At 43.8% G+C, this 277,587-nt stretch overlaps 2 protein-coding genes across 11 annotated transcripts; both read left to right on the top strand.

Annotated features, from left to right (window-relative positions):
* Window positions 1-8,985: 8,985 nt before the first annotated feature.
* On the top strand, window positions 8,986-29,374 carry CGRRF1 (cell growth regulator with ring finger domain 1). Of its 2 annotated transcripts, XM_087448504.1 has the most exons (7): window positions 8,986-9,151; window positions 14,381-14,520; window positions 20,108-20,227; window positions 21,317-21,494; window positions 21,652-21,799; window positions 28,239-28,346; window positions 28,574-29,374. In XM_087448504.1, the coding sequence occupies exons 1-7, from the start codon at window positions 9,048-9,050 to the stop codon at window positions 28,892-28,894; spliced, it is 1,119 nt and encodes a 372-aa protein (XP_087304630.1). In that variant the 5' UTR covers window positions 8,986-9,047; the 3' UTR covers window positions 28,895-29,374. The 2 variants fall into 2 exon arrangements, with proteins under 2 accessions (XP_087304630.1, XP_004426228.1); XM_004426171.3 differs by lacking the exon at window positions 20,108-20,227.
* A 24,391-nt stretch (window positions 29,375-53,765) lies between these two features.
* SAMD4A (sterile alpha motif domain containing 4A) lies at window positions 53,766-267,837 on the top strand. 9 transcript variants are annotated; one of them, XR_015556190.1, is made up of 14 exons: window positions 53,766-54,316; window positions 143,755-143,814; window positions 180,818-181,336; window positions 214,803-215,066; window positions 226,503-226,612; window positions 228,823-228,909; window positions 235,886-236,219; window positions 238,434-238,519; window positions 242,994-243,162; window positions 243,962-244,080; window positions 248,429-248,630; window positions 249,922-250,048; window positions 257,914-257,997; window positions 263,372-267,837. XR_015556190.1 is itself a non-coding variant. In XM_087448503.1 (13 exons), the coding sequence occupies exons 1-13, from the start codon at window positions 54,121-54,123 to the stop codon at window positions 263,398-263,400; spliced, it is 2,217 nt and encodes a 738-aa protein (XP_087304629.1). In that variant the 5' UTR covers window positions 54,061-54,120; the 3' UTR covers window positions 263,401-267,837. The 9 variants fall into 9 exon arrangements, 4 of the variants coding, with proteins under 4 accessions (XP_087304629.1, XP_087304627.1, XP_004426229.1 ...); XR_015556189.1 differs by lacking the exon at window positions 242,994-243,162 and adding an exon at window positions 256,654-256,777 and having other exon boundaries at window positions 54,061-54,316; XR_015556193.1 differs by lacking the exon at window positions 143,755-143,814 and adding an exon at window positions 75,598-75,670 and having other exon boundaries at window positions 54,255-54,316.
* The last annotated feature ends 9,750 nt before the right edge of the window (window positions 267,838-277,587 follow it).

The following is a 277,587-nucleotide window of genomic DNA, read 5'->3' as shown; positions in this document are numbered from 1 at the left end:
AATACATAGTTTTCCCTTTCATTCTGTTCTTTTAATGTTTCCCAAATGTTATTGGCTAGGAAATGAGCTGGCCTCATATTAGGCCAAAGAGAGGTTGGGCAGAGTGGTGTACTGACAAGAAAGGACACTGATGAAAATGTGATTTATTTTATTATATGGGAGGTATAAAATGAATATAAAGACTATGTACAGAAATTTTATTTGAACTCAAGTCTATAGAATATGTTTTTAACCAGAAAAAAAAATGTACATCTATTTTAAATGAGGTTTAGGAATGCCATTCTGGCTTGGGTTATTCTGGGGAAGAGAAAAGTTCCAGAATGTCTTCCAGCAATTTTCTGCCTGGCTAGCCCCTATAAAAAAAACTCAAGAACCTATCAATACTGAGCTATGTTGAAGTCACTGAAATGTGTTTTATCTCAGGGAAGCATTCGACATCAAGAGATGATCAGAGTCGATAGGAAAGGAGTACTCTAATTAAATATCGAGGAAAGATCAGAGTTTAATAATCTTTTCTGGCCTGAATTTTTCTAAGTCCTCCATCCTCTGTGTTAGCAGCCTTGCTAAAGTATGTTTGTATTAGTTACATATTCCCACACATGTATTCATTCAACAAAGAGTTACTGAGGGCCAGTTGTGTATGGCTCTGTCCTGGGTGCTAAGATCCAAAACAGAGTAAAATCCCTACCATCCTGGAACCAACATTCTAACAGGGAGGACAATAAGCATAGTAAATTAGTAAACCATATTGTTTGTTAGAAAGTGCTTAGTGCTAGAGGAAAGAATAGGAAAAAGGAGATTGGGAGTGCAGAGGATGAGAGATTTGTGATTTAAAATAGGGTAGTTGTCTTAGTCCTCACTAGGAAGGTCATGTCTGAACAAAGATTTGAAGCTGTGGGGATTAGCCATGTGGATATCTGGAAGAACACCTCATACAGAGGCAACAGCACTGCAAAAGCCCTGAGGCATGCATGGTGTTTCGGGGGACAAAAAAGCAGTCAAATGACTGGAGTGGATGAGCTGGGGTGAGCTGTAGATGAAATCACAGAGGGGCTGAAGGGCTGGATCCTGTATGGCCTTCTAAATGATTGGGATGGCTGATCCCACCCAACACTGGACAGGTAAGATTGACAGCAGCTTATAAGTCACATATACTCACAGCTGTGGGGAAGAGGACACCAAAGGCCAGGCAGAGCCACATTAGGGTTGTAATTGGGAACAGAGGGAACAACCAGAGGCTGTGGGAGGCAGGCTTTGTAGTATTGAGAGGGTGTCCCCTGGTTCCTGCAGGAGGATACGATTGGCTTGTTTGAATAATTCCACAGGCTGGCAGGGAACTGAAACCAGCTACTCGTGGATAAGCAGGCACTCTGCCTGGTGCCCTTGATAAGGTGAGACTTTGTCCGTGGCAGCAGAGTAGGGAGAGGAACCTGCAGTTAGGTCATTCCCAATTTCACCAGAGGTCCAGGCAGCACATAATAGTAGACCTTAATTTTAGCCCTTGCACGGCAGGAAGTCAAAACTTGAAGAATGACTAGTATGGCGCTGGTGAGTTTTCTAGGTCTTTTTCCTCCTTTACTGCCTGACGGGAGAGCAGGCTGAATCAGGGAAGCAGGGCCAGCAGAGCCTCCAAGAGAAGCTCTTTCTTCCAGCCAGGGTATAGGGAAAGGGGGCCCTGGGAACAGGAGAGCAGGGAAGGAATCTCCCCCTTTTCCTTTTTTCTCTCCTAGCCCTGCCCTGAGGGCAACACCAATCATGTTGGCACAGTCAGAGCAGGGCAGAGGCACAGGTCCCTAAAACCCTGAGAGAAAAATCCATCTTTCTGCATAAAGGAATTTCGAAAAGGGGACCCTGTTGTGCAAAGATTGAAGGAGGTATCCCAGTTATTTTTTTCTCTCCCTTTTTCTTGTCACCTCACCTGGAGGACAGGCTCAGGCACACAGAACTGCATGGCAGTGTGGAGGGCTAATCCTCTGAGAGATCCCCATCTTTCAGATGAACAGGGAAAAGGGGCCTCTGGGAGCCAGAGGGTGTAGGGGAAATCCTGAAGGGGAGAGACTGGAACTGACACTGGCACATACCCAACTACACCTTTGCAGAACACACCCACAGAAGCAGAGCAAAGACTTTGAGAACTCAACTACAATCTAAACCACTGCCAGGACTCAGATTAACCCCCGAGTGGCTCATGCGAGGGACAAACCCAAAGAGCATAGTGAAGACTTGAAAACTGAGCTGTATCTTGATTGTGATGATGTTCTATGACTTCTATACATTTATTAAAACTCATAGAACTATACCCCAGACATGATGATTTTAATGTGTGTAAATTAAAAATTAAAAAAGTACAAAAAAAAAGAAAGAGGAATTGACTGTGGGGGGCAGGGGGCAGAAGTAAGGAAACCATTTAGGAGGCTATTGCAGTAATCAGGGAAGACATGGGCTGGACCAACGTGGAAAAAGTGATTTGGTGAGAAGTGCCCAGTGCCATTAGAATTTTCTGTATCAGGGTTTCTTGGCTTCAGCTATATTGACTTTTGGAGTCGGACAGTTCTCTGTTGTGGGTCAGCTGTGCTGTGCATCGAAGGGTGTTCAGCAGCAGCCCTGGGCTCTACCCTTTAGAGGCCAGTAGCACCTCCACAGTTGTGACAACCAAAAATGTGTCTAGACATTGTCAAACGTTGCCAGGGTGGGGGTGGGAAGGTGTAGGGGTGGGACTCACTTCCACTTGAGAACCACTTTGTAGATGAATGTCCTAAGCTTGGGGCCACAAACTAAGTACTACATTAATCATTAGTGTCCACTCAGTTGGAGCACCTTCAAGTAGCCTCCTGCCATTTAGTGTATATAGATGACAGAAGCCCAACATCTAAGACCACGAGAGTGTTCTACTAGAGGGACTTGGAAGTTCAATGGGCTACAAAGGGTTAAGCTCTGAGGTTCTGCCGAGGTACTAAAAGATTGTTCACAATTCCTGTGATCTATTGGATCCTACCCAAATTGCACATTCATTCAATTCTGTTGTGCAGTGATTGTTTCAAAGTTTGAAACTCCAAGTTATGATGCTTATTATAGTCCTATTGGTGTCTTCAAAATAGAGATAAATTTGCCCTTCCAGGAAACAATGTGGGATACAGGAAGGGGACGTAAAATTAATGAAAGAGTTGGCAGCTCCAAGAAAAATATATAAGGGAGATAATTTTTTTTTTTAAAGATTTTATTTATTTATTTCCGCCCCCCCCAAAGCCCCAGTAGATAGTTGTATGTCATAGCTGCACATCCTTCTAGTTGCTGTATGTGGGACGTGGCCTCAGCATGGCCGGAGAAGCGGTGCGTCGGTGCGCGCCCGGGATCCGAACCCGGGGCCGCCAGCAGCGGAGCGCGCGCACTTAACCGCTAAGCCACGGGGCCGGCCCAAGGGAGATAATTTTTAAAAACATGGCAGGGGCCAGCCAGGTGGCATAGTGGTTAAGTTTGCACTCTCCACTTCAGCGGCCCAGGGTTTACAGGTTCGGATCCTGGGTGCAGACCTACACACCACTTATCAAAACCATGCTGTGGCAAGTGTCCCACATAAAATAGAGGAAGATGGGCACAGATGTTAGCTTAGTGCCAAGCTTTCTCAGCAAAAAGAGGAGGATTGACAACGGATGTTAGCTCAGGGCTCATCTTCCTCACAAAAAAAAAAAAACCAACAAAAAACCCACGTCAATATTTTTTGCATTTCTCTAGTGAGACTTTCTCCTTGGTCATCCAAAAGACGCTATCAGCCTCAAAGGATAAAGAGAACTGTGATGTCAGGAACACAAAAGAAAGCAAGCAGCTTTTGACTACCAAAATAGGATTTTTGAATCCCAAGAAACACAGTAGTCTTGAAAAAGCCAGACATTATTAAGAGAGAAAGGTTTTATAAAATTTTTAAGTTCTGTTGACATTTCAAAATGCAGACCTGGGCAAAATTAAAAGTGGCATTTAATATACACTGTATGGTAGAGAAACTGAGGCTACGACATAAGGAAAGGAACTGCCAACTGGGAAGGAGGGAAAATCTTTCCCTTCTGCTCTGGGGGAGCATGGGAAGGAGGGGCTCGAGTGAGTGCAGCAGGCAGTCATACCCAACCTGTGCTGGCTTCGGTCTCAGAATGGGGCAGGCGGGGGTTGTAGGAAAGCATGCAAATAGGGGCGGTACTGGAGAACCTGAAGAGATTGGAACTGGTAGACCACTTTCCCTCTAAGAAAGGAGGAGAGGCCTTGCATTTGGTTCTGCACCACCTCGAACATGACTCAGGAGCAACAGTGTTCAATGGCAAAGTTGGCTTCATTTGGTATACTGACTTAACTACTGGTTCTCAGTGGCCTGCGGGTGACACGTGGGAGAACCTACACATTCCTACATTCCCTCAGGAAGTAAAATTGGAGAACAAAAGGCAGAGGAAGGAAGAATTTGCCCCCCTCCCTCTCTTTTCTTTCCTGCCCACCTGCTCAAGCTGGAACACAGGTCTGCTCCTACCCTTGGATGGGATTTACACCTGTGGCTCCGCTGGTTCTCAGGCCTTCAGACTCCAACTGGAATTACACAACTGGCTTTCCTGGCTCTCCAGCTTGCAGATGGCAGGCTGTGGGATTCTCAGCCTCCATAATCACATGATCCAAGTCCTTATAATAAATCAATCTCAATCTCTCTCTCTGTTTCGGTTTCTCTGGAGAACTCATCTCATACAATGGCCAATTCTGAGACCTGCATATGGCTTATTTCACTGATTATAAAAATTCATTTCCCCCCACATTTTAACTTCTCCGAAATCAGGATGCAGCTGACAACCCATGGCATCCTACAATTTTGTTCTTGGTGATTGATAAAGGTAAGGCTTAAAGCACCCTAAAGTAAATGAAATTTAAGTTTTGGAGCCCCTCGTTTGCATGGGCCCCTTCCAAGGCCTTATACTTAATTTTGTATTTGTAATTTTGGGTTCGCCCTCTTAGAAAGGGTCCCCTAAATGGTATGAGCCTCTGACCTCACCTACCTGCATCCATCTCTAGTGCGTTTTAGATTGATAATTCAGTAGGTCTAAAATTAGTATTTGTAGGGGATGAGGGCGAGGGGATGAGGGAAGGTAGGAGTGGTGAGAGATTCGAGATTGAGGATCTAATCTCAGTGAATGACAGCTACGTCCTTTCATCTGGTGGAAGAAGACAGAAACCTCCACACCTGCCTCTCTCTCCTGCCCCATGTCCAACCCATCATTAGGTCCTATCTACTTCTCCTGTGACAGACACTCTTACTTCTCCTTCAAACTCTGTTTCCTCCTTTTATAAGAAATAGAACGCTCTAGTTTTAGCCAGACACACAACCACCACGAACAAAGACTGTATTTTCCAGCCTCCCTTCCAGTTAAACATGGACATGAAGTTGAGTTTGGCCAAGGGAATGTGTAGTGTATCCTTAGAGTTTCCTTAAATTAAAGTAGTATCTCATTCTCCCTTTCTTCCCTCCTGAGTGCAGGAATGTAGACATGATGGCTGGAGCCTCACCAGGCATCTTGGACCATGAGGTGACTTTAGGAATGGGGGCTACTCATAGTGGAGCAAAATAGACGCCTGGGTCCCTTGCATTGTGGAGCATTATATCAGTCCTACATTATCTACCTCTGGACTTTCAATAAACTTCTATTTCCAGTAAGATACTGTTTGTTTGTTTTTTTGTCATTCATAGTTGAAATCATTTCTAACTAATAATCCACTTCACTGCAAGTTCTCATCATTGTGCTAATCAGAATTACCAATATTTCTTGCTTAGACTTTTGAAAGAATCTATTAATCGACATCTCCAAATTCACTCATATTCATCCCAGCCTCCTTCCAATGAATTTTCTACACAATAGCCAAAGTGACTGATTCAAAATGCAAATAGACTGTCACCCCCATATTAGTCTGCCCAGGCTGCCGTAATAGAATACCACAGAGTGGATGGCCAAAACAAAAGAAATTTATTTTCTCACAGTTCTGAAGGCTGGAAGGCCAAGCTCAAAGTGCCAGCAGGCTCTTTAGAGAGGCCTCACTCCTTGGTTTGCAGACAGCACCTTCTTGCTGTGTCCTTACATAGCCTTTTCTCTGTATGCACGTGCACAGAGACAGCGATCTCTGGCGTCTCATCCTCTCTTTATAAGGATGCCAGTCCTATTATATTAGAGTCTCACCCTTACGACCTCATTTAACCTTAATTACCTCCTTAACGGCCCTATCTCCAAATACAGCCACATTGGGGGTTGGGGCTCCAACATGTGAACTTCGAAGGGGACACAATTCAGTCCATAACACTCCCCTTCTTCAATAACATCAATGACTTCTCATTGCTCTTAGGGTAAAGTTGAGGAGTTAAAATGGCAAGACTCCTGTATGGTTTGGGCTCTACTTATCTCTCCATCTTCATCTCATAGCATGCTTCTCCTCATCCCCATGCTGTAGCCACACCGGCCTTTCATTTTCTCAGGTATGCATGATTTCTTCCACCTCAGGGCCTTTGTACATGCTGTAGCTTCTGTCCTAAACACTCTTCCTCCCCTCCTGTCCCTTTGCTTGGTAAACCTCTCTCCATCAGCTCTCAGCTCAGTCTTCTGTTCTTCAGGGAAGCCTTCTCTGATCTACCTTTTAATTTGAGAGATAAGTGGGAGTTAGGTAGTGTAGAGGCGGGTATGCCAAACAAGGAACTTGGGACTTCACCCTCAAGGATATCTAGCATGGCGATCAAGGATTTTTGGCAGTGGAGTGAAATAAGATACATATTTAAAAAAAAAATAAGATACATGTTTTAAAAAATCATTTTTGCCAGCACTGTGAAGAAAAACCTATGTTGTCATTAAAGTGACAAGTTTCAATGGTTGTAGCAGATATCCAAGTGAGAAATAAGGGCTTGAGTTAAATTTGTGTTAGTCCTGTTGTTTTTGAGAATTCTTCAATGTAAATCAAGTTGGGTCTCAGTTTTCTCCACTGCTGGTTTGGGATTTGGCTTTCGTGGCCTGGTTAGTGAATTATCTTTGTTCACCTGTTTTCCATCTTCCAATATGTTGCTGCTGTTATTTTGTTTCCTGTTCTTCTTGTTTTTGTTGATTTATTTTTGAAATCCCTTTACTGTAGTTTTAGCAGAGTTTTGGGAGGCAGCAAAATTGTAGGCATATGTTTAATAAACCACTTTAACTTGGAACGCCCAACATTTTTTTTTCAATAATTTTATTTTATTTATTTTTCCCCCCAAAGCCCCAGTAGATAGCTGTATGTCATAGCTGCACATCCTTCTAGTTGCTGTATGTGGGATGCGGCCTCAGCATGGCCGGAGAAGTGGTGCGTAGGTGCGCACCCGGGATCCGAACCAGGGCCGCCAGCAGCGGAGCGCGTGCACTTAACCGTTAAGCCACAGGGCCGGCCCAACATTTTGGTTTTAATTATGAAAATTCTTTACTGTTTATTGCAAGAAATTGTCTGTCACATTGGCCAATATTTTTTTTAAGTGACAATATCAAATGATGGCAAAACCAAGGATGAAAGAGTGGGAGCATAATGCAGTACAACATTCCTGGAAAGTAGTGTTTCTCCAAAGGCTTAAAATGTACATACTTTTTGAACCAAAAGTTCCACCTCTAGGAATTTATCCTAAGGAAATGATTTAGCTTTAAGGATGTTCATTGCAGTGTTGTTTATAATAATGAAAAATTGTCCAACAATTGAAGGCCAACTAAATAAACTATATACGTTCACAAATTGTCTATGTAGTCATTAAAAATTATGTTGTGGAACCAAGTTTCTCACATAGCACTACTCCAGAGAATACACAGTTCATGGTCTTTTGCCAAGGGATACGTGAAGCTATAGAACAAATTTAGCTCATCTTCCTCCAGCACTAATGTTATTGGTGACTTCGGAGTGTGGAGGGACTACTAGTTACCTATCCCAACATCCTCTGTCCCTTTCTTCCTTGGTAACAAAACCTTGATTTGTAGCAAGACATGTCGCTGCTCAGAATAAAAGACTACATTTCCCTGTCTGCGTGGTACCTAGGCGTGGCCCTAAGACTAAACCGAACCATGAGATGTCAGTGGAAGTGCTGAGAGACTTCCAGGGTGGCTACCTTGATGGAGATGAATGCGGATGAGGAGATGGGGGTGAGCATTCCATTCCTTCTTGTACTTAAATGCTTCTGCTCAGTGGAAAAAAAATATTATATATATATACACACACATAATACATATTTAAAATTCTTATTAAAGTGAAAATTAATGCAAAAACGTTCAAATATCTAATTATAATCTGAGGGGTGTATGGGGGGAGAAAGAGAAGGGGATATGGGAGAACAGTTGACTGACTTCCATGAGAATCTTGAAACGCAATGATAACTTTCCTCTATTATTAAATCCCACTTGAAAAGGCTGACAAGGCTCGTATAAACTGCTTGTGACACTCCTTTTGGTGCCTCCTACAATGCCTGTTTCTAAGTTTTCTAGATAAAACAAGAGCAGGTGTGGGGTTATTTCACTGTGTAGAACCCAAGACGCCGGCCCTCCTCCTCCTCCCAAATTTGCCTCAGATCTACTATGCAGGGTCTCACCATTTACACTCTGTGGCGTGGATTTCGGACTGTGCCTCCTGTCTGTGGCGTCAGAAAACCTCACCTGCATCTTGGACAGAGTCGGCCCCATATCTATTTGAATTTACCGCAGAAAAGTGAGGACCACTGGGACAGAGAGGCGGGGAAGACGCTCACTGGGGACCAACCCCATGAGTCGGGGGCGGGGCGATACGGGGCCCCGCCCCTCAGTGCAGCCAGTAGCTGCGACGAGAGCGGGAGGGGCGGGGCGAGCCCTGTTCGCGATGTCGTGATTGGCCCGCCGGCTCCCTCTGTCCGTTAGGCTACCCCGCCGTCTAGCTTATGAGAGCCCCAGGCAAGCGAGGATCCACCAAGTTTGTCCGCTCCGGGGCACCGTACTGGCTTTACCCCGGCCGAGTGGGCTGGGCTGGGCTGGACGGTGGAGCCCGGCTCAGTGTAGGGGACTCTGATGGCTGCCGTGTTTCTAGTAACGCTCTACGAGTACTCGCCGCTCTTCTACATCGCGGTGGTCTTTACCTGCTTCGTCGTGACCACCGGCCTGGTATTAGGATGGTAAGTGCCCCAGGGCGACGGGCGAGGGCCGAAGGGCCGAAGCCGGCGAGCGGCAGGGGCTGCGGGGCTGCGGCGCCTGGGGCTTTTGGGGAGCCGGGCCGAGGGCCCCAACCGGCTCCGGGAGCGGAGCAGGGTGGACACCGCACCTGCGGCGCTGCCTGTGTCACCGTCCGGTCCCCATCGCTGCGGGCATCTGGGGGACGCCGGACTGAGGTGTTTCATCCACCCTGGTTTCCAGGGGATAAAGCGGTCGGGATAGAGTGCTTGTCCATCAGGCTCCTGTTCCGAATCGGGGCCTACCGTGTGCCCAGAGTGAGTCAGTCACCTGCGGGACAGTGCGCAGACGTGGACAGTAAACAAGGTCGATTGTTGTTCTGACCTGAACTGAGCTCTTGGCCTCGGAGCCTCCAGCGTAATTTATAACTGAACTCTGTTACCGTAAACTTGAGAATTTAATGATTTCTGCACACATTCCACACCCTTTGAAATAATATTTAGTCGATAGAATTATAAAGTCATAATTTTAGAGCTGGAAGCGACGTTAGAGATAAGTTACACTAAAAGGTAGAGGCAGTTGACCTTTTGGAGACAAGGAGAATGGACTGTTAGATAATCGCTGAGCAATTCTTCTAGCCCAGAGATTCTAAAATTTCTCTCTTGTGGAGATGCCATCGTATCATGTTTAGAGAAGCCTTATAAATTCAGCTAGTTGAGACCATCTTACTAGTCCACCCACTGAGGAGAGAGACATGAGCTGCATTTTGAAGAATGAATATTTTGAAAAATAAATGGAGTTAAAGGTGTATAGCAGAGAATCGAAGGCGTTTCAGAGAACACATGAACATAGGGGCAGAGGAATCATGGAGTGACTCCTGTCCTCCAGAGCAGGCTGTGTAAAAATAAATGAGTTTAAAGATACTGTCTGATCACATATATGTGATTACTTGAAAGAAAGAACTCAAGCCCTTGTCAGTTTCTGAAACTACATGCCATCTTTAGAAACTAAACAAAGTTTTAACATTTCCACACTGCTCCCCACCCTGCCAGCCATAGAGCATAAAATTCCTTGTTTGTGGGTGGGGGAAGATTAAGACCAATCCTAACAATTTGTTGTTCTTCACCCATCAGATTTTATTGCTATTGTTCATTTCAAGAAAGTTTGTAATTGGAATTAGGAAGATGTTGCCCAAGGGAGAAAAGAAGTTTAACACAGGGGATAAAAACACAGGGGATACCACTATAATATTAGTGGTATTCTCTTAAATGTAATTTTCCTCCACTGAGGAAAATGGGTAACTAGTTGATAATTGCATTAATGACGGGGATGCGTTCTGAGAAATACGTCGTTAGGCGATTTCGTCGTCGTGCAAACATCGTAGAGTGTACTTACACAAACCTAGGTGGTGTAGATGGTGGGAGGAGGTAGGGAGAATTAAAATGATGAGAAAGGGGCTGGGGGATATAATGAGGAGTATGTCTAGAGTGGTGTTTTCTTCCTTGTTTTTTTTCACTCCAAGGGATGAAGGAAAGTAGGGGAAGGTGTTATCCTCTGGCTGTCATAGGAAGGTTATATCTTGGGTCCTACCACTCCATATTCCAGACTTCATCTCTAAAAGGCACTGGGGCAGTGGTGAGTAGTGGAGATAGAAGCAGTGGGCTAATTGATTCTGAGGATCAAAGGGGAGAAGTTACTGGATTTGTTTTTTCTTTCTAGCCCTTCTGCTAACTCGAGTCTACTCCATCATCAACATTATCATCACTAGCACTTACATGGTGCCAAGCCCTGTTATAACCATTTACAGGTGGGGAAACAGTTACACAGAGGTTCAGTGATTGCTTAAGGACACATGGCTATTAAGGGTCTTGTTCCTTAATAGCATCAGTCTTTCGTTAAGTATGATGTTACCTATACATTTTTTATTGCTGCCTTTATCAGTTTCAGTTCCTTTACATTCCTAGTTTGCTGACAGTTTTTATTAGGAATAGACACTGGATTTTAGCAAGTGCATTTTGTGCGTGTATTAAGATGATCTTACGGTTTTTCTTTTTTAGTCTGTTACTATGACGAATTACATTAAAATTTTAATGTTATATTAAGCCAACCTTGCACTCCTGAGATAAACCTCATTAAGTCATGATGTATTAACCTTTTTATATATTGTTGGATTTAATATGCTAAAATTTTGTTAAGAATTTTTGCATCTATGTTGTTTCTGAGTGATATTAGTCTGTTTTCTTTACTGTCTCCGCCCCTCCTCTGCAGACTTCAGTTACATGTATATAAAACTAGTTGAAGTTGTCCCTTAGCTCACTGATGTTTTGTTTATTTTTGTTCAGCCTTTTTTCCCTCTCTTTCATTTTGGTTACATTCTGTTGCTATGTGTTCAAATTTACTAATCTTTTGTTCTGCAATGTCTGATCTGCTGTTAATCTCATCCAGTGTCTTTTTCATCTCAAACATATTTTCATCTTCAAAAGTGGATTTGGGTCTTTTTTATATCTTCCATGTCTCTATATAATATATTCAATCTTTACGTACTTTCTTGAAAATATGGAGTGTAGTTATAACAATTATTTTTGATGTCCTTGTCTACTAATTCTAGTATCTGTATCATTTCTGGGGTCTATTTCTTTCTTTCTTTCTTTCTTTCTTTTTAGGAAGATTGGCCCTGTGCTAACATCTGTTGCCAATCTTCCTCTTTTTTTCTTTTTTCTCGCTAAAGCCCCAGTACGTAGTTGTGTATCATAGTAGTAGAATTGTAGGTCTTCTATATTGGACACTGCCTCAGCATGGCTTGATGAGCGGTGGATATGTCCGTGCCCAGGATCAGAACTGGCCAACCCTGGGCTGCCAAAGCAGAATGCACAACTTAAGTGCTGTGCCACCGGGAAGGCCCCCTGGGGTCTATTTCTATTGGTTAGTTTCTCTTCTCATTATGAATCATATTTTTCTGCTTCTGTGCATGCCTGTTAATTTTTTATTGGATGCTAAACATTGTGAATTTTACCTTACTTGGTTCTGGATGTTTTTGTTTTCATATAAATATTCTTGTGCTTTGTTTTGGGATGCAGTTACCTTACTTGGAAACAGTTTATCTGTTAGAGGCTTGCTTTTCAGCTTTTTATGGCAGGACTAGAGCAGACTTATTCAACTGTTGTTTAAAATTAAATTCATCTAGAGTAAAATTTTATTCCATTTGTTAATTTTATTGGCTTTATCTTGGCATTAGATTTATTCATATGTTTTGAAATTTTAAGTTTGCAAGCTGAATTTTAGTGGAAGGTTTTTTTCCCTCTCCCTTTGTCCTCACCCTTGCTATTTAACCATTTTATAATTCCCTCCACCCAGATTCCTAACCCCCCCAGTTAAGGACCAGGTCTTATAATGACAGTTCTGTCCCATATTGATATTGGTCTCACCTAGCTCCTGGTTTCTTGTGATCCTGGCTCTGGCCATTGTCTTGAGTGGACAACCTACAAGGCTTTCTTGACTGTGTGAGGGCTTAGTTGCTACTGCCAGACTCAGAACCCATCAAACGATGGCATCAGCTTTATATTTTGTTCCCTTTTCAGATCCATAAAGATTTGTCTTTGAACCCAGCTATGTCTCTTTTTTCCAACGTTTTATTATAAAAATTTTCAAACATACAGAAAACTTGATTCTACAGTGAACACACATATGGCCATCACTTACATTCTACAATCAAAAATTTGCTATAATATCTTTATTATATATCTGTCCATCCATCCATCTCTCTGTCCACCCATCAGTCTGCCTTATTTCTTGATCACTTCAAAGTAAGTTGTACTCTTCATCCATAAGTACTAAAGCATTGCATATTATTAGAGTTCAATATTTGTTTTTGTTTATAGTTCATTTTTTCTTTTGAAATAATACTTACATATGGTGAAACATACAAATCTTGTGTTTTCAAACACATCGTGTATGCAACTCAAGCCTCTGTCAAGATCCAGAACTTTACCATCACCAGAGAAAGTTTCCTTATGCCCTTTCCCAGTCAGTCCTTACTCCAACACCCCCAGAAGCAACTATTGTTCTGTTTTTGATTTTACCATACATTAGTTTTGCCTGCTTTGGAATTTCATGTTACAGAATCATATAGGACTACTCTTTTGCGTGAGGCTTCTTTTGCACAGCATGTTGTTTTTGAGATTTATCCATGTGGTTGTAACAATAATTTATTCCTTGTCATTGCTGAGTATGCTATTACTTGTTTAAATGCATTGCAGTTTGTTTACTCATTTCAGTGGGGTCTTTTTGATTTCTCTTTTTATTTTTTATCTCTCACTACTAAGTGTTTGGAGAGAAGAGAGTGCATCAAAGTGTGAACGTGACTGTGCCATCTTAATCTGAAGTCCCCTCGTTTAGTGTATATTCTAAGTTATTTTATTTAAATTGAGTAAACTTAGCTGCATTCTAATTTTAGAAGGAATTGAGTTTAGTCCCTTTCATTATCCTTCTAAGTCTGTTCAATATACATTGTCACATTTTTACATGAAATTTAAAAGTAGAAAATATGTTATATAAATGAAAGGCTATTTTTGATGTTTAAAAGTTTTCTTGTTGGGGCCAGCCCAGTGGCGTAACGGCTAAGTTCTCGTGCTCCACTTCAGTGGTCCGGGGTTCGCAGGTTCAGATCCCAGGCACGGACCTATGCACTACTAGTCAAGCCATGCTGTGGCAGGCTTCCCACATATAAAGTAGAGGAAGATGGGCACTGATGTTAGCCCAGGGCCAATCTTCCTCAGCAAAAAGAGGAGGATTGGCAACAGATGTTAGCTCAGGGCTAATCTTCCTCAAAAAAAAAAAAAAAGTTTTCTTGTTTCATAAATAATATCAAATAGTCTGCATATTACATATGTATTTGTTTTTCATATCATTTAAAAAATTTGATAATTCTATTGTGTGTTCACTGTTATATTAGGTACCATTTATCTGTAATCATTATACTCCTTTATCAACAATATTAACAATAGAACTCTTTGTTTTGAAGAGTATGTCAGTTCACGCATCTGAACAATATATTGCAATTCTGTGAGATCTTTAATCTCTCTTAATTCTAGATTAATTCTGTGATTTAAGGTAAATCGAGTAACTTCATCTCTTTTTCTGATACTTATGTTAATGAAGCACTACATAGTTTATATATAACATAAAGTTTCAATGTTGTTAAAATTATGTTTTATTTTATTTTTACCTTTCTTTAGGTTTGGTTGGGATGTTCCAGTAATTTTGAGAAATTCAGAAGAGACCCAGTTCAACGCAAGAGTTTTCAAAAAGCAAATGAGACAAGTCAAGAATCCTTTTGGCTTAGAGATCACTAATCCATCTTCAGCTTCACTTACAAGTTGGTGGCTGTTTTCCAAAGATTTTCTTCTTTGTGTGCCTCTTTCCCAGCCCTGTGATTTTCTTTCTCTGTGACTTTCTCTTCATTAGACTTAACAGACATTTACTGAGCACCTGTTTTGTTCCAGGAGCTGGACTACATACTACAGATACAAATACTAGTAATTCACAAAGCTGCTCCTAAGGAACTTACTAACTAGTAAACAGAGGCACTTGGATGAGAAAAGTATCACAGGTGTTAATAAGAGAAGTCTGTTAGGACACTGTGCAGTGAGAAATGTAAGGATGGTGTAGTATCAGTACAGTTAGTGTACAGTTCCCAACCTCTGAGGAACAATTGTCATTTAATCTGAAATTATGGTATTTTGGGTGTAAGTTATTTTGGTATAAAATGACATTTTGGTAGATGGTAATGGTAGATGGTAGTTGTGTGTTTCTCTGATTACTTGGAAAAATAAAATTGTCTGCAAGACTATCTAGGAAATGATTAAGTTTGCTAAGGTGGGGAGGCATATCAGGAAAAGCTTCATAAAGGAAGGATGTGCTGAGTGTCTCTCTCTCTCTCTATCTTATTTTTTTCTTTCTTCCTTTTTTTTTCTTTTTTTTTTGGCTGAGGAAGATTCACCCTGAGCTAACATCCACTGCCCATCTTCCTCTTTTTGTGTGTGAGCTGCTGCCACGGCATGGCCACTGACAGACAAGTACCCAGGAACCGACCCTGGGCTGCTGAAGCAGAGCACGCCAAACTTAACGACTAGGCCAGGGGCTGGCCCTCTTTCTTCCTTTTTTTTTTTTTGAGTAGAGTCTTGAAAGATAAGTAGGTGTTCATCTTTTGAGATTGGGAGAAATTGTAGGTAGAGGGAGAAGCGTGAACAAAGCCCTGAGTTAAAAACAGAATCAAACATTAGAGAAACAATGAGTAGTGTGTTATGGATGAAACATAGGGTGGAACAGGTAAGAGAAGTCAGGAAGATTCAGGTTCTTTATGGGTCCTCCATAGGCACGTCGTATTACCAAGACGACGAGCCCAGGAGAAACAGCAGGTTTTGAAAGAAAGGCAGTGGATTCAGTTTTGAACTTCTGGACTTTGAAATGCTTTTGTGACCATTAGACAGAGACATAGGGTAGGCAGGTCTAGATGCAGGTCTGAGCTCTACAAAGATTTCTGAGTGAAGACCTATCGCCTTTTACACTTGCTCACATTTCCGACATCTTAAAAACAAACAACAAAAACCATCTCAACTCTTCATCTTATTCCAGCTACTGTCCTATTTCTCCTCCTCCCTTTACAGCCAGACTTCTTAAACACAGTTTGCATTTGCCTTCTCCTCCTAGCCTACTTTCCTGTCACTCCTCAGGGCAGTGCACTCAGACTTTGCCTGTATGCCTCTACTGAAGTGGCTTTCTCCAAGGTCACCGATGACCATGTCTGCCCTCCACCTCTGACCCCCAGCAGTCATACACTCCAGTGGACGCTTTTCAGGCCTGAGCTGGTGCTCTCTCTGCAGTGTTGAACAGAGTTGACCAGTCCTTCCTTCCTGACACGCTGCTCCTTTGGCTTCTGTGACCATTCTTGTCTAGTCATCTTCCTGCCTCTAACTTCTAGAATCACTTGTCAAAAATCAGTGTACTTAGTCAATAGGGATTGTCAACCTCAGTAAATCTTAGGAAAAAGTACAAAATTTATTGTTCTTCTTTAGCTGTAAATTTTATACCATAACCCTATGAACTGAAGGGAACTAAGGATTTTTTTTTCCCTAATGGTGGATAAAGGATTCATTGTGACAGTTTTCACTTGGGAAGACCAAATTTTAAGGTAGGACAGAGAAAACTAACTTGTTTAGAAAACGTGCCTGATTAAAATGTGGTGGTTCTGGGCCAGCCCCGGGGCTTAGCGGTTAGGTGCACGCGCTCTGCTGCTGGCGGCCCGGGTTCGGATCCCGGGCGCGCACCGACGCGCCACTTGTCCCGGCATGCTGGGGCCGCGTCCCGCATGCAGCGGCTGGAGGGATGTGTGGCTATGACGTGCAACTATCTGCTGGGGCTTTGGGGGAAAAAAAAAAAAAGAAAATGTGGTGGTTCAGTGATCTCTGACCTCTGTGGCCATGCACTTGGACCTGCTCTAATATGACATCTGGCTCTTGAGCAGGACTGCCAATAAAAAAATCTACCAGTACAAAGCCATCCTTCCTGCAAGCCTGGAAACACACTGAAAAAGTAAGAAGAATTGATAACATTGTGAACAGACACACACAGGACACTTGTGAGCTAGAAAGTGTGAGCAAATCCATCAGTGTGCCTTTCAGGCAGAAATAGTCTCAAATGGAGCCTGCCCTGTAAATATTAGCAGCAAACGAAAAGATACCCAGTAAGTAGAAGACTCTCAGCTGCACCCAGCACACTAGTTGCTAAACAACAGTAGCGTTACTGAGTACGTGAAAAAATTTGAGAGCCAGCCCTGGTGGCCTAGTAGTTAAGTTTGGTGTGTTCCACTTTGGCGGCCCCAGTTTGGTTCCTGGGCGATGACCTTCCCGGGCCATGCTGTGGTGGTGGGTCATGTACAAAAAGAGGAAGATTGACAGCAGATGTTAGCTCAGGGTGAATCTTCCTCAGCAAAAAAAAAAAAAAAAAAAATTTTAAAGGATATGGACTTATGGCATACTTATTGAAGTATTTTAATTTTTAAAATACCAATGCATGTCATTCATTATTTGTTTTCTATAGGGAAATAGGAGAAGGATTTTGGTGGGCATTGTACTCAGCAGAATAAAATTTCATTTGTTTAAACTGTGGAATGGTGAGTGTCATTAAAGGTGTCTAAGCAGGAAATTGAAATAATATTCTGAGCAATAATTGTGAAATTTTAAAAGGTTTATTTCATTTGATGTGTAGATAATTTAAAATTCCAGGGCTTTTTTTGTCACTGTACCCAAGGTGCCTGGCACATAGAGGAGGGAGGGGAAACATCTGGGTACCTGATTTACTTGAAAATAAACCAGAGAATCAGTTTTAATCTTAGTCATTTAGTTTATTAGTGGTGAGTTTTTGGGATTTTTGTTGTTGTTATGTAATGATACTATATTTGGATTTGTGAGGTTTCCATGTCCCCAGTATAGAAGCTTTAATGAGATTGAAAGTAGGTGATACCAGACCTCTTAATCTCAAATTTGTGTGCTCAGCGTGCAGTAAGCCAATCACCGAGACATCGTGCTTGGAGATGGACAAAGGTTTGTTTGAATTGGCCAAAATGAGAATGCGGGAGGATAGGTTCTCTCAAATCCACCTTCACAAGAGAGGAAAGCAGGGGGTTTTATAGAGCTAAGGGGCTTGGAAGGAGGAGTTCCAGAGAAAGAAAGGGGAAATCTGTGCTCCTTTCACTCCTGATAAGCCCTTGGGCAGTCTGTCTTCTTGGAGTCAGTGGCAGCTGGGGGCTGATTGTCCTGTAATCCTTGAAGGCGTTCTTTTTCTTCTGTAAAACAAGCTTATAAATCCTTGTGACCCTTGAGTCACCCCTCGGGTTAAATAAGAAAACAGCAAATTGACAAGATTAACTTATCTTAACAAGATTAACAAGATTGAAAGGTAATCTTATTGAATATTTACAGTAACCCTCAGATATCAGCTTCATAGGTACTCAGGATATATTAGTTGAGTTGAATTAATTTGGCTCAGGAATTCTGCTGTCCTTTTGTAAACAACTTCCTTATATTTTGGCTTATTCACCCTGGTAAAAGCTAACATAAAGCAAAAGGGTTAGGTAAAATGACATAGCATTTTTGGAGGAAGTTATGAACCTCTATTGCCTACGACCTAAACTTGTTGTCTCCTAATAACTCCAGTTTTATTATCCTCATGCATGATCTCCTTGTATCTTCATCCTTCTCTTGCGGCTTTTCTGCCCCATTGTTTCTCCTTTTTTAATGGCTCAAGTCATCGGACTATAGTCCTTATTTTTTCAGTTTTTGCAAGGCTGTCTCTTACACTGTGCTTTATTTGGCTGATCCAGCTAGGCGAGTGAGGGCGGTTGAGAGAATTCACACCCATGCTGCCTCACTTACTTTGGATTCTGAATTTTCTGGTTTATGGCTGTGTCGCGGTTCTGTTAATGCTATTGATCTAAGATGGCATTGTGTGTGCACTGAATTTTAGAAGACTAAGAAAATATAAGAATGGGAACTTTCTTTGCAGAAGTGGGAAAAACTAAAGGGAAAATAGTTTTGCATAGGGGCATTTGAACTATCATCAGCCAGTATAAATCAGTACATTCTCTTCTCAGTCTGTGTGATGGACAAGTTTATGAAAGATTGTGGAGAGCAGAATTTTGTAGAGTCTATAGTTCTTTTTCATTAACTTATAATATTAATTTCAGAGATGTGTTATGTTAGATTCTGATTAATACCCAGTCCTCAGTGGTCTCGCACTCTCTCCCCATTTTAGTCAAGTATACAAACTCTGTAAAAGGCTTTGATGCAGCTCTGAATCTCTGGACCTCAAGTTCTGTTTATAAAGCAAATCTGCTTGGTAGTTTATATGTTCTGTAAGTTGAGGTTTTTTTTTAAGGCTTATTGTTCCATTGTTCTTTTATAGTGTAAACAAACACATGTATATGGATATCCTCCCCTGTGAGATAAACAGTAGCACACTGTATATACTTTTCTCCACCTTGCTTTTTTCATTTAATGATATATTCTGAAGATTATTCCACAGTAGTATATAGAATTATGCCTCAATTCTTTTTTAAAAGCTGCATAGTACTTCATTATGCAGTATTCGATATTTTATTCATTTAATCACCTATTGTTGGACATTTGGGTGGATTCCAGCATTTTGATATAACTAGTGCTTCATACATACATCTTTTCACGTTTTTCACATTTTTGCCAGTAATACAATGATATTAAGAAATCATTTTCTGGGTTCCATTTTTTTTCTTTTTCCACTATTTTTATATACCTTTACTATTTTTCCCTTTCCTATATACTTCTAACTTTTTTTCTTGCTTCATGTCGTGTGGTTCTTTAGTGATATAGAGAAAAGTATGTGTTTTTTTAATATATATTTTTTTAAATTTGTATTAATGGAGTATTTTTCTTCAGCTATTTAATAGCTAATGGAAAAAAATAGCTAATTGAATTTTCCATTCTTGAATTAATACCTGTTGATTGGACTCATAAAAATTTGAAATCAAATTCTGTTCCAATTACCTATGCAAAGGTCCTGCCAATTAAAATTTTTGCTTACCTGTGATTAGAAATTTCCTTATGTCACTACTGCTACACATACTCGGAATCGGTGACTGCATACATACTACTAAATACTGAGAGGAAAAGTGAAAAACGCAATCAACTTTTGGTATCCTGTAGAGCATCTGCTTGTGTTTGTGTATCTCCTTCCAACACATACTCTTGATCACCTTTGAAAAACATGTAGTATATCAATCAGAACTCTTATTAGCAAGCAGCAGAAACAACTCCGATGAAAGGATCTTGGGTAGCTTACAGAATTGCCAGTAGGTTTGGAGAACCAGAATCAGAGACCAAGGCGGTGCAGCCAGAAAAAGTGACCAAAGCTGTGCCCTTCTGGCCTAGGAAGTACACCACTGCCGCTGAGCACCAGATGTCACAGCCTGCACGGCCGACAGTGTGAGAGCTGGTTGCTGCTGCCCTTGAACTTGATGTTGCTGCAGCTGCCACAAGGGAAGAAGTCACGTAGGTGGCACATAGTAAGACCTGTGGGAGTGCTAAATAGGGAAAACTATGTAAGATAATTTGTGTGTCCACTTCTAATTTATTTATCCACTTAATCAGGTTTACTCAAATCATAATAGCTTTTATTTTTTTATTTTTTTCTTCTTTTTTTTCTTTCTGTGAGGAGGACCACCCCTGAGCTAACATCCATGCCAGTCCTCCTCTTTTTGCTGAGGAAGACTGGCCCTGAGCTAACATCCGTGCCCATCTTCCTCTGCTTTATGTGGGACGCTGCCACAGCGTGGCCTGACAAGCGGTGAGGCAGAGTGCGCCTGGGATCCGAACCTGGGCTGCCAGGGGCGGAGCGTGCGCACTTAACCGCTACCCCTTGGGGCCGGCCTCGTAATAGCTTTTATTATGCTGAAAGCAAACAGGTGAATGAGGACATCACTGTTGAACCCTCCTGTTTTGAAATCCGCACTGTTTCCTCAGGATATTTTACATATTACATGGAACATTAACTGTGTGACAAGAGGGTGTATCAATGTGTATATTAATGTTAGTAAAGCTATTTTTAATATTTTTTCTACTCCAGTGATCATCTAGTGGACCCCCTGGGTTGTGTGTTTCTGCTTTTAGAGACACAAAGAGCTCTGCTGTTTCTTGTAGTTAGGATTATAGACACAGTTAGAGTGGTAGGTTATCAATAGTGAACTGTAGTTCAGTTTTTCTTTTTGCTAAGGAAGATTTGCCCTGAGCTAACATCTGTGCCAGTCTTCCTCTATTTTATATGTCAGCGGCGGTCACAGCATGGCCACTGACAGACGAGTGGTGTAGGTCTGCACCCAGGAACCAAACCCAGGCCAGTGAAGCAGAGCGTGCCGAACTTAACCACTAGGCCACCAGGGCTGGCCCGACATTGAGGTTTTTATGTCTCTTGTTTTAGAGACCGGTTCCTTCATTTATAGGCATGTACCCTTTAATAACTTTCTTTAACTACCCTGAGCCTGGCCAGCATCCAAAAGGAAGCTTTTGTTACTCGCTATGTATAATTGTATTAGAAGCTGTGTTAGGTAATTTTCTTCTCTTTTTCTCGTTTGTTTTCTACAGCTGGCATAACTTTGACAACAGATTGCCTTGAAGATAGCCTCCTTACATGCTACTGGGGGTGCAGTGTTCAGAAACTATATGAAGCTCTGCAGAAGCACTTTTATTGCTTCCGAATAAGCACCCCCCAAGCACTGGAAAATGCTTTGTATAGCGAGTATCTCCATCAGGAACAGTATTTGTATCCTTTTATCTGATACATCCGTTAGCACCTGAAAATTTTAGATATGAGACTTTTTATGGATAAAAGAAAGTGTTGCTAAGTTATTATTGATCACCTTTGGTATATTACTGTATTTTTGGTTATAGTGACAATTTACCTTTACATTTTCAAAAAGTATTAAAAAGGACAGCAAAGAAGAAATATATTGCCAGTTACCAAGAGATACTAAAATTGAAGACTTTGGTACAGTGCCCAGATCTCGCTATCCACTGGTAGCGCTGTTGACCCTAGCTGATGAGGATGACCGAGAAATTTATGATATTGTAAGTAATTTGAAAATTCTAGAAGCATTAATTTTAAGTGATTTGGATGATGGGTCTTAATTATTTGATGAAAGAGGAAAAGTTTTATTTTAATTTCTGAGGGTATACATTTGGCCTAGACACAATTTTTTTGAAAAATGAATACATGGGAAGTACACCTGTGTGATTTTTATACATATAACAGCTCCTTCAGAGTATAACTTATTTTTTTCCATAGGAGTTGCAAGAATATGATTTTATTTAGAAAATAAAAGATATATTATAGTTGAATTAAGTTAATTTCATTATTCTGTATTCTATCATGTTTACTACATAAAAGAAGTCTGTTAGAAAGCATGTTTATTCTTAACATTTTTAGCACTGAATAAACAAGTGTTGTAATTATCTAAAGTGCTCAATTTTAAGTCATTATCCACTTTTTTCTTTGCATGCTTGCAGTCGTCTTGTTTCCATTATAGCCCCCGCTGCACCTACATCTTATATATGTTTGGTCCCTATATTTTCAGTAATTATAGTAATAATTAATTTTCTCGTTATGTGCTAATTATTTCTTTAGTCTGGTAGTTTATCCTTATTAGGAAGATAAAAGGATCTTAGGGATCTAAGAGGACCTGAGCCCTGACAATCCTCTCAGTATGGTAGAAGCTTATATATGAAATAAACTTCTGGTGAAATTGTAACATGGTAAGAATGCCCTTATACACAATTTACTACTTTTCTGAAGTACATGATATAGATATGTTCATTGATAAAGATATGATAAAAATTTTTTATGACACTTTGTAGTATAGAAAGTACATTCACTAACATTAACTTGTTTATTCCTTCCAACAACCTTGTGTTTTAAGGCACATATCCTTATAAAGATTGAAACAGAGGAAGAATCTCAGTCATTCAGGAAGAGGAGCTTGACTCTGAGCCTTCGTAGTCCTTTTTGTTTTAAACAGGAATATGTATCTCCCTGAAATAAGCAGATATTGAGCTTTGGAAGGTGCAGACCCTTATTGGGAAATCTAGACCCTGCTCATATGCAGTTAAGCCTCTCTGTGTTTTAGGTTTTTAATCTTATCAAACTAAAGTTCCACTGAGCTGAAGTCAGCTTGTTTTTTCCAAATAAAATTCAGCTACAGCAGTGTGTATCCAGAACCCAGCGCAGTGCCTGGGACACAGGAGGTGCTCAATAAATTTGACAAGTGGAAAAAAAAAGTCAGACCTAGCAATGTTGGTGAGCCTCAGAGCTTGACGGGAAAACTCCTTGGTTGCATGTGTGTGAGGTCCTCTGCCCACCCCACCCTCCACCTCCCTTTTCAGTTGAAGATCAATAAGACCTGTTAAGTTGGTGTTTCATATTTCCAGCTTCGCGATTCTTTATCCTACCTACCAAGGCAAGGTGACCCTTCTCTCACCACTGTGTCCCTATCTCTTCTGAGCTCTCCTGCTTCTGTCCTTTCCTTCAAAACAAAAAGGGTCTGCTCTGTCGCCTTCCTCCCAGCTTCCCCTTTGGGTTCCGTTTCCCTCACCTATGGCGCTCTCTGTTTACTTGAGGTGCTCAGGGTCGTCTTTGTTTTCTAACTTTCTTCCTCCATCTAAACAGAGAGGGGTTTTATGTGTGTGGTACAATATATATAACATGAAATTTGTCATCGTAACCGCCTTTCAGTGTACAGTTCACTGGCATTATACACAGGAAGCGATTTGCTCTCCGGCCCCTGACCCATCTGAAATGAAGACTGCCTGTCTCAAGTGTGTTTGTGGGAGCCTTATTCCCAAGGAGGAGGCTGGGAGCCAGGCCCTCAAGGGTTAACAGTCCTGTTCTCTTTTGCTTTGTAGCCTTCTCCCTGCCTGGCTCTTTCTCTGTGTTGGGGTTTGTTTTATTTTTCAATTTTATTTATTGACTGATTTTTATTGAAGTATAATTGATATATAGCATTGTGTCAGTTTCGGGGTACAACATAATGATTCAGTATTTGTGTACGTTGCAAAACAATCACCACAATAAGTCTAGTTAACATGCATTGCCACACATAGTTACAAAACGCATTGTTTTTTCTTGTGATACGGACTTTTAAGATTACTCTCTTAGCAACTTTCAAATATGCAATACAGTACTAACTACCTATAGTCACCGTGCTATACCTTATATCCCCAGGACTTGTTTTATTTTACAGCTGGATCTGTGTCTTTTATTCTTCTTATCAGTGGGCTCCCTCCCTATTTTCCCGTTAATCCTGGCTTCTCCATCTCTTCTCTCTCAGATTGGGTCTAATATTGGAACTATACTTTATTAGTGTATTTTATATTAATGTTCTCTGTTCTTAATTTTAAAAGCAAACTGAGCATTTCACAATTCTTTTTCATATGTGGTTTTTCAATATTTTATCTGGGGGTCAGAGACTCTGAATCTAAAAATCAAACTCTCCCATTCCTATTGTAACAGTAAAAAATTACGTTTATGTAGTATAATTAGGACCCAGTTTGTTATTTTAGGTAGATAAAGGAAAGCAAGAATTATTATTATTGTAAGATTTTGACTTTAAAAATTTTTTCATTTCTGGGGCCGGCCTGGTGGCATAGTGGTTAAGTGTGCGCACTCCACTTCGGCGGCCCTGGGTTCACAGGTGCAGATCCCGGGCACACACCAAGGCACCACTCATCAAGCCATGCTGTGGTGGCGTCCCATATAAAGGAGAGGAAGATGGGCACAGATGTTAGCCCAGGGCCAATCTTCCTCAGCAAAAAGAGGAGGATTGGCATTGGATGTTAGCTCAGGGCTAATCTTCCTCACAAAAAAAAAATTTTTTTTAATTTTTTTCATTTGTACTTAATTAGATTAGTTTATTTTCTGTATTATTCAAATAATATATATTTATGGCAGGAAGTAAAATTAGAAAATCTAGATAAACCAAAAGGAAAAAAGTATAATCACCTGTATTCTATCATCCAAAGATAACCACTGTGAATATTTGTATCTTTCCAGATGTTTATATATGTAATTTTTATTTATTTATTTATTTATTTATTTATAGTTTTTGTGAGGAAGATCAGCCCTGAGCTAACATCCATGCCAGTCCTCCTCTTTTTGCTGAGGAAGACTAGCCCTGGGCTAACATCCGTGCCCATCTTCCTCTACTTTATATGGAACGCCGCCAAGCATGGCTTGACAACTGGTGCATCTGTGTGCCCCCCGGGATCCGAACCCCAGCCACCAGCAGCAGAGCGTGAGCGCTTAACCACTATGCCATGGGGCTGGCCCATATATATGTAATTTTTAAATAGAAATGAGATCAAATTGTACATACTATTTTGTGGCCTGCTTTCATTTAATAGTGTATTTTGAACATCTTTTTTTATACATCTACAACTACATATATGTTTATAACTAACATGATAGTAGCTTCAGAGGCTTTTAATGTTAAATCAGATGACATGCTTGTTAGTATGAGGTGATAACATTACTATTTTTTACCAATCCTATCATTTTGATTTAGTATTAAAAACCTCTGAAGCCATTACCAAATTAATATATTTTTATAAAGCTGTAAAGAATATTGTATGTTTACAACCATAGTAGGGTTTTTTTAAAACTTGGACATGATTTCAAAAACTTGCAAAAATAAAAAAGTAAAAGAACACCTATATACCCTTTACCCAGATCTCCTGTTGTTAATTGTTAACATTTGCATCATTTGTATTGTTATTTGCCTGTATATATGTGTGTGTGTACATATATATATATATATTTTAATGAATGATTTGAGAGTAACTTGTATACATGATGATTCTTTATCCCTAAATACTTCAGTGTGTATTTTCTAATAGTAGGGATGTTCTCTTATATAACCACAGTATAGTTATCAACATTGTAAATCTAGCATTGAGGTAATATTACATCCAGTCAGTCACCTGTCTTCCAGGTTGTCAGTCGCTTTAACAGTGTTCTTACAAATGTTTTCCCTCTGGTACAGACAGATTCCAGTCTCGAGTCTGATACTGTATTTGTCTTGTCTCCTTAGCCGCCTCTAATCAGGAACATTTTCACAGCCTGTCTTTGTCTTTTATGACGTCAGAATTTTTGATGAACACAGTTCCGTACACACACCCTTCTTGTAAACTAAAGCGTCCCTCATTGTGGCTGTCTTCCATTTGGTCAGGAGGAGGTGGGAGCTCTGGGTTCTCAGCCAATGTCCTGTGAGCTGATGCTGGGGCCTTTTCAGGGCGTTGCCTTTTGAGGCGTGGGAGGTTCTTTTCCCTCATTGGTGATGTCAATTTTGATCTCTCAGTCAAGGTGCTATCTAGTTTCTCCCGTTCCTTTTTTTCCCTCCCTTGCAAATAATAAGCAGTCTGTGGAGAGGCACTTCAAGACCATGCAGGTATCCCACTCTTTAGCAAAAATTCCTACTCATTGATGATTCTTACCAGATTTATCTTTACTGTGATGGTTACTAGATGATTTTTTTTCCAACTCCAGCCCTCCAGTCAGCCCTCAGCATTCTCCTATAAGTAAGAGACCTCCCATTTATTTCTTAGTTTATCTATTTGTTATCCATATAGCTTTATGAATTCCTTTTTTTCCCAGTGGTTTATAATTCATTACTGAATTTAATTATTTTGGTGCTCCATCTGCCGTCTCCCTGCTTACTGCCCAAGACTGAGGGTTTATTGTCAAATACTGTGTCCATAAATTACTTGGATTAGTTCTTCCAAAAGTCAAAAAACTATGTAAAGCAGTATACTCATATGTCGCTCTCTTCTGTATCCCCTCCTCCCCTTCTCACACACCCCAGTCCTTGTAGATAACCAAGTTCATTGTTTTCTGGTTTATCCTTCCTATGTTTCTTATTGTAATGATAAGAAGACATAGATATAGATAGATAGATATAGATATAGATACATATATTTATAAGTGTTTATATCATATATATATTTTTTCACATATATATGATATATATATATTTCTTCTTGTTTTCTCTCTTTCTTACATAAAAGGTAGCACACTACATATACTGTCCATGTTCTTGCTTTTTTCACTTCATAATATCTCCTGGAAATCACTCCAGATTAGTTCATAGAGATCTTCCTCACTTTTTTTTTTTACAGCTGCATAGCACACCATAGTTATTTAGCCAGTCTCCTGTGGTTAGACATTCAGGTAGTTTCCAGTATTCTCCAATAACGAATAGTCTTCCACTGAATAATCTGTGCATATGTATTTTAATATTGTTGAGGTTGTGTGGTTGAAGGGTAAATGCATGTCATTTTGTTACATATTGCCAAATTCTCCTCCACTGGGGTTGTACCTTTGGAGTTGTGCCCTTTTTTTTTTTTTAACACATTTCCACCAGCAATATATGAGAGTGACTATTTCTCCACAGAGTTTATTAACAAGCTTTTGAATTTTTGTTAATCTGATAAGTGAGAAATGATATCTCAGTAAAGTTTTAATTTGCATTTATCATATTGTGAGTGAAATTGAACATCTTTTAATATCGCTAAGGACCATGTTTATATCTTTTTGTGAACTGTCTGTTCATGTCTTTTGCCCATTTTTCTATAGGATTTTTGGTCACTTTTTCTTCGATTTTTAAAAGTTCCTTATAAATTAGGAATATTAACCCTTAGTCTGTGATATACATTGTGAACATTTTATGCTAGTTTGTGGTATGTCTTTTGACTTTGCCTATGGTGCTTTTTGTCATGCAAGTTTTTAATTTTTTGTCATCAAATTTATCTACCTCTGGGTTTGAGTAATAGTTAGAAAGTCTTTCCCTACACTGAGACTAAAAAGGAGTTCACACATTTTCTTCTAGTACTTAAGTTTTATTTTCTATAATTAGATCTCTTATGCTTTGGAGTTTAGTCTTACGTATGGTATGAGGAATACACCTAATTTTATGTTTTTCCAAATAGCTATCTAGTTGTCCCATATTTTCTATTATTAAAAAGATTCCTTTGCCCATTGAAATGGGCAAAGGAATACTTTGTATATATAGGTGGGTCTGTTTCTGGACTGTTTATTCTGTTCCATCCCTCTGTCTATTCATGTGCCAGTATCACAGTTTTAATTTTAGAGGCTTTGTAGTATGTTTTAATATCTGACTAGGCTTAGTCCCCCTCAAAGCTTTCTTTTCAGTATTTTCCCAATTATTATTATGTGTTATTTTTTCATATGAGAATTTTAGAGTCAACTCATGTAGCTCTGTAAAAAAACTTATTGGTATTTTTGTTGGGATCATATTAAATTTGTAAATTTGAGTATAATTAAAATAACTGGCAAAGATATGTCAGTAACTTGTTCCTCTTTAGTGACTATGATTTAAAAAAATTAGTGTAAGTTTTCTAATTTATCGACTTCTTATTTTTATTTGAGAAGCATTTTTCACATATCTGTGAAATAATTTAAGGAGGTTAAGTACTGACCGGTGTTCAATTTTTATTTTAGATTTCCATGGTGTCAGTAATTCATATTCCTGATAAGACTTATAAGCTGTCCTGTAGAATATTATATCAATATTTACTCCTGGCTCAAGGTCAATTTCACGATCTTAAGGTAAGTTGTACCCTGTAGTCTTATCTCTGCCCCTTTTGTTTTAAGAGTTTCAAGGAATGATTGTTTGTAAAGGTATAATAATAGGTTTCAGTTAGTTATCATGGAAGTTAGCTCTTATTTGCTATAGAATTTGCTAGCTCATAAATTTTGAGTAGCTCTTAGGACCTCCAGATTTGAGAGTAATTTTCATTTTTAATTATCTTTAAACTTGTTTATTTGATTTTCAGCAACTTTTCATGTCTGCAAATAATAATTCCACTCCCTCCAGTAACTCCTCTTCAGAAGACAAAAGCACAGACCAAAGTCTGCTGGAAAAGTCTGGCCTCTCTGAGGGGGGGGCGGAGCCTCCTGAGGAGAACAGCAGGGACTGCGTGGTCTGCCAGAACGGGCCTGTGAACTGGGTGCTCTTGCCGTGTCGGCATGCGTGCCTGTGTGACAGCTGCCTCAGGTATTTTCAGCAGTGCCCAATGTGCAGGCAGTTTGTGCAGGAATCTTTTGCACTTTGTAGTCAAAAGGAGCAAGATAAAGACACACTGAAAACTCTTTGAGGATGTTGTTACAGCTGAGAAGTGCACTTTCCACAGAAGATGCAGAAATTTGTGCTCTTGGAATTAATCATAACATGGAGTCTACAGTGTTGACCATCAGTGAAAATTCTATTTTAACTTCATATTTGTATGGATGGTGGAATTAATAATTTCTTCCTGTTCAGTATGGTGAATACTGGAATACCATCTGTGTTAATACATAAAATTCATTCAACTCTTGAGAAGAGTGTAAATGTTTAGCCTTTTATCAGCTAGAGGATTTTGTATAAAGTTGATTAGAAAAATTCTGAAAAGCAATCCATCTAAAATTTGAGGAGGTAAGTCTTAAGATGTCTGAATGTTTTTCTTTGACATAATCTGGAGTGCAGTTGGGAAAAAACTGAATTCTTAAAGTAATTGTATGTTCCCCAGTTTACAAAGGAGTTGAAAAAGGCTTCTAACTCTAAATCCTTTCCTGAAATATCAGTTTTTATAAATATCCATCTGTGTGGCTTCTAATTTTCCTTATAATCATAGTCACATAAACACAAGTCTTAATTTTTAAATATAGCTTCTTAAATCATAAATGCAAGATACAATTCTTGACTGTTCTCAGTGTATCATAGATTAAAATGATATTCATTTATAGGAAGCAGATAAATAAAACATGGATAATTAAATTTCTTGTCAGCTGTGATCAGATGAGCAGAATGTGATCTGCCAGGGAAGATTTGTGAGACTCTCAATGCCTTACCTCACATTTCCTTCTGCTCAGCAGACCCGTCCAACACTGGAGAGGGTTTGAAGCCAGAAAAATGGCTGAAAGAAACAACTTTTTTTCCTAGTGTGTTTTTATTCCAAATAAACCCATGTCCTTCTGAATAGTAAGTTACTTTGTTCATTCCTTGTTACATCATCATAAGAGTTGAGGAACCTGACAGAAAAAGCCCCATCTCCCACTCTTTCCAAGATGACTAAGAAGAAGGTGAATCAGAGCTTCCTGTGTCTTCAGTGAAATTAACTTCCACTCAACGAGAAATTAGATCACGATGAAAAAACTATGACATTCAGGGAGATTTTCAAGGCTTTTTTGTCCTGTTTGTATTAAGAATAATGCCTTGTCCTTGTATCAGTGTTTTTACATAATATCATTTCATTCCAATCAAATATAGCACTCTCAAAAAGACATTACCTATTCTTCATTTTATAAACCAAATCAAACTTCATTTGCACTCAGCAGCTATGTAATAAATACCTTATGGGCCAGATACCTTTTGGGAGTCTGGGCTACAAAGAATCAGGCAAGGCTCCTGACCTCAAAGTCTTTGTGCCTGAAAGGAGCGTGAACGGCTTATCAGAGGCACATCCTCACTCAGAAGTTCCTAAGGCCCTCTCCTGACCCTGCCTCGAGAAGCAGGGCGGTCAAAGCTCTAGGCCCTGCTGCACTTAGCCAACAGTTCCCCCGGGAGACTATGCTGTGGTGTCAGTGGGGGATGCTCAGATCATTTCACCGGTCCCAGCCACCCGGCTTCCCTTTACAGATCTGTTTGTACCTAAACTGTCCTGGACACATAGTTACTTTCTCATCTGAGATAAATCCCACCTGCAATCTTACTCTATTTTTCATGACTTTTTTATTGTGGTAAAATATATGTAACATAAAATTTACCATTTTAACCATTCTTTTTTTTTTTTTTTTTTTTGGTGAGGAAGATCAGCCCTGAGCTAACATCCACGCTAATCCTCCTCTTTTTGCTGAGGAAGACTGGCCCTGAGCTAACCTCTATTGCCAATCCTCCTCCTCTTTTTTTTTTTTTTTGCCCCCAAAGCCCCAGTAGATAGTTGTATGTCATAGTTGCACATCCTTCTAGTTGCTGTATGTGGGATGCGGCCTCAGCATGGCCAGAGAAGCGGTGCATCAGTGCGCGCCCGGGATCCGATCCCACCAGTAGCGGATCGCGTGCTCTTAACCGCTAAGCCACGGGGCTGGCCCTTAACCATTGTTTAGTATACAATTCAGTGGCATTAAGTACATTCACATTGTTGTGTCATGGTTGTATCATCACCAGTATTCAGCTTCAGAATTTTTTCGTCATCCCAAACTGAAACTCTATACCCGTCAAACAATAATTCTTCATTCCCCCTCCCTTCAGCACCTGGTAACCACCATTCTACCTTCTGTCTCTATGAATTTGATTACTCTAGGTACTTCATATATGTGGAATCAACAATATTTGTCCTTTTGTGTCTGGTTTATTTCACTGAGTATAATGTTCTAAAGGTTCATCTGTTTTGTAGCATGTATCAGATTTTCTTTCCTTTTTAAGACTGAATAATATTCTATTGTATGTGTATACCACATTTTGTTTATCCATTCACCCATCATTTTTTATAACTCTTAAAGATGATTTGTCCTGCAGCTAAAGTAATTGGCTTTCCTGCCCTCAGTGGTAATAATATGAGGAATTTGGTGGGTAATCAAGTAAAAACTGACTCCTAGAGGCTTATGTCAGAATTTGCCAACAGCAGTGAATAAGCAACAGTTTGTGAGAACATCTATAAAAGCATTTTATTCGAATGGATTATTAGATAAAATATTTGGTTTATGTAGATTAGTTGGTACTTTCCAAAAATCCCAACCAGGGCTCCATTAAGCAGACTTGATAGGTGACTAGCCACCTCCTCATTCAGTGACACTTTCTTCTCATCTTGGTGCCTATGAGAGTTCTTAAGGTCTAACCCAGCTCTAGGGGAGAAATTTAAAAACTGTTACTTAAGGACTCAAGTCATTGAATTATCTCCCGTGGGGCTTTTGTGTTTTTGAAGTCTTCCCATTAATTGTGGAATGAAGAGCTTTGTCTTGGTTTGTGGGAATTTGAAGCCTCAGCATACATAAGCTGGGGTTTAAGAAGAGTAGAAGGAGATGATTTCAGCCTCCTGTACTCAGAATAACTCAGTCCTGCCTCAGATGGGTCCTATCACTCTGAATAATTCCCAGCTCCATTTCCCAGATTTGGAAGACTGAATCCCTTTCTCTCTCTTTCCATATCTCTATTCCTCTTGAATCTTTTCTTCCTTGTCATCATGACCCTCTTCCTGGGTCCCTGAGTGTATTCTAATAATTCCTTAACTTGCCTCTGGGTTCCCTGCTCAACTATTTCAAATGTGTTTTCATTTTAGCTTGTTTTTTTTGTGTGAGGAAGATTAGCCCTGAGCTAACATCTGTTGCCAGTCCTCTTCTTTTTTTGCTGAGGAAGACTGGCCCTGGGCTAACATCCTTGCCCATCTTCCTCTACTTCATATGGGACGCCGCCACAGCATGGCCTGACAAGCGGTGCAGTGGTCCACTGCTGGGATCCAAACCTGTGAACCCCAGGTCGCCAAAGCACAGTGCGTGAACTTAACTGCTATGCCACCAGGCTGGCCCCTTGCTTTCTTGACTTCTCCACTCTACCGCCCGCAGCAACCCACACACTTGGCTTAACTATGTTTCTTTATTGCTGTTGCCACAGAAGGTCAAGTGGCCCAACCAATTAATGTTGTTTAGTTGCATACAGGCCTTCACTGCTGCTCAACAATCCTTTTATTTTTTTCCCTAATGCATCCCCTAGCGAACTCCCACCAGCTGTTCCTCTCTCACTCTTTTCAAGTTTTGTATCCCACCACTGCTGTATCACTCTCAGCAAAGAACCTTCAAGAGGTAGTATGGTGTGGTGTGGAGGTTAAGATGATAGACCTCAAAGTCAGATATCTTGAGTTTTTATCCCAGCTCTGCCACTTGTCCTCTGGACAAATTAGTTAACCTCACTCTGCTTCAGTTTCTTCATCTATAAAAATGGTGAGACTAGAACCTACCTCTAGGCTGTTGAGAGGATTACACCAGTTAATATGTGTAAAGTGCTTAGACCTGGGCATAGCACATAGTAAGCCCTATGTCTGACAGGTATTACTGTTACTACTTTGTTTAGATGTTCAAAGCCTGTAGACATTCTTTTCTCTCTTCCCCAAAAGAGGAGGTGTATTATATGTACTTTTTTTTTTTTTTTGTGAGGAGATCAGCCCTGTGCTAACATCCGCCAATCCTCCTCTTTTTTTGCTGAGGAAGACTGGCCCTGGGCTAACATCCGTGCCCATCTTCCTCCACTCTACATGGGACGCCGCCACAGCATGGCTTGCCAAGCAGTGCGTCGGTGCGCGCCCGCGATCCGAACCGGCGAACCCCGGGCCGCCGCAGCGGAGCGCACGCACTTAACCGCTTGCGCCACCGGGCCAGCCCCTATTATATGTACTTTTGAAGCCAACTCTGTACTTGTGTTCTTGATCTCATCTCTGTTCCCTGAACTCATTTGATTATTCATTCAATAATTAAGTAATCATTGAATGCCAAAGGCATTACAGATTATTTGGGCATGAGGATATAGCAGTAAAAAAAGTAGGCAAACCCCTTGCCTTCATGGACCTTAGATTCTAGGGAAAGAGAGACAAATTAGTTAAAAATACACTATGTCAGGTGGAGGTGAGTGCTCTGGAGAAAATCAAAGCTGGGATGGGTGAGTAGGGAATGGGAAGGATGGAAGCGGGGTTACTACTTCAAATACGAGGGTCAGGGAAGGTCTCCTCGGGAATTCTAGTAGAAACCTGAAGGAGGCCAGGAAGTGAGCCACGTGACTATCTAAGCAAAGAGGTCCTAACGACTACAAGGCCGAGAGTTGGAATTTACTGAGATGGGAACGATTGGAAAAAGACTATGTTTGGAGGAAAAAAAGCAATGTTGTTTTTTTCAGTTTAGATGCCAGTTGGGGGCCGGCCCCATGGCTTAGCAGTTAGGTGCGTGCGCCTCGCTGCTGGCAGCCCGGGTTCAGATCCTGGGCGCGCACCGACGCACTGCTTCTCCAGCCATGCTGGGGTCGCATCCCGCATGCAGCAACTGGAAGGATGTGCAGCTATGACATACAACTATCTACTGGGGCTTTGGGGGAAAAAATAAATAAATAAATAAAAATTAAAAAAAAAGATAGATGCCGGTTGGTAATCCAAGTAGGGCCGTCAAGTTAACAGATGAATATAGTACTCTGAAGTTCAGGGGAGAGGTCTGGCTGAAGACGTAAATTTGGGGGTCATCATCGTGGTATTTAAAGCCATGAGTCTGCGTGAAATCTCCAAGGGAGGGAGCACAGGAATGGAAGTGGTCCATGGACTGAGTGGATACCCCAACATTCAGGGAGATTAGGGAGGAACCAGTAGACTGAGAAGGAGTAGACAGTGAGGTAGGAGGAAAACCAGAAGAGTGGCCTTTGCAAACTATTCCCAAAGGGACTGGTATAAATGGTATAAAACAACCACCATTTTATTATGCTCATAGATTCTGTGGTCAGGTATTGGGACAGGATATGGCAGGGATGGGCCTGCTTAGGACCTTAGTTGGGAAGACTCAAATGACTGGGACTGACTCAAAGGCCAGTGGGCTAACATTATCTGAAGGCTTCTTCACTCATGTATTTGGTGCCCGGGCTGTGATGACTTGAAGGCTGGGCTGAGCTAAGACAACATGTGGCTTCTCCATGCGGCTTGGGCTCTGTCACAGCCTGGTTGTCTCAGGTAGTCAGATTTCTTAAATGGGGGCTCTGGATTCCAACGGCAGTATTCCTAGTGAACAAGGCAAAAGCTGCATGCCTTTTTTATTTTGTCTTTTTTCTTTTTAACAGCTTAATGGAGATACAGTTTACATACCACGCAATTCCCCCATTCAAAATGTACCATTCAATAGTATTAATGTACTCAGAGGTTTTCAACCAGTACACAGTTGCAGAACATTTTAATTACCCCCCAAAAGAAACAAATTGTGCACATTAGCAGTCGTCCCTAATCACTGCCATCTTCCCCCAACCCTAGGCAACCACCGATCTACTTTCTGTCACTATAGCTTTGCCTATTCTGGACATTTCATGGAATGGAATCACGTGTATAATCACAAATGGAATCATACAATATGTGGCCTTTTGTGACTGGCCACAAAACATCACTTAGCATAATGTTTTTAAGGTTCATCCATGGTATAGCATGAGTTAGTATTTTATTCCTTTTTATTGCCAAGTAATATTCCATTGTATAGATATACCACTTTGTGTTTATCCATTCATCAGTTGATGGACATTTGGATTTTCCTACTTTTTGGCTTCATTATGGCAGCATTATGAATTTTGCTGCTGTGAACATTGGTTATAAGTTTTTGTGTGGACCATGTTTTAATTTCTCTTGGGTATATACCTACAAGGGGAAGTGCTGGGTCATGTCATAATTCTATGCTGAACATTTTGAGGAACTTTGCAGCTGGTTTCAAAGTAGCTGCACCGTTTTACTTTCTTACTAGCAAAGTAGAAGGTCTCCAATGTCTCCACATCCTCCTCAACACTTGTCATTATCTTTTTGATTATTGCCATCCTAGTGGGTGTGAAGTGGTATAATTGTGGGAGTTTTTAAATAATTAAAAAATTTTTAATTGTGGTAAAAAATATATAACATAAAACTTACCATCCTAACCATTTTTAAGTGTACAGTTTAGTAGTGTTAAATATATTCACATTCTTGTGCAACAGACCTCCAGAACTTTTTCATCTTGCACAACTGAAACTCTATACCCATTAAACAACAATTTCCCATCTCCCTCTCACCCCAGCCCCTGGCAACCACCATTCTACAGTATATTTGTGGTTTTGATTTGCATTTCCCTAGTGGCTAATGATGTTGAGCATCTTTTCATGTGCTTATTAGCCATTTGTATATCTAGTCAGATCTTTTGCCCTTTTTAAAATTGGGTTGACTTTTTATTATTGACGTGTAAGAATTTATATTCTAGGTACAAGTCCTTTATCAGATATATGATTTACAAACATTTTCTCCCATTCTCTGGGTTGTCTTTTCACTTTCTTAATGGTGTCCTTTGAAGCACAAAAGTTTTAAATTTTTGATGAAGTCCAACTTATCTACTTTTTCTTTTGTTACTTGTACTTTTGGTGTCATATCTATGAAGGCTTTGCCTAACTCAAGTCACAAAGATTTATTCCTATATTCTTCTAATGGTTTTATCATTTAGGTCTGTGATCAGTTTTGAGTTAAATTTTGTATATGATACAAGGAAGGGGATTCAACTTCATTCTTTTGCATGTGGAAATCCTCAACAAAATATTAGCAAAGTGAATTCAACAATACATTAAAAGAATCCTATACCATAATCAAGTGGAATTTATTCCAGGGATGCAAGGATGGTTCAACATATGCAAATCAATCAGTATGATAGACTACATTAACAAAATGGAGGGTGAAAATCATATGATCATTTCAATAGATGCAGAAAAAGCATTTGACAAAATTCAACATATGTTCATGATGAAAACTCTTGACAAACTGGGTGTAGAGAGAACGTACCTCAAAATAGTAAATAATATAATAAGTAAATAGCCACATATGACAAGCCCACAGCCAATATCATACTCAGTGGTGAAAAGCTGAAAGCTAAGATCAGGAATAAGACAAGGGCACCCACTCTCACCGCTTTTATTCAACATTGTACTGGAAGTTCTAGCCAAATCAATTACGCAAGAAAAAGAAATAAAAGGCATCCAAACCAGAAAGGAAGAGGCAAAACTGCCTCTTTTCGCAGATGATGTGGTATTATATATAGAGAACCCTCAAGACTCCATCAAAAAACTGCTAGAACTAATAAATTCAGTAAAGTTGTGGGATACAAAGTCAATATACAGAAATCAGTTGCATTTCTATACACTAAAAACAAACTATCAGAAAGAGAAATTAGAAAGCAATCCCATTTACAATTATATCAAAAAGAATAAAATACATAGGAATAAATTTAACCAAGATCTGTACTCTGAAAACTATGACATTGATGAAAGAAATTGAAGAAGACACAAATAAATGGAAAGATATTCCATGCTCATACATTGGAACAATTAACATTGTTACAATGTTCATACTACCCAAAGTGATCTACAGATTCAATGCAATCCCTATCAAAATTCCAATGGCATTTTTCACAGAAATAGAATACACAATCCTAAAATGTATATGGAACAACAAAAGACCCCCAAATAGCCAAAGCAATCTTGAGAAAGAAGAACAAAGCTGGAGGCCTCATGCTTCATGGTTTCAAAATATATTACAAAGCTATGGTAATTGAAACAAAATGGTATTAGCATATAAACATACATGTGAATTAATAGAATAGAACAGAACAGAGAGCACAGAAATAAACCCATGCATATATGGTTAATTAATTTACTAAAAAGGAGCCAAGAATATGCAATGGGGAAAGGACAGTCTCTTCAATAAATGGTGTTGGAAAAACTGGACAACCACATGCAAGAGAATGACGCTAGGCCACTATCTGGCACCGTACACAGAAATCAGCTCAAAGCGGATTAAAGACTTGAACGTAAGACCTGAAACCATAAAACTCCTAGAAGAAAACCCAGGGGGTAGGCTTCTTGACGTTGGTCTTGGTAGTGATTTTTTGGATTTGGCAAAAAAAGCAAAAGCAACAAAAGCAAAAATAAGTGGGACTACATCAAAACTAAACGGTTCTGCCCAGCAAAGGAAACCATCAACAAAACGAAAAGGCAACCTAGGAATTGGAAGAAAATATTTGTAAATCACATATCTGATAAGGAGTTAATATCCAAAATACATAAGGAACTCATACAACTCGATAGCAAAAAAACAAACAATCCAATTAAAAAACAGGCAAAGGACTTGAACAGACATTTTTCCTTAGAAGATATTCAAATGGCCAACAGGTACATGAAAAGGTGCTCACCATCACTAATATCAGGGAAATGCAAATCAAAACCACAATGAGATATCACCTCACACCTGTTAGAATGGCTATTATCAATAAGACAGGAATAACAAGTGTTGGTGAGATTGTGGAGTAAAGGGAAACCTTGTGCACTGTTGGTGGGAATGTAAATTAGTGCAGCCACTGTGGAAAACAGTATGGAGGTTCCTCAAAACATTAAAATAGAACTACTATATGATCCAGCAATTCCACTTCTGGGTATATATCTGAATGAAATGAAATCACTATCTCAAAGAGATACCTGCACCCCCATGTTCATTGTAGCATTATTTAAAATAGTCAAGACATGGAAACAACCTAGGTGTCCACTGACAGATGACTGGATAAATAAGATGTTATATATATATATATATATATATATACACACAATGAAATATTACTCAGTCATGAGAAAGAAGGAAATCCTGCCATTTGTGACAACATGGATGGACCTTGAGGGCATTATGCTAAGTGAAATAAGCCAGACAGAAAAAGACAAATACTGCATAATATCACTTATATGTGGAATCTTAAAAAAAAAAAAAGGCAAACTCATAGACACAGAGAATAGAAAAGTGGTTGCCAGGGGCTGGGGGGTGGGGGAAATAGGGAGAGGTTGATAAAATGGAACAAACTTTCATCCCTAAGATGAATAAGGTCTGAGGATCTAATGTAAAACATGGTGACTATAGTTGATAATTCTGTATTGTATAATTGAAATTTGCTCAGAGAGTGGAACTTAAATGTTCTCAACACACAAAAAAGACAAATATGCGAAGTGATGGATGTATCAATTAACTAGATGGCAGGGATCCTTTCACTAAAAAAAGTAAAAGAATATGGTTGGAGAAGAATTGGAGGCAGCACATAGAAACAATTCTCGAGAATTTCGCTATAAAGAGGAGCAGAGAAATGCTGTGGTAACTGTAGGAAGATATGGGTTTACTAGTGTTTAATTTTAAGATGGGAGAAAATAGCAGCATGTTTAATACCCTTGAGAATGATCCTGGGTAAAATTGATGATGCTGGAGATAAAGTACCGGTTGCTGGAGTGATGTCCTTGAGAAAGCAAAAGAACACTGGCACAGCTCCTTTCTCCTGCATCTTCAAACTAACTTCCTTCAGCCCACATTTTATTTATTATTATTTTTAATAATTTTATTTATTTATTTATTTTCCCCCCAAAGCCCCAGTAGATAGTTGTATGTCATAGCTGCACATCCTTCTAGTTGCTGTATATGGGACACGGCCTCAGCATGGCTGGAGAAGCGATGCGTCCATGCTCGCCTGGGATCCAAACCCGGGCCGCCAGCGGCGGAGCGCGCGCACTTAACCGCTAAGCCACGGGGCCGGCCCAGGATCGTCTTCTATGCAGTGGGAAGTCAGTGGAGTGTTAAAGCAAGGAGGTGACGTTGTCCAAGCTGCACTTTTAGAAGACAGAGGGGGATGGAGAAATGCATTCGAGGACTGGGAGTGGGGGTGGCGTGCAGAATCGAGAGTACAGTTTTAGACATTTCAAATTTGAGATGTGATGTTAAGCCTACCTTGTTTGTTTTATTTAATTAGTTGAACCTCCAGCCTTTAATCTCTTCTGTCTTTATCATAGCTAGGTCCTACAGAAATTCTTCAAATCTGTACCAGGCATAGAACTGAGTCAGTTAGTCAGGTGAGGAGGAGGAGGAATAGCTGTCATATACTTTCTGTGCTCTAAGCACTTGGTATTTATGCCAACGATTAAGGTATTGCCTCTCGGCTCCAAACCCACCCTTCTATACTCTGCTTTGTGATGCTGGGGTAGGACTCTGCAGACCACATGTATGCTTTGCCAGCGGGCTCCCTATGAGGCTTTGCAAATCAGAGGAATAGAGGGAGACTGGAAGATAGGAGGAAGGAGGGATTTGCTCCTTCCTGTCTGTCTCCTGTGGGCTTCCTTTTTGTTTCCTGTTCCTGTGACTGTCACCCCAGCCTCGCTTCTCTACCTCGGCAGTGGTGGTTGATTCCCGAAGCAGCAGTTGAATCCAGATGGCAGTTCTTCCAGCATTTGCCAAACCTGCCTCCTCACCCCACTCAGGACACCAGCCCCAGCCCCGCAGCGCCCCTTCCTTAGAGGTCTGAGTGGTTCAGCTCTGTGGGGGCCCTCTTCCAAACTTCCACGTTTTTATAATTCCAACTTCTTCACTTTTTTCCCCAGCCCTGTGCACGGTAGCTGCTTCCTGAAGTGGCTACCTCTGAGACACCTTCATGTTCTCCTTTTGACTTTTCAGGTAATGACTCTTTATATTAATAATCTCTGATAAAATAGTTGGTGCGTTTTCTGTCTGGTGGCTGGGCTCTAATTGATACAATTAGATATTATCTCCTATAATCCTGGCTCAATTTACTAAAGTAGACAAAACTGAGACCAATTAAGGTTAAACAGCCCATATGACACAGCTACGAGGTGGCAGAGTTGGGATTTGAATCCCGTTTTGCCTGAAGCTTGTGTTCTTAATCACTAGTCACCTTCCTACATTATCTGAAAAACACATGGGGGCCGACCCCGTGGCTTAGCAGTTAAGTGCGCACGATCCGCTGCTGGCAGCCCAGGTTCAGATCCCGGGCGCGCACCAACGCACGGCTTCTCCGGCCATGCTGAGGCTGCGTCCCACATACAGCAACTAGAAGGATGTGCAGCTATGACATACAACTATCTACTGGGGCTTTGGGGGAAAAAATAAATTAATTAATTAAAAAATTTAAAAAAAAACACATGGTTTTTCAACATCGATATGTAGGTACAATTTTAAAATTCTTTCATCAGTTTCTTTTTTTTTTCCTTCTGGGAAGGATTCGCCCTGAGCTAACATCTGTTGCCAATCTTCCTCTTTTTTTTTTCCCTCCCCAAAGCCCCAATACATGGTTGTATATCCTAGTTGTAAGTCCTTCTAGCTCCTCTATGTGAGCTGCCACCACAGTACGGCAACTGACAGACGAGTGGTGTGGTTCTGCACCCGGGAAACGAACCTGGGCAGCCGAAGCAGGGAGAGCGCTGAACTTTAGCCACTAGACCATCAGGGCTGGCTCTCTTTCATCAATTTTATTGCTTTTCTCGAGCCTATTATCAGCATTTCCCAAAATATATCGAAGGCAACACTCTACTACTAGACCTGTGAAGAATGCATTCTGGGCTCAAGTAAGTGTAGGACCTGCCATGAAGGCACAATGAAAATTAGCATAATAAAGGCTCTGAGAAATCTTGCAATACAATTTAAATATGTAACCAGGCATTTTCTCATAAATTTTCTGCCTGGGAACAATCCAAGGATGTGAAAAATGTGGGCTTAATCAATATCTAATCTACTGTATCCCCTGCAACAGAGATAGTACCTGGTTAGGAGAAAGTTGTTGATGCCAGCAGTCAGGGATGTTCTTATCATACAGAGGTGCTTTAAAGAATATTGGGGATGAGGAGTCTCATCTTTGTTTAGATTATAGAAATATGACTTTAGATCTGTACATTTAAAAATTTCAACCATTTAAACCTGTGGACACATTTCAATTGCATTTTCAGTTGAAAAAGATATTGGCAATTCTCGAATCAATAACCAAGATCAAAGTAAAGATTTGATGACTTCTAGAAGAAGTAATTTTTACTTTGTCTCATGCCAATCATGGACAAGTTATCCCTCCAAAACGTCTAAGGTTCCACTTTTGTAATCCTGACCTATATACATCCCGTAAATAGGAGTGGTTTTGCAACGCTTACATTTAACCTTCTCACTGGATTTATTTGAAAATTTATCTGACACTTTATGAGATGTTTTACTGTAAAAAACTATAATTAATATTTCACACATTTGTTTATTTTTAAGAGGTGTGAACCAATCTGCATTTGTGTTTGAAACTGTGGCTTATTTTCTTGTTTTTATATTTTATTTAAATAACTGTATCAGTTAATTGTTTTGGATTATACTGTTTAGAAAACAGTCAAAAAGACAGTGTACCTAAGTGTTCTAAAAACTAGAGTTAACCCTTCTTTATCTAACTGCATTCTAGAGAAAGCTGTCTCAAGTTTTCTTCATGGAATAATATTCAACCTTAAAAAGGAATGAAATTTCAATACTGCCACAGCATGAGTGAATCTTGAAAACATGCTAAGTGAAAGAAGCCAGTCGCAAAAGACAGTATGGTATGATTCCACTTATATGAGGGCCCCAGAGTAGGCAAATTCATGGAGACAGAGAGTAGAACAGCGATTAGCAGAGACTGAGGGGACTGGGGAATGGGATTTATTGTTTAACGGGTACAGAGTTGCAGTTTGGGATGATGAAAAAGTTCTGGAAATAGTGGTGATGGTTGCACAATGTGAATGCACTTAATGCCACTGAGTTTTACACTTAAGAATGGTCAAAGGGGGCCGGCCCTGTGGCTTGGTGGTTAAGTGCGTGCGCTGCGATGCTGGCGGCCCGGGTTCGGATCCCGGGTGCGCATCGAGGCACCACTTCTCTGTCCATCCTGAGGCCGAGTCCCACATACAGCAACTAGAAGGGTGTGCAGCTGTGACATACAACTATCTACTGGGGCTTTGGGGGCAAAAAATAAATAAAATCTTTAAAAAAAAAAAAAAAAAAAGAATGGTCAAAGGGTAAATTTAATGTTATGTGTGTAAGTTTTACCACAATAAAAAAAAAAAAACGTTTTCTTTATGGATTCAACACACTTGTCCAACTCACATTCTAGTTTGACTCCCGAAGCAATGAGTCACAGCTGCTCATGGCATTTGAGTAGTGGTGTTCTATTTACCTGAAACTGAGGTTTAGAAGTCTTTTCTCTGGAAGAATTCTCTCAATTGAGGAAGTGAAGAAAAGTTGAAAGCTTGAAAATTTGACAGCAGTAAGATCTTGAGTGAGAACTGACAGCAGCTTCCTCAAGAGTTCCAGTGCTTTCCCTGAGGCTCGCCAGCCCAGCAGCTCGGCTTTTGGCTGAGATTCGGCCACCATCCCATCAGTGTAAAAATGTGCTAAGAGTACAGGAAATTGATGCAGGCAACGGCCACTCTGCCGTGGGCTGATGAACCTGGCTTTCCATCCGAACGGCTGCCCTTGCCGACACTGCGATATTTCTGAGCTCCTTCTAAGGAGATCTGACCTCTAGTTTCTCTGCCTGAGCTGCGCTCCTGGGCCCTCCCCAGCTTGCCTTTCGCTGCTGCTGTCTTAGCAGGCCCGACTCCTGATTTAGCATTCCCACATTCCATATGTCACCAGTTCTGCAGTGCCTTCCTCCACATCTCTCTCTTCATCCCCTCGAATCCCGATTCAAACTCTGGCAATCCCCTGCTGGGCTTCCGACACAGCATGTCTTTGAGGAGGGTTAAAGCATGTTCCTATGTGAGGCAGACTCAAGATGTAAATTAGTGAAATTAACACATTCTAATTTGTTCATAAAAAGAAGGCAAATTAATATTTGTCAAGTACCTGCTATGTGCCAAGTAATGTGCCAGTTATTTTCAGACCTCCTAACAAGCTTATGAGAGCCAGCATTGTAATTATTTTTAAACAATGTTTTTAATACAGAAGCTACTTCACCACAGCTGTGCCCACTCTTCAGGGAACATACCAGATCCTAGGGGCAAATCTAGAGTTCTATCTGATGCAGATGCCAACTTGGCTTACTTTAAATCAGCCTTCAAACTTCCTCAGTCCTGGGCACTTCTGCTCAGTCATCCAAGTCTGCTCTTTTTACAGTCACTTCCTTCTCTACATCTTGACCTGAATAGCCTGCACTCGACTGCACGCACATCAGGGGTTCTGGACCTTTCCTGAGTGCAGCGTACAGAGAAACAACTGGGCTGGTCTCCTTCAACCAACCAACAGTTTCTCTGCTTGCCAGCCATGTTTCTAGCTCACCTAAATCCCATCCTCTCAGATTACTGCCTCATCATCTGCTCTTGGAAGTTAGAATTTGCACTAAAACTCATTTTACATAAGATTGTCTGATATTACACACTGATAACCCTAGGAGACCTTCAGGTCCTTTAAAATATGCAGCTTTCAAAAAATCTATGCTTTTGTTCACTTTTTCCTTGAACCTATAAAATGCTTTTTCATAGATCAGAACAGCTTCTGCACAGACATTTCAGGTTTCTCATAGTGGTAATGGGTGGGGACAGGCCACTATCATTTGACAATCAGGTCCTGTAAGGCACCTCACATGCTCTTCCCTCAAGTCTCACAACAGCTCTGTGAGATGAGTAGTATTATCTCCAATTTATAGATGATGAATAGATTAAGTAACCCATCCATGGTTGTACAGCTTCTCAGATCACATTTGGAATCCCTTGTCCAATTCCCAGAGTCACTTTAAGTCAATGGGTAGTATGTCTGTTCAGGAAGGTCCTCCAAGAAGCAGAAGCCAAGACAAGGTTAGATGTGCAAACTATTTATTGGGGGAAATAGCTGTGCAAGTTAAACGGGAAGGGAGCAGGACTTGGCAAGGAGAGCCTTCAGGCTAGGACTGTGAAGGAAGAGAGGAGGGGATTGAGTAGGAAAAGCCTCAGACCACAGCACAGTTCTGAGAAAGTCTCTACTAAGTGGATGGTGTGTCCCTGAGCAAAGAGGTAGCAGCTGGAGTCAGCAACCCCACCCTTCAGCAGACTCTTAAAAGAGAGCTGAGGGGTGCCCTTCCCTCATGGCCGCCACGGGTGGAAGCTACAGGAAGACAGACCCAAGACTTACAGAAAGCACCTTTTAATCATCAGTGCCAATCAGGGATGCAATGGCCACTCCAGCCTCATCTAAACAGCCACTAAGAGGGATGGATGTGGCCGTGACTTCCAGACTTCTGAATTTCATGGGCCAGAAAAACCAGACCAACTAAAGTTGCCAAGTTTTTGTTTTTATTTTTCCAAATAAGGACGATAATAGCCAAATACCACTTACTACCACAGTAATTTAATATAAGATACTTTAATACCCAAAACCTAGGAAAAGCATAATCTCAGAGTGAAGTTCTTTAAGTTGAATACATTTGGAGCAGGGAAAAAGCATTGTTCTTGCTCGTCTGGTTTTGCTGCAGTTTAGGTAAAAACACGCTCATGGACTGGGTCTTAAAACTCTGTTAGAGAGTATTTAGGTACAGGTCGAGGCATTGGGCCTGGGTCTTCTATGGTAACTTCCAACCCTGAGAGTCATTCACTCCACTCACAAATATTGACTGTGCATTTCTGTGTGGTGGGTCCTAGGAAGATACTGAGAGTCCTAAGGGTGAAGAAGGCAGACCCAGATGCAGTCTCTATGCTTGTAGAGCTTAAAATCTGTTGAGGGCAGAGAGATAATAAAGAGGTAAGTAGACGAATAAGCAATATAATTTCTGTTTGCGGTAAGTGCTACCATAAGAAAAGGGCCACTATTTCAGATAGTGTGGTCTACAAAGGCTTCTCTGAGAAGGTGACGTTTGAGCTAAGACCTGAGGGAGGAGTCAGCCTCTTGAAGTGCTGGATGAGGAGCTGGAAAGACATAATTCTCCAGGAATAGAAAGTGTAAAGGCCTCGAGAAGGGAATGAGCTTGGTGCATTTGAGGAACTGAACGCAGGCCGGGGGGCTGCAGCATGCCAATGGGGCCGCAGGCGGGGTCAGGCAGGGCCTATTTCTTGTGTGTCTGGATGGGGTCCACTGTACCACTACCACACCCTTATCTCAGTGACAGAGGCTCCTGTCTAAATATGCTGTAGAAGTTCACAGGAAAGTAGAGGGGCACTTGCTTGGAGAGAGATGTCTGGGTGTTTCCCCAGAGACACCCAAGTGACAGGCTTACCCTAGCAAATTCACCAGGGCGCTCCTTTTTGCAGGCTACAAAAAGAAAAGAAAAAAGAATTACTCCATCTTCAGGGGCTGACATACTTTCAGCAAGCTTGTGAGCTTCTGGCATACATCCAGCATGCTAGAGGATTAGTTTACAGTGAGACTCTCACTGCCAGGGCGCCCAACACATGCACACTCCCACCAGCACATGTCCATCTGCAGATGCTCCTTGCGGGAAGACATGTTCTCATCGAATTCTCAGGACTGGAATATGGGGATGAGGACACCTTAGAGTTGTACCTGAGTGCCACCGAGAAGAGCAAGGTGCTGTCTCCCATCTGGAGAGGGCTTCCCGGGCACTGCAGGGGCACTCTCTCCTCTCTCTCTGTGGCTGACCCTACTGCTTCAACAGGCCATTTTTCAGATGGCTTTGCATACCTATGCTCTGATGTTTCCCCAACTCTTCTGAAGTAAAGAATCACCAGAGGCTCTTGATAAAGATACAGACTTCTAGGGCCACCTCCAGAAGATTCTATTTATAAGATTTTGGTGAGGCATGCAAAGATGGGTGGCTTCTACCAGCAGCCCAAGAGATTCTTATCAAAAGTGTTTAGGAAATGATACATTGAGGCTCTTCAGAGTTTTCTAATTCAATGTTTTGCAAACTGGCCCAATCACAAAATAACCTAGACCATTTTCAAAATATACAGATTCTCAAGCCTCAGCCCCAGTGAATTGAAATTACTGGGCAAGGGCAGAATCTGTATGTTTACTAAATAGTCCAGGTGTGTCTTGTGACAGGGGACGTTCACCTGGGTCCTTTAAGATTCTGCTTCACTACCTCTACAGAGGAACTCAGGGATCTGCATTTTTTTGGTGTGTGTGTGAGGAAGATCAGCCCTGAGCTAACATCTGCCAATCCTCCTCTTTTTTTGCTGAGGAAGACTGGCCCTGGGCTAACATCCGTGCCTCATCTTCCTCCACTTTATATGGGACGCCGCCACAGCATGGCTTGCCAAGGGGTGCATCAGTGCGCACCCGGGATCCGAACCGGCGAACCCTGGGCCACCACAGCGGAACGCGCGCACTTAACTACTTGCACCACTGCGCTGGCCCTAGGGATCTGCGTTTTTAAATAAGCCCCCAGGTGATTCTGATGCTCAAGGTTCATGAACCCCACTTTGAGAAACATTAAAGTTTGATATTATTGCAATTCACACCTTTGTTCTTAATGCCAAAGCATTGACAGCATTTACAAATGAACTTGCACATCTCCTTGCCTTTCAAACGCTGTTCACAAATCCCATTTCTGTGTTTTAAAAGTTTTCTACTTAACTTTGTTTTTCAGCTTTTTATTAAACATACAGAAAATCTGAAAGGACAGTTCAGTGTACACTCATTATACTCACCACCTGATTCCTCATCTCCCCCGTCTGCTTCATCTATGTGTCTACGCACGTGTTTTGTGCTGAAGGATTTCAAAGGACGTGCAGACGTCTTGATCTCTCATCCAGACACCTCAGCGTGAACATCCTTGAAAAACAACAAAAAAGGATTCTCCTTCCTAACCACAATACCATGATCACATCTAATGAAACTAATAATAGTCGCCTGATATCAGCTAATTCCCAGCCTATGTTCAAAATTTCCCCAATTGTCCCTCAAACGTCTTTTTTGGCTCTTTTTTTTTCAAACCTGGATACAATGGAGGATAACACGTTGTGTATGGTTATGTGCCTTTCGTCTCTTTTAATCTAGAACAGTCTTCCCACCATTTTTTCCAGGCCAGCTGTCTTGGAGAATGTCTCTCTTTCTGGATTTGTCAATTGTTTCCTCATGTGTTGTACTGAACATTCAAACAAACAAACATTCCCATACAAATATATGTATATCTGTATTTATAGTATATTTATAGTGAGACACAGGTTTGCTCTCTCCCACCCCACCTAGCCTCTTTTTCCCTCTCAAACAATCATAGTTAATAGTCGCATTTATTGAACACTTAGACTATATGCCTGGCACTGCTTTAAGAAATTTGAATGTATTAACTTATTTACTTCTCACAACAGCAATGAGGTATGTTCATTACCGATGACACTGAGGCACAGAGTGGGAAGTGACCTGTAAAAGGTCAAAGGGTGGCTAAGGGATGGGCTGGGTTCCAAGACTAGGATTCTTGCTCTGGAGTTGGCTTTCTTAACCACAAAAATGGAATCAGAGCATAGACGTTATTCTACGACTTTTAAAAAAAAACTTATTTCTAGGCCACTACATATAAATTTGACCCATCCTTTTTATCCTCAACAATTTATTATAAACATCAACGCACAGAAAAGTTGGAAGAATTGAATGGTGAACACCTATATACTCACCATCTAGATTCTACAATTAGCATTTTGCCATATTTGTGTTGTCACCTATTGCTTTACCTATGTATCCCTCTATCCATCCATCAGTCTATCATATTTCTGATGCGTTTTTTCCAAGTATAACTCATATTTAAAAATAGATGTATAAGATTTATAGTATGGAGGTTTGATAATTTATTCACCCATTCCTGTACAGATGAGTATTCTAGTGTTTTGCTATTACAAACAACACTGAAAGTAACATTCTTGTATTTATACTTGTATTTTAGTAAACTTTATAGTAATGATGCTTTTACTTTAGTAGGATAGGTTCCTAAAAATGGGATTACCAGCTTAAGGATATGACTAATTTAACAGATACAGTTGGATCTCTTTCCACTAGCATACTGGCACTAGTCAAGTCTGGGAAGGCCTGCATTTCTTCTCCTTGTTTTATCTTATCACTGCTAGGAGAAAGATGGACTGAAAAGACACAAACATGGAGTTCTCAGGATGCTTTATTGATACAAGCAACATCTATACCTCCTGGCCCCCAGTGAATGCCATCTATCAGTGTTTAAAATTTTGCTCATCTCTGTTGAAACTATTCGTCTCATGAGCACCAACTCAAAAGGTACCAGATGCATAGTGTCTTTCCGAACTTTCTGGCAGAATTTCTGCCTCTTCTGTTCTCTCTCTACACTGTGTGTGGCCTCCCCCTAGACCCACCACGTATTGTACCTTTTAGGGAAGTGTGTGTCCCACCAGCATACGTCACATTCTCTACCACAGGTTGAAGAGACCATGCTTCCTCTTCTACCTTTGTATCCTCTGTTTGCCTAGCACAGTGATTTATACTCAGTAAATACTTCTTCTTGAATGATTTAGTGAATGAAATGTGGGAGAGAAGTCCAGAGCAGCAGATAGTGGCCAAATGCTGGAGTTTTTGTATTTCAGGCCAAAGAGCCTGGAATGTATATACAGTGTTGGTTCAGAAAGCACAGAAAGTGTCTGAGCTGTGGAGAGGAAAGACTAACACTGAAGCGGGGAGATGCAGTAATGAGGCTAGCACAAGACCCAGGGAGGAAGCAAAACAGAGGCAGAAGCAGTTCTTGGGTGTTGAAGTCCTAAGTTTTACAGTGTAGTTTCTTTAGCATACTTTCTAAATTTGGTTTTAGTCAGTGGTTCTGAGCTCATGCAGTGTTTTGTTTTAACTTTTTTACTTATGATAGAAAAACTAGAAAATATAGAGAAACAAAATAATAATTACTGAGGATTATTATCTTCTACCATACAGGGAAAATCATTGGTAGTTAGCATTTTGATGTAAATATTTTTACACCTTTTCCTATGCACATATATAATAAAATCTATATTTTAATATCTAATGGATATATGAAATTTTATTTATAAATTTATTTATATATTAAATCTAACTGTATATTAAATTTTCCTTATAAATTAAATATATTATATCGACATATCAAATATATGGGCTTTTACGTTAGATAGGAAACACCATCTGTCTTCAACATTGTATCTTGAGGACTTGACACAGAAAAAATGCTCAAAATATGTTTATTGAATGATTGAATGATGATAATTATTCATTCTCATTTACCTTTAAATTTTACTAATTCATACAGCACATAATTAAAGATAACCTAATGTTTCTATATTCAATGCACTTCTTTTTCTTGTTTTCTTACTACTGCTAGAAGAAATATGAATTTAAAATACACAGACACGGGCTCCTTGAGATGCATTATTGATACAAACAATACCTACACATCTTCTTAAGCAGTGATTTATAAACATGACACTGATTTATCTGGAATTAGTCATCTTTGAAACATTTGAGTTATTTGACCAAAAGTATTATTCACTGAGCAAACACCAATTTCTTCCCTTCCAAGATTCTAGGGAAGAGAAAAGCAAAATAATGTTGAGAATGTTAATTGGTTTGATAATCTGATTGGTCTTTTATTCATACAGGAATCTTTCGGTGGGGACACCATTGTGGGCTCAGTACCTACACTGGGTGTCCTCGCTGCCTAACCGGGTGCCTGGCACCAATGAGGTGAACAATAGGTATTTTTCAAATGAGTAAATAGGATTATCGTGAACATAGACATATTAATAATCTCCTTTATCTCATTTATTTATTCTTTTCCAAGTGATGTGGATATTTAGTACTTGTTAGCCACTTCTTAATTATCCATAAAAACTGGGTACAGGTTCACAGAAGAAATCCACATTTAATACAAAAACATATATTTAGCTGATAGTATTACTTTCCCTCCTTCAGAGTCCCGACTTCACTCTCTGTGAGGAACCGTGAAGCAGCCTCCCACCGGATTTTACCTCCACTCCCTTTCCCACTCGAGAAAAGCCTAGACGCAAGGGAAATCACGAGTATTGTGAACCCACAAGAACCAGGGGAACTGGTCACTCATGTCATGCTCATCATTGTATTTCTCAAAAATAGCTCAAAAATTAGCTAAATCAAGACCTTTTCCTAGGTCAAGCGCTGCTGTAAGGACTACACTCTTCCAGTAGGTGGCGGTATTTTCTTTCTTCAGCGTAAGGAGAATTCTCGAAGATTTGCCTCCAGAATTGTTTAGTTTTACTATTCGTTTAGTAAAGTGCAGGTGACAATAAATTAGTTAATGAAACTGATCTTTCTTTCACTTTCTTAAAAAAAAAATCACTCTTGGGGGCTTCCAAAAGCCGCAGATCGGGAACTTCTACTTTGGCTGCAGTTGATAGCTGGCAATACATGAGGAAGACGTGCCCTAACCCTCCGCCCCATTTCCTGATCAAAGTTGTTACTAAGGTCAAGCTAATGGCTAGCAACGTCTTGAAGAAAATGTCATGCTTTTCTGTCTCTATAAAAATAAAACAAAACAAAAATAAAACGCTGACTCTAAAATTCTTGCTTTTAGGGCAAAATATTCATTAAATTATGCAGATACCTTTCGTGGCTGGTTAATAATGAACTTTTAAAAAATTGTTCACACACCTTATTTTAATGGTAACACCTAAATGTTTGCAGCTCCACGAGACCTTTCAATTCCCCAACAGATGGCTAGGTGCTGTCACATGTCTGACGCCAACTTAACGCTGCAGAAGCTAGGTTTGAGGAAGGAAGCAAGGATTGAAATTCCAGGGACATATGCTGGAGTTGAAAGACGGAAGTGTTAATTAGTGGAATAATATCTCACATACTTTATCTTCAAAAATACTGCCTTAGCCAGAGTAGGGAAAGCTGGGTCTGAGGCATGCGTTTCACCCATTTTTCAGAAGTACTTGTGTAAACAAAGCCTCGAGCTGCTGGAGAAAATGTTCCAGGGCTCAGTGTTTTCATTAAAAACACGGAGATAGCCTAGATTTGGTCAAGCCCACCTGTGAATAGTCAACTAATATTAGAAGGTACACTGATTTTGAGGTTTTAAGGCATTTTTAACCAATCCTCTACTTTCGAGACTAGCCGGGGCACTTTCCCAGCCCACCTCGTGCCGCTCCGCTGCGGCGCCGCACCCTCCTCTCCTCTCCTCTCCCGCGCCGCGGGCACCTCTGCAGGTCCTGCCCCGCCTGGCCTCGCGCAGCTCCAGGTCCAGGTCCAGGTCCAGGCTGCCCGGCCCGGCGCTCAGACGCGCCGACAGGTGGCCTCGCCCGCCTCCCCGCTGCAGGGCGGCGCTCGCCTCCGCTCCAGGCCGAGCCGCAGGCCGCGCGCCAGGCATAGCTCCCATGCTGGCCCCCGAAGTCAGGCGGCTTCCCCGGGGAGAGCGAGGCCGGAGAGGGGCGCGGGGCCGGCGGGAGGCCGCCGACAGGAGCAAAGGGCGTCCAAAGCCCGACCCAGGCGAGGGGTGATCGGGCCGGGGACTTCTCGCGCTCTTCGGACCAGGGCCGCCCGGAGCCCGCCGCCCAGGGACGTCCAGCTCTGCGCACCGCCCCTCGGCCTCCTCCGCCCTTCGCGTCCATGAACCCCGGAACGCCCCCAGCGGCAGTGACCCCAGGTCTCCGGCAGCAGCAGCCCAAGCCGCTCTGCCACCCCCGGGCCCCAATACGGCCGAGGGGTCACCTCAGTCGGCGAACCACTTTCCCAAGGGCGCGCAGCCGTGGCAGCACCACCCCGCTCCAGCGCCCTCGAGGTCCCTCCTGCCTGCGCTTCGGCGCTCGAGCACTCCGGCCCCTCCAGGACACGCAGGCGGCAGCGGGGAGGAACTCACTCGGACCCCTCCCCTTCCCCAAACTTCTTGCCTCCGCCGGGAGGTTCCTCCAACCCGACAGACCCCACCGCGCCATCTGGCTCCTCCCTCTCCGCTCCCCTCCCCTTTTCTGGTCCCCACTTAGGAATCCGCTCCCCCCACCCCCGCCGCAGCCGGGTCCGGGGATCCTCCCCCGACTCCCCCTGCGTGCCGCCGCCGCCGCCCGGGTTCCTCTCCCCCCGCTCGGGCGCTCCCTGCCAAGCCCATGATGTAATGGTGTATGTTAATCAGTAGCATGTGGGGAGCTCCGGCTTGGGCGGCTCAGTCCTCCGCGAGCCGACACTGGAGGCGGCAGCAGCGGCGGCGGCTGCCCGGACCCGCAGCGCCGCGCTCTCTCCGCGCCGCCCGCCCCGACAGCATGGCCCGCGGCCCGCGCTCCGGGCGCCCGCAACCTCGCTGAGAGCCGCCGCGGCCCCGGACCCGCGCGGGGGCCCCCAGCCGCCAGGATGAGCCGCGCCGAGGTGAGCTCCCATCCCCTCCGCCCCCGGGAGGGGACCCGCCGGCCACCAGGTCCCCTTCCCGGGGACTGCCGCCTTCCCTTGAGAAGTTCTGGGAGCCGGGAAGCGGGATGCTGAGAGCGAGCCGCCCCTCGAGGGCTAACCGCTGGGCTCTCCTCTCGGCCGCGGGAGGCCACCTGGACAGGGATAGGATACGGGGAGCCCCCGCAGCCGAACTTTCTTCGTTGCGGTCGTTGGGGGGCGTGTGGCCGCGACGCAGTCTCGGCGGAGCCGCCCTGCCCCCTGGGAAGCAGTGCCGCGGGCTCGGGCAGCCTGCGCTCGGCGTGCGCCCGGGGCCGTGCCGCCCTCGGCCTGAGACTCGCAGGCGCTGGGCCGGACCGACCCGTCCGTAGGCGGCGGCAGCAGGGGCAGGATGCCTAAAGCACACACGCGCGTACACACACACGCACGCACACATCTGATCGCTCAGGCGAAGCAGGCCTTCCGAGACCTCCCGGGTGGGCTGGAGCGGCGCGGGCGGCGCGGGGGACCTGGAGCTCCGGCTGCGCCTCCGCCCGCTGGGCGCGGAGCTTTGGGTGGGGAGAGTTTATTTTTGTCTCGAGCTGCTGCCGCGGCTGCTTACGGCCTAAATCCAGAGGGGCGCCTGGCGGCGGAGATGCTGGCTGTTACTGTAGATGGAGCTGCAGCCGCTCGGCTGCTTCTCGGGGAGGAGGAGGACGAGGACGAGGACGAGGAGGAGGAAGGAACTGGGGCTGCCGCTGCCGCTGCCTCCGCCTCTGCTTTGCATTAGCCCCCACCCCCACCCCCGCGCCCCTCGCAGCCGCAGCGCAAGTTTTCTGCGGGAGGAAGATCTGTTGCCGGTGCTGGCGTTCTCGGCACAGCCCCCGAGGCCACGCCGGGTGGGGTGTGTGGGGAGCACCGGCCGTTCGCGGCGGCAGCAACAGGAAGCCGCGGGGGCTCCTCCCGCACCTGGCAAGCAGACTCCTTGCCATTCCCAGAACAGGAATAGCTCATCTCCTGCATCCAGGTGTGGAGGGGGCGGCCGGAACTGGGGGGACCAGCCCCCGCGGGCGCCCCCCGCCCCTGCGGTGCACCCGTCCCCGGGCGCGCTCCCTCGTAGCCGAGGTCTGACTGCAGCCTCTCTCTCCTTCCAGTGGTGATCGCCCCCGGGAGTGCGGGAGTGAAGGGTCCGCGCCGCCGCCACGGGAAGACCCGGGACGCCGGAAGTCACCATCCCGAAGCCGAGAAGGGGAAAGAGCATTCTCGATTCAGTTTGTGTGCCTTGTGGGGATTTTTTTAAGTCGTTATTTTTAAAAAAAAAGAAACATTTCCGTGCTACTGTCTGTCATCGTCTTCGGGGAATCCGCCAGAACCGCGGGAACGTGACTGAGCGGACGGCAGGGGCAGGAGCCCGGGCCGAGCCTGCAGCGCCCAGCGGCCCGGGACGGGACGCGCGGCCGCGGGCTGCGGCGCCGCCGAACTTCGGGGCGGGCGGGGGGCCGGCGCCGGGGGCTCTGCAGAGCGGGGGCCGCCCCCGCACCATGATGTTCCGCGACCAGGTCGGGGTGCTGGCGGGCTGGTTCAAGGGCTGGAACGAGTGCGAGCAGACCGTGGCGCTGCTGTCGCTGCTCAAGCGCGTGAGCCAGACGCAGGCCCGCTTCCTGCAGCTCTGCCTGGAGCACTCGCTGGCCGACTGCGCCGAGCTGCACGTCCTCGAGGGCGAGGCCAACAGCCCCGGTAAGTCCCGCCTGTTCCCGCCCCGCCCGCCTCCGCGGGCCGTAGGGGTTTGCCCACTGTCCCCTCCTTCGGTCCATTCCGTGTGGTAACTACGGTAGCCTGAATGATTGATTTTTCTCTCAGGCAGTTTCCTGGGAAATAAGTCAGTCAGGTCACGTAGAGTCTGGATTTTTCTGGGCTTTTTTTTTTTCTTCTTCATTTGGGCAACGTGGCTCTCTGAGTTTCAGCTACACGTGAAGCCCGGGAGTGCCCTCAGAAGCCAAGCTTTGATTAGGCTGTATGAAGAATACATGAAAATCCAATCTTAGTGTTCGTTTTTCCCCACGGATAATCCGGTTTAGAGCTCCGTCTTCAGGATAATATGTAGGAGACGCTACAGACTACTGAAGTGAAATTTGCAGTGCGTGTACTACGTGGTTAGGCTTGGTTAGTCTATCACGACGTGTTTCGTGTTAATATGGATCTTGTGGAAAGGGTGTCCTAGAGAGCAGGTGTGAATCGGGGTCCTGAATGCTTTTTGTTAGCAAACTTCACGGAATATAGCAGAGTTGTTTCATATTACCCTGCTAGCATTTACAGACACCTCAACTGGTACAGAAAGTGAATATACTCGAAAGGTTCAGCAGTTTGCTGTTTGCTAGCATGGGTGGTGACAGACTGAAATAATATGCTGGGGTTGCGGGGGGTGGGGTGAGGATGGGGGTGGGGGAGAGGTCTGTTGGCTGTAATTTTGCATAGGGGAAATTCTTTAGTTCATGCTGCAGCAGGAGGGTGAACAGAGCCCCAGTGTTTATGCAGAGAAAAGAATGCAGGGTCCTCTCCAGCTGTTTCACGTTAGAGCCGCCAGCCTGCAAGACTCAGCAGAGGTCTGGGCTGCTATTTGATGACAAGGGCTGGTCCGGGGCAGCGGGGCCTGGGAGACACTCAAGTGAGTGTGCCGTCAGGGCAGGAGAGGAGAGCTGGCCTCCTCCTCACTCCTCCTCCCTGGAGTGGTGCTCGTGGTGCTGAAAGCACTAGCATGGGATGTTTCCATATATAGACTCATAGGCTGGAAGTGACCGCTGGAAATCCTCGCAGTCCTTTTCCTGAGCAGACAGGACTGCACCCAGAGGATACTGTGCTGCCAAGTATGGAAGGCCATGCTAAGAGAATCCCACAGGTCCCACTGGGACTCATTGGAGCCTAACAGCTCACTTCCTGACTCACAAGGTGGCATTGGCAGGGCCCTCTTCCTTCGTTTCTACCTTTACAAAAAGCTGAAGGGCCAGCCTCCCTCCTAAGGGTGTGGAAGCACCCTTATGGTCCCTTCTCTCGCTTCGGTCCTCAGTGTGACAGCGTAGCCTGGCTCACGTGCTTCATTGTGCTTTCTCAGGGTTGACCAACAAGGTTATATAAACTTTTGCATTTTATAGAATGCAAAGGATTTAAGTGCAGTAATTTATGTTGAATGCTTGTCTTCAGTGCTTGTAGGGACTGTTTAACATAATGATAACTAATCTTTAGGTTGCTCAAATGTTAGAGCAATATTTTTTCCCTATGAGTAAATGAGAAGACTTCCCAATATGGCAGCAGTTTAGTAAGCGAAGCAATTACACGTATGGTATTAAAAAGAAGTTTCTTACTTTAAAAATCTTGTAATTTAATAAACCAAGAAAAAATTGAATTTCTGTTTTTAAAAGTCATCTGGTAATTCTTCTCTAAAAAAATTTTTTATTTGTGTGAGATACATACCTGTTCATGCTGCTAAATGCTATAGATGTACGAAATCCAGAACCATTAGGTAAGATAGGGACCATTTTAATCTTTCAACCTGGACATTTTGCTTCCTTGGAAACCTTTGCACTTGTTTTGTTGTGTGGCCAGGACAGAAATTCATTAGTGTGGTCGTGTGATGGTTTGGTTTACTTCTGCAGTGTGGGGGTCCTAGAGAGCATCGAGGTTGTCGTAGCATACGAGAGTCTGGAGTGCAGCTCTCTTGTGTATCTGCAGCCTCAGCCCAGAACTAGAAAAGGGGAAAAATGCCCACTCAGTAACCTGAATAGATGGCATCAAGTCCAGGAGAATACTTCAGACTCTCTCGGAACATACTTACTCTTATTTTAGACAACAATCCTAACATTTTTTTTTAGTCTGAAAAAATAATCCGTAGCATATTAGAAGGAGCACATTTAGAATGGGGTGAGGGGTTGCTGTAACCAGCAGTGAAAGTGACCACTGACGGCTTGACCACCAGGAAAGAGACAGTAAAATTATGACTTTAGATATAAGAATTGGGAGCAAAAGCCCTGAAGGTCTGTGAATGTTAGGGTAAGAACTCTTAGTTGACTCAGCAGGGATTACTCTATAATAACATAAATCAATAACTGCTGTTTACCATTAATGAGAGTGAACTACCAAAAAGTATACATTTTTAAATACACTCTATGAGAAGAGAGGGAAATACGCTGTAAACTTTGGAAATATTGACACTCAGGACAATTAACCACCAAAGCTGTTTTGGTGTGTAAAGCTCCTGCCCATTCAGAAAACCAGGCTGTGTAGAATGATGCATTTGTTGGCTGGCTGAGGTTGGATACACTCAAATCAGCATTCTTTTGTAATCATCAATTAAACACACACATATTTCTTCTGCTGTTGAGAGATTTTAAAACTTGGTAAATGGGAACCAAATTCATATCTGGGGCTTGATCTCAGTATAATAAAAAATATAATTAGTAACAGTATGAACTTGGCTCTGTTTTCTCCAGGACTGACTTTAAATGGAGAGAGAATTCTTCACATTAAACATGGTTTATTTCAGATCCATGGGATGTATTTTGATATTCTTTCTCTTCATTCTCTTAAATTTAGCATTTATCGAGAATCTGGTGGTTCACCCTTTGCCCCAGGTTTGTGGTCATCTGAGACCCAGAGGAAATGGCTGAGTCGGTCCCTGTGGATTTATCGTGTGTGTTTCGCTCCAGGTGTGGTCAGTGGGTTTTGGTGGTGATCAGCTCTCTAAGTGGAGGCTCGTCTCTAGATCCCCTCATGACCTGAGATAAGTGCCCTTCAGCCACCAGCCCCAGTTGACATTGGGATGTCTGGCCAATCTCAGTTTGTAGATGACTGTTTCTAGGGCTAACAGGTCATTTGATACCTAAAAATGGCAAAAATGGAACCCACTCACTTTACCTGCGATTCCCCAAAGAAAAATAGGTTGTGTGGCATTGTTTATTTATGACTTTTATCATTTGGACTTGAAATATATTTTCTAATGGAAACAGTATAATAAATGGAGATTCGCAAGTGAATCCACAAAGACTTATTAACTCACAAAACAGTGTGTATTTTGTGGGGAAATTGAATATGTTTGTAGTAAATAAATGGCAAAAAGATTGTTGCTTATAATTAAATACAAGATAAAGGATTATCTGAAATGGTGGTGCTTGACACAAAACTAATCATGGAAATTGAAAAAGACTTGTGGGTGTTATTTACTCTCATTGGAGGGTAAAGATGTTGGTTCTATGATTTTTATGGGTTTTAGGTTTCCATAGTGTAGGTATGCCATACCCTGAGTTGCTTTTTTAGATCACAAATGGCGTAAAAAGAAAGCAGGATAGATGTTTTCCTGATGATACTGGATAAGATCTTGTTTGTAGTTCTTTCTTTCGCTTATTCATTCATCATACATTTTCTGACTGCCTGCTGTTTTCCTGGCCCTGTGTTATGCATTGGGAATACAAAGGTAACTTATTATGTTCCAGTCTCTGGTACATAGATACTCAGTGTTGAGTAAATGACTAATAACAGTATCATAGGTGCTGAAGCATAGATATGAGAAGAAAAAGGGGGGACGGGGAACGGGTTCCAGGAGCACTGTGAACCTAGCAGCTAATTGCCTGAGGGAGTCAGGGAGGACTTGAATGAAGAGGAGATATGTTTGAGTTGAGTTTTGAGGGATGAGTAGGAATTGGTTCAATATGTAAAAAGGATTGTAGAGAGCAGGCACGAAGACATTTTCCAAGCAGAGAGGGTAGCATAAGTTAAAACAGAAGCAATGGGTGTGGAGGACTTTGCCAGCTAAGGTATTTGGACTTAATCCTGCAGAGGTGATAGAAAACCCAAGAAAACGTTTAGGAAAGGAGTTAAAAGATGAAAGGTGTGGGGCCGGCCCAGTGGCGTGGTGGTTATCTTCGGCACGCTCTTCTTCGGCAGCCTGGGTTTGCCGGTTTGGATCCAGATCCCGGGCATGGACCTGCGCCCCTCATCAAGCCATGCTATGGCGGCATCCCACATACAAAATAGAGGAAGATGGCACAGATGTTAGCTCCCCACCAAAAAGAAGGAAAAAGAAAAAAAAAAGATGAAAGGTGTGTGTGTTTGTACACTTTGGGGAAGGAGCTTTCCAGTATATGCATGCTCCTCTGAGAGGCAAAAATGGGAGAAGTAAGGCCAAGTTTGGTTCAGACAGTTTCCATTTTGGCCACCTGGTGGCATCATCAGCTCAGGGCAGCTTTGTTGCTGTCAGCATTGCTATATGGGGGAGAAGAAAGGATTGAGAGAGAGAGGAAAAGAAGGTATTGTCCAGATGGCCATTTATTTATGTCCATGGGAAGGTGTATGTTGTGGAGGATTTTTAGAGTATAGATTTTGAAATCAGTCAGACTGGGCCAGTCAGTTAATTTCTGAGCCTCAGTTTTCTCATCTGTAAAATGGAGCTAATAAAACTGTTATTGTCCAGAAGTTACTTGTTAATAATCCAGTGAGGACCTATTCTATCTCCCAGCTTTGAATTTGCCTCTAATTAATATGGAATTCATATAAACAATCTTTTCCTGAATGATAGGAAATCTTTTTGTTTAAAGGATTATCAAGAAGACATTGGAGATAACTTGGAACCCTGAAAAGATCTGCGTCTACTTTGCTCCACCTTCTACATTTTAGCCTTGTTGTTCTACTGTCTATCATGTTGGGTCCTCAAAAAATGCGGCCCTAACCCAGTTTTTCCAAATAACTTGTCAACACTTTTTTTTCCTTTATTTGGTGCATGTGAAAAGAAGAAATCATTTTGTTGAATGAAATATCCAGGGACTTTATATCTGAAACACATTTCACTTAGGTGTTGTCATTTTCTTTGGGTTGGTCTGGAATGATGGGTAGCAGGGTCATACACACTCACACACTGTGTTATGAATAAGGTGGATTTGGTTGTTTAGCTCAGGTGCTCAAGGGCTTCAGCAACTGAGTATGTGTTGTAAGCAGGTCCCATCAAAGCAAGTGAAAGGCAGACGAACTGAATAGCAGTCAAATTGGTTTATGTTTAGACCAACCAACGAGGGTGAAATGAGGGTTGGAAGGGCTGAGAAGTAACTGAAAACTCCCTAGTATATCCTGCAGAAGTGTAATTCTGAAGAGAATTGACAACACCGTAGAAGAGAAAATATCACTCCTCATTGACCCGAGGAGAAGTTTCGAGGTTTTCCTGCTTAAGGGCCTGTGTAAATCATTTGCTGGGGAAGGGGTGGTGCTCATATAAATCTTTTTTTCTTTTTAAAATGTAATTACTACTTTGAGTTTTTAGCCTCTTACTTCATTTCCCGTCCTCCTCATCATTCTTTCCGAGGCCTTGCTGAGTTCATCTACGTTACATAGATTAAGATGCAGAATCAGATGTCTTCTCTGAGCTGCTTTGTGCTTCCGCCTGAGGAAGCCGCCTGAGGCAGGAATCGCCCAAAGAAAGCAGAACTTTCAGAACAGGAGCCAAGCTTTCTCTCTCAGTTAGCTAATCAAGGCCTGGCCTCTGAAGCCTGTACCCAAGAGCTAGCTTGGAGTTCAGAGGAACTAGCCTGCTTTTATGTAGGAGGACGTCACTCCTTGGGACTCATAAGCTGGTTCTAGGGTTTTGTTCCCATTCTGTATCAACATTTTAGTATGATTTTCTTTTCTTGGTTTACTAGGTAAAAAAATCAATCACATGATTCAGTGGTTTCTTTCACACAATGAATAATACCATTACATGGTCCCTGGCAAAGAGTATCCAGTTAGAAACTGTGGGACTAAGTTCCTTAGTACCTATTAATTTACCAAGTACTGCAGCAGAGAGCTGCGTGCTGTGTCAACAGGTGAAGTAGGTGTAATGATTCCTCTCAAGGAGCTTGCACTCGAGTTATGGAGGTAAAACAGACATCTGTATCTATCATCTATCTATCTATCGATCTATCTATCTATGTACAGCCATGTGTCACTTAAGGATGGGGATATGTTCTGAGAAGTGTGTCCTTAGGTGATTTTGTCATTGTGTGAACATCATAGAGTGCACTTACACAAACCTAGATGGTATAGCCCACTACACACCTGGGCTCTATGGTACTAATCTTATGGGACCACCGTCATATACTCAGTCTGTCATTGACCAAAACGTTGTTACTCGGCGCATGACTGTATAATAATTAGACCATAAACAGTTGCTAAATGCTATGGTTCTGATGAGGGAACAATACTGGATTTGAGTGAAGGGGGAGAACAGGATGGGTTGGGAAGTCTAGGAGATAAGAATGGAAGAAGTGAGCTTGTGTGGGTCATTTGAAACCTGTCCTCTAGGGCTCATGAGGTTCTTGCCTTTTTAGTACCTTTAGTGTGAGTTTCATGAAGGAATCCACACATATGGGAGACTCTGCATGGGCCATGTAAGGGGCAGGCCTCCTGGGCCTTTGAAGGTTGAGTATGAGGACATTAGACAGAGGCGAGCATAATGCATGTCGTCCATCAGGAATGATGTCTTGAATGGAAGAAGGAGCAATCCAAACACTTCTGATTTCTAGCATACTTAAAGATAGGAGACAAAACATCTGCTCACCCAATATTTTCATCCCTAGAATGATCCATAAAGTGATGAGACTTAGTAATCATTCTCTTGGCTCTTCCCAGTAGAAGACTTCTGTGTATTACTTTGATTAGAACTAGTGTTAAGAAGAAACATCTTAAACACTTATAGGGAAAGATGAAAGTGTCTTAGACCAGTTTTCAAAATTTAATGTGCATGTAAATCACTTGGGGATCTTGTTAAACTGAAAATTCTTATTGAGGGGTCTGGAGGGGTCGGAGCTTCTGCGTTTCTGATAAACCCCCAGCTGCTGCTGCTGCAGGACTTGGACCACACTTGGAGTAGCAAGATCACCAACTGTTGGAGGTGGAAGGTGGTTTAGAGGTAATTGGGGCATTGGCTTTCAAGTTTTGTGGATGTGTATCAGAAGATTTTTGTTTGCAAATGAAAACTTACATGAAAGCTTATGGGAAGTGAATGGTGCTCCCCCCTCCCCTTCTCCACCCCCCCCCCCCCCAACACTAACTCTCCAAGGAGAGCGGTTTGAAAATCTCTGTGATTTCCCCAGGCTCAGAGACATTTGAACTGTGTCTCACAGCCCACATGGCCTCTGGGTTTGAGGAAGGCAGAGCTGGGCTCTGTGGTAGCGTTTCCCCGAGCTTTCTGGACGCATCCCTGCTGGAATTTCCAGGCATTCTAATGATCAGTGTCCCATGGAAAATGAGGCTCGAGAAAAGATTCATTTTTTGCTGATGCTGTGGACTGTAAAGTTGAGCTGGAAAGAGCAGGAATGTTAATTCCAGAGACTGGATGGGAGAGATCTCTTCCTCCTTCCCCAGCACACTGCCATAAATTCAACATCAGAATTTCTGAAGCAGCTTATCCTGATCTGCCAGTAGAATTCAAGTGTGTGTGCAGCATAAATACGTACAGAACATTGTGTTTCATTGTATACATTTCTATCTGTGTGAGTATGTGCACCAAATATGTGATTTAAATGTGTGACTGAAAGGACAATGCTGAACCACTTTTGAATTTCTGAGAGTAAAGGAATAGGGCAATCATCAGAAGCCTCGATAAAAAACATTGTCTCAGTTTGAAAAAGAAAGAAGAGGGCAAAAGGAGGTTCTGTGAGGTTAACACTGATCCTGTGCAAGATACCAGAAGAGTATTTAAAACTTGGTTTGCGAGCCTTTGGATGAGGAAATAGGAAGCAGCCTGGTTTTCCTAAGAATGAGTCATGGAGAACTAATGTCATTTCCTTTTTGATGAGGGGATGAGAAAGGAAGGGAGAGAGCCTTTGCAGAGAGACTTGGTTCTGGGCAGATCACAGGAATTCTGGTGGGCATCCCATGTCTAAGTTTCAGCACAGCCTTTGACAAAGCCCCTTATTTCCTGATGAATAAAATGGAGACACGGGGCTGAGAGAGAGTCTAATTGTGTGGCATTAGGGTGGCTTCGGTGACTGACAGGCCTGGCTCTTAAGGGAGGTCTTTGGTGCTGTGCCTTGGGGCTCACATGTTCTTCATCATTATTCATGTTGATGTGTGGCTTAGCTTGGGGTCCCCAAGAAAGCAGAACCCTAGGCAAGGGCTGGCGTGCAGGTAATTTATTTTGGGCACTGACCCAGGAAACAGGAAAGGGGGCTGGGAAGAGAGAAACAGGGAAGGAGGGAAAGCCAACATGAGCCTGTGTTATCAAGCTGGTTACTACCGTGGCCACCCGAGGCTCAGTCCCACGGGGACCCTCTGAGGAGCCTTGCAGACTGTGCCTCAGAAGGGACAGACGCGGTGGGCATTTATCCACTGGCCCCCCCCACCCCTGCATGGTCAAGGGTTGCTCAGAGCGCTGTCCCTGCACCTCAGGTTTGCGCATGTGCAAGTGCCGAGCCTTCCACAGTGTCCCACGCTGTGGTGTCAGAGAAGCTTCACGGCAGACAGCTGGAGAGAAGTGGTACGACTGAGGCAGGGTGCAGTCGGGTTACACCCGCCTGGAGCTGGTGGCCGCGGCAAGGGCTACAGTGTGAGCCGGGCTGAGAAGGTGCAGTTACCAAGTCTGTGGATGAACCTAGAGAGGGAGGAGAGCTGAGGGCTTGATGACAGAATCATGATCCAAAATATTTGAATATGACAAGATGACCATTAAACCACTAAAAGCATAGCCCCCACATTTGCATCCCCTAGACCTCAGTTAGAGGAGGTGTGGTTCAGCAGTAGCATGCTTGAAAAGGACCTCTGGCTTCTAGCGGATTACAGCTTAGTATGAATAATGTCATAATGTGGTTGCCCCCAAAGCCACTAAACCTTTAATAAACGTTATATATATAATACAGTATATAATATTGTATTCAGAACAGGCCTTCTCTGCCAGCCACACTGCCCCTTGAGTTTGGGGTGCAGTTCAGGGTACACACTTTAAGGGAGATGGACAAGTCAGGATATAGCCAGAGGAACGAGGATAGTGGGGCACTTGAGAACCGGGGGGAATGTTTAGGCTGGAGGAAAAGATGAGCAGAGAACATGACAACTGTCATTGGTTCCTTGAAAGGTCAGCTTGGAATTGAGGAGTTCAATTCTGTATCTGTGTAGGGGGCAGTATGTGGAAGCCACAGTTCATTTAGCTGAAAGTAAAGAAAAACTTGATCATAATTAGCACTCCCAGGCCGTGGGATAAACTGCTCTGGAGGCAGTGGCTTATGTCTCACCAGAGGTGGACACGCTGTTAGCATTGTGTAGGGCACAGAATTATACTTCTAAATAAAACTGGCTCCTATTTATTGAGTGGCTGCTCTGTGCCGGGCATCTTATGGAATTCTTTGCATACGTTACCTCATTTTTTCATCCCCACAGCCCCGTGAGATGAGGTAAGAACTGTCATTATCCCATTCGTCAGGGAGGGAACAAGCAGTCTGACTTCAGAACCGCTCTCCATGCCTCTCCACTGGAAGGATCAGGAAGTGTTTCTTTAGAAAAGAAGCTGTCACCTCTTGGATGACTTCCAAAGTCTTTTCTAGCCTTAAGATTCTATGACTTCTGTGAATCAGGAATAACGATAAGAAAACGAAACTGTTGGGAGCAGAGGAGAAAGAGAGAGAGACAATATGAGTGAATGAATGAAAGAGTGAATAAGGGTGATCTGAAAAGTCTTCTTCACATTCTTTCCAGTGTATTCCTCCTGTACTTCTTAGTCTGTTTGGGCCGCAGATTTGTGGCTTTTTGTTTAAGAAATACTCCTATGGAGTGCTTTTCCGTTCTTTTTTGAAGTAGGCGGTGAGGTGAGGCTAGGTCACCATGATGAGCCGTTTAAGATATAATGAACTGAGTTGAATCTTGTTTCTTTTGGGTGACCCAACAGCAGTGATAAGCCCTGAGTGTGTCAGTCATTTATTAGCAAAGACTCATAATTGTAGCCTATATCTCCGAATCTTTTTCCTTCTCTCCACGTAGTTCTCAAAGTGACCAGAGTATAGTCTGTTTGGTAATAGCTACATTTTCTTTCCTTCTTTTTTTTTTTTTAGCACTGTCTACGTGTCAGGTGCTATGCAGATAGCTACACATACACACAATCACTGTCTCCAGTAATTGAATAATGAATGATACAAAGATGCGGAACTAATAGTTGTGAAAATTAAATGCAATGTATTACAATAATTAGATAATATGCTTATTATTACCCAGAGTCTAGCACACAGTGAGTGCTTAGTAACTGGTTTCTAAATTACATAAATCCCACAAAGTAGATAGTTATCTCCATTTTACAGATGAAGAAACTTAGGTTGAGAGTAGTTGGAAATGTGCTAAGTTCACAAAAGTGTTTGTGATCCAAAAGCCCGTGTTGAATCCTCGCCACCATGAATGCTCAGATCTCTTCCAGTTCTTAGGTAAATAAAAATGTTAGTGTTTAAAAGAAAAGTATTTAAGGATATTTAATGGTAGTTTTAATATGCTTCACTCTCACATTTTATAAATTTGATCTTGGAAGAATTCTTTTCAGCTTGTCCATTTTAATGTCCCTCTTATCTATCACAGTTTAATCCTATGTAGCTTGATATGGCTTGGCTTCTTTTTTCCACTGGCATTTTGTTTTTAATTAAGTAGAAGGCATTGATTCAAACATTTCACTTCCTATGAGGAAGACTCATGGAACGGAGGCTTCTGCCGCCTCTGCAAGAATGGGCAGGACTTGGGGAGGGAAACAGGCTCTGCAAGTGGCAGAGAGGCAAGAATGAGGGTGTGTTATCTAGTAGCTCACGACGTCCTTGACTTCCACAAACTAGCAGTCGATGAGCTGAGTCAGGATCTCCTTAGGATTTGGAATTGGGCAAAGCACCAACTGGAGGGCTGTAAATTAAAACAAGCTCTCTCATTGTTTGTGATCGGGGGAAAATTTCTGAAGATTAGTTTAGGAAAACATATATTATAGTTGGTGTAAGAGTGAATTCTACTTATTTCATTTTCTAGCAACATAAAATTAAGGAGGTGGAAAAGACCTTATCTACTCCCAGCCCCTCTGCTGAAGATTCGAGAAGACCGAGGATGGCTAAGGGGACCTGCTAGTAGGAGAAGGCTGGTGTTAACACCCAGTGGCTTCCCGACCATCTGTGACCTAGATCTTGGTATCTCACAAGTTTTCCACAGCTGCCACAGTCACCACATTGAATGGCTATCTGTGCTAGGCATGGGAGATGCTCTATTTACCTGAATGTCGAAGACAGCGTTCATCAGGATGGTCTCCATGTAGTTATTTCCAGACCCCCAGACCCCCTTTTTTGTTTCTTTACTCACAATAAAGCACAGATTTGTTTATTGGAAGATGATTAGCACTCCTGTTTTGAAATCGCAGTATAGTGTAGGAAGGTTTGGCTTTATTTTAGCATGTTTTAATCACAGTTCCAGTAATGTCCTCTTGGTTTATGCAGAATCTGACTCAGCCACTCTGGAGTTACCCTAACTCCCAGCAGAGAACTGGGAGTCGTTCCTGACTGCCCCACTGCCTTTGGGAGGGAGTCCATTGGTTGGCAGTTGGTTGGTGAAGCATTTCCCTACTCATGCTCATTTGCATGGTGGTGTGATGGACCAATTGCAGCTCCTCCTCAGAGTGCCCTGAAGGGACCGTCACCGGGCCAAGGCATTGTCACAGGGCACCAGTTACAGGGCATTGTCATTGTTTGCCTTCCAGATGAGCCTGTGTCTCAGTCGCTTTTGTTCTCCAACACCTAATATTGTGCCTGGCACATAGGTGGTCTCAGTATGTTTTCGTTGAAAGAATGAATGAATGAATACAAAGAAATTTAACTCCATAGCCCTAGTCCACAAGAGGTTTACATCTTGGTTCTGAGAAAAACCTAAGTGATAATAGTTTTATAATAAAACAGAACATGATGATAATCCTAGTGCTGTTACCAAGAGGTGTGATAAAGCCAGATGAGAGAAATAGATGCTGTTACTTTTCAGTCCCTTAGAGAAGACCTGGGTTGGGGTCTTGGCATCATCACTTAGAAGCGTGTCACCTTGTAAAAGCTATTTAAATTCTCTGAGCCTCAGTTTCCTCATCTGTGAAATGGAGTTACCCCCACAAAAATCCCAGGGCTATTACCAGGTTTCTACTCCAAAGACCTAATTATTGAAACCGCTAACACGTGGTATACAGCACCAGATGAAGTGGGATTATATGTGCGAAAAGTACTTTCTAAGCTGCATCATATTATATAAATATGGGGTGACATTATTCTCAAATGTCCAACTGAAACAATGGGATGAAGAATTCAGGAATGTGTGTGTTTAAAAGGTCTGGGAAAAGATAACCATAAGTCCTTTTTCAGAGCTTTGGCTCGTTAGCAAGAGCTGAAATAAGCACGTGGTTTTCTTGATGAGTGCCAACTACCTCTGGGCCTGAACCAAGGCCTGGCTCTGGTGACTCAGTCCGGACTTGCGGCTGTGTGGCCCAGAGTCCCCGGCAGCCTGGCCTGGCCATAACCTGTCAAAGTTCAGCTTGTGTCCACTTTCGTCCTTTTACGTGATTTTTTTTAATAAGTTTTATTTTACTTTATTTTACTTTTTTGTGAGGAAGATCAGCCCTGAGCTAACATCCATGCCAATCCTCCTCTTTTTGCTGAGGAAGACTGGCCCTGGGCTAACATCTGTGCCTATCTTCCTATACTTTTTATGGGACACGGCCACAGCATGGCCTGACAAGCGGTGCATTGGTGTGTGCCATTGGTGTGTGCCCAGGATCCGAACCTGGGCCACCAGCAGCGGAGCGCGCGCACTTAACTGCTACACCACGGGGCCGGCCCAACTTTTGTCCTTTTAATTGATTAGATCGTTGAGTGCACTCTCTTCCAGTATGAAGGATTCAGATGTCAGTGCTAAAGAATTTCTTTTGGGAAGGTTGTGTAAAATGCTGTGCTGTGACCATTGTACCCCTGCCTGCCCATACTCTAGTATGATGAGTAGAATGCCATCTACTAGTATGGCATTCTAGTAGAATGCCATGGGGATTCTAGACATAAATTGGCAGATCTGGATTCTTAAAAAATTTGTGACAATTAAGGTTTTTTTTTCAGTTTTATTATTAAAGGGTAACTTCATAAAAGTTATTATCTAACTTAAAACCGTTCAGTGGGCAACCTTTGAGTATTTTTGTATACCTCAGCTAAACAAGAAAGTAATTATGCTTTGCTTTTTATTCTTTAATATTATTTCCACCTTTATCTTTCATTCAACAAGTGTTAGTTGGGAAATGAGAACAGTTTCTTGTCATTGTTCTTGTTTGTTTTTTTTAGAGAAAACTTCCCTATTCTCACATTTTCTTTTTGTGGCAGAATGAGCTGTAATGGCAGATTTTTCGGATTACTATGGTATTTGCAGATGATCTGAGTATAGTTAAAATATTGAAATTGTGAGCTGTAAGGTCAAACTTGGCCTTGTGTGTGATTCTGCTGTCAAGGTGCTGGTGGGTTACATGGAAATAATTGTGGTGCATATGTGTTTAGTTTGCAGTATTTTAGATAGAAATAGTTTGGACAAGAATTGCTGCTGCTGCTGGTTTTCTTTAAGACTCTCCCCCTTCTCACTGAGAGAGAGAAAGCTTCCCAGAGTTCAAGTAGGAAATGCGTGGCTATTTTGTTGAACTCTGCAAGAGTTAAAATGGCGACGTGTTCATCAGCTGTTGTTCAGCCCTTGGGTAGAGCAGGTGTGTGTGAAGACAAGTAAGAAGGTGCCTTGCTATCCCCCGGGCTCCCATACTCCCTCTGCACGCTACCAGCTCAGTACCTAGCACACTGGATTGCAATTACCGTGTTAGCTGAGGAACAGTTCCAGAATAAAGGGAACGAGGGAGAGATGACAACGAAGTGCAGCATGGAGTTCTGGATTGTATCCGGGATTGGGAGGAAAACATTGCCGTAAGGGACAGTATCGGGACAGCTGGTGAAATTTAAAGGTGGACTATATCCGTTATAGGGGATGGTATTATTTCAATTTTAAATTTCCTAATATTATAATTATGCCTTGGTCACATCAGAAAATGCCTTTATTATTAGGACATGCATGCTGAAGTCTTTAAGGATAAAGGGACATGATGTCTGCAGCTTACTCTCAAATGGTTATATGTCAGGTGACAAGATTGAGAATTGGTGAATCTTGGTGAAATGTGTATGAGAGCAGATTTTTTAAAATAAAAAGTTCCAAGTGTGTACCTTTTTAACTCTCGATATCCTGCACTGGAATGTTGGCCCCAGGAGAGAGGGCTGTGTTTATCACCCTTGTGTAGGTTGCCAGATAAAATGCAGGACTATCCTGTTAACTGTGAATTGCAGATACACCATGAATAATGGGGCATACTAATATCACTTATACTAAAAAAACTATTTGTGGTGTATCTGCAATTCACAGTTAACCGGGGGTCCTGTATTTTTTTTTGCTGATTCTGGCTCCCCTGCTCAGACCCGGCAGTGCCCCCAGTAGCAGCAGAGTGAGAGGCGTCTAGGAGGTGCCCCTCTGATGTGGGGAATGAAGGACATGGCTTTTCAGAACTCTGTTCTGTAGCATCCTATTAGACACAACCCTTCACATCTGAGCCTGGAGCTGGGATTTTAGCTGTTTTTGGACGTGATCTCCTTGTCCTTTTCCTTTTGGTTGATCTTTCTCTTTGAGCTGATTTGAGCTTTCTCCAATTCTCTGTAGATGGTGGAGTCAGCTGGGTTCCATTTTATACTGTTACCCGCATCCTGACACTCCTGACAGTTTTAAGATCTTCTTCTAACACACTAGAGTGGAATGGATACTGGAATCTACCTTGACAGCTGTTGAAAATCTAGGCTGTTGCTACAGCAAGTTAAAGAGGTTATTTGTAACACTGGTATTATTCAGTGAACCTTTTGAAAAGATGTTCACACTGTTCAGGCTCATGGTATTTTATAGAGTTTAAATGATTTTGGTGTTCACAAACTATGAATAAAATACATTTATTATAATAATAATACAATAATAATAATAATACATTAATTATTAAATGTAATGCTCTTAGGAATATTACACTTAGTATATTTTTCATTAATTTTCTCCACCAATGTAGTGATAGTACGTCAGAACGTCCTCAATTACCACTGCCTTTTAAAATGCAGGTGTGGGGTCTTTAAATACAGCTAGTCTCTTGTCAGCTGTCCCATTGATAACCTTTACTTTAAAAGTGACCTTTGAGCAATTTCATAAAGAATGAATATTTATAGTACTTTGTTGTTGAGCTGCTAAAAGAGGGGTCTATGCAAGTAACAGGTGGCTTTAGTTGGCCTGCTTTCACTAAAATTTGATTCAGATAAAGCACTGCATTATTTTACCATTGGAATTGTGATTATGGGCTAGACTGACTTCATTTTTGGCAAATTGTATTTCACTGTTGAGGTTTGGGTTTAGGGTAGGGTGCAGGAATTGGAGAGCTTACAGATAAGGTGTAGCAGCTGAGGGATAAAACAACCAGGGTCTTCTTTATGCAGCAGAGGAATTTCTACCAGAGAAGCTGTTGTTCTGCTGAGCTGTAGGTTTAGGGGCAACTGTTCAGATTAACCCTTTAGACTTGAATTTTCTTTTATCTCAAGTCCAAAGCATTGAAGTGGGCTCTGTCAAATTAATGATCAGTACAGTGCTTAGCACATAGTAGGCACATAAAATAAAATTTGTTCAATGGAATGAACTAGATAATTATGTTCAGGTTATTATTTAACTTTTAATATGATTTAATGACTTGAAATAGAAGATCTTTCAGTTACTGCCCTTTACCCAATTGCTTGACAACACAATTGTTAACATGTTTTCTGATTAAAATAAATGCTGCAATCCAAGTTTACACTCGATAAGATTATAATATAAAGAAGTAGAAGCATTAAATAGATGAAATGTAATTTGACACAAAAGCTATTTCTGAGAAGTCTATTTTATTAAGTATATTTTCTCCTGTGTCTGAAAAGATTTATCAAATCGTGCAAATCAGGTCCCAGCAAATTAGGTAGAAGAGGTTTTAAAAAGACAATATTCTTATAAGAAGAATTACATATCTACTGTAGAAAAATGGAAAAAAGAGAAAATCACATAAATAACACCTATAATCCTATTTCTCACTTTATTGAATGTATTTAGAGTTTTCTTTCCTAACATAAATACACAAATAAATTTTTTTACACAAATACACGAACTTAGGACTGTGTGAACATATTCCACAGTGGTACTTATGTGTTTTTCTGCTATTCTGTGAAAAAATATATTTAAATTGCCTTTTTAAACTTTTATGTCATTAATATTTTACTGTATCACCATGAAGTCTTTTACAACAAGATTTTTAATGACTGTATAGCGTTTCATGGTATGGCTGTGCCATAATTTATTAAACCAAATTCTTATACTTGGTCATTTAGGTTATTTCCAGTTTTTTGCAATGCTGTGATAAACATCCTTTAAAACATGGTTATTACTTTGGGATCTGTTCCTGTAAGTGCAATTTCTAGGCCACATATCCTTAAAATTTTGTATATAGTATATTAACCATATTGTCATTCTGAAAGGTTGGGCCAATGAATGTTCCTGTGAAGCTTTAAGTATTTACTTCTTTACACTCTTTTCTACAATAATATTATTAAACACAAACAAAAGAGACCTTTGTTTGATGGGTTCTTATCACTTTCAGGTGCATTTCTTTGATGATACTTTTCCCCATATTTATGGTCCATTAGGGCATTTGTTTTTAATTACTAATTTATGAGCACTCTTTATCACATACATGGTTTTTTTCTTTCCATTTTTGTGTAGTGTGATTTGCCATCTGGGAGTTTTACATTTTGATGCAGTCTATTAGTAGGAAAAGGATTTTTGAGAGCAAGTGATATTTCTCTCTCTCTTTTTTTTTTAAAGGCCTACGTTTTTATTTTATTTTATTTTTTTCCTCCAAAGCCCCAGTCAATAGTTGCATATCATAGCTGCACATCCATCTAGTTGCTGTATGTGGGACGCGGCCTCAGCATGGGCGGAGAAGCGGTGCGTCGGTGCGCGCCCGGGATCCGAACCTGGGCCGCCAGCAGTGGAGCGCGCGCACTTAACCGCTAAGCCACGGGGCCGGCCCGAAAGTGATATTTCTATCAAAAGCTTTTTTTTCCCCGTGTGGTATCATTTAGTTTTCTAGAAGGAAGGAAGAGGTAACTGCTCAGTTTTAGTTTAATCCTCTCAGAAGAGTTTTAAGTTATTAAAACTTATATATATTAACCTATATATTAAGAATCAAGACATTTTCTGTATTTGCATTGTCTGTTTGAACAGCATGTCAAAGAGCTTGAATTAGTACTTTTATCCTAGAAAGTTCTCATTTTGGAGTCTGGTCTATTTTATACAAACTTTAGACACATTAGAGGTGGGACAAGAATTAAAAAGGATAAGTGATTCATTGTGTGTGAAATTTTCTAAAGACAGAGTCATTTACACACTCATCTATCAGGAATGCCTGGAAACGGGATGGAAACACTGACTGTTATAGGCCTATCAGAGCTGATGGTTCCCGATTCATCGACACCTACTGGGTCAGAAAGCCTCATGTTTTCATTCCAGTGTGTTGGAATTTTATAACCATATGTGGTATGGGTACTTTGGTTGGACTTTCCATGTCGATATTTTTATGGTCCATTCTGCATCAAATTTATGTTACCACTATAAGTAGCAAGACTCAACTGGAAGCAAAATTACTGAAGAAGCCAAGTGATATTGACATCAGTTGGAGCCAGTGATTCTCAGTGTCCTTCTAGGAGGTAATTAAGGTGGCTTGTGTTATTCATTCATTCACTAATTTTTATTTTGTGCCTATTTAGAACTACGTTTTTTTATAAGAAGGAACACATACTGCATTAGAAGTTGAAGATCCAGCTGTATACAAGACAGAGCCCCTTCCTTAATTTAAAAGCAAAGTCTATTGCTTTGATTTGTTTTAATCATGATATCTTAACTTTAATTTTCAGATAATGCAGGAGTTCCCTCTGAGTGACTGCTCTTTCCCCAGATGTCTGTGTGACTCACTTCGTCACATACTTCAGGTCTTCATATGTCTCCTCAGAGAAGCCTTCCCAACCACCCTCTCTAATTTCCTTACTCTGATTTATTTTATTCATGGGGTTCATCACCGTATGACATATTACATTACGTGTTTGTTTGTCATCCGAACCACCCCCACTGGAGTGTAAGGTCTGTGAAAGAAGGGTGTTGTCTGTTTTGTTGACTGCTTCCTTCATCAGAAACAGAACGTGGAATATAGCAGACATGCAATAAATATTTGTTGAATGAATTAATTCACTGAATATTTCCATGCCTATGATGTGGCTGGCACTGGGGTGATGGTAAGTGCTATGAAGAAAAATAAACCAGGCTAAGGAGACAGAGTTCTTAAAAATGTCTGTCTTAAAGGGGCCTGGGTTATAAAAGGTGAGAAGACACTGATTAGGTAGCCTTAACTTCCCTTTTCTTTCTCATGAGTGTCTTCGACTCCTCCCCACGCCCCTCCTAGCCCTGTGTTGGCCACTGTCAATTGTGCCGAGTCTTTCTAAGGAGTGACGTTGCATTATTTTCATGCCTCACTCCAAGTTGACCTTCCCACTGGAGTGGCCTGAAAACCCAAATGTGGTCAACTCTTGAGCTTTGTGTTTCCTGGGTCACATGCTCTGCAGCAGCTAGCTCCTTCCAGAAGTAGCCAGAGACTGCCTTGGGATTTGAGAGGTATCGAATGTCAATGAGTGTTCAAGGGTGCTTTTATTATAGTTTTCATTTTCTACTCTAACGATCGCATGATTCTGAATTGAGTTCTATAAGAGATGCATCATAGAGGGATGGAAAATTTTAAGAATTAGAGTTCCTATCTCAGACATTCTCTTTACCTTTGTTGCTTCAGTAGCTTGTCATTCAAAGCTTCCAAGACCTCGGTCAGTGTCTCTCAAAGGCAGAGTGGTAGGGCCCAAAGTGGATGGCTGAGGGGCTGTTTTTGGCTATCACCATGCCTGGATTTTAGCACCTGATGATAGGGATACCCAACATCCTGCAATATGTGAGACAGTCATGCCCAAGAGAAATTGTCCTGCCCAGAATGCCAGTGGTGCCCCCAGCAAGAAATGCTGATTCTATCCCAGTCGTTCTCAGGGAGCCAAGGATGTTAGAAGTCTTGTAATGCACAGGGCAGTTGCCACTGCGGGAATTGCCCTGCATTCCACTGGGCTTTCAAATGTCTACCAGGCAACAGAGACGTGAAAAACCCTATTGAGAATTATCAAAGCCTACAACCAACTCTATAAGCAAAAATATTTTTTGCACAATTTAAATGGATGGAAGTGTATGTTTTCTTTGGGACTTTACCAAGGGTTGCTTCCCACGTTGACGCCATGACTTGTGGTTTATAATTGGTGTATCAATCTGCATGCATAGCTGTTGCATTCTTGGTGGTTGCAATAAGGGGCAAGGATCTGACCATTTCATTATGTCTTCCAGAGCTCTCGTGCCTGAAAATGTATATATTGTAATGTATAATACACCACTACAAATTATTTTCCTTTTATCTCTCCTTTATATCGCAGCTAGGTCCTAACATTGATTTATTAGAATTATCTGTAAATTAGGTTATATTATCTGTGATTTTCATTACAAGATTATAAAGGGGGCATGGGGTCTGATGAGATTGAAAACCTTCACTCTGACCTAACGTGGCAACTATATTTCTCACCGCTCTTCTGCATGAACCCTGTTTCATTCAAAGTGATTTGCTCTGTGTCCTATGTTTTCTTTTTGTCCATGTGTGCCTTAAACTCACACTGCCCCTCCTCCTCTGAGTTCCTTCCGTCTCACCTCTGTAAACCCAACCCATCCCTCAGAGCCCATCCCGTGGCAGCCTTGTGAGTTCATCATTCCTCAACTGCCGCAGCTCTGTCACTTTCTGTTTTTTTTTCTTTGGAACTACTGTAGCACTTATAAGAACACCTCATTCAGTGCTTGTCTACAGCCTGGAAGCGTTAGGTATCTTTTTATGTTTAAGTTGTCTCCTCAAATAGCTTGTAAGCTCCTTTGAGATGGTCAGCTTGATTTGGTCTTCTTTTTATGCCATGCAGTGTCTAGGAAAGCCTGATGTATAGCCAGTTCTCTTGTCTTCCTTACTTTCCAAAATATGAATTCTTTCCTGTCTGTCATTTTGCTGATTACAAAAGTAAAACATGTTCATCGTTAAAACATTTTTAAATATGGAAAAGTAAAAGAAGAAAATAATAATTCTCATTGATCTGTCACCCACCCAGAGCCATTCATACCTATCATTTTAGAGCATTTCCTTCCAGGCTGTCTTCTCTGTGTATATGTGTGTTTTTAACAAAATTAGAATCATGTACTTTATGTAGATTGTATTTTGCTTTCCTCCCACCCCCCTACATTTCACTTAATGTTATAGTATGGGCATTTTCCTATGTCATTAAATAGTCTTAGAAAACATATTTGTATAAAACATGTTTTATGGAAAATTTTAGACATACAAAAGATCGAATAATGTAATAAAATCCTAGATACCCAACATTCAGCTTCAATAATTATCAATATCCTGCCATTTTGAATAAGTGATTTGTAATGGATGTATACCATTCCATTGTTTGGATGATACATAATTTATTTAACCATTTCTGTGTTATTGAAAATTTAGATGATTTCTAGTTTTCTATAATTATAGATGCTAATGCTTTTGTCCTTCTGGTCATAATTATTAATCTTGCTTCCTGAAGAACCTAGAAATTTCTTCATGATTAAGTAACTCTGATTATTATTAGTTTTGTACTCTGGGATTTTTATCGAATTTTGTATTTGTGGCTGGTTTTCTTGTAAGTTTTCTTTTCTCCATCCATGAAGTATTTCTTGTACTAGCCAGAATGGGTCTCAAATTAATTACAATAACAACTTATGTTTTTTTATTCACTTTTTAGAGAAAAAACCCTGAAAACTGGCAATGTAAGAGGATGATAGTTTCTAGATAATGTAAGGGGCAAGCACAAGAAGGTAAGAGAAAATGGTTTCAGAAGAAACAATATCTGGTAAATTACAGTCTTTGCCCAATGGAAAATTATCTTACAAATGCTTAATTTTGACTGAAAAGTGGTCCTCTTTTTACAGGCTGAAATAGTGACCATCAAAACTAAGGTGCATTTGAACTAATATGTATAACTGTTTTTTTCCAGCTGATTTAAACTTATATTTTAACAAGTATATTTGGTATTTTTTGTTTATTGTGAAATTTTTGTTGTATATTATTATTTATTTATTTTTTATTGGTTTATAACATTGTATACATTTCAGGTGTAAGTTGTATATTATTGTTTGTCAGTCATTTGGTATTTTTTAAAAGCCAGCATCTTTAAATGGAGAGGTCCCCCTACAGCTTCTCTTTTAAAGAGGTACTTTCTCAGGCAGTAGAGAGAGACGGCTTCCTTAGATCTGGTCCATTGTGAGCCATGGGAGGAGGAGTGAGTGGGGGAGAACTGGATGGGCGGTAGGATTGCTGGTTCCCTGTGAAAATGAAGGAAGGATGGCTGTTGCTCTGGTCCTGATGGGATTTCTTCTGCAGTATCTGCTGAAGTTTCTAGACCAGATCATATACAGGAAGATGACTCAGGTGCCTACCTACTCTAAGAAAATGTCTTGTTTCTTCTATTACATAGTAAAATATGGTTGCTGTAAAAAAAAAAAAAGTAGGTTTTCAGATTTTTATATAGAGATATATAACATAGAAAGTAAAAGTCTCCCATACTATCCCCACCGGCTGACCACTGTGAGCAGGGCTGTATATGCTCATCTTGATTTTCTCTATGCCTATGTTAGCATGTGTTGTCTACATAATGTACAGAACAAAAATGCTGCTTTTTAAAATGCTAGTTAATTAGGTAATCAGTGACTGCTCAGACCTTTGAAGTATAGAGGCTACATGCAGTTTCTCCTGGTTGGAGGTAAGATGGTGAATACAAACAACAGGACAGAACTGGTTAGGCATGGAAAACTATAGCAGAAGGGAGAGCTTAAGAAAAGGAAGGAGTAAGAGCTCAAATTTTTATTATTATTCAGAGGTTAGATTTTTATCGCTGAATTAGATTTAATTGGTGGTTGTACTTTTTCACCCTGGGAACACATTAAAATAGTCACTCTGACAAGATGACTAAATCATGAATGAATTTAAAATATTAAACTAGTGTCAGCCATACTAACATATCAGCAACTTGTTGGAGCTTAATTTTTGCATCGGAATTTAAGTGACAGGAATGTGCATGGCTAACAATAGGACTTTTTCCTTTAATTTTGGGAGCCTTGCAAATAATGCATTTCACAAGGTCTATTTCCAGTTTAGGGCCAAACATGAATGATTAGTTATATTGTTACCATAACAGGTGTTTAAATAATGAAGACAGTAGAATTTTTGCCTGCGAAATCCCACTTTGTTCTTTCATTAAAAAACCTACTCTGTGCCATGAGCTTTACTCAGTATTAGAGATACAAATTTGTAAAACTTGCCCCTGTCACTCTTGGGAGTTTTGCACATGCTTTCCCATCCGTCTGGAATACCTTTCTCTTTTCTGTTTGACAACGTCTCTCATCTTTCATGTCTCAACACAAAGGTCACTTCTGAGGTCCAGCCTTTTTAGCTCTATAAACTGATTTAGCAGATCCCTCATTGACATTCTTCTCACATTTGAACACATCTCTACTAAAGAATTGTCTCATTTTCTTAGAAGTACACAGTAACATAGACGTTGAATTCCTTGAGGGTCAGGGTCCTCATATCTTCATAGCCCCACAGTCAAAAGAGGTACATAGTTAGTGCTAAATATACATATAGACATAGATAGACATGTATTTTTTTAATAAATGATTAAGTGAACTAACAAATCTAGTAATGTTCACTAAAATCTTTACATTCCTAACTACAATACAAAGAGTCAAGGAACAGTTTCAAGAGAAGTAGAGGGACTGTCTAGTGTCCCTGCTAATGTAGACTTTTAATGTATGATACTTGGCTATTTAAATAATTGGATTAAGCGAGGCTCCTAAAAAAGTGTTTAATGGGATTAAATGGGAGGAAAAGCTTCAATATAGCATATTTTAATGGCATATCTCATTCAAAATTATTAAAAAATTGTTAACTGTCTTATGTGGGCATTTTGGGAAAATATAAGAAAAAGATCTTTGTCCCATTGAGCATACATGATTTCTAAATTGTATTTTTAGTGGGAGGGTATGTTTTTTGCCTTCCATGTTAACTGCTCCAGAGAGGGACTGCTAATCTAAGGATTTTAGTAATTCAGAACTGTGATTTAGAAATTAGAGTTCATGTAAGGTTCAAGAAATAGTATCTTTTCAACTTACAAACAATAGAGTCAAGGCAGCCTCACCTAGTGCATCTCTTTCCTCTATGGAATGAGACTCACCTGGGAGGGAAGGGAGGAGTCTTGATCTTGTCTATTTAGTATCGTAACTAGATCATGGTATGTGACAGGGGAAGATGGATTAGTTACATCCTGGCAGGAAAGCTATGTCTCCCTCAGAAGGGGTAATGGAGGAAATAAAGGGACTACTAAAAAAGATGTAGGCAGGGGTCAGGCAAATCAACAAGAATTGGCAAAGTATGCTCAAGTTCACAACAACAGAAAGCCGTCTCCACTCCTAGTCCTGAGGAGACAAGGAAAGGGAGACTCTCCTGGAACCTTTAAGAGGTTAAGCTGTAAGAAAGGGCCACTTGATGGGAGCTGTGCCTTCTGGGGGAGATTGCAGTCACTGCCAAAGCAGCCCCAGAGGGCAAGAGCCAGGGGGATACATACCCCAACCTTTCTTTCTTTCCTCCCCTCCTCGGTTTCCTGCTGGCCATCCCATTGGATGACCCAGAGGAACCCCCAAGAGCAGAGAGCCAAGAGATGTAGTCTGAGGAGGACAGCCTCCTGGGCACAGAGCAGAGTGAGAAGTGGGAGAGTGGATCTGGAGGAGCAGATGGAGGATATCCAGCCAGAAGGGAAAATCTTCAAGTTATGAAAAGTATCCTTCCTTGTTCATAGCATTCCTGTGTCCATTTGAAGGGCTAACTGGTGTGTCTCATTTGTTAGGATTTTATTGCTTGCAGACTAAACTCTAAATCAGATGTCATGAAAGGGAACCCCATGCAGAAGTGTTTTGTTTGGCTCACACAGCATTTTCTTTAAAAAAAAAAACAAAAAACAACCTATATTGTCTTTGGGGAGATTCATATCAAAATCTGAGTTTCATACTTTTTTTGACAAATGGAAACTTTGGCAGCACTGAACATGCATTTCTACAATCTGCTAAGCTTAGTAGGAGCTGCCCCTTTAGACAGGTAGGAGCTCTTCACTTTGCCTCAAGCCCCACCACTCCCTATTGTGGTCTTTAACACACATTGCTTCTGCCTGGTCCCTGTAGGCATTGCAGTTTGTGACCCCTGGCCTCGACAAAGCACTTCAGAGAAGGAAGGACAGATGAGTCGCACTTAACCTCGAAGGAGAGTGAGCTCTGTCTTGGAAGTCACACTTCTCTACAAAAGGAATAAAGAGACAGGGAGACTTCTGTTCCTGGGGACACAGAGTGTTTGTTAGACTAACTAGGAGAAGGTTAGATAAAGGTTGCATAGATAAATGAAGTTCAATTTGATTTTTTTTAGTCTCTAAATTTACCTTTAGCCTTTTAATTCTTTCCATAGAACAAAGATAGTTGAATGGACTCCATTCCCAGCTTACTCCTTAGTTCAGTGCAAAAGCATCTAGGGAGAGAGAAAAGCTGAAGTGGGTCAGAGGGGACTTTCAGCCAGAGGGGAGATGAGAAGGCTCTGGGACTGGGGAGAGGAGCCTTTTTGCTCTTTGGTGCCCTTTCTCCAACCTGCTGCTTTGTTCCTTCATGAGAGCTGGGTATCGGCTGGGGCCTGATGAATGGCCTCAGAAATCTCCTGTCCTTAAGCCTAAAGTCTGGCTGTAAGTTATTTTTTTTTAATTGTGGCAAAATATACATAACATAAAATTTACCCTTTTAACCATTTTTAAGTGTACAGCTTAGTGGCATTAAGTACCTTCACATTTGTGCAGTTGTCACCACCATCCATCTCCAGAACTCTTTTCATCTTCCCAAACCGAAACTCTGTATGCATTAAACATTATCTCCCCATTTCCCCTCCCCACAGCCCTTAGCAATCAGCATTCTACTTTCTGTCTCTATGAATTTGACTATTCTAGTTACCTCATATAAGCGGAATCATACAGTATGTGTCCTTTTGTGTCTGCCTTATTTTATTTAGCATAATATTTTGGGGATGTACCCAAGTTGTAGCATGTATCAGGATTTCCTTCTTTTTTAAGGCTGAATAACATTCCATTGTATTTATAGACCACAGTTCGCTTATCCATTCATCAGTGGATGGACATTTGGGTTGTTTCCACCTTTTGGCTATTGTGAATAATGCCGCTATGAACATAGGTGTACAGATATCTGTTCAAGTCCTTGCTGTCAGTTATTTTTAAATATTACATAAGTAATCCATGTAAAACCCGCACAAACTGTAGAAAACTTGGAAGAAACAGATTAAACAAACCAACCAACCATGGCAGACCCTCACATCAGGGAGGATGATGATGGCAGCATGTGTGTGGCCTCCCCGGCTGCCAGGCTGCTAAATAAGGCTTTCCCTGTTTGGTCTTCACAATGGCCCTAGGGCAGGCACTGTTGTTCTCATTATAAATGAGAAAAGGGAAGCACAGACAAGGTTAAAATGCTTAAGATTATACAGCTAGAAAAGGACACAGCCAGGATTGGAACTTGAAAAAAATGTTTTTCTCTGCACTGTAAGATTTTTTTAAAAAGTACTGTATTGCTTGGATTGTGTTGAGAGAAATGGGCTCTAATCTCTGAGATAAAAGATTTAGAGTTAGAAGAGCTGAGTTCTAATTCTGGCCCAGCTGTTTCTCTGTCTGTATGATCTTGGACACGTTACTGGGCTCGTCTTAATCTTCTCATCTACTCAGTGGGAAAAATACCAAAATTGACTAATAGTATTATTGTAAGAATTAAATGAGATAATACTGTAGGTGAAAATATAGAGGACCTGGTAAGCTACAAAGCAATACACAAATATGCCAATATCATTAGTAACAATAGTAATATTATTCCTAAGTTTCTCTAGTATAGTTCCTTCTGATTACTCCTCAAATTACAGATTAATTTGTTGAATGAACATTCTCTTAAAACTCTGTGCCTCTTTTCTTCTTAAAACACTGGGATTTATCTATCTGAAATAAAAACTTCAGGAGAATTTATGGACTTGCAGTCTTGGCACTTGGAGAGAAGAGACACATATTCCTGCATCCTTCTAGAGCGTTAATCCTACTTTTAATTCTGCTTCAAACCTTATACCTACATCATTTCCTAATGCCGGACTGGAGTAAGTAACAACAACTTTTTGGCAGATCAAATTTCAATTTTAAAATCCAGGAAACAAAACTGTGTCCTGGGCTTTCTTCTTTTTCAGTTATAGCTAAATGTCCCTTTTCTGTTTTTAGGCAAATTAGATGCCTGGTTTCTGCCAGACCAAAGGGAAGCCAGGCCCCTCCTCTGTGCATGTCACTGTCACAAACCTAGGCAGTCTGGTGAGGCAGCTAGGTATGAAATATTGTTTCAGCATTAAATGCCCCACACCTGAAATTAGGATCTTGGGAAGACATTTTCCGGGGTTTCGTCGTTGTTGTTACGTGGTTTTGTTTTTCTTTTCATATTTGTTCCTAAAAGATCTTTATTAAGTTCATCCAGTACTTCCATTGGCCCAGCTGCTTGGAATTCCGTGAACTGGCAACAGGGTATAATTTCTCTCAGAATTTGTTATTCCGCTGGAGCCAGTTGTGGTGTTTTGTGATGGAGTTTGCCACCAGATAACCCCTGCCCTTAACCTTCTCGACCAAAATGTTTTCTCTCTGTTGTCCAGAACTTTGGGCTACTATCTCTCACGTAACTGTTCAGCATGTAAAGCGTATTAAAAACTTGCTGTTGAAAACTAATATAGGTCTTGCCTATAGGAGCAATTGTAGAGGCCTTTCCTGGTAAGAATTCAGGGCAGGGTTCTTTGTTTTCCTAACAGAACATCAGTCAACAGTACCTGCACACTGTGTTGAAATGCTCAACAGCAACCTTAATCATTCCTTGAGGAAGACGATTTGCAGGGCAGGCTAGTCGTCAATTATTCCAGGTTCTCCAGGAGCTACCATTTCACCATATTAGCACCAGAAAACACTTGCTGACACTTGCTCAGCACTTGCACAGACCCCTTCACAGAGCTGCCTCTCAGTACCTGGGCTTTGGCGTCTACCGGGTGAAGGCAGTGGCCCCCAGGCTTCAGCTGAAGCGCCCACTCCTTATTTCTTAACTTATTTTATGGAGGGACCAGGCCATAAAGTCCTCTGTGAGCTCGGCAGGAAAACAATAGATGATCTCTTCTGACAAATCCATCTGCTTCCACATTTATGGAGTTGAGAGTTCGTAGCCTATCATGTTTCCTTTTTAGCTTTGGTTTCCTAAGCTCAGAGCCAAAATTAGTGCTTCATTACAATAACTCTCATCTTTGTTTCCTGGTAGTTATCTCCCCTTCTTCCATGTGGATTAGCTCTTCTTTTCTTTATTTCAGTTATCCTGTACATGTGTTTATTTTAGGCCATTTTAAATCCCTTATGGAAGTAGGCAGAGTTCAGATTATAAATAAAATGGTATCACTTGTGTTATTGTCACAGTCACATTATTGATTTATCTTTGGTATTGCTCTCCTGCTTCCCTCTGAACTTCTCCTTTATCCTTTTTGATGCATTCATATTTAGATAGGGATGAAAAACAGGAATATGAGCAAAAAGGGAATATGATCCTCAACAGAAACCCAGCAATATTTTTATAAAGTATAAAGTTATAAAGCCTACTGTACAAATATTTTCATTTTCATGTAAATCAAACAACCATCACTTGTCTTAGATACGGTGTAAGGGTTAGAGTAATCGGTTAGTGGACTTGGTTGAGGTTAAACAGTGAACTTCATGGCCAAGGGCTCCCCTGCAGGCTTCAGTGTTAGAATTTATAAAGCAATCTTTAGTTGAATCCCGTGTCTGGGTGTAGAGTTGCTGTTTTAGGCAGAAACCAAGGTTGATGACTTGGAGAAAAGACTCTGACCTCTCAGACACTTTTATGTCACTATCCATATGAACTAACATGGGTACTAGGGTTGTAAAGCCACAATCTGGCCAGAGTGACTTAAAGACTTTAGGATAAGATGATGGTTCTAGGTCATTGGAGAAAAAAGAAAATCCAAAGGGATCTGGCAGTAATGGCAGAGAGAATATCGGGGAAAACAATATAGAAACAAAAGGGAAAGCAAGACAGAGACAGCAGGATCCTGGGCTCCGCGTAGTACCAGAGACTGCCTCTCTTCTCCCACTGAGTCTCAGCTGGCCCCAGGGAGGCCTTGTGGTTTAGAAGGGGGTGTGGGGCTGGATAACCATGGAATCAGTGCCACTTTTACTTGGAACCTCTTTCCAGGTCTGGACCGTTCCCTTAGGATTAAGTGGAAAATCATGGTTCAAATGGGAAGCACATCCACGTGCTGCCGCTTTATTTTAAACCTAGAATAATGTGCGTATCTATTGCTAGAAAACTGCCTTTTTTTTTTTTCTTAAACCAGAATGGCACAGACAGTGGCTTTCAGGGATGAAGATACTTCCCCTTGTGTCTGTTCTAGTCAAGCCTCTTCTGGTTGCGTGGAACAGAAACTAGCACCAGCTAGCTTAAGGAAACGAGGGTTTATTACAAGTATACAAATATGTTCTCGTGGGAGTGACGTAAGACTCGCATGGACAGGAACCTTCCCCGCCTCAGGGAGCTAGAACTGGGATGCTCTGGGGACTCAAGACAGCCGCTTTTCTCTCTCAGTTCATCCTGTCTGTCAGGCTAAACGTCTAGGTCCTTGTTACTTCAAGTGCACACTGGCGACCAGCAACATACACCTCGTCTGAGATCTTGTTGGAAATGCAGAATCTCAGCCCCCGTCTGAATCTGCATTTTTACAAGACCCCCTGGTGATTCATTTGCACAGTAGGATTTGGGGAACATGCTGTAGGTGCCTAGCCACTTTTAAAGTTGTTCCCCTCATTCAGGTGCCCACCCCAATGGCCGTCATCCTGGATGAGGGGTGGGCAGGCCCGGTGACAGGCGTGCACACCACTGGGGCTGTAGGAGGGATGGGCCAGGCCAGGCACACCTTCTACAGTGCCTAAGACTGTTGGGCTTTCCTTTAACTTGTAGCTTCACTGTCAGGGCTGTGGTGGCTCCCAATTGCTAAGACAAAGTTGATTGAGAAATCTAGTGACTTATTTAAAAATAAATAAAACTGGTTGTAGTGCCATTAGTACTTTAAAATGTCATTGTTTTGTTTATATCCTACTTTTCATTAGTCCAAAAATAATTAAACCTGAAAACACTGTAGAATATGTATAATTTAGGCAGTTGTGTGAATAAGAGTTTTTAACTGTGACATGAATGAGCTCTTTGGTGATTTAACAACAGCCACCTCCTGCTTCAAGCTAGCAGAAGCTGAGTGGTGCTAGCGTTCACAAAGCCTGTGGTGCCTGGCTCTGTCTGGCGGCCAGTGTGCACAGCTCTGGCTCCCATCATACCTATTAGCCTGTGAAATGGATTTTTTTTTAATGGTTGTACAGGCATTTGGCCTGTAGCCAACTGTATGATTGAGTAAGTGAGAGCTGTTTTCAGAACTATGAGTCAGTGGTTAGACTAGTCAAGGACTGGTGTGTGCATCAGTCATTCCTATGGACTCAGAGGGTCTTTTACAGTTTGGTACATTCCACATCCTAGAAGGCATTTTTCAAAAGGGACAACTTTTCTACCTCCGTTATTTTATTTTAGTTAAAGAATTTTTTTGTTTTGTTTTATTTATTTATTTGTTTGTTTGCTTTTAGAGCAGTTTAAGGTTCATAGGAAAATGGAGGGGAAGGTACAGAGATTTCCCGTATGTCCCCACTCCCACACACCGTTGTCTTATTTGAATGGTTCATTCCTGTAGCTCACTCTTGCTGGCCTTCCATTTTACGGTATGATTAGCCGTTTGCTTCTTGCTTGGCTGGTCTAGTTTTTGTTATTTCAAGGTGCTGATTTCTCCCCACTTAGTAACCATTCCAGCAAGAGTGGTGGATTTCAAGAATGCCTTTTAAATAGAACATGTCTCTTTAAGGCACGTTGTGAGTTTTTCTCTGAATTTATTGAAGACACACAAATTAAATCTGTATCTTTATTGAAGCAATTGAGCTGATGAAAAAGAGGCTTTTGAATCAAGAATAAAAGAAAGAACCAGGGGTGACGGAGAGACTTAGGTCCACTCTTCTGACGTTCAGAATGAGCTCCCAGTGCTAAGAAAACTCCCAGCTCTGAATAAGGAGTTGATGGTGTGTCCATGAAAGATGGAATTTTATTTCTGGAACATTGTTTAACCCATTAGATTAGATGGTCTTTAATCTTTTGTAGCCTGAAATTTGATGAACTCTTATAAATGTTGTTTATAAATCCTAAGAGAAAAAAGGCTCCCTGTTTTAAATTTATGTTCTATCTAATATGCACTTTTAAAGTGAGTTTCCATTGCACTTCTGATCTTTTGTATGTGTGAGATTTCATAATTTAAAAAAGAGTATATCACATTTATGTACCGTTAAAGATTAATAAGGTGAATGCGCCAGTGCCTACCACCCAGATTAAGAGCTAGAAGGTCGCCAGAGTCCGACGCTGTCTGTGTTCTCGAGCGTTCTTGTTCTGTTTGTGCTCCACAGCCTGTTACTTGGAAGCACTAATGTCAGTGAGTGTGAGTGAGAGTGGCTCAGGCGTTGTGACCTCATCTCAAGCTTTTCAGATTTCCAATCTGTCTGATGCTGGATTTAAGAACAGGCAAATTTTACCACTTAGAAACTGATGTTTTACAAGCTAATTATTCTGCTGAAAAATAATAGCGCCGTTGGTGATTTTAATTTTCCTGGCACATGACAATTACAGCAGTGGTAGCTTCCCGAACGCAGGATGAGTATCTGTCAGCTTGAGGTTCTCCTGGAGAGAAGGCGAGGTGTCTGTCAGCTGAAAATCCACCCAGGCCCTGGAGAAAGCGGAAGACCAGCGGAGCATAACTACTGGAAGCTGTCTTTAACGGGGGCATTATCTCCTAGGGGCATGATAGGGGCATTGAAGTTCTACCCTTTCATTTCTGACTTGGGTTTTTTGTTGCCATCTACAATTCCAAAGAACCAAGATTGGATGCATACGATTAAACAGTGCATGCTTTGGTGAAAATCAGAGTTTTGAAAAAGAGAGTGAAGGACCTTGAGTACCCGTTAAATTGCATCATTTACAATGGGCAAGGAGAGCTCACAGTGATGCTGATGCCTAACATGACAATTCTCAGGAGGCCCCACGGAATGCCCATCTCGATGGAGGTTTCGGCTCAGGGCCAAAGGCTCTGGCTCTTGTTTAGAAGTGAGCAGAGTTGACACTGAGTGAGTGCTTGCTGTGTGCCAGGCACTGTGTTAAACATTGTGTTTACGTGTATCATTTCACACAGCTCTGTTGAGTAGGTACCATTATAAATGAGGAAACTGAGGCCCGGGGAATCCAAGGCACCTTCCCGGGTTGCATTCCTTTCATCACCATCTCTGCTAGAGTCACACAGAGACAGCATTGCACAGTAGTTGAGAGGACTAGCACTGGAGCAGACCATTTGGGTTCATGTTGCACTCAGTCACTTATTAGCTCTGTGACCTTGGGCAGGTGAACTTAACCTCTATGTGCCTCAGTTTCCTCATCTGTAAAACAGGGATAATAACATTGCCTTCCTCTTAGGGTGGTATTTAGGATTAAGAAGTAATGACTGTAGGGGCTGGCCCACTGGTGTAGTGGTTGAGTTCGTGCGCTCCCCTGTGGCGGCCCAGGTTTCGAAGGTTTGGATCCCAGGCACGGTCTTATGGACCGCTTATCAAGCCATGCTGTGGCAGTGTCCCATATAAAGTACAGGAAGATGGGCAGGGATGTTAGCCCAGGGCCGATCTTCCTCAGCAAAAAGAGGAGGATTGGCATCGGATGTTAGCTCAGGACTGATCTTCCTCACAAAAAAAAAAAAAAAGTAATGACTATAAAGTACTTGGTCAGTGCCTGGTATATAGTACACGCTTAGGAAAAACAAGCTAATTTGCAGAAAGTGGAGAGTCAGTGTTGAGCATTTCTCTAAGTCTGACTACTCAGATATTTAAATATTTTAGAAAATAATTTACTTTTTATTTTAAAAAATAATGTTTCTTATAGAGCAGTTAGAAAATATGTAGAAATAAAATGGGGAAAAAACCATATCCCACTAACATAATTTCTGTTAATATTTTGCTCTTTCTTCTGTGCTGTTTTTAATATTGTTATGACCATAATAGTACTATATGTAAAATTTTGCATCCTTTTACACTTAGGATGAATATAATGATAATATGAGTATTATCATTGTAATATCTTATAAATATAACTTTAATGGCTATAATAATTTCTATACTGCTCCATTGTTTGGTGTTTGACTATTATAATGAATTTTTGCATAAACATCTTTGTGAATAATCTGTATTTTCTTAAAATATATTGGGTCATTAAGCATGCACACATAAATATAGAACTTTAAAATCTATTTTACAGAATAATCACCTTCTACTATGACTGACTTTACATGTGCAGACTATTTAAGGAATCCGTTTCTTTACAACATCCTTGTTAAAATAGTTAAAAGCAAGTTGTCCTCATTCCTCAGACCACTCTGGTGGAGAAAGACCAGAGCTTAACTTAGAATAAAATAATAGTGAACTCATTTCCATGGGTGTTCCTCAGGTGCCCATTTTTACCTTAGGACTGTTCTGACTACTAGGAGGGTGAGGAAGTTGTAAAAATAAGTTTAAGGATCAGCCCCACCTTTTAGGACATATGAAGCATGTCGTTTCTACTGTAAGGAAAAGAGCTCAGACCTCTACGTGCCTTTAAGCTCTGGTGTGTGTGTGCGTGCGAGCGTGCATATGTTTGCACATGCTTTTGCAACACTTCCACGCCTCAAGCTCACTTCATGTGGTTTCCATTTGTGCGAGTTCAAGACTGGAGAGCACCTTGCCATCTTGATTGGCCGTCGCAGATTCGTGTGACGTGACTGTTTACAAGCTGTTTGCAAATGTTGCTTGGTGCTGCTTAATCTGTGGCATATGGCTGCTTCTCATACATCCCTTTGTGGGAGGCAGAGCTGAGCCCAGGCAGGGAGTATGCCCCCTGCACAGTCAGGCTGGGTGTGAGGCTGCTTCTCTGAGGCAGGCACAGTAACTTCGGAAAGGTGAAGGTCAAAGGCCCTGTTTGGTCTTTCGTGCTCTAGAAATCATCATTAGACTGTCAGTATTAGCACATTTCTTTGGGGTTTTCTGTGAAATGTCTTTTCATAATGTCTGTTTTAAAAGTTTAGTTTTCAAAGTTCAGTGAGATTTAGTGACTCAGAAAGTTTTTTATTCAGCAGGCCACGTGGTACCTGGCACCATGTTTTCAATACCCCTTCCTTTAGTCCTTTAGTTTGGTGGCTGAAGAGAATCTGTGAATGGGCTTTTTTCTTCACGGCAGAAATGCTGCAGAAGGTATATGGATGGTCAACACATCTTCACATATTTGCCAACACTATCTTTGGTGCTGTCCAAGAGGAGAAAGGACCTGAGTCTACTTTAGAGGGAGATTCATCTCTAGGCTATGTAATCCTTCTTACCTGGTGGGGTCTGGAGGACGGGGTATAGCCTGGCCAGTGGAGATTCCACAGGCCTCAAGAAAGTGACTCTTATCAGAGCTGGGTTATCACTGGAATTAGGAACATGAGGCCTTGATAGAACAAGATATGAAGGAGAGACAGGAGTTTAGAGAGTTCAAGGTTATCAGGATGGAAAGTGGTGCCAGTGATGGAAATAGGGACTAGAGCTAAGGTGAGGGAATGGAGCTGAGAGCATGGGTTACGTCATCTGGGTGGACACTCCTGATAGGCAGTTGGAGAGAGCTGGGAGTGCAGCTCAGAGAGCTCCATTTTGGAGGGAATTTCTTCACGGGGATGTGCAATCATGGGAGGTAGATGTGGTTTCTATTTAAGAAGTGGGGCTGGTTCAGGCTGTGAGAAGCGAGTGAAGTATTGGACAATGCCTGTGGTCAGGAGATAGTAAGAAGAGTATAGGAAGAAAGAGGAGTCATGAAGTTAGGAGAAGGAGCATGGTATCTTGCAAGCCAGGAAAGGAGAAGGACTCTCAATCAATAGCATCAAAGTGACAGAAGTGAAGAGAGCAAATCATTTGAATTAAGACCTGAATTTGAGTCCTGGACTTTACCATTTATATATTTATAGTATGGTCTTAGTTGAGTTACTAAAACTTTCTGGACTTGAATTTCTCACCTGCAAATTGAGGATAATTTATAAAACTTCCCATACCTGCCCAAGTCGTCGTGTTAATCAAAGGAGATAATGTATTGGACAGCACTTAGTACACTGTGGTGTCCCGTACAAAGCTTAGGGAATCGGCTTTGAGTCCCAGTGTCTCAGTCCAGGTCCTTACCTGTCATGATAACTATTAATTTTTGTTACTTGCTCCCTAATTTTAAAGATTCCCATTGCACATGTGTTTTTATCATATGTTCTCAAATATGTATTGAAAAGAAGTGGGGCATAAATAGTAGAAAATAGCTTTCCTTTGTATCCCGTAATGAAATATTGGAAAATGCTAAGCTAAGCCCAGTAAGGGCAGGGAGTGTGCCTCTTTTGTTCAATACTGGACTTGCTGTGCCTGGCACGTGGTAGCTGTTGAGTTTATATTTGTTGAATGAATAAATGCGTGTCTTGCTGAATTCTGGATTGCATTTTGGATTTTGCAATTAAGCTAGCTGGAGAAAGGGAATCATACTCAGAGCAATCTGACTTTGTATTTTTTTTAATTGATGTTTTAATAGTTTATAACATTGTGAAATTTTGGGTTGTACATTTTTGTTTGTCCATCACCATATATATGTCTCCCTTCACCCCTTGTGCCCACCCCCCACCCCCATTGCCCCTGGTAACCACAATACAATGACTTGTATTTTGAGTGGGAGATGAAGGCTGTGATTTTCTTAGGTGAAGAAATTGTTGGAAAGGATGTGGAAAGAATTGTTAGTCATAGAATCATAGATTTAGAGGTAGAAGGGATGGCAGGAGAAGCAAGGTCTTATTATTACTACTTTTTTAAAGGTGAGGTGTCTGTACCCAAGGGTATAGAGTAACTCTGGCTGGATAGTTAGCAACCAGAGAGAGGTATGAATCCAGACTTTTTAAGATGATGTTAAAGTCACCTAATTAGAATAAGCAAAAGACATTTTTCATGAGTCAGAATGCTTTTGTTGAAGAACTGATGAAGGTAAAATGTTTGTTTTATTCTTGGTACCTGTGGTAGGCAGAATAACGGCCTCTCAAAAATGTCTACATCCTAATCCCAAGAACCTGTGAAAATGTTATGTTACATGGCAAAGGAGAATTAAGGTTCTTAGAAGTCAGTTGACCTTAAAATAGGAAGATCATCCCAGATTATCCCAGTGGGCTCCATGTAATCACAAGGGTCCGTGGAAGCGAGAAGCTAGAAGAAAAGTCAATATCAGAGAGATGTGATGCAAGAAAGACTTGATCAGCCACTGCTGACTTTAAAGATGGAAGGGAGCCATGAGCCAAGGAATGGGAGCATTCTCTGGAAGCTGGGAAAGGCAAGGAAATGGATTCTTCCCTAGAGCCTCCAGAAGGAACCAGCCCTGCTGACACCTTGATTTTAGTGCACCGAGACCCATTTTGGACTTCTGACCTACAGAACTATAAGATAATAAATATGTGTTGTTTTAAGCCACTAAATTTATGGTAATTTATTAAGCAGCCAATAGGAAGCTAATACAGTTCCAATACGGTGACCAAAGGTAGGCTCTGTCTGTTCCTGACAGTTCACCTGTGAAGAACAATGTGCTTTTTGGCATCCGAATGCTTTTATGGAGGGCTAAATTATGCATCTGGAGAGGAAGGACACAGGTTTGAAAGAAATAGCTGTAATTGACTAGCATAACATTACAGGTTCCTCTGGGCCACCCTGCACTTCTCTTTTCTGCTGCATGATTATTCTGAGTGGACCCTTCTTGACTATCAAAGAAAATAAAGTTAAGTCCTTCGTGAGTCAGACTGACAGCAAAAGTTAGCAAAATCATTCAGAATACCTTGTTGGAGTGTTTAAACTTGCTTGCGGGATCTGGGGCATTATTTAGTCTTTGAAATAAAAGTAAAATCACTGTCTCTCTGTGGTTTTCTTTTCTCAGTCAGGAATTTATTTGCTGTCTGAAAAATGGGAGCCCATTATGACCTTTAAAGACTTCTCCCTTCCCTAGTGCTGCTCACATTAGGGGAGTGTCTCAGGCCATTCCACTGTGTCTTTTGATCTTTTCTACAACCTGATTTTTGTTTTTAACTGCAAGTATGACCCGTCACTTCCAGAACTAGATCACTTTCATTCTGTTCTGAATAGTTAATAAAAGTTTCAAAAGGAAACGAGAGTTTTTGTAGCATTTTCTTTTCTAAACAAGCTGGGGTGCATTTCTTCAAATTACAATGAAACTGAAATGTGGCCGAATCAGCATCTTCATTTGAAATGACAAGAATCTATTTCTACAAAGATATAAACTGAACTTTATGATGTAAAGAAGGAACAAAGTCATCTATAGAAAAGCAAGTGCCTGCCCCATAGCTCACAGAGTGCCCATTATTATCATCCCAGAAAAGTGTTTTCTTCAGTGGGGAACTTACCAGCTAGCTCAGCCTGGCACTGCAATGAGCAGAAACTAGCTCTCACTATCCTCTCCAGCCGGTGTCTGAAAAGTATTTATTTATTTTTAGCACATTTCTCTGATCTTTGGTGCTGTGCCTCTGCAGCTGGATATTGCTTACAGTTAAATGTTTTCTGTGATACGGTTAATTTCTGAAGCTTTCAAATTTTTTTGAGCCAAGTTGCGTGTAACAGTCGTTGTTGACAAAGTCTTACTACTATAAAAGTCCATTCTGATTTTTTAAAAAGTTAGACAGTTTAGTTGTCCTGTGAAATAGCTGATGGTCAATGATATCATAGTTTGACTCTGACATATCTTACAATAGCTCGGCTCCAGGGCATTTTTTAGGGATGAGTGTGGAATAAAATAAGCTATGAAAAGCACTTGTAGCCAGATGGAAAAAGAGAAAGTTTTGGTTCTCTTTCTCTCTCTTAACAGCAGATATGCCCAAATCTGTAGCATTAAAATAAGAATCTGTTAGAGTCCATGATAGGTTTCAATTTTTCTCAAGTTTCGCGTAATAATAATGATTAAAAACCAGCATGATGATAATTAGAATTTCTAGCACATTTAATTTGTGCATTAAAAATCATATTAATTGTGATTACTCAAGGCTATATATAATAAGGGCATAAAAATATAGTACTTTAGTTTATAAAAGGAAGCCTTTGAATCTTGGTTGGGCATATGGGTCTTAAAGAAAAAAACCAAAAATTCAAAGAAGAATTAATAAAGAAGAATTAATGTTAATAATGTCATAGCTCACTTCCCATTTTATCCATAAAGCCCCATTTATTAACAGTAACAGCATTAACAATAATGAGCATATTCCTTCTTTGCCCTACAAGTGGCCTTCACGGTTTCACAGAGCACTCCATTCTGCCCGGCGAGTGAGCAACGCTCAGAACACCAGTTGCCTTCCAGAGTGGGCAGAAATTCCCTGGGTAGCTCCAGGTCCCAGAAAATCACTTGATCAACCTTTACATAGAAATCATAGCCTAGAGAAGGCGTTTAAAGAAACCTTTCCTTATGTTAGCCCTGTTCCCTCTGGCTTTGGCCCCTAGGTTCCTATGAGATTAAAAAGAGGACCTGACATACTAGATTCTGGTAATATACCGAGTTTAATGGGAAATAAACCAGTAATAACTGTTGTCATTGCTAATGATTAGTGTAGACAGATCTGCTCAATCTGTGAATAGACCCCGCAGGTCGGACCTTCCCTTGACTGACCCGGATGTGTAGACCCTGTGCTGAAGTGAGCTGGGTGGGTAGTAGTGGATACCCACGGGAGCAGGGTTTCTATTGGTTTCCAAATTGCATCTCTGAATAGCACAGGATTGCTTTAAAAGTTGGTTATTTACGTTTGGAAAATAATAACTACAAATTTACCTGGAAAAAAGAAAAGCTTTTCCATTTTGGCTGAGGTTGCATATAGTTAGCCAGTTTCTCCTAATTTTTCCATTTCTTTTAGCCTATCCCCTTAATGTCCATAATTTGATGCTAGGATACCATCACTTTTGTATTCACTTGAATCGATAGACTAATCTGCATGCTCCAAGTCTTCTTTGAGTCATTAGAAGCTCTTTGCTGCTCCATAAGAGTTTAAGCTATTATTAATTTTACCTCATTTAAAAATCTTATTTTTCTTTGAATGTGAATGTCTTCATTTCCCCTAATGCCTGTTCAGGCAACTCTAATTGCTGTTTCTTCAGTCTAGGGTCATCTTCATTAGGTTAATTACTGTGAAAAGCCTGTTTCCTAAATGTGCTAATAGCATGAAAATGACTTATTTCCATGTTCTCTGTTATGGTATGCTAAGAAAACAGACAAAAAGAAAATTTGTACAAGAAGACTGAAAAACATCAGTTTTCTTGAACAGCCCATTCAGGAGGGCTGCACCTACCCTCATCTATCTGGATGTCAGGACTTGAGTGTGAGGAGCTAAAACTGGTGTGGAGGGTGGAGTGGGGGCTACCTGAGGCATTCAGTAGCAGAAAGAGCCACAATCATCATAAAGAGGAAAAGCCAAGGGAAGCGCACCGACTCACCAATTCCAACTGCAAGGAGAGGGATGCATACAGGAGCAGAAGGCCTGGGTCAGGAGCTGGGTGCTGATGGGAGGGAGGTGGGAGCAGGCTGGGATGAAATGAAGCAGGTAGCAGGCATTGCCACGACCAGAACTGGGTGTTCCTGGTTTGCCTCTGTTGGGTTGGTTCATGGCATACTAGGCTGGTTTAAAGGGCTGGGGCTGGTTGTGAACAGTCATGATGCAATAAAAATGTCTTTACAATGAACCCAAGGCTTCTCAGATATTGTTGAAACAGTCCCCCTCTCTGAGATGTTTGGACCGTTATGGACTATTGCTGAGCTCCAGCTGGGGCCATTTTTCTGTGCTCCTGCCTTCTATGGAGGGCCTGATTTCCAGTTCCCGTGTCCAGGTGAATGTGGGTCATGGGATGAACAATTTGTTTGCACTTGATCTTTCTTTCACTCCTTTGTAAGGTTACTTCACCTTGTTCCTTAAGTTTCATATAGTGAAACTTTCTCCCCCACTCTACCAATTATATATCATAAGACAATTTGTACCTTTAAAGCAGAGGTTCTAGAAGTGAAGTCTGGGGAACCCAAAGGTCCCTAAGACACTTTCAGAGGATCTATCTGCAAGCACAAGCCTATTTTCACAATAACACTAAAAACGTTGTTTGGGTTTTTTGCCCCCATTATCTCATGACTGTACACAATACAAGTTTATCAATAAGGATTCAGATTCCATGTCACAAGTAACCTTTAAAGAAACAACCAGTTGTCGAGTTTTAGTGTATATCAAAGAACAATATCACCATTATCTGAAAAGGCTATTAAAATACTCAGTTTTCCAACTACATTTCTGTAAGGCTAGATTTTCTTCACATACTTTAATTGAAAGAGCATATTACAACAGATTGAATGCAGAAGGAGATATGAAAATCTAACTGACTTCAATTAAGACAGACATTAAAGAGATTTGCAAAAATGTGAAAACTGTGGCTTTCTTAACTAACTTTTTTTCTGAAAAATAGTTATTTTTCATAAAATATGTTACCTATGTTAACGTATAGTGGGTTTATTGTTATTTTTAAATAAATTAAGGAATAAGCATTTAAAAAGTTTATTTGTTTTAATTTGTAATATGGTTAATCTAGATAGATATAATCCACATAAACAAAAGTTATTTGGGGTTCTCAATAATTTTTAAGAGTAGACATGGATCCTAAGACTAAAAGGTTTGAGAACCACAGCTTTAAAGTAAGGATTAGTTTGGATAATGCGAAAATTTGTTTGTTTAATGGCATAAATGTATACCATAAAATCAGATATTGATAACAAGAGTGACTTTTAAAAAGCTCTTGGTCTGGGTCTTTCCTGTCTTCTGCCAGCAGTACGTTTCCCCCCTTCTCTTCCGCTTACCCACCAGTTGAATCCAGCTAAGTGTAAAACCTGCTGTAAGCCTTATATAAATCCATGAGAAGCATTTAGTTACTGTTTATTCTCTTTTCATAAAATGCTTCAATTTTCCAGTAACACTTTCATAAAAGCAAGCAGGCTTTCCCTTTTTGCCTAAGGGCCACAGAGATTTTACAACAAAATTTCACTGATTCTCAGATATTTATCCGTTAAAATAAAAGCCACAGAGCAGCTTCCTAAGAGGAAGACCACAGAAGCCACATCATTTCTCCCAATTTAAAGAGGGAGAGCTTGTGAAATTGAAAGTGGCCATGTGACTGTCTAATAAAGTCCTCGGGTCAGAGGTGAGGCCAGGGCTGGGACCTGGTTCTCTTGAGTTCTGCTCAGTTATCTAAAAATGGACCATTTTACTGTCACCTTTCTTTGGTCCTCTGCCCAGAGTGTGTTCGATAAAGATTAACTACTGAAACAGTATGTTAGATACCACATCTAGTGCCGAGGGAGATGGACCAGAAGCCAGGGCTCTGGCTTCTCCTCTCAGCTTCTCACAAGGTCACTTGGTGACCTTGGACAAGTCAGCCGACCTCCCCAGTGCTTCTGGGTCATCTGTCAAATGAAGACTCACCTTCCTAGAGAGGTGGGAGGTGCCTTTATAATGTAATGTTTTTGTACTCTATCGCATTTAATGCTGACAGCAACCCTCTACAGTAACTAGGGGAGGTGTCATTATTTCCATTTTGCAGTTGAGGAAATACCTGCGATTACGTGACTAGTAAGTGATGACACTTAATTCTATTCTTTTTCCTAACAATACAAAACCTCTGCCGATGATTACATGAACCAGTCTCTTGGCCCTTGAGAAATACTTGTGGAGAGTACAGTATTTGACTCCTCAACTCTGAATTATTTCGTATAGAAATATTGTTACCTGTGGTTCTTCAGAAATGGATACTGTAAGTACTACGCTTCAGGAACATCATGGGCTAGGCAGATGTTTGTGGATTGACCTAGGCCCATAATCACCTCTTATAGCATTATTTCTTGAAAAAGGTGTTCCAACTTCCATACAACCCATATATAAATGAGCTCTTAGAACACAAAGCATACTATAGTTGGGTCCTGTCCTCTATTTTAATGTTTATCATTTTTATTTTGCTACTTATTTGAAATCATAATATGGTATTACTAGTAAGTAAGAATATTTTATCGAAAGTGATAGTTTTAAAAGTATACTATTTTATTTTATTTTTTTTTATTTACTTGTTTTTTGTGAGGAAGATCAGCCCTGTGCTAACATCTGCCAATCCTCCTCTTTTTTTGCTGAGGAAGACTGGCCCTGGGCTAACATCGTGCCCATCTTCCTCCACTTTATATGGGACGCTGCCACAGCATGGCTTGCCAAGCGGTGTGTTGGTGCACGCCCGGGATCTGAACCGGCGACCCTGGGCTGCTGCTTCGGAGCGTGCGCACTTAACCGCTTGTGCCACCGGGCTGGCCCCCCAAAAGTATACTATTTTAAAAAGCTTTACTCCATTATTTTATTACATGGAGGGAGCCTTCCTTGCGCTCCCTCAGAAGGCAGGTTTAATTATATAATAAAAGTGAGTGGGGGAAAAAATTCTATCATCAGAAATTCCCTATATAAAAATAAAATTTTGTTGTACTTCATCCTCTTTTAAATTAAATTTACTTGTATTTATAAGTGGCTGTACAATTTATGGCATATGCCATTCGACTCTTTATAAACCACACGCTATTTCTAGAGAAATTAACTACAGGCAAAGAGCCGCCTCTATTGAAGTATGTCCCATACAGAGAATGAAAATATAAACCTTCCCACAGGGAAGATTATATATTGCCTTGCTCCCCCTGCTCAGGCACAGTTTATATCTCTCTTTATTGTTCTCTTTAAAACTATTCAGATTTACTCCACACTTGCTTATATTCTGGGCAAAAAATCTTTCTATAACTCCTTATTGAATTATGTGACAATGCCTATTTTTTTCTTTTCAATTCTTTAGAACTTCTTAAGTCTTTCATGAACAGGCATATCTGCAAAAAAAAAAAATCACATACTAATATATCACTTTTATTTGCTTTTCTTATTACATTAGAAGCCTCTTCTGCCAGTTAGGGCTCCGTGTCATTGTGTGAAGCTGCGTATGTCTTGGTGGTTGTGTCAATACTCTGTAAAGCATAGGATCTGAGCACGGGAAGGCTCCCTCCTGGTTGAGGCCCCAAGTTCCTGTCAAGGTGATATCCCAAATCATCCAAAACAAATTGCTCTGTCTTTAGATAACCAGATATAGTCAACATAATCTCTCTTATTAGTTCATTCCAGAGTTTAATAATATGGAATTCCTTTGGTTAAGCTAAGCTTTTATAGAATTCAACTATCTATTGTTGATTTATTATTGCTAAATTGATGTAATTATTTTGTTTTGACAAAATCAGTCTTAATGCCTATCTTGCTACCAACCTTGTAGTTAGTTATTTTTCTGAAGTAACAATGCACATTTCAAGAACTCTGAATTTTCAAGAAAATGTAAAATTTCATTTTGTAAGGTAGCATTAGAGAAATAATGTCCTTTAATTGCAAAAGGAAAATTCTGAATGTGAGCTAGTGAAAAGTGAAGCCAGAAGTGCAATTTGTTTCCAGTTAATTTACCTTTGAATAAAATTTATCCTTGTTTTACTGATGTGTCAAATAATTTCTTCAATACCCTGATGAATAGCAAATATATATATTTATAAACCATAGGACTTTTAAAGGTGCTTACATTAAATATTTAATGAATGTGGACATGTTTAGATGTGGCACCGTTCTTTCAGTTCTGTGAGAATAAAGGGGGAAGAGGAAAGCGTCATTCATCTGCTTGAGATGATGGATCCCACGGGGTACACATGGTGTTTCTTTCTCAACTGTGCATGAAAAGACTGTGGCTCCCCACACACAGTGGGCTCTGTCAACAAAAAATAAATACAACTGTGTGTTAAAATACATAAATGATCAATAAGTTATAAGAACGTGCAAACATGATTGACTATGTCAGTAATTTCATTGAAAGCAATAAACCATTTTCTTCACTCAAAGATGTGAGTTCAGGCTTGATTTGTTAGAATTATGTGAGAAGAACCTCACAATTCAGAGAAAAGTGGTAGAAGAAGATATTTTAGGTTCAGCCACTTCCCTAGTGGCTTCACAGTTTTATCTTCTTTGAAGTCAAGAAAACGAACAAATGCATGGCATACCATACTGCATGCAGTCATTCTGATGAATCATTCGATTTCATTATTGGTTTTAAGAAGTCTTCCAACCTCTTTTTCTGTCAGAGTTCTGACTGCCACTACTTGCACGTCATCTGTGGAATTAACAGTCAGGCCCTACTGATGGCAACTTTAAACTGGACCTGGATCACCATTCAACAAGTGGACCCCGGACATTTTTTTCTCTGCAACTCATAACTATGCCTAGCTTATAAATTTTTTGCAACCTGATTTTTATCACGATGTAAAGTATGTTTTCACAAGTTTGTTGATGACTACACTGTGTGGGAAAGACTCAAAGCCTTGCTGACACGAAGATGATGCCTTTGAGGCCTGACCCTGAGATATTGGAGGAGATTAGTATAAAAGGATTTGTTCTTGAAGGAGCCATTCCATTTGTTACACTGTTTTTTGTTTTTTTTTCCCAAGGGATTTGTAATCGATTGTGCCCCAAATTTATTAGTCTTTTGGTGACAAACATTGTAAAAATAAAACAATTAAATGCTTTCAATTTGGATAAGGTGTCTTCTGGTACAACTTAGATTAGAGTTGGCCTAGAGCTATGTGATCTTGCTGATGTGCTTTACTTCCAGTGGTGTGCTAGAGCCAGCTCCCACCTGCTCCCACGAGCCAACTGTGCACAGCTCTTTCCAGCCACACTTTCGATGGTGTCACCTAGGTAGTCTGAAATCAGCCATGTTGGGAGTCTTTACACCAAGGAAACGTGCACGTGCTGACCTCCCCTCCACCCCCACCCCCAAACAGTTGTTAAATATTTACCAACACACTACTTCTTCAAAACCACGAGATACTGAATTTGCAGTTTTGAGACTTTAAACAGTATTTACCAAGGATCAATCACAAAGGACATATCAAATAAGGCTTTTGATGTTGAGAAATCACAGGCTTAGCCAAAACTACCTCCTCCCAAGCGTTTATCAAACTTACCTACCTTCAAACTTGAAGATGAACAAGAGAATTTAAACCTATGTTAGAATAAATAAATATGTCTACAAATATATTTTTAAATGTTGGTTTGATTTAGCAGATCCTTCTGGGGGCAGGTCTTTCTCCAGTTTGGAGAGAGCCAGATCCAGTTACTAAGGGGTTTCCCTCAGGGCTGCTGATCCTGCCTGGTACCCAGAGAAGCTGGCCGATCTTGACAAGATGCTGCCCTTTCCTTTTCCCCACTTTCTTCTGGAATGTTTTATTTTTAAGCTAACACTTGTCCTTTGGAAAATTACTTAAAGATGTCTTGGGCAGGAAAGAAAAATGTTTTACTTAACTGTTTATTGGATCTCTATAAAGCAGTGTACTTTTTCCTGAGGCTAACTGTATAATAGGGCTAGCATCCTGTAAACAAGTCGTCTTTAAAAAAATGATGAAAAAATATATAATTTTCATATAGAAAGATAAGAAAGAGCCCCTTTATGGATCAATATATCACTTTAAATATGTTTTAAAAATAGATTTGTAGAATCATTTCCAACACGAATACAACTGTCATCAAATACGTTCTTAACAATGATTTAAAATAGAATGAATTATAAATGGAAAAATTGCTAAGAATGATAATCTACTTATTGATATAATTAATAGGTAATTATTTCAAGTAAAAATGTTAATTAGCCATGATCAGTTTTTGGTATTCAGATATAGTTGTTATCAAGACTTTGAAAATAACTACTTTCTTCCCACCGTATCCTAAATTATATATATATATTTTTATAATTTTATTTATTTTTTTCCCCCAAAGCCCCAGTAGATAGTTGTATGTCATAGCTGCACTTCCTTCTAGTTGCTGTATGTTGGGTGCGGCCTCAGCATGGCCGGAGAAGCAGTGCATCGGTGCGTGCCTGGGATCCGAACCCGGGCCGCTCCGAACCCGGGCCACCAGCAGCGGAGCGGGCGCACTTAACCGCTAAGCCATGGGGCCGGCCCCTAAATTATATTTAAAATTCCCTATTCCCTCTGGGGCAGGAGGGGTAATCTTGAGCTCCTGCCTTCTCATGTCCATTTTTCTTTTTTGGCTGTGTCTATAAGACACGTCTTAGCACTCAGTGCATTGTACGTAACTAAATGTTCTTTCCCTAGGTAACATGTACTTGGAGAAATGACTAGAACAAATTTAATATAGAGCACATTAAGAAATCAGGAAGGGGATTGTGCCTGTGGCTAGGGATAACCGTTTTCTTTTAGCTGGAAGACAAAAACAAAGGCAGGCAAGTCAATTAAAATATTGTTATACTTTGGACTTGGGAGATGTTTTTCTTTTTTCATTGATCTCAGGAGAACTTCAGTCATGTGGATGACTTAAATTTAGCCACACTAACCACTGCCAGCATCGCCCTAATTCAGCCACAGCTGTGATGTGAGGCAACACTTAGTGGTGATACCATAGTGAGCACCTTTTGCACCAGGCGTCCAACTAATAATACTGATGCTACCCTTTGGTGGGCACTAGATATATGCCCGGCCTGTGTGGGGAGTCTTCCATACAGCATCTCAAGAGGTTGGCATTATTATAATCCTCCTTGTTCGGATGTTGAAATGAAGGGTTTGGGAGTTTAACTAACTTGCCCTAGGTCTCCCAGCAGCTGTACAACTAAAACTCATCTGCAAAGGGACGTAAATGCTATCGTCCCTCCCACAGGGTTGTTCTGAGGATTAAAAGAATTAGCAAATGAAAACTGCCTAGAACAGTGCCTGGAACTAAAAAAGGTGCTGGGTCGGTCTTAACCTCCCTCCTCCTCCTCCTCGGAACTAGACAACCTGGCCTCCATGTCAGTGCCAGCTGCCCTGCCCCACGTGCTGGGAGAGCAGGAGAACGGCGACAGTCCCTCCCCTCCACAGGGCTGCGGTCTACCAAGAGGATCCCCCAGAGAGGCAGCTGAGGACAACGGTGCGTGTTTGTGTGGTGCGGGCCCCACCTTCCCGGTTTAGAAACAGCTTGGGCCGGCCCCATGGCTTAGCGGTAAAGTGCGCGCGCTCCACTGCTGGTGGCCCCGGTTCGGATCCTGGGTGCGCACCGATGCACCGCTTCTCCGGCCATGCTGAGGCCGCGTTCCACATACAGCAACTAGAAGGATGTGCAACTATGACATACAACTATCTACCGTGGCTTTGGGGGGAAAAAAAAAGGAGGAGGATTGGCAATAGATGTTAGCTCAGAGCCGGTCTTCCTGATAAAAAAAAAGAGGAGGATTAGCATGGATATTAGGTCAGGGCTGAGCTTCCTCCCCCCTCCAAAAAAACAAACAGCTTGGGCCGGCCCCATGGCTTAGTGGTTAAGTGCGCGTGCTCTGCTGCTGGCAGCCCGGGTTCGGATCCCTGGCGCGCACCGACACACTGCTTCTCCGGCCATGCTGAGGCCGCATCCCACATACAGCAACTAGAAGGATGTGCAGCTATGATATACAACTATCTACTGGGGCTTTGGGGGAAAAATAAATAAATAAATAAAATTAAAATAAAAAAAAAAGAAACAGCTTCTCTAGGTATAAGGTGGAATGTTTTTGACTGTCTTTAGGTCTGAGCTCTTTTTCTTTAAACTGGAATTAAACCAGATAGGAAAGAACTCTTAAGAAATACGTGCTAAACTATGGTGTTTTCTGAGCAAACTTAGGTATAATTTTAAAATTGAACCTAGAAAAAAATTATTGTTCCATCTTTTTCCTTATGTGCAACTCAAGTTTCATATCAGATCAGGTGACAAAAGGGGAAAGGAAGAGCTGACATCTGAGAGCTGTTTTGAAGGCGTGACCTCTAGGCGAAGATTCAGCTCATTTTAACTCCCAGATTTCCTGTTTGATTTTTTAAATAGCGACTCTTGAGCTCTGGCAGCACAATCACAGACTGCCCTTCCCTTGCTGGCACTCGACACAGCAAGCCAGGAAGGCTGTCGTGAGGCTGGGTGTGCTGAGATGGCCCGACAGAAGACCATGCAGTTGTATTTATATCTGGATCTCCTTTTTGAAGCACAAGAGCATTCCTCCATTCTAGGCCAGGTCCTTTCTTTCTAGTCTCCTCTACCCAAAAAAAACAAATCTCCACCTGAAAGTTTACGGGTTACTGATGCCTTCTTCTTCTTCTTCTTTTTTTTTTTTTTGTGAGGAAGATCAGCCCTGAGCTAAAATCCAATGCCAATCCTCCTCTTTTTGCTGAGGAAGATTGGCCCTGGGCCAACATCCGTGCCTATCTTCCTCTACTTTATATGGGACGTCACCACAGCATGGCCTGACAAGCGGTGCTTCGGTGCGTGACCGGGATCCGAACTGGCGAACCCCGTGCGCACTTAACTGCTTGCACCACCAGGCCGGCCCCTATGATGCCTTCTAATGCATTGTCTAAGAGAAAAAAAGGACAATCTTAAGATTTTGAAAGTGTCCACATTACAAGCAGACTCATTTCTGATATGCCAATGAAGCAGGGGAGAATAGGTGTTTTGGAGAGAAGCAACTAATCTTTTAAGAATGATTTTTATTCATTTGGTTCTTTTGTGTTACTCGTAATAAATAAAATTTAGGAATAGAATAATGAATATTTATTCTATAAGAATCTTTCTCTCGAGGAAGGGAAGTATTTCATTGATTTTTCACATATAAAAATATGCTACCTATGCACAATCTTTGTGATTTTGACTGAAAAAACTAATTTTCTTGAATGGGAACAGTTTTTTGGTAGTGACATGAGGATATGGCTTGTTAATGGGGGAAAATATTTTTCTTTGTATTAATATTGTGTTGTTCTTGTTTAAATTAGAAATTGTTTAGGGTTTGTTATTTTGTCACATCCATTTTGATGTTTTACTGAGAAAACAATAGTTATAACATCTCTCTTCCATTTTGCATTCTCATTATCTTGTTCTTCTCTGAGAAAAATTTTCTCAAATAACCAGGCAACGGTGGAGGCACTGTTCAGGGCCTACCAAGGGAGGCAGGATGTAGGAGTGTGATGGGCCTCAGATGTAGGCTTGTGATGTTAGCTTCAAATGAGCTTAGATGTAGAGTTGTACTTTGTGTTAAAAGCATTGGCTTGATAAATGCAAATGCTTAAAATATGCCACATTTTAGGTAATTCTGCCTTGGCATTGAGAAACTTCAGAAAATGGAAGTAGCTCAGGCCTCTGCAGACAGAGCTTTGTTGATTTGCTCCCGGGTGCAAAGAGGAGCAATTCCGGCTGAAGGAAAGCTCCCGGCCCTGGAAAAGCATCTAGGTCAGTGGGTCTCAACCTTGGCTATCTGTGGGATCATCCCAGAACTTTAAGCATTCTAACTCCTGGTCTCAGCCCCTGAGACTCTGATCTCGTGGCTCCGTCACGCAGCCTGGGTATTGGGCTTTTTGCTCCTCCAAGTGTGTTCCATGAATCAGCAGCATCTGCATCCCCTGGGAGCTTGTTACAAACAAGACTCTCAGGCTCCACGCCAGCACCACTGAGTCAGAGTCTGCATTTCAGCAGGAGCCCAAGGTGCACACATTCAGGTCGGAGAAGCACTTTTTATAGCCTACCTAGGCTGAACTGGTCAAATATCCCCTGAAAATGGAAGTGGTTTACTTCTGTAGCTGAACAATGAGTTGGTCCAGAAACTGCCAGAACCCATTGGATACTGTCTAGAATACATTTTGTTGTTTTGAAAACAAAAACATCACTGCTGCTGAGGTCATTTCTCTAAAGGCAGATTTGTTGAGAACAGTTAGGATCACTGGGAGCCACATGACTCTGCTGTGGATTCAGAACTCTGCAAGGTTAGATGAAGATATGCCAAGAAGCACCATGGATGGACCACGCTCCTGGGTCCAGTCTTTGGTCTGATTTGTCAACACACTTGGAGTAGGTCCATCTTTTAGGGGCAGAGTCAGTATCCAAACTCTTGAGACTCAAGTGTGAAAACAAGCCATGGAGAACTTACAGTGAGAAATATGAGTGCCACAGGGCAGTGCTTTCTCTCCCTGCAAACAGAACTAGATGAAAAGGGGACTCCTAACCAGAAGGTCGCTTGGTGAGTGTGGTATCAGAACAGGGGGAGCTGGGTGGATGGAAAGGGTCATGTTCTAGGTTTGCTTGTTTCTCTCTGTCTCACTAGACTGTCAGCCCCGTGAGGGCAGAGACCGGGGCTGTTCTCTGCTCTCCTCCCAGCTCCCAGGAGCGCGCTGGCTGGCACGGGCCTTGCATGGCTTCTGCCAGTGCTTCCCCCAGTGACTTTCTTTGCTCTGTCCCCATGGTTGTCCAGGTCCTGACGCCTGGGTGCTCTGTAGTCCCATTAGGTGTCCTTGCTGGTCTGTGCACCTGTCCCAGGTGTCCCTCCTGTGTTTTCTCTCTCAGAGGGCCATCTTACTTCTCCTGTGTCCAACTTCTCGGCAGGACCTCAGTGTAGTTCTCATGTCCTTTCTAAATTGTTTTTAGTATCATAAAGCCTGCTTCTATTTTTTAAACCCTGAGCAGTTGGGAGAGCGTTTATAGTCACAGCTGAGTCTAGTCCATATCAGTGAAGACTGGAGCACGAGTCTGTTGATATAACTGAAATTGTGATGACATTCTGTTAAGAAATAGCTTGGACATTGGTGAAAAAGGAGGGAATGTGTAAAAGATGATTCCAGAGGATTAATCCTTGGCCACTGGAAAAATGGGGTGGGGACCAAGGATGAGCTGGATTTGGACTTGTTGAATTTGAGGTAAGGGTAGGTATCAGTGTGGAAATGTACTAAACACGTTTGGGGATAACAACATGCGAGGTCCTGGTTATTACTGCATAACCTTCTTTAGAATCTCTCGACTTGGAATGTTCTCATTCTTTCCACTCTCCCTGAAATGTTGAAAGGAAATGGCCTATGGCTGCCCAGGGCCCTTCTCCTCTAACTTAACAACCAGGAAGTAAATGAGAAGGATATTTCTGAGAAGGTTTTCATAAGAACTCAGTGTGAGGAGACAGTCTAACGGATGGTGTCAAGGGGAACTGGTTTGATTTCGTCCACTCCTACTTAATGTCCATCTCCTCTCCAATCACACGATGACTTACATGTCAGTGTGCAGTGTGGGGAGGAAAAAGACATCACCCGCTACTGAATGACTCTGGACTTCTCTTTTGGAACCACTTCCGTTGGCTCTCATTACACAAACCCTCCCTGAGCCAGGGAGCCCGAGCATTACTGATCTAAGACCTTTCAGAGACCACCTGCTTTGACATGTATTTCAATGCTAGCAAGAAACTTCAGAAACAACCAGTTTAACTGAGTGCAAATGATGTGCTCACCGAGGTTTGGTAAAAAGCCTACAGTTGAGACCTAGAAAGTAAATGCTGTCTCCTTCTGAGTCACTTGTGACTTTTAATAGACTGAGTACTGACAGAACTGCCAAGAAAGCAAATAGTTTTATTCATATGACTATACAATTATTCTGAATTACTAAGTTCAAATTGATGAGCACCACAATTACTTTGTAATATAAAGGGTAACCTGGGAAAAGAGACTTTTTTGTGTGGGGAAAGTGACCATAAGTAACTAAAACATGAAGGATACAACAATGATATACAGTAATTCTTTTTATTGATGTTTTAATAGTTTATAACATTGTGAAATTTTTGGTTGTACATTTTTGTTTGTCCATCACTACATACATGTATCCCTTCACCCCTTGTGCCCACCCCCTACCCCCACTGCCCCTGGTAACCACAATATAGTTTTCTCTGTCCATGTGTTGGTTTATATTCCACATATAAGTGAGATCATATTCCACATAAGTGAGTGTTTGTCTTTCTCTTTCTGGCTTATTTCACTTAATACCCTCCAGGTCCATCCATGTTGTTGCAAATGGGACGATTTTGTCTTTTTTTATGGCTGAGTAGTATTCCGTTGTATATATATATCACATCTTCTTGATCCAGTCATGAGTCGAGGGACACTTGGGTTGCTTCCACTTCTTGGCTATAGTGAATAACGCTGCAGTGAACATAAGGGTGTATAAGCCTCTTTGGATTGTTGATTTCAGGTTCGTTGGATAGATTCCCAGTAGTGGGATAGCTGGATCTTAGGGTATTTCTATTTTTAATTTTTTGAGGAATCTCCATACCGTTTTCCATAGAGGCTGCACCAGTTTGCATTCCCACCAGCAGTGAATGAGGGTTCCTGTTTCTCCACAGCCTCTCTAACATTTGTTGTTTTTTGTCTTGGTGATTATAGCCATTCTAACGGGCATGAGGTGATATCTTAGTGTTGTTTTGATTTGCATTTCCCTGATGATTAGTGATGTTGAACATCTTTTCATGTGCCTATTGGCCATCTGGATATACAGTAATTTTTTAAAAAGTATCAGAAAAATGGATGGAACATTTCAGGGTGCTTTCCAAATGTGAAGGTTTTGTTGGCTAATGGAAGTCTTGGAAACACCTGTCTGGGGTTGACAGCAGCAGTCTGTCTGTTCTGTAGGATGAGATATAACGGGTCTCGTTCCCCATGCTTTCTCTAAACACTACACTACTGTGGCAAAAAGCCCAATCATGTATTTTTTTTTTTTTTTGTGAGGAAGATCAGCCCCGAGCTAACATCCATGCTAATCCTCCTCTTTTTGCTGAGGAAGACCGGCCCTGAGCTATAACATCCACTGCCAATCCTCCTCCATTTCCCGCCCCTCCCAAAGCCTCAGTAGACAGCTGGATGTCGTAGCTGCACATCCTGCCAGTTGCTGTACGTGGGGCGCGCCTTAGCATGGCTCGACAAGCGGTGCGTCGGTTCCTGCCTGGACCCCAACCTGGGCCGCCAGCAGCGGAACGCCCGCACCCAACTGCTAAGCCACGGGGCTGGCCCCTAATCATGTATTTTTTAATGCTTAGCATTTTTTGGTGGATGGCTTCCCTGTGCCTCTTTCCCCAGCCCTCCCCCTAAAAAAAAAGGCTTTCAGGAGATTAGGCAACCCGAAGAAACTGCCAATGATAGTGTTTTGCTAATTCTATAAATATTTCTGTAAATTTGCCTCCAGTGAGACAGAATTTTGGCGACTGGAGTAGTAGGCTTTCCTGCCATTGCATACGTCCCGGTCGCAGCAGTTCCTCCTGAATTTCCGCCCGGAGACACCACCACTCCTCTTCCCCGCACTGGGTGTGGGGGTGTAGGGAACATGATGTAAACACTGCCGTTCTGAGAGGAGCTGCCCCAAAGTCCGGCAGTGACCACAGCGAGTCTCCTTCCAGAACCTGGAAAAGCCCTTTCGATTTGTTTGTGAACCCAGGTGGGGCTTGTTTATTGACAAACTGTTCTTCTGATCACCAGGTGATGTTTACACAATGAGATGTTAAATCCTTCACACCTCTTTAAAAATCTGTTCTCATATTTGCAAGTCTTGGAGAAAGGGCCCCATCATTAAAAGTTTGCCAGTTTGAAATGTCAAGTACTCAGGAAATACCTAAGGAATAGTACCTTATAATTTTAAAGATTAAGTTCTCTGAATTCCCCATGCAGCTTTGTTCCCTGAGTGTGTTCAGCTCATGACTTGTGGTCTCCTGCAAGAAGTGCTTCTCAGACCTGAACGTACATACCTGTGGTCTCCCTTCCTTTCCCTCCATACATTGCACCTCTACATGCTCCCATGCCAATCTGATCTCTCTGACTTCTGCTTAAAAACGCCTGCTTGCTAAGCAAAGTCTGTGTTTCACACCTGGCTGAAGTTTGCTGCTGACCGTGTGTCATCCTGGGTAGCAGCTCTACTGCCAGGAGTGTGTGCGTGCATGTTCTTGCATGTGCGTATGTGTGTGTGTTACCTTGTCCTGTTAGAGCCTGGGTTCCAGAGTGTCAGGAAAGTAGTAGCTCTACTTCAATTAACATCCTATCTTAGCACATGATACAGGGTCATTAACACACAAAATGTTAGCTGTTAGAATTTATCTCCTTTCCAGCAGAATTTCACTTTCTACAGGATACCATATTTCTTTCATGCGAATCTATATTTTAATGGCCTCTAAATTGTCAATTGAGAGGGTAATTAGTTCTAATTTAGTGTTAATGCTATGAACATAGAGTAAGAAGCTAATTGACATCGCATGCTACCATCTGGAATTTTATGAGCTAAAACTTCTTGTCTCGCGCCACAGTGAGTGATCTCATTGCAGAGGTGCCCTTTAGGAAGAAGAGCTGTTTTGCCTGCGGGGGTTCTGTACCTGGTGGATGCGGCGCTGAGGGCTTGGTGATGGCCAGCTGCTTCGATTTTCCAAGTCGAACAGCTCTCCCTTATCCCTACTTTGGGGAAATTGGCCTAGAAAACCTACACGTTTGTGCTTTCACTGCCTTTGTTTTTCCTCCTGGATGTAAGGACTCCTGTGGAGGCTGAAGGATATGCAAAGCAGAACATCCATTCCCCAGGTCAGCAAATCTAGGTTCTGGTAGAAATAGCAGTAGGTTCCCTGAGCATACTTAATTGTTTAGGACAGGTTTTCACCTGTATGACTTCATTTGATCCTCACAATAATTGAGGTCAGAGCACATATTATTACACCCATTTTATAGTTGAAAAAGCCGGGTGGTCCCATGGCGTAGCGGTCAAATGCGGGCGCTCAGCTGCTGGCGGCTGGGTTCAGATCCCCCGGCGCGCACGGATGCACCGCTTGTCAGGCTATGCGGTGGCGGCCTCCCACATAAAGTGGAGGAAGATGGGCACGGATGTTAGCCCAGAGCCAGTCTTCCTCAGCAAAAAGAGGAGGATTGGCAGATGTTAGCTCAGGGCTGATCTTCCTCACCAAAAAAAAAAAAAAAAAAAAAAGCCACCAAGTTTCAAGAGTGTAAATAACTTGTCTGTGACTACGTGGCTGGTTAAGCAGTAGAGGCGAGCCAAGGACTTGAATCCTCTGACTCCTGCTCCAGAGCTGTTTTCCCTGATCACATCCTGCTTGTCTGATCTGTTTATCCATATAATCTTACTGTGTAATCCTAAGAAATTGCTATTCCCTTAAAAAATCAGAAAAATTACATCATCATAACCCAACTAATTCATCACCTTTTTACCTCCCCAGCCCCAGACCTTGAGTTAACAAATTCTGCTCCAGTACTTACTCTGTCCTAGCTCGAGCTCAGAAAAGCTTCTTGGAAAAAGAGGTAAAAAGGATGGAAAGTAAGGAGAATCAGGTCGAGGAGTGCTTCTGACCCTTTTTTCTTTCAAAGAGAATTTCAACTGCTGCCCTAAGATGTCAGTTCCAAGTTTAACCCCATGCGGTTTCTCAGAGACGAAGCCCGTTAGTTATATGGGCTGCCGCCTGGCTGGGCCTCGCCCAGGCTAGCCTACCAGAACTTTCTTTGGTCCATTTTAGATTACTTAGTACCTGCGTGACTGGTACACAATCTTAACCCCTGGTTTGTGTTTGTGTGTTTGTTTGACTGTGATTTCCCTTTTAGATCATTTACGATTCCTTAGAAGCTCCACCAGAATGTAGGCAGGACAACAGACCTGAATATCTCACGGTCAGCTCTGCTGGGTGAGGGGCTCTGTAATGGGGAGGGGCAGAAGTCACCGTGGAAGATGAGGTCACTGGGTTACCAAGGTGGTTTCTCTCATCTTTCTCTGCCCCTCTGGCTCCTGTAAACCACGGGGAGATGAGAGGGCTGAGGTTCTATTTGTGTCCTTCTGTTAGTTTATTTGTAAACTCCAGGTTGAAAAGTAATATTATGTATAAAATCCAGACTGGACAATCACTCGCTTCATGCAGAGAGAGACGTTTAAAGGAAATCAGCTGACTTCCTGACTTGCTGAATGAAGTGTGAGTTTTAGTTTCTATCCTGTTAGGAAATGACATGTGAATAGAATACTTGTATTAGCAGGCTTTTATTTTTGTCAATGGCTGGAAACTTGTAAAAAAGAGAAGAGAGGTCTGTTTATTTTAGCATATTAAGCTTCATTTCTGTGAAACATAGGGAGAAATGGGAGTTTCTGAATCCTTTGGTGGTCTCTGTTCTCAAATTCCATTTCTTCTCTTCTGCCCAGAGTTGTTGGGTTGCCATAGCAACATGGCTCCTCCCCCACAACTCTGTAAGATTAACTGGATACAGATTTAGCAGCAAGTGAGGCCAAGAATAAAATCCAAATTTAGGGCACTGATCACTTAAAGTGGGAGGTCTGAGGCCGAGGACTGCCCTGTCTGCCTCCACGGGGCTGCACGGGAAGTGATGGGCCTTTAGCTGGCACTGCTCAGAGCCCCTATCAGCCACTGAGATAGGCTGATAGGGGCTCTGATAGAGATAGCCACTGCCACGCTGCAGATGGGATTGCACCCAGGAAGGTGGCTGGATGACTGCCTGGATGAGGGATGTTTAGTGCAGCAGTGTAACTCTGTGTAATGAAATGGCGGGGGCTCAGAGTCAAGCATGAGCCTGTCGGCAAGGACTACAGAGAAAGGCATTGAGTAGGCCCTGCAGAAATAAAAGCGCTCTGTCCCCGAGAATGCTTTCTAGGGGAGCCTTAGGGACCTTGTATATGGGGATAACCATAACAACAGTTGCTCACGTTGATTGAGCACTTGCTGCGGGCTAAGCACTTTGTAACTCATTTAATCCTCATAACAACTCTGAGCTAGGTGCTGTTATTTTAAAGATAAGGAAACAGAGGCAGGGAGAAGTTAATGAACTCCCCCAAGGTCATATAGTTTGTCAGTGGCAGACTGGGATTGAAACCTTTGCAGTGTGACTCCTGAATTCATGCTCTTAATTCTCGCAGCACTGCCCCTAAAGGATCTTGACTTTTCCTCTTGAGGCCTCATAAGTAGTGGTCAAGGAACCTTAACTGTATTTTTGTGGTTTTTTTACGCGAATATTACTATAGGTTGAACTGTGTCCCCTCAAAAAGGTTGAAGTCCTGACTCCCAGTGGCTGTGAATGTGACTTTATTTGGAAATAAGGTCTTTGCTGTGTAATCAAGTCAAGATGAGGTCATTAGGGTGGGCCCTCATGCTCTGTGACTGGTGTCCTTATAAGAAGAGGAAAATGCCAAGTGAAGAGACACAGGGAGAACCGTGTGATGACAGAGGCAGAGCTGGAGTGATGCAGCTGCGAGCCAAGGACACCAAGGGTGGACGGCCCCACCAGAAGCTGGGGAGACGCAAGGGAGGACTCTGCCCAGAGTCTCAGGGCGGGTGTGGCCCTGCTGACACCTTGATTTCAGACTTCCAGCCTCCAGAACTGGGAGAGAGTAAGTGTCTGTTGTTGAAGCCACTCAGTTTGTTATAGCCGCCCTAGGAAGCTAATGCAAATATGTTCTTATTGACCAGGTTCAATCAATGCAGAGGCACACAGAGTCACAGGTGAATGTTCCCATTCTGCTTTGTCTCCCCTTTCCCTTCTTATTGGTAACTGCTCGTGACAATTTGTCTCCTTCCTATGAATATATGTTTACATTAGTTTTTACATAATGAGCCTGTATTAGCTGCAACTTTTTTTTTAAAGCTTACTTGTGTATCTTGGAGATCTCTAAGTCTTTTTTTTTTTTTTAAGGAAGATTGGCCCTGCGCTAACATCTGTTGCCAATCTTCCTCTTTTTCTTTTTTTCTCCCCAAAGCCCCAGTACATAGTTGTGTATCATAGTTGTCGAGTTGTAGCTCTTCTGTGTGGGACACCGTCTCAGCATGGCTTGATGAGCGGTGAGTAGGTCCAAGCCCAGGATCTGCACCGGCAAACCCTGGGCTACCGAAGCAGAACATGTGAACTTAACTGCCCCGTCTTTACCTTTTTTTAATTGTAAAATACATGTAGCATAAAATTTACCATCGCAACCATTTTTAAGTGTACAGTGAGTGGTATTAAGTACTTTCATATTGTTGTGCAACTGGCACCACCATCCATCTACAGAACTCTTTTCGTCTTATAAAACTGAAACTCTGTATCCATTAAACAACACCCCACAGCCCTGGGCAACCACCTCTCTACTTTCTGTCTCTATGAATTTGACTACTCTAGGGACCTCATATAAGTGGAATCATACAGTATTTGTCTTTTTGTGCCTGGCTTATTTCACTTAACATGTCCTCAAGGTTCATCCATGTGGTAGCATGTATCAGGATTTCCTTCCTTTTTAAGGCTAAATAATATTCCATTATATGTATATACCACATGTTGTTTATCCATTCATCTGTCAATGGGCACTTGGGTTGCTTCCACCTTTTGGCTATTGTGAATAATGCTGCTATCAACATGAGTATACAGATATCTCTTTGAGATACTACTTTTAGTTCTTTTAGGTATATAGCCAGAAGTGGAATTGCTAGATCATATGGTATCCTATTTTTAATTTCTTGAGGACTTGTCATACTGTCTTCCATAGCAGCTGCACCATTTTACATTCCCACCAGCAGTCTACAAGGATTCCAACATCTCTACATCCTCGTCAACACTTGTTATATTTTTACGGTAGCCATCTTAATGGATATGAGATGGTATCTCATTGTGGTTTTGATTTGCTTTTCCCTAATGATTAGTGATGTTGAGCATATTTTCACGTGCTTATTAGCCATTTGTATGTTTTCTCTGGAGAAATGTCTATTCAAGTTCTTTGCCCATTTTCGTAATCAGGTTGTTTGTTTTTTGTGTTGAGTTTTGGTAGTTCTTTATATATTCTGGGATATCAGTCCCTTATCAGCTATATACGTGTAAGTCTTTAGCTTTTAAACTGTTGATTCTCTTTCCACCAGCTGAGAATGTATTTATGCATTCTCATGAATGGAGTGGGGGGGAAACATTGTATTTCCAGCTCAGGCTTCTAGTGATAGGTGGTACCAAGCAAGGAGTATTTCACTCCGGCAAGCGTCCTAACACAGGAAGCAGCATGTATTAGCATTCTCCAGAGAAACAGAACTAATATGTGTGTTATACTTATTGTAAGCAATTGGTTCACATGATTATGGAGATTGATAAGTCCCAAGATCTGCAGGGTGAGTTGACAAGCTTGAGACCCAAGGAAGCCAATGATTTAGTTCCAGTCCAAGTCTGAAGGCCTGAGAACCAGAAGAGCTGATGTTTCAGTTTGAGTCCAGAGGCAGGAAAAAGCTGATGTCCCAGCTCGAAGGCAGTCAGGCAGGAGGAATTCTCCCTTACTCACGGGAGGGTCAGCCTTGTGTTCTAGTCAGGCCTTCAACTGGTTGGATGAGGCCCACTCACATCTGGGAGAGTAATCTTTACTCAGTCTACCAATTTAAATGTTAATCTCATCCAGAAACACCCTCACAGACAAACCCAGAATAATGTTTGACCAAATATCTGGGCACCATATGTCCAGTCAAGTTGACACATAAGATTGACAGCACTGATAAATCATGTTCTCCTCCTCTGCTTTGCTAATTAGTTTGAAAGTGAAGAAAATTCTCAGGATCATCATTTTCCTGTAGGTTTTGTGGTTCAGATCTGTTACTGAGCTCATTCCTTTGCATCTGAAGATGTGATTAGACAGGGCATCTCTGAAGGGCTCATGGAGGTTGTTCTGGGGAGATGTTCTCCTTAGCATTGTGCAGCCTCAGAGAGGGAGTTTTCCCTTTACTGAACCAACAGTAATTTTTATAACCCAAAATTACTTAAATAATGACTGAAGCTTTATAGATGCCCATATAGCTTTTCTAAATCATTTCTGGTTTTTAAGGCTTGAACTGTTTTCTTTTTCTTTTATAACCTCACCACTTCTTGCTCGTTATCAGCATTTTCTGATCCTGTCTGAGCGTAGGTAAAATCCTGTGGGACCTAGGACTTATCATTGTGAGTATTGCTTATTTAGAACCTCTACTTTGAGTATTGGTGTTGATAGTAGCTTCTTTGAACCAAGATGTTAATTTTTTATACCAAGAAACTTACTGTTGATCTAAAGCATTAAAAACTTTTATGCATTTTTGGAAAAGAAGAGTCTTACTATTTTGACTCTGATTATCTAAGCCCTAGACACTTGGGCCATAATTATCATTCATTCTTATTATACACGAGGCAGAATGCTAAATGTTGGGGCCGTGGCACTGAACTACACACACAGCCCCCTCCTTCGTGGAGCTGACTTTCTGATGGGGTCTAGTGAGCTTATATACCTGGTATGATGAACATGCCCTGCCCCCCCACCCCACCACAAAGAAAAACCAAATTTTAGATGATGACTCTAATGAAGTCATAAGATAAACACGCATTTACAAATAAACCATTTAGAAAATACAACAGATGATATGATACAGTGACTTGGGTGTACTCTTGTTTTTTGGAAAAATCTCAAGCCAGCAATCTGTTTGCTTTTAATTATTTAGTTCTTTGAATAAGCAGTGTGTATATGATTGTGCATACACAACACAAATCAAAAGGCACAAAAGAGTGTACAGTGAAATGTAAGTCTCCTCCCACCAATGCCCCAGCTACTGAGTATCCCTTTCTAGAGTAACCACTGTTTCTTACCTATTTTTCCACTGTTTCTTATATGTCTTTGTATAGATGTATACAAACATATATATTTGCATTCCCTAAAAAGAAAAAGCTCCAAGAGGTTAAACTCTACCCACTGTTCTATACTTCTTTCACTTAACAGAATGTCTTGGAGGTCAGTCCATATCAGTATGTATATAATGCCTCATTCCTTTTGATGGCTACGTAGTATTTCCCCATGGGAATGAGTATTGGGAAGCATTATAGTAAAGAGACCAAGAACTTGAAGTCTGAATGCCCACCTTACCACTTATTAGCTCTGCATGTTGAGTTGGTTACCTGAGCTCTCTGTGCTTGAGCTTTCTCCTCTGAGGTAGGGCTTATAATAGTACTTAGCTCATCAGTCTGTGGTTAGGTACCGCATGCATTTTTCTGCCTCTATCTACAATAATTTACTTAAGGATTTCCTATTGATATTTAGCCTGTCACCAGCATTTTGCTATTAGAAGCAATACAGTAATAAATAATCCTGTAACATATATCATTTCACACATGTACAAGTTTATATTTAGAATGAATTCTTAGAAGTAGAATTGCTGGGTCAAATGACTACGTATGTGCGTTTAGGTTTTGATGGATATTGCCAACTGGCTGTCTGAAGAGGCTGTAGCAAGCCACAGTCCTAACTGTAGTGTGTAAGGGTGGGTGTGTGGGGTGGAGGCAGGGGTTACTTTAGATTGGGTGGTCAAGTTAGGGGCTGCTGCAGTGACCCGTGGGAGAGAGGGCATGGTGCTGTGTGCCTGGGGTGGCAGTGGAGTTGGGAGGCTTTGCTGCTAGGTTGAATACAAAGGACTGAGGGACAGGGGTGGGGATGGGGAGGAGAGGAAGACAGGGAGAGACAGCACTCAAGGATGATGGTGCCCTCTTGGTTCTGTCACTCACTAGAGGTATGACCTTGGGCAATAATCTCACTTCTCTGTGCTTCACTGTCCTTTATAAAATGAGGAGAATAATTTCATATGATGTTTAGGAATAAATGCCAATATATGTAACATGCTTTGGGGCATGTTGAGTTTGAGATGTTTATTGTATCTCCAAGTCCAATGTTGAATAAGCAGTTCGATTAAGGGTTGGGGTATAAATTTGGGAGTTGTTTCCTTTAAATACCATCTATATGGTGTGAGGCTGCATGAGTTCACCAAGGGAGTGAGGGTAGCTAGAGAAGAGGCAAGGACTAAGAACTGAGTCATTTCAGCATTAAGAGGCAGGGAGAAGTACAGGAACAAGCAAAAGAGGATGAAGAGGAGCCATCATTGAGGTTTGCTGAAAGCCAAGAGAGCGTGGAGCCCTAGAAGCCAAGTGAAGAAAGAGCATCGAGGAGGAGAAAACGATGAACCGTGTCCAAAGCTGCTGATAGGTCCAGTAAGTAGAGTCTTACCTCCTTTCACCTGGAGAAGAGATCTAGGAGTCAGCACTGTGTGTCAGCTCAGAGGAATAGTGAAACAGGCATAGTAGACATAGAGCTGTCAACAGCATCCTCAGAAGAAAAGGGAAGCCTCTTCCTCCATCAGTTCTGGCTTCTCAAGAAGGAGAGAAATGAGCAGGGGTGGAAAGTAGCTTTGTAAGTGACACAGTGATGTACCTCTTGACACTTTTTTGACACTGGTTATGTTTAATTCGTTCTAAATGGCCTTTTCGGATTCCTAGCAGATGAAATTTCTTTCCCGTTTGTTTCATGTGCCACTCAGGATCCCTTGAATTCTTGAAATTTTTATTAAGAATTCCTCAGACACAAACAACTATGCCAGTCTGTGTAGTCTGTCTGCTAACACTTTGCTCTTATGTTTAAGGAAGGTCTCGGACAACAAAAAGGGTCAATTATTGCACCAACGGCCAACCTTGCCAAATGGTCACTGTCCATACATCCTTCCTTCCTGGAAGTGGTATGAATCCCCAAAGGCTATTTTTGCTCAAGGAGATTATGGCACAACATATGGAGTCTTCACTCTCCAGGAGCAGAAGAAAAGTCTTTTCTTTGCAAGCCACTTCCTGAATGCCACAGGCTTAGGGCATCTGTGAATCCTCGTGCTTCACAGGGACTGTACCAGAGAGCTGCAGCACAGAGCAGCTGGTCTTACGAGCATACTAACCTGATGTTTCCCATAATGTTGTGTGTGGAATTTGCCCCATTTGTCATGCTGAGTTGGCTCTGTTAGTGCCATGCAGTCTCTGTGTACGTTAATATTTTACCTCGAACCAAGGCAACAGAATTCTAGAATATTGGCATTCTGATAGTGAATATTTAGTGATGGATACTACAAACTTTTAGCATTATAGATATTCTCTGTCTTAACCAGAATAAACGTGAAAGAAAAAGTTAAGTTATAATAAATTATCAAAGAGGCTGTGTGTTAAATTCCCTGATTTAAAAGCATTTTCATCTATAAGTCTTTGGTTTAAAAGCAGATTCATCTGTAAGTAACAGTTTCCATTATTATTCTTTGAACAACAAAAGAGGTTTCTGTAGGAGATTAAGCCAGTCACTTATTGTATTGTTGCGGGATAGATTATACTCTGAGTTATAACAGAATCCCCAAATTAATTTCTATTATCATGGAAACTATTTATAATAATTTCTAGGGAGGCTAGAAATTGAAAAGTTAGTTTTATTATCTGGATCTAGTGTCTACTGATGTTTTAGGAGAGTGGACATGTGGCAGTCCTATTTTAAATGCTGTTGTTGAAAAAACGTCCCTCCTTAAATTAAACCAGGTTGATTTGCCTTTTTGGCATTTATTATTTTTTTTAAATCGGACTAATTTTAGGTTTATTAACTTTAGGGCGCAAAATCCCATCTGTCTCTCTAGTTGGTTGAGCAAGGTTGGCACACTAGAGGGAGGGGACATGGCTTAGCAGATCTGTGGACCATGCCACTTGGTACTTACTGACCCCAGCAAATTACTCTAATCTCACTAAGCCTCTGTTTCTTCATCTTTATTATGGGAAGTAACCTGCATCACAGAGTGATTGTGAGAATTAAATGCAATATTTTACGTGGCATTCTTAGCTCAGTTCCTGATGCAGGGGGCATGGAATAAGGGGCGGCTGTTCTTGTTGCTGCTGCTGTGAGCTTCTCTGGCCTGCAGTCTTGATGATGTAAGAAAGAAACATGGTGGTTGAGCTTTGGGGTCCTGTCTCAGCATCTCTGCTTCTCACGTGCGTGCTGCACCCTTATCTAAGACAGATTGCCCTCCTGTAGCCCTGCCTCTGTCTCAACGGAGGCATCAAGGTTGGGGTGAGGGGATGTAGGAGAAGGTAGGTAGTGGGTAGCCAGCCTCACCAGTGGGGACTGCTCCTCACAGTCACCACTGGTCGGGCCACATGAAGCAGTGGCAGCCAAGGTGGCCTGTTTGGGCGAGGTCAGTGGTTGCCTTCACTTCCCTCTGGAGGGCTCTCTCACGTTCAGAATCTTTCTGCACTTTTATGCAGAGCCTGCTTCCCCATGTTCGACCCTGGGGTTTTTAGGTTGTTTCTCCTTTGTTTTGGGATTTCAAACAAGCCAGCCCGTATCACACTGTTTCCATTTGCTCTGGATGCTAGTGGTGCCCGCTCCTTGCCTACCTTTGATTAGATGTTTTGAATGTCAAGTCGGTGTTGAATAAAACACACACACATACACACGCGCACGTGTACACACACTTACATGCTACCAATCACTAGTTCTAATACATCTGGCTCATTGATGAGGATATAAGTGGTCTAACATTCTGCTATTGACAAACTACTATCTTTTAAAATGCCAAATCCTTGCAATTCTGTTTATTTTCAATAGGATCCGTTTGGTCAGAAAGTCTACATTAATTGGCTAATTAAAGCAAAATATTTGTGTTTGATAAAAAATAACCTTGGTATTTTGTTTTCATTGTGCCTTCAAATCATCATATGCAAACATGTTACCCCAAGCCAGTCAAGGAGAGAGTGGCCTTTCCCCAGGTAAACAAAATAAAACAGAGAACCACTGCCTGTCCCCTATCCTCGGAAGTGTTTTCTCCTTCCCTCCCTCCCTGTCTCCCTTTCTCCTTCCCTGACGCTCTGTCTCTCTGCCTCTCTGTGTCTCTTTCTCTCTCTTTCCCATAACAGTACCTGGCAGTTTTTGTGCCGTGGGATTTCCATGCTTTCCTCTGGTTTTGTAAATTTGTTTCCCGAGTGTAAAGATCTGTAGCTAATCTCTGAAATCTCTTATCTGTGTTTGGGATATAAGAAATCCCAATTGACACAGAATCAATTATTTATTGATTTAAAAGAAGAAAAATATAGAATGGAAAAGACATTGTCAGGATTTATAGATCGCATTTTGGTTGATTGTCTCTAAGACAAGCCTGTCTGGGGACCTGCCCCAATGAAGCCTGTTCCCGGTGGAAGGGGCTCCTTTTCCGATTTTATACTATTGTGGGTGGTCATTTAATTGTGAAGAAGCAGGTAGTTTTGTTTGCAGACTTGCTGATGTTCATTAGCAGTCTGGTGGTGACAGCTAGCTTTAGTTGTTTCCTCCTGTCATTGCTCACAGGAATGGTGTTGAATACTCAGAGCTGGCAGAGGCTTTGGGGATGGCAGCAGGTTCATCAGTGTGCCCTCACCCCAGCCCTCAATTGTCACGGCAGGTCGTGCCTCCAAGAATGAGAACATTGCTGATTAGTGTGCGTGGTGCGTGGGGCAGGTTGTGGGGAAAAGGCCGTGGTATGATCTCTGCTGATTTCCCAACAATTACATTCTCCTGGCTTCCTAGCAGCCTTCCCCTTATACACAGAGTGCATTTTTTTCCATTATGAAGAATTTCCTTTTGGTCTGTCCCACTAGGAATCTTGCAGGTTTTTTCTCAGTGTCTATAACTTCATAGAGACTTCTTGTCTATAACCTACCACTGCTCTTGGGCTTCACCTCTCTCTGCTTCACCCTTTCAGTCCTGCTGAATAAAAGCTCAGCTTTTACTTCCTGATGCCTTTATCCTCTCATTCAACAGTCTGTTGAAAAGAAACGTATGTGCTTGGAGGGAATTGCATTTAATCATGAATTAAATTCTCTGGGCCTTAGTTTGTTTTCTCATCTGTAAAATGGGGGTAATATTATTACTTACCTTGTGGAGTCATTGTCAGGTTGAACAAGATAAAACATATCAAGTGCTCAGAATAGTGCCAGGTATTTGGCCATCAAGCAGTAAGGACATAATCACCACTATCTCCTCCTCACCAGCATCTCTGGGAGTACACCGGGTCTGAAAGCAGGGGCCACGTGTACTCTTGATATATGATTATGTGGTAGGGCCTGCAGACCACAGCCCAAGTCTCCTCTGAAACTCATTTTATTTCCATTTTCCCTTCTATCTTATATTCTGGGTTTTCAAGGAATAGTCTTCCCGCCCCTTCTTTTCTGCACTATTTCACTACACTTGTTCATCTACTGCATTAGAGTTGTGTTATAAATGTCATTGCATTTACTCCAGATAATGGCACTGTGAGACGGAGGCATTGTGCTTTCCATTTGACATGTGACATTTCAGATCAGAGAGAGTACAGGCTTTGCTTAAGATAACCAGCCAATAGGAGGCAGACCCAAGTCTTCTGCCTCCAAGTCCAGTGTAGTGTCTATGTGAAGCCATTTTTTGAGTGTGGAGGACAAATGACCTTTAATTTTCTATCTGGGCTTTTATCAAGAAGTCAATAAATTTTAAGCTCTTGGAAGGTAGATATTAGTTCTAAGTTGCTCTCTAAAATGAATATATCTGGCTTCTTCCAGCACTGTGATGTGAACTCATTTACCAGGTTTCCTTCCTGACGTCTCACTGAGGGCCGAGGATTAAGGTCATGATAATATGGACGAGGCTTTGTCGAGGCTGGAACAGTAGTCCTAGGGAGTACAGTACAAGGGGACTCTACTCAACGAGGGGGGCACCAGGTATACCTGGGGAATAGGTGGTAAGCAGGCAGAGGAGACACAAAACAAGAGCTGGTGTTGCAAACATGCTACCCTCAAATTGGTCTGGCGTTGGCTGTCCCTAGAAGAACCGTTTTTAAATCCATGTGGCCCTGACTCTGGCCCCAAATCCAGGCAAATCTTTGCCCTACTATCTGAGTAGAGTAATGGGCACTGAGTTTATTCATTCACTCATTCAGCAGACATTCACTCAGTATCAGCTGTGTGCTGTGTTAGTCACTGAGATAGCAGGGATGAAAGATGCTGTCGAGTGGATGGTCCAGCTTCCTGGTTCCTGGTTGCTGGTTGGGAGGTTGTGGAGGAGGGGAGGTTCAGAGAATCAGATGAAATAAAAGCATTCGGAATCAAGGGGAAGCAAGTCTGCTTTAACCAAACCTACAAACCCTGCATTTCTGAACATGGTCTCATAGGCCTGTGAGCATTAGTAAACACTGGGAGATGGGTCACACAGTGTCACTGGCCTGCCAGAACCTTTGAATGATGGAGAACTCAGCAGTGAGCCCAACATGTAGTTGGAAAGCCCTAGACTGTAAAGGAAAATAACTCCCTCTTCTCCAAGGTCTGCTGATTCAGCTGCATCTTTAGTTCCTCTGATATCTGGAGAGGAAGGCAGATGTTCAATAAGAATAAAGCATTAAATAAGCAAGGAACATCATAAAAATCGTAAGACAACAGGCAAGAACAGGGGAGTTAGAACCCTGTTCCAAGAACTCCATCCCTCAAAGATGTGGTATATATAAACAATGGAATATCAGTCAGCCATAAAAAAGGAAACCCTGCCATTTGCAACAACACGGATGGACCTTGAGGGCATTATGCTAAGTGAAATAAGTCAGACAGAGAAAGACAAATACTGTATGATTTCACTCATACGTGGAATCTAAAAAGAGTCCGAACACATAGATACAGAGAACAGATTGGTGGTTGCCAGAGGGGGAGGAGAAGGGGAGTGGGCGAAGTGGGTGAAGGTGGTCAAAAGGTACGAACTTCGTTATAAGATAAATGAGTCTTCATTATGGACTTAACGGGGATGTCGTGTACAGCACGGTGACTTAGTTGACAATACTGTATTGTATATTGGAAAGATGCTAAGAGAGTAGATCTTAAAAGTTCTCAGAACGAAAACAAATTTGTAAGTATTTGTGATGATGGGTGTTAACTAGACTTATGGTGGAGATCATTTCACGATATATACAAATATCAAATCATTATGTTGTACACCTGAAACTACTGTTATATATTCATTATTTCTCAATTAAAAAAAAAAAAAACTCCATCCTCTGCTCTACTCACTTTACTTCTGCTCCACTTCAACAGACCTGATTTTGAAAAAGAAGAACTATAGGAAAAGGAAAAAAAGGAATGCACCCTTCGGAATTGTTTGCCCTATTTGAAACTCACTGAGGAGCTCCTTGTTGGTCTAACTGCAGATGAACTGACTGCAAACCTTCTCGACTCCGTGGTTGGTGACAACAAGTGCAGCCTCACCACCTTGACAGTTTAGTTTCAAAATCCAAAGCTGTTCTTCTGACCTGATCGCTAAACCAGACACTGGCACATGTTAGCCCTTTTATGGAAGTCCCAGCCTCGAGCTAGGAAGTCTCCTAGGCCCAAAGATTTACAGCATGAGCTCTCAATAGGTTGTTGTTATCATTTCCAGTAAGAATTATTAAATATCCCCAAAATGCCTTGACAATAGGCTTAGATATTTTAATTTCCATTTAAGCCGGTAGGCAGGGGTTGGTATGCTGTTTGGAGTTTCGTGGTGTTATAAGACACCTGAGAAATATGTGTGGTGAGGTATTCCAGGTATGTCAGTTATTGCTTACTCTGTGTGCCTTCAAAGAATGTTGTTGTTAAGAAGGTCACAGGGATTTGACTGACTTCTTCTTGACTGAAGAGAATAGTGGAAAACTAGCTTCTCCAATTGGAAAAGAAATTAGTCACAGGAGTTTTTTGCACTTTTGGCTTAAAGAAGAGAGGCCTCACCACCTGTGGATAGGAGAAAAGAAGGGCTCTCCCCGAGGGGGAGCCCCAGAGACGGGGCTTACTTGGGCTGGGAAGGTAGGCAGGGCCCAGAGGGACCCATTAGAACACGTTCTTATTGCAGGCAGCTAGCTGGGGCAACAGTCAAAGGTCATGTGAGTGACCCAGAGATTTGAGGACAAATGATGACCAGCCACGATTCAGGGTGAACTAAACACAAAGGATATCTTTTGTTTAGGAAACGGCCATTCCACAGTGTTTTCACACACATTCATTAAATCAGAGCTTCTCAGCCCTCACTGCTGGGAGAACAAGCCAGGGAGGGGTGTCTTTTCCAAGGGTACTAATTCGTGGTAAATGCAGATCTTCTCAAGAAGAGCACGTATCATCATATTTGGGGGAGGGTACCATGGTTGTAATAGATTAAAAACAGCCAGGAATTGGTGAGGAAGGTTTTGAACTGTACCTAGTTTTAAGTTTAAAAACTAAAATTTTGATTAATAATAACTAACTCTTATTGAGCACTTACTATGGACCGGGCATTCGGCTATGAACTTGTCATAAACTATTTCATTTAATCCTCACCATTCTATTAAGTAGATAGATACTGTTTTAAATTGCAAAATTATAGGTGAGAGAAAGAAAGTGTAAAGAGGTTACACACATTTAGTCACACAATCAGTAAGTGGAGGCCTCAGAGTCAAGCAGAAAACTACCAGGGCCCGACCCTCACCCTCCCATCACTCTGCGTCCATATAGGTCCTCCACACAGACCATGATTAAGTGAGGGTTTAACTATAGTGTTCATCTTCAGTTCTCGTGGAGTTATGTTTTTGTAACACTGTGGTAACTTCATGGTTGTGATTCAGATCTTAGATTAACACATAACTGGTGTTGTAGAACATGTGAGGAGCAACGTGATATGACAAAAAAGAGCGTAAACCAAGAAGCCCAAGAACTGAGGGTGAACCTTGCCTCCAGCATCAGTAAGTTTGATAGTGTGGGCAAATCCTTTAACCTCTCTGGGCCTCAGTTTCTTCATTTGCAGTTTGACTGAGTTGTACGAGATGAGAACCTACTGTCACCTAGTGACAGCATACTCACATGTGGGAAGGGTAGCTGGAACTGCTCCCTAAGGTTATTCACAGTCAATGGAATTGATACCCAAGGTTAATGGTCCAATAATATGGATTTATTAATTTTAAGTTAACTTATTTTATTTCTAACTAGTGTAGTTAAGAGAATTATACAAAATATATACAACAATAAATTTGAATAGGACTCAAGGATTTTAAGTGAAAAAGTAAAAGTCTTATTTCTCTGCCCCGGCACCAGTCCCACTGCCCAGATATAACTACTGTTAAGCTTTCTCCTTTCAGAAATTGTCTATACAGGGGCCAGCCTGGTGGCACAGTGGTTAAATTCATGCATTCCGCTTTGGTGGCCCAGGGTTTGCCGGTTCAGATCCTGGGTATGGACCTACTCACTGCTCATCAAGCTATGCTGAGGTGGCATCCCACATAGATGAACTAGAATAACCTACAACTAGGATATACAACTATGTACTGGGGGCTGTCGGGGAAGAGGGAGAATCCCCCTCCACCCTTTCCCTTCAGGTTCTTATGGCTGGCCAAGTAGTTAAAAGACAGGTTAGCAGGAGAAAATAATACCAATTTTAATACCATGTATACATGGGAGAAACCAGGGAAACTGAGTTTCTCAACACAATCGCAGAGATTCTCATCTTAAATACCATCTTCAGCTAAAGACAAAGGAGGATGTTGGGTGTGGGGAGGGAGACAGAAATCACAGTAATCAAGTGTATGTAGATTTAAGGCCTTGTCCTCCACACTGATAAGTTTCTAGAGAGGCCATCCCCCCTTCCCCCCAGAGAGAGAGATACCTTTACAAATGGAGATTTCCCTTATAAATGTAAATGTTTGTCTGGCAACTCTTTGCAGGGCCACCTAGAGAATGTGGCCAGAGAGAGAATTTTTGATAAGATGAGCTTGTTGGTGCCTTTCCTATTGTAACATCTATTTTACATTATATTACAGCCATCATATGATAGTAACTCCTTTCTGGAACAGGTCTTCTATGTTAAATTCTTTAGGTAGTTAGTGAGGGAGGTCAAATGTCTGTCAGAGAAAACAATCAAGATAAAGAGACATATTTCAGGGTGGCCAAATCTTGATCTCCCACAGGGCTTTGAGGAGAAAAAAGAAAAAAAAGAGGAAGATTGGCAACATATGTTAGCTCAGGCCCAGTGTTCCTCAAAAAAAAAAAAAAGAAAGAAAAAGAAATTGGCGATACATGTATAACTATTTAATACATCTTTTATATGAGTTTATGAAAGACTTGGGCTAGTTTTTTAAAATTATCTTAGTTACAAAAATAATATGCACCTTGTAAAAAAAACTTCAAACAAAATCTGTTTATTAAAAAGCACGAGACTTTAAATTTATGCATATTGAATTTTTATCTCCTTCCACTGAACAATGAATAAGGTGCTCTTCTGAAGAATGTATTTGAATTGAGAAAATATTATTGTCAACATTATAAAAGCATCAAAGTATTAAAATAAGCTTTCATTTTGTTTTAGATCGTTTAAAAAATGACAACAAAAGTCGTTTAAGGCATTCTTGCTTAAAAATACTTCTATTTGCTGATTCGAGTTCTGAGGTCCAGAATTTTTCTCCATTTCCCTCTAAGTGAGCCTTGACTGTTAAGAAGTGTTCTGTTTTGAAAAACCTCTGAAGAGGGTTTCCTGTATCTTTCCTTTTTGTTTGTTTTTCATATAGTTGGTGAGATTTTGTTATATAATTCTGTGATTCTTTTGTTTTCCAAAATGAATTTAAAAATAAAGAAGTGTTAAGGGCTTTCCCAAATTAGCCAAAATACTCCATCCTTTATATTAATCGGTAACTCCTCCTGCGGATGCCGAGTAAATTAAACTGTGGTTCTGGGGCTGACTGTAGCCGATTCTACGTGATGGACAAAGTGCATTGCTCCAGGGTTAGATTTTCCACATGGCCCAGCTTGTTGGTGCCTTAGGACCAGTGGGGTCCCCCTCTTTCCTTGGCTCTGCTTAGCATTATTAATGATTCCATTAATTTTCATATCGGGGAATCAAGTCTTAGTGAAGGAGGCTGAATCCGTACCACGTGTCACTACAGGAGAGCGCCAGTTGAAGATATTTTCAATACTACCTGTCCAAGAAGAGGCCTAGTGGCTTCTCTGCTGGAGCTGCCCAAATAGAGGGCCCAGGTGCAGCTCAGGTGTGCCTCCCATGCTCTGGCACTAGAAACACCCAGAGGGCTTATTCAAACACACGTAAGTGGGCCCCACCCACAGAGTTTCCAATGCAGTAGGTCCAGTATAGGGCCCAAGAATTTGCAAGTTCTCAGGAGATGCTACTGCTCTTGGTCCAAGGCACACACTTTGAGAACCACTGGCCTGTCACCTTCGGAAGCCATAGCAAAAGGAGAATGGATGACCAGTTTGGCAGAGTTAGTGTACTGGCTTTGGCTCTTGAGTACCCACAGCCACTTCTGAGTTTCAGCTACCGAAGGCAGGGCGAGACATCTCAGGCCCCAAATGTGTGCAGTGTGTGTACCCATTTTATGTGTTCATTGGGATGAGGGACATTTAAGCACTCAGTGCAAAATAATGTCCACATGAGCTTTGAATTATAAGTCTTTCTTCTCTCTATTATTGTTTTGTTTTTCAGATTTTTTAAAAGACTAGTATGATTAGTTATATCCTGCCCGTTTAACCACTTTCCACATTTCGCTTTTCAAATGAAATCATCCTTCTTGCATTTAACTAATGGAAAGTTCTTCGACTTGCCAAGTAAGGTTCCACTGTCCCTGAAATAAATTTTCCAAAGAACTGGAAACTCTGTGCAGCTTTTATACAAGAAGCAGAATGGAAACGTTAAAGTTTATGTTACTCTCATACATATTTTCCATGATTTGATATTTAAGTAATATCTATCACATTGTATCTGAAGACATTCATTTGACTCTGTAAGATGAGCAATTGCATTCAGCATTTCTTTTCATCTTGCTTTTAACCTCCTCAAGTATTATTTATTTTGTTTACAACTATTTAAAATAATTGATATCATCATCATCATCTAACATTAATGAGTAGTCATCGTGTACCAACCATTGCTATGTGATCCCATGTGATTATCACAACTACCCTATGAGTTCTCATTTTCTCTGTTCTACAGATGCTTAAACTGAGAATGATGAGGGATTAAATAACTCGCCCAAAGTCCCAGCTAGTAAGTGGGGGAACAGGAACTCAGGTGCAGGACAATTCAAAGCCAAAGTGCTTTCCCACTAGGCGATCACTCTTATTAAAACATACTTTTTAAAGAATTTCCTATGGTTGGGACCACTAAATATCAGTCCTGCCCTCAAGAGCATTCAGTCTAAAATAATTAGCCTTATTGAACAGAGAGTAGAGACTTAACAGCTGAGCAAGCATTGAAAAAAGGTATAAATTGAATATTAATATATAAATATTTACTCTGCACAGAAAAGATCTTTTATGAAAGGAAAGTCATGTTTCTGTGGGAGAAGGCAAAGGGTATGTAATTTATTTTTCCCTTAAAATTAGGTGAATGTCAGGGAGAATGTCTCAGGAGCTCCCTAAAATTGAAACGTGATGTCTTGGTAAACATTAGGTTGAAAGGGCTTATTGGGTATGGGATTTATTCTTGCAGAAGATTTTGTTGTGAGAGTTGAGTACATTTTCCAGAAGGGATAGGTTCCAGCACTGTCCACTAGGACTTTCTGTGATAATGGAAATGTTCTGTAGCTGTGCTGGTCATTTGGTACCCACCAGCCACATGTGGCCATTGAGCACTTGAAATGTGGCTAGTGCAGCTGAGGAACTGAATTTCTAGTTTTATTACATTTTAATTAATTGAAATTTAAATAGCCACATGTGGCTAGTGGCTATCTATTGGACAGCATAGGGACAGTAGAAGGCAATAGGAGGACTCAGTAGTAGGAGGTGGGAATGGAGGTTCACACACATAGACACACAAATTAGAAGACGAAAATTAGAAAGAAGCCCTTGTCAGCCCTCTGGAAGGACACTTGTTACAGCAATATGAGGAACCTAAGGGACAACCAGAGGAAGTGTGGGATTTCAGACATGAGATGACCAGGATAGACATAAAACTGACTAGAGGGAGGAAGAGGAAAGGGCAAACTGAGAGGTCTGTGGTGGGGAACACGGCAGGATTTGGCAGCTGACTGATTGTGGGTTGAAGTACAGCAGTTTCTTCAAGGCTTCCAGCCTTGTGACGGGAAAAGAGCTCCTTTTTGCAGTGTCTAATTTGTGTGGGCATAGGGAGATCTAGCTTGAGACGCTTTATAGACAGAGTGTGTATCCTGAGTCTGTATCAGAGAAGCAGGTTGGTAGATGGATAAATAGATTTAACATTTGCATAGAGATAATATTTAATCCATGTGCAGAGATAATATTCAGAGTTGTTGTGTGTTTAAAAAATAGTAGGAAAGTCAGTGGACTGGAGTGGGGTGAGCAAGCAAAATGTGGTAGGAAATGAAGTTGGAGGGATAGCCTTATAGGCTACAGGCTACCAGGAGCCGTACAGTCCATGTAAAACTTTGGATTATATTCTAAGTGTGATGGGAAGCTTTTGGAAGGTTTGGGAAGGAGAATGAAAGAATTTCATTGGACTTTGTAAATGACCACTCTGAATGCAGTAGAGAGAATAGACTTTAGTGGAAGAGGAATAGCGGAAGCCAGCAGCTCGGTCAGGTTATTCCAGTGTTCCAGGTGAGGATAGTGATGGCTTGGACTGGGAGAGCAATGGTGGATGTGGAGGAAAGTGCTTGGATTCTGGAGATATATTTTCAAGGCAAGTCAACATGATTTGTTGTTGGATGAGATGTGTGGTGTGAAAGATAGAGGAGTCAGAGATGATTCCAAACTTTTGCCCTAAGCAGTTGAGTGATATCATTTATTGAGATGGGAAACACTTGAAGAAGTACCAGGTTATAACCAAAATCAAGAATTCAGTTTTGGGCATGTTAAGCTAGAGATGCCTATTAGATGTCCTTGTGGGGCTGTCAAGTAGGCAGTTGAACTTGTGATCCTGGAGTTGTCTCGTGATTTGATGAGTTGTGGTTTATTAAGGTTATTAGGGGAAGGAAGGAGCCAGAAGAGACAGAGAAGCTGAGTGACAAGAGTATTCAAGAGTGGGAAAGAGGTTTTAGGAAATGGGAAGTCACAGGATCCTGTTTTGGAAGGGAGGCTTTGACCCAGGGCCAGAACATGCCAGTCTGGTTATGGTGTCGTTGAAACAGAAAAGGTGTTTTTCAAAGGGACTGGAGTAGTGTGGTGGTGATCAAGGGAGAAAGTCCATACTGGGAGGCTTTGGTATAGTTCTCAAAGAAGGCAGAAGGTGGAGTGAGAAAGAGCTGGGAGATGGAGAACCTAAGATTTAGTAGGGTGCCAACACAACAACTGGGTAGAAGTCAAGCTAAAGCATGACTTTGTCATGGTGTAAGTCAGTTGTTGCCAGCTCCTTGTGCATGAAAGCATTTTTGGGCTATTTAATCAAATTTTTATGCCTCAGAGTTGAATAACAGAGTGGGAAGTTGTTGACTTAAATTGGTTTTTCAAGCAAGCATAAATGTCAGAATTTAGGAGAACTGTATTCTGAAAAAAAGATTATTTTAGAAGAGGGAACTTTTTTTTCTACTTGTCCTCATTTGCCTATAAGTATTTGTCAGACATAATTATCTTGCCTGCTTTTATAAATGGAGGATTTCCATTTACATGAAAATATGTATTTCATATTTTTCCCATTAAAATGGCCAGTGTTGATATATTCGGTATTCGTTCCTAGTCTGTTTAGACTTTTAACCATTGGAATGTTTACTATCAAAAAACCAAGATTTTCTGTCATAGTTGCTGACTTACAATGCACTAATAGGGCAATGGAAGGGGTATTGAGGACTCTTACTGGGGGAATGATTATTCCAGAGAGAAGTCTTGTGTCTTCCCACTTGCCTCCTCTTTTGTATTCACTGATCCTCACCTGACAAAGTCGACAAAAGAGAGGTGAATGAAAGTGAATTAAATCAATCAGACTCACAACTTTATCAGATAAAGGCTTGGAATAGAGGGTTTACACATTGTTTATAGATAAACTTTTACATCATTTGTTGATTCACCGGTCCATCCTGTTCTTAAACCTGTATAAGTAATTAATAATTGCTTAGATAAAATTAGAATATCTTCCATGATCCTTTTTATAGACAAGGATCCCCGTGTTACTGGCTAGTGTTTTTTCCCTTCTTGCATTTATTGGAATGGTCCCATTGTCGATGATCTGGGGGTATTAGTTGTCAGTGACTCAATCTTGTCCCATTTGTCTCATTATAGTAGCTCCTGCGACTGGATTAGTTATGTCTTGTGGGGTTGGCAGTAAGGAAGAGGACTTCCGACACTCGACACTCGTGCTCAAGCAGCTATTTCTCTTTCTCCAAAAACACCAGTTTCCCCAGCCCCCTGCTGGTTCCTGCCTGCTGAGAAGTCAAAATATGCCCAAGTCACTGCGAGACCAAGTTTATCCTGTGACAGTGCAAATGACTCTGATGCTTTTTCCGCCTCCAAGCTTTTCCCAACATAAGCTTTTATGCTCTTTGTCAAGAGCTTATTTTGTCGTCTTGCTTCCCTTCCCTAAAAATAATCCATTTCCCCCACCAGGCTCACAGAACAGAGGCATGCTCGTGTCATATGCTTGCGCTGGGCATTCTCTCAATGTTTTTACTTGCTTGACCTTCTAGTTCTTTTCTCTCCTCCCTATTAGGATCTCCACGCTGAGGTTATGGAAGGTCAGAGTTAAAAACAACATTGACTGAATGCTTTTTGTCAGGAAACTGAGCACCAGGCTTTCTCGACATTCGCAGAAGTTTTAACCACGTCCGAAGTGACGCTTGCCACACATTTGCTTCACTATTTTCATTTCAGGGTTTGGAGGCCTTGGTGCTAGGGAGGAGCTATAAATAAGAACAACCCCCAGAGTGACGGCATGAGCTCAGATGATCCTTAACTTTTTGGCCTTTCTCTTGGTTTAGAATTCCTCAAGACCTATTATAGTGACTTATTTCACTTGACTCAGAATACCAGGGGTTTGGAGCTCCTGAAGTCACTTACAGAAGGGACTCGTGGTTGTGGTGTCTGTCAGCTTGCTGCATATGGAAATGCCTTTCATTATGATGTTCTAAGTAAAGAGGGGGTGAAGTGGACACTAACTTAATGATATTTTACAAATGCTCTTACTTGCACTCAGGGAATTCAGTGTTACACGAGTTGTGACGTAAAATGACTAGTTCTCTACTTCTCTTTGATTTGACACGTTCAGTTGTCATTTAATAGATTTTCTTCATGGCACGTGAGCTTATGCTTTCTAAGGATGAATGAATGCCTTGCAACTAATGGTTGGTATGGTAGAATTTAAGCATATTAAAGGGTTAATTCTTTTTAAAAACTTACTAGTAAATATGCACTACTCACAGAGAGATTTTGAAAATAATCTCTTCTGAATGATTAATATGTATATGTAGTCATATGGTATCTTATTCTGAGATTTCCATGATATAAATATTGATGCAATCTCCTTTAATAAGGAATACTATATATACATATCTGTGTGTGTGTGTATACACAGATATATTCTAAAGTGGTAATATATTCATCAGAGAGTAATTCTGCTTAATCTTTATTTGACCCCTGAAGACATCCCAAGTTTGGACAGGCCTTTGGTATTTCCTCAGAAACAGAGTCCTAGGCCTTGGCTCTTGTATAGACATCCAAGGAAATGCCACAGCAACCTTCGTGTGCCCATCGTGGTAACTGTACTCACCATCCAGAACATTATTTCTTATGACTAATTCATCTTGCTCCTCTTTGCCTCCCCATGTGAGGGGTTTAGAAGATAAATTACACTCAAGAGTTAGAGTTTCTCCATAAGTCACACCACAAGCTATAGACAGAAAACCAGAAATTTGTGCTTCTACCATTTATCTTAATTCCTAGCCTGTGCTAAAACCTCTTAGGATCTATATCCACCTCATATGATGGCCCGGAATTTTCCTTGTTTCAGTGGACCCAAGAGAACTGTGGCAGTTATACCTCCATTTGCATGTTTCCTGGCCATGTAGTAAAAATGGTAAAAGAAGGAAATGGTCAGATTCCTAACCTTTCCATTTTTTTTGCTTTGTAAATGAATAACAGTGATCTACAAGTGAAAGAATGTAGCTAACCAGTGTCATTTGGGATCTTCTAAAGTAGTGCGGAAACTGCATTCTTCAGACCAACTTGTGGCATGCCAGCACATTCCACTCCGATGAGGTAGAGGAATACTGGTGGCCAGGCTGGGATCTGCAGGGCTGGGGCAGGGAGGTGCTGTTTAAAAATACATTTAATTATATTCTTTCTCTGCAGTAATATTGATACCATTTTTAGCCCATTACAAATACTGTGATTTTCATTTAAATCACGTCCATTATCTTATTGACCTAGTTTTTATTTTGTAATCAAAATGTTCTATTTCTGGATAGCTTAGCCCAGAATCTTTTTTTAAAAGGTTATAGACCCTTTGTGGAGTTTTTTTCTTCCATATCTGCATATGGATGGGCTGCCTCTGTGTTCACTATATTATAGAAAATGGTACTATATTGTTTTCTTTAAGAGTGTGGCTCTTCGCTATTTAATCTGGCAGGATGCCGTGGGACCTCACATCTGGTGACTCTTTTTGGTAGATGGATGGGGGAGAGTTAAATTCTATTTCTACTCAAATGGTAAGCAGGGTTCTGGATTCCCTTGTTTCCCTTTCTTTCCTTGCTCTTCCCCCCTCTCTTTCTTTCAGCTTTCTCTTCTTTCCTCCCCCCCTTCTCTCAGACACTGTGAACCTTGTGCAGAGTTGTACTCATCCATGCTCTCTCACATGCTCTTTGTCACTCATAGGATCCCACTTATTTTAGGCCTTTGCCTTGTCGCTGTTTCTTTCCCTCCTGTTTTCTTACTGCCCTCTTCCTTCCCCTGTCTTTCTTGCTGTCAGCAATATAGGCCCATTTCTTCGTTTCTCTCCTCTCACTGGAAGCTCACTCTGGAGAGAACCCCACTGGAGATGTTCCTAGGGCTCTTCATCAGCAAGTCTTTCATCAGTGTCTGATCAGGGCCTTGAGACCCCTGGGGAACTTTCCACTTTCTCTCAAGGTTTTCTTTCAATATTATTTCTCACTGTCCTTCTTGACACATGAAGGTACCTTGCTCTTTTCTCCTGACGATGAATAAAATCATCAATAAGAGAATTTTAGGATTTAGAGTGACCAGCCATCTTATTTTGCAGGTGGGGAAGTAGAAGACATGAGAATGATTTCTCCTAAGATTTTAAGGCAATTTAGTGGCAGAACCAAGTCAACATACATCTCCCGACTCCTGTTTTGGGGTTCTCTTCTCAGCACCCTCTTTCTTCGCTAGGAAGTCATATAGATCTTGTGTCTGGTTCCTTTTAGTGCTCATTTCTCTCAGTCACTATTAGCTTTCCCAAATATGTTTGGTTCGAATGTGTTTTAGAGTAACTGAGTCTTAAGTGTGTCGCTTTCTTGTCAAAAGAAGACACAAAAGATGCAGTGTAGTGACAAGGGTCTCTCGCTGGGTTGTTGGGGATTTTCTCAGGAATGATATTTTGCTGCAGGTCATTTCTGTTGATGTATTCATTCCTAAGAACTGGTAGATGACTATGACATATAATACTCAAACTTGAACTCCTTCCTGCCTAACTGGAGTCTCCCTGTTAATCAGGAAACCACGTTTAAGGCTGTGTCCTGAACTCTGCCCAGCATGTCAGCTTGGCCAGGAAGGATAGGGAATTCCTACTAGTGGCAGCCACTCGGGGACTAAGAGAGTAACTGGAGGTCAGATGGGAGCTTAGCAAGTAAGACATTAGTAGCACAGGGTACTTTTCAGCCACTGGGATTGTCTCTTTGTTTTCTAAATTTTCTCTGTGGTTGAGGCAAAACCCAGGGTGTGAGCTCCCTGGGCCGGTGACCCTACGCTTTGGGATTTTATGATCTGACGATTTTTTTTTTAATTGAGGAGGCTCAACATAGGGTTGTTGGCTTTTATCTTAAGAAAGGATATTAAAAACAGTAATAGTAAAATTGTCATATAATGTTACAATCCTTTCATAGAAGAAGATATTTCAACACTAGGAGTAGGAAGAATATAGTCTCAGAATATAGGATAGTCCTCTATACCACTCACATATAGCTTCTGGAAAAGCTATGTATTGTCCAGATTTTTCGTATTTAGCCACAGGCCAGCATAAATTTTGTCCCGGAAGCAGTATTGATCTCTGACACTTGGGAACCACCAGCCTCCACTCCATGGCTGGTAAGCCCCTACCGCTCTCTCCAGGGAGAGTACAGAGGATGTGTGAGGAAGATGGCATGTCGAGCCGCTCATCACTGTCTGGCACATACATAGTAAGTGCTCAGTAAATGATGCTTATTTTTATTCTCTCCTGGAGAAGTGAATTGGGCTGGATGTCTATTTCAGGTTGGACTTCAAGGGACGCTGCTCTTCTTTGGCTTTTTTTCGTTGTAGACTAGGGTCTGATCTTCACCTTTGCAGATCTCAAGTTTGATTTGACCAGTTACCTCATGGATGGTCTGGAAAGACTTACATTTCCCAAGTACACAAGAAGCTAATCCATAAACAAAAATGCCAGCTTATTATTTTGTGGATAGAAGGTATGCTTTTTCAGTGACCACACCAATGGATTGGTCTTCCAAATCCCATGTCCTCCCCACAGTGGGGGAGAGGTGGGATGGATGCAGGGGCGGCAATCACAGTGTCCGCTTTCCTTGGGGAACATGGAATCAAAGCATAGAAATTGATTGACTGAGTTTATTCCAGCAAGGGCAAGGTAGAGCCCATTTTATTTCACTGGCATTGTTTTCTCTCTCTTTCGTTTGGACATTCCTCTTCCTTGAGAGACAGTAAAGCATAGTGATTAAGAGCAGAGGCCCTGAAGCCAAAATGCCTGGGTGCGAATCTAGGCTTTAGCTCCTACTAGTCGTGTGACATTGTGTAATCTCTTGGACCTCTCTGTGCTTTAATTTTGTCATCTGTAACATGGAGATAATAATAGAATTTGCTACTTAGGTTTGTTTTGATAAGGAAAGGAATTGATACGTGTAAAATGCTTAAGAATGTTTGGCATATAATAAATGATCAACAAATATTTATTATTATTATTGTTAATATTATTGAGGAAGCTAGTTTTGTGGTGGACATGGAAAAATGAATAAAAATCAGATGGGCAGCATTGGTTAGATTTTTGTGCTTTAACTTTCCTTACTGTAGAATTCAGCTCTCCAATAATCATTGGTTTCCGTTTTTACCCTTCGTCATTTCAATAGATTTTCATATCATGTCACTTTGTCTAGATTGTTTTTCACTGGTTACATTTTGAGTTCACTATTCTTTGTTGACATGTGGAGAGATACCTTGATCTGAAGCTGGCAAAGGCTTGTCTCCCCAAGGGGCACCTTTGGAGAGGCCTCTGTTCTGAGTGTGGTGGTCCCTGTAGGATCTCTTCCCTGGGTCACCCCTTCCTGGCCTTTCCCTTGAGTTTGGACTTTGATTTACTTGGTGGTGGTAGGAGACACCCCCTGGCTGCTCCTGATAGCTGAGCACACGCCTGTCTCTTGAGATACCAAGAGATGCTGAGATATTTGCGCAGATGTCTTTTAAAATAAGGAGCAGGGGGTCGGCCCCATGGCTTAGTGGTTAAGTGCGCACGCTCCGCTGCTGGCGGCCCGGGTTCGGATCCCGGGCGCGCACCGACGCACCGCTTCTCCGGCCATGCTGAGGCTGCGTCCCACATACAGCAACTAGAAGGAAGTGCAGCTATGACATACAACTATCTACTGGGGCTATGGGGGTAAATAAAATAAATAAATAAAATCTTTTAAAAAAATAAATAAATAAAAAATAAAATAAAATAAGGAGCAGGGATTATAGTAAAACTGATTCTGTGACTAGCTTTTTATGTGTTTCCTCATATTTTGCCAAGCCCACAGGGCAATGGTGATAAATACCCTGATTTTTTCCCCGTTTCTCCATCCCCTGGAGAAGTTTAACAACTATTTTCCAGTGGAAGCCAATGTCAAATTGACTGGTATTCAGGATGCCTTTTATAGGAATGCAGGCATTCCATCTAATCTACAGATGTGTTTAACACCTGTAGTGTGATCATTTTTCAATTTCCTCGCTAAAGTTACAGTGATAAATTACAGTTAATATTGGCCATTAAAATATTTTACTATAAAATATTCCGGGTACATTGGGCACTGAAGCAAATTAGTCTACCCACCATCTATCTGTGATGTAATGAGAAAGTGAAACTGATAATCAGCTAAAACTTCCCTTCTGTAAGTAACACTATCAGTTCACACATAAAGACTTTTCCGCACTGCTCTGTTGCGTTTCCCTCCCTTTAGGCGCAGGCTTCCTCTCTGACTCCTTTCTCACTTTCCAGGGCAGTTGGAATTAACAATGTGATTGGGCTGTTTGTTGGTCTGTTTCTTCATTGCCAGTCGAGAAGTCAGAGAGATGCTAGATTTTCGGAGGGGAAGTGGGGGGGGTCAGCTGGAAGTACTATTTCTAGTTTTGTAGGCAAAGTTTTCTGTTGAGGGTGTTGCTGTCAAGGTTGTGCTGGGTTCTCTGCTAAGGTGTGGACACCTGTCTGTCCTGTTCAGTGATACAATCCATGTAAAGTGACTGCCAGGCTCTTTCCTAGGGAAAACTGTGCTGGTTGGACAGGTCAGCTGTGCGGAGTGACAGTTTAGGGCAACTTCATATGAGGACTGTTGAAATCAGCCACTGAAGAGCCAGTCCTCTTTCCAGCCATCTCTTGGAGATGAGAATGTCCCCTTTGGGTTCTAACTTGCCATTCTGTAGATCTGGATAGTGTAAAGATTGCGCGGTGGAGAGATCTCATTTATCCCAGGAGCTGCGGGGTGAAAATACCTTTAACAGCACAGCTCAACTTTAGGTTCTAGGACCTTGGAGTCAAGAATATTCTTTAATTGATTCACATGAGGTAGATATGAGAGGAGCTTAAAGGGAAGATATAATAACTCTTTGGCTTTCCAGTTAATTACAAATGTTAGCCTAGGGCCACAGAGCTCCCAGACCCCCTCACAGAGACTCAGCCACCCCCCTCATGCTTCAGACCTTGACTGTCTTCTCCCACAGGTTCTCAGCCAGCCTCAAAGTTTTGGCCTTCTTCTCTGGGCAAATAACTTCCAGGTCCCAACTGTAGGTAGCCCCCATCCTGAGCCCCGACCCACATTTCCACAAGCTTGTTTGATATCCTGCTCTGGATAGCCATCTGGCCCTGTCACAGTCAACTCGCCCGACAACAAGAGTGTCTTCCTTGACCTCTCCCGCCATTTGTGATATTTCCACCGTGGTGTCCACTTGGTCTTCAAATGAGGTTCCTTCCCTCTTCACAGCGTTCCTCCAAGCCTTTCTACTCTTTTCCCATTATCGTGTCCTTACTTTGTGCTTTTGACTCTCACGTCTTCTAATGTCACTGTTAAATTCGTTAGAAGACAAGTCACACTGAGGAATTGGACGCATCCGCTGGCTGGGCATGTCCTACACACTGTGTGGCAGGTAGAGCATGAGCAGAATTGGGGGCAGTCTGGTGCTTAGAAAAGGATGACCCTGGGCAAGTCGCTTGGCTTCTCTGAGGCTCAGTTTGCATACCTGTAAACTGGGGATGCCTCGCTCACAGAGGCTTGTGGGGGCCTGATGTCGTAAGTGAGGAATCAGGCAAGGAAATAAATGAAACTTGAGAACCAAGCATGCGTTTTATCTCTGGCTCTCTGTAACATAGAGAGGAGGCGTTTAGGATTGCAGTTCCACATTGCTGTGATGTTTCTCCGTCCCTTACGTACCCGGGCACATGGAAAAGTGCTAAGGTTTGTTCTGCACGCTGGGGTCACTCAGCTACCCTGGGCTATGTCCAGCTGCTTGAGGGCTGAGGGGATCAATATCTCCACAGGCCTGTCATGCATTCGAGACACGTCATGGTTGGGAACTCAGTCTCACAGTTCACAAGAGACCTGCCGTCTTCCCTGATGACAGCCATTCTTACCAGGGCTCTTTAAACATTTTTGGGGGTGGGGATTGGGAGGGAGGGAGTCTTTGTCTCTTTCATAGCCTTTCCTTTATCTGGACCATGAGTAATCAACTGATGAATCCCTATTCCTGTTTTCATTCTTCAGCAAACATTTCCTGAGGATGTTCTACTTGATACTTTGGAGAAACAAAGATAGATGGACATCCCCCTCCCCCTAACCTCGGGGGCTAGTGGTCATGAGGTAGAACATGACACCTAAAAACAAGAAAACACAGAAAAAGTCAGGGAGGCCACTCTTGGAGTGCTGGCTGACTCTGGACATTCCGTTTGGAAACTCCCTGTGCTACATCATGCCTGGGGCTGCACTTCAGACTACCTCAGAGCCTGCACAACAGAACAGAGCTTAGGTGGCCTGGTGTCATCGCTGGGGGGTGTGCTTGGGGCTGAGAAGGAGTGGGGAGGTGGGCCAGGCCCACTCTAGAAGTCCCTTGTCAGTCTCTCTCCCTTTTCCTAGGATCTTGGCAAATCTTATTTCCCAGACTTCACTGATATCTAAACTCTTCTTTCTACAGTGCTGTGTTGTTCTCAATTCACCTATTTTCTTTTATCCTCATGGGAACATAGGAAGTAGACATTATTTTTATTTTCTCCATATTTTAATGGAGGAAACCAAGAGTCCTCTGAGAAGCTGGATACCTTGTTCCAGGAAGCAATGGGCTGGGGACATAAGCCCAGGTGGTTGTCACTCGATCATTTCCTTCTTTCTGGGTACATTTGCCCCAGCACAAGTTTTGCCACAAGTGTCTTCTGTTTGCAAAGAACAGGAGAAAGTTCTTTCTAATGCTGAGGAGTGTTCCCAGAGAGTTTGTGGGAGTAGGAGCCCGGGATCTGTAAGCCTCCAGGCTGCAGTAATTCTGCCCAGGAGGATGGCAGCTCAGCACAGGGAGCTGCCGGTGGTGGAGAACAGTCCAGTGACTGTGACTCATTTTCCAGCTTGGCTATTGTGGACACTCGTGTGCTCTGGATGGAATGACTGGATAAAATATCAACTTAATGTGTGTTAAAAAAAGTTTCGAATCTCATGATGTCTTTTAACAGCACCCCCTTGAACCACATTTATATAGCCATTTATAAAGTGAGATCTTGGCACAGTTTTTCACCAGCAACTTTGAATGGCTTATATTAGACTTGAAATCCAGCCACAGACCTCCAGTCCTTTTAGCTACAGAATTGTTTGCCTATTAAAATCTGAATTTCTTTGGGGAGACACTGAGAGCTCAGGTAAGCCAATCAATGACACACTATTCATAGGTTAGTTCTTTAGTTCTCTGAAGGGTCTTTTCCCCCTGGGCTTGATCAGCAAGCTCTTGTCTCACGAACAGTGGGAATATGGTAGAGTGACAGGCACAGCCAACTTTGAGTCCAAACACCAGAGTTCTAGACCTCAGGCCAATAGCTTGTTTTTTTTTCTGAGCCTCAGTTTCCTCATCTGTCAAGCAAGGAAGTACTTATAAATACAAAAGTGTGATTCAAATCTTATCTTTTGGTCTACATCCATTTTTATAGCTAGGACAAGGATATACATTTGCTTGCCTTGACAGATAAAATAATATAGAATAAAAATTCTTTTTTATACCTATACTTTAGATACTTAATGTGGAGTCCATGGATTTCTTTCTTGACATTTTATTCCTGAAGAGTTCAAAGCCTGCCCTGGTGGGGCTGCCATATTTATGTCTGTGGTTGGTTAGCACGGTGGTTAGAACAGAGTGCTAATTAGCAGATAAAAGCAGACCACTGAGGTGGACCCTTGGGGCGTCTAGCCCAGAGTTTCCTCTTCTGTGACGATAGTTCCATCCTAGGCAAAGCCAGCATTTGGATCTTCTGTCTCTGCATTGACCTCAATCCTGAGTGAATCTGCTAGTGTGGGTCATGGATTCATTCCTAGTGTGAGCAAGTTAGCTTCATACTATTCCACAGCCACAGATCGCACCCACAGATTCAGCCAGCTGTTTCCAGATGTCTGCTATTGGTTGAAAAAAGGTTGGTGTGAGAGTGTGGATGACGTACCCCAAATCTATCCCCACCAATGGAAAAGAGTCTTCAGGTGGCCTGAGGCATCTCTGTTCGGTCTGAGGATGGTCCTTTACGTCGACAGCTGTGTACCAGGTGCTGGGTGCTATCTGTCCTCTCAGAGAGTAGAATTACCAGGAGTGCAGGCTAGTATATATATGATTGAATGCAGGACTTTATCCACTATCTGGGACAAGTAGGAGGCATTGAGATCGGCAGCTGCCATTCCCACAATGAAAAGCCAAGAGCAAGGGGTTGGGAGCCTGAGAAGGTGGTCAGGCACAAGGACACTCGGGGGCTTTTGCTACTGCCACATGTGGCAGCTCTTGCCCTGAGGTTCTTCCAGCGTGTCTCTGACCGGTGTTTTCATCACTAAGGTGTGGATGGAAAAACCAAGCATAGTAGAATGAGGTGACCTCTTCAGCCCAGAGAGATCAATGGCAGATTGAAATAACACCTGTGGATACCTTGCTCCATTTAGTCAGAGACTTGACGGGGTAGAGAGCCACAGGAGCTGAGGGCGAGGCTTTGCCCTTTTTCTTGTTTCGCACAAAAGGGTGGCTGATTACTGGACAGATTGGTGGAGTCCCCTACTGGGTGGGACACTTAGTGATGCCCTACGTCCTCACCACGGAGGGTGCTTGTGACCACTCTTCAGCTACCTTGGCACAGGATGTTCTACTGCTGACAACCCCATGCCATCCCCCGGAGAGGTCTTAGACACCAAAGGGGTTGCCCTGGGAAGTTCTGCCAGGATTTTCTGTGCTGCTGGGGCAGCTCCCTGCACTGGGCAGCAAACCAAAGGTCACAGACTCTACAAATGCACCACCTTTGTTGCTCACTGGAAGGCCCGGACTGCAGGGGTCTGACTTAATTGGTCGCACTGGGAAAACTACTCGATTGAAGTCGGATGTAGGAGGATGAAGGAGAAGTGAGTGAACTGATTAAGAATGGACTTAACTGAAGAGCTAAGCTCCCTCAAATCCTTCGTGTAAGTAGGCAGGATGTAAATAATAAATCATAGATAAATAAAACTCAAGAGCTAAATAAAGGCCCTTTAAGTATATCATCCCTCACAGTTGCAAGAGTTGCAAAGTGGGGTTAGCCAGCGCGTACAATTATGGGCTTTCACTCCTTGACACTGAGACTGGATTCAGCCTCAGATTCTTTTCATCCAAAATATTTTCATCCAAATCCTATATAGTAGCAGTGATGAGTAAAATGATGGACTGAGATCTGAAGTACTGAACCAAGGCAACTAAGCCGATTTTGCAATCCAGCTGGAATTTTAGGGATTAAAGCTTTTAGTCAAAGGATCTTAAGATACAATGTGAACCTCCACACCTCATGAAGCACCATCAGATAAGTATATACACACACACACATATATATATGCCACAGACATGTGTACATATACTTGTAGATATGCATATATATACACACATATAACTAAAAAGCAGAATATATATTATATATGATATTTATAGAAGTATATATAGACTTTAAAATATATTTTATATATACTTTTATACTTCTATAAATACTTTATATAGATTTATATATACTTTAAAATAATTATAAGTAAATAAATATATATATTTTAAAGTATATATACTTCTATAATATATACGTACTTATATAATATATACTTATATAATACATATTCTGCCTTTTAGTTTTTCTCTCTCTTTAGCCAAAAGCATGACTACTTCTTCTTTCTGTCCTTTTTACAGCAATGTCACTTACTGCATCTTATGAGGAGGTTTATCCAATAATCTGTAAGATAAAAACGGAGCAGACAAAATTACCCTTCAAAGCCTTAGAAAGGCATCAGGTTAGAAACCAACCTGCAGTCCCTCCCTAGGTCCAGCCTGGTCATTTTTCCCTCCAGCATTGGAATAGATCCTTAGCTGTTTCTTTGCTTGAGCCTTGGATGAGGAACAGAGAAGGTCATTGGATCCACTCAACCCTCAGGCTGTGCCCGCTTGCCTCTGGCAGGTAGACCAGATGTCTTTAGCCTGCTGGTTCAGTCAGTGCTCTCTTGGGGGTCCTCCCACTTCCCCATTCAGTTCAAATGGAAGCCAAGTGAGAGTTGTTTGTCCCCAAATCTGTTTTTGCTTGTCATACTTTTTCCATTTAAGACGTGTAACTAAATATCACATAAACAGATGATACATGAGTATGAAAAGTAGAGGTGTTTCTATGAAAACTATACTGTTGTCTTGGGAAGACTTGTCAATGATGAATTTGCTTGAAAAAACAAAAATTGTGGGCAAATTAAGTATAAACATGATAACTCAAAGATTGGGGGAAAAGGCATAAAAATCTAGGCAGATTCTGTAGTCAGATTGCTTTTCAGCTGACTTTGGGTTTTTTTCTCTTCTTTGAAGAAACTGAAGCTGAAAGTCATAGTAGATTCCTGGTTTATACAGGAGAGACAATTGGGAATTCCAGACAGTGGACCCATCTTCAAAGATAAGGCATTGCTCCTGTACCAAGTTTGTGAATGAGTGGACTGGACACTCACATATTTAAATATCTATGAATATATATAATAAACATCAATTTATATATATAATGAGAGTATCATTTTTATGAATCCATGCTTTAACCAGTTTTTTTTAAGTTAACTGACTGTCAACCCAATCGTGTTGGATTAGAGTTTCTTTGGTAGTGGTGGCATGTTGTGTAAAATATACATGTCTACTGAGCATGTCGAGATGCTTATACTATGCAGGTTACAGGAGAACTGAGCCAGGCTGAGGGAGAGCAGACGCATATCCACCTCATCCTACTCATCAAGGATGCATGCTAACTGAGGGAACCATCTGCAGGAGCTCCCACGAGCACACCCACTTCCTCTCTTCCCCCCTCTCCCTCCTCCTCTTTTTCTCTCTATCTCTCTCTCCCTAAGCAATGTAGTTTAATTCAGAGAACTCTGAGATAAATAAGGGAGAAACCACCTGGAGTTGAACAACAATATATTTCAAAGTACTTGTTCCAAGAAAGATATGCTCTTTGGCTTAAAAAGTTTTGAAATATATGTTTTTTAATGTGAACCCAACACACACACAGAGAAATTCCTTTAAATAATGAGCTTTGATTTTATTAAAATGTGACAACATTAGATAGTTCAGGAATATACCTATTTCTCATGAAGTGAGATCAGAATATAGTGAAAGAAATCTTATTTGAAGTGTCCTAAAATCTGATGTGTTTTAGGTCATTTTCCATCCTCTTTGGTATAAAAACATTTTGGAAAGACCTTCCAGTGTTTCTGTGCTCTGTCTAGACTCTGTGTCAGAGCACGGACAACAAACTGCAGGAAAACATGAGGATGCCTGTGGATACTGCATGTGTTAACAGAGGCATCTGAGAACACTCAGGAGGAAGAATAGTTTACAGTGAGGTGGTTGTTGTCTTTAACATAAAAGCCATATGAATGTGCTTTGATTTATGCTAAAATGAAATACTTAAAATCCTAAAATAGGTATGGTTATTGGGTTCCTATTCACCCAGAGAATGCAGATCCCAAAGATAAGCATGCCAGAACATGAACTTTGTGGGAAAGCGAGTCTGCTCACCTACAGCAAATAAGAGACATCCTTCATTTCACTAATAGCTCTTAGGGGGTAATTTTGGTAGATTATGAGGTATTTTATTCTAGAGCGTAGACCAGATGCTTCTCTCAAGTTAATGGGGAACAACTGATGGCTGCCAAATTAACTAGAAAAGAAATGTTTCTCTCTGCGATTCTGGACAAGAATGCGATTTCACGACGTTTCACCTGAGTGGACTTTTAAGACGGATGGATTTGTCTTTTGCTTTTCAGGGCATAGGTCCAAATTTGAAGCAGATGGCGGAAAAGATGGATGGCTACTGAGATCTCCAGGTGAAATTGGTTGGATTTCCTCAGTCTTCATTAATTCCGGCTGATCATCATCCGTCTCCATCTCTTTGACCGTACATAATGAACCCTGATTTCTGAGGATTTTCTGGGTCTAGAATAACCAAAATGCGCTGACTAAACTCTGAACAGAGGGAGAGAACTACTCGCCTGATATTTAAGGCTTTTGGAAGAAAGGGGCTGTCTCAACCTGAAATCTTGTTTTCCTTACTTTGAGTAGTAGTGGATTTTCTTTCCTGTAATAAGGAGGCACCACTGAGGGGGGTGTGAGCTCTAAAGCTCCGAGAGTGAGTTTAAGAGCCAGGTTGCTTCCACTGATGTTCAGGTAAAATCAGTAAAAGAGAGCCTTTTGGTTCTTAGGGTGAGTCTGATGAGAGACTTGCAGGCACCCATGACTAAGCAAGACTGACAGTTAGGGGTCCCCCCAGCTCTGGAATAAGGCATAAGAAGAAGCAGATGATTGCGGGAAAACCCCAGAAGCATTGTTCCAGGCACTAGGGCGAAGAGGGGACCTCCAAGATGAGTGGAAGGAGGGACTCATGGGAAGTCCTAGGGACAGCAGTGCTTTGTGGATTTACAAACAATGGCTGTGTGAGCTTCCTGACCAGTGGCCTGGTATCTCATTTACTTCCTCATTAGGGGAGGCTTCTTGACATAGTTTGTTTGCTCATACTGGAGACTCTCCTGCTAACCACTCTGTATTATTATTATTATTTTTATTTTTATTTTTATTATGATCATATTAGTCCCCATTCTGAGCCAGATGCCTTCGGTGTATAAATAGCATATGCTGGCAGAGACACTTAACTAAGAGGACAAATGATCCCACTTCAGAGGAGACTCTGTGTGATTGACAGAGTGACATTACCCTTTGGTAGTCACAGGCCCACAGACACATATGTACCCACGTGTGGGAGGGATGGAACATACTAGCAAACTAAACACTGGCAAATCACAGGTGCTTAAGACCCTGGAAAAAAGTGCCCAGGAGGTGTGCACTTAGTTTTAAGAAAAGCTAAATAAGTGTGACATTTTTGATGGGCCTTTTCTTCACTTGAGCAGAATGACAATATTTTACTAGTCAACCAAGAGATAAACCAAGATTTAAACCAACTTCTCACCTTTCATGTAAAGCCTAACCTGAGTAGTTATTAAAAATGAATGGGATTGAAATAGATATAGAAGCACCTATTTTATTTCCACTTTCATGCTCTTGTATTTTGCACCGTGGTTTTAGATCTGGTTGTGAAGGCTGATTGGGGTGAAAACAGCCCTGAGAGACAACTGCATGGGGGAGCAGGCTTCCAAGTCTGAGACAAAGTCCTCAGCTCTGGGTTCAGCTGTTACCAACTCACCAGTGACCTCAGCCCAATTTCCTCATCTTGAAAATGGAAACAGTAATGTTTATTGTCCTTCTTGGGATGCGATGATATCCATCATTGGTACCCCCACGGGCCTTGGGCTGAGAGTCTGAGAGTCTAACCTCTCCTCTCTTCTCAGGGACTCTGTGTGTGTAGGTCAGGGTTCCAGGTCCAGGGAGGGCATTGGCTGTAGTCTCTCCCTCATCTACGCCTTTGTTGGAGACAGCAACTGCAGTGTCCAGTTACCCTGGGTCCTTCTGATTGAAGAGTCAAGGAGAAGTGAACATCCTTCCTCCACATCCTGACACGCTCCTGGATCACCAGCGCTCTCTGTCTTCTCCCTCCTCTGCAGGCCCGGTGACTTGAGGGAGGTCTCCATGGCCACCCTCTCTCTTGCTGTCCCCTGCTATTTGTTTCACCAATAACTGACTGCAAGGTGAATGGTAATTCTTCATTCACAACTTTGCTCACATTCATTACTTCGTTTTCTAGGTAATGTTTCCTGAGTCCTTACCACGTGCAGACACTGTGCCTGCTCTCTGCTCTGTTATCCTCTTGTTAACTTGAGAAACCTATGGATGAGAGAGGTTGAGAGAGCGCCCCAGACCAGACAGCTGATCCGTGGTGAGGCCTGCCTCCCTCTGAGCCTGCAGACTGCCCTCACGCTCTCTGTCTTTGTGCCTTCCTCATGCAGTTGTCTTCCAGCTGTTCTCCCTCCAGCCGGGTCCCTCCTGCAGGCCACCAGCAGGTGTATCTCCCCATACTCCATTCTGATATTATTTCTTCCTCAAAAACTGCCCAGGGTTTTATTGCACCCCAGCCCTCCCCAAGCTGACCTTGTATGTTTTCCCTCCTGCTTCCCCCAAACCAGTTCTCAGCTATAACCCACATGTTCTGCGTACTAGTTCCTAAATACTCTTGTACCTCTGTGCATCATCCCTCCTCCACGGGAAATAGCCTCCCTCATCTCCGTCTCCCAATCTCCGACCCGTCCTTCGGGGCCGAGCACAGATTTGGAGCCTGCGATGCCTTCCTTGACTGGCCCAACTAGAAACCATTTCTCTCCCCTCTGAGCTTTTGTGGTACTTCTTGTATAATCGCTCAGATGGCATGGTATGTGGGGCCTGGCCGTGTACTGTTATTTTCTATTGTCAAGATCTCTAGAAGGATCTTGGCATTTACAGGTGAGAAAGCCACAAAGAAGTTATGACAATGCTAGGGCCAGAGTCCAGGTTACCCAAATCCCAGCCCGGCAACTTTTTTCTACTATAGCCTTTTACCTTCTGTCCTTCCTTGGAGGGCAAGGACTGTACCCTGTCTATATTTGAAGTTCACATAGCATCCAGTGTAGTCTTGTATCCAGGGGATATTCAATAAATATTTGTTGAAAGAAAACAAAGGAAAGATTGAAGATAGGAAGGGAAAAGTAATAATAATAGTAATAGTTAATGCTTATGTGGCACTTCTGTTCTAATTTAATCCCCTTTCTAGTCAACTCACTAGAACATCCCTCTGAGAGAGGTGCTGTTATCTTCATCCCCATTGTGTAGGTGAGGAGACTGAGGCCAGAGAGGTGAAGTGCCTTGTGCAAGGTCACAGAGCTGGTGAGTGACAGAGACAGGACTTGAACTCGGGGTATCTGGCTCCTGAGTCTGTGCCCTTCTTCCTCCATCATGTTCCACTGCAGGGTCTGGAAGGACCCACAGACAAGGAGAGTCATGTCTACAGAAGGAAAGATGGAATCAGATCAGTGCCCAAGGCGACAGAGCAGAGGAAGTTTAGGTTAGGCTACCGTGTTTTGTCTTCTTTGTTTAAACTAAGAAGTCCCACTTCGAAGTGGGAGGTCGGCAAGGCTGCTGAGTTTGTGGCTGCCGCCTGGACGACAGTGGGACGCTGATGACCGTGAAGACCCTGAACGCGCCATCCTGCTTTCTTCCTCACCTTCCATTCACTGTAGGAGACTGAGCCGAGGGGCTGTTACATCACCCACATGCCCCTCCCCGGAGTTCCTCTGAGGAGGGCAAGGGGGCCACCATCTCCTCATAGGCTCCCTCCAGACGCATGCTTTCCACGGAATACCCCATTAGAGGATGAGTCATAGACTGGAAATCACCATCTACTAGAAATGAGGAGCAAATGTGTCAAGTTTGGCTGAAACAAGCTGATAAAGAATATTTAATGGGAGCTTTTCTCTTCAGAAGCATGAGTCTTTATTTCATCCACCCTTCATGGGGCTGGTTTCTAACTAGGCCCACTAGCTGTTAGCGTTTCTGCTTATAACAGCACCACCTCGGTGTCTCACAGAGCCTCTCTCAGGCGTGCTGTGAGCTGTGGAGCATGTTAGAGGAAGTGGTCCTGCATTTAGGAGCATGGAAAGACGATTTTGCAGGCCTGTAGGATACCCTTTGCTCCAAGTCCTAGAGTGAATACAATACTCTTGCAGATTCGATGAATCAGAGCTGAATCATGTTGGAGTGTGGCTGCGTTTTGAGGGATTCCCTGTGCCCCCCGCCCCTGTGGGTGGACAGCACTGCTCTTCCTGTGTAAAGAAGAATCGTCCTTTACACCCCAGACCACTACAACTTTTTTGTGGTAATGCTGTGAACCCACTGAGTGTTTGTTGTGGCCCAACTAAGACAACTGTATAGCTTAATGAGAAGTGATTTATTCTTTCTTCTAAACAGAACATGTGGTTCTCTCTCTGCCTGTTTGACTCAAGCAAGTCTGTCCGGCCCCATCCCTTGTCCCCATCCCCAGCAGCACCACCCTCCTGTAGATCTCATGGTGCATTTTTGTGACCACCATCCTGTCTGTTCCTGTAATTAAGGACTCTGAGCTATGTTAAAGTAGGTTATTATTCTTCTAGTTTCTTGGAAGAACTGTGCGTGTGTGAGCATAGCTTTTCACCTAAAAGACTAAACCACAGAGTCCAGGAAGTAGAGGATGAATGGGCCAGGTGACTTGCATTTCTTAGCTCCTATGGGACTGTAGGCATTGCTATGCAGTGGATGCAGCCCAGACGGACCCTGAGCAAAGCAGAACTGGGTTCATGCCTCCGTGCTATGTTTTACCAGTTTGTGACCTTGGCCAAATGAATTAGCCTTTCTGATCTCAGTTCACATCTGTAAAATAAGGAGGATAAAGCCTAGCTTGCAGAGTTATTGAAAAGATTGCAAACCCTGGATGTGAAGTGCCCAGCTGATGTGCAAAAATTGATAGTGGTGTTTGTTGTTGTTACTGCTGCTGTTGTCGTCACTGTCACTACCACCACCTCTGCAAGTAGCTCTTGTGTATGGGAAGAGCAAAGGGGAAATGGACTGCTGTGGCCTCCCATGCACACAGGACACAGCTTTAATCTTCAAGACTACCTGCTTTCCTTACTATAGCAGCTAAATTGCTCCTAAAGCAAGTAAATGTAAAAATTGCCACCGTACACGGATGAAAACAAAGACTGAAGTGTTTCGGCACTCCAGCAGGGCCCCCTTAGCTGAGGAGTTCCTTCTTCCTTCCTTGTTTGCTTCCTCCCACCCACAGATATTGACAGGCACGGCCAAGCAGGTGCAGGGCTCGGAGCTGAGCCATAGGGGCCAAAGTTGAATCAGACATGGGCTCCGTCCTCAAGGAGCTTACATCTACCGGAAAAGAGGAAGTGCCTATACACATCTCAAAAGTTAGGTAGAAAATGGTAAGATCATAAGAGAGATACCACTAAAGGGCTATGGCATTTAGAGGAGGGAGAAGTTTTACCTGGAGTTGAAATACACAGCCTAGCATCATCATTAAGAACACAGATTCTGGGGTTGGACCACCAGGTTTGACCCTTGGCCTTGCTCCTTACACATGGCTCCTTGAGAAGGCTGGATCACATCTTTATGCCTCTGCTTCCTCATCTTTATAATGCAGGTAATCAGAGTACCTACCCCTCAGGGTTGTCGTAAGGATTAAGTGAGGTAGGTAAGTGCTCAGAACAGAGCCTGGCACACAGTGAGTGCCATGTTAGTGTTTGTTAGATGAATTTGCTGAAGGACAGGTATGGATTGACCCTTCAAGTGAAGGTGGGCAGTCTTCTTCCAGGTGGAGGGGTAGCATGAGCTAAGGCAGAATCTGCTGAGGCATAGGCTCCAAGAAGATGAGAGAAGAAAAAGGCAGCTTGGGACAAGATTGTTGAAGGTCTTGAGTGTCAGGCCAGGAGTCGTGGACTTTACTGAGAACGTGAAATGAACTCAGTCTTCTAGAAGTCAACGTATGTGAAGCCAGAATCTGAACCTGTCTCAGCCTAGGTCTCTATGTCTCCGTTGCCGTGAGTTTGGCAATGAACCAGATGCCAGCGGGCTGAAATCGAAGCTTGGATTATCAGGGCTCAACACAGGAGCCTGAACTGACACCTCAGGGAAGATGTGCAGCGGAGCCAAAGCAGAAAGTTAAACTGCAGGGGAGGGGGGCGCAGAGCCTGGGGGGCGGGGGCAGGATGCATCACACCCTTACCTTCGTCTACAGCTTCCTTTTCACATTACAGACTTTTTTCTTTAGGGTACGGTCAGCTGCTTTGGTTTTGTTTTCATCTGTTGCTTTATTTCTTTTGAGCCTCCAGTTGGGTGCAGTCATCTTGACCCTTTATGCTAGGGTGGAGAGGGGTGGGGATGATTAAAACTCATCCCAGGAGACTTCATTTACAGCATCTATAGATGTGGCACTTTGTCAGAATGTGGCACCTGTCGCTCTCAGCCCATCTTCTGCGCATCTACAGCTGGATCCAGTAGGACTTCAGAAAGGGCTGCATAAAGTTCAGAGGGCCCCTAGGAGGACGTCCCATCACATTGGGGTTTGTTTGTAAATGAAAAATTGGAGGGTTGGAATTACTTACACTTGATTTGCTTTCAACTTTAGCTGTGTGAAGGCTACCTTTAATTTAAAAAAGATCATCCAAGTTATTGTGAAAGGATAATATTGTTTTTTAAGTGTTAGGCGGACGTGGGGCAGTTCCTAAGACCACATGTAAGTCATTTAAAATTCTTTTTGGGACAAGGTAGTACGTAATAAATCTATGTATGTACCAAATCGAGATCAATTACCATAAAATGTCTGTCTGTAACATGGGAACAATGAAATGATCAAGTGCAACCGTAAAGTAATTTATTGCCCTGGAAACTGCTCTGCATCTTCCCACGCAGTGATGGAGTGAAATATCACTGTGTTAACAGTGGAAGAGTGATCCTCTGGCCCAGGCTGCAGTCCACCAGCAGTTGAGGGTGACTGGAAGAGATCTTGAATGATCTTGAATGAGGGGTGCCTAGGGCCTTTTCTCAAAGGTTAACTTACAAGCTAGGAAGGTAGACAGGCACATTCGTAAATGATGGCAAGTATTTGCTGATTTGGGCTTGAAGGGCATTTTTTCCATACTCCTCCAGTGGCTTTTTATCAGAGCATTGTATTCTGGTCTTGGAAACTGTTACTTATCCATCACATCCGTGCTGAAGAGTGAAGTTTGCCCCCAGCTGTCTGACAGCCAAGTCACACCAGCTTCAGTAGGAGCCGCACATGTGTGTCCAGAGGGAGACTTTGGCTCTTTCAAACTTAGGCCTAAAGGGCTTGTTTAATATATTATGTAAGAAAGAGTGAGGTCATATAAATAGTCATGGCTCCTACCTTGAACCAAAAGTCGTCCTTATTTGGTGCTTCCAAAGTTAGAAAACAATACAGGCAATAGAAGCTCTCTCAGGGTCAGTGAAGAAATAATGGCTGCCTTGTTCTCCACTGTGGGTTTGTGACAGTGTCAGCAAAGCAGGCTGCCTGCTGCTTTTAGCACTTGAAGTTTGGACTGCTTTCATTTACCCTCTCAGCCCGCTTAGAAGGAACATTCTGGAAGTCCACTGAATCCCCACCTGCTGTTAGGATGCCCAGGCATCATTGAGGGGAAGCTCTACAGCGGGGCTCTAGGCGCTGGGCCCTGGGTGGGGTGGCTCTGCAGCCCTTGGGAGGGAGCAGTGGCCCCCACCGACAGCCTTGCCACTCTGCAGGGCCCTTTTGCAGCTGAGTCTAAGAAGAAATAGCATAACACTTCTCTCAGATCATCATTTTGGCTGAGCTCAAGGTAGATCAAATTTCACCCTTAAATAACTGTCTTCTGTCTGTGTAAACAGTCACGGCCATTAGTCTTACACTTCAAACCTCAGCCCATGGACTGTATTGGTTTCTTTTTCAGACCTTACCTCTGAGGGCCACTCTGCCCTGCTTTCTGAAGCCTCTGTTGCCTCTATGCATTCAGTTTACTCTCTGAATCTTAAAAAGCCATGCTTGGGCACATAGAATTACGTGGGGAGGGGAGTGAAGAAAATTCATTCACTTCTCCCCCCTGGGACCTAAATCCATTTTAGCATCCCACTTGCATCCAACCAGAAATGGCAAAATATTAAAGCATGGTGTTCTCATTCTTTTGGATGGGAAGAAGAGGTTATGCAAAGGAGGCCTGTGTCCCTGCAAAGTGGGAGAGAAACCTAACAAGAGGTTTGTCTCATTTAAGAAGTAAATATATTCAGTGGCAACAAAGATGCTGCCAACTAAATTTATTCCATTTTTAGGAAGAGAAGGGCAGGAGTTTTGCTGCTCCTTTAAGTTGCCTTTTGGATATAAATTTCTGCATGAGGTTCTCTTAAAAAGTAAGAACACAACAGCAGCTTGTTTAAAACTTGACCTCTTCAGCATGCCTAAGAGTTTGAGAAACAAAAGAGAAGGCAATGGATAATTGATTCTGTTCTCCAAAGGCCATCCTGACACTGAACAGGTCCTGGCTTGGTTTCTACCACACAGGTTTTTAGTCTCTGCCAGCAAGAGGACACAGTTGGTGTCTACCTTTCTGCTGATGTCTTTAAATGTCAAAAACATGAGAAGGAAATCCATTGACACACTTGTCATTGTGACAATGCAGTATATCCCTTAGCATCCATGTAGCCATGCCCCAAATGACACTCAAATCAGTGGGATGGGGAGAGATTTTTAAAAGAAGGTAGAAAATGCCCTACCATGGAGAGCAGCTTATTTTATAGCCAGGAAGCCAAGGAATCTTTCTGAAATTTTTGCTTGAGGGCTAAACTTTAAACTTATTCCTTAGGCACACATTAGGTCTAGGTCTAACTATGCAGAAGTATAAGGACATGAGAACCCATGTTTCAGCAGTAGAGAGCTTCAAATCATTAGTTTGTTTCTAAATGTAAGATTTAGGAACTCTGTGATTTAATCAAAATGATTGCTTCTGGTAGCAAGTCAATAGAGTTGTCATATCAAATTAAGTTTTATCAAGTTTTGGCTGATAGGGATATTCACCAGCCTGGATCCCAACACGGTGTGTGCTCACTGCATTTATGAAAGTGAGGCTGGAGTCACCCTGCAATAGAAGTGAGGTCACCTTAATTGGCATGTTTTAATGCTATGTGGCAATGGGGACATCAGAGCCCCAGTGAATAAGCAAGTAGCCTGTTGGGAGGAAGATCTCATGGTAGACATTCCTTGCTTGGAAGGTTTAGAAAATTCAGTCCTCCAGTAAATGTCTCGCACAGGCACAAACCTTAACCTAAATAGAGAGGGCTAAAAAAGAATCCTTTCATGGTAGGGCTCCCTTAAATTAGCTCAGCTAATCTATTCATCTGTGTGTGCTGACTTGTGCCTAAACGTTGGAGGCCAAATCCAAAAAAAGAAAAAGCAAGCCCGTGGCTCAATCCTAGGAAAGACGTGAACCAGAGTGTAATCTTGGACAAAGGAGCCACTGCATACCACAGCAAGTCCATATTAGAGAAAAGATATGCCCGCTCCTCACAATCGCCCTCATTAATTCACTTCACGTTTTGGCTTTGCAGGTGCCTTTGGCATATTCAGATTTCTCCATTTATTGTGATTCTTCTCAATTTTCAAATCATTTTATGGTCCAGGTTTCAAACTTCAGATAAGATCAGAAGTTTTGAAAAGATGTTAGCTGTTGGTACTTTTAGTACTTTTAATATTTCCACCTTCCCTGGCTTCCCAAGATATGCTCAGATAAGAACTTTTTAAATAGATGGCCAGGATGACAATGTTCTAGGCCTTCATCTCCTAAACATAGGTGGCAATTCTCAAGAAAGAAGAGGGCTAAAGAGATTTGGAGATTTGGACTCCAATTTCTGTAACTAGAATGGCAGAGGGGAACACGACAGGATGCAAAAGAGGTCCCCACAGCCTTAGAGCCTTGCATTATGCACTTGCTTCCCACTGAAGCCAGAGACCCGTTTGTACAGTCAAGTTTGCTGTACCTGCTGAAACACTGCACATGCTCTGCCTGAGTTCTGGCCACGCAGTTCCCTCATTTTCTTATCTGACTTGTTATCTACTGGTGACTTCCCATTTCTCTGGGAAAGTCAGCTAGTGGAAGACACCTGAAGAAGAAAATCAGGACAAGAGAAGGTATTTGGAAGTGGTCCAAAGGTAGTGCTCTATGTGTTAAGGGTCTGTGGAATTGCCCTTGAAAGGCTGTTATTGATCCTAGCACTTGTACCACACTATGTAGTGTTTGGGTAACCAATTTGCTCATGGTCTTAGAATCCTTATAATTGGATGGATCTATGCTTTTTGCTGTATGATGAATGTTTCTATTTAAAAAGAACAAAACAATAACAAAAAACCCCAATTCCTACTACCCTGCCTCCTCCATGCATAGTATTCTACTGTGCTTTATTCCTGAACCTGACTCATTCAGCTTTTCTCCTGGAATTTGTCAGTATGGAGCCTGGTTAATGGAGAAAATGAGTGCAATGCCCAGGCACAGGGCCATGACTCATTCCTGGCAGTTCAGGGGCTTTGTAATGGAAATCATAGTTCCAAGCCTCAGTTCTTACCAAGTGGATATGTGAATATTAATGAAACAGAGCAAAATCTCCGGGGCTCCTTCATAACTCACACCATACATTCAGTGTCTGCTTATGGAGTGAAGGTTCCTCTCCATAACCCACACGTGCTTGAATACCAGAATATTGTGTTAATTAGTCTTTTAAAGCACAGTAACATATTTGGCTTGGTGAAAGGAGGAAATTCTCTCATTTGTTGGACCTGTTTGGTTAAAAGGGCATGTTTGTCTACTGAATTAGTCTCCTAGGGTTTATACTAGTATCTGAATGCTTTTTAAATAGTCTCTAATGACCTGCAGCTGATTCTCATTCATTTATTCTCTCTCTCTCTCTCTTTCTACTTACCTATCTATAATTGTGTGTGTGTGCGGTATATGGATGACAGGTAGGTAGATAGATAGATAGATAGATAGATAGATAGATAGATAGATAGATAGATAGATAGATAGATAGATAGTCCATTGAGAGAGCATGGTTAATTGAAACCCTGGATAATCCCAACCTTTTATTTTACCTTCTGCTTGACCCAACCTTGTCCCCAAACTTCTTTCAAGTGACATTACTTTCTTTGTCCTATGTAAGATTTAAAAGTAGTAAAATAGCCAAGAAACAGACAGAAGGAAGAAGTAGGGGAAACACACAAGACAGATATTTGAAATGCTTATTTTTGATTGACTCAGGTTTGAATTTTGTGTCTGACAGACAGGTAGGACTTTGTGGAAACTCATACCTGAGCCAGTTTCCCGTCACTCTTGGAGACTGGGACAGAAGGTCAAATGTTAAAAGTTGGGTTTTGGTGATTCTTATACGTCTACAGTCCGTTGCACCAGGAATGTTTTGGAGCTGCTAATTGGAAAGCAGACATTTAGAAGATATTTTCAGCAAAAGAAGAGGATGAGCAGTAAACCTTATAACTCTGCCACTTTATTCTGATCCTGTGTTCTCTAACAATAGCTCCCTGCTACGTGCTCTTAAAACACAAGTGCTAATATTATGAGAAATAAATTATAGGAAAAACAGTCTAATCTTTTCTAAAAGTGCTAAAAATACCAATCTGCAACCAGGAACTTTTAAGCTTTCTTCCCTTTCCAGATGATGCAGGATTCTAGGCAGAGACTGGATTTCAGAGGACACTCAGGCCTGGGCGAGAGAGGAGGTTTTAGCTTATAGGAGTAAAGATCTTTAGACAAGGACATTCAAAGTGAACGCCTTGTCATGACACTAGTGCTGAGTCCTTAGATGCACAGACCATTGTTTTCCATGTCTTTCTTTGGAAGCGTCTGGTGATGGAAGGGTATTATGTTTACTGTTTTCTTATGAGGAAACTGAGGCACAAGAGGTTACATTTCCAGACTTAGAACCTAGGGCTATGTCCCTGAGGTCCCGTCTGCAGTTGGGAGACAACTCTGCACCAAACTGTTTGGCACTGCTGGTTTCTGTATGGGAACTCTGCCATCTGCTTATCCTTACCAGGTCCATCTCTCACAATGTGCGAAGAGAGAGACTTCTGTTTGATAGCCTTCAAGGTTTGATGAGGGATTTTGTCCAGGACCTGAGATAAAGAAGGCAGGATAGGATAGTGACCTGGAAGATTTGGAGGCAAAATGATGGTGGGACAGGTGTGTGTGTGTCCAGAGAAGATGGAGTGTGTGTGTTCAAAGCCCCACTGGGGACCTCCTTATCTTCCGATCATAGATGGCTTATGTCCATCCTCCGCCATCATTCGTTCCTATGTTGTGTCTGCTGGGAAATCTCACAAGCATGTCTGAGGTCACTGTGTATTTCTTTATACAGAAATCTTTTCTTAAGCTTTATGAAGTTGTAGAATAAGAACTACGCAAGTGAAAAGTAACAGTATTGGTCTTAATACACCTGCCAGATGTTCTGTTTGGAAAAAAAGTTAACTTTTCAGAAAATAAAAAATAATAAGACAGTGCCTGGTGAATTGGGCTCTCATTCCCACGTCTGCTGTGGGTGGCTTCTTGCTGATGCGGTGTGGTTTTCAGATCTGTGACTGAGGGACTTGGATTGTGTATGTCTCTGGACTATGAGTAGAGATAATGTTTAGGGTTCTAATGTGGGTATTGAGGTCTTTTTAGTGTATGATTACTTTTTGATATCGTGATTTTAAGGGAAAGTTAACTAAACTTAAGTTGCTTAAATTTAGCCACATTTCTTAAATATCCTTTTCTGGAAAATTGAAAAGTGACTTAGTTGAAACAAGATCCAGAAACTCTCTTTTCAGCACATTCTTCAGTTTATAATGCTAAGATCTGAAGAATACTTACAGTAACTAGCATCACTGAGACCTGATGAAGCAGTTCATATTTTTACTTTTATTTTTTATTTGAGAAGTGGTTGCCACGTAGAGTAAAAGAACCTCATGCTTTTAATCTTTCCAGTTGACATTGCCAGTGTGAGTGTTGTTATTGTTAGAGAATCATAATGGCATGTTCTGGAGGCTCTTCTCCTCTCACCCGACACACCCTTGCACTTGCACCGGCCAGCGCAGCCAGAGGAAGAAGAAGAAAGCAACATCACATTTGCTGTCAGTACGTGATTCTCTGTTGCTTTGGAGGCCTGCTGGGATTTGCTCTTAAACTATTATTAAATTTCTAATGTCCACCCAGGTTTAGATTCATTCGTAAGAAGAACCAAGAAGACATAAGTGTCAGGCCACGCTGTGTGGACCTTTCTTCAGTGAGCCTTTGTGTAGCCTCCCAGCGAGGACAGTGGACCCAGCGCCAGGCTGGGGAACGGGACATGGGGCTGCGTAGAGGGCCTCGCATACGTCACCTCACCTGCACCAGCCTCCTCTCCACACCACTTGCCCAGTCATGCTTGTTTTGAAAATTGGGTGTGATAATGTTTAGAAAGAGATTTTGCAAACTTTTACAAAAAGTACTCCTCAGATGTTAGATATTAATAAGTTATAAAGGAAACCATAAGTTGAGTAGGTAAATGTAATTATGTGTGTGTATCGATCATTATGTGTGGGGGACACCAGTAATTTTGGAAAAGTTTTTAGTCACTTCTTGATGGGGCCCCAAGTGAAAAATATGCAGAGACCAATTCAGCAGTTTCTTTTTCTTTTTTTTTTTTTTTCTGTGAGGAAGATCAGCCCTGAGCTAACATCCATGCCAGTCCTCCTCTTTTTGCTGAGGAAGACTGGCCCTGAGCTAACATCTATTGCCAATCCTCCTCCTTTTTTTCCCTTTCTCTCCCCAAAGCCCCAGTAGATAGTTGTATGTCATAGTTGCACATCCTTCTAGTTGCTGTATGTGGGACGCCGCCTCAGCATGGCTGGACAAGCGGTGTGGCGGTGCGCGCCTGGGATCTGAACTTGGGCCGCCAGTAGCGGAGCGCGCACACTTAACCGCTAAGCCACGGGCCCCACCCCAGCAGTTTCTTTAAGTTTAAACAAAGTGAGAATTGGAAATCTCCCAAAAGACAAGCAGTAGAGGTAAGCTGTGGCAGACCGCTGCACCAGATGATGGAAAGATGTGTGACTGATGCAACGCCCACTGTAAGAAGAAACACAGAGCCGCTGAAGAGAGCTATTGTAATGGTACAGTGTTTGGTTACAGGATTGGCCTTACAGGGAGTGTAGGGTGAATATTATAAAGACGCCTGAGGTGAAGGGGGTGTTTGGTTCAGGAATCCCTGGACGAAGAAGGAGCCATGTTCCCATCCCACAATATGGCCTTTAATGTTCAGGGCATGGGGAGTCTGCTGCATGCATGAAAGAATCTTGTTGATTCTTCCTATGAGTTTATAGAGGAAAAGTCCGTAAGTTGTACTTAGTTCTAAGACTCAGAAAGCAGCAGAAGCAGCTGGGACTTGCTCAGTTCCATGTTGGCCTCTTGTCTCTACTGTTTCATTCCGTTTGCTGTCCTCTGTGGCATCTCCGTCTCCCCAGGCCAGGCCTGTACAGGAGGGAGTCACAGAAAAATAAAATAAGGTGGTTTCCCAGAGGCTGTTGAGCACTGGTGCCAACTGTAGCCAAGTGACAAACACCCACCATATCTGGGCCCTAACTCTCAACCAGCGCCCTCCCAGCACACATCCCACTGAGGGCTCATCTTTTAAATCTCTCTGACGTGTCCTAATTCCTGATAACCCTGCTGATGTTAATGCTTACTGATCATCAGTTATATTTTAAGCATTACTTTTGTTCCAAAAAGTATTTAAGATGGAGTTTCTCAGCACATAATCAAGTTCCCAAGATGTGTACTGATGCTCTGGCCTTCACGGGCTCAGGCTTTAGGACACGAGGGAGGGCTGTCATCTCTTGGAGTCACAGTTATCTCCTTTCTGGGGTACCCCTGATGGGGATAGAATAGCAGGCAGATGGCATCTGACTCCAGGATATCTTGTAGGGTTGGCCTAAAACCCAGGCTCAAGTGGTTGTGAAGTAGGACAGAGTGTGAGGCACAGGACCGTGTCAGGGTTCAAGAAGAGTCAGGGAAACCCCCTTTTCTGTCTAGGGAGGACCCACGTGGGTGGCGGTGATGCACTTGCCCAACACAGTCACATATGGTTCCTGAGTTCTTAACTGAGAGGGGTCATTCTGAGGGAGGCTGAGCATGAGATTGGGAATCCAGAATGACCTTTTCTCCATCAAATTCATCAACTTCCATGATTCTTCCATTGAGAATCACTTCTCAGCTTGATTTATTTCTACATCAGAGCCCACCACACACACACAAACCCATCCTTTTCCCCACAGAGCTCTGAAAACACTCATCTGTCTGCATACTTTTAATCAGAAAATTTAGATTACTCCCCGCAGATTGCCTATTTCTTGAAGGAGGAGAAGATGGCACAGTAGTCATTTTGAAAGGATTAAGTGGTCGTTTGAGCCAAAAAGAAATCACCTTTTTATTCTTCAAGGCAAAGGCTTTTTCAAGCCAGCTGCTTGAAGTCTAAATTGTTCCACACGGGAGAATGGGAGGCATGTCTCCTGGTATATCCAGGTGGGCACAGTCTTTTAGTGAGTGGCAGATATATGAGATCTTCTGTATGGAATTCCCGGGGTCAACAGACTCACAGAGAAGGGATTTTTCAAATCCTGTCATTTCAAACTCCAGGCAAAATATTGGCATAGAAAACAGAGTTTTCCCAAGTCAACCCATCATTGACTCAGATATTAATAGAACATCAGGAGTCAAGAAAAGTTAGAAGGTAGAGATTTTAAGGTCAGACCTGGTTTTAATTTATATGTCGTTATTCCTACTAGTTAGAGAAGCACTCTCCCCCAATACCCTGTCCCAGGCATACATTGTTCACCCATTATAGACGAGTTAACTTTTTTTTCAGGGTGCCACCTTAAGGGTCATTAATTTAGCAAATTAACTGACATTCCTAGAAAAGCTCCTTGGCTTGTGCCACTAAATATTTACCTAGTTAGTGACACTCAAAGGGCACCCCAAAATCGTGGGTCCGCTTCCAAAGGGTGAGCAGTTTACTTTCAGGAAATGAATTAGTCACTTGTGGAGTCAGACCAACACCCAGGCCGCTCAGTTTCAACATACTTTACAATGCAAAAGGAAACTTTCCTACCTCAGACTTTCAAACCTTTTCCAGATGGATCGAGAGGGGCAAGTGCATGGAAGCCAGGGAGGCTGGTCCAGCTTGGTGGCTGAGCACCATGATGGTGGCTACAGGCTGGTGGTGGGTGGCTGATAACAGGCATCCTTGAATGCCTGGAGAGAGATGCCTCCTGTGCCTACCCTGTTTCCATTTGCCAAACACCCATGAGAAACGCAGGAAATCTGTGGACAGGCCAGAGTGTGCTCAGCTGAGGTGGTGCCCCACCCCACGCCCCCCAGTTGCCTTTGTGGGTTTCACCTCTCAGCTGAAGCTGCCCACAGCTGTCTGGGAAATGGATCTGGGCCTGGGAAGCAGCAGCAGGGGAGTGGGGTGCAATATGGTATGTTTTCCGAAGCTGGACCTTTTTGCCCTGGTGGCCAAAACAGGGAGTCAGGAGGCCCACTGTGTGCCGCAGAGAGAGACATTGGGAGGAGGTGGCTGAGCGCAGCCTGCTGTTCAGTTCTGGGTGCCACGTTTTCCAAGAGACATTGAGTGGACCCAGAGGAGGGTGGCCAGCAGGCTGTGGGGGTCTATATATCACATTATTTCAAGATTATTAGAAGGAACTGGGGATTTTTATCCTGAAAAAGAAAATTTAGGGGGGATGGCTATCTTGTGAAAGGGGAAGTAGTTTTTTTTTTTGTATTTTATTATTGTAGTAAAATATACATAACATAAAATTTGCCATTTTAATCATTTTTAAGTGTACAGTTCTGTTACATTAATTATATTCACAATGTTGTGCTACCATCACCACTGTTTATTTCCAGAACATTTTCATCATTCCAAACAGAAACTCTTTACACATTAGACAACAACTTCCCTCCTCCTCTCAGCCCCTAGCAACCACTGTTCTACTCTCTGTCTCTATGAATTTGCCTACTCTAGGTAACTCATGTAAGTGGAGTCATACAGTATTTGTCCTTTTGTGTTTGGCTTCTTGCACTTAGCACAATGTTATCAAGGTTCATCTCTGTTGTAGCATATGTCAGAATTTCATTCCTTTTAGAGGCTGGATAATATTCCATTTTATGTATAGACCACATTTTGTTTATCCATTCATCTCTTGATGGGCGTTTGGGTTGCTTTTGGTTATTGTGAACAGTGCTGCTGTGAACATGGGTGTACAAGTATCTGTAGATTTATTCTTTGTGGTTTCAGAAAAACTGACCTTTGCTGAATGGGAAGACACTGCAGAGAGGCCAGTTATGGCTGCAGTAATCCTGGCTCTCTGATGGTGGAAGTGGGCTCCCTGTGGCTAGGGAGTAACTCAGCCCGGGTGACCATCAGGGAGGAATCATGCGGTGGGACCCCCACAACTAGTAAAGGAAGGGCCAGAGGATCTCTGAGGTCCCTTCCATGTCCAGAATTCTGTGATTCTCAGGCAGGTGGAGTGTGCATCCTAAGGGAACCATCTGGAGAAAAAGAAAGTGATGTCTGGTCAACTTTCCCCTGAGGAGAAAATGGGGAAGTGGGATGGCAAATTATCTACCGGTCAGGAGAGGTGACTTGCAAAACTATCTCTGGCCTGGACTTGAGATCAGACGCTGATGATGCTGTGAAGCTCAAACAGAGGTCCTGCGTAGTCGTGGGGAGATCTCCCCAGAGCTCCGTAGAAAGCTTTCCTCCACACTAGCATCCTGGGTAGGGGTGGGGTGAGGTCCAGGGTTCTCGGCACAATCCCCTCATGTCTGCCCAGAGAGAGGGCTACCCCCTGGGAGACCTGTCTGAACTCCATCTCCACGTAGGTTATGCAGAGTCCAGGTCGGGAGTGAGAGCGGGTGGAGAAGGCTGGACTGGGAGTGTGCAGGAGTGAGTGTCAGCTGAGGTGGGGATGCCCTGGTATCCAACGCAATTAACTTCATTCTGTTACAGTTAGGGGTTTTCTTATCATTCATTGGGGAGGCCTAGCCAGAGAATTCCAGCATTCCAGAGTGAGTTTAATTGTGGGTGATTTCATTCTGCCCTTTTTATGTTGGAGCCAGGGGCTTGCGTCATATAACAGTGAATTCAGGAGATTTTTATTTGCATGTGAATCATAGCTTTTCCAGCTGAATGTCACTTACTTGGAATTTTTGTCTGATTTTGTTTTTGTTTTTGTCTCTTGGTGTTTTTCCATCAGGCTCTTTGGCTAACCAGAAAAAAAAAAAATAGAGGAAGGGCTCAATGTGACTGGAGCAGGGTTTGAGTTGGCAACTCAAAAAGGAGAGTATTATGAATGTGAAAAAAGGAAAACGGATGCTTTATTTTGCTTTGAGGAAGGGACCAAGGCCAAGTCAAATTGAGAGCTCTAATTTGGGAATGGTGTTATTACAGGTCATTGGGAGTTGGTTACGCTCTAAATTGGGAGGCCAGTCACATGAGGAGGCAGCAAAGGCGATCACATGGGGGACAGTCAGGGATCTTTTACAATTAAGTTTTGTTTCATTTACTACACGGTTGAAATGCACTTCTGTCATGTTGAGAAACCAAGTCACCTTATTGGCTGGTGTGTGCTCCCTGTCTTGACCCATCAGTTGTCTTATAAATGAGCCAGTTCTTCTGATATGTGTGCTTTCCGGGGCTTTATTTAGGCACTGGAATCTGTTCAGTGATTAGTTGAGCAAGCCTTGTGCTAAAGGTTATATATCTGTTCTTCACCTTCACTTTCAGATCTGATTCCAAGGGGCCTGCTTCCTTTTCTTCCAAAGGCTCTACCCATTGTAGATCTCAAGGTCAAGACATTCTGATAACTTTTAGAAATATATATATATATATAAAGAAGTGATGATCTCTATTTATTTGATTATCTTTCATTTTCTCAGTACAGTTACTGTAAGCTTGCAAAATAAAAACAAAAAAAGATGGGTCCTGCCCCACCATGGGCAGTTAGGAACAAAGTATTCTTCCTACCACAAAATTGCAGCCTCTTGACATTCTTGGCATCATGGGGATGACCAGGAAGGGTTGTGTGTGGTAAGCTGCTGATTTTTCTTAGAGAACCAAAGTTGGCTTCATTGATGTATAAAGCCCTGATTAGTTAGCTGTGTTTGAAATAAAAACAAAAAAGCAGCCCAAGAAGAATATCTAGAATTCAGTGTCCCTGCAATCAAGTTGTGCTCATGGTCCTAAATGTGGCGTGTTACCAAGCCTGTGACACAGAGTCTGCTGGTGCTTCTGAAGCGTGCGGACCGGCGATGGTTGTGATCAAGGTTAGGAATAGGAGGTGTGTGGAAACTTTCTATAAAAGGCAGCCAGCTCCCCTGGATTGGTGTGGACAAGTGGTCAGGAAGCTCTAGCACTGTTTACAGCTGTCCCAGGGTACTGCTGTGTGACGTTGGGTGAGTTTTTCTGTGCCTCAGTTTCTCTGAATACCATATTGGTTTTGGGATGGGAGGATAAGGGCTTCTGGAAATGTATGAGATGTGAGATGTTATCAGGTAAATGGAGGGAGCGTGGTGTCATGGGAGCACAAATCAGAGCCATGTGTCCCCAAACAGGGCTGGACTGCTAGTCTCTCCTCAGGCATCATCCACTGAGGGTGATGCTTCTGACATCACAATACCCAGCTGGACACCCAATAATGATGAGCTGTGGCCAGTGGACACCAGAGGAGGGAAGAAAAGGAGGAGGACAGAGTGGAAAGGGAGGAGATGGAGCAATCCCTTATGTGATAATTCCATCAACTCACAACTTTTTCACCTAACATCTGGTTCAACTGGAATGTGTTCAGCTCCACATAACCTGTACAGCATCTGTGCCCTCCCCGCCAAACTCAGCAAAATATTATGGTCCTCTAATCAAGAGATTTTGCTCCTGTTGCCTCATGTCTCGTGGTTCATCGTCAGACCTGTGAGTTGATACTTCTTCATCAGACGCTCTTCAGAGCAACCGTTCAGAGGTAACGCTCTGGCTCTGCAGTCCAGCCTCATCTGGGCCTCCTGCGACCCTCCTTGGAGCACCCTCCTTGGAGCAGCCCAGAACTCTGGGGATGATGTAGGGGTGGTTTGTAAGGGTGTGATTCTATGATAAAGATGCTTTAAAATGGAAATTCTCACCTTCATTTTATTCACAAGCCACCCCAGGCCTGGGCAGACTTGTTTATTGTTCCGATGGCACTCTTCAAACACAAGTGGGCCACATGGTAGCTCCCCTGTCCAGCCTCAGAAGGCACTGTGACTCCTTTTAACTGGCTAGATTGCTGTGAATGGAAAACTTGAGAGATCAATCCTGTCCTAGAAATATTATGACATTTTGCTTGCTTGTTTGTTGGTTATGTTTTTTAATCCAACAACTTCCTCTTAAATAGTCCTTGCCACCCTTTGAATTGATTCCCCTTAGCCCTTCTCCTGGTAGGAAATTTATTTTTCCCACCTGATTTCACATCAGCCTTAACCTGCTGATCATCCCAAAGCTGGAAATTGGAGGCCATGCTTTCTCTTAGTTCCTTTGACAGTGGGTCTCAAACGTAAGCCTGGATCTGAATCACCTGAAGAGCTTTTTAGACACAGAGTTTCTGATTCAGTAGATCTAGGGAGGGGTTGCGGAATTTGCATTTCTAACAAGTTTCCAGGTGTTTGAACCCCCTACACTTTGAGAACCAGTGCCTTAGGCCTTTTTGGCTCGCCTGTTCTCTCCTCCTCCCCTTCCCCAGTCTGTAGGAGAGGGTCCCATGGAGCATCATCCTGGTCCCTTAGATGATGGTGAGTGTTGCTAACAATCATTTAGCTTTCACTATGGGCCAGACATTGGTCCCCATGCTTCACACAGGTTAAATAACTCAAACATCACGACAATCCTGTGAGGTATCCCTTTTCCAGATGAGGAAACTGAAATGTACAAAGTGGTTAAGTGAATTGCCCAAGGTCACACAGCTAACTAAACGGAAGATCTGGATTCAAACCCAGACAATACAGCTAGAATTTGTGCTCTCAATCACTACGCTTTATTATCTTTCTTTTCTTTTTCCTCGAGTCACTTAGATCACCTGATACTCCTACAGTTCTTGGAAGTGAATACCTCGGAACGGAGCCCTGACAACTGAGCCCATCTTAGGAGTTGTAACCTGTGTCTTGGGTCCAAGTCTCAGGGTGTCTTGGCTCTCCCACCTGTGTGTGTGTGTGAGTGGAGATGGTGGGGGGTCTTAGAGAGCAGACAGGGCCTCGGGAGGGGGCTGATGAGAAGACGCTAGGGAGCATCCACCTTGAAGAGGCCAGAGCTCCCCTTCTGACAGGGCCCAGTGTCCCTCACCATTCTGCCCTGGTCCAGAGGTTTCCACTGTTGACCCTTTGCCTAACCAGACACCTAACCAGAGACAGACAAAGCCAAGAACAAACAGATCTGCCAGATCTGCCGTGTCATCCTCCGAGATAGGAAACTGCATGTATCTTTTTTTTTTTTTTGTGAGGAAGATCAGCCCTGAGCTAACATCCATGCTATCCTCCTCTTTTTTGCTAAGGAAGACCAGCTCTGAGCTAACATCTATTGCCAATCCTCCTCCTTTTTTTTCCCCAAAGCCCCAGTAGATAGTTGTATGTCATAGTTGCACATCCTTCTAGTTGCTATATGTGGGATGCGGCCTCAGCATGGCTGGAGAAGCAGTGCGTCAGTGCGCACCCGGGATCTGAACCCCGGGCCGCCAGTAGCGGAGCGCGCGCACTTTACCGCTAAGCCACGGGGCTGGCCCTGTGTGTATCTTTTGTCCAGCTTGGTCTAGCAAGCCTGCGTCATCAGCACCAACCTAGGCAAGTGAATAAGAGACACAGAAGTGGGAGGCATGGTCCCTGCCCTCAAGGAGCCAGTGGTCTGATTGAGGAGAAGGAGTGTCGTACAAGCGTGTACCTCACTGAGCTAGACTGTGTGGTGCAGCAAGGCGATGAGGGCCAGGGTAGATCAACAGGATTCAAGGAAGGAGGTAGATTCTTAAACTCCTTCATGGATGATGATGGGGGGCAGGAGGGAGAGGGTTTGGCTGTATACAGGGTACCTCTACAGCAGAGAGTATAATGATAAATAACCATCTCTTTTAAGATTTAATAGCCAAAGGTTAAGCCTCCATTGGCCTAGTGGTAATTGATCAAGCTCTTTATGTTTTTCCAGTAAATAATATGTCAGATACTGGCTGGAGGTCTGTAGGAGGTTCTGGGGTTACTTTAGAAAATGGATTCTCTCCTTACAGAGTTGCCCGTTGGTTCTATAAATGGAGACCTTAACGTATTTCCCTCCTGCTCTTGTCTGATTCTCTCCAAATTCTTTGTATTGCAGACATTTCTATGTGGTACAAAGCTTTACCCATGGCTATCTCTGAAGGGACACCCCATTGAAAAGGGCAGATCCTAGCACCAAGCCATGTACATTGATAGGGACCATAGATAAATATCTACTGGATTAATAAATAACATGCACCTGTAAAGATGGTCGTGTAAAACTAGATTAAAACAAAACAGGCCACTGCTGTCACTCTTGACTCTAGACCAGAGTGGCCTACGTCCTCTGGCTGTTTTTGTACTTCCTTTGGTTTAGAATTCTAGATAGTGTGTTTGAGATTCAGGAAAGATGAGCGAGAGGCCCTTGTCCACAGACATTGTAACTGTGGGCTCTGAGCTCTTGTCTTCTCCTGCAACATTCCCACAAAGTCTATTAAAGCCAAGGGTCCTCATCCGGTCAGTCCTCCTGATTCTGGTCCAGCCACTGACCTCTGGATCTATTTAATTTCATGGTGGGGGGCCCAGAAGGAGGGAAATTGCCTTGGCCATTCTCATTCCTGATTAGGGAACTTCATCCTTGACCATCGTCCCTCCTACCTTTTCTCCTTCTTACCCCACTGCCCTGGAGGACTTTAGAAATTAAAAAGCAGCTCTCTTCCTCAAAAAATCTGAACGATCTTATTCTAATGGCATCGACAGACCTACTAACCTGAAAACCAGTTTAGTGCACAAGTAGCAGGTGAAATTAAGCTGCCTTTTCTGCTTACCTTTGCATGAATCTTGGAGTAAGCTAATAGCTCAAGAAAACCAGAAAGGGAGGTGTGCCTCTAACTCCCTCTATAGGGCTATGCCTAAGGAGGACTAGAGCAGGACTGAATATGTTCTAGGGGCGGTCACCCAACTCCATCCTTGTGCAGCCAGTTAGGCCTTTCTTTTCAAATGTAGTAACACTTCATTTGTGACCATGGATTTGAATATCCTGCCTCCACAAAATTGTTCATTCTCTCCTCCATAGAATAATTTGTACATGCATTTCAGATTTCATGCCTAAAATGAGTGATACATGAATTTTACTATCAACTTTTCTAACGTATATTTTGGGAATAGATATGTGCAGTTCCTTGGTGACAATATTTACAGAGTTACACACATCACAGGGCTCTTACATTCATAGTTATACTTTGGATTCCTCTCTCTCAAAATGGGAAATTTTGTCTATAAGTTGGTGAGCAACTTCCTCATTGTTTTAGAAAGTGGAGGACCCAGTGACTTAACAGTCCAGACTCATTTAAAGACATCGAGTGGCTTCCTGATGTCAGAGATGCAACTTGTTCACTCTGGCCCTTCCCGGACTCGTGAGGTTTATAAGTCTGTTGTGTGAGGCGACTGTTGTTCAGTTTGGTCTGTTGGATCAAGCAGAAACTATTCTTTTGTGACTTGACCTGTTTATATTCCTCCCAAGCCACTCCTTTGTTGATTCTGTTTGGACGTTGCCAAGGGTTTTGGCCCTAGCGTTCTTCGTTAACAAATAGTATTTCAATTAGGCTACCTGGACCACGGGGTACTTCTTTCAAGGCTCTCATTTCTAGTGCTTCTCATGGAACAAGGCCTGAATCTAAGTGTATAGTACAAAGCATGTTGTTCTCTTTTGCAAGGTTGGCATGAGGACTGCTAATTCATTACTTTGAAATACTATGAGAGAGTCATTTTGTGGGATGTGGGATTTTGTCAGCGGTGGTCTGGGAGTGTGAGAGTGGCACCAAGGATTAGTGAGTGGGAAGCTTCCTGCTTTGGAAACATTTACAGCCTCTCCTCTGGAGGGTTTTGGTATAAAAAACTAGCCGAATATGGTTTGCAAGGATTTATCTTGCATTTGTCAAGAGTAAGGTAACATTTTCTTCATCTCTAATTTATATGAAAGTTCCCATTGAAGAGATGACCAGATCACTCTGGAGTGGTAAGTGGGTCACTATTGGTGTCTATTAGGGCCAGAGGTACCTGGTTCTTGCCCTTTGAGGACAGTCAGGTGCCTATGAATGACCAGCATCTAATGACCTTCATGCTGTCAGAGAAAGCTCTAGTGGTTACAATGGGCTGTGGAGTCCACTACATAGATCCCTGCCTTTTTAGTGAATTCAATGGCATTACCATTTTTGAGTGATTTTTGCCAAGTAACATGAAGCTCCTTGTATGAATTAACTATTGCCATATAACAAATTGCCCAAACCTAATGGCTTCATACAATAACATTTATCTCACAGCTTTCTGAGGGTCAGGAATTTGGAACAGGCTAGCTGGGTAGTTCTGGCTCAAGGTCTCTTGTAAGGATGCAGTCATGATATTGACTAGAGCTGGAGAATCCACTTCCAAGATGGCTCACTCACATGGCTGGCAAGTTGGTGCTGGCTGTTAGTAGGAGGCCTGAGTTCCTCCCCACACGGGCCTCTCCCGGGGGCTGCCTGAGTGTCTCCATGATTGGGGTGGCTGGCTTCCCCTAGAGTGAGTGAACCAAGAGAGTGATGTGAAGCCATTATGACCTAATCTCAGAACACCTCTGCCACACTCTGTTGGTCACACAGACCTGTTCAGATGCAGTGTGGTAAAGGAGTGCACAAGGGTGTGAGTACCAGGAAGCGAGGATCTGTGGGGGCCATCTTGAGAGCCGACAATCACCCTTCTTGAAAATAGCGAGAAGGTTTCTATCTTCTCAATCCTTTGTATCTTCTCAAAGCACCACAAGTAGCTGTAGGGTCTCAGTAATCCCATATTACCTGGGTCCCCCATCATAACTGGTCTATTCCACGTCACTTGCAGGGCTCCCCCAAATTATGCAGATGTTTCTCTAGTCACCTTTAGTTCAAGACGGTACCTTGGGAGACAACAGGCGAGTGCAGGTGCCAACACAAGAATCCCACCCTTTGCCACATTGGTATTTGCCATTTTCCCCTCTGGTTTTGCAGGTGCCCTGTGTCAACTCACATCCATACCAAATGCATGGTATGTAGTGTTACCACTGGCTGTCCTTGAGTTGTGCATTAGCACTAATTTAAAAGCCTTTATTACATGATGCGTCTAGGATTGAGTTTGTAATATAAATTCTTCCCAGAAGCATTTGACCATTTCAGACCCACTAGTGTTCCTGCCTTTTATTACAGTTATTTAACCAGTTTTTCTTGTATGTGTGCACTTAATTTCCAGCCATTTCTCGCATGAGAAAATTGCCTACATACACTTGTAAGAAACCCTTTTATGGTAAATGTTATTAAACTGAAAACAAAGGTATAATAAAATAGCAATTTAAGGGTAGTTTATTAACAAGTGGAGCCCTTAAACGTTGACATACCATTGTGTGGTAATAATACCAGACTTGATATTTAAACACACTCCGTGTCACTCCATGAATCGTTGGGACAGTTTCCTAATCCTCCTGGTCTTTAATTATAGCTCTTTAAAATTTTTTTACTATTCCTATGTCACTGGTTTATAAATTATAAATCATTAAATTTTACCCACATAAAACATTCAGCAAACCCTTATATCTCTGCTCCTTATTCAGAGAAATCATAGAGAAAATATTCAGAGAAAGTCATTGAGGTGAGCTGGCTTCGTTGAACCTTGCTGTTCTTGCACTCCCGTTTTGCTCTATCTACTGAGTAGAGTGATATTGGGGATAAGAATAGAAACAGCATTACAGGGTGATCAATGAATTGAAAATTTTAAGGATTCCTGGGTCTTCCCCAGTAAGGACAATCCATTGAATACACATGCTCTCTGAAGTTGGTGTGGATGCCACAAAGAAGGCCAGTGGGCAGCTGGGCAGGACCTAGCCATCATGAACCAAGGCCCTGCCTGCAGGGCCTGGCTTCTGTTTGAAGGTGGAGATGCTCACTCATCTGCACCCTGGGGGTGCTCATGCTGAGAGACTGACTCACACCAACTAGAAAGAGGGAAGTAGACCCTGCAGTGCTGGCCTATTAATTTGCCATGAGGAGCCATCATCACAGGGACCAGATGTGCTCCAAGTCCATAAAATCAGCACAGCAAGGCCTCCACAGGGAGCCAAATCATAATCAGAAACCGTTTAAGTTGCCCTGAAAAATGATGGTCACAGAATTTAGAAATACCTCGAATCTATGTGATCAATTCATTCTCTCCCTGAAGGTGCCTGGGGAGCTAAATCCCAGTGCAAAGGTGGTTTGGTGAGTGGGTAGTCAGAGCACTTAGCAGGCGGCTAAGTGAGGTGAGTGTTTAGTGGCAACAGGTTAGCTTCATGAGTCCGTCTCAGAGTGGGAATCACTTTGTCCAAAGGACTGAACTTCTCAAAGACAAATGGCTGAAACTTCCTTTTTCCTGGAGGGGCCCTTGGAGAGGTGTATCAGCTATCTTTGGCCACATAACAAATCACCCAAAACTTAGCAGCTTAAAACAACAATAAACATGATATCACACAGTTTCTGTGGATCTGGAATATGGGTGGTTCTGGCTCAGGGTCCTCAAAACGTTGCCTGGAGGGCCGTCATCTTAAGGCTTAGCTGGGGCTGGGCATGCTGCTTCCAGGATGGTCCCTCCCATGGCTATCGACAGGAGGCCGCAGGTCCTCACCATCGGGACCTCCTGTCCAGTGCTTGAGTGTCCTCTCCTCATGGCTGCTGGCTTCTCCCAGAGAGCAAGGTAAAAGGTGCGGTGCCTTTTACAGCCTAATCCATGGAATCACACTCTGACACTTCCCTACATTCTATTTGCTAGAAGTGACTCAAGTCCAGCCTGCACCCAAAGGGAAGGGAATTAATTAGACTCCAGCTTTTGAAGAGAGAGGAGTGTCAAAGAAATTGTGGACATATTTTAAAACCACAATATCACCTACCTTGTCTCTCTAACTCCTTTTTTTCTACACATCTACAGCTGACCAACTCTTCTGCTGATCCATGTACTCTATTAATATATTTGTATTATTATATTTGTAAATATATGTGCATATGTTTTATATGTAATTATATTGTATATTTTATGTATTATATAATTATATATTACATGTATTTTAAATGTTAATGTATTAGCTTATGGCCAACCCTTTCTACATGATAGCCATTATGCATCTTTATGCTAATTTGCATACCCCATCCTGCCACCTCACAAGCCAGGGCACCTGGGGCAAGTTACTTGACCTCTCTGTGCCTCTGTGTGCTCATCTGTAAAATAAGGCTGGTAAAAGGACCTACTTCATAAGCTTCTTGTGAGGATTAAATGAGTCATTATATGCACAGTGCTTAGAAAAGTGCCTGGCACGTGGCAGACATCCAGGACTGTTAGCTCTCTGCGCGGCCGCTGGAGCAGTGGCGGAAATCGTTTGATCCGGTCAGTGTAGTTAGCCCTCCAAAGGCAGGCTTATTTCCATGTTCCCAGTGGTAGTAAACAGAAGTCATAGCTGTCCTCCTGACCACGTCACAGCCCCACACACCCAAGCCCATCCCAAGGATAGAGAAAGAACCCTTTTGCCCTGAAGGGGACCAGGGCAACGGCCTCCTGTTTTCCTTTCCTTTTTGCTGTGCTTGTTCCGCTTCTGGATCTCAGGGTGATCCTGGCAGAGAGCGCTGACATGGAGATAACATGTTTAGTTTGCACTCCAAGTTCTATTAACATTTTGGTTTTGTTTCTAATTTTTTTTTTTCAGGCTGACCTTTTGCGGAAGAGTAGAATATCCATGGGGAAGTGACCTAGCAGAAAGCTAGAGAGTTCCTTGGCCTCGTGCATTTTTATTAACGGTTGTTCCTAAATTTTATTTTTAAACTTACATTTTCCAGGGTGTGCACTAGCTGCCTCTGCTCAGTGTTGGCATCAGACATAGATTCATCTTCCTCTCAGGCCTTTTGCTTTTTTTTTTTTTTTTGAGGAAGATTGGCCCTGTGCTAACATCTGTTGCCAATCTTCCTCCTTTTTCTCCCCAAAGCCCCAGAACATAGTTGTGTTTCATAGTTGTGGAGTTGTAGCTCTTCTATGTGGGATGCCGCCTCAGGATGGCCTGATGAGCTGTGAGTAGGTCTGTGGCTGGAATTGGAACCGGTGAACCTCAGGCCTCCGAAGCAGAATGCACCAACTTAACTGCTGCGCCATCGGGCCGGCCTCAGCCTTTTGCTTCTTGCTAGTGCCTGTTTAGCTCCTTGGGCTTAATGAATAGATTTTATCTTAATCCTAAGCATATTCATAATTTAAAACATGCTGAAAATGTATTGATGATAAAGTTAGAATGGTGCTTTTTTCGTCTCCCAGAACTACTCTATTTTTTTTTTAATTTTTTTTTTTATTGATGTTTTAATGGTTTCTAACATTGTGAAATTTTGGGTTGTACATTTTTGTTTGTCCATCACCACATATATGACTCCCTTCACCCCTTGTGCCCACCCCCACTGCCCTGGTAACCACAGTCCAGTTTTCTCTGTCCATGTGTTGGTTTATATTCCACATATAAGTGAGATCATACAGTGTTTGTCTTTCTCTTTCTGGCTTATTTCACGTAACATAATACGCTCCAGGCCCATCCATGTTGTTGCAAATGGGACGATTTTGTCTTTTTTTATGGCTGAGTAGTATTCCATTGTATATATATACCACATTTTCTTAATCCAATCGTCAGTCGAGGGACACTTAGGTTGCTTCCACTTCTTGGCTATGGTGAATAATGCTGCAATGAACATAGGGGTGCATAAGCCTCTTTGGATTGTTGATTTCAGGTGCGTTGGATAGATTCCCAGTAGTGGGATGGCTGGATCATAGGGCATCTCTATTTTTAATTCTTTGAGGAATCTCCATACTGTTTTCCATAGAGGCTGCACCAATTTGCATTCCCACCAGCTGTGTATGAGGGTTCCTGTTTCTCCACATCCTCTCCAACATTTGTTGTTTTTTGTCTTGGTGATTATAGCCATTCTAACAGGCGTGAGGTGGTATCTTAGTGTTGTTTTGATTTGCATTTCCCTGATGATTAGTGATGTTGAGCATCTTTTCATGTGCCTATTGGCCATCTGTATATCTTCCTTGGAGAAGTGTCTGTTCATTTCCTCTGCCCATTTTTTGATCGGGTTGTTTGTTTTTTTGTTGTTCAATTGTGTGAGTTCTTTATATATTATGGAGATCAACCCCTTGTCAGATGTATGTTTTGCAAATATTCTCTCCCAGCTGGTTGGTTGTTTGTTCATCTTGATTCTGGTTTCATTTGTCTTATAAAAGCTCTTTAATCTGATAAAGTCCCACTTGTTTATTTTTTCTTTAGTTTCCCTAGTCTGGGTAGGCATGTCATCCGAAAAGATTCCTTTAAAACCAATGTCAAATAGTGTGTTGCCTATATTTTCTTCTATGAGTTTTATAGTTTCAGGTCTCACCTTCAGGTCTTTGATCCATTTTGAGTTAATTTTTGTGAATGGCGATAGCACATGGTCCACTTTCATTCTTTTGCATGTGGCTGTCCAGTTTTCCCAACACCATTTATTGAAGAGACTTTCCTTTCTCCATTGCATGTTCTTAGCACCTTTGTCGAAAATTAGCTGTCCGTATATGTGTGGTTTTATTTCTGGGCTTTCAATTCTGTTCCATTGATCTGTGTGTCTGTTTTTGTACCAGTACCATGCCGTTTTGATTACTATTGCTTTGTAGTATGTTTTGAAGTCAGGAATTGTGATGCCTCCTGCTTTGTTCTTTTTCTTTAGGATTTCTTTAGCTATTCGGGGTCTTTTGTTGCCCCATATAAATTTTAGTATTCTTTTTTCTATTTCTGTGAAGAATGTCATTGGGATTCTGATTGGGATTGCATTGAATCTGTAGATTGCTTTAGGTAATATAGACATTTTAACTATGTTTATTCTTCCAATCCACGTGCATGGGATATCTTTCCATTTCTTTATGTCATCATGGATTTCCCTCAATAATGTCTTGTAGTTCTCATTGTATAGGTCCTTCACCTCCTTGGTAAGACTTATTCCTAGGTAGTTTATTCTTTTTGATGCAATTGTAAATGGTATTATCTTTTTGAGCTCTCTTTCTGTTAGTTCATTATTAGCATATAGAAATGCAACTGATTTTTGTAGATTGATTTTGTACCCTGCAACTTTGCTGTAGTTGTTGATTGTTTCTAATAGTTTTCCAACAGATTCTTTAGGGTTTTCTATATATACAATCATGTCATCTGCAAATAGTGAGAGTTTCACTTCTTCGTTACTTATTTGGATTCCTTTTATTCCTTTTTCTTGCCTAATTGCTCTGGCCAAAACCTCCAGTACTATGTTGAACAGGAGTGGTGAGAGTGGGCAGCCCTGCCTCATTCCTGTTCTCAGAGGAATGGCTTTCAGTCTTTCCCCGTTGAGTATGATGTTAGCTGTGGGTTTGTCATATATGGCCTTTATTATGTTGAGGTACTTTCCTTCTATTCCCATTTTATTGAGAGTTTTTATCATAAATGGATGTTGTATCTTGTCAAATGCCTTCTCTGCGTCTATTGAGACGATCATGTGGTTTTTATTCTTTGTTTTGTTGATGTGATATATCACGTTGATTGATTTGCGGATGTTGAACCATCCCTGCGTCTCTGGTATAAATCCCACTTGATCATGGTGTATGATCTTTTTAATGTATTGTTGTATTCGGTTTGCCAATATTTTGTTGAGGATTTTTGCATCAATGTTCATCAGCGATATTGGCCTGTAATTTTCTTTCTTTCTGTTGTCTTTGTCTGGTTTTGGTATCAGGGTGATGTTGGCCTTATAGAATGATTTAGGAAGTGTTCCATCTTCCTCTATTTTTTGGAATAGTTTGAGGAGGATGGGTATTAAATCTTCTTTGAATGTTTGGTAAAATTCACTGGAGAAGCCATCTGGTCCTGGACTTTTATTTTTTGGGAGGTTTTTGATTACTGTTTCAATCTCTTGTTATTGGTCTATTCAGATTCTCCATTTCTTCTTGGTTCAATTTTGGGAGGTTGTATAAGTCCAAGAATTTATCCATTTCTTCTAGATTGTCCAATTTGTTGGCATATAATTTCTCATAGTATTCTCTTATAATCCTCTGTATTTCCATGGTATCCGTTGTAATTTCTCCTCTTTCATTTCTAATTTTATTTACTTGAGGCTTTTCTCTTTTTTTCTTAGTAAGCCTGGCTAAGGGTTTGTCAATTTTGTTTATCTTCTCGAAGAACCAACTCTTTGTTTCATTAATCCTTTCTACTGTTTTTTTGGTCTCAATATCATTTATTTCTGCTCTGATTTTTATTATTTCTCTCCTTCTGCTGGCTTTGGGCTTTGTTTGTTCTTCTTTTTCTAGTTCTGTTAGGTGTAATTTAAGGTTGCCTATTAGGGCTTTTTCTTGTTTGTTAAGGTGGGCTTGTATCGCTATGAGTTTCCCTCTCAGGACCGGTTTTGCTGCATCCCATATGGTTTGATATGGCATGTTATCATTTTCGTTTGTTTCAGATAGTTTTTGATTTCTCCTTTAATTTCATCAATGATCCATTGGTTGTTCAGTAGCATGTTGTTTAATCTCCACATTTTTGTCACTTTCCCAGTTTTTTTTCATGGTTCATTTCCAGTTTCATAGCCTTATGGTCTGAAAAGATGCTTGTTATGATTTCAATCTTCTTAAATTTATTGAGGCTTGCTTTGTTTCCCAACATATGGTCTATCCTAGAGAATGTTCCATGCGCGCTTGAGAAGAATGTGTAGTCAGCTGTTTTTGGATGGAGTGCTCTGTATATGTCTACTAGGTCCATCTCGTCCAGTTTTTCATTTAAGTCTAATATTTCTTTATTAACTTTTTGTCTGGAGGATCTATCCATTGCTGTAAGTGGGGTGTTAAGATCCCCTACTATTATTGTGTTGTTGTTGATTTCTCCTTTTAGGTTTGTTAATAGTTGCTTTATGTACATTGGTGCTCCTACGTTGGGTGCATATATATTTATAAGTGATATGTCTTCTTGATGTAGTGTCCCTTTTATCATTATATATTTCCCTTCTTTGTCTTTCTTAACCTGTTTTATCTTGAAGTCTACTTTGTCTGATATGAGTATGGCAACACCTGCTTTCTTTTGTTTGCCATTAGCTTGGAGTATTGTCTTCCATCCTTTCACTCTGAGCCTGTGCTTGTCTTTAGTGCTAAGATGTGTTTCCTGAAGGCAGCATATTGTTGGGTCTTGCTTTTTAATCCATCCTGCCACTCTGTATCTTTTGATTGGAGAGTTCAATCCATTTACATTTAGGGTAATTATTGATATATGAGGGCTTGATGTTGCTGTTTTGTCCCTTATTTTCTGGTTCTTTTGCATTTCCTTTGTTTCTTGTCCCATTTGTTTTGGACTGCCAATTCAGTTTGGTTGTTCTGTCTTATGATTCTTCTAGTTTTCTCTTTGTTTATCATATGTGGTTTTGCTTTGATTATTTGTTTAGTGGTTACCTTGAGGTTTGGGCAAAAAATCTTGGGTATGAGATAGTCCATTATCTGATAGCCTCCTATTTCCTTATACTAAGTCAATTCAGTCACTTTCCTCTTCCCCTTCTAAGTTGCTCTTGTTATACCTTATTCTATCTTGTGTTGTGGCTGTGTGTTTACAGTGATGAGGTTAAATTTATTTTTGGTGAATTTCTTCCTTTGATCTTTGAGTTTAGTATTTAAGTGGTTGCTAACCTATTCCGGTAAAGATCTACTATTTCTCTGATTTTGTCTACCTACTTTTCTCCTTCCTCCAAGCTTTGTGTTCCCTTTCTCTTCTTTTTCAGGCCTGAGGGCCTTCTTGAGTATTTCTTGTAGTGAGGGTCTCGTGGCCATGAACTCCCTTAGCTTTTGTTTATCTGGGAGAGTTACTATTTCTCCATCATATTTGAAGGATATTTTTGCTGGATAGAGTATTCTTGGCTGAAAGTTTTTGTCTTTCAGTATTTTGAATATATCATTCCAGTCTCTTCTAGCCTGAAAAGTTTCTGTTGAGAAATCCGCTGAGAGCCTGATGGGAGTTCCTTTGTACGTTATTTTTTGTTTTTGTCTAGCTGCCCTTAATATTGTTTCTTTGTCGTTGACCCTGGCTAGCCTTACCACTAGGTGTCGTGGTGAAGGCCTTTGTCTGTTAATATATATAGGTATTGATGATAAAGTTAGAACGGTGCTTTTTTCATCTCCCAGAACTACTCTATTTTTATCTTTATTTTATTTTATTTTTTAAAATTTTTGTTTATTGCAGTAACATTGGTTTATAACATTGTATAAATTTCAGGTGTATATCATTATACTTCTATTTCTGCATAGATTACATCATGTTCACCACCCAAATACTAATTACAACCCATCACCACACACATGTGCCAAATTATCCCTTTCGCCCTCCTCCCTCCCCCTTTCCCTTCTGGTAACCACCAATCCAATCTCTGTCTCTATGTGTTTGTTTATTGTTGTTATTATCTACTACTTAATGAAGGAAATCATACGGTATTTGACTTTCTCCCTCTGACTTATTTCACTTTGCATAATACCCTCAATGTCCATCCATGTTGTCACAAATGGCTGGATTTCATTGTTTCTTATGGCTGAGTAGTATTCCATCGTGTATATATACCACATCTTCTTTATCCATTCGTCCCTTGAGGGGCGCTTAGGTTGCTTCCAAGTCTTGGCTATTGTGAATAACGCTACAATGAACACAGAGGTGCATGTATCTTTACGCATTGGTGTTTTCAAGTTGTTTGGATAAATACCCAGCAGTGGAATAGCTGGATCATATGGTAGTTCTATCCCAGAGCTACTTTAAAAGGGAGGCTATGTACCTCGTGGAATGAACAGGGTTGTCTTGTGTCAGGTGGCAGTTAACTAAATATAGAGTCAGGGAGCCGGGAGGGACCTGCCGAGGTCATCTGTGCCCTCCCACCTGCCTTCCCCATCTGAGTGTCTCTAGCCTTGTGCTAGCCAATTCAATAGCCACCAGCCACACAGGGCTTCTGAGCACTTCTGCTGTGGCTAGTCCAAGGTGAGACGTGCTGTCAGTGGTAACATACACTCTGGATTTTGAAGACTTAATACAAAGAAAAGAATGTAAAATGTTTTATCAATAATTTTATATTGATTACAAGTTGAAATAATAATATTCTGATATATTGGATTAAATAAAATATATCATTAAAATTAATTTCACCTCCTTCTTTGTACTTTTAATACTAGAAAATTTTAAATTCCATATGTGGCTCACATCATATCCCTATCCAACAGTGCTTCTCTAGCTCATCTAGCTCTATTCTTCAAGCCTCCAGGACAGAGATGATAGAGCCTTCCTTGGTGACTTCTCTGAGTCTTTTGTCATTCTGGCACTTCAGTTCTTCTCCGCATTCAATCTGAATCTCTCCTGCTTCAATTTGAAGACTTCTACTTTAAATAGTTGACTGTTCATCTCCTTATGAAATCCCCACTTGAAAAGCGTCAAGCATCTCTTCATATTGTTCAGTTGTAAGCTCAATAACCCCATTTGCTTTTACCTTTTGACATTCTACCTCTTTCCCAACTCTAATAATTTTTAATGACCTCCTCTGGGTCATCTCTGGTCTCTCTATACAGTAGTCCCTCCTTATCTGTGGGGGATATGTTCCAAGACCCCCAGTGGATACCTGAAACTGTGGTTAGTACCGAACCCTATATAGACCATGTTTTTTCCTATACACACATACCTATGATAAAGTCTAATTTATAAGTTAGGCACAGTAAGAGATTAACAACAATAACTAATAATAAAATAGAACAATTATAACAATATACTGTAATAAAAGTTACTATAGATCTTAGCAACCTCAACATATGGTTTTTTTTCTTTCCTTATTAAGTCAAGAACTTGCACCTTTTCTCTTAAAGGAAGCACTTTACGGCTTCCCTTTGGCAGATCTGAATTGCCAGCATCACTACTTTTGTGCTTTGGGGCCATTATTAAGTAAAATAAGGGTAACTTGAACACAAGCACTAGGATACCACAACAGTTGAGCTGATAACTAAGACAGCTACTAAGTGACTAATGGGTGGGTAGCATATACAGTGTGGATCCACTGGGGCAAAGAGATGATTCACGTCCTGGGCAGGATGGAGCAGAACGGCATGAGATTTCATCATGCTACTCAAAAAGGTACCTGATTTAAAACTTATGAATGGTTTATTTCTGGAATTTTCCATTTAATATTTTCAGACGGCAGTTGACTGCAAGTAACTGAAACCACAGAAAGCAAAACCGCAGATAAGGAGGACTGTTGGATTATTTTTAAAATTTAGTGTCTGAAACCACCCACATAGCTCTAATGTGGGCCTAAATAATGCAGAGACAAGTAGAAGGAATTATTTCCACCATCAAGTACTTGATAGGTCCTGTTGATACATTTCCTCATTTAATCCTACCACACAAGGAGGGGCAGATGCTGTTAGTAACTCTTGACTGATGGGGGAGTGGCAGCTCAGAGAGGTGAAGTAACTCACCAAGGTTCCATCGCAAATTAAGTGGCAGATCTGGAGTTCATGCCCAGGTTTGCCTAACTCCAAAGCCCACATTCGCTCATTGCATACCATGCCTTCTTTGCCTGATACGTTTCTTTGAATACAGCCCTCTGGTCCTGAGAGGCCTTATACTACATGGCTGATGCATTTGTAACTTATGGTCAGTGATGACTTGAGCTTGTTCTGATATATTTATGCCTTGCTAGAATTATGAAGCCCTTCTGCTAAATTCCAGAAACCTCTTTTCAACCCTGCAGATACTGGGTGAAAGCCAGCAGGACTGCCTGTCCCTGTAGGGTCATCAGTGGGCCAGAGTTGAGGTCTCCAGGTGTCAGGAATGACTTTTCTGGAAGAGAGCTTTCTTTCCTGTGGCCCAGGTCTTGTGGATAACTGCCAGTCTCCAGAATAAGCTACTTCTCAAAGGCCCGTCAAGGCAAAGTGCATTGTTCACCTAAAGGCAACAAGTTTGTGTCTTGATCAGAAGGGATCCTTGGGAGTGTGTTAAAAATAGATCTTCACATGGATGAACCTTGAAAACATTATGCTGAGTGCAATAAGCCAGTCACATAAGGGCAAATACTGTATGATTCCACTCATATGAGGAACCTAGAGTCGTCAAATTCATCGAGACAGAAGGTAGAATGGTGGTTGCCAGGGGCTGGGGGAGGAGGGAATGGGAGTTATTGTTTAAAGAGTACAGAGTTTCAGTTTGGAAAGATGAACAAGATCTGGAGATGGATGATGGTGATGGTTGCACAACATTGTGAATGTACTTAATGTCACTCAACTGTACACTTAATTAAAAAGGTTAAAATGGTAAATATTATGTTATGTATATTTTACCACATTAAAATAACCAAACAGATCTGTACATAAAGCAAAACAGCTTGCGTGTCTGTGTGAGCAGAGGTGCTCCTGGAGCTACATCCTGGGTCCATGGCTCTTTCTAGCTTTGAGCTTGGTCGTTTTCCAAGTCAGCTTCTCGTGAGAAGGGCGCAGGCTTCCTTCACGGAGATGAGGGGAGTCCTTCCTTTTCCTGACAGATTTCTCCATCTAGGAAGTTTTGCCAACTTCACACAGATGCCTTTGCCAGGGCTTAAACCACATTTCCACAGGTGTCTGGGGTGGGAAAGCAGCCTTACCCCAAGGACTCTTGATTATACTGCCTTCTCTGTGGAGATTTTCTTATTGCTATCCCCCTTCTATCTGGGAGTGTGACTAGACTTTTCTAGGAAAGGAAACTTGTACCAAGTGGTTGCAGCCTCTCTGGAGACCCAAACATCCAAGAACATTTGTTCCGTGTTTTGTTGAAGGCACTGCCCCTAACTACCTGAGGTTGGTTATCTAATCTGATGCATGGGCTGTTCTGAGAAAATTTAGCCAAGGGAAGTAGATTGACACTGTAATCCACAGGCATTCTCGTTACAGTGTGCTGTTTCATGTCACTGTGGGTGTGTTTGCTTATTTGCCTGTGCATTTTCCTTTTCAGGAATCATTAACCAATGGCAACAGGAATCCAAGGATAAAGTGATTTCCCTCCTGTTAACTCACCTGCCTTTGCTGAAGCCAGGGAACCTCGACGCTAAAGCAGAGTATATGAAACTGCTGCCCCAAATCCTGGCGCACTCTATTGAGCACAACCAGCACATCGAGGAGAGCAGGCAGCTGCTATCCTACGCTCTGATCCACCCGGCCACATCTCTGGAGGACCGCAGCGCATTAGCCATGTGGCTGAATCACTTGGAGGACCGCACATCGACCAGCTTTGGCGGCCAGAACCGAGGCCGCTCAGACTCTGTGGATTATGGGCAGACGCACTACTATCACCAAAGACAGAACTCGGATGACAAGCTCAACGGGTGGCAGAACTCTCGGGATTCTGGGATTTGCATCAACGCCTCCAACTGGCAGGACAAAAGCCTGGGGTGTGAGAACGGCCATGTGCCCCTCTACTCCTCCTCATCCGTCCCCACCACAATCAACACCATCGGAACCAGCACAAGTACAAGTAAGTGCCCTAGAAGCCCTTCCACGCAGCCTGGTTTGGCGACTTGCTGTGTGTGGCATGTCCCACTGGGAATGTCTGCTCCGAGCACCCTGTAACCCTGGGAGAGAAGGGCTGACCGGGATTTGCTGTGGGAAAGGGCTCTTTGGACCCCGTCTTTGTTACTCTTTTGCCTCTGGAAGGATGAAAATGCTGGGCAGGTAAAAATGATTGCTGGTCCAAATTTGGGTTACAAATAGACCAAAAAAATGAAAAAATAAGAGAGAATAAGTGGTGAAAAAGGAAACTTCCTGTTTCCACAAAGAGAACTGCTTCTGGCCCCATCTCTCCCTGGGGTTTTGGATTTGCCCAGCACTGAGTGGTGTGTGATCCTCTGCACCTGACTCTAACCCGGGGTTAACCAGACAGCCTCGTGGGCTCTGTGCACTGTCTTTTTTTTTTATTCTTTTTGTTCCTTTTTCTTTTTTTATTAATTTCACCCTGGAATGTTCCCTCCCTTGCATTTCCTGGTTTTAATCCCCAGTTGTTGGGGGTACTTTCCTCCTGACCAGAGGAGCAGGTTTGCTAACTGAGAATGCTGCTCTGTGCTGTGGCCTGGCGTGAATGTGGGGGCCTTCTCACTCAGTCTAACCCCTTATGAGAGGCAGGTCAGGGACTGCTCTGCCAGAGGGGAGAGCAGAGGACAGCCTTCTGCTCTTATGACCACTAAAGCAAAGTACCTTGCCCACAGCTGGGACTAGGGCCGGGAGTCCTTTCTGTGGCTCCCCACTTGGGCTGAGCAGAGGGACAAACATGCCATTTGGTGCCTCTATAAAATGGCAGTGTGGGAGGGTGGCCCATTGTTAAACAGAATTCCTTGAGGCTAGTTTACATGTGTCGGTGAATATAGTAGCAGTGCCGAGATAACTTCTTTGGGGGAAAGATTTTGTGGTTAGATCTTATGTGCCTATCAACATGCAGGAACTCCCAATTAAAAGATGTGAGAGTATTAAGAATTGGCAGTGACGGCTTCTTGGCCTCTACCTCCACTTGGATCTTTTGGTGAATGGGCCTTTTTAAGTGGCTTTCTCAAATATGTAGAAGTGTGTTGAATTATAACTACATTAATTGAAACAATACCTTAGTGGAATAACCAAGGAAATACTTAAGATACTGCATTGACAGTGCTACAACATGAGATTTTTAATTCTTTTTTCTGCTTTTACATTTAGATATCACTAACTGGCACATTTTGGGAATTAGGTGATTATTGCATCATTAATGTACTATATAAGAGGTTCTGGTGACAGTCAGTCTCTCTCACCGACTAACAATCCAGGGAACAGGTTCGCTAGCCTGTGTGTGAGGGAGAGCGATGGCTGGGACTGTTAGGGCAGACACATGCAGGCTGGAGTGACAGAGCTTCTCGGCCCAAGTTTCCTGGGTCAGTGACAGAATCTGGTAATTGTTATAAAACTCTTTGATGGCTGGGAGAGATGCAAGCTCTGAGCCACCTGCCCTCTCAAAACTTGGTCTTTTGTGTTTTAAGGGGTTGAGTTTTATGTCATTTGTTTTGAAATCGGTGTTGGGTCGTCACATTTCCGTCTCTACTGATGTATACATTCAGGATCAGGTCTTGACAGGGTTACTACATTCAGATGGTTATCGGATTGTAGCCAACAGGCCCGTTTATTTCTCACTGTGGCCACCTAGCCCGACAGAGGGGAGGAAATGCAGAGATGACTGTCCTGGCTGCCTGGATCCTTGGGTCCCTGTGTAGTACTTGAGCAGAAAAGGACTTGAACGTTTAACAAGATAACTAGATGACATATCTTGGGAAGAAGAAAGAGATTGGAGCCCTGTTTCAGAGCATCAGCAAAGAAGATAAGAGCTTAGTCTAAGAGTCTGGATCTCTCCTCCAGAAAGTTTCATTCAAGCACTAAGGCCATGTCAACACTTTCAATATTATTGGAGTATTTCAATATTATTCAAATATTATTGAGTATTTCAATAATATCTCTTTAACAAAACTTTGGTCCTTTACATTTTCTATAGTGGTTAAGTTTTGTTTATCAAAACTGCAAAGCCAGGTCATTCATTCACTCGTGCCTCTATCAAATATATCCTGAACCACCTGGGAGGCGGCTTGACAAAGTGGAAAGAACAAGGACTTTGGTGTCAACACCTTCCTAGGTCCAAATCTCAGATCTACAGTTTGCTGACTACTGCTTGGCCAAGTTACTTAACCTCTCTGAGCAAGGTCCCCACTTGTAAGATGGGAACATTCACGATATCTACCTTCCAGGGCTGTGGTGAACGTAAGAGAGGTCGTGTCTGTAAATGCCCAGCCTTGGCCAGAGCTGGCAACCGTAAGCACTCAGTCAGTGTCTGCTAAGTGAATAAGCGAGAGAGACTGGCAAGACAGTGAGGAGCGAAGTGCTAGCTTTGACACCAGTCCGTGCCCTCATTTGCATCTTCTGATGGTCACCTGATAAAGCATCTTTCCTGAGCTTGGGCCATGCAGAGTGGTCTGGGGGGCCCTGAATCTGCTGTACTTTTGGCCATTTCATTGCAATAGAGAATGGGTTGGATTAAGGCTTCAGGACCTCTTCTACTGCACTGAAGAACTACATTTCTTACTTCTCACAAAGTGGAAAAAATATCCACACTAAACAACATGATTATAAGTTAAGAACTGAGATCAACTGGTCTTCACATTTTCATATTATCAGCCACATTATGACAGTTTATGAAAAGAAACTAGAAGACCACTCTCTTACATAGTTTTTGTTTTTAACCTTGGTTTATTCCACTAATATTTTATACCTTTGGTCATTGTGCCTTAGCATTCATGGCCTTCTCCCTGTGTGGATTCTGAATCATTCAACTGCCCTGCAGACACTTACTGCCCACCTGCTGGGTGCTGAGCACTGTGTTTGAGTCCGTAAGAAATATAAGGAAGCTTAAGGAAAGTGTTTCCACTTTCAGGGAGCTTATAATATAAGTAGAGAGAGAAGATATATCAGTCAGCCTCACAATTAAAAATTAAATCTTCCTTTTTGCCAGACTAATCCACAAAAATTTTTGCATAATCTATGAGTTATATAAAAGTACAGTAAAAAAAAACACAAAACAAAAAACAAAAAAGGTCTGCCATGAGGCAATATAGGATTGTGTCAGCTGAATGGAGGTGTCCGTACTGGAAGCACTGTGAATGTCGGAAATGGAGAGATCCTTGTGACTGGAGGGTCAAGAAAGCTTTTGCAGAGGAAATGGGAAGTGAGATAGGATGGAAAGGGGGAGGTAATGGGAAGTGAGCTAGAATGGAAATATAGAAAGGAGGAGAGGGGAGGGCACTGAGGGGAGGGATATGCATTGTGAGCAAAGGGATGGAGGTCATAGTGTGCAGGCAGAGTTGGGAGACAGTGAGGAGGAAGGTGAAGTCCACAAAGGAAAGGGTAGTGAGAGACGGCAATAAGAGTAGACTGCGGGAAGAGATCCGAGAGCCCTTCTGAGGCTATGCGTAACGCCATGGGCACGGCAGTGACGTGAGCTACGCCGTGAGGGGGACTGGCCTAATGTGAGCAAACCAGACGGATAGAAAGTGATGAGTGCAGGCTCTTGAGTTTCAAAGCCTTGGTTGTGAGGTAATAAAAGTATCATTAGGACAGGAACAGGTGTGGAGCAGAAGGAATGGATCCTAGCAATGTTCCTAGGTGGAATTACTAGGACTGGATTTCAGTGTTGACTTGGACGTACATTGTTGATTCACTTCTTTGTTCATTTGTTCACCTAGAACATGTTTATCGAGCACCTACTCTTATGCCTTGTCTGCTAAGGCACTCAGACATGTCAGTGAACAGGGCAAAGATGCCCTCCCTGTGGAGCTTGCAGTCTAGTGTAGATAAATTATCGATTTATATAGCATGTTAGAGATTGATAAGTGGCATGGAAATAAGAAAAAGAGTAGGGCCAGCCCCGTGGCTTAGCAGTTAGGTGCACGCGCTCCACTACTGGCGACCCGGGTTCGGACCCCGGGCGCGCACCGACACACCGCTTCTCCAGCCATGCTGAGGCTGCGTCCCACATACAGCAACTAGAAGGATGTGCAGCTATGACCTACAACTGTCTACTGGGGCTTTGGGGGAAAAGTAAATAAACAAAATAAAAAAATAAAAAAAAAATTTAGAAAAAAAGAAAAAGAGTAGGGTCAGGAGGATCAGGCCTAGGTGGTGAGGTGGTTATAGTATTAAAGTAGGGTGGTCAGGGTAGACTTCATTGAGAAGGTGATGTGTGAGCAAAGACTTGAAGGAGGTGAGGAGTTTAGCCACGTGGGAGTCTTGGGGAAGAGTAGTCCAGGCAGAGAAAGAGCCAGAGCAGAGCTCCCAAGATAGAAGAGTGCCAGCTGGTTTGGGGGAAAGCAAGAAGGCCAGTGGCTGAAAGGGAGTGAGTGAGGTGGACAACGTGGGGGGAGGTTGCAGAGGTAATGGTGAGGGCCAGATCCTACAGGGCATTGTAGGCCATTGCGAGGACTTTGACTTTTGCTCTCAGTAAACCAGGAAGCCCTTGGAGGATTTTTGGCAGACGAGTGACATGATCTGACTCACATTTTAATGGGATCACTTTAAGAATAGAGGGGTGAAAAGTGGTCAGAGTCTAGATGTTTTGAAAGTACGGCCAACAGGATTTCCTGACAGAATAAATGAGGGATGTGAGGGAAAGAATTCAAGAATGACTCTAGGTTTTTTGCTTCTGCAACTGGAAGGATGGCATTGCCATCAGTTGAGATGGAGAAAGTATTTATTGATTAGGTTTTGGGGTAAGATTGGGAGTTCAGTGTCATATATGATGAGTTTGCATGTCTGTTAGACAATCAGAGATGTCCAGTAGGCAGTTGGAAATATGAGTATGCAGTTTGGAAGAGAGGACTGATCTGACATAGACATTTGGAAGTTACCAGCACATGGGTAGTATTTAAAGCCATGAAACTAAATGAGATTACCAAGGCGAAGATGTCAATAGAGAAGAGGACCAAGGACCAAACCTGGTTTCTAAGGACAAACCGTTGAAGTTGGAGAAAAATCAAGTGTATGTGTGTCTTGCAAGGCGAATGAAGAAAATGTTTCAAGGAGGAAAAGGTGATCAACTGAGTAAAATTCTAGATAGGTCCAATAAGATGAAGACCAAGAATTAACCACTGGATTTATCAAGGAGACATGTTAGAGATAAATTGGGAGTGCTTTGCATATAGTAGGCATTTAAGGGATGAAGAAAGTTGAGTTACTGATTCTAAAGAGCTAAGAGGCAAGATAGGAAGAGAAACTAACTACAAGCTTGATTTTGGATGTTTTTGACTTTGAGAAGGTGACATTTTGACATTGAGATGGAGAAAAATGATGTTTAGAAGGCATTAAAAATAGATGATGGAGCCATAGCAGAGTTTTTGAAGGAAGGGCTTAGGATAAGGCTAAGAGTAGTGGGCAAAATCTAAGTCCTAATCTAACAAGAATCGACCTATTTTCATCCATTTAGACAGAGGTTAAGAGTACCTTTTACTAATTGCAAAAGTTAAATCAAGTGAGATATCATAGGACCTTGAGCTGGGCCTCTCCCTCCATGAGATAAGAGACGAATGGGTTGGGACAGTTGAGGAGTCTGTTAAGCAGCAGTTTGGATAGCATCAAGGTGCTTCAGAAGAGAGGGAAGAATATATTTTCAGTACCTCGCTCTCCTCATAAGGCTACCCAGGGGTCTGATGACTAAGGGCAAGAATGTGCAGATTCTTCATGAGCCTGTAGGACCAGAAAGGACAGGTATTGGCTGTCACAAACTGTACACAAGTCTTGGTCAACTTTGTTTCAGCACTCACAAGCAATTCCCAACATAAGAGGCATAGTACCTGGCTTAGCATCTCTTGCCTTGCCTTCTGTCTGAAGTTGGCTATAGAAGAAGTAAACTACTCAGAAAAAGAACAAATCACTCATGGTTTTCTTGAGAGCCCACAGAATTCCCTTGTGTGGAGGTCAGTGACTGCCTTCCTAACTATTGTCTGCTCTTCACTGGTGGACTTGGACCTGGAAGAAAACTGTGTCCTACAGTTAAAAGTGAAAGGAACTTGTTTCTATTCAAATTGTTGCAATGTTTGATTTTTCTTAGCATTCCCTACATTTGGATTTGAAAACATGCCACCCTTTGCTAGTCTAGTATGAGGCAAGAACTCAGAAACTTTGGGTAACAAAAATTATTCCAAAATGCTCCATTTGAACTGCTCCCTTCTTCAACAGTCTCATGGTACAGCTTGGAACCTTAGTATTTCTTTTATTAATCTTGATTGATTTTTCTGATGATAAAAACAATACATTTTTTAAATTTTAGTTCCATAGATCATAAAAAGTAAATTAACAATGATAGCACACAGCTACCTACTGTTTACTACATGCTGGGTACTGTTCAAAACCCTTTACATAAATATAAACTCATTTAATCCTATAACCCCATGATGTGGGAGTTACTGTTATCCCAATTTGACAAGTGAGGAAACTGAGGCACAGAGAGGCTAAGTAATTTGACCAATGTCACAAACCAAGTGGATGAACTGGGGTTTGAACCCAGGCAGTCAGGCTCCAGAGGATGGCTCTTAACCCAAGGTTATGTGCCTCTCCCTCTTAATCCGATCCTCAGAGATTGACTCAATTAGTAGCTAGTAGACCCCTGTTTTTCTCTGACCCTGAATTTGCCCCTACATGCACCAGCCACCTGTAGCGTCGGTGTTCTCCACAGCACACAGATCTAAGACCAGCCCAAATTGTGTCCCAAATGTACTTGCTTTGTGCTGACCCATGTACTTCAGTGTCAGCCTTAGCATTCCGTGTCAGTTTTTGGTCGGCATGTTTGCCTCCCCTTCCTGATTACGAACTCCTTGGGGACAGGGTGTTGTGTCTTCTTTATCCCTCTTTCCCAGCCCTGTGTGGCTGACAAAGTTGCAGAAATTTTGAAGATGGCAGATTCCTGGGATGCATTCAGCTGCCACTCTCCCATGGCAGAGCATCTCTGTTAGATAATAGCTGTCTCTTGCTAAGCCCGGATGTGGCCTCCAAATCCTCCTCAATATGGCCCTCAAGGCAGCCACTATAATTCACTAAGAGATGGCATGTGAGCTGAAGCTGTCTGCTTGCCCCGCCATAAAAGTTTGCTGAACAGTAGGGACCTAATAAATTCTGGTCTCGCTAGGCAGATGTTCATGAAGTTAATGAATTTCCAAAATAAACAAGATGTCCTTGGGAATTCACTAAATATTTGGTGATAATATTGATCATTTAGCCTTCTGTCATAATCCTCATAGTGACATTTATTGCTACTCTTGCTTTTTTTGTGACTTGTTTTACCAACTGGGTCTCAATACTAACAGATTTTTAATAACATACTGTGATCTTAACTGTGGAGGTAGGTATATGAATTTATACACGTGATAAAATGCCATCGAGTTATACACAAATTTATATCAAAAATATTAGTGTGTACAAAAACTGCTGAGATCTGAGTAGGATCTATCATCTCATTCAATGTATTGTGTTAAGGTCAGTTTCCTGATTTTGGTAATGCGCTATAGTCATGTAAAATGTCACCTTGAGGGAAGCTGGGGGATAGGTCCATGAGACCTCTCTATGTAGTATTGTTGTAATTTCTTGTAAGTCTGTAATGGTTTCAAAAGTCAAAGTTAAAAGGTAAAAACTCCTGGGGCATCCAGTGCCTGGATGTTTCTTGGGCTTTGGTCCTTGTTTCTTGCCCTTCCTGGGGGTGGAGGGTCCGTCCATTCATGGAAAGGATGGCTGCTAGGCCCCAGGGACCCAACATCTGAAACAAAACCACTTCAGCAGGTGAGGTGAGGAGCAGGGCGACGTGGATCTCAGGGAAAGTGGCTGCTTTGGGAACCCCTGGTCTGCAGCTGGAGAAATCCCTCCACATCCATTGGCCCCAGGCCAGGGCCAGCTCTTTCAGGCCGGAGGGACTTGGCTCAAGAAGTCCTTCCTTTTTCCTCTGCCTTCCATGTTTTCTTACGAGGCCACCAGCTACTTCATGGTCATTCCAGTCAGTCTGCAACACCATGGAACAGACACTCGGAGGAGGGAGACTGCACAGCTTTATGCAGGCCTGATGAGAAGAGAGGGCTTTGCGGTGGCCCGTTGGAAATTGAACCATGGAAGGACAAGGCCTGGAGACCCCGAGTCCATCTTGCAGGCTGCAGGTCATCCCCGTCCTAAGCCTTTGGAGCCACCGGCATCAATTGGAGTTCCTTTTAAATTTTCATGCAATTATTTTGTTTTTTACCAACAGACTTTCTTTCTTGGTGGAAAACTTCTTCCTTCCCAAAATCTAGCCAACCTGGCATGTAAGTGAAAAATTCCATTATTTCCTTAACCCCTCATCTGCTCTTCAAAGAGGTAACTCGAGTTGCTTTGCTTCCTTTGAGGAGAATTTATAACAGCTGGCATGATGTATTTTTAGCTGCAGCTTCCTTCCCCGTTGGGGAAAACTTTTTTTAAGTATGGCACTGGCGTTTCTGATACTGCATTGTGAAGATGGCTCTGTGATATCTCAGAGGACCCAATATTTCTATTGCCTAATCTTTCTCCCCTTTCCAAGGGTCCAAAGGTTTTACAGGACTGTGCACATCTAGTGTTTGTTTTCTAGAGCTCGGGGAAGAACAATCAGAAAAACGCTGTAGTAAGTGAGAAGCCTGCCCGTCTATTGTGAGTCAGAGATCCCGGCGCTTGGGAAAAGTCACAGACCTCCATGGGCTGCATACCCCTTGGGTCATGAGCCTGTGCCATCCGTCCCCAATCCAGGAGGATTTTTTTAGACTCTAATGACTGTGAGGGTTATTAAACTCTAGATGAGCTACAGAGGAAGGCAGTTGTGTCCTAATTCTCCACCGTACTTCAAAAATAGGATGGATTCTGGCTGGAATCAACGGCTTAAATTGGACTAGCCTGGAAGAAGGGAGGAAGAAGGGGGAGATGAACAAGACGGCTTCTGTAAGACTCTTATGATTTCCATTATTTCACAAGATTTAGAGTCATAGTCTAACAATGTCTGCTCCACAAACAGACAAGAAAACTTTTAATATTGCATTTACTTATTTTTTTCTTTTCTCACTTTTAAGATTTCCAGGGACAAACTCAGGTTACATTTAAGAAAGATGTATCATGAATGTAGCTTATATAGATCTTTGATCTCTTTAATATCAAGCAAATTAAACCATTGAATTTCATGGTTTCAGGTGAGGATAAATCTTAGTGGCAATAATTACTGTCAATTTGGGGTATATTTCTAACTCTTCAACACTATTAAATATCATTCCTCCCATCCCCCTACCCCTACCCCAGTCCTCAATATTCTATTAGGTAAAATATGGTATTAGGAGGTCTCAGGGGTAAGTCAAGTAACAGAAAGGTACGAAGATGAGGAAGTGAGGTAGGCAGGGGGTTCCAAAATCTGGAAAATGCTATAAAGGATTTTTATGGATTGGAGAAAGGGCTAAAACTCCCAGCATTCTCTGGGATATTCATTCCTTGCCAAAAATTTGGACCGTTTCCATAGACAAATTCCATGGCTGGGGTTAGAGAGTGAAGCCAATGAGAGCACAGGGTTTGCTTTAGAGATTTGTTTCACAGCCAACCTTGCTGAAATGATCCTTTTGGAAGAGCCCAGCAAAACCCATATGGAGCTAAAAGATTTATAACAGATTATTTCATACTTTAGTCTTCTTCACTGCAACACAAAGGGAAACTATAAGGCTATGAGTGGCATGTTAGCTATTCAAGTTTGGGGTGTAAATGATGAGGCAGTCTTGATCAAGATCAAGAACGTGACTTTGAAGTCAGATGATTTGGTTTTAATTCCAGCTCCACCAATAACTAGGTGTGTGACCAGGGACAGTTACTTGACCTCTAGACCTCCTTTCCTCGTCCATGAAATGAGAATTCATTTCAGAAGAAGACCTCTTCATTGACTTGATCAGGATGGGTAGTTGATGTATTAATTGCAATAGCCATTTAAAGCAGGGAGTCATAAAAAAAGGCATAAGACCTTAAACATATTATTTTATTTATTTATTTTTTAAATAATTTTATTTATTTGTTTTTTCCCCCCAAAGCCCCAGTAGATAGTTGCATGTCACAGCTGCACATCCTTCCAGTTGCTGCATGCGGGACGCGGCCTCAGCATGGCCAGAGAAGCGGTGCATCGGTGCGCGCCCGGGATCTGAACCCGCGCCGCCAGCAGCGGAGCGCGTGCACCCAACCGCTAAGCCACGGGGCCGGCCCTAAACATATTATTTTAACTTAAAGCATAAACACATACATTCACGTGCCACCTTTTGTACAGCATGACAGCCCTTTCTTTGAGATTAGGGTTCCTGACTGAGCTGCTCTTGTCTTTTCCGCATAAATCATACCCTTGATGCATTATTGTCTGTGATTTCTTTAAAATGCAACAGGAATTTGATGAAATTTGCAAAAACAATCAGAACACAGAATCTTTCTAGATTCTGCTTTTTTCCTTTCATAATTTAGCTTATAGTTTTCTCACTCACACTAAATTCAACAGTGTAGATTTTTAAGCCAAACAACGAATATTTCTAAAGCATTTAACAAAGTTTTTATGAGTTAACTTTTTTATAACTCATGTGTCTTCATTTCTGTAATACTTTTTAAAATTACATATTTACAGTAATAAGTACAACTGGCATAAAGAGGTTTGGGAAAAAATTCAACTGACTCTTGGTACACCTACAAGTCAGCTGATGGGAGCAGAAGCACACAAGTAAATTACAGTCCTTAAGGAGTCGGTGAGCCATGGGCATCAGTAAGTAGTCAAAGGAAATGGAGAGTACTGGTTAGTCCAGCAAGTTGGTTAAGTGAAGGTGAGGATTGGGCCGGCCCCGTGGCTTGGTGGTTAAGTGAGCGCGCTCCACTGCTGGCGACCCGGGTTCGGATCCCGGGCTCGCACCGACGTGCTGCTTCTCTGGCCATGCTGAGGCCGCGTCCCACATACAGCAACTAGAAGGATGTGCAGCTGTGACACACAACTATCTACTGGGGCTTTGGGGGGAAAAATAAATAAATAAAATCTTAAAAAAAAAAAAAAAAAAAAAAAAGATGAGGATTAAATAAGAAATATGTATAAAGCACTTGCCAGTAGGAGATGCTTAACAAATGATAGCCCTCATTATTATTATTTCTGCACTTGTTGTTAATGCTGATGCAGTAAGGGGTGCTTCCTCCACCAGCCCAGGCTCTGCAGTGAACTAGGCTGGAATCAGCTCCTGGGGCAACCCTGTGACAAAGCTATTCCAATATGCTAAATTGAAATCAAGACACTTTGACTCAGCTCTACAAAGAGCCAGACTTCCACAAATACCGCTGTCTCCTTAAGGATTGTTCCAGTGATAAATCTTACTAAATACCTTAAAATGGACTAGAAAAAAAAGAAAGAGTAAAGAGTAAGGTAAAAATTTGTTGATGTTGCTTCTTTGGGATCCATTGCTAACAGGAGTAATTTTTTAAATTAGTAATAAGTGTAAGGCTATTATTCAGATTTATAAAAATGAGCTTTAAGTAACAGAATAGGATTTAATAAAGATAAATGATGCTGTGCACATAGATACAGGCCAGGGAAGTGTGGCCAGTCCCAAGAAAGCAGTGTTTGGAAGAAAAATAAGGTACCATAGTGAAAAGAGCAATGGATAAGGAGAGTCACTCCCCTTCTAACTCAGTGGGTGTCCTACACTCTCAGGGACTCCTACTTCTTTATGAAGGCATGGGGTTGGATGACCTGTAAGGACCATTCTTAGTGCTTTCATTCTGTGCTTCCAAAGTAGAAAAATCTCTGACTCCGAGAGCACTGGTGATGAGTCTACAGTGCTATATTATACGGGAATGAGCAGAAGGAGGAGAGTGAAATGCCAATTGATGTGCTGGGCTCGTCTTAGAGAAGTGGCACCTGCCAAAGCCAGGAAGAGATCCTCCTGCTATATTCAGCATTAACTACACACTCAGGGAGAATCTGATACGATTTTGGTCCCCTTTATCTTTAAAAGAGTGTGAACACCAGTAACTGCTACCTGTCATGTGGAACTGGGAAGTCTGGCAGACAGGGGCTGTGGGGGAATTACTTTTCACTCTGGCTTTTGAAGTGAGTACCATGGTAGTGCCATGTATTACCTGTTTAAAATAAAAAACATATAAAATGAAAAAGATATGAAGATATTAGTGAAGAAAGAATAAAAAGATATCCTAAAAGAAAAGCTGGAGTAATTTAGCCTGGAGTAATAATGCTAAATGAGGAGTGATTTGATCACTTAGAAACATATTAAAGTTTATTGATAGGACTGGCACTATCATGAGTCTGTGCCATACAAAAAGAAAAGAACATTGGCAAAAATTACAGGTAAAGATCTTGGTGATGGTGAAACTCCAGTGTATGTTACAATTACAAGTGTTGAGTCTCTATCCTTTCTGAGCTTAAAGAAAGAAAAAAAAATCAGAGGATCACCAGGTTCAGTTGCCTGGCGCTTGGATCGCAGGCCACCTAAACACCACTCTTGTTCTGTGATTGTGGCATCACTGTGATGGGATTCTTTTGGAAGAAAAGTGGACTGTTTGAAGGTTCTTTGTTTTAAGAGACCTGATAAATATTTGGCACGTTACTAGTCTCATTCATGTGCCGCTAAGTCAAACATTTCCATAGTGGGAGCAGGGTCATGCAGCTTTGGGGCTGTCTCAAAAGCTACTACCCATTTTGGATTAAAAAGCACACACACAACTTTAGCTATACCCAAGTCAAAATAAAATTAGATGTGTATCCTTCAGTCCCAGTTTCCTGAGAGGCAGTCTCTGAGTAGTGTCAATGGGTAGCTACAGCACCCAACAGTATCTTACACAGCCTGGAAATTCAACTTCCTCACTGGAAAAGGGATGACGGTGGCAAGGACTAAGAAACTGAGCATACTCTCCTAGTCTGTCATTAGTATCAAGGGGAAGCATTTGGAACAGAACATATACTATAGATGAGTCTCATTATACAGTGGGTGTATTCTTAAAAAGGGGCCCCAAATGACCTTTTTCTGAATCAAATCACTTTTCCATTGACTAAACTATGATTTGGGGTATATACTGTCTTGGTTTCTAATTAATCTTCATTGGCAGGAACTCTTAAAATCAGGTTAAGGACCTCAGTTCCTGAGATTCTCTATCAAAGTTAATAATCTATCAAGTATTTTAAAATAACAAATATTTAAAGGATTTCATCAAGTGATTTTTTTTTTTTTTTCAATATGTGTAATAGTCCTCTGATTAGTGAATTGGAATTCTTTAGGTGACTTTTTTTTGGTTTTGGTTTGCTGTTTTTAACAAGTCACACTTGTATGGCATTGGTGGGCAGGACAGGTGGTGGCTCTAACTCCCACCTCAGGCTGCGTTTCTAAACGCAGTGGATGCAGTCTTCCCAAATACCTTCAGGAACTAAAAAGAGAGCTTGCTGAGGAGAGATGTTGTTGAGAGCGCTTGGCTAGAACAATGCCTGGGTCTGCAGCCACTGGGTGCTTGGGAGAATGCTCAAGACTGCAGGATGCTTGGAAATTTGGAAGAATTTTGGAGTAGTCATTAGGCCTCACGGAGATAGGTTGTAAGAAAGGGAATTGTTCACATATGTTCATCATTATCCAAGAAATTATTTTGTGCCTGTGATATAGTTATTATCTCTGCTAGGTTTAGCAGGATAATTTTAATATCCCAACTGAATGTTGTATGTAGGTATTATTCTAAAAGTCAGAGCTCGCTGCAAGTACAATAATGGCATCTTTTGGTAAAAACAACCACATTTGCACATTTGTTTACTTTTGGCAGTGTAGCTCCAAATTCATCTGGAATCTCAAATCATCATGTGCTCCACATCAAAGTCTGAGACTTTTTAATTCCTGAGAGTGTCTCTGCTTTGGGTATCAGGCTAATAATGTGATTGAGGTCAGCCTGTCCCTAAGTCTGGATCTGAGCAGTAGATCCTAAATTCAAGGTGAGCCTTGTTGCACTGCTCTCTGTTGTTCAGGAGCGAGTGGTGTCCATACTCAGAGAAGGTAGATGTCTTGCAAGCAAATGATGTGTTGCTTGAAGGCTTTCTTTTCAATCCGTGAGATATGTGAAAAAGGAGTTCAAGTTTTGTATGGTCATAGTTCTTTCTCGAATTTTCTCTTGGTGATCTTCTCTCTCTCTAGCTAGAGACAGCTGCATAAATTTTATTTGCCTCTAGAGTTATTCTCTTGCTCCTCTTCCCCACCCACTCCATCTGTATGCAGTTCAGACAGCAGGCTAATTATGGGGTACTGGAGAAGCTCAAAGAAAAGCTCTTTAAGCACTTGACGGGGTAGCTCAACGCTGGGGTCATGCTTGTGACCATCTCCTCGTTCATGTCCACATGTCTGCATGTGAGGTGCCTTCCATCCTTTTGCAGTTGCAAGAACAAACTTTGTAGAAAGGCCAACACAAGAAATAAGTGCTTTTTCTTCAAGGATAGAGCAAGTAAAGGATTTCATGTTTACTTCTTGGGTCTTCACACTGGAAAAATAGCCACAAAGTGGTCAAAGAAAAAAGATATGTTCCTTTTCTTAACCCAGGCTTTGTATTTTTGGCTGCTCCTACAATGGCTTAGCAGCAAGAAGCTCCATATACTCGGAGTCAAATTCTCAAACTGGTGTGAGTCCAAGCAAAAGGGCTGCTGAAATTCCTTGACCCAGGAGATTGCTTTTGCCTGCAATTCAGTTTTTTCAACTCCACTTCATCACATTGGGTGAACGGTTTTCTTCCAGAGATGTTAACCCTGTGAGACCACTCTGCCACCCTAAAGGGCACGGACTGAGAGAAATGAAGCATTTGCTGGTTCACTTAAAAATCTTGACTTCAGGAAGGAAAGGTGCAGAGGAACACCTTTCCTCTCTGCCCCTCCCTCTTTTAGGTCCATCAGCTTAGACTCAGCCCCCTGGAGTCATTGAGATTGGCAAAGATTTGAACGGGCCCTTGGCTGAGCTGTTGGAACTCTAGAAGAAGCCTACTTGATACCCAGGTTTATCTTCAACCGAAAGAATCTATAGAATCTCAATGCCAAGTCTATCCATTTGGAACTTGGATGTAATTTCTCTCTCAAACGAGTCCATGATGATCATGAGGATCCCACTAGGAATCCTGTCTCTAAGCTCATCACAGAGCTTAGGGTCTTCCTTTGGTGCCGGAGAAGTTTACTTTTCCTCAAATCCTGTAATCCAAAGATGAGTCTGACTCTCCAGAGTTGCAACTTGCATTCAACTTCCAAATCTAGCAATGGAGGTGGCCTGGTGTCTAGAATTGAAGGGAGAGTTGGGGCAAATGACCTCATACTTCTCAACATCCCCTCCTTTGTTATACTCTGGCTAATTCAAGAACATGTGCTGGTGAGCATGGATCTGGCAGGGTCGCTAATTACACTGGGTGGCAGAATCAGAGTCCAGAAAAGTCTCAGGCAATATCAAGTCCTGGTTCTAAGCACATGCTTTGGAGTCAGACCGACAGGGTTGAGTCCCAGCCCCTCTGGTTACTGGCTGTGTGACCTGGAGAAATGCCTTCACCTCTCAGCTTTGATTTTCTCATGTTAAAAAGGGGCTAATGGGACTGGCCCGGTGGCACAGCGGTTAAGTGCACGTGCTCCACTTCGCTGGGCCGGGGTTCGCAGGTTTGGATCCCGGGCGCACACCGATGCACCCTTTGTCAGGCCATGCTGTGGGGGCGTCCCATATAAAGTGGAGGAAGAGGGGCACGGATGTTAGCTCAGGGCCGATCTTCTTCAGCAAAAAAGAGGAGGATTGGCATCAGATGTTAGCCCAGGGCTGATCTTCCTCACAAAAAGAAAAGGGGCGGGGGGCTAATAATCACCACCCGTGAGTGATGGTACAAGTACTCTCTGGGTCTAAGTGCAATCTTTTTCTTGAAGCTATCCTTTCTAGAGCCTTCTATCCTCCTGCTCCAGTCTGCTCCTGTTACCCTCAGTCTAGCCCTCCTAGTCTAAAAACGTGTACCCCTTCAATTCTAAGAAATATTCTCAAATTTACAAAATAATTTTCTCTTGTTCATTTTCTGTCTTCTCTCTTCCAGGAACTCCTTTTAATCACATAGTAGCTCTTCTCTGTTGATCCTCTAATTTTTCATCTCCTATTTTCAGTCTTTTTGTTCTACTTTCAGTCTTTTTATTCTAACTTCTGGGTGATTTCTATAACTTTATCTTCCAAAATCACTATATAATTTTGATCTCTGCTATCGTATTTTCAAATTGCTGGAGTTCTTTCTTGTTCTTTGAATATTCCTTTTTATATTGCATTCTGTTCTTGTTACATGAGTGCAAAATCTTTTCTAATACCCCTGAAGACATTATAGTTGATTTTTGGAGTCTTTTTTTGCTCTCGACATTTGCTTCCTTGCAGTTTTTTTCTGTTTGTTTTGGACCCTGTCTCTCAAGCAAGAGTCCTTTCATTTAAGAGGCAGACACCAGAACCCTGTGTGTGTGGATTTCACCACGGAGAGATCAGGTAGGGACCTGGCCTGGCTGTTTGCTGGGGACTCACACATATCACCCCTGTAGTTCTTTTCTCATGAACTAGTCCATTTCCCCTACAGGAATCCTTGTCTCTTCCTGGAAGATACAGGCCTGGCTGCCAAGGTTCTAGGGGCTGTTAGGAGAAAGGTGCTAAAAAGACAGTCGCCTGGTTTTGTGGGGTGAGGGAGAGACTCTAAGGGTCTCCCTGTACCTTAGACACACTTGCTATCAAACCTCCTATTTTCGGCCTCACTGTACTCCTGCCTTCCGAGGTACCTGGTCTCTTGAACTTCTTGGGAGTTCTGCAGCATGAACTGTCCTGCTCCCCTTGCTATGGGCATGCTTGTTACCTTTCTTTGATCTACTGAGCCAGTTACTCAGCATCCTCTGTTTTCCAGCTTCCAAAATTTTGTTGACTTCAGTGGTCTGCGGACACCCACTGTTATCTCCTGTCATCTTCTCTCCTGCATCCTTTTCTTTGTGGGTTTATGCCTTTGCAGTCATAGTAGTGAGTTTCCTGAAGGAACAGAGTAATATCTGCATAAATTGGAAGTGTATTTTAATTTGTTTACTTGTTTATTATCTGTTTCTCCCTCTTGAATATAAATTCCAAGAGGTCAAGGACCTGGTCTTGTTCACTAGAGTATTCTCATTGTCCAGAACACTGCCTGGCATATCGTAGATGTTGAATAAATACTTGTTGAATGAATAAATGAATGACACGTAATGTAGATCACTTTGCACACTGCCTATAGCCCAATAAATAATAACTATCTTATCCATAGTTATTTCAATCTTTGAGGATTAGGTAGTAAAACCAAACTTTATGCTGCTCACAGCCACTGATTTTAAATGGGGATAAATCTGTCTCTTAAGTTAAAATCTTTAATGGGAAATGTCTGAAATATCTTTACGTCCCTTTACAACTCCCTCCTCAAGATCGGACTTTTCCTGACAGTGATCTTCCCACCACAACTCTTGTTACTAATAGAGTATTGCCTGTTTCTGTTAATGTCTACACTTGGAAAGTAAGAGACTGCCTGAAGATCCCATTGCCAGGTAGATGCATTCCTGGAGCTAGAGTTCACTTTTTCTCATTTGCAATGTGACCTTCAGCCTGTCACCTACCTTCCCTCAGTTTCCATTGTCTTATCTGGAAACTAGACTGAGGAGAACGGAAAGATTGATTAAATGTTCCCTGAAGTTTTTTGAGGCTCTAAGATGACAGATTCTGCAGTTCTTCTAATTATAAAGTGTCAGTAAATAACAAATAACCATCTCTAAGGCCCAGGTTTTACAATAGTGACATCTCTGTGAAAATGCCCAGTCTTTTCAAATGACAAATGGTCAATTCATTAGATAATTAGGTATATAAATGCTAGCTTCTAGGTCTACATATAGACATGCCAGTTGTAAACCTCTGCATACATGTATTGTCATAATAAAACCCGCAGAATTAAATAAATACAAACCAAACTGATTAACAGGATTAACTGTAATGGAGAAACAAGTCTTCCATGGGTGAAGACTTCGGCTGAAGAAGGTGTTGTTTTTTCCAATCCACAAACAATACTTTGATTTCACATCAGTGGTGGCACTCTCTCTGACCAGTTAGGCAAAAACAAGAAGGTCCCATGGCAGGTCTTGAGTGGTGGGTGGCTAAACAGTGGTGGATGGCTAATATGAGAAGGACAGGTGCACAGAGTGCCCAGACCTGGAAAATGCCAACCCAGTGTGAGGATACAAGAGCTTTCGTCCTGGAAAAACCCTGATGGCATATAGTAGTTTTTTTGGAGGTCCTAGTTCCTGCTGTGTTTGGGTTATACTTTTGCACAAATCTATAGGCCTCAACATTTGGGTCCTGCAATGTTTTACTTTGGTGTTAAATGAGGGATTGTCTGTTTAGACCACCGACCTATTACTCTACTCCTCTTTATCAATGACGCTGTTATGAAGACTAGTGACCATTGATATAATATGAATGATAAAGACCAAAAACATCAAGGCTTTAGTCTTAGCTTCAGAATCAACTTTGTTGAATGACCTTGGGCAATCGCTGTATCGCTCTAGGCCTCTAATTCGTCGACAGATAACATGGCAACGAGAGTGGATTAGATGATTCCTAAATCATATTTTTAAAGTCCTTTCCTGCTTTAAAGTTCTTGAATTCTGAGATAATTAGGGAGTAAATAAATGAGGAAAACAAATTGCCGTGTTATACCTTCCAGTCTTCTGAAAATAATATTCTTGGAGGAAGGGCCCAAGAATGTGGCACCATTGTTAAAATTCCATCAGGACCAACTCAACTGGGCACCTAAACAACAGCAACATCTACTTTTCAATGAAATGCTGGCCTTGCTCTCTACCAGTTCTCTTGAGGGCTTGACTCAGGAACGAAAAGCTCTGTACCCGCCCCAGTGGGGACCTGTGAGTAGTACGCATTTCAGGGGAACCCTCCTTGAAGCACAGCTCCTCGTTTGGGTAAACATCGTGGTTATCTTACATCTTTGAAGGAAAAAAAACAGGTTATTTCTGTTAAGTCTGTGGCTCCTCCAGCATTTAATTTAAAATGAAAAGATCCTGATTTGGCTTCTTTATACAGATGCTTGCCTGACTCTGCCCTCAGAACACCCACACGAGACCAAAACCGTAGGCTTTGTGAGCCATTTGGGGAAAGCCCAAATGAAATAGAGACGTTTTCCATGTGGTTGAGCTGGTGATTTCTAGTTCAGTTATAGGGAATTTTCATGCTACTCAGAGCCATGGATTTTAAATGATTTCATGGAATAGCCAACTTGCAGGCAAGGAAACAATATGCACATATTCTATAGAAGCAAGAGAGAAGAGCTTTTTTGACTTACATATATTTCCCCTTATACTATTGTTCTAAAATGGAGGGCCAGGATTCAGAGTGGCATCTTGGTCCTGGTACATTACCACCTCCTCAAAAACTTTCATTAGTCCCTGAGATACTGTGGCAAATTAATTGAAACCAAAATCACCTAAAAAAATTTTTACTTCCTTCAGCAATTCTTCACCTTCATTTGAAGTGTTACTTAGAATATTAACACTGCCTTATGGCTCCTAGCTGTTGTGTGCTTCTCAGTGATAGAAGATGAGGGCTTAATAAATGACAGAAGATACTGTTTGCATCTGTGCAGCCCTGTCTTTTGTCATACTCTTTTTGGCATCTGTGGCCCTAGTGACTAGTACAGTGTCCTATGCATAGAGATGCTCACTAAGTGTTTGTTGAATGAGCAAATTAATAAGGAGGTTAGCTTAAACTCTTTTTCCAGGAAGGTAACAACTCTTATTTTTTCCATTTCAAAGCATCTTCCCGGGGCCGGCCCGGTGGCGGAGCAGTTAAGTGCCCATGCTCTGCTTCGGCGGCCCGGGGTTCACAAGTTCTGATCCCGGGTGCATACCGACGCCCCACTTGTCAAGCCATGCTGTGGTGGCATCCCATATAAAGTAGAGGAAGATGGGCACAGATGTTAGCCCAGGGCCAGTCTTCCTCAGCAAAAAAGAGGAGGATTGGCATCAGATGTTAGCTCAGGGCTAATCTTCCTCACACACACACACAAAAAAGCATCTTCCCATACATCATCTTAGTGGGACTTCATCATCCTTCCTAGTGCCCAGCATATGCCCAGCAGAGGGCAAATATTGGATGGATGGATGGATAAATGGATGGATGCATGATGCAGGCAGCATGTGATCCCACAGGAACCTTGGGAGGGAGGTAGAAGAGGTATTATCATTGTAACTATTTTCCAGATGAAACCCTGAGACCTTGAGGAGCCAACGGACTTGGTCAGGATTTTGGATATTGAGTGCTCAGTGTTAGCGCCAAGAGTCTAAGCCAGGAGTTCTTTCTGCCACAAGAAGCAGTGTGGTGTTGGGCTGTAGAATGCAGGCTTGCAAGTTAGAGAACCTTGGACTTTGAACCCTCTCCCCCTCCTAGCTGTTGGGTCTTTGACAAATCTCTCACCCTCTGCACTCAGCTTCCTATCTGTGAAATGGGGTGGGGGGGGGATAGACCCTACCTCACAAGGCATTAAATGAGGATTATATGGGACAATGTGTATACATATTTGGCAGAGTACCTGACACTCACTCTGCATTGGCAAATGGTAGCTGGTGCTGTTGTGCACAGTCTCATATGGCCTCTTCGTCAGAGGACGAAGGACCAGGAAAGGTGTGGTCTTTGAGGATGAGTTTTTTGGGTTGCATTTGGGGAAATGATAGTACAGTATCCTCAGGCCAAGGAAGTTAAGAAGGAGACAGAGCACTCGTTTAGTCACTCTTTCATGAGAGCCTAAAATGTGCAGGAGATATGAGAGCATTGGGATGAGCCACAAAGGGGGAGGAATGATATAATTTAGTGCCTTCCCTTTTCCAGAATCTAGCCTGCAGTGAGCAGCTGGCAGCTCCTGTACCCTGATACCCTAGCTGGCTGTTCTATTGGTATTATAAGGCAGACTTTTTAAAAATATGGAGAAATAAAATAATGTGGGGAGAATATCTTGTCCAAATGAGAACAGCACTGCATAAATATGCTAATAGCATCGTAGAAGATTGGCTCAGGGAGGAGCTGAGAGATCATCCACTGGGCTGTAATGGCTTTTTCAACATTGTGCCCTCAGCTTTTAGATTTTGGTACATGGAGGGCACTCAACAAATGTCTGCTGAATGAATGAATGAATTCATCTAGTCCAACCCCCTTGTTTTGCATATGAGGCACCCAGTGTCACCCAGCCACATCATAAGTTCTTAGCTTGACTTTCTAAGTATAATGGAGGAACTTAGAATCTTCAATAAGGACTTCGGGCAATTTGTGTTGCTTACCAACGTCAGGACAAAGAGAAGTTCTCATGAGGAGTTCTGGGCACTGAAATTTAATGGAAAAGAAGGTGATTCACATGCCCTGACCCTCCAGAAAATAGAAATGAAATGTGAACTCTCAAAATATATGGGAGTAAAGGAAAGACCAAGTTGAATCTGAATCAAAGGAAGAAGATTCTGATTGGGTCAGAGAAAAGTTCATCTGTGTAGATCAGGATTCTGAAAGGGCAAGGAAGATGCTCTCTTTGGTATGACAGACTGTGTTGGGAAATTCATCTCTTGTAAATCTGGGAAACACTATCAAATAATCAGAAATACTTTTCATCCCATAGGTAATATACTGAAAATGCTTCATGAATGTCAGTCATTAGATTGGCTGGTACTTTGAGTTGATTTTTCCATTAGCAGAGTTGGATTGTATTGGATAATTCTTACTCTGACAACTAATAACTAATATTTCTGTAGCACTTTACAATTTTCCAAACACTTTCATATATATTAAATGATTTGATTTTTCCCAATAATCCCATGATGTAGCCTTTGATATCTACTAATGGGGAAAACTAGGGACAGAAAGGCCATCTGACTTCCAACCCAAATCCCAAATTCCTCTCACCGCAGCAGGCTGCTCTTGTTGTGGTTAATGCCTACCCCAGCATCAAGAGAACAAGTTTCTGAAAAAGTCAGAACTGGGTGTGTAGCCAGTGCATCTTAACCTCGAATGTGCGCACAAGTCTCCTGGGATCTTAAAATGCAGATCCTGGCCCAGTAGGTCTGGAGTGAGGCCTGAGAGTCCAGCCTTTCTAGCAAGCTCCCAGATGATGCCAGTGCTGCTGGTCCATGGATCTAGGGCACAAGTTTTTGCTGTTTGTGAATCAGTTATGTTCTCACAGCTGAATTTCCAGAATAAGAGAAAATGAGCTCAGAGCTTTCTCAGCTGATTCATATTCAGAGAGGGCCTGAGGCTGACCCCTGACCCCCTCTCTTCCTGCTTAGTAAGAGTGAAATGATCGCAGCAAGGGGCAGGCGCTGTTGCCCAGGAGACAAAACATTTGTCTAGGGAGTCTTTAGAAATTTCTGCCCAGATGTCATTTGGGTTGGAATTCTGGTACCAAAATATCATTTATTTTACCTGGAGGGCTGGGCGAGAGTGATGAAATCCTGGGCTGAAGAGCCTGAGCAGAATTCTGCATGTGAACCCAAAGCAAACAAGATATTGGTGGGAGATGCAATGATTTGTATTTTGTGTTTTAAAAACCACTTGAAAAGTAAACAAGATGCTCATTCTTTTGGGGCATCTTATTAAGACCAGCCAGAAGCAGCAGCCTGGGGAGGTTTGCGATGTCTGTGATGTGGGACAGAGTTTGGGGGGAACATTGAGGCAAGAAGACAGCTAAAGACGGTGATTCTCAGCCCTGGCTGGCTATTAACCCACCCAGGTGCATCTCAAAGGACCAGTGCTCTGACCCACTACTGAGATTTTCAATCACAGATGGTGCCTGACTTACGATGGTTCCACTTACAATTTTTCAACTTTACAATGGTACAAAAGCAATATGCATTCAGGAGAAACCATACTTCGAAGTTTGGATTGTGATCTTTTCCCAGGCTGGCGATGTGCAGTATGATCCTCTCTCGTGATGCTGGGCAGCGGCAGCCCCCGCAGCTCCCAGTCGGCCACCTGATCATGAGGGTGAACAGCTGGTACACTGACGACCATCCGTGCCCAGACAACCATTCTGTTCTTCACTTTCAGTACAATATTCAATAAATTACATGAGCTATTCAACACATTATTATAAAACAGGCTTTGTGTTAATGATTTTGCCCAACTGTAGGCTAATGTGTTCTAAGCACGTTTAAGGTAGGCGAGGCTAAGCTGTGATGTTTGGTAGGTTAGGTGGATTAAATGCATTTTTGACTTGCAATATTTTCAACTTAAGATGGGTCTATTGGGATGTAACCAGATCGTAAATCAAGGAAGATCTGTACTTGGCCTAGGATGGGGCCTGGGCATCAGGATTCTTTTTTAAGGCTCCAAGGGGGTTGAATATGCAGCCAAGATTGAGAACCACTAACCTAAGACAAAAATGTGGCAAATGTGACCAAAATGTCACAGGATGGGAGGTGGAACGAGGATTTCTTATCAATATATACATATAGTCGATTCTCATTATTTGCAGTACTTTCGTTCTGTAATGTCACCGTGAACACTGAATTAGCAAATACTGACCCATTGCTCCTAGGGGAAGTACAGGGTTAGGTTCCTGCCAGCCTCACAACATTTTCATCAACTGTTCAACACACGACTTTGCTTTATGTGTGTTTAAAGATATCTTATTTAATACATATTGTTGATGCATTAACACTGAACTCAAGGCCAATAGCACTGTAACTCACGCCTGAAAGAAGCTTATATAATAACATCTGTTTTCTCCATAAGGTGCATCACAGCCTTCCTGCACTTAGAAACACGAACCAGCACCTCAGCACTTGGCGGCCATTTTTAACAGCAAAATCACTGATGAAAAACACCAAAGTTAGAAAAACATGGCACTAGCCAGACCTCGAAAAGGACACCTGTTTACAGTATGACAGCTGACACAGGAAGGCAGAGCAAAGTCTGTTCGACCTCAGCTGGGAACATGTGCGTCAGGGACTCAAATTTTTTGCCACTCTGAATATATCTGTGAATAACCATGAAAATGCTGCAAGTATTGATTTTGGAGTTACAAATACATTTTTAGCAAGTAGGTGAATTCACAAATACAGAATCTGTGAATAATGAGATTAATGGTAGAGAAGAGTTGTAACAGAGGAACATACACACAGTCTACAGTTTGTATGACCACTGAAGGGGGACCCAGAAGCAGACGAGTTGCAAAGGGAGCTGAACTGTGGATCTGAGTTGGCGTCTGGGCTCATCTCAGCCCTTCTGACCACCCTACGGCCTGTTCTCTTTGCTACGGGGATCTGAAGTCTCCAGACAGCCATGAGTGCTGTTTAATTCCTGTCCTTATAGAACAGTCCTGGGGCCTGAATTATGCCAGGAACCTCATGCTTGCAGTGTCTCTGGAAGTGTTATTGTGGGACTGGTTTGTAATACCCATGTAGATGAGTTGAGAGCAATTACATAAACGCTATATCTCTTGGGTAGAGCAGAACGGTACAGTTTAGATGAAAATGCAGTGCCAAGCCAAAAATGCAAATTGTTGTGTGTAACTACCGACCGTAGTAAATCAATTTTACAAACACAGTACCAGTCTCACCATGTTCCAGCACCCACAGGATCAGGTTGTGCACGTCGAGAATTTGAGAAGAGGTGGAAGGTGAGGCGAAAATGGGAATTGGGACATGTGAAGCCTCAATAGCCTGTCTTGAATCAGATGGTGATTCCATCAAATATTATTAAGAAGCCAGGAGAGCCTAAACCCTCCAATTTCTCTTAATTAACCAAAAATATCATCTCATTAGCAGTATTAGCTCAAATTGTGGTTTTTTTGAATGGTAATTTATGTGTATTGTTACATTTGACATTTAGATTGAATGTTTTAATGAAAAACAGAACCAATTCCCTACTCAGTCAATTGCCCTGCTAGTCACAATGCTGAGAATCTCCAGTTCTCATTTTTTTTAATCAAGGAGCTAAGTTAAGAATTAGTGAGGACTACATAAGACATTTCTAATTACTTATAACCCTTCTCCTAACACTAGAAAGAAAAGAAAAAAGATTGTTGTTTGATCAAGGCAAAGTTCAGAGTTTCACGCTCAGAGAAAGCCTGGCACCGGTCGTGCATTTGGCTGGTGCTAAGTCGAGACCCTGGTGGCAGTAGGATTTAAGCATCTCCTAATGATGCCCATCCTTGCCTAATCAGTGCTGTTGCATTTAAGAGCCGCCTTGCCCTCTTATCTGGGAGCCTTTAAGCTCCAACGACAGTAAACACTTTGCCTGTAGTTCAGCTCGAGACATGAGTTAGTAGACAAGGTTTTAAAATATCCTTTGTTGGGGCCGGCCCGGTGACATAAGCGGTTAAGTGTGCGCGCTCTGCTTCGGCAGCCTGGGTTTCACAGGTTCGGATCCCAGGCGTGCACCGACGCACCACTTGTTAAGCCATGCTGTGGCGGCATCCCATACAAAGTGGAGGAAAATGGGCACAGATGTTAGCCCAGGGCCAGTCTACCTCAAGAAAAAAGGGGAGGATTGGCGTCAGATGTTAGCTCAGGGCTAGTCCTCCTCACACACACACACAAAAATAAAATAAAATAAAATAAAATATCCTTTGTTAGGCCCTTTCAAGTGATCGACTCGCTTCTCCTCTGGAAAGTGTTGTTAGTGGTGTCAAGGTATGAAAAGATACCCTGATGATTTGTTCAGCGCCTCTGGCCATGGGTCTGGGACTGATGCTCTGAGGGGGACTTGTTGCTCGATCATGAAACCCTGGCTATTTGAGTTCCAGGCTTGGATTGCTTTGCTGGTACCCACGCTCAGTGAGCAGCCAGGAGTTGTTAAACCCAGGACGACATTGCCTTGTGTGAGCCTAAGAAGCACTTCCTGGACAGGCATGTGAGCCGAGGTAACAGCAGTTACAATGGAGAATTATCTTTTAAGAAAGGGGTAGGAGGGAAGTTTTGTCCTCAAACGTTTCTTTTCTGAGTTTCTCCACTCTCTCTCTTCCTCAAACACAGGGACTGAGCGTTTTTATGGATATGTTGGACCAGGAGAAAGGAAATATCCACCTAAATCCTCTCCTGGTCACTTGGTTGACTCAATTATTTTCTTTACTTGGTATCATAAACAAAATGGTTCAAATTCTGCAGTTCTGTCTAAACTCATTTCTGGACATCTCTTCACTCTCGATGTGGGTACAAATTCCAAGGACAAACCTGAGGGTTAAGTACACATAGATATAACTATAGATATGAAAGAAACACAGTGCAGGAAAGTGGGAGTTAGCCCAGGCTACAGGAACTTCAGAAATGGCTGCCTTCATCCCACAGTCCCTGGAATTGGCTTAAACATCTGCTTCAGCGGTGTCAAATTACTTCCATAGTTGATGTCACTGGTTTTGATAGAATGGTATGAGAGTATCGGGACAGTTTCCTTTTAGGTCTGCTTGCTTTGAAGTTAAACTTGTGAGTAAGATTCTACTGATTTCTACAAAATGTGTATATTGGCTTCTTGTCTAACTTATTTCATAAATAATGGCAATGTAAAGTCAAACATCAGTTATCTAAAATAGATTCTCTACTGGATGACATCCAGTTTTGCCATTATAGAAACTGACAAAAGAGGACAAATGAAATGTACCAAAGAGTAATGCAGCAATAAAAGTCTGCCAGAACCATTCTAATTTACTTCTTGAAAGCCCAAATGCTTAAGTGATGACGTGAAGGCAGAAACATACGTCTTTGCTCTGCCCATAGGCTGAACCATCTGTAAAGTAGTAAGAGCCGACACCAGTGACAAGGACTCACATTATTGGAAAAGCCTCTTCAGGTGCTTTTCCCTGCATCAGAATGCTTTCATTTCAATACTGTATGAAAATGAGATTTAATGAGGAAAAGGAATTTTAGCTATGTGTATTTGTCAACCTTGTTGTGATGTTCTTTTGGGCTTTCTCTTCTTCTCGAGTCTCCCTTTGTTCTCTTTTGTTGTGTAGGCATGCATACACTTTCTCTTCCCAGAGAGCCTGTGGCTTCCTCCTTGGGCTTGTCGAGAACGCTTTGTCCACCAACCGCATCTCTGTTCGTAGCCTGTTCCCTCTTCTTCCCCCAGAATGAGGTAGAATCTGAAGCTGATTGGGGTAATCGTCTTCTGGTGTCCAGATGTTGTGGACGCTGGTTTTCCAAACCTTTGGACAAGAAGCAGAAAGCATGCATGCAGAGTTGAGGTGTATAACTTCCCAGATTGCTTTTAATCTGTTCTCTGAAGCAATGATGGCAGAGCATGTTAATTTTAACCTTAGTAATTAATACCCCCATGTCCCCTTACACAGACATGTCCCTGGCTGTAAATGTGACTGGTGTTATTTTGTCTTTTTTTGCATGATGTCATTGATCAAATACTCTGGGGTTTTTTTTCCTTTTAATGTATTCTTGCAGTACTATTAATCTATTTTTCCCCAAAGATTCCCACCACAGGGCCTCAGATTACTGGTGTGGCACCACAAAACCAACTAAAGAAGAGGAATCCGGGGTCTAATGTCATTTCATCACTGAGCTTTGCTAAAATGTTGACTTTTTTTTTAAACCAAATGCCTGAATTATTCATGCAAGTGGTATGAATAATTAGCAGAACTCTACTCTTTGAAAATGGAAAGCCTTTAGTAGCAGTTCCTTAGATGCTCTGAAATCAGTGCTCTCAGAGGAAATCCTTGGTGTGGCACCTGAACATGCCTGGTGAGCAGGCCCAGACCTCAGGGGTGGGCAGGAACACTCCCCGATAGCTCTGAAACAACAGCCTCGTAGCTGCCAGTGGGCCGAGCTTTTTCTCCTTTACGCTTGACGAGTGTCAAACCATCGCCTGCAGCAAAACTTAAGAATAGTACGTTGTGAGCCCTCAAATTGGTGTATTCAACAAAGGTTCTCCTGATACTTCTGGATTTCTTTTGGGAGTAGGTCTAGAAAATATTGTTAAAGTACACCAATAGCAACGTCTAAGTAGAATACTCCCTTTGTCATAGTGTGTTGACACACACAGCATGTATCACCAGGGTGAGGAATTGGCCAAGACCTTTTAATTCAGGAAAGAAATTCTAAGGTAATATTTTAAAATAATGTGCAAGCGCTTAGTTTTCTCATTCTACTTGTTAAAATCTCTAAATTAGAGTGAATTATTTTTGAAAAGTTTAGTTGTGGTAGCAATTGGATTGAGTTTTATCACATGAGCATCTACAATTTGAAAAATTAATGAAGCTCAGGTTTTCTGTGAGAAGGACAGCTTCTTGAATTAGAAATGGAGAGACTAGCCTAAGCAAGAAAGAAAGATGAAGGAAAAAGATGAAAATTGCAAATCCTGTCCATGTCCTGAACTCATCAGGGCCTAATGAGGGTACAGAGCCCAGCCTTGGTTTGAGAAGACAGATTATTTGGTTTGATGAAAGAGGATGACATAAGGAGTATGGGAATACTTAATGCCCTTGTTCTAAAGGAAGTCAGCTTCAACAGTTTACATTATAGGCTTTAGAACAAAATGTTAACCTGGAAGTAGGTGGAAACGCACAGTGGTAGCACGGAGAAGCAATGGTTGGCTGAATTTGAGGAGTAGTCTAACTATGAAAGGCATACAGAAGACTTTAAGCACACGAGTTCCTAAGGCACCTGTATTGCTCATGCAAGCCTCACTCAACACAGACAGCAGAGAATAACCATCTCTATCATATATTGAGTTCAGGCCTCAAGTTTTTAACAAATAAAAAAATTGGGATCCCCATAAAACAGTAATTGTACTTTGAATCTGCTGATATAAAAAAATGACAAAAAGAGCTATGAATTCAGCAACATTTAATTTTTATTAATTTTAATACTGTCTACGTCCATATAAAAATCATTCATAATGCAGTATTTCATCTCCTAACAACACTTGGTGCACATAGGGATTCTCAGATCCTTCCACTACCTGGAGACCTACAGCTCAGAACTTAGGAATCTATGCTCATAACAATAATTTTTAAAACATAAGTTGCATTCAAGAACATTTAAGAACAGAGATGTATGGAATGTATCTTTGAAAGATCTCCCTTAAAGTTTGTTAGGATCAAGTTTCAGTGTCAGAGTCAAGCTTCAGCTGTCTGGACTGTTCGGTAATGGAGATCACTTCTCTCCTGGACAGTGAGGTATAATGCTTAACCTGACAGTGAGCCAAGGAGACAATGGGGCCAGTATCCCAAACCTTCCTCTTTCCATAAACTGTTTGTCATATTTGTCATATGTCGTATTTGCCATTTGTCATATTAGGAAGCAGAAAAAGAAGTTTTACCTAATTTTCTTAAGAGTCTATCCTGAAAAGTCTTATCCTGAATCTTATTTTAATACTGAAAAATCGAGACAAAGGCAAGGTTGGTCAAAGGAGAGGGGAAAGAAATCTGATTTCCAGGCTTTCAAGAAAATACTTAAGAGAACAGAACCCAGAGCCAGATATCATATTTTCCGCTAAAAAGGCGTTGAAAGGCGTCTCATTAAAGATGCTTGGAGATGAAAAAGAAGTTATAAGGTTAGATGAGGTCAGAGGAGCTGGCTGGCCATGAAGGTGTGACGGAGTTTATTGCCAGATTATAGGACCCTCTGTACTCCCATCACACTGCTCCCCTGCTGTAGCAAGATGATTTTTAGCTGCTTTTTCCATATTTCAACTAGATTTACTCAATATTTATTATTTATTTTTGGTTCACTTGAATTTATAAATGTTCCAGAAGTTACAATATTGTATTCACATATGTACACATACATACGTATGTACATATGTATGTGTTCACACCTGAAATTTTCTGTAGAGATTTTTAAAAATACAAGCAATATTGAATCGACTGTAAACAGTATTAAGTTTTAGCTTCAGTTTAAAGTCATACATGCAATATAATTTTAGGACCTCAATTCTGCTGGAACTTGCCAATTCCTAATCTATACTGAGATTTTTTCAAGGGGTACGTAATTCTGCAGCATTTGAATATGACTTTGGGGCAGCTTAAGTCTGAATGAAGTGATAGCCGTTGTCTGCCGTACAGCAGTCAGCAAGCGAGAACATTCAGAGGGTCTGCCCCTAGCGAGAGTCGTTCTGAGGGAGCTGACACAGTGTGAACGCTTCTCAGAAGTCTATTTCCACTGCTCTCCCCTCCTGACTCGTCAGAGAAGGAATTTTATTTATTTATTTATTTATTTTTGCCTGAGTATCCATTCTCCCTCTATTTATCATCACTTCAGATGAGTTCTTTTGGTTAAAAAAAGACAATGGCGCAATGGGACAACTATTGATACTCTGCCTCTGGCCACTCGGTCAGTTCCACAGCTGTGTGGCCCATTGTCTTGCACTCTCTCTGCCCATGGCATTTATATAAATATTTCCTCTGCCACTTTTGCACAGCACTCCAGCACACAAAGTAACAAAATGGACTTTGTGGTCACTATTACCTCTATCTGAAGGTGTGTCCTCACCCCAAAGGGCCCTGTTGGCCAGTCACCTATCACCTGCTTCAGTCTCCTTCCCACAGGCAGACGAGCCTGTATGGCCACTGGGCCTCAGTTTCTTTGGAGAAATGAGGCATTTGCCTGGCATGATGTGGCTTTGATTTAGGTATGGCATTTGGCCTGGCTCTAAACCTATGGCCCTCTCTGCAGATCAGAAGCTTAGTGTGAGGCGTTTTGCTTGGTTGATACGGCAGATTGACCTCTAAGGAGACATTTCTGAGTTTGATGCCAGCTGTGAGAGTTTTTGTGATACAGACAGTGGGGCCTTTAGTAGAAAGTCATTGGGAAAAGGCCCTGGCACCTCGAGTACAATTGATTTATTAGAAGCAGAGCCAAGTTCATGTCATACCACCTGTGACTTAGTCGAGCTCAGGAATATATGAAGAAATGGGTGTAGGTTTCTATGAATAAATCCCTATAAGTCCCGTTAAGTTAGGTAAATATTTAGTTCCATTCTCAATAATTAGTGGATTCCTTGGATACGGACAGCCTCCCCGAGGATGCCCATCAGTGGGGAGATGGCATGGATTTTAAGAAAACTTTAGGTAGAAAGAAGCAAATTGGCTCCATCCAATAATGGAATTCAGCTGCTATATATGTGTTGTATTGTTCTCAGCATCCAAACATAGGGACACTCTTAGCAGTTTGACCACCTATGGTTAGGGATCCAGTTACGAACTCTAACCAGGGTAGGTGCTGAGGCTTCTGCCCGCTCTAAGCTGTGTGTCTCTCTTTGGCAAAGCCTGTTGTTATGGTTTCAGGCCCACTGTCATCCTGGCTGTGAAGAGGAGCCCCATTTCCACTTAGTGAACACCTGGCTGGCACCATGCAGAGCATCCACAAGATATTCTGAAATGGTTGCAGAGGTACCAGAAATCAAAAACATCTAAGCTGGCATGCCCCCACACTTGGGGCAGCCCTAAACACATCTGACCAATTTTATGTATAAATACTTAGACAGGAATGAAATGGATTTTCTGGATGTCTGGCTTTTCTTCCTATTGGCTTTTCTCTTCATTTTTGCTGCTGCTTCCTTTTTATTTTTTATTTTTCTGCTTTTTTTTTCCTACTTTTTCTCTGGCTAATTCTGATCCAACAAGGTAGCAATGCATTTTACAGGGAGCCTTTTAAAATAGTCTCTTCCCTAGTCTATTTACTGGAAATGCAAGCTGTTTCAGCCTGTTAGGGACAATTTTTTTTAAAACAATGTTCCCTTTCCATATTTTTAAGTTAGATGATAATTCCTTGCCTTTGATAGAAGCTACGCAAATTAGACATTTCTGAGGTTACAGATACTAAACTTGGCAACTTCCTTTTTTCCTCCCTTTTTTGTTAATAAAGAAGTTTCTAGCTCTTCTGATTGTGCCCCCGTCACACACAAGGCTGCCCTTCGGGCCACATCAAGCCAAATGGAAACAGTGACAACAGATATGTGAGCCCCGTTGTTCTCAGGCCTGGTTAATGCTGGCTGACTATGAGCAGCCTACCAGCACCACTACTGCCCCCAAACACACTTTTTGGAAACACCTAGCCTTTTGGCTCTGGTCTTTATCTTTTTAAGTGGGGGCAAGGTAATCCGCTGCCCAGATCTTTGTGTGGGTGACCCCACCAGAAATGCAATTTAATAAAAAGCAGACCTTCTTACATTGGGATGTCAGATCTGCTTACTGAAAAACATAGAAAGATTTAGCACCAACAAAGAAGCACTAGTCTGGACTTAGGAGAGAAATACCTTATTGGAGGCGATAGAGCCTGAGATGGAACTTAGTGGCTTCCCTGAAAAATGTTTTAAAATGCATATGGCTCAGTTCCATGTTAGCACTGCAGCAGTCAAAATAAACTGGACCTGTCAGGAGCCAGTGCTGAGAGAATGTTATGAATAGACTTATTTTGTAAAGTTGTCACTTTACACGCCCAGAAAAACCAACTAAGGGTAATGTCGGCTCCCTCGGTGTTGATTTTGGTTAAATCCCTCCCTTGAATGACCTCAGTTTAATTTGGCTAGTTATGTGAGTTTTGTTGCTTTTTCCTAGTTTTCTGGAAAAGAAATTAAAAATGGCGGCTCCGCAGATGTGGCCCACTGTGCAACACTGTGTGAAGGGCTGGAATGTGCTGGTAAACCATCCCCGCTTCCTTAGTGCACCCCCGCCTTCTGAATGACAGCCTTGTTACCTGGGAGTGTTCTCAATACAAAGTTTGGCATTAACCTGTGAAGCCAAGGGAAAGAATCAGCCCTTTCACACACAGCTGCCGGTGTCCCACTCCCTGAGGTCCGCTTAGCAGTGGGACCCCTCTCTGAGCCTGCACCCTCTTAAGAGTTGATAGCTCCTCTGATTCTCAGTTGGAAGAACTAGTCCACCTTCTTGTAGTTCAGCCCAGCAAAGATTCCAGATGTGACCAGCCTGCCTGCCCTTCCTCCCTAACAACACGGGTAATGCCAGGTTTTGTGTATTTAAAAAAATTGTCCAGCACACGTTCTTTTCACTCTTGCCAGATAGCCACTTTGCCAGGTTGTCAAGCCTCACCTGATTTATGAGCCTACTGCTATGAATCCTGATTTCTAGAGTTAGAACTAAAACCCATGAAAGCTAGGGCCTGATGTGTGGGCACTGTGGGTGTAGCCTCCTTGGAGGAACCCAACCCACCAAGAGGTACAGATAGCATCCTTTTTAACCACCTGGAAGGGAAGGACCATTCCAGGCCTGTATTCAATGTGCCATGACCACTGATGAAGTTGTAAGCCAGTTAGGGGCATCTCTCAGGGTTAAAAGGTATTATGGGTTCTTCTGTGGCCCAGACTAAAGGGGGGGGAATAACCTATTTCATTTTATTTTTTTTTTTCCAGTTCTCTCAGGCCAGGCACACCACAGCCCTTTGAAACGATCTGTGTCCCTTACCCCACCCATGAATGTGCCAAACCAGCCTCTAGGACATGGATGGATGTCTCATGAGGACTTACGAGCTAGAGGACCCCAGTGCCTCCCATCCGATCATGCCCCCCTGTCTCCACAAAGCAGTGTAGCCTCTTCAGGAAGTGGTGGGAGTGAACACTTAGAAGATCAGACCACTGCTCGTAACACATTCCAAGAAGAAGGTAGTGGTATGAAAGGTGAGTGACTAAACGAGAAACCACTGGGAACAGAGTCCGTCCCTTATTTGGAGTCAGAAGGGTAAAAAGAGAGGTAGTCAGCAAGAGAGAAAGAGCACCCCCCTCCCCAGGCCTATGCACTTGACCCATCCCAGCAGAGCCCTAGGCTTGACCATGGCAGAGAGGGCTCGGATTCCCCTTCAGGGCTTCTTGCCAAAACCTCGAAACAGGAACCAGAGCAAGAGAGGTTAACATCTTTTTTTTTTTTAATGCAGTGACTTGCAGACAGTTAAATGAGTGACAGTTAACAGTGATAGGATCTACTGTTTGCACATGCCTCCTCTGTCTGTCCTGTTCATAAAGACACTGAGCTGCCCTAGTCTTCTACCTGGTTGCTGTGGCCAGAGAACAGTCAATAACTTAGCAAAGCAAACCATAGGATCTTTTGTTAAATCTCTGCTAGTGCAGAACTGTAGTAGTGCTTCCTTTCTCTCTCCCTTTTCCTTTGATATCCAAAGAAACTTTTAAACCCTTTCCTCTGCATCTGTTTAAGGGACATGAAAATACCACTGAGAATCTCTGACAGTGTTTTGAGCCTGATGACAAATTTGCATATGGGTGATAAAGGCCTTTTGTGCAGCATAAATAAATGTTCCTACATTGCCCTGTAAATCTACTCTCTTCTAAAGATACTCATCAGGAGATAGAGATTTCCAAATTACCCATGATAGGTTCAAAGAGGATATGAGCATTCTATATTTTTAGATGCCAGTTGTTCAAGGGCTGGGAAGTCCTTAGGGAAAGCTGCTCATCAGAGACACACTAATAACAATTTTAGATGGAGAAACAATAACTAGTCATGCTTCTGGGACTATAACGCTGGGGGAGGCTCTGAGAGCACTCTCTTTGTTGGCATTAATAGTCCTGAGGTTTTGCTGTTTCTGATCTTTTTCTTGAAAAGGATCGATGTTGACATAGGAGGCTCTATACCAAGTCCGCTCCCCGCCACAGAAGCCTGGCACAGAAAGACGCCCCAACTGCCCAGGTGCCAGCCATAAGAGAGCACCAGGCTAAGAAATGGAGCCTGTCAACTAGAGGAATGAAGCTGCTTCCCCGGTACATTCCTTGAATCTTGGTCTCAGCTGCTTAGGCCTGCATTCTCCTCACCCCCCCATCCTGTGGGGGGTCCTGTGCTGAGTGCCCAGAGAGAGTGGGATGTGTCTCGATGTTTTCCTCTGATGATACAAATGGGTCTTAAAAGGTGTTTAACAGGCAGCAAAAGCAATGGCTCATTTTGGCATGGAGGGGATGTGTGTCCTCTCTCTCTTTCACAGTTTTTGGGAGAATGCGTCATAATTTTGGAGAACTAGCAAAACCCATTTCTAAGTTTATGCTACGTGGTTATGTGCTCAAGCAGCTGAGCCCCAAGTGAGGGTAGCAGGTGAGGCTCAGCTGTGCTTTAGGTAAGCCTGCAGGGCATCTCTCACGGGGGCATCCAAGTCCCTGGGGGAGCAAGGGAGGTGGAGATAGCTGTTGCTCTGGACTAGCTTCTTTCCTGGCAAAGTGGAGTGTCTGGGTGGCATGTTTCCAGGAAGGCGCATGGGCGGTCCTAATTGGTAACTGTGGGAGGGAGGCCTTGGCCTTTGTGTTGAAGGGCAAGGGGAATCCTGGGAGAAGGTGTTCTCCAGGGTACAGACCTCTCCCAGAGAGGAGTGCTGGTGCCCCTGTCTGATTGTAGGAGGTTTGTTTGGTTTGTTTTCTTTTCTTTCTTTTATCCTTTTACTTTGTTTTCATTCTTGTTTTGTTTTTTTTTTTAAGCCTTAATGTACACCTTGACATTCTCCCAAAGTTGGTAAAGGAGTGCTCGTTGCGTGCTGGCATTTTGAGATGAAAAATGAGTAAGAAGAGCATGCTTTTAAAGACAAATGAATGGGAGAAAAATTGAATAAATGTCCTATCCCTCTTTTAAGATAAACCCAAAGTATTCCAAAGTTCAAGGAATATCCCTTATATAAGCTTCTTCAATTCCTTTCTTTAGAATTGATGAGAATTGTCTCCTCAGAGCTTCTTCAATCAGAAAATGATGCAGACAAGCTCTTGTATCCAAGATTTTCTTTATAAGCCCAAAGGTTATAGTCAGAAAACAGGCTATTTGGTGACTGGATGAAACAGAGGACTGTCTTCTATGTATATCTGCCTTCTGCTGACCTGTCAAACTGTCTTTCTCCCAAAGAATTGGACTGAAATTCAGAAGCATAAAGTCCATAGCAAATTAAAGGGCAAAACATATTTGGAGGAAGGAACATGAGAGACGATGAACAATTCTATTTGTGGGAAAAGTATATTTGCAGTTCAGCTGATAGGTCAAGCAATAGAAATGTCCACACCCAAGAGCAGTAGCATTCCCAAGTGTCAGGGACCAGTGTCTGATAAACCTGAATGCCCTTCCCTGAGCTGTGCCCGGAGAGGTCTTCATGAGAAGGCCAGCGCCACTGCTGAACTCCTGCCTCCTGAGACTATTCAGGGCTGCCTCCCAGGAGGGCGCTGAAGAAGGAGCCCTTAACAAGCCTGTCCCAGGAGTTTGTGATTTGATTCCCATGTTCAAGAGCAGGTGCTGGTTTAAATTTCCAAGTTAATTCATACTTTCTGAGAAAGGGAATAGGAAATCAAGTGAAGAGCTTTTAAAAAGAGCCAGCTCTTCCTCTCGGATCCACGTCTCTTTCTTCCCTGTGCCCAGGCCCTTTGGCAAGAGTGTCAGCCCTTTTAAGCTGCTCGCTGGTCCGCTTCAGCATGCCATCATCTAGTTGCTACTTTTCTAATTTTTAAACACCTGGCTTATGAGAACAACAAGGAATCTGTAGTAGAATTTGGAGGCATTCTGAATCTCCAGGGGATGCATGTCAGCCGTCACCCTGCACCTTGGGAAAAGAATAAAAAGTTACCATAACTGAGCTTAATTTAGTGTGAATTCTTGCCCACAGCTGTGCATACCTTGCTGAAACACTGTGTTCATCCATTCCTTCTTTTCATCCAGACAGACGAGCCAGGTTTGGCCATGAATTGTCCCTTAGGAATGTGCCTCTTGGGTCAAGAGTGTGACATAAAGGTCGCAGCCCAGCATTCCTGCTCTTTTTGTTTTTCACCAACATCGACCTCGCCCTCTTTTTGTCATGGTGTCAGCTCTCTCTGCCGGGGCTCCTCACTGAGTTCTCCCAGGTAGACTAACTCTTGCTCTCCGAGGATGGACACCATCTGCCTGCTTTGCCTTGTGTTTCCCTGATAGTAAATACCCACCCTGAAGGTTTGAGTCCACTCTGAAGCACAGATTAGATGTCCCTTGGGATTGGGATCTTAGGCTCAGGGAAGGATGGGATCAGCTACCCAACTAGAAATTACTCAACAGAAGTGGGAACTGAACGGGAATATGCAAGTTCCCTCTTTAACATTCCCTGTGGAGGCTACGGTTATACACGTCTGGACTTGTATATGCTTGTTGTGGCTTCTAAATTCAGTTGCCCTTGTTCTTTTCAAAAACATCACTATGACTTATCCTAGGGGAAAAAGTCCTGATTCTGAGTTGGTGCTCAATTATAATATCCTCCTTTCCCTTGGTATCACACGAGTGGGACATGCTCTTGTACCATTCTCTCATACAGAGCTTTCAAGTGGCCAAGAGGGGAAAAAAGACATTCCCATAATTTCCTGGAAAGAAGAGAAAATATAGAAGAGCAGGAGTCTGTTGGTAGAAGAAGCACGTTTGCCCCTCATATTAGCATCCCGTCCTCAGAAATGATGTAGAAACCCAGCACCTAAAGACTTATCACAAGGCCAGGACTGTCGATGAGTGATGTGGCCGAGTTATATGGGAGCAGAGAAAAGGGAAGAAAGACTGATAAACAGGTCTCATTTTTGTCCTCATTCAAGTCAATTGACTTTCTGGAGCACCTGCTGAGAGAGGCCTTGGACTAGCTATTGGGGAGACAGAGATGAAAGAGATTGTTTCTGCCTCAAGGGACTCACTGTCATGTGAGCAACAAACAGGTACCTGATGCAGGTGCACAGCTGTGAAAATACCTTGTCTTGGAGATTCGCCTTGGGTCAGGGCCGGCACCCAAGAGGGCCCTAAGTCAAAGTGAGGGTAAGTCAAGGAAAGTTCCTGGAGGAAGAGAGGCCTGGAGCTGAGTCTTGGAGCCTGATTACAAGTTAACCAAATATGTGAGGTGAGACAAGGGCCTTCTACACAGAGGGAATAGCATGGTGACGAGACAGCTTGACCAAGCAGATCCCACGACTTGAATGTTGAGGGCACATGGAAAAGGAGTCTAGAGAGGGAAAAGCCAGATGCTAGGCTTCTTGAAGTATTTTGGCTTGTATCCTGATGTGAGTAGAAGCTGTTGAAGGAATTTCAGCAGCAGAATGACCTGCTTAGATTTACATATTAGAAATAGGACCCTAGCAGCAGCGTGGAGAATATATCAAAGTGAGGAGGGCACAGGAGACTCTGGATTTGGAAGCCAGCTGAGGTGGAGGATATTTCAATAATTGAGAAGGAAAATGTGTTCGCAGGATCTTGATGAGATAGAATTAAGAGAGCTCTGAATTGACTGCACTAGCTGAATGTAGACAGTGATGGAGTGGGAAGAATTTAGGACGCTGCCCAGGTTTCTGCCTAGAACATCTGGATAGCCCATGGTGTCATCTACAGCAAAGAGTATATAGGAGAAGAAACAGATTGTGGGAACAACATGGGGCAGAGTGAGGGTGGGAACTTGTAGAACTTTCCAGGGGAGGTGTGCCAGCCAGGGCCACAGTGCACCATGTTCTTCCCTGGCCCAGCCTTCCTAAGAGCTGGGCTTCTCTCCTCGCCTGCATAGATTAAGTATCATGCTTACCTGTAGTGAAGTTCATTTGGAGGACTCCATTCAAGATTTCTGGCTAGCAAAGCCCATAGATTTGTGCTCCTAAGAGTAAGATGCTCCATGACTTTCTCGTTGCAGTTGTCAGTGTGAAAGTGGTAGAGATTGGGGGACAGTTTCTATTGATATGAGCTTCAGCCTTATCATTATGAACTAACATAACTGGGCGTACTTATGATGTTAGCACAAAAATAGTCAGGTAATTGAAACTGTTGTATTGTTTGTCTATAGACATGATAAAGGTAATAAAGAAACCTTTGGCTCCAGTGACCTTGATGGAAACATAGCAGTTAAGAGTGGAGGAGACCAGTGACTATGAAAATATGCTCAGTTTTCCTTTTCTAAGGAGTCTTTCTTAGATGAAACTTATGTAAACTTTTTTTTTGCCATAGCAAAGGAAGTATATTACCTATTCTGAAATAGCCTGTTTAGGGTTGTGGGTTGTTTTTGAAATGTAGACCTTTGAGCCTCTGCCTGTCCTAGAATGAGATTAGAAAAATTGTTGAAAAGTGTGATCTTTTTTAGAAAAAGGAACCCGTCAGAAACCTTTGTAAGGAAGGCTGTGAGTACAGCATTTCTGAGGGTCATAAAGGTGTGAGTGACAGAGTGGGAGAGACAGCTCCATGTGTTCAGCACGGCCATCATGGGAATGAGTCACTATTTTCTGTGTGGACTTGCTAAGCACTGTGTTGAATTCATCTAATTTAAAGTTCAGGATTTAGCAAATTTGCTTTACTTTCTTTATTCCCAGATGCCAACACATGACCTGCACATTTAGATCCTTATGGGCTCAGACTTGTGCTGCCTCTTCTCAGATAGGCTGAGAGCCCTGATATCTTTGAAAAGCAAATTCTCAGGATTCCCCCAAATTCTAAAGGTCATGAGACTTTTAGCCACCACCCTTTACCAAGCATGTGACATACTTTAAGGATGGTGCAGGCACACAGAGGGCAGCTTTTGATGTGGAACCCAGCCGCTATTTAACAACGCAGAGCAGGCTGCAGGTAGAGCATCATTTATGAAGTCATAGCTAATGGACACTGTGAGGAGAAACTTAGTCCTTCTGTATCTAACTCTTCTAAGTGGGTTCTTTACCCCAAAGAAGGCCATCTCTGTGCCTTCCGAGACCCACACATGCTCCCTACGAACATGGAACCTTCCTGGAGGCCACCATGGACATGTCCCAGGATCGAGGAACATGCTCACAGCTCCACGGGGACCAAAGATCAAGGCTCTTTCTTTCTTGGCTCAAAGGCTAGAATAGAATTGGACTGCTTCTCCTGTGCTGGCCAGAAATAAAGGCAGTCTTCCATAATCTTGATGCTCTTGCTAGACTTCTGCTGTTCATTTTTTAAAGGAATGCTTTCCATCTCACTTCAACATTAAAGAGTTAAGAGTCCCCTGTTACCCCTCAGCTGGCTTTCGTCTTCTCCCCTTCAAAGAGCAAGGATGCAGTCAGGTCTTGGAGAGAGAGTTGTTTGAGATTAGCCTGGCTCTCTGTGGCAAATGAGAGTTGCTATTCTGCCTGCAGGTACCAGGACCACCACAAGTGAGGCTTCTTGGGGAAAACAAGGCTATTCATGTTTCTCTTTTCCAGAGATGCCTTATTCCCTGCCCTTTACATTGCCCCCGTATTGGGCCCTTCAGAAATCTTGGTCCCATCTTTCTCTCTTGTGAGGCCTCCTTGTTTGTGGGGCAGGTGCTGCATGGACTGTTGACCTGACTAGTATTTGCAGCCATGCCCACAGCAGGCATTTGAGAAAACCAACCCGAGTTCTAATTGGAGCCCAGCTTCTGTGTGAGCTGTTGTACCCACCACAAAGCCTTTCTGTGGCTGATTTATCCAAACTCTAAAAGGGAAATAGAAATCAGCATGTCGAAACTTGATCCCGTTGGTAAAGACCAGCAGGTAAAGATAGAGCATATAAAAGATGGGTGTAGCACTATTATCAAAAATGGCCATGAGAAGATGGTTGTGGACTGCAGAAAGATCCAGGAGCCTCATGAAGGATGGACACTGTGACCTGGGGGCCCACTGTTTGCACATGGATGGTGGTGCTTTCTACCAGAAACCCAGAAACCTCCTACCCTTTGGCCTTCTCTTTTCAGTTTCCTTCATGGGCTTTTCTTTCCACACCTTCCCCTAAAAGCCTGGTGCTCCCAGGACTCCACCTGGCTCTCCCCTATTCTTACTCCATGCTCTTTTCCTGAATGATCTCACCCACTTCCCTGGCTAAAACAACCACCTGTGCTACTGACAAGGAAGGTGGTTCTGTGGCTCAGACCTCTGTTGGAGATCTTGACAGGTTGACTTCTCCACCTGGATGGCCCAAAATTAGTGACACTCGACTGATCTAAAGTGGGGTTCACCATCTCTCTCTTCTCACCCCAACCCTGCTGCTCCCTTGTGTTTTCTGTCTCATCAGTCTTGATTCAGAGGAACCATCTTACACTCCTTTCTCTCTTACTCCCTGTTCTTCCCTGATCTTCAAGTACTGTCGATTTACATCCTTTCCTTCTCCTCTGCCACTGCTCTCCCAGCCTTCTCCAAGGGCTTGAAATCATCCCCTGGCCTTCATTCTCACCCTCCTCCAGTCCAGCCATCATCTTTCTAACATACTCATTGGATTGGGCCCCTATTGCTCACATTTCAGCAGCTTCTCATCACCCACGAGATGAAGTCCACTCTCCTTGTCTCAGCATTGCAGATCTCAATCATCTGACCCCTTCCTATTCGCCCCACCTTGTTTCTAGCCATTCTCTATCATTCAGGCAAGCATTTGCTAGATGCTGAATGCTCTTTTGGCTCTGTGCTTTGTTTATATGCTGTTCCTGCTTCCTGAGATGGCTTTGTCAATATAGTCTGCCCAGTGACTCCAGGATTGCTACTACTATGAAACTATCTCGCACTCCCCAAGGCAAACCAAAAGGTCATTGTTCTGTGCCCACTAGAATTTGGAGTATACTTAACATTTATCCTGTAGCTATTATAATTTTTTATGAGTCAGCCATTCTCTCTGGATTAAAATTTCCTTGATTGCAGGGACATGTCTTCACAGAGCCTGGCCCCCATAGTAGGCATTCAGTAAATGTTGAGTAGCCAATATCATGATGCCCACAGCTGGCAAGGAAGTCAGTGCAGCATGCAGCAAAGCATCTTTTTCTTTCTCACACTGCATAGAAGAGTGACTTCCTAGTCTGGGACCTCTGTTGCCATGTTCATGAGAAGCAGCCCAGATGAAGCTAAACAGCTGTGGGCCAGCCAGACATGGGAACCCAGGAGGCATTCATGCCTTCAGTCATGTACCAGCTCCTCTGGGAAACACCCCTGCTTGTCCGTGTCTTCCAACCATAGCCATAGCTTTGCAAAATGAAAAAGAAAGGTCTGAAGTTATTTTAGGTGGTTCTCAGCTTTGCATCCAACCATGTGGTATCTAGACCATGGGAAAGGACCTGAGCTTTTAGTTAGAATTTGTCCCTGGCCAAAATCTTACGGAATCTAGCATCCAAGTCATTGGAATTCCTGGCTTGGGAGAAACAGAATGGTCAAGGCGCTCAGTTCTCTGGTTTGTTTCCCTTTTAATGGCATTTTGTTTTAATCCCTAGCAAAGGCAAAGGAAGGTGCCTCACCGGCAACCAGTGGGTGAAAGGTTAGTAGACTATGTTCTTAAGAACTGGGATTTCCTCTTCTTTGTTCATCGGTTCACGTTGCAGGAAGGAGAGCTCTTTAAGCACACAGCACTGGAGCAGGCCCTGAGACAGCTTGCTCTGCAAGCAGAGTCGACATGTGTCTGCCGAAGGAACATATGGCCAAGAGGAGCTCACATTTCCCAGGAACATATCCAGAAATAACTCTTCAGGAAGTCCTAACTCGCTGGGTTCTGAAGTTGTGTAGGAACCTTGTCTAGGAAAACAATTCCCAGTGACCTGTATTTTCACTAAATGAATGAGGCAGGCTCTTCCATACCTCTAACTGGGGAAATTCTAGTTGGCAAAATACTTTTATAGAAAGGAACTAGCACTGATTGGACTGAGACTTGCCAAGCCAAGATTTGCACCCCACTCTCCCCAGCTCTTAAAACACCCTTTTGTCACCTTGGCTTATAAAGCACCCAGTTTGCAACATGATTTAGTAGCTCGGGATTCTGTTTGTTTTATCATCAGTGGATTTTGCGTGATTGAACTGCAGGGTACCCAGAGAAAATATGGCCCATGAGGTTGCTCCATACTCTTTTGTGATGAATTGTGCCCCAGTGTGGCATTGGGTTACCCAGACTTCTCTGAATCATGATCATTGAGTTTTCTGAGCGGTGACTTGGAGCTTTTCAAAGATGTAAATGGCAAACAAGAAACCTGGTCACAAAGTGGTAACATGTCGTTGGCCTAAAAGCCAGAGTGGTAGTTATTTGCTGCTCACTCTGCAGAAGTATTAGTATTGTTTTAACAGCAAAAAAAAACCTGGTGGAGAGGAAATTCTGGTAAAATAGCTCTAGGATGTCATAGAAGGGAAAGTGAATGTCCTGGACTCTCCAGCCAACCAGGTTGAGTTGAGGAGGATGTAAGGGGTTGGTACTATGTGCCGGGGAAGCCCTGTCTCTTTGTGGTTAATGATGGTTGGTCCCAGAGGGAGTCTCCACTTGTAACAGTAGAGTGAAGGGCCTCCAAGCACAGAGTCAAGTGATGTCTGAGATGACTGAGATGACTGGGTCTGTTCTTAAGATGCCATTGGATATCCAATTCTATTTCTCCAGAAATTCCCCTTCTTTGGCCTTCACATTACTGCAAATCAAGAAGTAACCTCACCAGGCCCACCCTTCCCTCCTAGATCTTTGAGTTTCAGGAGATCATCCTGTACCTACATGCCCTACACCTAAATTTGGCTCACCCAGGAGGCAGGGCCTGATTTTGGGGTAAGCCAAGCCTCTTTAATCAATCCCAGTTAACTACTCTAAACATTGAAAAATTGGAAGTTTCCCACTTATTTTGTAGTGTTCACAGTCTCTGTCAGTGCCTCAGAATAAAGCACTTAGCACTCAGCATAAAGTATCTTACAATCAACATGGTTAGTAATGAATAATAATTGATAGAAAGCATGAACAACATTTACCCAATGCTTCAGCATTTCAGAGTACTTTGTAGTCACTGTTTTATCCAGCCCTCATACCCATGGGCTGTTTGGTCCTTATTTTACAAGAAGTTGACACAATGTAGGAAAAAGCTGGGGATCAGGAGATCTGGTTCTAGTCCCCATTTCACCACATATTTTCTCTGTGATCTAGACTTAATGGCTTAATTTTGCCATCTGTAGAATAAGCCAGGGGGTGGGGGGGATGATTCTAGAGACTTCTTAAAGATTCTATCCCAGCTCAGAAACTCTGACTTAAAAAACCATGGGCAATTGCTTTGTTTTGGTTGTACTTAGCAAGGTACAGTCATGCGCTGCATAATGATGTTTCGGTCAATGATGAGCCACATATACAATGGTGGTCCCATAAGATTAGTATCATAGCCTAGGTGTGTAGTAGGCTATACCACCTAGGTTTGTGTAAGTACAGTACACTCTATGATGTTCACACAACAACAAAATCTCCTAAGGATGCATTTCTCAGAATGTATCCCTGTCTCTAAGCAATGCATGACTGTAATAATTCTCCTGTGGATTTTCAATACAGTTACTATTTAATTTCCCTAACTCTAGAATCCCAAACTTGGGGCTTATTTCAGATGTGCTTTGGAATTTCCATTGTCCTATGGTCTAGCCAATCTTTGGACCCTTTGAAGTGCTGATGTATTTTGTGGTTGACATTCAAGGAAAAGGTCAAAGACACATCCAGATACATTCCATAGCTTAGAGAAATGGTCAGCAGACACATATCTGCTAGAGTGAAAGTTCTGGAGCCCAAGATGCCCTTTTTCCCACGTATAGGAAGGCAGAAGAAAGATTAGGCTAAGATGACTGCTGCTCCACCCGTGGGGTACTGCTGTTGTCTGGTTTTCCTGTCACTGTGGCAGTGGCAGAAACAGCAATGTGGAGATCTGCACTGAACCTAGAAAGAAATTATCTTGAGGATGAAGACTCATCATGTGTAGTTTTAACATTCTAAGTCAGTTCTTTCTAAATCAATAATGAAGTCATCCGGCCAAAGCAGTGGTTCCTTGACATTTTTTTGGTCATGAACCCCTTTGAGAATCTTATGAAAGCTATGGATGCCCAGAAAACTACTGTGAATATATTCTACAAATTGGGATATAATTTCAGGGAATTCCTGTATACCATGAGGCCCGTGGACCCCAAGTTATCAAGCTCCTGGTGTAAAGCAGAATAAGGGAACCCAACAGTAGGAAGGCCAGGGCTAGACCAAGACTCCTAATTCCATGATTTGCTGCCAAAATTGAACAAGTAGTAACATTACGAATTTTTTTCTTTTTTTTTTCTTCTGACCATCACCCTCTTTTCCTTTCTCTATTCCCACATCTTTTGTCATCTCTTCTCGTTCCCTCTCAATTTTTCTCCCCATCTCTTGCACATCTTGCACCACAGATGTTCCAGCCTGGTTAAAAAGCCTCCGTCTGCACAAGTATGCTGCACTTTTCTCCCAGATGACCTATGAGGAAATGATGGCCCTCACTGAGTGCCAGCTGGAGGCTCAGGTATGTGCTCCAGGTGACCATTCTCTGAGAAGGTGCCCCAGGTGGAACCTGAAGTTCAAGTCCAAGACAGACCTTGTTTGGACCCATTCCTATACCCAGCCGGTAGTTTGCCTGGTTCTAGGAACTGCCAGATGCTGGCCAGCATTACATGGTGAGTGAGGCTGGGTTTTTGCCTTCAGGATCTAGTAGAAGACAGAAGACAAGCAGAGAACCACAGGGCAAATGAGGGTGAGATAGAGTGTTATGCAAAAGGTATAACCTAGGTGCACGCTCTAAGGTCAAGGTGGTAGGGGAGCATCAATGGCGTCTGCCAAAAGAAGTAACGTTTGACCAAGGCCTCAAAGAGTCTGTGTCCTTGCTTCTGCTTTCCTTGGCTGCTTCCTCCTTCTGCCCAACCGGGCTTGTTTGGGGAATGACAGATTGGTTGTCTGCTGTCCAGTCCGGTTACAGATTAGCTAACCTCTAGTAGTTAGTGAGTAGCAGCACCAGGTTAGGCCTCAGACCTTCCCTAACACTTTTCCGAAAGTATGTTCAGACTGGACTTAATGAAGATTGGAGTAAACTATACAAAATATTTTTTCCTTCTAACCACCTTGAATAACATGAGACAATCATTAAGAATGGAAATTACCCCAGGTCTCAGAGTTCATTTCCCTTCTGCATGCCATAAAGCACAGAGTTCCTCCTTCCTTCTAAGGCATCCTTCCCCAAGTGTGGATGCCAAAGGCCGGGCCAGTCAACAGAACCCCTGAAACTAGGCATGTTTCCTACCATGCTGTACTGTGTAAATAGATCTGACTAATGTCTTTGTCTGCCTTGTTTAAAATGCTATTTGCATGTTTCAAATTGACCTCAGTTTCCCTTGAGAAGTGATTTAAAAGAATTAATGGTCTGAACAGGCTAACAGTATGTCCCCTGCAAGAAGAGGAGATTGTACCATTTGGGGCGTGGCTGGTCTGGACACATACCTCCAAGCAGATGCTGGTTTCCCATTGCATATTCAGCTCCCTTGGTTAACCTCTGCAGGCCTGGCTGAATACCAGTCTTGAGATGCAAGACAAAGCCTGAGTCACTACACATTCTCAGAGAATGAAAGGCACTAATTTCGACTTCCTAACACTTTTCCCACTGCTTTTTGGATCTAGATTGTTCCTTGAGATCCTGGACATTGATGAGAACTGCTTCTAAGAGCATTTTTGTGTTTGCATCAGAGTTGAGAAAAATACCTCAGTCATCAGTTGTTTGACTTGAGAGAAAACAAGAAATAATTGACACAGAGGGCAAATCCAGAGGCCAGCACAAACTTTTCAGAGTAATTTAACTCACTTGAACCCAAAGTCAAGGCTAAACAGAAATATGCCCCTAGTGCTTCATTTTAGAGAATGCATTCAGTTGTCACTTGAGTCTTGATTTTTCTAAGTAAAGGTGATGTCGCTGGTGTTCCAATCTTTTTAAGAGGATTTCTATGAATAGTTGCAAGAAGACACCAGAAGTTTGTGTTAGAGACCTCGTTTGAGAAAGGACCTCCTATTTGGAAATTTGCAGTATCTATAGTCAACAAGGGTTTAACTAAATCCACAGACTCACCATTGCTCCATAGTTAAGAAGATAAAATCCACAACCCTCACTGTGAATCCTAATCATTTACCTGAAGTGATGGCTGAATTATAGGTTTAAGTTTTTTGTATTCTGGTTTTCCTTATGGAGACCAAAGAAGAGCTGTGAAGTGACAAAAGTTGCATGGGTGGTGTGACACCAGGTGAGACCTGGACTGGACTTCCCATCTTCTTGAGATGGGGAAACATAGGGAAAGTTTGAGAAAGCAATGAATATCTGTATGGGGGTAGAACCCTCAGGGAAAGTGGGAGGGACTGAAATGAAAAAACCTAGAGAAGTGTCTGACTTAAAAATGATCCTTTAAGACTATGAAGAAATTTCATGCTGGGTGTGGTACTTGGCTGTTCCACCTCTCTTTCTCTCCCTAAACGTCACAGCCAAAAGACAAAGGCAAATGTGTAGCCAGATGGAGTTAGAATATTTAGTAAGAAGAGGGTTATGACAATGGGTACTAAAGAGAGAGACAAATGGATATTTGCTGATCTGCAAACGTGTAGGAACAAAGCAGATAGTAAAGTACTAAATAACCTCCAAGGGTCTCCAAGCTGATTCCTAAAAATACATTTTTAAATATAACTTTTATTTAATTACAGAATGTTACCAAAGGTGCAAGACACAAAATTGTCATCAGTATTCAGAAGCTCAAAGAAAGACAAAACCTCCTGAAGTCTTTGGAAAGGGTAAGTTATCACCGGGTGAGGGAACATTTCCACCTTCACCACAGGAAAATGCACCAAGGAAAATTCTCAGTTGAAAGTGCCACCGGCAGACCTTACAGAGTGTATCACACTGTCTCCTTACCAACGTCAGAAGGAAAGGATTTTGAAGTGAAGTTTCCTGGTTATTCCTACTTCTATGTAATCTGACTCCTGAAATGTACTTATCGTGCTGTCCAATGCTCATTTTTTATGTACATTCCCCTCTGCCATTCTTACATGTGTGGCAATGAATGAGGTGTTCAACTCACAAAGGCTGAAATCTTAACAAAACAGAGTAGGGAGTAGGCAGATGTGCTTCATTCCTGCTGTCCACGCATGGAAGGATCAGGTTTGAGAAAAGCTGCCCCCAGAGAGGCACACAGCGACAGGTATACTCTGGGTTTCAGTAGAGAGGATCAAAGTCACTTGGCAGATCGACATCGTTGGCTCTCTAGAGAACAACAGAATGGGCCCCCACGACTCTGACAGGAGCCATCTCAAAAAAGCTAAATGCTGGAAAACAGTCTATTCCAATGGTAAAGCACTTGTCAGCTCCTACCACCCCTTTTTGTTTGCTGCCTAAACGTATTTCTTCCTCGTTGTACCCAGCATCACCCTGGTACCAATGCATTTCTAGGATTTGGTGACTTTATGAGTTCATCCAAGGTCCAAAGGAGAGCAGGCTTATTCCACACACAAGGAGCCCGTGCTCCCTCTGCCCAGAGGTGGGATCCTTGTGCGTTGCCCTTGGGAGGCGGTTGAGAGTGGTGGGTGGCACGTTCTGGAGGCATTTGCTGCCTGCAGGGCTTGAGTGGTAACCTCGTCTAGTAATCCCAGCGTGCCTCTGGAAGGGAACAAAGCATTGAGGGGGGTAGGACTAGAGCAAGTTTTTTGAGCACATAAACGTTTTAATGCAGTGGGAGTTTTTTTTTTAACTTATTGAGAAAGGTGTGTGTGTGTATAACTTTACATACAACACATAAAGTTATATTTAATGCATATCACATAAAATATAAAGTAATATATATTTATAGAATGTGTATAATACTTTATAAGGAAGGTTGCTTTTAAAACCTCTGGACGGATAGACAGATAGAGGCTGCTCAGATGCACATCCATGATGAGAGGCCTGTTCTTAATTAGAGTGTGTCGCAAACAAGTGACCCATCCACCTGAACCCCAGGTTGTTGCTGCTGGTCTTAATTTTATGCTAGCTCCTTTACCAAGCAGCTCGCCTAATAGAGTGATTATTACCATTTCTAATATAAGAAACCGTTCCCTTTTGGGAGACATTCAAAAGGCCAGTTTTCTCCTTATCTGCTAGAAAGCACAGAAAACATTTTGCATAAGGATTCAATTGCTAAGCATTACGGTGAAAGAGTGATCCCGCCCTTATTTCTGGGGCATCCTTCAGGAACTCATTCAGATCCTCTGTCACTCAGGAAACGTGCCCACCTGAGCGACAGAGAGGTGGGATTGGTGTTAGCTCTGCTCCCTGCGGTCCTGAGCCCAATCAGTGTGTGGAAACACAAGGGCAGCAAGGTGGCGCCAGTGGCCCTGACATACACTGACTTTCCATCTAGCCTTTGATAAGTCGGTGACATTTTCTGTGTCCCAGATTTCGTACCTAGAATAATAGTGACTCCACAAAAATACTTTTTCCCTGGTTCACTGGAATGGGAGTGTTAAAAGAGCTAACAAATGTAATACAAAGTCTGAGAGCAGCTAATGGCCGAGAGGACAGCAATAATGAGTTTGTTCAGTTTGACTTCTTTGAGGAGGAGAGCTTGTATCTGTCAGACCATCACACTGAGCTTGCTTCAGAACACCCAAGCCCAGACACCTGTGTGCTTGTCCCTTCAGGAGCTGATGGCCTGGGGGTGGGAGAACCTCTCCTCAGCTTCTGCTGAGGACCTAGCCCCTGGCTCTGCTCTCTCTTCTCCGGGACCCGTGCCTCACCTGCTCTTCAAGGGAGGGCGTCGTCCATAACCTGTTACCACATAGGCTGTCAGTGATAGATGCAACCCGCCACTTCTCTGGCATTCCCAGACATCCTTAGTTGATTGTGCTGTTGGAAATGCTGTCATCACGCCCTTGCCTGCCTATAGCATTCTTACCTCACATAGAACCCAGAGATTTCTAAGGAGATGGCTAGGACCCCGCCCATGTTTAGTTCACAGTCGGTAGTGGCTGCGGATGAGCTCTCCATCTGGAGCTCTCCCAGTCGGTTACTGACGCTTACCAAGCAGCTGCCTTGGACTAGACTTACCTGTCCACTGGAGGCTGACTGTGAGTAACACGGGCTCCTGCCCTCAGGGAGCCCGGGACATGCATTGCGACAGATGGACGTATGAGCGGTGCTCTGACAATCCAGTGTGATCCAGGTCCTCCCCGAGGCAGGTGGCGAGGAGTCCTCCTGGGAGGAAACAGACACTCTAAGTGGGGATGGGAACCTTGCAGGGGCCGATGGTGACTCGGAGACCCAGTAGGAGCCTATAGCCAGTCTTGGTGGGCCCTTGAGCCAAGGCAGGGGCCGTGAGTGTGGAGGGAGAAGAGAGATCATTTAGCAGGAGTCCAGGCTTTGGCAGGGCGTTGGGCTTGGATGTCATGCCATTTAAGGACAGAAAATATAGGAGGAGTTCCTAGTATGGGAGAAATGGGGTTTGGTTTGACAGATTGAGTCTGAGGTACCTGTGGGACACCAGGCAGACATGGCAAGTCTATAATCCACAAGGGTTTGAAGGACTCGGTTGTGGGTCATCTGTGTGTAAATGGTATTGGTACCCCCCATGTCTCCCCGTGGAACTGTGAGTCACATGATAGGAGCCGAGGACAGACCCTGAGGAGCACCAGAAGATATGGAGGGACTGAGTGATGACAGAGGCTGAGCCCACCCACAGGGTTGGAGAGAGTGTTTGCAGGAGGCAATCCCATCAGGTGCCATGGATGTGTCACATACAAGGAGAATTGAACACTGCCCCCTGGAATTGGCATCAGCAGGTCACTGGTAGCCATGATGGGAAGGGTTTCAGGGGAATGGGAGGGGACAGGAGCAGAAACCCATGAACCAGGGAGTCTGAATGGGTGATGAGGCCATGGGGTGAGGATGTGTAGACTTCTCACGATATTTGGTGGAAAAGGAAAATGGAAGATTAGAATGGTCACTGGGGCAGATTTTTCAACATTTATATTTAATAAGGAAAATGTTTCCACATGCTTTTATTCACCATCTTTCTTTTTCAGTGGACTCCCAAACTGTGAAGCTGAACCGTTCTACACACACACACACACACACACACAGTGGCAGTCAAGTGTCCTGTGTTCACACACACACACACACACACACACACACACACAGTGGCAGTCAGGTGTCCTGTGTTCACACAGCTCCCTGTCCGGGCAGCATCCTCACACTGCATAAGTCCCAGGAACTGTTAGCATCTTCGGGTGAGGATTATGTCAACTTTGTTTTCAGATCCCCAAGGCCTAACAGTGCCAGGCTCACGGCAGGGCTCAGCTGACGTTTGGTAAATAGAAGGAGAGAGAGTGGCTTTGGGTAGATGCAGGACCCGTCTACTCTGTGAGGAGTCCACATTCTTCTCACTGGGAGGAACAGGGCCACAGACAGTTAGTAAGTGCTGGGGACCCTTTGGCTGCTAAAGCTCTCTGTTCCACATATTTGCATCTCATTGCTGTTACAGGCCCTGCAAAAGACTCTGCACCAGTCTTTCTCCAAGACCTGAGAAAGCCAGGCCAGGAAGCTGGTATGATTGGAAAGTCACCCCCTTCCTGCTTGTCCACCCTGAGTTGTGCCCGCCCAAGCTGAGGTGGTCACGCAGCGGTAGACCAGCTTTCCCAATACCTGCTCTCACCTGAGTGCCTCCGCTCGGCGGCTTTGTACGGGCACATTAGTTCACAGACAGCTTCATTTTGCCTCTTTGTGTTTATAGTGTGGGGTGATATTTATGGTATGAAGGATCAATAGAGACTTGGGTTGATTCCCTATTTCTGTCAACAGGGAGAATTCACTCCCACAACTAGTAGTCATTCAGCTTCCTTCTCAGTGTGGGACTCAGTGTTGAGTTCTGGAATTCGTTTTGCAGAGTCAGGAATGTAACCTGCAGGTCACAGTGCCCCCCCACAGAGACTGGCAGAGGCAGGGGCATTGCTAACTTGTTGTAAGCCAAGTGTTATCTTTGCGACAGTGGCTTGAAGTCTCTGGGGAAAACAAGACAAAACCAAAGCAAGCTCTGCGTGATTCCTGATAAGTTATATTTCACAGCAAGTGTCCAACAGTATTCATCATGCTTATGGTTTCCTTTTTGGTGTGATTGCCCCAGTAAAAACATAAGATAAGATTTGAACTTGGGGCAAGTATGCTTCCATTTGAAGGAGTTCAGCGTTTACCATAACCAAAATCTCCTTCCCCCTCCACTGAGTAACTATAGAAGCCTTCTTGCACGTGACAAGAGGAGGCGAGAGTTTGGTGGCAGTTGACAGTGTGTCACAGGCATGCATGTGCTCACTTCAGTGGTAGCTGCCACGTGGGAGGGTACAACAGGCGTGCATGTGATCACCCAGATAGGCCTGCCAGCTCTGCCTGCCCAGCCCCTCTGTGGGGGACCCTCGTCCTTCTCTCTCCTGTCCTTCCCTCCTCAGTCAGGGCTGGATGAGGAGGGCAGAGCCCCACGCCCCAGGTGCTGGCTGGGTGGTTGGCAGGAATTGGAGGACCCTGAGGCAGAGGTCCCCCAGCTGGCACATAGTTGGATCAGGAAAGGCGGCAGAGTGAGGCCCTCTGCCCTGCCCCATCAGATCACCAGGTCCAAAGTCAAAGGACCAGTCACATGACGGCACCAGACCCTGGGCAAGGGCCATCCGGTGCAGGCAGCCGGGAAACCAGGCCTGATCAGGAGCCTCCAGTTACACAGCAGGCCTGCCAGCACAGGCTGCGGGTGGTCTCACAATGGCCATACCCACCGGGTTCAGAAGGAAGGCAGTGGACTCTCTGAGCCCTCCTCTTAGAAAGGAAAATGGACTTTCTCCCCTCAAATAGACCGGACAGTGGCCCTGGCCAGGACTGAGACAATTCTGGTGGCAACTTAGCATTTCACTCCCTCATAAACCCTGGGTGCCCTCCAGGCAAAGGCACAATTCAGACTCTGCTTCCAACCCCTGAACAGAGCCGGTTCCCCAATGGGGACAGCCGGGTTGCTGGAGTTTTGCTGCCCAGAATTGAAACTGCCCTGTCCAAGGCTGCCGTCCTCAGGTTTCCTTTTTCTAATCAATTGATTGGAAAGTCTGGGAGCACAAATGATCCCGTTCCATGTGCTTGTGTTCCTTGACATCATCAAGCGATTTTTCTTGGTAGGAGAGGATCCCAGGAATCTGCTGGTACTCATGCTTGAGGCTTTTAAAATTATGTCCTTGCTCTTCTGGGTTCTCAGAAGATTAAACACTTCTCTAGTAATCAGGGCCCTGATTCCCAGTGTCCTTCCTGGGTCCTGGGGAGGGGTTTGCTGCATAAGCCCTGGGGCAGCCCTGGGGCTGAGAGCCAGGCCAACCTCCCATGCCAGGGAAGTGCGCCCCAGGCCCGGACCCCCAGCATAAGCCTCTGAGCCTGTTCTGTGCCTCTGTGAGCATCTGGCATGTAGATAAATGTCAATCAGAATCAACTGTCATTCCTTTTTCTAATAAATAATGCCCAGTATATGAAACTGTATGTGCAGAAGGACCCACTTTTATTATAGAACATATAGAATTGGGTATATATGTGTCATAGTATGCATATATATTATACATACGTATTTCTCTCTAGAATGATCCTTCTAAAACATGTCAGTCCCCTGCTCAGAACCTTCCCTGATTTCCCATCTCATTGAGAAGAAATTCTTGCCTCCCTGCCCCGGCCCACAGGCCTCCCCCCTCCACCTCCGTGGCTCCTTGGGTCTCATTTGCCGCCCGTCACCCCTCACCCCTCACCTCCCTGCTCTCCCTCAGGCACCCTTGCTGCTCCTCACACACTCCAGGCACACTCCCAGTTCAGTGCCTTTGCCCTTGCTGCACCCTCTGCCTGGAGCACTCTTTCCCAGGACCCTCATGCCCATGCTTGTTGGGGTTCCTGCGCCAGTGTCACCCCTCAGGGAGGCCCCCTCACAGCAGCCTGGCCTGCATCTCAGTCCCTAGCACCATGAGTGTTCATCTCTTGTAGGATGTAAACACCCTGAGGGAACCCTAGATGCTCTTCCCACTCTACCCCCGTGCCTGGCCCCGTGCCTGGCAGGTCAGAGCGCTCGACACATACTCACTAATATAACAGAGCAGCACGTGACCGTCACAGACACTGGCCTGCAGCTTTACAAACACTAACATCATCACAACTACCTGTTAAGGCAGGTGCTACTGTCACCCTCATTTTATACAGGGAAACTGAGGCACGGAGGGGTGAAGTCATTTACCCATGGTCACGCAGCAGTGCCAGAATTTGAACCCCAGCATCTGTCCTAGAGTCTGTGCTTTTAACCACTGCCCTGTACTGCCTCTGCTGTGGGCTGAGCAAAGGTGTGAGTGAGCAGGTTCCTTCGTCCAAAATACATCACACCCAGGACAGGAAGGCACCAGTGTGCGAACGTAAGCGATGTAAATGCGTCTCATAGGAAGGCACGGAGGGAGCCAGGGGAGGAAATGTACCAAAACCATTTTAGCACTCATCTCTAGACAGTGGGGTTTTCAGTGAGGTCTGTTTTCTTAACTATACGTATCAATATTTTCCGAGTTTTCTATCTGGGCTCGTATTAAAACGATAAAATTAAAATGTTTGCTTTTCCAAAGAACGTTCTGATGAAGGGCCAGCAGCTGCAAGTCCTGTCTGGGAACAGCTCGGGGCAGGGGAGGGGAGGCATGGAGGAGGGCCGCCCCTATGCCTGACCCTAATGAAGGTCTCCTCCCTTTGACCATCCAGGACATCATTGAGGGGGGCAGCCTGCGCATCCCACTCCAGGAACTGCACCAGATGATCCTGACTCCCATCAAGGCCTACAGCTCCCCGAGCGCCACACCCGAGGCTCACCGCCGGGAGACCCAGGCCTCGCACCCGCCCTTGCTGATGGGCCCCGAGAGCCAGAGCCCCGACTGCAAAGACAGTGCTGTGGCCACTGGCGGCACGGCCACCACGCCAGCTGGGGCCAGCGGCGGGATCCAGCCACGCCCGCTGAGCAGCTGCGATGGGGAACTGGCCGTCGCTCCCCTGCCGGAGGGAGATCTCCCCGGGCAGTTCACACGTGTCATGGGGAAAGGTACAGCCTGATTCTCCTACCTGCCCCTTTTCTTCTCTCAACACCACTAACCAGGGCCGCCAGTGCCTGAGGGGCTCTGGTGCTGGATAAACTGTCTGCCAGAGTGGAGGTCATTAGCCCACTTTACAGAAGAGGCAAGTTGCAGTGCAGAGAGGTTTAGGTGTTTGGATCTGAACTTGGATCTCTCTGACCCCCAAAGGCCTCTTCTTGGCCCTGTCTCCTTTATCTCCCACTCCTTCAGACCAGGGCGTGCTGGGCCCTCCTGGTAGAGCACTCACTGGGCCTTTGGACCTTCAAGCTAAAGTCGGTCCTTACCACGGGGCTCGCAAGGTACCACGGCCATCTGTGTGCGTGCTGTGGGGTGGGATGGAATTCACACGTGCTCCTCTGGGGAAGAGTGTCCTCTCCACCTGGACCACCCTGTGCCCTGGCTGAGACCCTTATGCACATATCCTTGACAACATCCAGCAAGAGAATAATTTGTGTTTATGGGATGTTTCACAAAAAAATCTTGAAAAAATGTGGTGAATGCCAGCACTTTTCCTTTGGGAAAGGGAAACAATTTTTTCTTCTTTATTGTCCAATATTTCAGACTATTTTAAAGAACCAAGTTTTTATCAAAAGGAATGGACACCTGAGTCTTGTAGTTACAGTGAGAAACGCCCCACGGTACCTGTCCTAAAAAAGACTTAAATCCCTAGCAGTCTGGCACAGAGGAGACGCCTCGTAGCATCCCTTGGAGCTGACACACCAGCAGGCCACCCTGGTCCTCACTCTCCCCACCCAAGGTGGGCTCTCAGCTGTGTGGGATTAGGCCAGTTGACCCTGTGGGTGACGGTACCTGTGGGAGTGGCACCTGAGCTGCGGTACCTCACCCCCTTCCCTGTCACAAGACTTCTGCTGGGCTTACCCCTCAGGAAACCCACACTCCTCTGGCACAGCTTTTTCTTAAAGTTTAACTACTTTCAAATAAATTATAAAATAAATTCATGCGCAACATACAAAATCAAAACTAAACAAAATGGTGGAAGGTAAAAAAATAGCGCCCCCACTCCAAGCCCTGCCATCTTCCTCCCCAGCGGTGAACACTATAAACAGGTTTGGACCATCCCTTCAGAAACTTTATAATCATATAGAAGCACATGAATATCCTTTTACACTTGAAAAGGTCTTGTTTACATGTTTTTCTACAGCTTGCTTTTTTTAGCATTATATATTTTTAATATTTCCATCAATACAATGGCACCACCTTGTTCTTTTTTAAGGTTGCCTACTATCCCACCTTTGCATAAACCCTAATTTACTTAGCAGATTCCCAATTAATGGACATTGAGGTGGTTTCCAAGTTTTTGTTACTACAAACAATGCTATACTGAAAATCTGTTTGCAAAGATGTGGTATAGATGGGACTCTGTGTATGCAGGATTAGGGAAGCTTGATGCCCAGGCTTCAAGCTTGATCTACTTGAGCGTGAGGCACTTTCACTTCTAATTGACATCTTTTGTCCAACCATCTCCACCGTGGCCTTCAAAACATTACATCAAAATCAGAGCATCGAGACCTCTAGGATGATAGTAGAAGAGGCTACACCAGCGTGGCCATGAGAAATCCAGTAGGGGTGTGCTCTACCCGCAGACTCACTCTGCTGTCTCTGTCACCACTCACTTGCGTGTGCAGGTAAACCCGCGTGTGTAGAAGTGTGTGTATCCCTTTGAGAAAACAGCCCTCCAATGACTGAGCAGCAGGACCCACACACCCCATGTCCTGAAAGACATGCCAGCCTCGTTACTCCAAACGAGGAACCAGTTCATTCATAAAATTATGGAGACTGCTGTCTGATAACCGTGGCGGCCTTTGATGTTTTTGAGCTTCCTCTCAAAATGAGCCTCTTTCAAAGATAGAGCTCAGGACACTACTGCATTCTTCCCTCTCAGAGCCTCTGTCAGGCTGCATTGCAAAGGCTCAATATAGAATGGTATGCCTGGAATTAACCAAAGGGGCTTCTTGAGGCAAGGGTTCCCGTGGTGATGGATCCTTTGACTTCAGAGGAATGAGGAGCCTCCCGGCCTTTTTTGTGATCCTTACGTAAAGCCACAGGCACACATACTTCTCAAAATATTGGTCCTGAAAGGAAATCAGAGGCAGATCTCAGAGGTTAAAATGGGTGTGCATTTTTCTAATTCATCTCCATTTTTTTTTTTTTTTAATTCACAGTGTGCACACAGCTCCTGGTCTCCAGACCTGATGAGGAGAATATAAGTTCCTATTTACAGCTCATAGACAAGTGTCTAATTCATGAAGTAAGTAGTGATAGGTTTCACAAAACTTTTTCTCATTGCTTAGAAATGGTTATCAGAGTTTCTGTGATGTGGTCATTTGGGTTTCCAACAGCTTGTTCTTGAAGGGTGGATGGTCATAAATAGTAGCTGGGGCAGAACTCAGCTGTGGTGGCCTCAAACTTAAACACAGCTTGTGTATTCCTTTGGTGTCCAAAGATTCGTCTAGACTGAGCTCTGATGTGAGAGTGAATGCCTGAGAGAAACTTCTGACTCCAGAAGAATCCCTGAGTGACCAACCCAGGGTGGTTAACATGCAGCCCTGCCGTCTAGCCCTTGGTGTTTTCAAGTCTGTTTAAAAATTTGTGTTGAAACATTTTGCCTTTTGGCTCAGGGAAATTTGAGGCAGAGAGGAAGAGAGAGTACACGAAAGAAGTAATGTGTGTTTGTGTGTATGTCGTGTATGGTTTGATGGCTGTTCTGCTGTGTTTTGGTTTGTGATTTTTATGGGACTTGTGTTTAGCCGTATGTCCTTTGGAGGAAAGACTGAGGCAGGCTGGAGCTGTGCCCACCAGACTCTCCGAGTGAACACAGTGTTCACCTCGAGCGAGGCAGGTCCTGGGCACTCTGCCCTGGTGGCTACTCAGAGGGAAACGTGGGGATGGGGTTGTCCCTCAGATCTAGGACTCCAGTGGCTTCTTGGGTGCCCCTGCCACCCCAAAGAGATACAGACACAAGCTCTAGGCTTCAGAAAACTTGGGACTAGATAAACCTAGGGTGCTGAGACCTTTTTGTGGGATTTTGACGTAAGAACAAGATGGTAAAGGCCATCAAGTCTCCTCTCCTTGGCCATGTTGGCAGCCAGAACCCCAGAAGTCCAGTGGGTCCCAGGGAAGGGACATACCCTGCGCAGAGATCCGGCCTCACCGACCCTCCCAGCTGCCACACGGGCATATCTGCTGCCAGTGGTCTGATTCCGTTCTCAGCTCTTGGCCCTTCTGTGGTCTGCCTCTGCCTGCCCCTCACCTGCAGGTGGACAGTCTCCCTCTGGGTGTCCATCGCAGCCACCCCTCCCCTATCCCCTAAACCCTCATTTTTGAGATTTCCTCTCACAGTGGCTGAATTCTTGTGCGTCCCTCCCACCAATCCCCGACAAACCTTTTGTGTTTCCAATCCTGACACTGCACTTGTCTTGGCCAGCAAAAGGTGACAACAGAAGAGAAGGCAAGAGCACACTGACGAATTCTGCATCTCATTCATTCCATAGATATTTACTAAGCACCTAGCACCTGTCCCTCGCTAGGTAGCTTTCAGTGTGAGGGTGGTGGGTGAGATGAAAGGAAAACGGGGCATCACATACATGATGACACAGCCTATGAGAAGGCCATCCAGCGTGCCACGGAGCCCAACTGGGGAGCGGCAGGCACCGACCCAGAGCCGGAAACGGGACACTGCCTCGGGGGAACTGCCTCCAAGCCGGACCTGAAGGCAAGCTAGAGCCTGGGTGGTAGAGACTCGGTGGTCAGGAGGTGGGAGAGTGCCCCAGGCGGAGAGCGGCGTCCAGGGGGCTCTGCGTCTTGTTGGGGAGAAAGACATTTCGGGTAGACTTCAGGGGGACTGATCAGGGGAGGATTTAAACTTCTGAAAAGCAAACCAGAGCCCTGCTTCCCCTCCCACACCCACTCTCTCATTGAGCCTTCAAGATGTTGGAGGGCAATTACCTTCCACCACGCCTAAGTCTGCTGAGCCCCTGAGACAGAACAACGCGGCCTCCAGCCGCCTCCGTTGGACAGCGCATGAGCTTCCTAACCGGTCTCCGCCAGGCTGAAGATTTGGCCTGATGCTTCTCGCTTTCCTGCCACCATGCATGCCCTCTCTGGGCGTCCTGGCTCTCCTTTCTGTTTCTTTCCCCTTTTCCTCCCTGGCAGCCCCAAGTGATTCAATGCAAAGACGGCACTGTGCTGGCAAGAGCCTGCGACTGCAGTGGGGTGGGGGCCGCTCCTAATGGGAGTCACGAGCGGAAACGAGCTCATGCCATGTCTGCTTGCCTGAATCTGTGTCAGGTTGCAGGGGACTGCGATCTGCTTTGGAAAGGAAAATGTTGTTCAAGACTTTTTATTATTATAGTTCGAGAAAGAGGAAACACATCTGAATAATTTTCCACAGCCTCAGGTTATTCTGTGTGTACAGAACACACCCTCCCTGTGAGGTTTCATCGAGGCGCACAGTCTCCATCCTGGCTGAAGGTTGGCCTGGGCTTGGAGAGACAGGACTCCCATTCACAGCCCGAACATGCTGTTCTTTTTTTTTTTTTTTAATGGGAAGTTTATTTTATGTGGCCACTGCCTTCTTTTTTGTGTGTGAGGAAGATCAGCTCTGAGCTAACATCCATTGCCCATCCTCCTCCTTTCTTCCCCCAAAGCCCCAGTAGATGGTTGTATGTCACAGTTGCACATCCTTCTAGTTGCTGTATGTGGGACGCGGCCTCAGCATGGCCGGACAAGCGGTGCATCAGTGCGCGCCCAGGATCCGAACCCGGGCCGCCAGCAGCGGAGCGCGTGCACTTAACCACTAAGCCACGAGGCCAGCCCCCCGAACATGCTGTTCTTTAGCTGACTCGAGGGGGAGGGTGTTGACTAAGCCAAGACACCTTCCTTCCTTCCCAGGGATGAAGGGACCAAGTCCCTAGAGTAGTAAACGGAAGGACAGGGAAGCGCCCAATTTTGTATCTGAGACCAATCACTTTGTCTCCTGGATTATAATCCCAGGCTTCTTGCCTCCTCACCATCTCGAGAAGGTTCTGGGAAGATGAGCTCTTGCCCCCTGTATGAGCCTTTTAATCCAGCCGCAAAAGCTGTAGGACACATCTTCCTCCAGACAGACTTATTGGTCTGGGCCTGACAGGGAAGGGGACTCGGGAGTGGCTGCCTGGCTGTGTCTGGGCAATCTGTAGTGTGGAATATTCCTTCCCCTCCAGCCCTGAGGAAGCTGCTGCCAGCCCAGCCTAGAGCTGCAGTGGAGGGGGCTGAGGTGAGGTATCAGCCATTCTAGCCAATAGGGGAGCTCCCACAACGGAGTGCTACTTTGTAAGCACACACAGGAACCAGCTTTCAGAACACACTCTGAGTCAGCTGTGACCTAGCTCCTGTCCATGCCTCCCAGCTGCAGCTTCCACGACTGAGAAGAACCGGCCACCACACTCACTCAGCACTGCTTAGGGGCTTGCTCCTGTCTGCACCCCAGAACTAAATGAGCCTGATGCCCTGGTGTTGAGTGAATGAGCTGACCTCTCTGGGGCGGGTGGAGTGTGCCTACATTTCCAGCTCTTTGGATGCTCTTTGCCACCATGGGAGATGTCATGTATGAATTGGTGTCCTTGGAAGCACTTTGAATGCACATCTATAAAGTTAGCCTTTTACTCCTTTGTCACTTGAAACTCAGGCCAGTTGTCCTTTGGGCTGGCTCCAGACGAACTCAGTATTGTAGTATTGAGACCTTGAAGTCATTTATTGGCAAGATGATTGTTGAAGAGCAAGTGTGATGAACACTCATGTACCACCACCAAAGGGCTGGTCTCTGCTGCCAGAAAACCCTGCGAAGATCTGTAAGCAGCACTTGTTGAACCATTGCTGAGAGCCAGGCCTGTTCTGAGTCTTCTAAGTGCTTGTCGTGTGTTATCTCATTTAGTCCATACAACGTCCCTTTGAGGGAGGTGTTATTATCCTCAGTTTTTAGAAGGAACCGAGTCTTGGAAAAGGAGCTTGCATAAGGATGTACAGGGACTCAGGGCCTTCCTCTAAGCTCCAGAGCCCTCCTCTGACCCCTGGGCTGGACCCTCCTCTCCATGGCATCTTGACCAGCACACCTGTGTCTTTTGTCCTCACTCAACATTTGGCTGAATAAGCTGGTCAAAAGCAGAATCTGTCCATCCCTTTCGTCATTAGTCCAGCAGAAACGCTTGCCTCCGCGGTTTTCAGAGGGGTTCATGTAGAGGTGGACGCTCACTGAGCATGAGCAGCAAATGAGAGGGACCACTTAGGAGAACCACATCGTCACCTTGTAGCCGTGGGACCATCCCACCATGTACCTTAAAGGGAGGTCTGCACCTCTTTCTCCAGTGGGACACTGAGTCCCTTGGTTGGTGGCCCTCTTTGATAAATATCCTTAATGGCATCTGGCTAAGGTCAACCAGGAGTAAAGAGTTTGCAAATCAATAACTTTTCTACAATATGACTCACATCTTTTTGCTTTTGTTCACATAGCTCTCCTGTGTTTAGGTCCTTAAAGATTAAATGTCATCAGGAGAAAATTAAGCTGTCATGTTTTCTCTGTTTGAGAAATCTGTTTCCTTCATGGGAAATAGCCATATAGTCTGTTACTCTAAGTAATAGCTTGTTGCTACTTCAAGGATTTCATGCCTTATTGACAAAACTACTGTGGGTAAGTTATCTCCATCATTGTTACTGCTACTCAGTCAAATTTGATGTATTTCCCACAGCACGTGGACCACAGTTCCAGGCCCTTGAGAGGGGATTCCATATCGCATGTGCAGCCTCGCCGTCTCGAGTACTACATGTCCGTGTTCACTTGCATCGGAATTACCAGGGCACCGGCTACAACCGCAAACTCCCTAGACTCCTCTCCAGATCTGTTAAAACAGGCTCCGGGTGTGTGGGGAGGGGTCCATGAATCTGCATTGTAACAGTCTCCTTAGGGGATTCTAATATATCATGAATTTGAGACTCTGTGTTGGGGACTTATAACCGCCGTAAAGTCCTTCCCTGGGCCATGGTATACACAAAAGGATGCATGATATATCTATATCATGATATAGATGACAATGTAGGCAAAATATCCCCAAACACCAGTTTTAGTAGACAAGACTTGAGAAGTCATCAGATCTACCCATTTTCCTAAACTTTAGACAAAGTTTAGGTCAGGATAAGGGCACGGGGCCCCTTAACTGGAGATTTCTCAACAAAGCCCTGAAATGCAGGGACTATACTTCATTTTCTGAAACCCCACAGACCACTCCCGGTGACCACACACCATCAAGTAGTTTGATTTTTGGAGTGATTTAGCATTTCCATTTATTATGAAAATGCAGGGCCCTGCAAAAGCCAGAGTCTTCAACAATCCATTTTGCAATTCATTCTTGGTTAGTAGATAGAATCCAGAGTGGAGGCAGGAGGAAAGGGAAGGTGGGAATGAATCTGCTGGAAATGCAACCAGAAACGAGCGTTGTCAAAAACTTAATGCGTGTACCTTGCCAGGCACCTCCTTTGTTAAATAACTTGAATTTTCGGTACAGACAGCTCCCAAATGAAACTGACTGCTGTCTGGACCAGGTTGGAAACAGGTGAAGAAAAGGCAGCTGCAGCGACTCCGATGTTCCCGTTAAGTGCATATTTCTCCCTCTGATGCCAGGCTGCGTCACCCATTAAAAAGTCCTGTTTGTTTTTGCAGGCATTTACAGAGACACAGAAAAAAAGATTGTTGTCATGGAAACAGCAGGTGCAGAAGCTCTTCCGGTCTTTCCCTCGGAAAACCCTTCTAGACATATCAGGATATCGACAGCAAAGAAAGTATGTTGGGATTTCATTATTTGCAATGCATGGTGGTTCCCCAGGGCCTCATTGCCTGCCTGGGTGCCCAGTGGGACTAGGCAGGACATCATTCCTTGTTCAGCAGGATGCCCTGTGGCAAATTCCAAATCACATTCCTTAAACAGGTGGGGTTGGGAAGAGGCAGTAGAGAGAGAGCATTCCGAGAGGGAGAGCTGAATGTGATCTTTTGTAACTCAATTCACATTGTCAAAATGACGGTATCAGTCCAGATGGGCATCAAAGGGAGAGTGGTGTGATTTAATGAATGCCAGCAAAACACTTGGTGGTCTATCCACAAAAGGGGGCTCTGAAAGGACAAAAATGGGTTGTTCTAACAGCACCTTAAGTGGTAGTGTGATTTTTTTCTCCCTTCTAGCTGCAGACAAGCTAATTATAGTCAGTGGCAGGGTGAAGAGCCCAGTGCTGGTCTATTTTGGTCTGAGCTGCAATCTAAGCGTGGAGCAGTACCATTCTTGGTTCTTCGTGGTACTTCAGCTTCTTGGATGCAGTTAAAAATAAGCCTGGTTGTACTTTGGAACCCATTGCCTTAATCTGGTTTCAAATTGGGGAATCCAGTTGCATATTAAAGGTGAATCACAGTGACAATGGGGGAGGACTTTGTGGAGGGCGGTGTTAAGCCTTGAAAAAGGACAGGGAGTTTTGGGGAGACAAGGGAATGATGATGCAGACACCCTGAAAAATCAACATTCTATTTTACATTTTTAAACATGAGCAGATAAATAATGATTTTTTCATTTGCACCTATCAAGTTCTGAATTCATTTCTCAGAGCATATATAGAAGCTCTGTGTTGTTAAAATTTTTGGCATTTATTTGCATGTGTGTCTTAAAACATCACTGTTATATGTTATTTAAGGGAGATAAGGCCAGTGGGAATTTGTGAAAAATCTTCATTAAAGATTAATGTAAAAATTGCAGTGTTATCCTATTCCAGCATATATAACTGTTATTTATGAAACAAACATTTAGCATTTCCTATGTGTCAAGTGGTATCCAATCACTTTCAGAATATTAATGCATTTAATCCTTGCAACAGCCACATGAGGTAGAGGTGCTATTATTACCACAGTTTACAGAGGAGTCAGTTGGCAGTGGCACCGGGATTTGGACCAGGCGGGCCAGTGCTAGCTCCAGAGTCAGTGAGTGCTCTTAACCTCTGCGGAGAGCAGGCAGCTCTCATGGTCTGATGTATAGAAAAGACTATCCGGCAAAGCAACACGACACGGCAAAGCAACACTCTTTCTTGCCAGCTCCCTGGCCCCAAGCCCTCTGGGGTTGGCCTCCCTAGTGGGTTGGGCTAGACCACCTGTACATCCTAAGGATTCCTGGGGGCCCAGACGAAAGGCCAGGCCTGCTCCTCAGCCTGCTCCCCTGGGGCTGCCCCCTTCCCAGGCTCTCGCTGTCCTTGTAAGGGCAGCAGTACCTCTCCCAAGGCGGAGGAGGAGGTCCCAGACCCCTCTTGCAACGCCAGGCCCTCGGGAGACACGTTCCAAAAGGAAGAAGGAATTCAGAGGTTGAAGATGAAGACGGAGCTTTGCAGCTCATGGCTCCTCCTCCCAGAAGTGTCGTCCCCTGCCTCTGTCCACCCTGCTTTGTCCTTGGTCCCATCAGAGTTCCCTGCTTAGGGTGGGGCAGAGGGCAGTAACCTGGACCTCTCTAGGATGTTATAAACCAACGCTTGTATTGGACTAACCCAAGGTGTGTCAGTTTGGAGTCCTCATGGACCGCTTTTTATTGATTACATAAGAATGAATTCAATCATCAGTTGTGGGTGTTCAATTGGAAGCTGCTAAAGCTCTAGAAAATAATTTGTTCTCATAAATACTACCTCTGGGATCTTTTTATGCTGTTAATTTGCTTTGAAGACCTGTTTCTCTGATAATACAAAGGTAACTGCAGCCCAGCCCCTGCTTGAATTATCAAAAATCCCCAATTAATTGGTTCTTATTCATGTTAATTTATCAGTCTTTTCACACGTTTCAAGGTAATGAAATCAGTTGGTTAGATTTAAGAAAGCAGAGAAAGAGAGACACAGATGGGCAGAGCAAGAGAATGAAAAATGAAAACTTGTCTTTTCACTTTGTTCTCTCCCCAGAAAGAATGATTATTTCATTAAGCCTAGTGATCTTAAGTAACCTAAGCCTTCCCTCTGGCTGCCAGCAGTGGCAGCCCTCAACACGTCTGGCTTTGTAATACCCAACTAAGGACACCACAGTGGGGCCCCACCACCATTAGAAAGATAGCTTGGCCAAATTCTAGTCCCCATCCGTCCCAGCCCCAACGTGTTCTGGGCTCCACCCCCCGCAGACAGCCACGCTCCGTGCGTCCGTCCGGACACCAGGAGTCCCCAGAGCCCACCCTCTCTTCTGACTGGTGTCCCCTAACAGGATCCTCTGCCCACATTATATTGCTGAAGAAAATTGTCTTGCCTTCCTGGAAGCACAAATTATTTTAGCATCAATCATCGACCATTGTATTTGCATATGAGATAAGTTTTTAAAAATCCAACCAAAAAGGAAAATGAGCAAAAGAGCTCTCCACACTGAGTCAGGAATGTCTTCACAAAGCACTGAGTCATCTACCAGGTGGCCAAAATTCTGACTCCAGAAACCAAAGAACTAGTTTTTATAGTTGAAAAAAAACAACCACTGACCCTTGTCTCCTCCTGTCACATATCTCAGATGGTCCTTCCTCCAAAGGAAGGCTCTCTGATTGCATGAAATCACTTCTACCCTTCTTGGTCTGAATTTCTTCTTTCAAACCAAAAGTTTTCAACCTTAGTAGAAGAAGGGAGAGGGGGTAAAAAAAAAAAGGGAGAAAGGATGAGATAAACAGAGACACCTCAAACAGTGAGCCTCCTCCTTCTCCTCACATGGAGATGAGCCCCGGACTGCAATCGGGAACCCTTTCCTTGACCACAAAAGCCTGGAGGTGGAAAGACGCAGCGCACAAACCAGTTGCAGCCAGCACACTGTGGAATTCTCTTCCCTGCCCCTCTCTCCCTGGGAAATGTAGTAATTCTGGAGAGAAGAGAAACATTTTCTGAGATCAACCCTGCTGATGGCTTAGCTGCTCCTCCCTCCACACACACACAACCCTCTCTTTCTCAGGAGGTAACTGCTTTGCAGCCCCTCCCCATCACCCTCAACTTGTTAAACTATGTCAGCCATCAGCCAGTCTCCTGGAGTCTCCTCACAGGCTCAGCACAGGCCTCCTCTGCATGGCTGGGAGAGCCAATCTGTTCCATCTTGTGGCCATTGGAGGTAAAGCATTTTGACTTAAACATCAGTGACTGACTAAAGCTGACTCTTCTTGGAAAGAATGTGCTGGTTCCTGAAACCCCACTGGCTTCTGTGTGCAGAACCTGAGGCATGTCGGAGAGGACAAGTTTTTCGGCACTGAGGTCACCGGACTAATGGGAGCATGGCATCCAAGTGCACTGCCTAGGGTCCCCAGCAGCCTCCTGCATGGACCCAGGCAAAGCACGTGACCTCCAGGTCTTTCCTCAGCGAGGGCCTGCGGAGTGGGGAGCAGTCAGTGCCTGAGGTCCAGAGCACTTGCAAACATCATCTTTGTCCCCATATCCCTCCTCTCAACTGGGAGTCAGAGCCCCAGACAGGGGGTCATTTGGAGAGGCAGTATGATGGCAGAGACTGATTCATTCAATCTGCATTTACTGTGCAAGGAGCTGGTTCAGGCAGGGGACATGCAGGATTGATGAAGACAGACATCATCTTTTTTCTCATGGAGCTTACATCCTACTGGGGCTACTCTCTCCAAGTGTGCTGCACAGACAGACGCCAGAAGTGGACTGCAGTGTGATAGAGAGAGCACTGACCCTGGCTCAGCCACCTTCTTGCTGTGTGGCCTCCGGACGGCATGTGAGTGCTCAGGGCCCGGGGACACAGCCTGAAGAAGACTGAAGAGCTTGCTGCTTAACCTTCTGGGCTCATATGCCCGCGCTGCCCCCTAATGGCTGTGTGACCTTTGTGAAATTATTAAGCTCTCTGTTTTACTTCTCCAGCTGTACAAGGGGACCGAGCGCCTCCCTCACAGGGTTGTCATGAGGACTGAGGAATCAACATAAACGTCCCAGGGCAGTGCACATGATATTTGCTCTCAGATGTTAGCTCTAATTCGAATCATAGCCCTTTCCTGGCATGGAGCCCCTGACCCCCGACCCCTGTAGGCATCATAACTGTCACAATGTGAGCAGACCCCCAGGAGGCGTCCCACTGGCAGCCTGGGAGGGGGAAGGGCTGAGGGCGGCTGACGGTACCTCGGTTCTGCTCTGCTCTCTCTGCCAGCCGCGGCTTCGGGCAGTCCAACTCCCTCCCGACGGCCGGCTCTGTGGGCAGTGCCATGGGCAGGCGGAACCCACGCCAGTACCAGATCCCCTCTCGGAACGTCCCTTCCACCCGCATCGGCCTCCTGGGCACCAGTGGATTCGTCAGCTCCACCCAGCGCAATACCACAGCCAACCCCACCATCATGAAGCAAGGAAGACAGGTTTGTTCTGCCCCAGGGAGGGGGCTGGGCAGCCAAGCTCAGGGCCTAGGGCTTCAGGAAGTCCCCCCAGATGACCCCAAGGTGAGGGGAGAGGCCAAGGGGGCCTAAAGTGAGGGACAGTTGTCCCTGTGCTCGCAGGTACATTGTTTCTCTGGGAGACACAGCCAGGCCGTGGCTGCACCTGGCTTCTTGGGGATTGGCTTAGTGTACCCCATCACCACTTTAAGCTTGGGGGCCCTGCACACGGGGGCATTTAGGAAGACACGCAAGGCCTATGTCTCATTTGCCTCCATCCTTGACCTGTCCCAGCAGATCTCACCACCTCCCGGATCTGGCTTCCAGGGCTTTCTTAGCTTTTTTATCCTCACAAGGCAAAGAGCTCCTTTGTCATGGTCCCAGCTGGGGTGGAGAATCCACAGGAAGGAGCCTGGGAGAGGCTGTCAGAGAGAAAGCTGAAACATTCTCAGCCAGTCAAGGCCATGCTGTCCAGAGGTTCTCCCTGTGTGATTTGGAGCTCTGCACCCCACCAGTCCTCCCCCACCCCACCCGATGCTTTCCACCTGTGTGCGCCCAGCTCTGTGGGGCTCTGCAGGTTGGGGCTGGGATTGGTGGGACACAAGTGGGTCTGAGGTTCTGCGTTGTCATGAGAAACTAAGGGATGGCAGATTGGATTAAAAACAGGAAAACAGCTCCAGGCGAGAGAGGCCAGGATCCACTCCCCAGGGGAAGCAGCCCCGGTATGAGAGAGCCCTGCTTTCTGACCATTGTGGGAAGCCCCCAGATTGGTTCAAGAGGAAGTCACCGCTAGGACACCCGTGAAGTAATAAACACACAAGCTGAGTTTTGCCAGCTCGTTGCCAGCTGAGTTCTTTTTTCTCCCTCTTGCTTTGTAGTAAATTATAAGAATCTCAAGAAGAAAATCAAATGAGAGCCCTGAAATAGTCTGTGCTCTTCATTGCAAACATTTATAGCAGTCCCCCATTTCCAAGAAAGGTGATAGGAAAAGCAAAGGCAACAAAGGGATGAGAAGAGCTTGGAGACAGGGAGATGGGTGGGCAGGCAAAGCTGAGGCTCAGAGAAGGGCCCAGGGCTGGGGGGGTGGATATAATGAATGGAATCTAAACCCCTTCTCTACAAATGTACAGATGGGCAGTGCAGGCCTGCAAGCCCTTTTCCAGAAGTCAGCAGAGAGTTCTCTGGGGTGTCTGCCTCCTGAATTCTGGGGGGGCCCTGCTCCAACCCCACCCTGCATGTCTGGACTGACAGGTTCCCCTTGGGTGTCTCTCACTAGAACCTCTGGTTTGCCAACCCCGGGGGCAGCAACAGCATGCCCAGCCGCACACACAGCGCAGTGCAGAGGACCCGCTCGCTGCCCGTGCACACTTCTCCACAGAACGTGCTGATGTTCCAGCCGCCAGGTAGGCCCGGCACTGCCCTCCCACTCTCCTCTGCCTCGGCACAGAGGGGAGGCCGGGACGCCAGAGTAGATGCCCTGGTGACCCAGCCGGGAAGTGCTTAGCCTCCACTGTCACCGCGCATTCTGTTGAGCTTCCAGAAGCCTTTCCTTTTTTAGACTGTGCCTTGCCAGCAGGAATAGCGGCTCGTTGGCTGGGAGCCAGCACATGGAGCCCCAGAGTCAGTAGCAATCTGACAGGGATATTTTTGATACTAGGCGTATTTCTAGATTGAGTAAACCAGAGATATCACCAGAGGGCTTTTCGGGGGAGGTGGGAAGGATTCTACGTGTAGCGTGTGTGTATGGTTTGTGTGTATGTGGGGGGATGTGTAGAGAGTGAGACAGAGAAAGAGAAGACTCGATGGTGGTGTTGCTAAGAGACGCCCCTGCTTTGGGCGTGCCTTGCAGACATGTGGGACCAGCCGTCTTGCCTTTTCTGGGTTAAAGAGCAGCTTGGTGCACCTCAAGTCCCTCTCATTGTGCCCCACGCCTCCTGACACAGAGTAGCCAGAATCGTGCACAGCCAACAAATGTTCACACCCTTTCCCTGTGCAGACAGCAACCTCTTAGACTCCACGAGGAATACCAACCCACGAGAGCAATTACTACACCGACTGAGATGTCCCTCTAGGCGGCTAAACCTGACATGTGTTGTACCTGTAGGAAAAGACGCGGCTAGGCAGTAGGTGCACTCCGTACAATAAGTCTTCCAGGAGTTTAAGGAAGGAAAATGTCACTGTGGCCTGGGGTGGGCAAGGAAGCTTCTCAGAATTGAGCTGAGCGTCAAGGGACAGAGGGTGAAGAAGTGGAAAGAGGAGACCAGAGTTATAGGCAGAAGGAGCCAAGGAAGCAGCACTGTGAGAGCCACGGTGAGTCCTCGCTGTGGCCAGGCCAGAGAGTTGGGCTGAATTAGCAGTGAGCAGACCAAGGGAGCTGGAGAGAGTGCAGCTGGTGGTGGGGACTCTGAATCCAAGGCCGAGGAGCTCGGACCCAGCTGCTCTTGAAGGGGAATCTGTGGAAGATTTTGAGCCTGGGGGTCAGGCAGGATTGTGCATGGAGGAGGGAGAGAAGGCAGAGTGGAGGTGGGGAGGCCACAGAGGAGGAGGAGGACGCTGACGACGAGGAGCCACCGCCACAAGGTAAGGTGTGTCAGGAAAGGAAGGGTCATCCACGTGGTCCAGATGCTTGTTTAAAGTTGCTTCTTGACTTCTAGAACCCTTCCTATTTGCACACTTTTGTTTTAAAGCTCCTTTTCTCCGTTTCAATGCTTATAGCTATTTTTCTTCCTGGGAAGAAATACTTGATAAAATTTGGGCGTCGTGAAGGCCTTCTCACTAGGTAGTTCCAGCCTCAGTTTTCATGCAGAATTATACATAATCCCTTCCCAATAAAAAAAGAATCTGGACAAGATTTGAAGACACCCTGGGCGCAAGGAGGTCGTTCACTTTGAATGAGCATTTCACCGTGACTTCAGCGCCGGGACTGCAGCCCAGCCACCGTGCAGCCTCGCAGGAGCCCCGGCACAGCTGACCGCTCTCCTTTAGTCCTAACACCTCTGCAGCCTGCTCTCCTTTCCAACCTCCTGTTCCCCTCCGGCAGCTATCCTCCAAGTCCTCAGTCCTCTATGTTCTCGCCGCACCTTCCCCGCGTTCTCCGTCTTAATTAATTGAGAAGACCGGGCCCATGGGGAGGCTGGGCGGTTCCTGGGAGGAGGGCTACTTGGGCTTGTTGACGGGGTCCTCCATCTGCACTTTGTTTCCCTTCCACAGTCGCACAGCGGTGCTGAGCAGCTGGCTTGTGCTCAGGACAACTATGACCCTAAGGCCATTTCCACCCTCTTCCCATGAAGCCTCTTGTTCCCATAATTAAAGAGTCAGATGATACAGAAGGGCCTATAAGGAAAAGTGCCTGTCCCCTCCCCTCCCTGTCCCGGCCCACAGGCCCATCTCCCAGAGGCAGCCACTCTCAACTGTCCTCCATTTTCCTGGCAGTTCCCTGCAAGTCTGTAAATAATGTTCTTTGGATACTGGACTTAGAACTCTGGAACGCTTGAGGTTTGTTTGTTTGTGTTTCGTTAGCCTCTGCCAAAGCAGTACAAACCAACTTCCAGCAAGGCCCTGACAAAGCACAGTATTTCTGATCACGAACGTGGCGTGGCCCAGGGCTAGTCCCTGTTTCCTGATTGCAAACACACTGGTGAGTGCTCGGCCGGGGCCGCTGGCGGTCCTGCCCAGCACGCTCGGCACGTGCTGGGTGGCTCTTCCTGGGACATGGTCATGAAGGGCAAGGCAGAGCAAGCCGTGACCAGGAGCTTCCGCTGGAGGGAATGGAGGCTGCAGGCAGTCTCTGCGTGGACACAGGGCGGCTCCTCAGCCTTTCCCAGACTGAAGCGCATCCCTGGCCCCTGCAGATCAGTCGCTGACGTGGCACAAGTCACATCAGAACTCTTCCTTCCTCCAGAGGCAGCAGCCTCCTTCCTAGGGCAGCCCCTCTAACTGCCACAGCCGGGCCCAGAGGAGGGCGCATCCCAGAGAGACAGGGGCTCTTCGAGGTGGGCCGGGCTCGTCTCCTCTGCAGATGGCCCTTCCACTCAGAGCAGCACATCCTGGTTAGCTGGGCAGGCGTCCAGGGGCTGGTGGCCAGTGGGCAGGACTAGACCATAGGGATCCCATCAGGGAGGCAGAAAGGGGCTTTCCTCCTCACACGAGCAGTAGTGACAGTGACACAAAATGGACGTCACACAGTAGAGATGTGTGACTGACCCAAAATGCAATACTCAGAAAACTGTGTTACAATACAACATAGTGTTTCCTCCTAGCCATTAGATGTCTTCAGAGCATCCATTTTAAACCACATGGGCAAATCTTGAAGACTACAATGCGTGCTGAGGAACCTATGATTCTATAAACTTAAAATAGTTCCATGAAGATGAAGAAAGACTTTAAATATCTCCAAAGAACACAGGACAGGCTGAGGCTGGAGCTGGCCTCACGCTGTGTGTCTGCTGACCGTCACCTCGCTCAGCTGTGCAGGCCACTGCCCTGTTCCCCGGATCTGCTTCTCCTGGGCCCTGGAGGCCACGTCAGGTGGGTTTTCCCTGTACTCGCACGTGGATGGGCCTTAGCTGTTTCCCAGGACAAGCCGGGAGAGCCGTCAGCTGACTGTCACCTCCTGCTGGCCTCTGGATGAGTAAGAAACACTAAGCTGGTCCTCCCAGAGCCAGGGGGACAGGGTCTGATACACTCACTAGCACAGTGACTTGAGCTCAAGACAAGGGTGGCGCCCAGCACCAACTGTCATGTTCCTCTGAGAGGCGGGGTGTTTCCTAACTGGACATTAGTTTGGACACTGCTTGCAGAATGATGCCTTGTCTTGGAAGCAGATCTGTTCCTGTTCACCTGGGCTCAGCCACGCTTGGGATCCAGTCAGAGAGGCTCTCACAGTGGCCCCGGGGGGGCACTAGGAGGTCCTAGAGGCTCCTCGCCACCTGGAGGGGCCTGGCTGGAAGCAGGCTTCAAAGGGAAAGCACAGGGAAGGGTAGGCTGGTGGCCTCACAGCGCTGCATTATGGGGAAAAGCATCTTTCCCTTACACAAAACCTAGTTTGCACCAGACGGCTCAGATATGAGGTGGATAAGGCACTGCCTTACGTGACAGCATTTCATGGTGTGACATAACTATTCACCACAGCAAACCTCCCCTGTGCACCGGCTCACGATAGGAATTCTACTGTTAGAATGCTGCATACCTGGGAGCATAGTGCACGAGGCTGTTATCATTCATTTCCTCCGTAGTGTGAGTTTCAGATTCCTTCCTGAGAACTGCTCTTAAAAAGAGTGGAGAGAAGGAGGGTGCCATCAGTGCACTGGGCCCATTAGGGGAGTGGAAGGGCTGCCGTGCAGAGGCACTGACTGAAATAGGGACCCGCGAGAAGTGCTTGATAAACATTTGCTCCCTGCCTTCTGGAAAGGCATGGCAAACAGCCCTGCCTAGGCCCGGCAGATAGTGGGGAGGGAGGCTGCTCAATGAATCAGTTCTCTCACAGCCAAGAACTCAGCTGGGCCCGGGCCCCTCTGCTTTTGAGAGACAAACTCAGAGAGACCAGCTTGGGGCAAGATGATACGGTATTGTCTTGTACAAATTCTCCTCATCACTTTTCGTGAAATTGTGGGTCCCGGAGGATTTCCATAGCACTTGCTTCCGTAGATTAGGAATGAGGCTGCCAGAGAAAGGCTGCGTTCCCTATGGCAGACGCAGGGGTTTGACTCATCATTCATGGTCCTCTGTGCCCGCCTGACCATCTCGCCTGACCATTTCCCTGCCTACACTGGTGGCTCCTTTTGTTACCACCTCCCCTTCCTTCTTGGCTCCCATCTTGCCTTGGCCCCTTCCTTCCTGACTCCCCTTGGCACAGAGCCCTGGCTCCCACCGCTCTGTCCTCCGTCCCTTCCTCGTCAGCCCAGCTTTCCTGACTTCTGTCCTTCCACAACCCCGCTTCTCACTTAACAGACTCAGAGCCTTCCTAGTTATTCAGCAGAGTAGCCTCAGTCTCTCTGGCAAAGTGGGATTCTGAAGGTTTTTCCTAGAACACCCTGGCGTTTTCTTATTCTGAAGTCCTGAAGACACTGGCCTCATCGCCTCAGCCTCCGCGGCTTGGAGAGAGCTGCAGAATTGCACCTGAGGGGCCACAGATGAGAGACGCAGCTGGGATGGCCGCCTTCTGCCAAGGAAAAGCCATGTGGGGGCCCACAGGTGGACTCTGCAGCAGCACCTCATTAGGGATAGGCAGCCGCTCCTTCCAGAATCATCTTGACCTGAGTCTGAGCACTAGGCTCTGCACTTGTGGGACTTCTGAAAAGCTGCAATTAATAAGCGCCCAGTCAGCCTAGACCCTGGGCACCCCAGAACTGGGGTTCTCACTAAATACTGGAATGGTCTGGCAGTCAGGGGAAGAATTTCTAGTATTCACAGATGTCATCTGAGCTAAGGAAACAGGCCCATTTGAAGCAACAGCAGAGAAGGCTCAGTTAGAGTCTTTCCTTGTTGCCTTAATGAAGACTCGAGCCACGTCTACCTGGCCGGTTACAGCTGGGTTCCTGGATGGACGCAGTGGGCCCTACGGTCAGCAGTCGCCATAGCAAGAGCTGGCCTGGAGGTTCTTGGGCCCGAGGGCAGGAGCTGCCCAGATGCCTCTCTGGGGCTTTAAGAGCTCTACCCACCAAGCCACACATGGCTGAGGGCTTCTGGGCTGAGGTGGAAGCTGTTACCCACCAGCTGGTCTCCCTCTGCCTTGTGTGTGGAGGAGATACCACAGATCTGTTGTTATCAGACACACAATTAAAAAGTCACACTATTAGGAAACTCTGGAGTGTGAACAGATGGGCTTCTGCCACCACTTCGAATTTCTCAGCCACTCTGAGAGTGGTGGGGGTTACGACTCCCCAGGGCCCCAGAGAGAAGAGCTGGAGGATGGAAAGCAAGCATGCCAACTTGCACTCTAAAAGAGCAGCCACGAGGGTTTGGAGATTCTGGAGTAGAGAGCCCTGAGTGCCTCAGCCCCCTTTTTGGAACATGCAATCCCTAGCCTAGAAAATGGCATTTTGCTGCGTGTTGGCAAGAAATCCTGCAGCTGAAGCACTTCTCTCCAAACGGCGAGCATCTTTATTTATCCAAATCTCTCCACAGTGTTTGTTTAAAGGGGAGTGCTAGAGAGTAAAGCAAATTTTACAATGAGCATATGGATGGCTATAATTGCCGAGGGTTTTTTTTTTCCATATTTGCTAACTGGGTATATATAAAATTGTGTTTCTATTTTATAGATTTCACACCCTGAAGGCTGCTAATTTTTGCATGCATATGATTTTCACATGAATGGATGAAAACACTAAAATACTCTTCCCTCTGGATTGTCTAATTGCTCCAGCCCTACTCTGAGGGAAACAGTGGGTGGGGTGGGAGTGACCCTTCCATTCTGCCTGGCCCCCAGCCTCCTGGAGGCCGGATTGGCCTTTGTCAACTCGTGAGTTGGCACAGTTGTCTTCCAGATCCGTCCACACTGGAACTTGTGTCGGAAAGAACCCTGTCTGCTTCCCAGCGCTTTTCATATTGATCCATTTGCCAACCTTCCCTTTGAGAATTTTGAATACTGGAAACGACATTTGCCTCTGAATTAGCTGTATGGGGGAGCATGGATTGCAAAGATCTAAACGTATATCTAACCAAGGAAAACAAATACTGTGGTTTAGCCATTGGTTTCAACTTCTTATCCCACCAAACCGCCAACCACATTTTTAATTCTCTCCTCGCTCTGGCCCCAGTGCCCCCTGGGGAGATGTGAAGGAGCGAGGAAACGGCCTGAGTCTGGGCCACGGCCCTTTCCCTGCATGACAGGGAGAAGAGCTGAGGCCCAGGAAGAGAGCAGCTTCCCAAGGTCGCCACCAAGGCAGTGGTGACAATGAGACTGCCGGGCACTCAGTGCTGAGGTTTCTTCTGCCTCCCCCATAGGAGTTCACAGCTCTTAGCTGTCAGAGTTCCTCCCATTTCTCACTCCATCTTTTTCATCACTCAGTAGACAAGTGTGAGGTGCAGAAGGCCGTGGCTGGGTATTATGGGAGATTCAGAGGTATGCGAAAGCATTGCTGCTGTCTGCAAGGCACTTCCAAGCTGTTACGGACATGGAGGACCTCTGCAGGGTGAGAGGCGGGGAGGTACTGACAGTGGGGGCCCCAGCAGAACAGAAGAGGAGGCTCCAGGGGCTGCGTCCCGGTCAGAGGAGGAGGGCCTGGAGCCTGGAGAGGTGGGGAGGGTCCAGATGGTAGAGGGGCTGCAGGGGGCTGTGGTTAGAACGCACACAGCATTGTCCTGGGCGGTGGGAGGCACAGAGCAGACACCTCGCCCTTCCTTCTGAGTGCCTGGGGCTGAGGGTTGACAGGCTCCCGCCGTCGCTGCGGGCGTGCGGGGAGCATCGGCCCTGGAGGCAGACCCCCGTGGGTTCTTGTCTCAGCTCCCTGCTAGCCGGCTGACCTGGACAGTCACTCAGCCTCTCTGAGCCCCACTTAGGAACTGGACACCCGACACAGGCTTGGACTCAGAAGAGGCACTCACATGCCATGGGTCTGAGCCAGGCCCGATTCTAGGCACCAGGAGCAGAGCCACGTCCTGCTCCAATGGAGCAAACATTCAAAGAGGGGAGACAGCAAATAAATACATAATATATTGGTGTTGGTGACGGCTATGAAGAAAGATAAAGCAGAGGAAAAGCATGGAGGAGAGGTTCTGTTCATATACAGTGAACAGAAAGTCTTTCCTAAGGAGACAGTAGAGCCAGAGACATGAAAGCAGGGAGACAGTGAGCCAATGGAACGTCCAGGGACCAACATTCTCGGCAGAGGGAGCAGCAGTGCAAAGGCCATGGGGTAGCAGAGGGCCGGGGACAGAGTGAAGGAAGGGCACAGCTGGACAGGGATAGGGACAGAGAGGTAGCAAGGGGCCAGACCACGGCAGACCATGGCAGGGTGGCTTTTGCTCGGATGGGAAGCTGCTGGAGGGTTCTGAGCAGAGGACTGACGGCCCGTGACTGTGACCAGCTAGTTTTAGTCACCGGTTTTCTTCCAGCTGCCCGTGTTCACAGCAGCCTCTGTGTGTCTACCAGACCTCCGAGGGTGGTTGAAGCTGAATGTAGCCCTCTGTGCTGGCCCGACAGTCCCCTGAGCCCTCCCAGGGAGGCACACCAGCCATTCCCCCTGGCAGGTAGAGCCAGGTGGCACCAGGCAGACTTTCTCCTTGTTCTTAGAGTCCCTCTCACCAACATAACCTTTGTCCCCTGCAGAGTTCCAGCTGCCCATGCCTGACCCTGACATCAACAACAGGCTGGAGTCCCTGTGCCTCAGTATGACCGAGCACGCCCTGGGAGGTGAGTGTACCCCCCGGCCTGGCCAGGCACACCTGGAGGACTGCCGGCCATCTTCCGTCCACACTCTGGCAGCAGCTGGGGGCAGTGGGCGGGGCACAGGAGGGGTGGGCAGGGGACGAGAGAGAGAGTGGCCTCAGGTGCTGGGGGACCCTCGTCTAGCCACCCCACACCGAGTGGCCCACAGCCCAGCCCCTCCTCCTCTTCTGGGAGATGCACAGGTACCCCGTGCACACTGGACTCCCACCCCACCAGCAGAATGGCCAGAGGCCCGGGGAGGCAGGAACACAAGTCGTGGCTCGTAGTGGGAACATCCCCCACAGCACTGGATTCTTTCCTTCTGGGCACTAGATCTCCCAGGCGGGTCCAGGCTTATCCTAACTTGCTCTAAAAATAGAATTTTTGAAGCAAAAATCCCCACTTGTTTTTATATCTCCCTGTTCCAAATGGCTTCCACGATGGCTGGAAGTGGAGGGGCTGAAGTGCCCCTCGTAGGATGGCAGGGAGGTCTCGTTGGCCGTGTCTGGTGTGCAGGGCTGCAGCCCGGGAGGCGCTCCCAGGAGCCACTGGGCCGGCTGCCGTCTGTTTGGTCTGAAGCGGTCGTCACACCAGCCCCGGGAGGCCGTCCACGCCAGTGCATCTCTCCGGGCTGGACTTAGCGCCAGCCCTGGGGATGTTTGGCAGGCAGAGGAGAGATGTCCGCCCTTCCTGCCCACCTCCGGGAGGCTCTGAGTCACAGGGATCCGGAGAGGCCTCCTGTGACCCTTCCTGCTGGCCCTCCCCTGGCTGGCTGTGCTCACCCACGCAGACATGGGCCGACTGTGTGCTCTCCGGCGGTGGTGGGGAGAAGGGCTGCCGCCAGCTGCTGCTCCGAGGCCTGTCTTCCCAACCAGGGATCTTTAGATCTGTAGCCTCTGTGACACAGTCTTCTTCTGAAAGCAAGCCTGAGACGGGTCAGTGCTCTTCAGTGAGCGGAGTGGAGAGCTGGGACTGCTCCCACCCCCCCGCGCCCGTGAGGCTCCACACCCAGAGAAGGCCTCCGCCTGGGACAGAAGGGGACAGCGGAGGGCCTCCCGGGGCTGCGAACCAAACCAGGCTGACAGGGGGAATGCACGCTTCTTCTGTGACCTCCCCGGGTGCCAGGAACCCCATTTGCAAACACTGCTCTCTCCCTTGGCCATTCAGATCCTAAAAGCTTCCCAGCATCATTGGTCCATCCTTAGTACCTCTGGGGGGAGGTGCCACCAGCTCCTCTTCTTCAGCCAACTGAGGAGATTGGGTCAGCGCACCAATAACCCCGATGAGTAATGGGAAACTACCCAAAGATCCGTCTACGGATGAATATGGAAGAACAAAATGTAGGATAGCCATGCAGTGAAATTTCATTCAGCCTTAAAAAGGAATGAAATACTGATACATGCTGCAACATGGATGAACCTTGGAAACGTTATAGTAAGTGAAAGAAGCCAGACACAAAAGACCACACAGTGTATGATCCCATTTATGAATTTATGAAACGTCCAGAGTAAGCAAATCTATAGAGACAGAAAGTATAGATTAGTGGTTATCAGGGGCTGCAGGCGGTGAGAGTGGAGAGAGACTGCTAATGGGCACCAGAGTTCTTTTTAGGTTGATGAAAATATTCCGGAATTAGATAGTGGTGATGGTTGCACAACTCTGTAAATATACTAAAAACCACTGAATTCTACACTTTAAAAGAGTGAAATTTGTGTATACGAATTATATCTCAATTTTTTAAAAAGGGAACCCCCAGACCCTGAGTCATGAAGCCCAGCTCAGTGCACTGCAGGGGCTGGCGGGGCGGGGCCTCTCACGTCTCTGCGAGTCACTGCGGTGGACTGGCCTTCCCCAGGGCTTGAGACAGCTCAGATCATTGGCATGCTGGAAGCTCTGATCCAACTGCCAAGTACTAACGTCGTCATCATCAGTAGCAGGAGTGCCAAATGCAAGAGCATTATTAAAGGGAGGTTTTCATTGAAAAGACTTCATTTTTCAGCTCATTCTTCTATTTTTACAGAAAACCTCTGTGAACTGATGTTTTCTTGCTAATGTTTTCATCGTGTTAATCTCCTAAGCCTTTTTACTGCTGTGTTTTTCCCAGTCATCCTCTCTGGTGGGAAGCCTCGTAAGCAGTTTCCTCAGCAGAGAATGCACATGAGGTTCCAGGTGGCCCCACTGGCACGGTGACCATGTGCCCTCCACTATGACAGCACCTCTTTGCTGGCTGACCCCTTCCAGGTGCCCGGGAAGATGACCTTGCTGGGGACAGAATGCCAATGAATTAAGCCATTTTACAGGAGGACAAATGACTAGGGAGAGGAAAGCAGAGTAAAAGAGGCCCGTGTCTCAGGACAGGACAGGGAGGGCGTCCAAGTTCCCAGGTCACCACATCCCAGGAGGGCCATTCTAAGGCGGCTGGTTCAGGGCTCCAGGCTCTCACAGTCTCTGTTCCGCTAGTCTCCTCCACTACTGCTGCCCTCCTAGTCCCGTCTAGGCTACTGTTCTCTTTGGCCTCCCTTTCCATCCTTTCTTCCCCCTGCCCAGCCCCTTTGACAGAACCCATGAGGAAGCCCAGGGAGTGGGTTGCCTCTGCCGTCTTGGTTTGTGAGTCTTTTATTCAAGGCTTTCTTCTGGCTCTGTTGGGCTTGCTCCTGACTAGTGGTCCCGGGTATTCAGGAAACCTGGCCTGAACCGGGACCACCTGAGTGATCATACCCAAGCCTGGCCATGATCTTCCTCCCGCAGAGGGTTATCTGGGCAGAAAACCCAGATAACCCTCTGGGTTGTATCATGGCTACAAAAGCGAGGCTCCTCCCAACAGACGGAGTCTGTGGTGACTCATACCATAAAGAGGAATGCATAGTCCACTCTCTGTTGTTCTGGGGTTCATGTGTCACATGACTGCCTTACCATTCCTCCCCCTTTTCTCACTCCTTCTTGCGACTTAGAGCCCCACTTCTAGCCAATATGGGGACTTTGTGCTAATTAGAAAAAGGCTTCACTTTCTCAAGATGCTGTTCTGCAATTTGTTTGAAATTTGTCATAATAACTATAAAACCCATGATGGTTGCATGTGAATGGCACCCTCTGGAGTTGTGCAGTGCACAACTTGCACAACTGTAAATGATGAGTCTGGACTTACCTGTTGGTCATTTCCCTGCAGATGAATACCATCACCCTTGGAGGATGAGGTATGGAGTTAGGATTCTGTGAAAATGCAACTTGGGGTTGGGTTAGTTGAGATTTTCATGTTTCCAGCTCCTCACTTCCACAGCTATGAAGGGTCGGCATTAATGAGTGGGCCAGTGAGTGCCAGCACAAGTGTGCACTGCACTTCTACAGACGAGGGAGTGACCTCTAAAATCCCTCATGCACACACATGCATGTGCACACTCACACACACCCACTGTTCTGCCACGAGCAGTTACCACTGCAGAGCCCCTGCGGGAGGCTCAGGCTGACCCACAGAGGGCAGGGAGAGGACAGTGACTGAAGGCTCACATCTGGGCCTCCAGGATTGATGACCTGATACCACAGACACCACACTCAGGGGCCATTTGCTTCCCTACTTTAAAATCACTCCAAAAATGGTTGTAGAACTTTACACACAACACACACGCACACAAGTAAGACTGGGGAAATCTCACTAAGATGGGGGACTGCATGAATGTCAGTGTCTTGGTGGTAAGGTTCTAGTTTTACAAAATGTCACGCTGGGGGAAACCTGCTGCTGTTTCTTACAACTTCCTGTGAATCTACGATGATCTCGATAAAAATCTCAATTAAGGAAACATTTCTCCTCCGAGTCCCTGCTGGAGAGACACCAGCTGGATGCGACCCCTGCGGAGGCCAGGAAACCCCCACAGCGGGCTCTGCACCGCTGCACGTTGCTTAGGCCCCCGCTTTCCCCGCAGCCCCCCGCCACTCCCCTCCCACCCCGTGGTTCTGCCCACCGAATCGAGATGCTCCGTCTGGGAGAGCAGCTTTGTGACATCAAGGCTTAGACCAGGACGCTTCTGCTCACACCTGGATATCAGCGAAACAAGGAGGCATCCTGCATCCCTCCCTGGCCTTCATTTAGTAGCCGCTGAACACAGTCGTTTCTCCCTCCTACGATGGCTAATCCATGCCCCTTCCTGCTCACTGGATAAGCCCGTGTCAGCTCCAGCATGGACCACTGCAGGGGTCCTCCTGCCACCAGCCTTAGCCTTCTTTAGGTCATGTGACACAGCCGCCAGAGAAACCACCCTAAAATCAGAGCTGGTTACTCTACTGCTTATAATTCCCCGGTTACCCATGTCCACATGCCTGTCCATAGTGCACAGGACCCTTAGAGTCTGATTCTGAGGACTCTTCTATAGTCCCCTGTGTAAGCAGCCATCGGCTCCCCCTGCTGTCTGTCTCACTCATGGCCTCTGATATGCATGTCCCCCACTTTCTCTATAGCCTGCTTTCACTGACTTTCCATAACATAGACATGGCGTACTGTGGGTGGCCTCAGCACTCTCCCACTTGCGCGATATCTTTCAGTTCCAAGCACCCACAACATCTAACTATGGTATCTCTGCCTCCAAAATTCTTGAGACAAAGAATCTGGATCGGTTTGGGTCAGATGCATCCCCCTGGTCTGCTCAGCTGTAACCAGGGGCCAGAGTCATGGCCACCTCATCCCCAGTCTTTCAGCGGGGACTCGGGGTGAGAGGGAGATGCTCCCAAAGAAAGGGATATGAGCTAGACAGGTCCACCTGCATGTCTAGTGCAGACCCCCCGGCTCTTCGACCACATCTCCTACCACTCCTCCATCCCCCCATCCTCTTCATCCTAAACCTCCATCCCACCCCCAGCCCCACCATTGATGACCATCATCACGCCTATCCATGAGATGTGTGCACTCCCCACCCTCGTCCTCTCCTGCCTGCTCCTCTCTTCTCCGACAGCACCATCTTACAAAAGGCTTTTTCTTTCTCCGTGAAACTGTCCTTGACTTCCGGAGGCAACTGAAACATTCCTTCCTCCACGTTCCTGCTGTGCCTGCTACACACTCCATTATAGGATTCTCACTCCTCTGTCATTGTGGGTTAACACGTCTGTGTCCTCACTAGGATGTGAGTACCTAGTGGGTAAGGATTAGGTCTTTAAATCTTGGTTCCCAGACTCATTATGGCTCCTGGCAAAAATAGCTATCCGCCAGATGAGTGGGTAGGGGTATGAGTGAATGAGTAAATGAATGAATGAATGAATTTAGCCCTTGTCTGTCCTCAGAGACTGGGAGGCCAACTGCATGGCATTGGGGTAGGTAGGCATGAACGGAGCTTTTTACTCACCCGTGCCCATGGTGTACTTCTTTCCCTCACAGACGGCGTTGACCGGACCTCCACAATTTAGAAGCTGAAGATGAGAGCGACCGCGCTGGCCGTGAAATCGACTGCTGCGGGTCCAGTGTCAGCCATCTGCAGGGCTGCACAGAATCCTCCAAATACTTTGCAGCCTTTTTTCCCCTGGTCCCTCTCCCATTTTGATTTTGTGAGAGCGTAGGTCGTCCTTGTAAACATATCAGTAGCCCTGGGCTTGGTTATTTTGTCATTTGTTTCTGTCATGGGATGGCTTGGTGTGGGGGTGGGGAGGGGTCTCTAAGGAAACCTGAGACTGGGGTGGGGTGGAGAGTATGCAAGTGGCTTCCTGGATGGAAAGGAGGAGAAAAAGAGTACAGCCATGAAGGAGGTGAGACACCGCAGGGAGGCAGAGCCCAGCCCTGGAGCCTTCTGGAACCCGTCCTGCTCCTCGCAGTCAGGTGAGGGAGGAAGTCATGGATACGTGCGACCAAAGCAAGACGGTGGCTCCCCTTTTCTGTCCCCTGATTGGGGTCCCCGAGGCCCCTGCCTGGATGAGAGGCCACGTGGCAAGTGGGGAGAAAGGAGAAAGTGCCCCCGACACAATTTCAGATAAACTTTGATTTGTGTATTGTTTACATAACGATTTTAAAGGGTACATAATTCGTAAAGAGTTTGGATAGAACTTCTCTTCCTACTATGGTTTTTGTAAAGGATTTGTTGATATGAATTCACTTTTTCCTCTATTTTTATACTAGCAGCAGGGTTGTCTTTTCAAATGGCTGCCAAGCTCTGCTTCCCGGAGAGGCACAGGCCAACCGGCTTTCACCTGTGGGGGGAGCATGTGGGTGGACTTGAAGGACGAAGATGTGGCTGGATGGGCACAAGGAGACAGCACCACGTGGTCAGTTAGGGTTTGCTCACAGGTCACCTAGAGGTCCTAGAAGAATGCTGCAGCCCCTTTCTGTGCTGGATTTGCTTCTCACCCAGGGACCTCTGCTCCTCACCCTCCATGGGTGTCATCCCAGCAACCCCGGCCTCGCCCCCCACACCCAGCTGGGACAAGGACCACTGGAGGAGAAAAGGCAAGGACCCACGTTTTTCCCTTGCCAGAGGCCTTAATACCCAGATGAGGAGCTCAAAACATGCTTACAGTGCAGTTCTGCAGGAACCTGAGGCTGGGGCTGCACCCCCTTGGCTGGCTCCCTGCTGAGGACGAGGAGGAGAGCAGGGCCCAGCAACCATGTATAAACGTCAGTCAGCAAGTGGCAGAGAGAGCTGCGGGGAGACGCGTGGCCCAGGTGGGCAGTGAAAGAAGATGCGTGAAGGGTCAACTTCATGATGGAAAGGACGGTTCCGTCCACATGTATAGTCAGGGACTGGCTGTGTCTATCCATCCACACAGAAGGTTACGTGGTGAGAGATTCACAGGCTATGCTACCACAAAGTAACGGTTCTATTTCTTAAGGGCAAGAAAGACTGTGTTTCTGAATTAGATGCAACGGAGGCTATTAGAGGAAATCAAAGAGGAGTTGTGCTCTGCACTGGAAAATTGGGTTGTGTGAAAGATGGTGTGAATGCTCAGCCAGAGGCAAGAGCAAGGAGATGGTATAAGGCCTGTTTATTCAGGGGGTGAGTCTGGTGCCATTTTTGTATTTAGCGAAGACAGAGTTGAAATTGAAGAGATCAGACCATGAAAATCACTGCACATTTATGTTTTTTTTTAAGTTAATGAAGTAAATACAGATTTAAAAGGCCTTAATGAGGGGGCCGGCCTGGTGGTATAGCGGTTGTGTTCGTACCTTCTGCTTCGGCAGTGCGAGGTTCGCCAGTTCAGGGTTCACCAGTTCGGATCCTGTGCGTGGACCTACTCACCGCTCATCAAGCCATGCTGAGACGGCGCCCCCCATAGAAGAACTAGAAGATTCTACAACTAGGATATACAACTATGTACTGGGGCTTTGGGGAGAAGAAAAAAAGGCCTTAATGAAATCCAAACAACTTTCTTTTACCTTCAGGATTAAAAATGTACACCCAGTGCAGCACTGGACATTGTAACAAGGCTTTTGAAGTTTTTTTAAGGTCTAAAAAGGTGGGAGCATCTTGACTGTAGAGAGCATGTAGCAAGCAAAGAAGGCTTGAACCCACAGTGTCATGTATTGCATAAAAACAAGAGACCTCTCCTTGGGTGACTGCATTCTAAAGATGCGAATCCCTGTACAGAAGGAGGCAGCATTTTTTAGTTGATTTGTTTGAATCAAGTGCCATTAACATTCGCCGTCCACACCCCTTTTCTAAACCAGCTTAGTGTCACTTGGGGACTGTGTTGGGATGGATGATCACTGTGAGGTGGGAAGCACAGGGCAAAGAGGTGGAAGGCCAAAGGTAAGAGCAGAGGGTTTGCGAAGGTGTTTTTTGTATGCTAAGAAAGTTAATAAAGAGAAGAAAAAACAATGCTATTACATATCTCATAGAGAAAGGAGAAAACCTTCAGATCTGCTGCAAAATAGATGTATCCATAAAGACTCGGATTGTTCAGAAAACAGATTGTGGACACAATCTGTTAGCATGAATCCTTTAAAAGGAAGAATACCTTAAAGTATTTGCAAATCTGAATTTCTATTTATTCCTTTACTGAATATAGAAACAATGGTTATCTGATTATTAGAGATATTATTTTGGATATGTTACTTATTAACTTGCTATGGCTGGTAACCATGATAAAGTCTGTTATTAATAACAACGTAATTCTTTTTTTTTTTAAAAGAAAAGCTTATTTTTCATTGACCATGTATAGATTTATCTACTTAGTTGTGTTTTGCTACTAGTGTTTTATTTTTTTTTTAAGTTGACTGTTCCGATAAATTTTAGGAGCCGCTCCCCACCTTATTTTGAGTCCTGTGTTGACTGCAGGTATACAGCTCAATTTAAAAATCCTAAAGCAAAAGAATTTTATTTATAAAAGAATCAAACAGTTGCATGCATAGGGCTGTGAAGTCAGATACTGAGTAATAAAGCAGTGCCTTTGTTCGTATTTACCCGTCGACCCCGATGCAACTGTTTCATATCAAGTAAATAGTAAATGTTAAAAATCGCAGAGTAAAATCTATTTCACTACATGTGTTTTCCCCTTGTTCTGATTTAAGCAGTGTGTATTTGGCATCTCTACACTGTCCCAGGGACAGAGTGTTCTACAATATTGTTACCATGTATGATGTTTTATTGGTGCTTTTTATTCATAGTGGTTTCTTACCGGAAACAGTAGGAAGACACACGTGAACTGTGTGCAAGAAATGAAACATTGCTGCTGATATGTTTTTTTTTCCCACGTGCTTTTTAAGTTTCACTTTTTAAATGAGGGCCAGCAAGCGAAACAGACACTGCTGGGTCTGCCTGCAGAGGGGGGCTGTTGCACCAAGCGCTCAAGTCCCGCGTACCGACAGTCCCTTTTTGGTGCTCAGGATTGGAGCCAGAGCTGGGCGCCCTCTCCCATCTGTTCGAAGAGACACTGAGATAGTGAGTGTTTTCTTTTGAGGTGTCGTTGGCTGCCTTTTACAGAACGGGAGCCTTCTCTGGGTCCTTGTTCTTCTGCACCTCTTGAAGCTACTTCTGGGGCAAGGTTTGTAGATGTGTATTTCCCCACCAGACCCGGATCTCACCGTGAGCCTGGGCTGGGGGGGCCGAGCTGAGCTGGATGCCTGGGCATGCAACCAGAAGGGGAGGAGAAGCAGGCCCCGTCTCGCCGGCCCTCTGGAGATGTCTGCAGAGGCCGCGCCAGCCTGGATGCAAGGAAGCAACCTGCCCGCGGCGCCCGGTGTGCCTGCCACAGGAAGGACCTGGGGAAGGAGAGTTTGCACATGGGGCTGTGATAACACTAATGTTGGTTTTTTTTTTTTTTTACAAGTCATCAGAGATGTTTGCAACGTGAGTTTTATTTTTTTGTAATTCCTTTATCTTTACTTAAAGGTGAATGTGTATTCCTCTGGGAGGAATAGGAAGAAAACAGGAATGTTAATAATGTCAAAGAGAAGACTTCCTCCCTTATTAATATATAATCCTCGTGTATTTATGCCTACTGTAAGCTGACTTTTAAAAAGCTTCCTTTCGTTGCATGCCCCATGCAGGCATCCCTGTTGTACATGCATGCCTTTTGTCCTGTTTTCCTGTATAAAGTTAGTGAACAAAGAACTATTTTTGCCTAGTTCATGTTGCCAAGCAATGCATATTTTTAAAATTTGTCATATATGGAAATAGCATGTTTGTTACATGTAAAAGCTTTACTGATATACAGAAATACTAATGTTTGAAGATGCTGTTCTTTGCAAGTGTACAGTTTTCAAATGTTGTTACCAGTGAAACACCCTTGTGGTTTAAACTTGCTACAATGTATTTATTACTCATTTCCTCCCATGTAACTAAGATTCATGGCTATATTTCATATCAACGTTATATTGAAAGTGAAGGGAAATGATTAATACAAGGTTTTGTAACACTGGTGTGGTGTGTGTGTCTTTTATTCTTTTTGTCAATATAAGGGATTAGAAAACAAGAATTGAGTCTTAGAAGTAAGCCGGCAAGAATTAATGAGCATGACATCTCTGTAAATGAGTCCCACCTGACCGTTCTATGCAACCTGTGTCTTCAACTATGAGCTTTTTAACCAAAAGGGCAAGAGATATAAAAATGTATGCAGTTTGATCTGTGCCCAGAGTAGCCAATAAATGTGTCGCCTGACTTAGGGGCATGTTTCTAAATACAAACTCTAACTTGCAGGTGATATGGTTTATAGCTTGCTCTCCACCCTCAATACCTCTGAAATCATATTTCATTCCTTAACCACGGCGTAAAAAAGCAGCCTCCTCGGAGCCTTGGCTTTCAACTACACATGGCTTGAATCTCATCCTAATATTCTAATTCCAGTGTGATATGTAAATATATTAATATGAATTCTAAATAATGTTAGTCAAGCATATGGCTGGAGAGACTAACCTGGGCTTGAATTCTGGCTCCAGCATTCTCTGGCTGTGTGATGTTGGGCAAGTTACTTAACTTCTCTGAGCCTTGAGTTTGGTTTGTTTTTCGGCCTATGGTACTCAAGGTTTAACCTGTAATCAAAAAAAAAAAAAAAAGGAGGAGACAAAAGAAAACATAGGATATAGAGGTTATTGCTACCAAACCTAGGAACCCCAAGATTTCTCTGAGGCAACTACAACTTGACAGTGTAACAACCACCACATAACAACTCTCTTTTCATCAGGCTCAAGCTGTTCAAAAGACATGCAAAGTCCAGAATTGTCCCTGGAAACATGAAGAAATGCCTTGCAAGCTGAGATGTTAAATGAAATTCCTCCTAAAGTTAAATTCTCATAACCCAAATGAGCTACATCTCAGGGTGTGACTCAGAGTACTCTAAAGGGAGGGGGTAAGTGTACAAGAGAAACGTCGAGTCTCGCCTTTGAAATGTGTGGGCTGTGGATGAGTGTGAGCGCGGTGAGGTGAAGGCAGAGGGAACATAACTGGCCCACACAGGGCCTGAAACCAGGCTGTTAGCAATTTTCATCAGCAAAGGTGTCGCTCTTTGCCAGCAAACTTTGTAGTAGAATGTCCAGTCCTGGAGAGAAGGTTACTTGTGTAGTAAAGCTTTTAGGATTCCCCCAACAGTCCTCTCCCAAAAAGAGATTTAATTTCATTTATTACACCTATATAGCACACTGGCTTGGAAGAGGCTGCGATGGGTTTGAGCCAGGAGTCCAGAAGGGGCACAGATGCGTGCCATCAACTCATGCTCTCAATGCTGATGAGAAAGGTGCCAAGGGGGCAATACAGAAAGGATCCAAACTCTTGTGAAAGACCTTGGCTGGGTCCCTCTGACAGTCACTACATCTGTCAGTGGCCCTGCCTCCCGATCAGCCCAAGACCCGTTGTCCCTGGAGGTTGAGGGGATGGCTTGGGGGCAGTGAAAAATCTCATCCAAAACTAGAACCCCATCCTTCTCTAGAAAGATGTGGAATGGGCGGGGTGGATCTGGCCCACCCAGAAGCACAGAGAGGCAGCCCTCACTGTGTCTGTTTCTCCTTTCCCAGTGGGCATTGCTAGCACGCCACACCCCAGCACCAGTCTCCCAGATAGCGTCCCACAGGCTCCTGCAAGCACTTCCATTTTCTATTTTCCATCCACACATCATAATACTTGAAAACCCCCTTCCCTGGGCGCTTCAGCCTCTGGATCCTCGACAGCAACTCTAGAATGCCCTTGCTGACTCAGTGCTTCTCAAACCATCTGTGAATTTCAGTTGCAGTGCAGGCTATTTATTTCCAATCCACATAGTCCAATTCTTTTGTTAAATGCAATAAAAATAAAAGAAAAAAATTACAAGCTCCCAATACTGTACTAGATTCAACAGACAAAATGATTCTGTCACATTGCTATAAAGTAGCCCTGTTCTGGCTCCCTAAGCTCTGGGGTCAGCCTGCAAAATCCTTCCGGGAGATTGACTCCAGGATGAGACGAGGGAAATCCTGATGCCAACGTCTCCATTCACCCAGGCCAACAATGCCCACAATGCAGTAGGGAAGTGACCATCAGGTCTGAGGAATGCCTAGAAGTCAGCCCAAGAATGGCATGTGCTTGGTTCACTAGTGATTTCGAAGAACTGCAAACAATATTGTTGAGAAAGGGGACATGTTGGCAGAGGGGGGTCCAGAGGGTAATGGACTGGTCGGCCTTTGGAAATGGGTCAAGCAATAGAGCGCTGTTTCCAAAACGCCCCTGAGACTGTGGCCTCCACGCTCCCCACTCTCAGTTTCTGGCCCGGATGGACTGAGAGCAGAGGGTGGCTCCTCTGCGTGCGTGTGTCTGTCCACACATCTGACACACAGGTAGGGGGAGCAGGAAACCTGGGTGACTGGGAAATGGGAAACCTGGGCAAAACTTAAGCACCACATCTCAGTTATCCCTGAGGAGCTCCACTGGAGCGAATGATCTTCCGCTGTGTCCTCCCGGCGCCCACCTGGCCCAGTCGCTCCCTCCAACCAGCCTTGCCTGTGGGGCCCTAGTGCACAGACGTTGACTCCTCTGTGACGTAAACCTGCGGATTCAATGTCTGAGAATTCCCTCCATGGAATATTTTTCCCTCAAGTGGTTTCTACTTCAATTTTTAAAGCCAACGGAGAAAAATTTTGGCAATGTTACAAAGCTCAGCCTTTATAAAAAGACAGCTTTGTGTTTACACTTGACTCAGCGTGCCTGTTTTTAAATACGGTGTTCCACAGTTTCTTGAGGTTTTATTTTTTTAAGTCCCATCCAGGAGAAACAAAATTGGAGCTTTGGTGAGTGAGACGGTCCCACTAGAGCTGTTGGAACTCGAGATGGCTGAGAGGTTCCAGTTAAACCCCCTGTGGGGATCACAGCCGGGACTGGGTGTCCCTGTTTGCACCAACGTCCTTGGGAGGTAGTTTCGGTTTTCCATGCCATAAAAATTCTAACAGGCTGAGGAGTGAGGTTAGATGAACCTACGAAACCCCAAAATTAAACCTGTCCAATTGGACCTCGCCACTCTGCTTTCTGTTATGCTGATCCCAGATCTGTTCACTGGGAAAAGGCCAGACATGGAGATCCTGTACCTGTACCTGTACCTGACTGAGTCCTTTTTGGCATCGACCTGTGACCCTGTTACTCATCCAAGATGGACTATGTGGATGAGACAGCAAATTGTGGATGAGAGAAATACAATACATATATGACAAATCGTCTCCCTCCATCTGTCGCCAGATGCACATATCCAGTCCCAGGGCAGAGAGCAGGCCCTCCACACTTCTCCCGTCCCTGTGCGGCGGGGTCTGGATGGCTCCATCTCCTGACTGCTCCACCTGCTCTCCTAAGACAGAATCCACGCCCTCATTTACCTGCAGTCACTGCGATGCTCCAGTGCTTCTAAAGTGTGCATATCCAACTCGTCTCCCCAAAAAAGGCTTCGGCGGGCAGGCCCCAGGTTTGCTGTCTTCCTTGTATAGCAGGAGTTCCTGAGGGCCAGCTGCTGACCAGCTGGATGTCGAGAGACAGAGGCTACCTTGCAGGACACAAACACCAAGTTCCTTCCAGAAACAGCAGGTAAAGTCCAGCTACAGTGGGGCCTCTTCGAAGCCTAAGCCCACCTGAGAAAACCAGAGATGCCCCAGCAGGCCCCCTGGGGTCCTTTTAGTCTCTCAGCCTGAATGATATGAGCCCAGGGGTCAGGGATCCACAGGAGGGCAGGAAGGAGGGCAGGGGCCAGTGCCCTCCTCCCGGCCCCCAGAGCCCAGGGGAAGCCAGCAGGCAGAGCTCGGCCTTGTCGTTGGCTCCCTGGGGAAGCTGCGCTCATAGCAGGGGCAGGCAAACAGCAGCCAGGCCACCCCGCTCCCTCGGCAGAAAGCGAACAACACCCACAAAAAGCAGGGACTCCTGGAGAGAGCGTCAGGGGCATTCCAGATTTGGGGGCAAGAGAGAGTGTGTGAGTTGCAGGAACCGAAATAAGTCAATATGCGACCGGAATGGAGAATGCAGAGACAGGAGAGCGGTGAGTGTGGGGCGGGGACAGCATGGAGGCAGTGGTGGTCACAGAGGACCCCATGAACATGACAAAGAATGTGGACTCCACGTTAAGGACAATGGCTGCCCTTGCCTGCGAGCAATGTGTCCCGGAGAAGGTGCTTTGTTCTGTGAGACACAAGAGCACAAGTGAGAAGGCTCCTCCCATCCCCTCCCTGGAGGCCGTCAGTGGTAGTTTCTTGCGCGCCCACCAGAAGATATTTTATACTTTTACAAACACTGATATATTTTCTCCCTTCTTACATACAAGAGAGCGCACTCCTCACACTGCTCGTCATCATGTGGTATTTTTCTTTTCTCACTTAAATCAGTTTTGGAAACTGTTCTCAGTCACTGCCTCGTACTTCCTGATGGTTGGGCAATGCTCCGCTCTGTGGATGAACGGGCTTCTTGTCTATGAACTGCCGGACACTCACGCTGCCTCACTCCTCTAGCACAAACAAGGCCCACGAGGACAGAGCTGTACGTGGCTCCCTGCACATATGTGCCAGGGTCCCCAAGCGGGCAAGTGGCATTGCTGGATGAAAGAGGAGCATATCAGTCAGGCTCCTCCAGAGAAACACCAGGAAGGTGTCAATGTAGATGCAGAGATAGACATAGAGACAGACAGAGACAGAGACAAGACAGAGACAGAGACAGAGACACAGAGGCAGAGATAGAGACAGAGGCAAGACAGAGACAGAGACAGAGACACAGAGGCACAGATAGAGACAGAGACAAGACAGAGACAGACACACAGAGGCAGAGATAGAGACAGAGGCAAGACAGAGACAGAGATAGAGACAGACAGAGATAGAGACACAGAGACAGAGATAGAGATAAGACAGACAGAGATAGAGATAGAGACAAGACAGAGACAGATAGAGACAGAGACAGAGACAGAGATAGAGATAGAGACAGAGATAAGATAGAGAGAGAGAGATAGACAGAGATAGAGACAGAGACAGACAAAACAGAGACAGAGATAGAGACAGAGACAAGACAGAGACAGAGATAGAGACACAGAGACAGTGATAGAGATAAAGACAGAGACAGAAATAGAGACAGACAGAGATAGAGACAGGGACAGAGATAGAGGCAGAGACAGAGATAAGACAGAGACAGAGATAGAGACAGACAGAGATAGAGATGTGAGAGAGAGACTTCTTTGAAGGAATTACTCAATTGTGGGGCTGACAAGTCTGAAATCTGCAGGGCCAGTCAGCAGGCTGGAACCTCAGGCACAAGCTGATGCTGCAGTCTTGAGGCAGAATTTCTCCTTCTCCCAGAAACCTCAGTTTTTGCTCTTAAGACCGTCACACTGATTGGGTGAGGCCCACCTGCATCATCAAGGGTAGTCTCTTTTACTTGACGTCAGCTGACTGTAGATGTCAGCCACATCTACAAAACACCTTCACCACAACACCTAGTGTTGGATTAAAGACTGGGTATGCAGCCTCGTCCGGTGGACACATGACACCAGCCCTCACAGGTATCACAGGTTGTTTTGCTAATTTTTCCCGAGTTGCCCTCCATAGAGCTACCTTCCAGCAGCAGTGGATGATGGTGCTTTATCTCCTATACTCTCAGCAATTCCTAGATCCCCCAATTTTTAATATTTTCCAATCTAGTAAGTGAAAAATACTACATGTCCTTTTCACTTGCGTTTGTCATATTTGAGTGCAGCTGGACAGATTTTTACATGCTTAGTGGTCATTTGTCGTTTCCTTTGAACTGTCTGACCATGTATTTGCCCATTTCACTGCTGGGTTCTTGGTATTTTCCTAATAATTTGTAGAAGAAATTAATCTTGGTCTGTGATATGAGTTACAAATATTTTTCCCAGTTTGTCTTGATTTTGCATATGGTAATTGTTGGCCATAGAGAATTTTGTTAATGTAGTTGAATTTCTGGATCTTTTCTTTTTTGGTTTCTGGGTTTTGAATCATATTTTAAAAGGCCCTCTCCACTTTGGAGATACTACGTTTTCCTCTAGTACTTTTATGGATTCGCTTTTTCACGTTTATATCTTTGAATCATTCCTCGTGTAAAGTACGAGGTATAGATTCAATTTTATCTCTATGAAAAGACGGCTCCACAGCCGTACCTATGCTGTTTGTTAAATAATCTATCTTTGCTCCACTGATTTGAAATGCAACTTTTGTGTGTGTGTGTGTAAGGAAGATCAGCCCTAAGCTAGCATCCAATGCCAATCCTCCTCTTTTTGCTGAGGAAGATTGTCCCTGGGCTAACACCCATGCCCATCTTCCTCTACTTTATATGGGATGCCGCCACAGCATGGCTTGCTAAGCGGTGCATAGGTCCGTGCCTGGGATCCGAAACTGCTAACCCTGGGCTGCTGAAGCGGAGCACGCGAACTTAACTGCTACGCCACCAGGCCGGCCCCATGAAATGCCACTTTTTTAATATACCAACTTCCTCTGTGTATTTAGGTCTATTGCTGGACTTCCTATTTTTCTTTCCGTTGATATGCTTGTCTATTCATGCACCAGCACCCCCATTGTTTTAATTATTATAACTTAAAAATGTGTTTTAATATCTGCTAGGGACATTTATATTTTAGAAAGATGACTCTGGCTATGTTCTGGGAACTGGATTAGCCGAGAGCCACGGTGGAGCTGAGGAGACCCCCAGGGGCTACCGTGTTAGTTCAGACAACTCACAAGCTCAAGGGAGTGGCAGTAGGACGAGGAGGACTGGAAAGATAGAGGAGATTCTTAGCGGGGATCTAAGCTAAGTCCATCCACTGGACTGGACTTGAGGATTAAGGGAGAGCCTGAAGAGGCCAGCACGCCTCCCAGGCTTCTGGCTTGGGCAGCTGGGAAGCTGGGGTCCCATTTACCAGGGAAAGAGTGGGCTGGGGGTAAGGGCAGCAGATGGAGTTTATGTTACTTGACCTACCTCATCATTCAAGATAAGTCACGGGGAGAAATAATAAATAGCTAGCAGTTACGCAGAGACTATTGTGGTAAGCCAGGAAGGTTGGTATTAAATTATCCCCACTTTGCAGATAGGGAAACAGAGGCTCAGAGATGTCAAGCAGCTTGTCCCAGGTCACAGAACTGTTAGGGAGACAGGCGGGGCAGAGGCTCAAATCCAGGTCTGTCTACCCCCAAATACTGCTGGAAGGGACCATGGCTGGCTATCTTAGGCTCTGAGACCCCCCACATGAGCACTCACACTGAGGAGACTGCAGTCTCCAGGCCTTTTCTTTCCAACATCTGTTGGAAAGATGTGACCACACAAGGTCACATGTAGGCAGTAGAATTCTACACAACGACCACCTCGAGACGTTGGTTGAAATATGGAGGAGGAGCCCTCGGGGCTGTGTTGATCACGTGGGGACCTCACCAGTGCTGATGCTGGCTCAACCCCAGAGACTCTCACCTGGTGAGTCTGGGGCATGGCCTGGGCATGGGGATTTTAAGCTCCCAGGTGATTCTAATGTGCAGCCAAGTGTGAGAACCACTCATTAAGGGGACCTGCTTCTCCACTTTTACTGAACTGGTCTGTGATGTTACATGTTTCTGCCTCTTTGATAGATAAGGGTAAAAGGCAGCTGCTTCCATCAACTCCTTAGAGCACTGAGAACACCTAAGCCATCACAGCCCTTGGGTGCCCTCCCTACTGGGGTCCTCTAAGCCAGACAAAACAGGTAGTGCGGTTTCACCAGGCTCAGAGCCACGTCCCATATTTCTCCCCCCGCTGGCTTGCAATGGTGCTTGCAATGCCTGCCACAAAGACTCAATTTTGGAAATTATGTGTACTTTAATTTGGTTAATGAATTTTGTTGCTTGGGGTGCATAACACATTAGCCAAGTGATCCATTAGCCAGAATTTATCATCTGATTATCCATGTATCTGCCAGCATAAGTTAAGAGATACCCCTAAAATTTCAGTGGCTTAAAACCACAGACTTATTTCTCACTGGGCTGCCCGTCCATCGGGTCAGCTGGGGCCTCTGCTCCACACAGCTCACTCTGGAACCCAGGCTGGCACAACCACCACCAACTGGAGCATTGATATTTGCCACAACAGTGGGAAAAAGGTGGCTTCCACCAAAAGTGAAGCGTGTCACTTCTGCTCACACTTCGTAGGTCAAAGCAAGTCGCACAGCCCCACCTAACTTCAAGGGAGCTGGGAAGTGCAGTCCTCTCCTGTGCCCAGATGGGGAAGGTCCTAGGGTCCCTGTCTGGCCAACGTCCATCCCCATTGTTGGAACGTGGGCCCATTCCAAAGACAAACTCTAGTCACTTTATCTTGGTTCACCGCCACTCTTTAGGCCCTCAAAGTCTGGAGGCGGGGCTGGCCCCGTGGCACAGTGGTTGGGTTTGCACTCTCCACCCTGGTGGCCCAGGGTTCACAGGTTCAGATCCCAGGCACGGACCCATGCACCGCTTATCAAGCCATGCTGTGGTGGTGTCCCACATACAAAAATAGAGGAAGATGGGCAACAGATGTTAGCTTGGGGCGAATCTTCCTCACCAAAAAAAAAAAGTCTGGAGGAACTTGAAGCAGCGTCATCAGATGAGGTGGTGTCCTGGATGGCCGGGTGACCTCCTATCCCATCTACAGCACACTGGAATTGCCAGGGTCTCATAACCAGGCCTCGCCTCCCCTTTGTCAAAGTCTCCTCCTCTGTCAGCTCCCCACGGACTCTGAGCAGGCCGATTTCTTTTATCACGCATCTCCAGCTGCGCTGCAACCTGTGGATCACTCCAGGTTCAAAGACTCAGAAGTAGGGGAATTGAATGCTGTGAAAGGTGCTTTCACAAGCAGCGGTTTTCACCGTCAGGGCATGTTTGAGGCTGCTCTGACTCAGTCTCCCATTCAAAGGCTGAGTTCAGTAGAGCACCAGCAGGAAGCTGGCAAACCTGACTCAAACAATAAAATAAAAAGGAGCAGGTGCTCGGGTAGCAGAAGTGCCTGCAGCGGCCTCCCGCCAGCTTGCACCGGGTGTGCCAGACCCCTCCCTGCAGCCAGTGGAGGCCCCAGGGGGACAGGCGAGTCCCCTCTCCTGCTGACAGAGGTGCAGAAGGTCTCTGCTGCTTCCCCGGGTCTCAGATGCACCTTTAGAGAAACTGCCCAAGGACCCTGGCTCCTGAGCAGGAAAGGGCCAACCACTCCCCAGATGTGCCCCACACCCCAACTCGGGCATATCTTCAAGGTGCTTTGCTTTTCATATGTATTCTGAATGGGGCATTCCTGGACCAAGACTCTGGAGAAGATCTGAGGAAACTGGAGGCATGGTGACCATTCTGGAATCTAGCTTCCTTCACCTTTAAAATGGGATTTCTCCCCATCTGGGTACCTTGAAGTGCCGCGAGCCTGAACAGACTGGCTCCCAACCCCTGGGGTTCAGAGCACAATTTCCTGAGTTCGGGTCCCAGCTAGGCCACTTACCAGCTCTGAGTCCTTGGGTAAATTACTTCTCCTCTCTGTGCCTTGATTTCCCCATCCGTGAAATAGAGGTAATATCCAGGGAGGGCATTAAATACTCAGTGAAGTACTTCATCCTCTATATTCAGGGGGTTCACCGAGTTGATGTAGGCAAAGCCCCTAGTACGGTGCCTGACACAGGACATGCCCCAGAGTGGAGTGCCTAATGTCATTACTGTCATTATTTCAAACTCTAAATGCTCAGCCCACCCTCATC

Source organism: Ceratotherium simum, chromosome 24, assembly GCF_057802395.1.
Source record: "Ceratotherium simum simum isolate JZ-2026a chromosome 24, ASM5780239v1, whole genome shotgun sequence".
Lineage (NCBI taxonomy): Eukaryota > Metazoa > Chordata > Mammalia > Perissodactyla > Rhinocerotidae > Ceratotherium > Ceratotherium simum.
Note: the sequence above shows the minus strand (reverse complement) of the source record. Positions and strands in the feature narration are given on the sequence as shown.

Excerpts from the sequence above, each read along its gene's own strand:
- CGRRF1 (XM_087448504.1), top strand. The coding sequence starts at position 9,048 with ATGGCTGCCGTGTTTCTAGTAACGCTCTACGAGTACTCGCCGCTCTTC. Across the intron at positions 9,152-14,380 it reads ACCGGCCTGGTATTAGGATG|GTTTGGTTGGGATGTTCCAG; the intron begins GTAAGTGCCCCA and ends ACCTTTCTTTAG. Across the intron at positions 28,347-28,573 it reads GTCAATTTCACGATCTTAAG|CAACTTTTCATGTCTGCAAA; the intron begins GTAAGTTGTACC and ends TTTGATTTTCAG.
- SAMD4A (XM_087448501.1), top strand. The coding sequence starts at position 54,121 with ATGATGTTCCGCGACCAGGTCGGGGTGCTGGCGGGCTGGTTCAAGGGC. Across the intron at positions 54,317-143,754 it reads GGGCGAGGCCAACAGCCCCG|GGCATAGGTCCAAATTTGAA; the intron begins GTAAGTCCCGCC and ends TTTGCTTTTCAG. Across the intron at positions 226,613-228,822 it reads AGTGCCAGCTGGAGGCTCAG|AATGTTACCAAAGGTGCAAG; the intron begins GTATGTGCTCCA and ends ATTTAATTACAG.